This window comes from Cygnus atratus, chromosome 14, assembly GCF_013377495.2.
Source record: "Cygnus atratus isolate AKBS03 ecotype Queensland, Australia chromosome 14, CAtr_DNAZoo_HiC_assembly, whole genome shotgun sequence".
In the NCBI taxonomy this organism is placed as follows: domain Eukaryota; kingdom Metazoa; phylum Chordata; class Aves; order Anseriformes; family Anatidae; genus Cygnus; species Cygnus atratus.
In genome coordinates, this window is record NC_066375.1 from 5,655,846 (window position 1) to 5,937,002 (window position 281,157).

General features: G+C 48.4%; 11 protein-coding genes across 28 annotated transcripts; 5 read left to right on the forward strand and 6 right to left on the reverse strand.

The window, feature by feature from the left end:
• The first annotated feature begins 3,776 nt into the window (after positions 1–3,776).
• On the forward strand, positions 3,777–23,120 carry CANX (calnexin). 5 transcript variants are annotated; one of them, XM_035570903.2, is made up of 15 exons: positions 3,777–3,864; positions 11,293–11,481; positions 11,944–12,017; positions 12,523–12,581; positions 12,903–13,044; positions 14,280–14,361; positions 15,803–15,995; positions 16,987–17,176; positions 17,516–17,629; positions 18,125–18,281; positions 18,926–19,141; positions 19,557–19,676; positions 19,778–19,913; positions 20,056–20,150; positions 20,758–23,120. In XM_035570903.2, the coding sequence occupies exons 2-15, from the start codon at positions 11,296–11,298 to the stop codon at positions 20,809–20,811; spliced, it is 1,818 nt and encodes a 605-aa protein (XP_035426796.1). In that variant the 5' UTR covers positions 3,777–3,864; positions 11,293–11,295; the 3' UTR covers positions 20,812–23,120. The 5 variants fall into 5 exon arrangements, with proteins under 5 accessions (XP_035426796.1, XP_035426803.1, XP_035426797.1 ...); XM_035570910.2 differs by having other exon boundaries at positions 3,803–3,920; XM_035570904.2 differs by lacking the exon at positions 3,777–3,864 and adding an exon at positions 3,979–4,037.
• Positions 23,121–24,707: 1,587 nt separating this feature from the next.
• On the forward strand, positions 24,708–46,313 carry MAML1 (mastermind like transcriptional coactivator 1). Its single transcript, XM_050713706.1, has 5 exons — positions 24,708–25,082; positions 34,162–35,574; positions 37,975–38,244; positions 40,649–40,763; positions 41,887–46,313. Exons 1-5 carry the CDS (start codon positions 24,708–24,710, stop codon positions 42,876–42,878), a joined length of 3,165 nt encoding a protein of 1,054 aa, XP_050569663.1. The 3' UTR covers positions 42,879–46,313.
• A 3,030-nt stretch (positions 46,314–49,343) lies between these two features.
• Positions 49,344–56,564, forward strand: LOC118260567 (leukotriene C4 synthase-like). Its single transcript, XM_035570933.2, has 5 exons — positions 49,344–49,537; positions 53,598–53,697; positions 55,182–55,252; positions 55,865–55,946; positions 56,101–56,564. The coding sequence occupies exons 1-5, from the start codon at positions 49,480–49,482 to the stop codon at positions 56,240–56,242; spliced, it is 453 nt and encodes a 150-aa protein (XP_035426826.1). The 5' UTR covers positions 49,344–49,479; the 3' UTR covers positions 56,243–56,564.
• Positions 56,565–56,692: 128 nt separating this feature from the next.
• On the reverse strand, positions 56,693–103,883 carry MGAT4B (alpha-1,3-mannosyl-glycoprotein 4-beta-N-acetylglucosaminyltransferase B). Of its 3 annotated transcripts, none has more exons than XM_035570925.2 (18): positions 103,736–103,883; positions 103,492–103,625; positions 103,290–103,400; positions 102,825–102,943; positions 71,301–71,480; positions 70,447–70,587; positions 69,229–69,362; positions 67,537–67,583; positions 64,923–65,036; positions 64,468–64,543; positions 63,639–63,753; positions 62,752–62,882; positions 60,111–60,218; positions 59,335–59,528; positions 58,901–58,979; positions 58,339–58,426; positions 57,955–58,067; positions 56,693–57,798 (listed from the first exon to the last, which is right to left on the reverse strand). In XM_035570925.2, exons 3-18 carry the CDS (start codon positions 103,334–103,336, stop codon positions 57,775–57,777), a joined length of 1,710 nt encoding a protein of 569 aa, XP_035426818.1. In that variant the 5' UTR covers positions 103,337–103,400; positions 103,492–103,625; positions 103,736–103,883; the 3' UTR covers positions 56,693–57,774. The 3 variants fall into 3 exon arrangements, with proteins under 3 accessions (XP_035426818.1, XP_035426817.1, XP_035426819.1); XM_035570924.2 differs by having other exon boundaries at positions 103,290–103,405; XM_035570926.2 differs by lacking the exons at positions 102,825–102,943; positions 103,290–103,400; positions 103,492–103,625; positions 103,736–103,883 and adding an exon at positions 100,748–100,931.
• Positions 103,884–103,959: 76 nt separating this feature from the next.
• SQSTM1 (sequestosome 1) lies at positions 103,960–111,097 on the forward strand. 6 transcript variants are annotated; one of them, XM_050713707.1, is made up of 9 exons: positions 104,108–104,143; positions 104,540–104,774; positions 107,046–107,141; positions 107,873–108,102; positions 108,223–108,379; positions 108,864–108,953; positions 109,431–109,675; positions 109,917–110,124; positions 110,771–111,097. In XM_050713707.1, exons 1-9 carry the CDS (start codon positions 104,123–104,125, stop codon positions 110,926–110,928), a joined length of 1,440 nt encoding a protein of 479 aa, XP_050569664.1. In that variant the 5' UTR covers positions 104,108–104,122; the 3' UTR covers positions 110,929–111,097. The 6 variants fall into 6 exon arrangements, with proteins under 6 accessions (XP_050569667.1, XP_050569664.1, XP_050569665.1 ...); XM_050713708.1 differs by having other exon boundaries at positions 108,867–108,953; XM_050713710.1 differs by lacking the exon at positions 108,864–108,953 and having other exon boundaries at positions 103,960–104,143.
• A 505-nt stretch (positions 111,098–111,602) lies between these two features.
• Positions 111,603–115,221, reverse strand: MRNIP (MRN complex interacting protein). The gene is made up of 7 exons (XM_035570930.2): positions 115,107–115,221; positions 114,964–115,023; positions 114,775–114,872; positions 113,593–113,662; positions 113,165–113,295; positions 112,843–112,930; positions 111,603–112,307 (listed from the first exon to the last, which is right to left on the reverse strand). The coding sequence occupies exons 1-7, from the start codon at positions 115,185–115,187 to the stop codon at positions 111,732–111,734; spliced, it is 1,104 nt and encodes a 367-aa protein (XP_035426823.1). The 5' UTR covers positions 115,188–115,221; the 3' UTR covers positions 111,603–111,731.
• A 513-nt stretch (positions 115,222–115,734) lies between these two features.
• TBC1D9B (TBC1 domain family member 9B) lies at positions 115,735–138,170 on the reverse strand. Of its 3 annotated transcripts, XM_035570918.2 has the most exons (22): positions 137,917–138,166; positions 135,253–135,363; positions 132,159–132,277; positions 130,911–131,139; positions 130,033–130,291; positions 129,151–129,358; positions 128,805–129,017; positions 128,429–128,590; positions 127,680–127,830; positions 127,063–127,277; positions 126,213–126,330; positions 125,511–125,796; positions 124,675–124,804; positions 124,152–124,250; positions 123,212–123,280; positions 122,196–122,436; positions 121,745–121,810; positions 121,519–121,590; positions 121,050–121,100; positions 120,173–120,220; positions 119,012–119,118; positions 115,735–118,227 (listed from the first exon to the last, which is right to left on the reverse strand). In XM_035570918.2, the coding sequence occupies exons 1-22, from the start codon at positions 138,032–138,034 to the stop codon at positions 117,535–117,537; spliced, it is 3,765 nt and encodes a 1,254-aa protein (XP_035426811.1). In that variant the 5' UTR covers positions 138,035–138,166; the 3' UTR covers positions 115,735–117,534. The 3 variants fall into 3 exon arrangements, with proteins under 3 accessions (XP_035426811.1, XP_035426812.1, XP_035426813.1); XM_035570919.2 differs by lacking the exon at positions 121,050–121,100 and having other exon boundaries at positions 137,917–138,170; XM_035570920.2 differs by lacking the exon at positions 132,159–132,277 and having other exon boundaries at positions 137,917–137,955.
• Positions 138,171–152,165: 13,995 nt separating this feature from the next.
• On the reverse strand, positions 152,166–192,721 carry RNF130 (ring finger protein 130). The gene is made up of 9 exons (XM_035570922.2): positions 191,945–192,721; positions 182,281–182,475; positions 170,053–170,303; positions 166,479–166,550; positions 164,988–165,070; positions 158,367–158,463; positions 157,270–157,474; positions 155,104–155,197; positions 152,166–152,357 (listed from the first exon to the last, which is right to left on the reverse strand). The coding sequence occupies exons 1-9, from the start codon at positions 192,201–192,203 to the stop codon at positions 152,342–152,344; spliced, it is 1,272 nt and encodes a 423-aa protein (XP_035426815.1). The 5' UTR covers positions 192,204–192,721; the 3' UTR covers positions 152,166–152,341.
• Positions 192,722–195,029: 2,308 nt separating this feature from the next.
• Positions 195,030–250,390, reverse strand: FLT4 (fms related receptor tyrosine kinase 4). Of its 5 annotated transcripts, none has more exons than XM_035570941.1 (30): positions 250,166–250,390; positions 232,533–232,629; positions 226,028–226,302; positions 221,658–221,770; positions 220,630–220,792; positions 220,194–220,333; positions 219,480–219,648; positions 218,648–218,765; positions 217,856–218,007; positions 216,910–217,072; positions 214,877–215,021; positions 212,121–212,229; positions 211,040–211,399; positions 210,712–210,858; positions 209,922–210,053; positions 209,506–209,612; positions 209,231–209,366; positions 208,329–208,433; positions 206,737–206,850; positions 206,412–206,500; positions 205,973–206,120; positions 205,317–205,411; positions 204,710–204,832; positions 204,245–204,356; positions 203,773–203,872; positions 203,229–203,334; positions 202,170–202,309; positions 201,359–201,479; positions 200,468–200,553; positions 195,030–199,025 (listed from the first exon to the last, which is right to left on the reverse strand). In XM_035570941.1, the coding sequence occupies exons 1-30, from the start codon at positions 250,221–250,223 to the stop codon at positions 198,806–198,808; spliced, it is 4,143 nt and encodes a 1,380-aa protein (XP_035426834.1). In that variant the 5' UTR covers positions 250,224–250,390; the 3' UTR covers positions 195,030–198,805. The 5 variants fall into 5 exon arrangements, with proteins under 5 accessions (XP_035426834.1, XP_035426835.1, XP_035426836.1 ...); XM_035570942.2 differs by having other exon boundaries at positions 195,030–199,022; positions 250,166–250,367; XM_035570943.2 differs by having other exon boundaries at positions 211,040–211,390; positions 250,166–250,285.
• Positions 250,391–254,338: 3,948 nt separating this feature from the next.
• LOC118260558 (zinc-binding protein A33-like) lies at positions 254,339–261,387 on the reverse strand. The gene is given in 6 exon segments (XM_035570911.1): positions 254,339–254,752; positions 254,754–254,854; positions 254,965–255,073; positions 255,239–255,273; positions 255,663–255,873; positions 261,382–261,387. Coding segments are annotated over 6 exon segments (876 nt in total).
• Positions 261,388–271,727: 10,340 nt separating this feature from the next.
• On the forward strand, positions 271,728–272,891 carry LOC118260574 (neuropeptide Y receptor type 2-like). The gene has a single exon (XM_035570947.1). It carries the CDS (start codon positions 271,728–271,730, stop codon positions 272,889–272,891), a length of 1,164 nt encoding a protein of 387 aa, XP_035426840.1.
• The last annotated feature ends 8,266 nt before the right edge of the window (positions 272,892–281,157 follow it).

The following is a 281,157-nucleotide window of genomic DNA, read 5'->3' on the forward strand; positions in this document are numbered from 1 at the left end:
TCCCTGCACCTGGTTCCCAGGGAGCTGCGTGCAGGATCGTTGTGGCCTCTGTGAAAAGCTTGGGGCATTGCCGATGCACCCAGGGCACCGAGGTGGCAGCCTGCGGATATCACTGCAGTGTTTGCACCTGAAGGGTAGACAGCATTTCCCTAGAGAGGGAATAACAGCACAACTCCGAGTGCACCAGAAGACACCTGAAGGCCAGCTCCTGCTGCCTGTGTCGCAGGCATGCTCAGAGAAAACTGCCTCAAGGGAGAGCACAGACCTGGGGACATTTGAGGCTACTCTCAAGCAAATCTTTATCTGTTCTCTGAAAGATCTGGCAGAAAATGGCATAACCAGGATCAAACTGTGACCAGCAAGCTGGTGCAGTGCCTACAGGAGCTACCAAGGCTCTATACAACCCAAGAAAACCATCAGGATTTCATTACCTATGTCCAGACCAAACTTGCACCTATTGCCTTGTCTTGCATAACTCTGAGCTTCTGGGTCCCAGAAGTTTTCTGTAAAGTTCTTGTTCCCAGAGGCACTTCCTAGCTCCTTCACTTATTCTACCAGATGGATTGTTTATCATCTTCCACCTGATTACTCTGCCTCCCTGTCTCCTGCCATCCATCTCCTCATGCTCTGGTTTTGGTTCTCCGCTGCTTCTTCCTTTTGCTGTTTATCCTCCTTCCCCTGTTACTATTAATTCATAACATTTCTTACACTCACATTTATTACCTTTGAAAGTGGCAGGACTTTTTTTTTTTTCTTTTTTTTTTTTCTGTATACATTTGGGCCCCTCTGTTTTGCTAATATCAGTGTATCTTTCCTGGTCTCTTTCTCAGGAGTGGTCTCCAGAGATATCATTGTAAAGAAATGTTTTCCATCAAAAGTGTAACAGAGCACATGGACATTGCCCCGTACTGAGATGTGAGCTTGTCTTCCCTCCCACAGTTCAAAGTTTGAAAGAGCAAAAGTCAGTGTTCTCCCGCTGGTCATCTGCCTTTACTGCCTGCTATCTGCCAGCATAGTGTCACTGATGTCCTGCAGCCCTGACCTGCCTGATTTTCCACTCGCTTCTTGCCAGTTTTCCAGAGGAGAATGAGATCTGAAAAGATCTCCGGCTAATGCTTGAAATGCAAGGAGAGTGCTAGCAATGTGGCAATGCCTTGGAGGGATTAAGGAAGCAGGAATTCTTCGGAGATTGAGGTTAGAGGGAATTAAGAATAGAAAGTACTTGCTGAAAGTGCAGCAGGTTTCTCTGTCTGGTAACAGTCAGGAAAAGAAACGTTCCCCAAAATACAATTATTCAAAGCCATGGTTTGCTCATAAACTGAAGATTCCTGTCACCTCTGAGTTCTGCCTATTCTGGATTGAGAACTTCAGGCTTTTCCAGCCTCACCACACTGCCCATTTTCTGCCTTTCAGAATTTCCTTCTAAAATCCGAGAGCAGCACAGCATGCTCCCCAAGCGTGTATTAGTGGCAACTGGCAAATCTGTGGCAAAGCCTCAACAAACCTAAATGGTTTTCCTTGACAATGTCATGTTTGTGGTGCAGTGTCTGCCATCTCTCTTTCTTTTATCGCCCCTGCCCTGGCACTCCATCGTCTGCTCTAAAAATACCACCTGCTCGGCTGCCAAAGCACTTAAATCTCTGTGCATGGTTCTTCTGTTCCTTTCATCCCTCTTTTTTGTTTTCCCTTGATTATTTATCTGTCTTGCATTGATTTTGTATTCCTTTTGTATATAAGTTCAAACATCTTGAAAATCACAGTGCAGGATACACTTTTAGCAGCTTGTTTCTTTTCTTTTTTTTTTTCTTTTTTAATGTAGGACTGTTCTTTTCCCCTGAATGACAAAGCAGCACAGGCAGGAATGGGTTTCACGGCTGCCTGCCTGTGCCATGATTCAGCAGGTTGTAAAAGGAAGGAATGTCTTCTTTTTTTGGGAGAGGGTGGGGGAGAATGAAAAGGCTTGTGTGACAGGCGTGTGTGCGACTGTATTTGACTTCCTGGTGCTTGTGTGATTGCAGCATAGCATTTTGCTATCCTGCGAGTTACCCAGAAGTTAATAACGTGTTTCAAAAGAGGGACTTGAAAGATGCTTGGTGCAAAACTGGACTTTACCTAGACTGGGGAGGAAGCCTGCTGAATTACATTTCTTTATTACTCTTTAGAGTATTCCTCTGTGGTGTTTTTAGTTTCTTATTTAAGACACTTGGTATCTCATATGCTGCCTGTTGTTTGTGGCCATTTCCCTGCCTGTATCGCTGTATCTTGTGTTTGGTCTCTGAGGATAGCTCAGTCAACGGGGAGGTTTAGGAGCCAGCTTGGTGGCTTTCTGGAAAAATGTGAGCACTGGATTCCAAACTTCAGTGTAAACAGGGATTTGCTGATTTCATTTATGCTGAGCCTTATTTCTGAGCGCTGGGCCCCTGCTTGCATTGTCCTAACGCGGTGGAATTTTCTCTGTGGGGAGACTTATATTGCTGACTCATTGCACCAACTCAAAACAGATTTATGTTTACAAAGAAAACCCCTCTTCTTCCCGCCCCTCCTAGCAGTACTGAATGTGGCGTTGATGTAGAAAACCTCCTACCTGCTGGAGCAGGCTGCAGCCCACAGACCACACAGGGGCTCACTTTAAACTAGGTAGTTCAGATACAGCCTCCAACATAACTATTCTCATCTGGAGCAGGTCAGGTGGAACTTAAAAGCAGAATTACTGAGAGGGCGGCAGGAGCCTGCGCTCGGCACAGGGCCTCATTCCTCGCCATCCCACACTGCCCTAAGGGAACAGGAGAGGGGTTCCTCAGGTTCAGCCCCTCTGGCAGTCCTTTTTGTGGTCCTGCGCAGAGCAGCCACCTCCTCCTGCCTTCCCTTCCTGTCACTGCAGCGGGGACCGTTACTTCCACGTTCCCTGCGCTTCCGTCCTTGTTTGGCCCTATAAACGCCGAGTATTTAGACAGCACTTCGCCCCTTCAGAAACACGTTGTTTATTTTGGAAATGTGGCATTGCTTAAAGCTCCTGGTGCTACACAAAGCCTCCCAGACCCAGGCTGCCTGGACTGCACGGCATTCTGTGTTCGCAACGCCCGAGTACGGCCCGCGTATTGTGATGTTCCTAATTCCTAGTTTTGTGATGTTCCTGATTCCTAGTTTTGTGATGTTCCTAATTTTGTGATGTTCCTAGTTCCTCATTTTGTGACATTCCTAATTCCTAATTTTGTGATGTTCCCAATCCCTAATTTTGTGATGTTCCCAAGTCCTAGCTTTGTGATGTTCCTGATTCCTAATTTGATGACGTTCCTAACTCCTAGTTTTGTGGTGATGTTCATTGCAACCACACAAGAGCTGTTGGATGTACATAACCTTCTAAACGTGTGGAAAACCTTGAAAACCCCTTCAAATGGGCTAAATAAATGTGAAGGGCAAGGGAAAGGCAGTTCCGCTGTTTCACGCCACGGGGCCCAGGCCGGGCCTTCCCTGAACAAGGACCCCGAGGCGAGGCGAGGCGAGGCCCGTCCCGCCCCACTTCAGCCCCCTCAGCCCCCTCAGCTCCCTCAGCTGAGGACCCCTCCCACACCCCAACGGCCTCCCCTCCCGCAGCCAACCGCCGTGCACTTCCTGCAACGCACCGACCAGTAGAAGCGCTCCACGAAGGGCAGCGCCGGAGGGGCGGGCTCCGAGGCGGGGCGGGCGGGTGAGCGGCGGCGCGTTCAGCCAATCGAAACGCCGGCTCGGCGGCGGGGCGGGAGGGCGGGCGTTGTTTCCACCAATGGGAGAAGAGGCGAGAGGTGGGCCGGGGGGCGGTGCGGGCCCGGTGGCAGATAGGCGGGCGGGCGGCGGTGGTGCTGGGCGCGGGGCCACGTGACGGAGGTGAGGGCCGGGGGCGGCCGTGGCGCTGGGGGCGGCCGTGGCGCTGGGGGCGCTCGGTGAGTGCCCCCCCCCTCCCCCTTCCCCCTCCTGGTGACCGGGCGGCTCCGTGACTGGAAATCGGGGCCCGGGGGGCCGGAGCCCGGCTGGGCGCTGGGCGCTGGGCCTTGGGCGTGGTGAGCGGCGGGGGGGCCCTGCCCCGCGGCGGGTGACACCCCCCTCCGCCCCCCTTCAGCTGGGATCACCGTGGAGGGGCAGTGAAGGGCGCGGGGGGACCGGCGGCTGGCTGGGGACGCCCCCGGAGTGCTGCGGGAGGGAGGCCGGGCCCTGAGGCCTGTGGTGGTGGTGGGGGTGGCTGGGCCCAGACGGGGGTGCGGGGGGGGGTACGGGGGGTGGGGGGGGGAGTAGGGACAGAGCGGGCCAGGGCTCGGTGGTGCCGCCGCGGGGGGGAGGGCGGTGCGGAGCGGAGCCGCGGGAGGGGAGCGGAAGGCTCTGGAAGGGGGAGCGAGGCCTGGGGGGATGGGGCGGCCGAGCACCGGGGGGGGCCGCGAGATGCGGGGCCCGCAGAGCTCCGGCTGCGGCCTCCCGGGCTCGTCTCCCTTCGGGGCGGTGCGGGGCCGGGGGCTGAGCTCGGGCCGCTGTCCAGGGGGCTTGCTGCGGGCTTGTAACGTGAAAAAAAGCCCCTGAGTCCCAGCCCGCTGCTCCCCTGTCAGTGCCGGTCGCAAAGAGCAAACTTTCACGTGCAGTCTTGCGGCCGGGAACTTTCTAGGCTGCAGGAAGAGAAGGGCTGCGGGGGAGCCCAGCCTGAAGGGAAGCGGCCCCGCGTCGGGGTGCTGTAGTAGTGGTAAAGCTCTGGGCTTTAGTGGTGGTAGTGTTAGTATAATAGGGCGTTGAGCTGTTAATGTAATTAACGCCGCAGTGTTTCTGCAGAGTGTTGTGAAAAACTCCTTCCTAAATTTGTTTGGGATGTGGTAGATGTTACTTAACATCGTCAAGTAAGCATAGCTAACGTACAGGTTTTATGGGGCATCTCGTCCACTGTGGTTTGGGGTGTTACTAAAATGTTATAAGGGGGTAACAGGACTATAACATTGCATGGGTTAACATAGTTACAAGTACTAGTTAAAATACAGGTTGTGCTAAAGTTATTTCAAGTGCATCAGAGTGACCAGAATATTTACATTAAAAAAAAAAAAAGATATTATGGAAGGAATACTTCTGCAATCTCTGTATCACATCCCAAGCTGAGTATAAGATGTTAACTGCTTCCTGGTATCAGCTGCCCTCCTAGGATGGGAAGCCTAATGCTAAGCAGTAAGAAAGCTTGAGGCCTCTGCTAGATTACCCTTTCATTTGGTGTCGCAGCACTTCCTCCTAAGTAAATGAATAAATCCTTTACTGAGAGTACCCTGTAACTTGTACTTAGCCCTTCCTTTTATTTCCTTTTCTGGCCTTTCATTTTTCTGCCTCCAGCAGTGATCGAAATGGCAGCCTGTTCTTGCTGGAGTCAATTCTGTAGCAAGGCAAACTGGAATTGATTCCTAGGCATGATGGTCTGAAAGATCTTGGGGCACCTCCAGATCTTTCCCCACCTACCATAATTTCCCTTGCAGCCCATCTGTTTTATGGCCAGAAAGCCTTGCAGTTCTGTCTTTGTCCTCCAAGGACTTCCAGTTCTGCGGGAATCTCTCTGCTGACAAACAGTACATGGTGTTTCCTCCCTTACTGTTTGTGCACCGTTGTACATTATTTTTAGAAACTGGCATATTCGAAATGCTTATTAAAAGCAAGCTTTGCTGTTGCCTTTCACACCTAATCTCTTACTTGGTTTGTGCTCCTTGCAACCCAGACAGAGGGCCCCTTTTTTCTGTGGGGCTGTAGGCCTACATGGGCTTGGCCAATCTTTTCTAGGAGTCTTCCCTCAAGCCTTAAGTAGCAGCATATCCTAACCACCCCCTACTTTTAAAAAAGGCAAAAAAAACAAAAACAAAACACCCACCCACACATGTAGCTCCAGCCTCTGGCCTGCTGTAAGCAAGGCGATGCTGGAAGTTGTCTAACTGCAGAACTGAGCGCTTCAGGGAGAAAATAGCGCCTGCACCGCGTGAGCTGCTGCGTATATATGAGCGTAATTTCATTCTATTCCTCTCAGAGCAGCAGTGAGGTCATTTACTGGCTGCTGAAATTACAGTGCTTGGCCACGAAGTTGGTGGTTCAGCTTCGCCATCGAGTGCGGGTCTCCCAAGTCTGCCTAAGGACAGGTCCGTCTGTGACAGGCGCGGGTGACAGAAACGCACGTGATGCTGCGGCGTTGAGCTGACGCCGCGCCTAGCAGCTTAATTTCCTTTATCCTTGGCTACTTGCTAGTTTTATTTCATGGTGCTTTCACTTGTCCTGCAACACCTTCTGCCCTTGTGTCCTGGACTGGGGAATTGATGAAGAGTTAAAGCAGCACAGCAGGAGGATTTCCAGCTGTCTCACAGCAGCGGCTGGTTCACCGTCGGGCTGCGTGAATGCCTCCCGTGGCACAGCAGAGGAGCCGGGATGTGAAGGTGGAGGCATCTTGAGATGGCAAAGAGGAACTTCTTGCTTCAGTGCTTCTAACTTCAGGAAACGGGTGTGCTACCAAGCAGGGAGCCAAGTCTTAGCTCAGAAATGATAAAAATGCAGTTTGAGGAGGGGAAAAACGGGCATCTGCCTCTCTGCCTTCCTGTTCTGGTCTCCTTGCATGTTTTTGTGTGCTGAGATGAATTTCTTATGACTCTAAACTCTTCTTCACGATTCTTGTCTTGCATGAGGATGTGTTGTGCTTATTTTTTCAGCTGTGCTTCCACTGCAAATACCGTATTGAAATCCAGTTTTTGGAACACGGGGCTTAGCTAGTACCCTTTGCTGCTTGTACATGCTTACGCCAGTTTGAGCTGTCAGTTCAGACTGATGAAATAAAAGGCAACGATGCTCTCCCAGTGAAATTGCTGAGGTGTAGCTGACGACAACTTGCATGATGCAGACAGTTTTCCCCCTTCAATGCTTAGTTCTGCAGTAAGTGCCTTGTTTTTGCAAGTCGTGTTTAATCTGACTGTAAATTATCTTAAAAAAGGAGAAAACCACTTCAGTCAGCTGTATATCTAGTAGCAATTGCGATGTGGTTCTGTATTCTGAATTATGCAGCGCTAAGAGCTGGCTTGATGAACCCCTCAAATAGACTTGTAACCAAGGAGATGATTAAACTGGTTTTGCAGGCTCTGCTTAACCTGTCAGGGAAAGAAACTTTCTAAACAGTATGTTCTGGAAGTACGATAGCAAGGGACTTGAATATCCTTCGTGGGGCCCTTCCAACTGTCTGTCCTTCCCCCCGTATGTTTGTGGTGATAATCGGCTGCTGTATGGGTCAAGCGTTTCCAGTGTCATGCCAAAAGTCACAAAAATTCAGGTTTTATGCCTCAAAAAAGGAGTTCCAAGTAAGAATAAATCTCTGAAGCTGCAAGTCTTGAAAGCATTGGAACCTGAAGGCGACAATTGCTTAATCCTGCACTGGAAGTGCTGAGTCTGCGGCAAGAAGCTGATCTTGTCTCTTTGTGTCCACTTGGTTTAGTTCCTACCACTGTAAAAATCAAACTCTGCAGTGCAGCTGTTCCAATGTTCTGGTGTCTGCCCCGTAAATTCCAGGGGAAAATGCTTCATCCAGCCTTTTGACAGTCAGGAGTTGGTGAACAGTGCTTAAATGTCCCTTATCGTTTTCCTTGTGTAGAAGCTGGTTGCGGATAGGCACGCAGACAGAACAAGTGATTTGTTAGCTCTGACGCTCTTGTATGCTCTCCCAAGTCAGTGCTTCGCGATATTATGTTGGCACACCGTTTGCATTGATGGGAAGACTACTGCAGTGTCTAGAAGACCTCATTTATAAAAAAGGTAGATGAAGTTCTGATCATCTTTGACTTGGGACAGTGGTATGGTGAAGGTGAGTTGCACTGAAGTGGAATGGAGACTTCAGAAGCCCGCCTATTCTGAGGCTGGGGGCAGTTGCACGGGCAGAAATACGCTAACCTTCAGAAATATTATGCAGTGAAACCTACAGAAAGGAAGTTCAGGCAGAGATTCAGAAATAGCTGCTGGTAATCGCTTGGAAACTGGACACTTCTTCAAAGGAGGAATCTGGCCATCACGCAGTAGGTGACTGTGCTGCTGGAGGCTAGCGTTTTAGGTGGCTGAGCACCTGTACTTGCAAGCAACTCAAAGCTCTGCCTGAAATTTGTTTTAAGCCTGTTTTGTGTAAAATCCGAGTCTTTTTTTCTCTTCCCCCTCCTCTCCCTTTCTATTGTCCCCTATTTATGAGTAACCCAATTTACTGGGCTATAATTGCTTGTTGTGTCCCCAGGGATTAAGTGTGGTTGAAACCTTCTCGTGTAGCAATACATATATTACGGACGTAAAGATGTAGCTCTTTAAATATCCCAAATGTGTGTTTTACTTAAATTGCTCTTCTGAGAACATACTGTCTTTTATTTCTTATAATTTAGTTTGCGTATTGTTAGGGATTCATAGAATAAGGAGCTTGCCTTGACAACTGGCAGCTGCTGAAGGTGCTACCAGTTCGTACTGGGGTGTATGAATGAGAGCTTATGTACAATTTGGGAATGATTTAATACGTAGGAGGTGTTCTAAACAGCTTTCTATAGGGATACAAACTTGCGAAAACTGATTGCCAATGACTATAAAGAAGCAAGGGTACCAAACTGGATTAGCTTCTCTTCCTGCTTCTAGCTTTTGGAAAAAGAAAAGCTTGCTGGGGACTTGCACGGATAGTACTTGAAGCTACAAGTGAGGTTCCCCAAGCCCCAGTTTCAGGCAGAGGGATAACTGGTAAATGCAGACCCCTGGGTAGATCCCTGTGGGTGTCTCAGGAACAGCTTCTGTCTGTGCTGGTGCTTGCTGTGGGGGATACTGGTGGCTGTGACTGGTTTTACCAGAATACTTTGATAGGATTTCTGGACGCCCTCGTGTGCAATGCCGGGCCGTGTGGTTTGCCACTTGCCAAGCAAGAAGTGCTAGCATCTGCCAAAGGTCACTGCTACTGACAGAAGCTTCAAGGGTTCTGGTTGGGGTGGGATTGCCAAGTAGGTGAGAATTCGGTATGGAGCCTGTGCTGCCGGGGAGGTTGGGAGGTGATCGGAATCTTTCACCAAAACGTCGTCGCTCTCGGTGAGGTTACCGAAGAGATGACCTGCATGCTAAGTCGCTCATGTCCTTTGCACAGGCTTGGGAGGCGGTATGGAAAAACTGCGTCCTCTTAAAAAGAGGAAGGCATTGGCTTACGTTTAACTTTGCTGTGCGTTTAAGGTGACTTTGCTCATATCACCCTTAGGAGCAGTACAGGGATCATTCTACCCGCGTAATGTAACGTGAAAGTGGTTACAGAACTTGGGGTAAAATCTTCCTGAATTTAGCTCTGTTAAGAATGAATTTGGTGAGGCTCTGTTAGCAAGGTGAGACAAAATCCAACCCTTCCCTTGGAAAGGTGTCTTTGTGCCACCTCGCCTGTAGTCACTTCGGTCCCAGCACACATCTGGGCTCCAAAGATCACTTTTTCAAATGAGGTTTCAGGATCTTTGTGGTTTTTGCTGTTGGGCATGGGTTTATTCAGAGAGCGTACTGTCTGTGCAGGAGGAATTGAACTTCCAATGGCACTGATGTTTGCTTGACAGTTTTTGTTTTTGGTTTTGTGTTGTGGTTCCCGAGTTTGTAATATCTATGAGCTGCTATGTGGTCTGCAACTGTTTTCAATTCTGCCTGTACACTGCATTAAAGTTAAAAACAAACAAAAACACAAATAACAGGCTTTGGTTATACGTAGGAACGCTTGGTTTTTGTCAGCTGCTCATGCTGTGAGCTGTGTCCTTCTGGCCCAGGGCTGTTCTGCAGTTGCCTGGGCTGGGAGGGCCGGGTGCTGAGCATGTACCGAGCCCATGGTCCTCGGGGCATCGCTGCTCGGAAACTGGCTGTGATTGCGTGTTGTCATAGTGGCAAACTGGACGTAACCTCGACAGGTCCTAAAATACAGTTTTGTTGTAATTAAAAACATCCCCTGTCATTAGAAGCAAGTTAAAGAGTAATCTAAGAATGGTAGATTTGGTATGCAGTGGAGTTTTGCTCTACCCAGTATACCTGATAAGCTTCTAAGACTAAATGCTTTCAGTTGCCTAAACATGCTTTGGAAAGTTTAAAAAAAAAAGTTTTCTACCATGAACTTACGCCCCTACAGGCCTTAATAACTCTGCTTGAGTTATGTTTGTAAATCTGTGGGGCTACAGCCTGAGGCAGGAATGTAGGGGAAGGAGAGGATGTTTAGTTTTATAATGACTTTCAAAAAAAAAAAAGAATTAGTCTTAGCTGAAACTTTGACTTTGGAAGAAAAATCTGGAATGTAATTCAAAGGAGCAGACTGCTTTCCTGGTTGCTGCGTGTGGGTAAAACTACAAGCGGCGTGGAAGGAGTGTTGCTTTCTGTATCAGCATAAAGGTGCAGTGATGAAGTAACTTTTTTTTAGCAGGAAAGTCAAATTGAAACCTATTGTACTTAGAGATTTTTTGAGCTACAGATTGTCAAGGTGTCCTCTGTGTTTCAGGTAGCATAATGTGCTGGGCACCTTATAAATTAATTGGTGTGGTAGTTTAATTCTGTAAAGTCTCTGTATTAGATTTCTTTTGGTCGTTCTGTTAAGTTAGAGATCAAATTAACTGTCCATTGAACAGCAAGAATTTTTCTGCTGGGTCTGCCTCAGTGTCCAGCTGCTTACAGACATCTGCCGGTAATATCAATGGCTGTTGGCAGTAATTCCGGGATAAAGCATGGGGAAGGCGACCGATGAATGAAAGTGCCAGTGTCCTGCATAGGAAAGGAAGAAAAATACTGAACAGGAGATAGAAGATTGATTGTTCCATAGATGCTTGAAAGAGGTAGCTAATTGTATTTCAGCTCATGAACTCGATGGAAATGCCCGTTTCAGCATGATGTATTTAGAGTTCTTCACAAGCAGAAACAAGCTTTCTGTTCAGGTTTTTGTAGGTGTGCGAGTTGGGGTGTTGCCGTGGGTATGTGCAGTTCTGCTCTTGGGCTGGCAGCGGAGGAGCAGCGCTGACACTTCTGCAGCGGGATCTGCAGAGTTTGTCCACGTGCTCCTCTGGTCCGTTAACATCTGTTTTATATTGAGTAATTCACCTTTATCTTGTATTCCTCTCCAAATTCGTGAGCTGTCTTAACTAGCCAGATGCGATAAACAGTGAAGCTGAGAAGGTAAGTGTGTACCTGTCCTTCAGTGGTGTGATGAGGCACTTCACCTGTTGTCCCCGAAGCTTGGTTTTGAACTGCGAGTTGGTGCCTTGCTCTGTGTGCAGTGCTGGCCTGACTTCTTCCTGTGTCTTATTTGTTCAGATCATGGAGCTGAAATGGTTACTGTACGTGGCCCTGCTAGCTCTTGGGACTCTTGCTGTCCAGGCACATGATATGGATGATGACAATGACGGTGATGATGTAGTTGATATCGAGGATGATTTGGATGATGGCATTGAGGAGGTAGAAGAGTCAAAGCCTGAAACCAGCAGTCCTCCTCCAACTCCAAAGGTTTGGCATGGAAGTTTCCTTTAAAATTCAATTACTGCTTGTGTTGTAGCCATTGTGAATCTGATCCGAGCTCTCTCTGCTTTGCTAATGTTTAATGTGTTGTGATGCTATTAAAGGTGTTAGCTGGGAGTAAGGTTTAGAATTAAGCTTAGCTGTTTGCTTTCTTTCCCATCTGACCCCGTCTTCTTCCTTGAAGACTGATATCAGTATTTGAAATCTGAAGTGTAAGTATCAGGAATTAATGCTTCCAGCTAAATATATACTTCAGTTTTAGTTGCAGAGAAGAGCACAATGGCTTGGCAGAAGCAGCAGTATTTACATAATTTCTGTACTTCTGCTGCCAGAGTGTTCCAGGTAATGTGCTTAAGTGTAGATGGGGAACGTGAGCTGTATGTACCTGTGCCTGTTTAGAGTAGAGAATGTGCCTTGAAAGGTGTGTAAATCCCCTTTCCTCTCCCGTAGGTTACCTACAGGGCTCCTGTCCCAACTGGCGAGGTGTATTTTGTAGAGTCCTTTGATAAAGGAACTCTGGATGGGTGAGTATGATCTGAGGGATGATCGAACATAATAAATCAATTTTCTGTGAAAGGGAACAAAACTCTCTCTAGATTTTGTTACTCAAAATCACATTAACAGGCAGTGGTTAGGGAGGGTTACGGCAGTGACTATCTGATGCTGGTTGTTAGTGCTGAAGCAAACTAATATATCCTTAGGTAGTAATAATGTAGGTAGTAATAATGGGGGGAGATGAGCCATATATTGTGTAATTTTTTTAATCCTTTTCATCTGACTTTCTGTAGCTCAGGTAATGTGAGGATGGTGAGGTTCTACAGCTTTGCATAGTAAGAATTTTTGAAGAGCATGACACTGAGGCAGTGATCCTACTTCACGGTGGGGTGGGAAATGGAAAACGTAGAAAATTTTGCAGGCTTGGGGATAGAACTCCTGAGGGGATCAGGACACTGGGATGCTTTAAGAGCAGGCGTTTTAGAGTGTGGTGAAAAAGTATGGGTTTCTGACTGTTGGATGTTTGTCTTCTAGATGGATCCTTTCCAAAGCCAAGAAAGATGATACAGATGATGAAATTTCCAAATACGATGGTGAGTCCTACCCAGTTTTTTTGACTGATATTTCTGACGTCCTTTGTCATATGTAAAGAAGAGGTGCAAGTCTGTTTCCTGATTGCTTGCTGAAATTATATTCACTGAAGAAAATGGGGGAGTATTTGTGTATGTGGTTAACAACATGAAGTGTGGTTCTGATGCAGATAAAAGCTTAAAATAAAACAGCCACTTTGAGGTTTTAAATTTTTTAGTGAAGATGTTAAACTAATAACTTGAGGAGGCAAAGTGCTGATTTTCTTGCTTGGAATTGGGCTAAGTGAAGATTGTTTTGATAATGTTTGGATAATTTCCCTCCAGGTAAATGGGAAGTCCAAGACATGAAGGACACTAAGCTTCCAGGAGACAAAGGGCTTGTACTGGTAACCCGAGCCAAACATCATGCAATTTCATCCAAACTTTCAAAGCCTTTTGTATTTGATACCAAGCCCCTTATTATACAGTAAGTAAAAGATAACTCGGTGTTCTGTTATTTCAAGGGTGACATGATAGCAGGCTGAGGTTTGTTCCGTAACAGAGCTTTTGTTGACTGGGAGTCTAAATGACACAAGATAGAACAACCTATTACTATACTGTTTGAGTAAGTATAAAATAGCAGTTCGGATTCCCCAGGTGTAAAAGTTATGAACAGCATGGCTCCCTCCGAAGCATGTAAAGGAAGGTAGTCTTTGAAAACTAGACTTGGTAGCTGGTCTCTGAACTTCATTTGATTTATTGTGTTACAAGGACATGCAACTGATTTTTCTACTGTTAATCATAGAAGTTCTTGTCTTTTTGGACAAGACCTCATCTATATGCAAGTCAGTGTACTTATTCAGTAAATTGTCCCGTTTCAAAGGTGGGCTGTGTAGTAAAGGTGCACTTGTTTCCTCCTGCCTTTGTTTTAGTTCATCTGTTGTGGAAGATGAATAGGTTGTTTAGCCCTATTGGGCCATGACTGATGTAGGAGAACCTATTAGCGAGCAGGGGAAAAAAAACCTTCAGTGGCAACAGTTGAGTTGTGGGATATTACTTTATCAGTTTTAAACTGAGTAAGCTAATTCATATTTGTACCAGGTAGTGAGTTGGTCGCTTTGCTTTGCATTACTGCTTAGTTTTTGGCTCAAAATACAAGGCTAAAAATAAAATAAAGTGGTCACCCACTCCAGCTGCTGGCATTGAGAGAGGATCAAGCATACTTAGCCTATTCCTGACAGACATGTTTTGCCTTTTTCAGACTCCTTGGCATCTCTAAATATACTGTTGTATGCTTATAACCCTAAAGGGTGTCTTCCTGGGACCCACTTTGGTCATCTTGCAAATTGAGTTGTCTGCTGTAGCGGTTGTGGGGAAAAATGGTTTGCCTTAATCTGTGTTGCAGTCTCTTACATACTGAAAAACCTTTTCTCTCTACTTCTAGATCATAATCTTTTAGACCAGCACTCAATTTCTTTAATCTTTTGTTAGGTTAAGCCTTCTAAATCCTTGATTCTTCTCGTTTTGCAGGCCCTTAAGAATATCTGCTTAGTCCTTAAGAGTACAGCATGTGTTTTTAATGTTCGCTTGACTCTTGATTTAAAACAAACAACAGAAGTCTTACTCTGAATTTGTACTTGAAAGTTGCAATCATGTATTGTGGAAGTAAGCTTAACTTTTGTATAACACGCTCTCTACTTCTTTGTCCAAAACTAAAATTAGGTATGAAGTAAACTTCCAAAATGGAATAGAGTGTGGTGGGGCCTATGTGAAGTTGCTTTCAAAGACCCCCGAATTGAACCTGGTGAGTGATGCTGATACTCCGAGCATTATCCATGAAATAACGCTTGCTTTATTTTGTTGTTTCCTAGAGAAACCTCTTCAGTAAATGTAGTGGGGCATAGTTTGGGCTTGATCTCCAGAGTACTTTGCACTCAGCAAGTTCCCACTATTTTCAGTTTGAGATGAGAAATACAGAAATATTCTGGTCTCTTGAGTGACAACTCCAGAGTTTTCCCATAGCTGAGCAGTTCTACAGCTTGAAAGTCTACAGTACTTCAGATTTCCCTAGGTTCTAGAACTGAAGAGGTACCTTACGAGAGTAGCCAGTGTAGAAACCTCCTTGGAAGCCATTGTCCAGAAAGAAGATTGTTTTATCTTCTAAAACAGACTCATGCAAATAACTAAAAATATATCTGGCGTTTATTGCTGTGTCTTTGAACTCTTGTCAGTTACTGGATAGTATATATAATATATATATATATCTGAGGTTGGACTAGATACAAGCTTGTATATTCAGAAGCACACAGTAGTTGTATAGAAGAATTTGCTTCATAAAAGGCCCTTGGATGCATTGTCTTAAAAGTGCCCTCAGTGAAAGAGACAATGCTGCATCCTTTAAAAATTAAGAGTCACTTCCTCTCCTCCCAGTAATACAGTTGCCTTGAGCATTTTAGCCTGTTCAGACAAAGCTTTACTGCTGGGTCAGTGTGTGTGTGTGTGTGTGTATATATATATAGGCTTGTATAAACTATGGATTTTCTTTAGCCATTTTCCTAGACTTCATGGGAAGTACCTTTTAAGGCTTATAACCCATCCTTTTCCTTTTGTTCTACGCTCTCTTTAGAGCTTTATTACTAATACAGATTCCAAACATAAAGCTGTCTAGCCAGTTTCATATGTGCATTGAATCTCAAGATAACATTATCCAAAACAAATAGACTTGCAGTGTTCAAAGGTGAGATTATTATATTCAGTTAAGTCTTAAATTGAAACAATATACCAGCTTAGAAGTATATAAAGTAAATACAACTTGGCCTCACTTTTAATGTTGCTTATCCCTTTGTATGGAAGAAACTCACTAACTAACTATTAATTCATTATTAACAGTACCTGATGTGTATGTTAATAACTTTTAAAAATCATTTTTGCAGTGTAGAGATATGCTTAAAAATGCATACATATATATGGTTGTCACAACTTAATGAATTACTTACCATGTTGATAACACTTGAATAGCTACTGGTTTCCCTCTGAAGTAGAGGGAAGGTGCAAAATGAAGAAGTTAAGCTAATTCTGGTCTTGTCTCTAGAAGCTTGTGGTTGTGATGCAGGTTTTAGTCTGGCTACTTCACTTCTTGATATCCAAGCTGCAGATCAATTTCTAATGATTCAGGAGGTATTATGGTGGGCAGTGGCTGAAGTTGTATCTCAAAATAATGGCACTGTTTTGCATTTCTTTTAAAGGATCAGTTCCATGACAAAACTCCATATACAATCATGTTTGGCCCTGACAAATGTGGAGAGGACTATAAATTGCACTTCATCTTCCGACACAAAAACCCGAAGACTGGCAAATATGAGGAGAAGCATGCGAAGCGTCCAGATGCAGACTTAAAGACCTACTTTACTGATAAGAAGACACACCTTTATACTCTGGGTACAGCGACCATAAGCTAAGCATGTTAATAACTACTACTGTGTTTTCTGAATCAAACTCAAACCAGATGAACAAACAAATCTTTGTATCAGCATACAGCTTGAAAGCTCTGAATGCAAAAACTAGTCTTATTGTATAAAGGCTTGCTTCTTCCTTGCAAGGAGCTCTGATTCATGTAGGAAGTCATGAGACCTTGAACTTAAAGAAGAACTGAAATTTCAGAACAGTTACGAGTAATGTGATACGCTAAGTGTATCCAAAATTATTAGCAACGTTTATATAATGCTTGAATGCTGCCCTCTAGTAATTTGGGATATTAATAAACTTTAGATGTAGAGGAGAGATTAAATTACTACCACTTCCAACAGACTTCCAACAGACTTGCATTCTTTGGGATCAGTGGCTTTAGTACTTAACTTTTAAAGTCAGTTTTCTGGAGCATATAATTTTAGTTGATTAGTTCTGTACTTAGATTTGGATAGCACAGTTCCAGGTGCAGAGGAGGGGTCAAGGGGATAGTGTTTTTCTTCCCACATCTTCCACAGTATCAAACAAAATCAGTGGTTCCTGAAGTACAGTGTTTGGCATTAGCTGTGCCTAAAAGTATTTTGTGGGAGTACTCGAGCATCTCTGTGTCTGTTCCATTACAAAGGTAGCAATGTATAAAGAATTAAAACCCTGTGAGTCAGCAGTGGGATTATGAATGGGGGTCTTCCTTTTGAGTAGGATGTGAATAAATGCTATTCCTACTGCTAAAGCACTATTCAATAAATCTTAGTTTCACAAGGTGAGATGTGTTACATCAGCAGTAAATACGCTTAGACATCATGGGAAAGGTTCTTAATGAGTCTTAGAAACAATTGTTAGGTAGATGGTAGCTTGGATTGCTGAAGTTTGAATTGTACATGGCACGGCGGGGATCAGTGATACTTTGTGAAGCATGCTTTCTATTGTATGTGCGATGGCTGCATTGACTTTTTTTTCCTTCCAGTCTTGAATCCTGATAATAGTTTTGAAATACTGGTTGATCAAACAGTTGTCAACAGTGGGAACTTGCTAAATGATATGTCTCCTCCTGTGAATCCACCCCGAGAGATTGAGGACCCGAATGACCAGAAGCCTGAGGACTGGGATGAGAGACCCAAAATCCCAGATCCAGATGCTGTTAAGCCAGATGACTGGTAAGATGTTAGAGGCGTACTTGAATCTGTGTTTTTTGAACCGTAGGCTTGATTTTGAGCTTGTATGTATGCTTGCAGTGGCTGCTAGGGCAAGGGATTTACAGCAATGTGCCCTTTCTAGATTGGCTTTAAAAATTAGTGTTATCTTAGTTGAAGCCATGACTGTGCTGTGAGGCACTGTGTATAGGTAACAAGCTGCAAGGCGACTTTATTTTTAAAACGTGGTGTTGCTGCCTGGTAATCTAGATCAGTGGGCGTGTTCAGACACTGCAGAGTCATGTCTTGGGGTTGAGAACTTGTTGCATGTTGTGTGTTAATATACTGACTTCCTTTTCCAAGGGATGAAGATGCTCCTGCAAAAATACCTGATGAAAATGCTGTGAAACCAGAGGGCTGGCTGGATGATGAGCCAGAATATGTAGCAGATCCTGATGCTGAGAAGCCTGAAGATTGGTAAGTTTACTGCCTGTTGCAAATGACAGCAATAATTACGTGGTTTTGGTACTGGTTTTAACAAGTATAAGGATAGCTAGTTCGTTGTTGCTCACTATCAAAGTTGCTGGCAATTCAAGCTATCCTGCTTCAAAACCAGAAGGCAGAGTTGGTCTTAATAGGAATCCTGTGTTCTTGCGTTCATCTGCGTACTTGTCAACTGTTCTTTCCTATGACTGTAACCTGAATAGGTCAGGGATGTTCATCTTTCAGTTGTGTACTGCAGTGGGAGGGTGTTGTGCTCAGAGACTGGCTTTTTGTGAGCTTCTGTGCTTTCAAGCTGCTTCCTGAAATACCTGTCCCTTCTGCAGTGTCTTTTTCAGACCTATGCTATTATCAGTTTCGGTGTTTCCATTTTACAGTAGGAATCTTAGTTTTCTTGGGAATCAGACACGCTATAAGCTTTCTTCTGGGTAAAGACAAGGGGCAGACTTCAAAACTGAGTTGCTGTTACAGGGACGAGGATATGGATGGTGAATGGGAGGCACCTCAGATTGCAAATCCTAAGTGTGAGTCAGCTCCTGGCTGTGGTACCTGGCAGCGACCAATGATTGACAATCCAAACTACAAGGGCAAATGGAAGCCTCCTATGATCGATAACGTGAACTATCAGGTTGGTTTCTTCATTTTTGTAAACTTCTGGCCAGTGCAGCATTTCCCTTCCAAAAATCAGAATGATTTACATTCAGCAGATGTAATTAAGAATAAAAACACTGTCATGGACTTCCTGTGTTTCAAGTGGACAGTTTCAAAGTGTTTTTTTACCTGACTTTGCTCTTTCGTAGCACAAATAAAAAAAGATTCCCAGAACCTGAAGAGTCGCATTTATAAACACTGTAATTGAGTGGAGTTACCTTAAAGGAGGTTGAAGCGAGGTGGAGATTGGGTTCTTCTCCCAAGCACCAAATGATAAAATGAGGGGAAATGGCCTCAAGTTGTGCCGGGGAAGTTTAAGTTGGCTGTTAGGAGAAATTACTGAAAGGGTTGTGCAGCATTGGAATAGGCTGCCCAGAGAAGTGGTTGAGTCACCATCCCTGGAGGTCTTCAAGAAAAGTGTAGCTGTAGAGCTTAGTAGCATGGTTTTGTGGTGGACTGCTCAGTATCAGGTTAAAGGTTGGACTAGATGATCTTAGTTTTTTTTCCCAACCTGAATGATTCTGAGATTCTTTGCATTGGTCTCTTTGGCTGAAATGGGCTGAAAAATAAAATTCAGTCTCTTTGCTAGCAGGTAAGGCTTGAATGTCTTGTCTTTCCTAGGGGATTTGGAAGCCCAGGAAGATCCCAAATCCAGATTTCTTTGAAGACCTGGAGCCTTTCAAGATGACTCCCTTCAGTGCTGTGGGACTTGAGCTATGGTCAATGACTTCTGACATCTTTTTTGACAACTTTATCATCTGTACTGAAAGAGCTGTGGCTGATGACTGGGCTAATGATGGATGGGGACTAAAAAAGGCAGCTGATGGTGCTGCAGAGGTGAGAAACAAAGGCTTAATTGTGTGCTTCCTACTGGAACAGTAGGAGCACTGCTGCTGTTCTTGTGCAGTGTTTATCAATATATACTTAACGTGTACCAAGGCTGTGGATTGATAATCTTCATTAGAACCTCAATTTGTAATTACAGCCTGTAATAGTTGCTATAAATGGCAATGAGTATTCACTGCTCTTTTGAGGTTCTTGCTCTGACATTTGTGCTGCTAATTGTAGACTGGTTATTAATTTATAAACCGTGGAAGAAGTACTTGTGCAGGCTAGCTTTAATTCTTTCAGGTATGAAATATGTTCAGTGTTGCAGAAAGTCTACTTTCTGCGAGTAGACTGAAACTGAAAAATCTGTAGTTCAAACTTAACTGTTGCAATTTGAGTTTTAATGGTTCACTTTATCTTCTAGCCTGGTGTTGTGGGCCAGATGATGGCAGCCGCTGAAGAGCGTCCCTGGCTTTGGGTAGTGTACATCCTCACTGTGGCTTTGCCAGTGTTCCTTGTTGTCCTCTTCTGCTGTTCTGGGAAGGTATGCATTTCCTCTGGTAAATACACTGAATCTTTTTAAACGTTCTACGTAATGTGCGTTAGCTTCACAAATAACTGGTTGGTTCTGGCAATTTTTTTTAGAAGCAGCCAAGTGCTGCAGAATACAAAAAGACTGATGCTCCTCAGCCTGATGTGATGAGCGAGGAGAAAGAAGAAGAAAAGGACAAAGGAGACAAAGAAGAAGAGGAGGAGGAGGAAACAAATGAGGAGAAGCTAGGTAGGCAAACTTAGATAATCTTGAGATGTGAAATTCTATCTGAAAGAATAAGAGGATTGGCAGACGTATCAAGTCATTGGTGAACTGAAGGCGGCAAGTCTTAATGACAAGAAAATGAATGCGTTTTTTTAATTTCCCTTAGAAGAGAAGCAAAAAAGTGATGCTGATATAGGAAGTGCTAGTCAAGAGGAAGAGGAGGAGGAAGATGAGGAAGAAGACAGGAAACCTGCATCAGAGGTATGAGAGCACTTAATTATTGAGGGAAGCATTGTGGATTTTTTTCTTGGTATAGAACAAGCCTTACTAATGTGTTAAAAGCTAACCTGGCTCACGTGATACCCCTTTCCACTGTCAGAACACCAGAGAACTTAATCACTGTGCGGAATAGGAATTGCTGTGGCCAACCTCAGCAAAGCAGGAAACCTTGCTAAAGGCACTTGCCATAGACCCTGCATTGTGAGAGGAGTAGGATTGTGTGGAATGCATCTTCTTGAAGCAAAAGGCTTATTCAGCTTTCTGTGCAGTCAGGATGTGACCTTTTAAGTGCTCCACATTGATATAATGGCTAACCTAAAAAAAAATAAATGGGTGGAGTGTTGCTTGAAGTTAAATAGATTCTCGCAGCAGCAGAATCTGTTAAGTATTCTCAGCAAATATCTATATGTGCACCGTGAAAATAATAATTTGTCTACCACGTATGTAAAGGAAGGGGTAGTAACAGCAGTAGGTCCTTCCAGAAATGAAACTAACGTGGAGCTGAAAGTTTTTTGTAGGCTTGCTCAAAAAGGCTTTCAGGAGTAAATTTTGGTTAGGCTTCCTTCATGTTTCTACAACTTTCTTGCAGGAGGAAGAAACTGTGAATAGATCACCCAGAAACAGAAAGCCAAGGAAAGATTGAAAAAAAATCATAAAAACTTGATCTGATTTTTTTTTTCAAAACCTGGTTCTGGGAGAGGACCTTGGACACGTTACATTGAAACTTGGACAAACCTCAAGATTTCACCATCCACAGGTTCCAGTCACACTATCCAATGTAATGGAGTGTCTAGCAGTAAAATATTTGCAATCATCTGTTTTAAGGAACATCATTCCTGTAGAAAGAATGCAGTTAATATAATGGGCTGTGGATTTTGGAATGTAACATAACTAACCTTTTTCATTTTTGGTTTTAAATATTCTTTTCTGTTTTTAAGTAGATTGGTAGAACTTTACCAGTCTCAAACCTTGGTTTAATTTAATATATTAATTAGTGAGGAATAACAATGAATCTTGAAAGTGCTAGATGATAAAAATGCAGTTTTATAACTAGTTTTTTTTACAAACATGTAAATTCGTAAATGCACCGATGTCTTTATATATATCCCTTAAAATTTAATAATTGTTTAAAGAAAAGCTGTCAACATATTTGACAATACCTCTTCCCACAAAGGAAAAAAAAACGGGAAGGGGGGATGTGTGGGGAAACAGTAGCTAAACTCTCCAACTCTGTTCTTCTGGGGGTCATGGGGGGAGGAGAGGAAGGGGTGGAAGGAAGGAATTAGTTGGCTTCTGGAATATGCGCTCTGTGCATGGCTAAAGCCCAGTTAAGTGTTGATAAATGATCTAGGATTCGGAGTGGATTGTCCTAATGTGGCATTTAATCCTGCAGACCTTGCAGATAATAGCTCTTGTTAGTTCTTGAACTCTTTTCGTAAAGCTAATGGGTCGTTGGGGTGGGCTGGGGTTAGACTACTTTCCCCTTTCCCCTCTGTTCACCCACTGATGCTTTCCTTTCTCTCTTGACTGTACAGCTTTTTTTCCTGAGTGCAGCTTTGCCTCAATTGCTGGAAGTGCTTCATGTTCAGCTCATTGTCAAAACTCTTTATTTTTATAGCTAGGCCTACTCCAGGGTCCAGACACTGGATAGGACAGTGTCCCATATCCTCTCACTGTTATCACCGTATGTCAATTCCTGTAGGAATGGGGGAGGTGGTCAGGTAGACAAGATGAACTGAATATTTCTTAAGGAAAAACAAAACAAAAAAAAAAACACGAATTAACCAACATGTCAGTATTTGTAGGTGGGGAAGGAGCATGTGGAATATCTTAAGTGGTATGTGAAACTGTTTAAGTCTTTTATCTGCTCTTCATGTAACAAATGCATCCTAAATTATATTGTGAATGTTAGGGAGTTCCAATTCCAGCTGAATAAATTTTTTTAAAGTGTTGAGTCTACCATATTATACTGTTTCAAACACTTGTGGAATGCCGGTGATCACTACAAGAGCATACCTCTGAGGGTGAAATCTATGTAACTTCATTACACTGTACCAAATATGTTGGAGTTCGGATGTCTATATAGATAAGCTTTTCTTTTTGTTTAGAGTGAAATTAAATGTCCTGAAATTACTCTTCTTGCACTGAATTTAAACACTCCAGTGTTGGTTGGTCATAGGTATAGTACGTGGAGTAATTCCCAGTAGCTGGGGAGGGTCGGGTGTTCCAATTACCTTGCAAACAATCTAACCAATTACTAAAAGCCTCATTTTTTTTGGAGAAACATCTTTTGCTGCCTGTCCTTATGTTGTATCCCTTGGTTGTTGTGTTTGAAATATTAGTGACCACAAATGCATAGCAGGATTTCTTGATCTTTCTGCAGCGTGCAAATAAACTATTGTAAGCAAGATACTGGAAGTAACTTCAGACTTCTGTTGGGAGCTATTGCATGTTTAGAATGCCTTTGCCTGTTGAACACCTGGTAACTGCTGCTCCTTCTGCCAAAATAGCTTATACTCTGACATGGAAGATGTCATAGCTTAAGCATTGCTATTAGCTTGTTCTCAGGACTGTATTTTTATCAAGGAGCAGCTGCTATTTATGACTCAGTCCTTTGAGATGAAGTATATGTAAATGGTCTCAATTCAGCTAACATCTTGGGCACAACATAAATCTGTTAATCCAATGTTTTCTATCTTAATATGCAAATTGCCTTAAATTTCTGAACAATTCATGTGCATACATGCTCTTTCCAAGCATCAAAGAGGAACTTAAGATCGGCTATCAGCTTCTAAATAGTATTATGTTAAGGTGAAATGTAAATCTACATTTGCTTCTGCTAAATCTCCTTAAGAGGTCTCCTGTCTGCATGTTATGGCTTTTTTTTGATACCATAGTGTATGCTTAAATAATCACTACAATAAATTATGACTTTCCAAAACGGATAGACAACTCAAAAGTTACTTCTTATCTTGCCTTCTGACTTGGGTGGCTCAGTTTAACTTCAGAATTGCTTTTCAAGCCTTGAAGGAAAAAAAAAAATTGCTGTCTGCTTAGCCTGATTGAAAAGAATGCAAGTACAGCTGTGTTCCCTAAGTAGTGTAGCTCTGCCTGGTGGTGATCTGTGAATTAGGTTTGAAATTTGTGCAAGCGTGTGAAGGTACGCTGGGGCTGGGTGTCTGTGAGCAGCCTCGGTGAGGGATGCCGACTCGGGGGGGGCGGTGAGGAAGGGTGAGGTGTTTCAGCTAAATAAGGGTGGGGGAGTGCTTGTAGCAGGGCTAGGAGAGTAGAAAAGGCTGGAGTTTGTCTTTTTTCTCCTAGCAGTGGTGCTCAGAAAGCAGTTGATCAGGCTGCAGGTAACCTGCTGTAGAAGTGTTACTGCATGGAAACTGTAATTCGTAATTAATTCACAATAATTCATCAGGGACTATTAAAACATACTGAGGTTGTCTGATTTAAGGCTGACTTCTGGTAGCAGGTAGGGATTAGGGGAAGTGCTGAGGGCTGCCAGAGCTGATCCTGGGCCTGTTCCTCTGCCTGTCTCTCCCATAAGAGCAGTGCTCGGGGGCTGGGCTCTCCCTTGCACCCTGCTCTCACCCTTTTAGCCTTTCATCCCCCCAGGCCCTGCGCCTTCTGTCAGAGCTGCACCTTTCCCAGCGTTATTTATTTGTGGCCTCGCTGCGCCTTTCCCAGCTACTTGGGGCTCCATTGCGCGCTTATGCATGAAGAGGATGTTAAAAAAAAAAAACTAAAACAAAAAAATAAAAAAATTACCTCGAGTTTGCCTCCCGTTGTCTAATTAATTCCCCTGCTCGGCCCAGGGGCCGGGCAGCTCGCCCCGAGCCCTCACCTCAGGGGCCCCTCCAGGCGCCGCTCCCCGGCCCCGCGGGGCGGGCACATCGGAGCCCCGCCCACCTGTCAATCACCCGCAGACCCCGCCCCTTTTGCCCAGCTCCTCCCCGCCCCTGCCTTTTAAACCCTCCGCAGGCCGCCTCCTGCCGGCCGCTCTCGCCCCACCCCTTTCCTCCCCTCTCCCCCCCCTTCCCATTGGGCGGCAGCGCCGTCCGTCACTCCCCTCACCGCGCCGCGCGGCGTGACGTCACCCGCCACCCAGGAAGCCCCGCCTCCTGCTCCTCCGCTCGGCTCTGGAGGGGAAAAACAATTTCAAGATGGCGGCGGCGCGGCTAACAATGGGGGCTCGGGGCTCGGCGCCCGCCCGCGCCTGAGAGCGGCGCCCGCCGGGCAGCGCCGAGCCGCGCCGCGCCGGGGCGGGAGGGAGCCGAGCGGGCTCCGGCCGGGGGCACAGCGGGGCAGGGCTTGAGGGAGAGGGGAGCGAGCGGAGCGGCGCCGGCCGCGGGGCAGAAGGAGGAAGTGGGGCGGGGGGAGCCGTAGGGGCGCCGGGCCGAGGAGAGGGGGGGGGAGGAGGAGGGGGAGGAGGGGGAGGAGGGGGAGGAAGGGCGGCGAGGGGCAGCCCCGCTATGGCGAGGGCCGTTTCGCGGAGCCGCTGACCGGCGGCCGCTCTCCTCCCCTTCCCGGCCCATGGTGCTGCCGCCCTGCCCCATGGCGGAGTTCGTGGTGCCGCGGCACAGCGCGGTGATGGAGCGGCTCCGGCGCCGCATCGAGCTCTGCCGGCGGCACCACAGCGCCTGCGAGTCCCGCTACCAGGCCGTGTCCCCGGAGCGCCTGGAGCTGGAGCGCCAGCAGACCTTCGCCCTGCACCAGCGCTGCCTGCAGGCCAAGGCCAAGCGGGCCGGCAAGCACCGGCAGCCGCCCCCGGCCCCGCCGCCGCCCGCTCCCCCCCCGCCGCCGCCGCCGCCCGCCGCGGGGGGCAGCGCCGACAGGAGCGGGGCCAACGGGCTGGACGCCGAGGCGGCGAGCGGCGAGCAGCACGGCCGCAGCAGCACGCTGATCGCGGTAAGGGGGCCGGGGGGACCGGGGGGGGACCGGGGGGCGGGTGCCCGGCTGGCAGCGAGCCCCCCTCCGGGAGCTCCTGGTGGCTGCGGCCCCGCTTGATTCCCTTCCCCTGGCTGCTGGAAGGGTGCTAAAAGGTGCTGCCGGGGGAGGAGGGGGTTAAGGGGTCGCTGACCGGTTCCTACAGACGGTGGCTGTGCTCCTTCAGGGGACCACGCAGCCTGGGGAGCTGTATTGCGGGGAGTTTCACCCAAAACGTCCCTGCAGAATCTGTCAGGGGATCATCGGTACTGTGGAGGCTTTGGGGGGTGTTTTTGTTGGCTTGTGCCGTCATATAATCTGTCAGGGTTTAATCGGGTCACTTGTTGAGGGTACTTGATACGGGTACGCTTATTACCAAGGAGATATTAAAAAATAAGAGTTTTGCTGCATCTTGGAAAGAGCTCCACTTGAAGTAGGAAGGCAGCCGCTTATTTGCTGCTCGCTGCAGTGGGTGTGAACACTATGGGAATCCCACTCCACCCAGTAAAAACTGGCTTAGCTCAAAATCTGAATGTTTCTCTGGCCTCTCTAGCATTTCTGGTTGTCAGGACTTATTCATACAGCCACGTTTGTATATCAAGATAGCTGTTGCTTAACTTATTCTGAACCCTTCAGACGTACTGCTGTGCGCTAATGTGTCAGTAACGTAGGTTAGCAGGATAACCTCTTAAAGGGTGCCTGTCATAATACCTGTCTTTCTCCAAAACAGGTATTTCTAAGTGGTGGCCTTCGTGAAAATGATTCGGTACTGTTTTGGGTGCCTTTAAAAGGGGATGCTGGATTAACCAGATGTGGTTTCAAGTTAACGTATACGTTAAACCCAATTTTTAAGATTGTCTGTGTGTCTGATCGGAGTAGAGGAAGGGGAGGACATGATTCTCTGCTGCCTTGGATCTCATTTAGCTGCAGTTTTTAAAATAGAATTGCCGTAGAGCTTACTGTGTTCTCGGGTGTGAGTGTACACGGTGTGAAGCAGTGAAACATCGCACATCGATGTCAGCTTTAACGTACCTAGCGCTAGGCAGCATGCATGCAGCTTGTAGGGTTTGCAACTTGAACTGAAAATGTTTCTCAGCTGAGTTGTTGTTATTCTTCCTAATACACATGTGCGAATCTCGGACGCGCTGACTTTTCTGAAGACACAGCACTCATGGTAGTTAGAGCACTTGAGGTGGCTGTTAGAGAAGAGCCTTTGAGGACGAGAGGAAACCTTACACGTTTCTGACAGTGATTCTGTAAAACTTCATGGGTAGCTCTTGTTTAGTAGGCTCAGCTGAATGTAAGCTTGTGTCAGAATACAAATGACTCAAACTCATATTTTGTTTTGAAAGACTTGATGGGATTTCTGTTTATTTCCTGTCTGGGCTCTAAGGCTTTTTCATGTGGGGCTCTATCCATTAATGGTGTGTCATTGCACGTTTTCGTTGCACACTCTGTGGAGCTCTTTAGCATGTCAAATCCTGTTGCTTAAACTGCCACCATGCTTCTTCTTCGTATTGATCCTTTAAAAGAAAGATGTCTTTGATTCATTGGTGTTGTTTCTTTTCAATTGCTTTGGATGTGGATTTGATCTAATTAGCATCCATTATAATGAGGACTCTCAACAGCAGTGTGGTTTTGAAATACACTGCACATCTGGGGAAGCCCTTCTTGTTCAGGAAGCTGCTGCCAGTGGCCAATTTACACAACAGAAGAGGGTTTTAGTGTATGAATGACTCTTCCTCGTGCTGGCCTGCTGTTTCCTTCCTAGGATACATGACTGTAAGCTTAATTGCAGCTGCTGATTCATCATCTCGTTACTAGGGCATAAAGTTGGTTTGCTTAGTAATTCAAGCTTTGAAAAACAAAACAACAAGAAAAACAACAAGAAACCTCTGCTGCTAATTGTGTTCCTTTGGCATAAAAGGTACATCTCTAAGTCGGTACTTTACCTCCAGCTGTACCTATTGCCTGTAACCTGTCGCTGTTACCAAGACCAAGCATGTACTCTGTACGGGAAGGACCTGGGTACGGTTTAAAATATTCAATAAACTCTGGATTAGCACCAAAATTATGTTGTTTTAAAATATCCCGGACACGTTCCTTTCAAAAGAATGCCATTACATGAGTGAAACGTGCGTTATATCAGCTATCGCTGCTCTTGTACAAGGCCCGGTTTTCCATGAAGCTGCATATGAATTTTCTCTTGGAGACTGGTACTCTGTATTCAAAGCATTGATTTTGATCCTTGAAAGGAAGGCAAATTGTGTAAATGTAAAGGGTATGTGATCTAGCACCCGAGAGCTTGGAGCAGAAGGACCTGAAGCTGCAGTGCCGCAGGTGTGCCCGTTGCAAGCGCTCCCAGAGGCTCTCCTTGGCCAACCCAGACTAGTCACAGGGAGCGCGGTGAGCACCACCACTTCCTCTGTAACGTCTTGTGTGGTTTTTCACATGGCCCAAATCAGAAAGTAAGTTTGTCCTCCATAAGTTTTTTCTGGTTTAGGTCCTGAAACTAGATGGGTCTCGGTTACAAGCAGAAGTAAAGGACGGCTTCATCCTTTGTTTTCTCACTAAGCAGTGCTAGGATGTGAGTACACAGAAGTTGAGAGAATATAGCGTCAATACAGAAATCCTTCTGGATGGTTTGTGCACCATGTAGGCCTGTCCTTCATTTGAGGAAAAAGATGAAAAATGGTAGCTCCCTATTTAAAAAAAAAAAAAAAAAAAAAAGACAATAATTCAATGGACAATTCAATACTGAAATTTACTTTATGCTCTGTTGTTGAAGATGATGTTCAAAGTAGGAGATGCTTAGTAGTTGAATTATGCATCATTTCTTGTATTAGTCTTATATTTTTGAGAAACTGAGAAGTTGGAAGGAGAAAGGACTTGCCACCTAGCATGTTTTTTCCTCTTTGCCGGTTTCTGTTTTGAGAAAGTTCATTTTAATACTGTTCAAGCTCTGCCTACTAGAAGGGTTGCCTTGTATTTCTCTGATAGGCTATAACGCAGCGTGTCACTGAGCTGAACATCAAGTGCTTCCTTGACACGGGAGTAAAGAGAATATTGAGAGATGGATTTTTATCTCCATCTTTTTTTTTTTTTCCATATATTTTATATGTATGTATCTTATCTTTTTATGATGTGGCATTTTGGAAGGAGACCTGCTCAGTGATTCTTCCTGTGTTTTCCCCACGTGAGCACAGTTGTTGTGTGAATGGTTTGCTTTGCCTAGACTGCTGCAGATGGTATTTCTGGAACGGGCAGAGAGGTCCAGTCGGTGGCCTGCCTTGGGGTTGCGTTGTGTTAAACCTGAAGGGTTTGACTGGGAGTTGAAACGGTTTGACTGGCCGTTGAAATTTGTACAGCGAAAATAGCTAAGTGCTAGCTGAAGCAAAGGCACCAAGTAAAAAGTACGGAAAGAAATTTAAGTGTAAGGAGAGCGAAGAAATGTTTCATGGTTGGAAGGACCTGAAGTAATATTGTAAAGGGAACAGATTGCCTGGGTTGTACTGACAGGCATTCCAGTAACGAAGCCCAGGCCAGCATGCTAACAATTCAGAAGACCTCGTTTTTGTGTAAGCTGTGGTATATGGGTGTTAAATTGTGAAATTATGTTTTACCACAAAAATAGCAAATTATTTCCACATTATTTATATGTAACTACAGTACAGTGTAGTCTTGCCACCATTGTTTGGTTTTGCTGACAAGTCTGATAGCTTGTTGCCCGACAACTCAGACAGGTTTTTCTGTCTCCTTTTAATTCTGCGTGAGGTATTGTTGTAGGTTTGAAACATTTCCTCTCTCAGGCTGGTTAGATATGCAGTGATGCTTTCTAAATTGTACGGATCTGGGAGGGACTGATCTGCTGCTGCTGTTGAAGTTCAAGTGAGGTGGAGGATCCGGCACTGCAGCTGAAGGCACAGCATTTTTTTGATTCAGCAGAACAATTCCTGTAGCAGAAGCTGCCCCTTGTGACTAATGCAGGCTGGGATATTTATAGCCGTGCATATCCACAGCCCTTCTTCACTCCAGCAGGCAGTCACCCAAATACAAAAGACTTCTGGAATTAAAGTAAAAGTCAAAATTAAAATTAGTCCAGCAGTTTGGTTCTGACAACACGCTGGAATGCAGGAACACATTTGGTAATAAAATGCTTTCCTCGCAGGGAGAGCACGACTTTGGAAGCTGGGTATAGATGCACAGTAAATGGGGAGTTTTTAGTACAGCATGTGGCCACAGTGTTATTTTTTTTCTTTTCAATATCCTTACATTGCAATTCCTGATATTTGCATTGCTCTTCCAGCTTAAGAGGTTGTCATCCTTGTTGCTTCTGTCCTCAGCCAGGCAGGAAAGGAGGATCCAGCTGTGCCTGTAGAGGCCCTGCTGTAAGCTCTGGTCCTTGGGAGCTTATCTGTGCTGCAGTGCCACCACTTCCACTGAAGACAAACTGATGCCTTCTAATTTGGTTTCCCCTTCTAGGTGAGAATGCCGGTATCTAGCTGGAAGGCATGTTGCAACTAGACTGTTATTAGTTTGTAGAGTAATACAGCATTTCTTCTGTGAAAATGGCCAGCAGTGTGTCTCTTGCTGGTACGTCATGACAAATCATGTTGTTTTTATCATTTTTACTAGGTATTTTTCAGAATGCATGCAGTTTCTGTAACTACATATATGTAAATATTTACTGTCTTCAGCATTTTTAGAAGAGTAGGTTTAAATTGTGGTTAGTCAATTCAAAACTCAGCACTAGGAAATTTCTTGTTTGCAAGAAAATAATGTGAACTAATTTTTTCTGCTTCTTAAGTTCTAATGTATTGAAATGCTGTTGGCTTCAGATGATTATCTAAAAGTAATTTCAGGTATTGGTTGTTTGACACTTGTTTTTTGATTTCTGGAATAATCTTTCTCTTAAAAAAAAAAAGTTTGTGTGGTATTAAAAAAAAAAAAAAAGTGTTAGTGTGTGGCCAGCTTTTATGAAGCCTGCCGACGTGCCTGTGCAGTAAGACTGCAGTCTGGCTCAGCATCGTTGAGGTAAACGAGACTGGGGATTTAAGGTGGATGTCGAGTGCAGTTTATCACCGTTATTGATGTGGCTTACCCTGTGCTCTGCGTTTTCTGACAGGAGCGCTGTCATTTGGGCACCCCTGGCATCGTGGCCCTGCGGCCTAGTCCTGCGGGGCGGGGATGTACCGGGGGTTATGGGGTCAGAGACTGCCTGGGTTGGGCACCCCTTTTGTTGTGAGGGCTGATACCTGGGTTTTATCTGTTTGTGCTGGGCACATGAGGAAGCCACAGTTAGGGCCTGACTGGCGCTTGTTCCCCTGCCAAGTGAATTTATTTGTTCCCCTGCTGTGGACTGTTGCAGCTGTGTGACTGAAGTGCGGCTCTGGCTTATGCTGAAGAGAGGCAGCCTATGGCCAGTGCTGCTTTAACTGCCTGTGTCCTGTCTTAGGCCGAAGGCAGAGGCTGATGCCCGTTTCTTATTTATTTATTTATTTTTTTAAATAGTTGCTATATGGCTTTAAATACTTTGGATAAGTGCTTTTGGGGTAATAGTTTTTGGCAAAGTTAAATGGGCTTGGTGCAGAGAGGTTGGAGGTTCATCTGTTGTTGGGAAGTTGATAAGGCCGAGAAAGTAGGAATACATTTCTGTCTGATCTTGTGACAATGGAAATCGGCTTGTGTGTTATAAATAAAGTGGGTTGATGCTCTTAAGGAAACCAGGAACAGCATACCAGAGGGCCACCGTGCTTTACAAAATGGTAGCAGACAGAAAATTAATGCTAAAGGGGTTTTCTTAGTGAGTAGCGAGGCACATTTTATTTTTGTTGGTACTTTTTTTTTGTTTGTTTGAGTTTTGGCAGAAGAGAACAGGTTTTTCTTGCCTCGAGAACTCTATTGGGGCAGCTTGATATGTAGATAACTTGCCGTCTGACTCGTATCTCACATGCTCCTTGTTATTTTTTTCCCCCCAAAAATGGCTTTAATTATACAGAGACAGACAAACGGGAAGAACTGAATTTAACATTTCTCCTTCTGTTAGGAAATCAAGAGCTAAGGTGGTGCACAAGAAAGGTATTTCGCAAGAGGAGGTTACGTTATTGGCAGAGCAGCTGTATGAATATGGTTGGTGTGAGAATTTCAGGTTGCGCTATTCAGAAAGTTAAACGTGAATACATAGAAGGTGTCAGGATGTATTACTAATGAGACAGGAGAAGAAGCCTGTAACTTTTGGCTCCTGCAACCTTTTGTAGCACGATCCTTTCTTGAGGGAAGAACGGAGGTGGAAAATGGAGCGCTGTTAGAAGGTTAATTTCAGCTGGTTAGCTGGCTGTGTTGCTGGTAGGGTAACTGCAGTAGCACAAACCTCAGCGGAGACTTACTGTTTAATAGTTTCTAAAATTCAGAAATTAAATGTCCTGGTTATGAATTGGGCTCAGTCTTTTCTGGTACAGAAAAAAAGATACAGATTTTCTTCTTTCCTGCATGTCTGCTGGTTGTTGTGTACAGGTAGGATATCTTTCAATTAATCTTACATTGAGATGAGGTGAAGCAAGGCTGGAAAGCAGTCACAAAGCAGTCACCCCCAAATTTTACCTCATTACTGAATTCCTTTGAAGTTATATTTCTTTAATTTTTTTTTCGACAAAGGAATATAGTTTGAGGTGAAAGGACTTTGTTTAGAGCAACTAGCACCAAGAAATTACACATTGGGTATCTGAGCACTATGATGACCAGTGAAACCCGTGTAGATATGATAGATCTTAGGTTTTCTGAGGGAAAGAGCCTGTGATGGATATTAGGGGTCTGTATCTTTACCTGGACTACAATAAGTTTAGCTTATAAGTTTAGACCCAGGTGAGTTTTGCAGCCCGTGGCTGTGTGCAGTCACAGCTATAATGCTACCACAGTCCCAGTTGCCTGGAGTTGGCTGCATGAGTTATGATTCCAGCAGTGGCTCCAAGGGCCATAAGTCCCACGTTAATACAGAAATTCGCTTCAACTACGAGAAGAATACATTCCGTGTACAATACTAAATTATTATTTATATGTCATTTTTCAGGGAGTGTTTTTTCCTTAATGATTTAGAATTAGGGAGGATTAATTCCCAATCTCTGATTGACTCATATGACCTTGGGCAAGTTACTCATCCACCTTGAGCTTCAGTTTTCCCAGTTGGAGTGTAAAGTAAACAACAGGAAACGTGCTGAAAGCCAAATGCTGCAATGGAGCTGAAGCTTCCTTGCTTTCTGTTGCTCGTTTCACCTTTTTATGAAAAAGTAAATTTCCTTTATTCATTCATTAATTGAAAAAAATTGTTCTAGGTCTTCTACTTGAATGTTGAAATGAAGAGAATTTAAGATCCAGCCTCCTCTCCAAATGGGTACCTCCTCTAAGTAGGTCTTCTGCCAATCTCATTACTTGGCTGCTATTTCCATGAAATAGCCAAAAGATCATGGTCTCCTGGAAGTTGCAGTCCATTCCTCTTAGAAAAAGGAGGTTTTGCCGCTACCTATGCAAGCATTAAGCAGTGTTTGTTTCCAGAATCAGTTAACTGTGGACTATTTAAATAAATAAATAAATAAAACTAAAATGCTATGATTCAGTCCTATCCTTAAATCAAAGCATGTTGTTGCCCAGGCAAGTGCTGTAAAATTCTTCTGATAATTTATGCTGGCTCTATGTACAACCTTTTGCTTTAGTGCAGGGATTTTGAGGTTTCCCCTGTTTGTTCTTGGATGAGACAGTTTTCCCCAGGGGTTAGTGGACTGCATTATGGAGACTGCGTATGAAAATAAGCGTACTTGTCTTGAGGTTTGTTTAATGAGCTCGTTTTCTGCCATCTGAGAGAACTATTGTTTGGCGAACCGCACTTCAGACGAATGCCTTTTTGTGGGGATTCTCCTCATGTGTCCTGCTGGGATGTACAAAGGCATCTTTTACAGGTCAGGGGAGCTGATGGGAGCTTTCCCTCTGCAGGCTGAGGCTTTCCCTCTGAGCAGTGTCTCTGCCCTGCAGGTTTGTCCGTGCTGGTGTAGCGATTCCAGTGCAAGCAGAGCCCAGGTTTCTTACAAGATGTACCTGAGGGAAGTAAAAATTGCCAGTCATCTTTGATGTGTGCGTGAATTCTGCTCTCAGATGTTTTTGGGGTCACTGGGAAGAATATTGGAAAGAAAGCTGCCAGAAAAGAGAAGTTGAACAAAAGGTCCCAAGCTCTGCTTGTAGAACTGAGGTGCTGTTGCTGTACTCTCTGGTTGCTTCTAGGTGGCACTGCAAGAAAAAGAATATGTGTGTTCACCGCCTGTGAGACGAGCAGCTGTAGAGCTGGTTGCTGTTCTAGTGGTCGTGGTGCGGAGGGTAGCAGGGGGCAGATTCTCTAGGAGAAAAGAGGAAAGGAATAAACTTACTCTGCTACGATAGAATCGACCCAACTCCTCCTAATTGCTTCTTACATAAGCGTGAAACAGTGGTCACTTAGTGACAAACTGGTCTTGCCTAATGCCAGAAGTGTGACTGTGTACAAAATTTATATACGTATCTGTCCTCCAAAAACTACAATTGCAAGAGAAAAGGTCCTCCCTTTTTCTAAATATTTAAATGAGAGACTGCTCTATCAAGCAGTCTTGCAGGGAAATAACCCAGTATGTACACAGACCAGATAAATACAGGTTGTTATGCTCATCTGAAATTTGAGTCTTACTATTCTGCAATGATTTTGCATTTTGAACAGGAAAGATCATAATACGTTCCAATTCAATGCCATTTCTCAACTTTTTGTTGTTGGCAGTATTTGGCAGCTCTTGTCTTTGAAGGAAGAGACTGTTTGATTCAGCACCTACTTTTGAAGGTTTACCCTAGCAGATTTTTACATCTCATATGATGACTTGTAAAACAAATCTTATCAAAGCAAAGGTTTAAACTTTTTTTTTTCACCTTAAATGTTTTATTCATTTTTTTCCATAGTCAGACCGAGACAATACTCTGGTAAGAAATAATCTATGAGACATGAAACTACATATCTAAAACCTTCCCTTTTTTTTTTTTTTTTTTTTTTTAGCAGCTCCATGAGACTGTGAAAAGAAAGCTCGATAGTGCTTCTTCCCCTCAGAACGGAGACCAGCAGAATGGCTATGGCGATGTATTTTCTGTGTCCAAGAAATTGCGTCGTGATGACGGTCTTGGTGGAGCAAGTGGTTCTTCCAATGGAATGCCCCCTGTGTCTCCACTCCATCATCTTGACAAGAAATCTGGCAGCGGAGATACCTTGCAACTTAATGGAAAACATCCGATGGGGCTAGATGGCATTAGCAAGAAGTGTCTTCCAGATTCCAGCCTGCAAATGAATGGAGGTGGTGATGCTGACGACTCATTTCCTCCGAGTTTGAACAAAGAGCTGAAGCAGGAGCCTGTAGATGATCTTCCATGTATGATTGCTGGAGCAGGGGGTTCTATATCTCAGAACAACTTGATGCCTGATCTTAATCTTAACGAGCAAGAATGGAAGGAGCTTATTGAGGAGCTTAACAGGTCAGTGCCCGATGAAGACATGAAGGATCTCTTTAATGAAGACTTTGAAGAGAAGAAAGATGCAGATTCTTCAAATTCAGCTGCACAGACTCCCTTGCCGCAAGATATTAACATAAAGACAGAATTTTCCCCAGCACCCTTTGAACAGGAACAGATGGGGTCTCCCCAGGTTAGATCTACTTCTTCAGGTTCAGCGTTTATTGGTGCTGCTTCTGTGCCTGTAAGTGCCGCTTCTCCAGCAGTTGGTAGCTCTCAGGCTATGTTTCAGCCTTCTAGTCAGTCGATGACTGAAAATCCTAATCAGCCCATGATGCAGGCATCAAACCACTCTCAGAATGTCCAGAGACCTCTCCCCAATGTGTTGTTACCTGGGAAGGGTGCAGGAAGTGCCAAAGAAATGTCCTCCGCTCATCAGCTCCAGCAGATCGCTGCCAAGCAGAAGAGAGACCAGATGTTGCAGAACCAGCAACAGGCTTCACAAGTCCACCAGACAAATCAGATGTCTACCTGGCAGCAGTCTGGGCCTTCTCATAGTCCGTTGGCTGTTCCATATACCATGGAAAATCCCACCAGCCCTTCAGTGTACCAGCCGGACTTCAACAATCAGAAGCTCATGATGCCGAGTATGGGAAATAAAAGCTCGCCGAGAGCTGGAGGCAATTACCACGTGAACATACTGGGTCACCAGCAAAACAGCATGAACCAGAACCCCGTGAATAGTCAAGGCTCGATGCTAGACTATGGGAACACCAAACCTCTTTCACATTACAAAGCAGAATGTGAGCAGGGGGTTACGGTACCCAGTCAGAACAAGACTCCCATGTTGGCGTACATACAGCAGCGCCAGCAGCAACCGCTGGCTCACGTGAGTGACGACCAAAACGGAATGATTCTGTTGAAACAGAAGTCTGGAAACATTGCCTACCGGCTACCACACAGTCAGGTAAATGTTCGGATTTTTGTTACTTATGTTTAGCAGCAGACTTACGGTTTTGTAAGACGCTGTTGAATAGGTAAGACCTAGAGTAAGGGTACAGATTACTTGGTGGTGTTTCAAAACAGTTGCCGCATGTTTTTAAAGAAGAAAATGATAACGCATAGTATGCTGAGGCAAGAATCAAGAACTGTATTTTCCACTCAGGACAGTTTTAATATGCAATTCTAGGTCATGTTGTTAATGTGTGGTTTCCAGCCTAATATATTTCGTGGGCAACAAATTATGTCACACTTCACAGAAGGTTCTCCTTACAAAGATAAATGGATGCTTTGTAAACTTTTGCCTGAAATAACTCATAAAACGGCAGTGTTAAACTGTGTTCTGAGAGAAGCCTTGCGTTCTTTACCTTCTTTTTAGTCCCTGACTTCTGTCAGAGTTGGCTTGCTATAAACAGATACGCCTTTGGCTGCTGCTTTTTTGAAGAGAGATGGAGGCGGAGTCTGCATTCCTGGTTTCTTGGGTGTTCCTTGGGGTTTTCAAATCTGAGAATTTGTTATTGGTTAAGTCTCTGGGAATCGGGGAAGCATGGGATAGGAGAGAAATATATCTTTAAGAATAATGGTAATATTTGTCTGCTTGAAGCAATGTGCTTCAGGCTTTCCTGTAAAGGAGAGCTCCAGGTTGCACTTCTTTGCCTTATGAGCTGTAAGAAATTTGCAATAAAAGGATAACGATATATAGCTGATATTACAGGTACGCTGCAGGTAGAAATTTTTACAGTGGATGGAGGGGAAGGGACCTGTAGGCACACATTACAGAGTCCCAACAATGTGCTTGCTGGAGGACTTGTTGGGAAACAGGCTTTTGTTACAAGAATTCAAGCTACTTTTGCAAAAGCTGTTGGAGCTCCAACTCTAGTAGCATGCTTCTTCAGTAAAGCAAAATGAGAAACGTGGGACAGAAAGATCTGATTAATCTGTGGTAAAGACCACACTGATGTAAAAATAAAAATGTGAGATCAGTAATACATGCTTCATAAGGCACAAATTTAATCTCTTTAAAAGCTAACTGAAGTAACGATCTAATGATATTTTTGATGGAGAAAGGAGAAGGGAAAGGGTAAAGATGATTGTTGTATCTCTCTCTCGCTGAAAAACTTGAAGACGACCTTTCATCTATGCTGTCACACTTGCGTTGAAATAACAGAAATTCTGATGCATGCTTCTGGAGGATTTCTCAAAAGCTTGCATATAGAACAACGTAGCACAGCGTTACCTATATTTGGCTTGTGATTTCTTACAGAACTGCAGCAAGTGAGAGCCAACAGCCTGGACCATTAGCTGAATTGTCTGTGAAAGTAATATCTGTTTGCGTAATTAGAAGTGAGACTGAACAGTGCTTGAAAACGATAAAAAATGTCAAATTTCAAATGGATTCACTAGTATAAGGAGGACAGTATCAGGTCTTGAATGATAATCATTCTATATATGACTTTTGCTTAGTGGTAACATGCTTTTCCCAACTTCCCATCTCCAAAACCAAAAAAGCAGACTTATGGAAAATTAATTTAAAAAAAAAAAGATTATCCATAGTAGTATTTTTTCCTGTGCAATATGGTGGTGGTTGGATCCTTAAAAAAATGTTAGGACTCTTCATTTTGATCAGTGATATCTTTATTCACCTGTGAATAGTAAACTCTGACGCTTTAAAAAAAAAGAAGGCAACTTTAGGAAGAGAGGCATAAACTTGCTGAATTAAATGTTGACAGAAGAGGCAGGATATAAATAAATGTTTTGTGTGATGAAAATCCAAAACAGCGTTTGAAAAGCTGCAACCACGTTAACCAAAGTTCTGGTCGATGCATTTAAAGTGCTGTTTGTAACTGGCGCCGTTCCTCTGGCTGAGCAGCAGCACGCAAAGCCACGGTCACCCATCTGAGCTCGAATTTGGAAAGTGCCCTAAGTGAGGCTGAAGTTAAAGCCTCTGTTCCTGAATCTTGGGGAGCTTCTGGCCGTAACTCCAAACTCTCACTTCTGTGTCTGGCTGTCTTTAATTAGCTGAATTGAGTACTGTGTCACACTTTGCTTTTTCCATTAAAAGCTTCACGAGTGAAGAAGCTATTGCATAAAGATGAGAAGATAAAAGAAACCGTTTTGTTTTTTATTAAATAGTGTAAATGCACAAGTAAGCAATAACTGTCAATTTCTGGTTTTCTGAGGTGTTATAATTCCCCTTTCTGTGTGGGCTTGATTTATAAATTCTCTTTCCCTTGTCCTTCACAAAGATCATACAACTTGTGGACATCACTATGAAAGTGTCTCCTCGTCTGTGTGGCTACACAGTTCCTAAATTCTGGAGGCTGACCTCCTTCTGTAACTCGCATCATTTTTTTAAAATATTCTGCAGGATCAAAACCCGTCTCCTAATGTTCCTCGTGTCCCTGTTTCTGTCCCGGGCCCTGGTGTTGGTGCCCAAGCTCCCAATGTCACCATGGCAGGCAACCACAGCAACCCACCTTATCTCAGCAATCAGCAGCAAGCAGCAGTAATGAAGCAACAGCACCAAATGCTGATGGACCAGCAAAAGCAGAGGGAGCAGCAGCAAAAGCACTTGCTCATGGAGCAACAGAAGCAGCAGTTCCTAATGGAGCAGAGACAACATCTTCTGGCTGAGCAGGTAAGCGGGGCCAGCAGTCGTCTTTGCATTGACTTTGGTGGACTTGTTTGAGATCTTGCAGAAATGCTGTCACCTTACAAAACGGGATGGAAACTACAAGATGCTTGGGTATCATAAATAGAATTGTTCTTTTGTTTTATATAAAATTAACTGCAAAATATAGCATTTGATTGCTGACTATGACTTGGTTTTTCTGTTACAAGGCACAATTGTGAACGAAAAGAATAAAAAAGGTAGAATTTAATAGATTTGAAATGTGAGATAATACCTACAGGAACAGAAGATATCATACCAGTGATGGTGTAATTCTTTGTGAAAGAAGAAAGGCAAGTGAAACCAGAGCAAAATAATAAAAGAAAAGGTTGGGATACCCTTGATGTTTTGGAGAGCTTTAAAAATGGAAACAATGAGCAAGGGGCTCTGTAAGCTGGTTGTGTTCTGCCTTTCTTCTCCGTGAGTGCAACAACAGTTCATGTTTCAAATTTTAAACCATCTTTCATTTGTTTATTTGGGGAAAATAATTAGACATTTGCATCCAACTGCATCTTATCCTGCCAAAAGAATTTAACTGTGCTATCCATCAGACTGTGCAGAAAGCTGCTCTAGTCTCTCTCAGGGAAACAGGCTCCTTGTGTGAACCTTCCAAAGCTTTAAACCTTTTGCAAGTCTTTCAGTTGGGATTCAGCCCAAAGGGCCTTATTCCTGTCATCTGTGCTTTTCTGCATTTTTGAAAAGCCCCTGCAGGCGTGTTCCAAGCACTGGCACTGTACAGAGAAATCATCAGCGTCTGGTGTGGAGGGAAGGGGAAAAGGTTTGGATGCTGCATTTGACATATTTCTGTGCTGCCCAAAAGTTAGATCTTGTTAGCATTCTATTGTGATAATTAATTATTCAGATACGGATGGTGCTGGGTGTAGTTTTACAGAAAGGTTTCTGAATTGGTTGATTTCTGTTTTGCAGGAGAATGGTAGTTTCAGGTAACTTCCCTGCCACTCGAAAGCTTTCTTTGTGTTTGGTGTTCTGCATCTTTTTTTTTTTTGCTGAGCCAGGCTTTTGCAGCTCTTGGTTTCTCTTAGAGCTGTGGCATCTCTCCCTGCCTTCTGTGGTCAGCATCTTTCAGGTTTGACTGGTCCTGCAAGCAGCAGGTCCTTTCTGTCAAACAGCCTGCCCTCTTCATTCCTCTGCATGTCTCGACAGCTTCGTAGTTGTAGACGCTTCAAAACAATGGTAGTAATGTGTATCTGCCTCTCTGCTACATTGCAGTAGTTTCTTCTCTTTTTTTTTTTTTTTTTTTATTGCTTGTGTCTTTGCCCCAGAACTCTTGGAAGGGAATTTCTGTCCCTTCCTGTGCCTTGTGCGAGCTTTTAGATAAGTGGGTAGTTGTGGATTGTATCGCTTCCAAATTCTCTCAAAATTTCAGTCTGGTTGGAGTCACATGTGGAAGATGAGCCAGAAATGCTGCCCTGGTTGTGTTTTATATTGTCAAAGCAGCCTGTTGGCTGTTTATACTAAGATCTCCAGGTGTACTTTTAGTGCATGTACTTACACACACCCTCTCCCTTTCCCCTGTGGCTTTAAATTGCCTTTATTCCCAAAATATCCCTAATAGAAAATCTGCTTATTTTATTTTTCTAACGAATTTATCATAATGTAGGTACAGGCTGGATATTTTTTTAAAAGGCAAGATGGTTTTGAATCATTAGCAGGGTTTCTTACAATGAACAACTGAATTGTTGAGAAAATGGTTTTGAACAGTTGTTACAAAACTTGCATAGTTCCTGTTGTAAACTTAGTTCTATAATTTTCCATAAGCTTTGAAGAAAACCCATGGTATATAATAATTTGGGTTTGTATGTGGTTTTGGTTTTGAAAACTAGGCCTGGAAAACATTTACACGTTTTTACTTTTCTGCACAATGCTGACATTTATGACTTCTATTTTAGCTGTCTCTTCGCAATTAAAAAAATTCATCTGGGGGCAAAGAGTTAAAAAAAAAAAAAAAAAAAAAAAAAAAGAAAAAGTATGTGTGAATTTTTTATACTTGCTTTTCCTCTCTTTGCACCTGTTAGTGTCTTTAGAATATTGCTGAAAATGTCTGAATGTATTACTCGTTAAAAAAATAACTGGGAGTCAGGAATGTTAGTCTAAAGGCTTCAGACGTGCATTGCAGTAACTCCTCTAATGAGTTGTCCTCTTGTCTCTGAGTTCCTCGCCTTGGCACTCATCAGATTAAACTGAGTGCTTGAACCTTAAGAACAAAGGTCTGAAAGAACTTTAAGGCTGCAGAAGCCCCTATAATTACCAGCTTCATGTAAAAGTATGACATCTCGGATTTTTTTCCGATAGTCACCCTTGGAAAAAGCTTGACCTGCTTTCTAATTGTCTTGCCCTGAACCTTTCCTAGGAGAAACAGCGGCAGCAGCAAGAGCAGCAGCTGCAGCGGCACCTGACTCGACCGCCTCCCCAGTATCAGGATCAGCCACAGAATCCGTACCAGCAGCAGGTTGGACAGTTCACAGGTAAGCAAACATGGTAGTTGGAATAGCGGCAGAAGAAATACCAGGAATAAAAATATTTTTTTCTCCTGCCACTTTTGTACAGTAGTACATCTGTTAGAAGTAGAGTATGTGCTGCTATAATGAACATAATTTTTTTCATTGTTGCTATGATTGTAACTGTTTTCTGCATTTTAAATCCTGGTATGCGTACTATCTCTTTGCTCTACTGTTCCAGTAAGACCTCCCTTCTTGCCCCATAACATCAGTTAATTATTAATTCAGTGTAGAGCCAATGTTACTCACCTATCTTAAAAATAGTTAAAAAACAAAACAAAACAAAAAAAGCCTGTAGCTTTTTGATTCGGAAGTAGAGAAGGTTTTAGTTAGGGTAAGTTTCCCTTGGTTGACTAAGAAGTGTGGAGAGGGAATGTATTATAGGAATTACACTTCACAGTGCTTTTCTGTTCTTTTTTGTTTTAAGTAGGGGACTGTTTCTTCTACAGGGAAAAACTTTTTTTTTTTTTTTAAACTGAATTTAGAAGAAGAAAGGACTCTGAGAAGACTTATTTTTGCAAATCCTCTTGGTTATCAACATTGCATATTAATAAAATGAATGTTTCACTATGGAAATTCAAAACAAAAAAGTTCTGAAAGTTGTAGAGAGTACATTTCTGGAACTATAAAAGCACAGGACTGGAAATCCTACAGTTGTAGAATAAGAGACTCCTTGTGTATGCACAGAATAACTGACAATGCATGTGTGCAGTAAGTGATTTTTTTTTTTTAGCAGACTAGCAAATTGTGCATGTGCTTAAAAGTATGTGCGTATACTTCTGTTCAGAAAGAAATAACCACAATCTTGTCTTTAATGCCTAATTTTTTTATTTTTAAGTTCATGATTCTGAACTCTTAGAAGTGGCATTCAGACTTTTTAGGACGTTGGCGTATCTGTGTTTGAGATCAAGGTAGAAGTGCTAACAACCCTTTTTACTTAATTAAAGTACTGCCGTCTTTGTGACGGTTGCATAAATTGCTTTATACAAATGCAGCTACACCTTGTTTCTTGATTATAGTGTCTACACACCTAGATCGTCTCTGGTTGAACCGAGGTAGTTAACGTACAAAATATTTCTTTGTGTTTCAGGGTCATCTTCAGCCATGCCTGGGGTCAGTAATTTAGGACAGTCCAGCTCCAGTAGTCCACGGATGTTTCCTCAGCCCCAGAACATGATTCAGATGGGACCTGGACACAGTTCTGTTCCTCCGCTCCAGTCGGGCTCCAGCCAGCAGGATCGGGGGGTGACTCAGTATACCAATATGCAAAACATTCAGCGAGGGGGATTGTACAACTTGGCGTCGGGTATGACACAGATGGTTCCCCAGCATGCAAATCAAAGTGCCAATGGACAGCCACCGATGCAGAGACAAGGCAGCTTGGGCCAGGGTGCTGCTGTTCCTGCTGGCTACGGGCAGAATACCTTAGCGAACTCAAGTATTTCTCAACAGCACAATAAAGGCGCACTGAATCCAACCTTATCAAAGCCACAGATGGCAAGAGTACCGGGTGCTATGGGGGCTCAAAATCCATCTTGGCAACACCAAGGTATCCCTAATATTAATAACCAGACGCAAGGAAACAGTGGCTTGGGACCGTTTACTGCCAGCTCCTCTTTCCACATGCAGCAGACTCATCTAAAGATGGCCAACCAACAGTTTGCTCAAGGAATGCCTCAGGTAAGCCTCAGCACCAGCAGACCAATGACCTCTATGAACGCTGCCGTCTCTGGGCAGATGCTGTCATCGTCTTTAGGCTCGCAGCAGCGGACAAACGCACCTACGCAACAGCAGGTACCCTCACAGCAAGTCTTGCCTGGCATGAACCAGACTGTTCCGGATCTGAATGCTTTCAACCAGAATCCAAATCAGCAAATGCCCAACAGAGGTAATATGCACTGTAGTCAAGGGTACCCCGTGAGGACAACCAGTCAGGAGCTGCCTTTTGCGTACAGCAGCCAGTCGGGCAATAATGGACTTCAGAACTTGACTGGTGACACAGATCTGATAGACTCTTTGCTGAAAAACAGGACTTCAGAGGAGTGGATGAATGATTTGGATGAGTTGTTGGGAACTCATTAAAAATGGGCTGGGGTGGGGGTTCTACTTTGTTTTTTTTTTTAATTATTTCATGAAACATAAAACAACACTTGGACCAAAAAACCTGTGGCATTGAGGAGAGTTGCAGGCATTAGAGGTAGATGGTTGGTAAAGGGACTGGAGCTGCTTCTCAATGAGTGTTGATACATGGTAAAGGCGCACCGAGCAGGTCTGCAGGAGCAGTGAGCTTTATCCTGGTGTCTTTAAGGAGTCGCACGTCTGAACAGGTCAAACAAAATTGCGCGTGTCCTAACCAGCCTTTCAGAAATCTCACTTGCAGTGTTCTAAAATTAAAATTTTGAATTATTTAAAGATAATGTTCCACAGAAATAGTGCAGAAAGAAAGCAAGTAGTTGCAAAAATTGTGTTTAGGGCTTCATTTCCTGCAGCTATTACTTGCAATCATTATTGTTCATAGCTATTATAGTACTGTCATCAAACGTCTGACTTTTTACTCGAGAAGAGGCTGTATGCCCCTGAGTACGCTTGCAAGATGTTTTGAATTGTTTTTTTTTCCATCGCTGAAGCATGTGCCTGTACTCTCAATAAGCAAGTGATATTTCACAGTAAATATTTCTAGATGCTGGTGATAGATGAAAGAAAGTGTTAAAACCTGGCCAGTTAGCCTAGGTAGTCTTCTTAATAGATTGTAGTCTTTTAAGCTGCAGTTTGCACTCTGTTGTAGAGAGGCACAGTTCTTGGCTTATACCTTGCTGTGTTTAAAGGGGGAATTTCTTATGGGAGAACTTTTAAACTATAGTAGTTTTAACATGAATTGTAAAGCCATTTACTTTGCACCTGTTTCTTCATAACTTATTTCCAAAGGTAGTTGTATTTAAATGAAGGCTTTGCTTCATGACAGCTCATCTAGTTTTCTTTGTTGTAAAAAGTAAAACTAACTTTTGAGATCAGTTCATTCCCCAAAGTTAGCAGTGACACAATGAGCACAAGACTTTGTCACTTCAGGGTAAAATGAGGAAAAAAGAATTTGGCTGAGAGGTGAGAAGTCCTTATCAGCAATAATAGCACAGGCAGCCTGGGAGAATACTTGTATCAGGGTTGCTCCGATATCGAAGTCTCCCCCTTTAAATACTTTTTTTAATACTGGGTTATGAGTTTGATAATCCTTCTATAGACAGGTGGGTTTATTCCTTTAATATCCCGTGAAGCAGGTGCTTGTTCCTCAGCTCAGCCCAAGGAGACCTCATCCATGTTGGGGTCAACTCTCAGAAAGGACAAAAACCACAGTGGGAGCAGGAAGTGTTCCAAAGTCCTTACTTTCTACCAAAAAAAAAAATCCCTTATCCACCAACAAACCACCTTGCCTTAACCTTTACTTTAAAATGAAAATAAAGTTGAAAGCTTTTGTTTTAAATGCACAAATACCTCTTCCCTTTCTAAATCCACTTTTTTTTTTCTTTGAGAACTCCTTTAAACTTTCTAGCCAAACCCAGCATTGTGTTTTAAAAGCATTTTCCTTCAACGGACAGGCTTCTTTGGGAGTTTTCTGCACTGCAGAGATGTGTGAGAGGGTTTTTTTTTCCAGAGTGGGTGATGGAGAAGTGAAGGATAACATTGAATTCAAGGAAGGAAAATATTTTACTGTATCTGCAGCTTCTTCATCAGACAATTTGCACTTTTTAAAAACTGCTTTTTAACACTAATACTTTAACCCTTTCCAAATATGCATGGAACATGGTTTGTCCAGCACACTTATCTAGTGTGGATGAATTGCGCTCTGTTAAACAGATTTGATCTTGTGTCATGTTGAACTGTCGGTGAACAATGTGCATTGATCAGTGGATCCCACCGTTGAATAGAGGATAAAACTTCACTGAAGCAGGCTTAATCCCTGGTAGAACTTTTAACTAAGATTGTCTTTGGATGGGAAGACAAAAGTGCTAGCGACTTTGGTTGTTGACACTTCAGATATTTTCTAGAATAAGTAGCTGAGATGCAAATAACTGATGCTAACTTTTCTTATACTGGCAATCAAAGCAAAGAGCTGGTGAGTTTGGTTTGCTGTCAAACCAAACGCTGGTCCAAGGTAAGTGTCATTAGAGTATAGGTAAATTAGCAATGGCAGGGGAAGAAGTGTTTGCTGTATTTTTTTTTTTTTTTTTAAGGGTTAACTTTGCACCAGTGTGCCTTCCCTTCCTGTTGGGGGTGCTTGGGACTTCATAATTTCAAGTGACATCCTTCAGTGTCACTGCTTCCACCCTCTCCTCCCTTCCCCCTTCCGTGACCCCGCCCCCCCCCCCCCACAAACACTTGAGAGAAGTAACAGGGTAGGAGGATTCAGCTCTTCTTTCTTCCCTGTTTAGAGTGTGGTGAAATCTGCTACATTCTCCAGTAGGTTTTGCACACAGACTTTGTTCTGAATAAGTCAAAATACAATCCATCCAGTTTTAATTTCTTAATCAGAGGAAGAGAACATCTGCTGTTTGCATTATTACTACCAAAAAGGCAGTCCAGCTTAATGTCCAGGAAGATGCAGATGTACTTTTTCCTCCACTGTTTCTGGAAGCCAAGGTGGATATTGCCCCATTTGACCAGAGGGTTTGTTCAGGAAGGTGTTGAGTTTTGTGACAGGGCCTTTTCACGGTACTGCTGAACTAAAATTAAGTGTGATTCTAGGCAAAGTGGCTTACAATGCCCATTGGCCTTCGTATGTGAACTGGATCCAAACAGCATTTGACCTGGTAGAAGAAAACATCCCTTGCTTCTGGTTTTGGTCCCTGTGCACGTAATGTGATCAGACTGTTAAAAATGTGGTGTCACTATAACAATACGGAAACAGTTCAATGGAAATGAGAACACGGTTTGGATGAAAGAGGTGCATGGGTAGGGCTGGGCTTTGCCCTTACGCCCTTTAACATGTAGCTGTCTATATATGCACTTGGGCTTTCCATTTGCTGCAGCTTCAGAGCAATAAAATGTAGCTCCCCTGAACTGTACCTAGCCAGCCGCCCATGGCTTTATTTATAAACTGCGGTTTTGGTTGGGTAGGAAAGGTGAGAGTGTCACTGTGCAACATCCACTGCCTTCCAAAAACCACAATTCAATTGAAAAGGGTGCTCAAAATTTTGTTATACACATTTCCTTTGTGTAAATAAATGTTTACAATTTTATATTAAAGATTTGAATAAGAGTTAGATCTTCTGACTGTATATTTTTTACTTTTTATAGATTTTAAAACTATAATTCTTTATATATGTGTTTGGGGGGTATTATGGTAAGTTTTATGCTTGTAAATGGAGAACAGTTGAATTTGATGCTAACCTTTATGAATTTTTGTCATTGAAATGTATAAAGAGTCCATTAATCCCCTTATTCTTTTACTACAATTACTGGTGCACACCAAAAAAGAAATCCTTCACTTCTGTTTTATCATTATAAAATAAATATTTTGCTAGTGTATTAAACATACATGGTGTGACTTTATACGTTTGTGTGAGCTGAGCAGCAGGGGTTTCAGTGTTGTTTTCCTAGCAAGATGGGCCCCTTCGTCCCAGTGCACAACTCTGGTCAGCCTCTTACAAAGGCTCAGATTCTTCTACTCTGTCTTACCAATTCTTACAGTTTTAGAAAGTCCATTTTGGCCAGTACTGGATAGAGGCCTTAGGAAGCCAGTCTGAAAACAAGGGTTTAAGCCACAACTACTGTTTCTGGCCTGTTGTCTTTTTTTTTTTTTTTAATGCTGTTTTAGGCCTTAAGCTAGAGAATGTGACTGCGGAGGTGGTGGTTATTAGCATTGCTTCACTCTTGTTTCTAAATTTGAAAGTGGAGATGTTAACTACTCAGATGTGCAAAATCCCAAAGCTCTGAGTGTGCTCAGATTCCCTCAAAATAACAGGCCTTGAAGTTAGTTTCCTTGAGACTTGTGAAAAGTTGATGTTTGTTTGAAGTAGGCAGATTGTGCGTATGCACACAAAACCCAAAACAAAACCAAAACAAAGACCAACAAAAACACCCTGAGAAATGAGACACAAACTGCAAGCATGAGTTAATATTTCTGAACAAGGACCAAAATGCTGGCAGTGAGTTACATGAAGATTTTGGCTTAAAGTTGGCAAGGTCACGAAGCCAATACGTGGAGCTGGTGAGTCGAAGAGGCTGTGGGAAGTAACAGCGAAATAGGTTTTTCAGACCCTACTAGGTCTGAAATAGGTTTTTCAGAGCCTCTTAAGCTAGACGTTTACATGTGATGGTTAGAAGCAAAGCAAAAATCTGTGGCTCCGTCAGCATCCGGAGGAGTCTTGGCTTTCAGTGGAAGTGTGTTAGGGTATTGGTGTGTTCCTGTTAGCCAGCTATTGCTTGACGAATTACTTGAACATTTCAAAGCAATTCTTTTAAAAGTGAATCATGCCACTCACAGCAAACATACAAATTCAGTTATGTAGTATTTCCTGTTTGTCAAGTATACTTTTTAACTGATTATATCTGATCTTAAGTTTTAAACTACCATCTCGGATCTCTCTCCACAACCACAGATGTAGCAGTAGTGATAAGGAAGAATTTGAAAAGCATGACAAGCTTCTTGCTAAGGCTGTGTTCATCTTACAGGTTACAGTAATTTCAAGCATCCTCCTGTGTAGGAAAAATTTTAGTCAGCTTTAAACGTTGAAGGACAATTCTCCAAGCATTGAACTTGGTGTCTCATTGTAGGGCCGTTGTGTGTAAGGCTCCAGCCCAGAGCCATCAGACATTTTCACAAGGTGCTTTCTGAATTGCTTGAGTGTATTTCCTATTCTTTTACACCTTTGGCTTGTGTTTGGGGGAGGAGGAAACGTGTAACTTCAGAAGCTTGTAAAGAAGCAAAAGTAAGAAGGTAAATAATAATACCAAGCTGGGCTGCTCCTGGCCTGCGGGGATCTGCTAAGTTGTAGTAACTTCTGATTCATTGTCCCATTAAAAGTACTTTGCTGAATTTAATGTTGAGGAAATCAAATTTCCCAAACTGTCATCCTGCTGAAGTGCATGTATGCGTTTTTCCAAAGATTTTACAGAGTCAGCGGCAGCTTGGGATCAACCTCTGCTCAGAAACCAATCTTTTTTTATTATTGATTTGTTTTTCTTAAGGCTAGCGTCAATCCATAATGGAAGTGTTTTCTAAAACCCGAACTGTTTGTTGAAATGATGTAAGTGGAAGTAGGCTTCTATTGACGTTTCCCCTCTGGCTTCTGTATTAGACACCCTGTATGAAATCAAGGATCACCAACAGATCCTGTTAAATAGAAATATAAAAATTAACCTTCAGTCTGGGTCTGCTGGAAGCCTGCAGGGGTCAAAAGTCTTACCGTGTTTTGCAGAGAGAGTGGTTTTGCTATATTTTACGTGTTTTGCCAGAAGAGTACCAACTGTATATTTGAATAAGCTGACTTGGAAGTTTTCAACTTGATAAGCTGTCGCGGTGGGGTTTTGAGATGAAGATCCAAAGCAGAAGTAAGAACTTGCAGCATCCCGCTTGGGGGAAGCGGCAGGTCTGATCATTTCTTGTTGGCGCTGTGCGTGAATTCTGTGCTGAGACTGCGTGTGAGCGTGTGTCTGTGCAGAGAGAACAGCTCAGCCCTTTCCTGCAGCCTCTCTCTCAAAAAAAAGTTTAAAATTAAGGAAAAACCTCAGCTGATAATGAATGAATCCCCCCCCACTTTTTTTTCTTTTTTGTATTTAAAGTGGTATTTAAAATTTAAAGCTGGTATTTAAAATCAGAGTAGCCTTTTATCTATATTCTATGTTTTAGAGCACATCTATAACTTTTTGAGCCAATGTGTATTTTGCCATTGTCACCCAGGAAGAGATTATTTAGGGCTATAAAATACTGCTGATCTTCAAACTTCACATCTATAATTCATTGTAATATTTTTGAGCAATTATTTCTATATCCTATTCAGACACCCTTTCTGAACTGAGAACTTCTATTTTGTATTTTAGCCAGAACAATATTAGTACTGCAGAATTTTAAAAACACCTGAAAACTACAAAAGTGACAGTTAGAAAAGGACTGTACTCTGTAAACTTACATTATTATTTAATAAGCTAAACATCTTAATGCTTATCTGCATATAGAATCCAGTAATAATGAAGTTATTCCAGCTAAAGTCTAGAAAATCTTTCAGGTGGTCAGCTCTAGTACTTGGAATAGGAGCAGCAGGCCAAGTCATTAATTTGTAAACCCTTGTTAATATTTTTACAGCCTTGCACGTAATTTAGCTGCTTTAGAACTGATTAAAGCTAGCAATAAAAGGCCTGGCAATTTTCCCATAACCTTTCAGTTGCAGGTAGTAGATAAAGCAACCCGGGTACGAAATCGGTAATTGCAAGAATTTCAGTTTGAGCGCAACAAAACTTGTGCTGCTCCATGGCTCAGCGAAAGGCGCTCGGCTCTCGTAGGAAGTGTCGGATGGGTGCTTCGGGAAGGTTTGTGGCCAGGGGAGAGTTAACGGGCTGTGGAGGAAACGTGTCACTGCAGGGCAAGAAGCTGGCTCCGCTGTAGAGCGTGCACTAGTGGGACGGTGGGAGAGGGAAGCAGCGAGCAGCCCTGCTCCTCGTGCTCCATCCCTGCTCTGCTCCAGAGAGCACCATGAGAAATGAGATAGACCTGCTGGCTGCTGTCACGGTGCTGGGAGTCCTGGAGCAAGGTAAATGTCCTCTGGATCGGTTAGGTATCAGCTAACTGTGCTAAACTGTGTGGAACTTGGTTGTATTTCGCTCGCAGTCTGTGTGGGATGGAAGGTGCTGCTGTCCAGCAGGGGAAAACGATGCAAATCGCTTGGCTGTTCAAGGTGGAAGCGTTACGCGTGAGCAAGTTCGTTATTTATTAGGGACCAAAATGATGCGCGAACCTCACAGCCGGCATTCTAGAAGGAAATGAAACTTAAGTTTTACTTTTAAACGTGGAACAATTGAATGTTTGAACTATTTTGTGATGGAATTTTAGCAGGCAACTTGCAGTTTGGATTGGTTGGAGGTAGGAGCCCGAACTAAAGGTGGGCTGGCTCGCTGTTGAAGAGGTCAGCGTACGAGCCCGTATCAGATGTGTGTGGAAAGAGCATCCTGTGCATGCGGGCTCCTTCCCTGTGAGCAATACTGTTAGGTGTCCAGGTCATACCCTGAGCAGATGGCAAGATGAGCTGATGCCACACAGTAATTCGGAAACTAATGCGAGCCCTTTCGGTTAGAAATAGCTGCAAACAGTCTCAAAGAAACTCAGAGTGTACTTTCTTAGCTGAAGTGGACGGGTCCATTTCAGCCCGCTCAGAAAGAGGCAGCCCGGGCTGCTCCTATCTCAGCGGCGGCGCTGCTGGGCTCTGTCAGTGCCCTGCTTTTAGCTGGGGGCAAAGGCAGCCCTAGGGCTGCAGGAGAGCACTGCAGGGGGATGCCCACCCTGCCCTGGGGACGGTGTCCCCCTTTTGTTCCTTTCTACATGGAAAGGTGGTTGTTTTTATGCTGTTGTTTTTGTTACTGATTTCATTCACCTTAGAGCTGTTGCACCTCTTTGCTCACAGAGGGTTGGATGTGATTCTCCGAGCAGCCTGATTTAGCTGTCAGGTGATACATCTCTTAGGATAAGCACTATCTAAAACATGAATATGCTACTTGAAGAAAGGAGTTCAAGATTTCTGAATTATCAGTAATTTTCCTCAAACAAAAACAAAACAAAACTCAGTAGCTGACCCCTAAATAGCAGCTTCCTCTCAAATACGTTTGTTTTACGAGAACTTTAAGAAAGGTTGCAGCCCTTGGCATTTCACACTTCCACACCATGCAAACCACAGATTGGTGTAAAGTCAGCAGACAAATAGCAAGCAGGGCACCTTCCACCTACATTAGGTCGGACAAAGTAGCCTAACTTACGGTCTCTGCTTGGGAAGCCAGGGAGCAATTACAAACTACTAAGAGGGTTTCTTTCCTTCCTCTCCACAGTAAGAAATGTGAGTGCTAACATCACCTCGATGCAGAGCTGTGTGGTAGCTTCCCCTGCTTCTTCTGCAAGGGTATTCTGTATGTGAATTACAGATCTGAGATCGATTTTGAGAAGGCAGGGAAGTGGAACAGTGACACGTGCGTTACATACAAATGTTCTTCTGTCACAGGTTACGTAGGAGACTTAATTTAATAGCTGAGCCTAGTAAAGGACTGGTCGATTTGTTGTTTTTCCTCCCTCATTTTTTTTCTGAGAGCACACTGTTTCCACATTCTTGTAATTAATTTTCCCCTTTTTAATTTAGTTAGGATCAATTTAGCAAAGCTCTGAGCACAGCGCTCCATCAGTGTGTGCTCTGGGCTGAGCGCTGTGCCTGGGATCAGAACACTGCTGCCAGACTTAGTTCTTTTTTTCCCTTTTTAGTATGGCTTCAAAGGAAATAAAAGCTTATGCAATGTCACCGTCTGTCAGTCCCCATAGAGCTTGTTTGCCAGGATCATTCAAATGTGATAGAGATATCAGCCATAATAAGGTTAGACAAGTTTGTGGACATAATCAAATAGAGAATAGAGCTTCTGTTGATGTTCCTCAGTGCGAATAACGTGAAGGGAGAGCTCAAGCCCCTATGAGCCACTTGGGAATCCACACAGGAGTTTAATTTGAAGATGTGAGCCATGGAAAGCCTGTCTGAAGGGTTCTGCAGAGCAGATTGATCACTCTTCCCTATTAGTCCCTTCTGAGAGGTTTTGTGCGATGTGGTTTTTCAGCACCTCATTCTGAGAATTGCTACTTTTGGAGGGTGAATCTTCATCCTGGCACTCCACCATACACCAGGTTTGGAAGGCAGCCAGCCATGCTCCAAAAAACTCTTGCTCCTCTTGGGTGTTCTATGTGTTATCCGTCCCTAAGTGTAAGGGATCTTGCAGGAATTCCTTGTCTATAGGGGCAAATATTCAAACAAGACGTTAAGCATAGAATTGATGGAGAGTTTGGGCTTGAAATAGCTTCTAAAATGCTCAAGGGTCTGAAGAATGCTCTGTAAAGAAGAGCACAGATGACACAAAGCAGGATGAAGATCATTGCCCAGCACAGCCAGGCTTATGCCCCACGGCAGAGCTGCACGCGGTGCAGTACCTTTACCTTGCCGCATTTCCTGGGAAGTGTCTGGGATAAGACCTGAAAGCATGAAATAGTTGTGTAGGAGAGGTGCGCTTGTCTGATGAGAAGAGGTAACGAGACGGATCACGCTTCCATAATCATTTATCAGCGCTCTGCCAGCCACCGCTGACTCGCAGGCTGTGCATTACTGCAGCCCTATCTGTCTGGTCTGCAGGGCGGATATGGTGTTGCACGTCCCGTATCTCAGAGGCGGGATGATATCCTCACCCACAGCCTCTATCAAGATGCTGCAAACAAATCGGGGGGGGTGGGGAAGTGTCTTTGTTTCTTCTGCCTTTCTCTCCAGCACCTCGTGTTTAGGGCTGTGCCATTGCATACTGTGCAGAAGACACTAGAACATGCATATACTGAAATGGATAATATGTTGTTTAATACTCAGGTCTCATAGTATCAGGTTATTTACATTTCTCATTCCCTTTTCCTCTACATATGTTCCAATGCTTTTCTGCGGGCGTGCATGGATCTCTCATCCTTAATCTTGCAACATCTGTCTCTACTTTCCTCTCGCTATCCTGCTGCTCTGCTTTTATCCTCTTTCTTAGAATAAGACAGTCCACAGCACAGTCCTTGCAGACTCCTTGTCTGTCTTTGCAGTGCCCTGTAAGCGTATGCTATGTCAGGACCTTGCTAATCCAAGTGACTTGCTTAGCAGCATGCTGCCGCAGCTACCAAAGTAATTGTTTTTATAATTTAATTTTCTCCTATATGAAAATCTTCAATTTCCATAAAAGCAAAATGTAGTAGTGCACCTAAAAAAAAAAACGAAAACAAAAAAACCACCTTGAAACATAACAAGCCCCTGTGAGAATAACATCCATCAAATAGTGGAATGGTCCAAATCTTCATATTCACAACTTTTCATCGTTGTGAAGTGACTTTTGACATCCCCGACAAAGGCACAAAGGAGTGATGTAGCAGGCACCACGGTGGTACCTCAGCCCACGTTTGGTGCAGGTTCACGGTGGTAGTTGGCAGTGCTTAAACTCCTTAAACTGCCTCCTGTCTTGGGGCTACCCTGCAGGAATGAAGTGGAAGAAATAATTGCCCCCTTGCCCATTGCCTTATAATGCCATGATTACGAGCATCTCTAGTTGACCTAATGATATCCCAGTTCTTCCTGGCTTGGGTGCTGCTCTGTGCTGGGGTGCCATCCTTGTACAAAAGCTTTGTGCTCCCTGGGTACAGTGGGAAGTGTTCCAGTCAGACTGGCTGAGGGTGTGCTAATGTCCTAAATACAGAGTGCAAGATTAAATAATAATAATAGTTCTGTGATGGGGTTGGGGCTCCGTGAGGTTTCAATGTGCTGGCCTTCCTGTGGGGCCAGGCTGGGTGTGATGCTATGCAAAGTGCCAGGCAGCACATCAGCTCTGTGCCACACGCGCTTTGTGTGGCTAACCAAATCTGGATTTACATCCAGTTCAAGCAGGAAGTACATGGCACTCTTATTTCCAGTCAGGTGTGACAGCCCTGGACTGTGAACCTGGTGGTACTGGCCATTTTCCTCTAACCACTTGCTTGATTCCAAACCAGATAAAGCTTGGCTAAACAAAACACTGCCAAACTGTTACCTTTTGTGTGTTATTCTTTTTTTTTAGCCTATTTTACACTGCAAGTAATCTATGCTCGCCGGAAGTACAAGATCTCTCCTCCAGAGACAACAGGTCACCCTGAATTCGAGCGGATCTTCAGGGCTCAGTAAGATTTCGACTTGTTCATGGTGATTGCATCTAGATATGACTTGAGTCAAATGTGACTACCAGGAAAGACCAAAGTCACTTTTTCACTTATTTGTACTGATACTAAACTTTCTTTCATGCTTTGCATGCAGACGTAGAAGTATGACAGCCAAAGCAGAGAGCAAGTGCCTTGCTTGGGCTGGTTTTTGTTTTCAGCACTTTGGCTGGAGTGTTTCTGTCCATGATAATCCTCATTCTGCTATCATGAGAGGCAGCCAAGTTAAAAATTAATGGCTGTATGGAAGAGGTGTTGAGCATCAATGCGTTAGAATCATTAAATTTAGTATTAATGTTAGCTCCAAAATGAGAATAGCTGAAGCTGTATTAATAACCTGATGTTTGCTTGCATGTTTTTGCTGTTGAATTGAAGCAAAGGGTCCTGCTGGCAGAACCAGCTATGAGGACTTTTTTTTTTCTTTTCTTATTATTTCCTTTCTTTTTTTTTTTAAAAAAAGGTCCTTGTACTGTGAAAGTCAGCACTTGTGGGCCCATGCTGAGGGCTGTTTCTTTTTCCTCTGTTTCTATGGAGTGAGAAATGCTGGGGCTAAACTGGAAACATTTACAGATCCCTTCTGCTTCCAGCAAGCACCAGCTTCCATCTTTCATCTCAGTCATGCTGTTTCATAAGCAGCTGAAAGGAATTGGCTGGAGTGGCTTTCAACGGTAGTTTGAGCACGGCGGTAAATTCTGAACAAAGCTGATGCATTTCTCTGCCAGCAGGCAGGAAACATTTGTGGAGTGGCAAAAACACTCGCTTGGGCCTTTTGTGATGCACTGAAAGGCCAACCTGTGCAGGAGGCATCAGCCTCTTCTAGCTGGGTAGCCTCTGGTGTGGCTTTTAAAGGAATGCTGAGAAGCTCCATTACGGTCTGTGGTGAAGGCGACCTCAGAACTGGGGCTGGAGAAGGCAGCTCTTCCTAGTGATTTTTTTTTCCTCCATTCTTTTCCCTGTGGAAAAGGATGCAAATGGGTAATTTGTTTTTATATCTTCCAAAAAAAAAAAAAAGTGTGTGTGTGTGGGAGGTACTGATTTATTACTTATGGAAACCTGGCAGCCTCCTCTCGCTCAGGCTCTAACTGCATTTGCAGTGTAGGTTTCTTCAGACTTTCCAGCTCCCAATCTGGCACCATTCCCTGAGGTTCAGTGACTTCTTGGCCAAATTTAAGATTAGATTGCTTAGGGCATTGTAAAATGTAGAAAAAAAAAAACAAACAAACCAAGAAGCAAAAAGGCATCGTCTCTCACAGCGCAGCTCCCAGCACCCAGCAGTCCTCCTCTGGGAGAGGCAGCGAGTGCCTGCGTGGCCCCAGCTGCTGCCCTTCTCCTGGAACAGCACCATAGTGCCGGGGCCTCTCCCTCGGTCTGCTCTGGTGTGTACGTGGAGCTCGCCTCCGTCTCTGGTATGTGCAGGTGCAGGGTTAACTCTCCTCCACTTCTCACAGGGTGAATTGCTCCGAGTACTTCCCGATCTTCATCTCACTCCTCTGGGTTGCTGGGATCTTCTTCCATCAAGGTAGGGGAAATAACCAAAAAAAAACAAAAAAGAATGTGCAGATGGACAAATCCCAGTATAAATCCCATGGTGACTCAGAGGTGTCCTCTCTGTACCGAGAGGCTGTTGCTCAGGGAAAGCAAAGCTCCCCCTTGCCCCGAAGGGATTCAGTGGGGTGGACTGAGGAGTGCTCTGACTCTAGCGCGCTATTTGGTGGAGATGTTCCTGTGGTGGCAGCAGCAGCCCCTGCTCCTCTGCTAGGGCCCAGCCAAGCCCTGTGGTGTTTTCCTTGGAAAAGTCAGGCCAGGGCTGGGAGCAGCGCACTGCTCGGCTTCAGCTTCCTGCTGAGTTGCCCTGTCAGTAAGGACCCAAAACCCAGCCTCTCAGTGACGTGGGGTGGGTGCAGGGGATTCAGCTGCAGCAAAAGTACGAGGACGGATTGAGGTGAGTGCTGGAAACCCAAGTCCAGAAGCAAGTTCCAGGAGAAAACACTTGGGCTGTTGTGGGGATGGAGCAGCTCATCCCTCACAGAAAGTGAAGGAAGAAAGCCCATCTGAACGCCTGGTGCCTGAGTATCATCCCACTGTGTTCCATGAACATTTTGGGGCAGTTCCATCCCTGGTGTCCCTGCAGGGGTGGCAGCGGCCTGTGGGATGCTGTACCTCTACACACGCTTCCGCTACTTCCAAGGCTACGCGCTGGCCGCGCAGGGACGGTGAGTACCCAGCCGGGGCTGCAAGCACCCAAACCCAACCCTGTGCATTCCCCATACCACCACCCCCCCGTGTGGGCTGCTCAGCCCCTCAGGTGCTGCCCTGTGGTGCCCAAACCCATCCTGCTGGGGCTAACGGGGACATTTCCTCACACAGGTTGGGGCCACTGTATGCCAGTGCCCGGCTGCTGTGGCTGCTGGTGGGCCTGGCGGTGGCTGGGCTCCTGGCACACTTCCTGCTGCTCCCGTCCTCCCCGTGGGCGCTGGCATGGCCTCTCCGGCTGCTCAACGCCTGGTGAGCGAGGCCTCAGCTCCCCCAGGCCCCTCAACCTGCTCTGCACCTTGAAATGTCTTCGATTCATGAACCGGCCTGCACACTGTCATCGTTCCTCACCACTGCTGCGATCATCCCTGTCGGAGTGTGTCACGCCACGGAGATACAAAGAATAAATGCCTTTTCTCTACAGAAATCATTTGTGATTGTCAAACTTGCTTGAGGGGGGACTGGGTGTGAGAACATCAGAGGCTTATGGGCATGGGGTTGCATGGGAAAAGCTACTGTGAATAAAACTAATTTGAAAGTGTGTGTAAACTTGTCTAAAAACTCACCACAACTGAGGGGGAAAAAAGCCTTACTTTAATCTAACAGGCTTGCCCCTGACTTGAATGATCTTGCCTTGCCAGGCACTGGTCCTGGACAGGACACGGGCCCAGCGCCTCCCCCTGCAAGTCACTCTCACCACTGCACCAAAGGTTTAAATTTTGCTTTTATTACAGTGCACGTTATTTTATATATTTATATAGAGAGATGTACTTGAAAAATCAAATGTATCCAATAATAAAAAATACAGCACATTAAAGTAGTATAATGCATTCCAGTGTATAGCTGAAGAGACATTGGGATTTACACTAATCCCTACTATTTTTGAACTGGGCTACTTCTGCTTTTTTTTTTTTCTCAAAAATTCACACCAATCAATAACTGAAATAGTTATTTAAAAATCTGTTTTCTGCACTCAATCTCAAGGCATGAAGACACTGGAGACTTCACCATGAGTTAAGGGGCTGTGTTCAATGCTGGCAGGCACAGTGTGGCGTATATATTTTTTTTTTTTCCCTGCCATACTCATAGTTCCAACCCCCTTTCAGATTCGTTCCTCCACCACAGGAGGGTCAGCCCTCACCCTCATGTAATCCTCAGCTGTGGCCAGGACCAGTGCCTGTGCCAAGGCGATGCAGACGTCAGTCCCTGGCTGTTTCCATCCTGGTGATCCTGCACCCTGTGCATCAGCCTGCAAAGCAGGGGCAGGACTAAACTGTTCCAGGCTCCCTTACTCCCCAGATACAGCCACCAGCAGCCCCCTTCCTGGGCTGAAGGTGCGTTTAGTCTCCGTGCCTGCTAAAGCTCATCCTGACACCAAACGGCCCCACGTGTTGGTGGGACTGCAGCACCGCACACATCGGTGATGCACCCACAGGAGGAGCGGTGAGCACCGGGGGCTTGCCCAGGAGAGCAAAGCCAACCCTTTGCAGCAGAGCTTGGTTTTTGCTTTTGCTCTTCTTCCAGAGTAAGGTCTGTCCTGGCCCTGCAGCACCATGCACTGGTGCTGGCTTCGAAGCTGGGGTGTCGAGGGCCATCCAGCACCCGCATGTCAGAGTGCGGCTCCTCCCGGCAGCCAGGCGCGCGTCTCGCTGGCATCGCGGTCCCCACGTCTCGGCAGGAGCAGGAGGCGAGGCGCTGCACACCCACGGCCAACTCGGGGAGGAGGGAGAGGGAAGGGAGGGAGAAGGACTCGGGCTCTACACCTGTCCATCCTTCGTCATGCCCACTTCACTCTGCTTTTTTGATAAAAATCTGCATGGAGAGGAGGGAAGGACTTAATCATGCTTGTGCAACTGCAGTACAGTACCCACATGAGGTAGTGCACATTGGATGCTGGAGAACGTGGGGTTGGGGTGGATGCACTGAGGGCTCCCCAGACTGAATGCTCAGGCAAGAGCAGCCCCGTACCTCGCTCAAGATGATCCACACCGGGGAGTCAGTCTGGATGGACAGCCGGATCGCTTCCAGTGGCCCAAAGGACGGGTCCACTTCACCTTCTGCAACGCCCTTGGAGAAGGAGCCTGGTGGAAGAGCACAGGGGTGAGGCGAGGCTGGTGGACCCGAATGCCAAGGGGACAACAGACGGACACTATGGCCCCTCTGTGCCCAGCACAGGGCGCAGATGTGATGGAGAGGCTGAAACCAAGTGTGGCTGTCAATAAAGTGCAGTTGAGATAATTTCACAGAAATTATGCTCAATGCTGTTATCTGTTTTCTAAACAAATAATGGCCTTAAATCACTTGAAGATGAGCACAGGGGATGCACGTTCTCCACCCCACCACCTGCTGTACCTATCTGGATGTAGCCATCTGACGTCCTGCGGAATTTGACGGCTGCACCTCTTCCCTCCTGCAAGGTTTCCTTGTCCGACTGCAGGCTCTGCGGGATGGAGAGGAGCGCTCTGCTCAGGGCTGTAGGGAAGAGACACCCCAAAGCCCCAAGCAACAGCAGCAACCCCGGGGCCGTCCCTGCAGCACCCTCAGACATTTTGAGGAGGCCACAGCATCCTGTGGCACCTCAGCCCCTCACCTGGCACCATGCAACCCACTCCCCAAAGCAAGATGATGTTTGCTGCTGCTTCAGCTGCACCATCCTGACCCCTGTACTTTCTTCTGCAGCCATCCCATCCATGTGGGCACCCCCCTGCAGGCACGGATGGCTCCTCTGGAGGCAACCCCATCCCAGCTCCCAAGGTGGCATCACACCAGGGGTGACCCCCATCAGGACGCCAGCACCTCCCAAAGGCACTCAAGTCTTGGGAAGGTTTTCCTGACAGCTTTTGTCAGTTTCCTTCTCTCAAACCTCTTTTCCTTCCCACTCCAACCCCGCCTCAGTTCTCAATAAAACACTTACATCAAACGGCAAAACCTCCACAGTCGTATTGAAGAGTTTGTCTTCTGGGTGCTCGATGTTCCCACTGCGGAAGAAGAACCTGTGACAGAGACAAAAGCCATGGAAGACCACACTGAGCATGGGAATGTGACATCTTTCACCCTGGGTGAGCCATCAAACATCCCAACCAGACAGGCACCTTCCCAGAAAGCCCGTGGGCGCCTGCTTGGGACGGAGAGCTTCTGTGCCAGACTAGCAAATTGTGGATTGCTCCGAAGCGCAGGAAAGCAAAGGGGTCTGGCAGCCATGGACCCACCAGGAAGGGTGGAGTTGCCTCCTCCTGGCAGAGCACTGTGCCCCCCTCCCAGGGAGCCAACCCCTATCAGGGATGGACGAGAAATTTGGAAGAACACAAGGGAAGTATCTCCATGCTCCGTGCCCCCCCAGACACTGGCCTTTCAATGCGGAGTGGTTTGAAGAATCTGAATCGGATGAAGTCTCCAGCAGTGGGCGTGAAGGCCCAGAAGAAGTCCTCCTGCAGGTAAGCCTTCTCCAAGGTGAAGTGCTGGTAGGTTTTCAGGCTGGTGCTCACCTCTGCAGGAGGGTTGACGTGCTCTTTCCGCAGGGCTTGCTTGCCGAAGTCTTTGTCCTTGATGGACACAAAGCAAAAGGGCAGAAATGGGTCATACGCTGCTCTCAGCCATGAGGAACTACATGTAAGCACTCACACATGCTCATGCTCTGCCTGCAGCACGATCCTCGGCCCAACGCTGCCCGTCCCCCAACGCGGTCCCTGCTTCTTGGCCAGGAGCTCACACACAACTCTAAAATTTCACAGAAGCCTACATCCCAACAGCTCTCTGCCAAGTAAGGGACAGGAAAACAGAGGGCAGCTTATTAAGGGCCTTAAAACATTATTTGTTTGCAGCAGCTGAGGTGATGTCTCTATTGATGGTATCAGAGAAGCAGGCAGGGAGCAGGAGCAGAGGAGCTGGTGCCTCCTCACCCCGAAGGGCAGGAGCACACCAAGGCTTAAAAGCTCACTGTGCCTGAGAAGTAGGAGCTAGATGAGCTCCCTGTGATTCAGAATAAAATACCATTACTGCACAGAAAGCCAGACACCACGGTGCTGTCTCTGATGTCCTCAGGCAGCCCCGGTGCCTGCAGGCCAGGCCCAGCAGAAAGGCCGCAGGCGGGTTGGAAAGGCGCCGCCGCAACGTCTGGTACCCACCTTCAGCTTCTGGATCTTCCCAGCCAGGGAGGAGTGGGTTCCCACGTGCTGGAAGAGCGAGGGCTTGAAGCGGATCCTCAGGTTTGCCTTCTGCCTGTCGCAGTGTTTCTGAAACAGGAAAAATCCCCCAGTGGCCTCGTGTCAACCTCCCCATGCTCCAGCACTGCCAGAGGAAGGGACGGGCGCACGACCAAACCCCAGGGAAAAGAGGCGTGATGACCAACCCCACCCTCCCTCTGCATATCTCCCTGTGTTATTTTGGCTTTAATTTGGCCCCAGGGTTTTTAATTGCTCTCTGGAGGAGCCTGTCCTTGGCTCTTAGCTGGTCATCACTGGGGTTCACAGGTCCAAGTGCCAAATATCTCCTCGCCAAGCACATCTTGGCAAGCAACGAGCAAATCTCTGGGCGCTGCGAGGTAGGGACAGCCAGAGAATTTAGTTTCTTTTGTCCTTGGCTTATCTGGAAAGCCTTTTCCCTATGACTCAGAGCTCGGGATCTCTGAAGTGACAGTAAGTACGGGGATACTTAGAGCCTAAGCTGGGGTATTTAGAGCCTAACAGGCAGCAGCTGCAGTCTCTCTCCTCAGCTGGGCAGTTTTCAGCTGGTTGGCAGGTTTTGCTGGGCACTGAAACCCCTTGGCTGTTTCACAGCCATCCCACCATGCAAACAAACCCAGACAGGCAGCTCTGCTGTGGCCAGCAGTTCTCCGTGGGGTACAGGGAGAGCAGTGATGGAGAAGGAATAAAGGACAAAGGGGAAAAGCCCTGAGAGTGTGGAGCAGAGCCATGGCGAGAGGAATGGCAGCAGGGAGCCTGAGGTTTCTATGGAGGTGATTTTTTTCCCCCCTTCCCCATCTCACTTGCCTGGCACTGCTGGGTATAGTGGGGAGGGGGTGACACTGAGCAATGCCCTGGAGCCAGGAAGACCTGAACACAACCCTGCAAGCTGCCAGCAGATAACCCCCTAATCAGCTCACGTTACTTTAGAAAATTAAACCCAGCCCTGCTCACAGGAGAGACCCTGCTCATTGCCAGTGACAACAAAAGTCACCCCACAGAGCAACCATCAGGTCTCATCCCTGGGTGGGCAGAGAAGGGGGAAGGGGACAGGAGGGGGCTACAGCATCCCCTGGTCTCTCCTCCTCCCTTTTACTACTTCTGTTAAAGAAGCATTTGCTGACAGCAACTTTGTCCCCAGTGGAGCTGGGAGGAGGAACGGCTCAGCTGGTGGTAACAAGGTCATCCTTTCACACGGTTCTACCCCAGGTAAATCTAAAATTAGGGAAAAAAGAAAGAGCAGGCTACATCCAGAGCAGACAAAGCACTTAGGAAAAGCTCAGGTCAAACGAACTTTCAATCAAAAAGACAAATCCTCACCGCTACTGACTTGGTTCTGCACAACAGGACTTAGGAGTGAAAGTCGTGTTTGAAAGGGCGCGGTGCAGAGTTAATCATGCAAACAGTGGGGAAAAGGAGCCAGAAATCCACACGGAAAGTAGGTTAATTTTTAAAAAGGCAACACATTTAAGAGGCTTGCAGGTTCCCCTGGGAAAACCTCACGAGGACTTTGCCAGGCTGGAGCTGGGCAGACCTGGCTGCACGGCAGGACCTGCATTTAACCAGTGCTCGGGCTGGGGGCTTTAAGGGGGGGCGCAGAGGGAGCAGCACCTTTCCCAGCTCCATCCCAGCATCCTGCAGCCCCGACCCTGCCCGTGGCTCTGGGGACACCGGGGGCCACCAGAGAAGGGTCAGGTATTGCTCTGCCAGACCTGAGCACACAGCCCTGAACCCTGAGGGTGCCCTGCCACCCTCCTGCATAAATGCAGTATTGTCCCAAGAGCCACCGCTTGCCCTGGTATGTGCCAGCAGCTCCCTTGTGGCCAGCAGGTCCCTCCCACGCTGCTGGCTCCGAGCAGTAAAGCTATTCTGGGCCACTGCAACTCAGCTGCTCACTATCTGTTGGGGAGATCACAACCAGCACGAGTGAATACAGTATGCTCAGGGAGCAGACAGGAGGGAGCTGGTGGTGAGCTCATCTCACTTGTGCTTGCTTTCACTCCTCCTCTGCCCTTCCCACTCAGTTTCATCCCCTGCTGCTGCTGCTCTGGCTTCAAACACCCCCGGGCGCAGGGGTTTCTCTTGCTGCCATCCGCGAGGCGTCACGCAGACCCTGGTCAGCCAGCAGCGCAGCACGGAGCAGGTCCCGTTTCACTGCTCCGCACCCCAGCAGGAGCCCAAGCGAGATGCTTGTGTGCGCTGCGCCTCCAGGAAGCGGGGCGGGTGGCTGCGGGTCAGCTGAGGGCAGCCCGCGCGTGCTCCTGGCAGGTATGGTATGTGAGCGCCGAGCCAAGGGTTATTCTGGGGTACAGCGCGCCGGGACAGCTGCTCTGCTGCAGGACCGCTGGAGCAGCCTGTTGGTGCTCAGACGTAGAAATAACGCCTTTTCTGACAGCTGCAGACCACACAGGGCTGAACTTCCTGGGCCTACACAATCCGCAAGGATGCCCACAGGAGCAATAAGGCTTGGTGCAAAGTCAGCTAGCTCCAGAGCTCGCAGAAATGACCTCTGGAGGGACAGACCAAGGGTATGCTTGCCCACGCACAAAAGGAGCTTTCTCTTTAACGAAGGCTATTTACGTACTGCGTCCTTCTCAGGGTTGCAGACTTTCACCCAAAGGATGTGATCCAGCAGCCAGTCGATGGGTTTGTCCTTATAGAACATCAGGATGAACTCCACGATCAAGCTCAGATCCAGAGACTTGAACATTTTTCCTACAGCACAGAAAAGGGAGAAGAGAGAGCAGCTGTTGCAGGAGACAGTCAAGAATGAGAGCTGGGAAGAAAAAACTTGGGAAACTGGGCTGTGGAGGTCAGATGTGTCTGTCTCTCTACGTAAACGAAATAACATGCAGCTCTGTTTTATGTACCAGTACTGCTGGCATTGCTAATACAGCTCTGGATTTAATACTCATGGCAGAACTAGAAAGCATGAGTGTCTCATAGGTCACAGCAGTACCAAAAGGCCTAAAACTCTTCCATTCAGCAGAGAGAAATGAGGTTGAAAAACATTCAGCCAGCTGTAGGACAGACCATTTCCTGCCCCGAAAACTGGAAGTTTTAAGCCAGTCAAACCAGTATCCAGAATAACAGATCAAGCTGCTACTGCAACCATGTACTGCTGTTCCCAAAATAGTTCAGTGCTGATGTAAACTTCCTTTTGTACGCTGTTAGGCAACACTAGGTCCCATCCAGCCTAAAAGCTACTGCTCACGTCGAAGCTGTCAGGCTGTCTGGTGGGCCACCGACCAGGTTTATTTTTGTTAAAAGTGAGCATCAGCAGCATCAGCTGTGACTTGGAGGAGCCCTTTTTGCTGTGCAAAAATAAGTGTTGTTACAAAAATAAGGGGGAACTGAGTCCAAGTACATGACCGTCTCATGGGGATGACGTGTTGGAGCAAGGGCTTAACTGCTTACAGGACCCAGCAGGTGTTTGTGCCTGCAGGGATGGGGGCGCAGGGGAGACATTACCGATAAACCCCAGCTGAGAGAACTCCAGGATCATCCACTCCTCAGAGGGCTGCTGCAAGGCAAAGTTCTTCATCGTGCTGAGATAGTTTGGTTTGGCCACGATATCGTCCTCCAGCTGCAAGAGGAAGGGACACTCAGTGCCAATGACACGTCCAGGCTCCACTAAGAGCCCCTCCGCAGAGCAGTCGTGCTGTAGAGCGGAGGAAAGCTTTGGCAGACCTAGTTTATTTTGGAAGGCTCTCCAAGCAGATCCTCACCCAGTGTAACAGGTAAACAAAACAAGGACTCCTGCCCTCCCTAGGGAAGAGGTCTCCAAGGGTAAAGCATCTTAGAAAACTATCTGGCCATCACAAAACTCAGCAGCCACGTCTGCCAAGCCATGCTTCACACACAGCAGTGTCTGGAGGGATGGATGGTAGGAATGAACGCTGGAAGAGGTTCAGGTTAGAAGATGTTCCTCCACAAACCATGACACCATGCGTGAGCAGGCCCCAGGAGGACTCACCCCTCCACAGCCACACACTGGCGAGGGCCTCGCTCCCATAGGAAAGTGAGCAGTCTCTGGGGTTGGCATGCTCAGCCCAGCCACACACAGGAATGGGTGAATCACCATGAAGTATGAAAAAAATGGAAGATTAACTTTTAAAAATAAAAAGTGTGTGATTCAACGTAAAATGTGCACGAGGATGTAGGGCCTGACACAAAGGCCAGCTTTGCTAAGATCTGCTCTGCCCCATCACACAACCGGACATGCACTTCTGCAGCTGGGTGCAAGCTGCAGTGTGCGCATGTACACCCACCTACTCTCTGCCCCTGGCACCAAACCTACCTGCACGTAATATATGCCTTTGGACTGGGCGTACATCATTAAAAAGCAGTAGTCAAGGTTCTGCTTGGTCCTCCACCTGCAACAGACAAAGGCAAAGGGAAGCTGACGGAGGCCTGGTGGCAGCTGGGAGGAGCGGGTGGCATGCAGTCGCTCCTTCTGGACTCTAAATGATCTGCTCCGAGCTGCTGCACAACTCAAGGACTTCCAAAAGGAGCACGCTCTGGGCTAAGGCCACCCCCCCACTTGGTGATGGAAACATTGCAGCTCAAGGTGAGCACTGCAAGGCTGCCACCAGCTTGTATCCCCCCACACCGTGTCTTTCCAGGCCCTGGATAAAGTCAGTTTTTGGGCCTCGCCTGGACCTGCAGAAGAGCTTTTCCTGCTGGAGTCTGAAGGGGAGATGCTGAAGTTACTTAATTCAGGGTGTGCTTGGTCTTAAGTTCATTGACTCTTACCTGACTCTTTCCTTGGGGTCCCCAAAGGATTCTCGCAGGTGTGAGAAATCAGGATAGAAATGCGGAGAGGGGGAAATTACCTCCAGGAGACCTGAGTGTATTTCCTTTGGGAATCTGGAGGAGAAAAGCAGCAGAGAATGAATACCTCCACACTTGACATACCATTTCATTCACCAATTCACTGGGTAAACACTGAGCTGCAGAACCAAACAGAAAATGCAGCCTCTAAGAACAACCTCCCCAGAAGCCAATGCACCTGCATCCTCACCGAAGGACAGCAGCGGGGACCGTCACCGAGATTTAAAGCTGCTCGCTCCCTCCCATGGTCTCTAGCAGCCCGTGTGTTCCCCCAGCACCCCTGCCTCCTCCTGCAGGCACGCTGACTGCTGGTGGCACACCGGGCTGGTGGCACAGATCATTTTTGCAGGTGACCCATAAGTGCACTGACTGCCCCAGACGCCAGCAGGAGGGAATGACTTTCAGTACTGGTGGAGAAACCATTTTCCCTGCTTCCCTGAACTGCTCAGTGCTTTCTGCAGTGCTACAAAGCTGGCATGCTGAGAAAGCTGGGGACCACTGCGGGGGTCGCAAGGGGCTGCAGAGAAGTGGCACTGCCTGGCGGGTGGCAGAGTCCCAGCACGTGCCTAAATGACGGTCACACAGACATGGTGTGGTCTGTACCAGCACCCAGGACAGCTGAGATAAAGGACAGGAGAAGTGGGACCACTGAGAAACCAGCCCAAAGTTCTGCCCAAGCAGCCCACGGTTTGTCCTAGAGGCACTGCCCGGTATTTATGGCACTCATGAAAACACGGGTCAGCTTTAGAGAGAAGCCACACGCACCGAGTCCTCTCTACAGGATTAAAGGGCCCGGCAGACTGGCACACCAAAGGAAGGACTTGCTGACATTACCGGCATTTAGAGATTTTCTGAACGTGTTAGTAAGTAAAAGCCATTTTGCAGAGATTATGTTATGCCTTTCTGATAAGTTACTTAAAGCACCGCGCTGTGCTGTAGTTAGGACAGCCAGCAGGAGTTCTACCTAGATCCCTTATGCTGGTAAAATCAGCACATATTTTCCCTGTAATGTGGTTAAGAAGCCTTTAAGGGGTCAAACACAAACAAAAAAAAAATCTCGTTTGTCTGAAAAATATGTACCTACACAAGAGCTGCAAGCAATACCCAGAGATTACTGCAACTGCCAGAGATAAGCAGGAAAAGCAGTTATTTTTATACTGCCCTTTTTGAGAACATTTGGTGCAAGGTTGATTTCCTTTGTTTGTGCAGAGCCTGGAGGATGGGAGATGTGGCAGGGGGAGACAAAGCAGCGAGATTGCCAAAAACTTCTCACTTATTTTTCCCTTCCTTATTCCCTCCTGGAACTGGCAAGACTTCCAACTATTTTCAAACCTTCCCCTCCTCACACAGCAGCAAAACAGAAGCTGACAAAACCTGCAGCGAGGCAGCGGCTGCTTTCCCCCTCCTGCAACATGAGCTCGGCCCACCCTGTCCCCACACCACCTCGGTTCAATTTGGAAGGAAAATAATGTAAGCCAACAGCGGTGGGGAGAGAAATAAAATCATTAAGCCAATTAAAGTTGCAGGCCATCTCCGCAGAGCACTTGCTGCAGCAGCGCCCAGTAATTTCATCAGGCTGCAGCAGACAATCAGCCCATTATCCCCGCTAAGTGCGTCCCGCAGCCAGCAGGCAGGAGGAGGGAGCTCTGCCAGCTTCTGCACAGCAAGATGGAGGGCTCTGTTTCAGCTCTGCTCCCGGTGCCCAGCACACAACCCTTCGCTTGTCCCAGCCCCTCGCCCATCATTGGCTCGGGGACGGGCGCTGGTAGGATACGCTGCCCTTCGGAGCCTCCTTCTTATGTTATGGTTCCTGCGATCCTTTGGAAACATGCAATCGCAGGAGCTGGACTCCAGGCAGAGCCTCTTCGCTCACCGTTTTTTCTTTTGCCTCTGAGCTCTGATGCTGGCAATGCCTGGCCTGGCTCACGGTTAATGATTCACCGCCGGCTGCTGCCCAAGCAGCCCCAGACGAAGCAACGACGGCGCTGCGAAAGCCACGGAGGCTCTGGGATGTGAGTCGCAGCTAGCGCGAGGGAAAAATGTTACTGTCGCCTAGCGCTTGGGAAAAACAAACAGGCTGGAGCGGGAAGAAAAACCAAACATGGACTTTTGAAAGCAAAGTAAGCAAACTAAAATGCGCTAGCATTTGGATGTGCTTACCACACTGCCCAGTTGCTCTGACTCTGCAGAGCAGGTAGAGGGCTGCACAAGGCATGGAAACAATTGCCAGGATTACTGTAAATCTAAATAATCCATCTTCTCACGACGCCACAGCACAGAAAGAGCAAAATGGAATGGCAAGGCCATGTGTGCTAAATACTGCAAGCACAAAGCAGCCTACTGGAAGCTACATATGGGACACATTTTGGAACAAGCAGAACTGGAAGCAGCAAAAGCGAAGGCAGTCCAGAACAGAAAACAAAGCAAACAACAACAGCGATACAAAAGGGATGCAAAAAGCATGTATTTTCTCCTTAAAGAAGCTGCCCCACAGCAGGCACAGACCACACCAGCGTAGTCATTCAGAAATGCTTACAAGTTTTTGATATTTTCTGCCACTCCAGCTGTGTACTGCGCATCTGTCTGAAAACAAAAGTTAAACAGTGTTAGATCAGTCAGCCTCAGCCTGTCCTGCTCCGTGTTTTAGAAATCACCTGGAATATTCCCCAATATACCGTCAGCACCTCAGGTGTCACCATCCTTTATCTGTGTGTCTCCTTTTTTCCCTTTTAATGCTCTGACGGACTCCTAGGAGTCCTCCTTTGGAGCCAGAATTAGCCCAATCCACCACAGAGCCAAACCACACCAGAAAATACAAGACCCTGTGCATCGTCCCCCCTGCTCTCCTGGTGCTTCTGCCCCTCCGGTGTTTGCACAAAGTGTTAACCGCTGGGCTATTTGCTTGTTTTTTAATACACGCTGGCTTTCATCCAAACAATACTCTCGGCAGAAGAGGATCTCCACCCCTCTTGTGAAAAACAGCGGGTTATTTACATGCTCGCATTTTCATTTCAAGTTCGTTTCAACACTTTTCGTCCTAACCCAACAGCTTGTTCCCACAACCCACCCCGCAACCTGCGGCGGTTCGGAGGCAAAGGTCGGCAGCGCTGCGAGGCGCTATCTGCACGGGACAGAAAACATTTGCAGGGTGACCGGGAAAACAAACCCAAGAACAAAGGGCAGGAGACCCAGGAGCAGAAACGTGCGCGTTTCCTGGCGGCTGTATTGTTCTGGGAGGTTGCAGCGATCACGGGACCGGGACCGTGGGTCTGGGCGGATCTGCAGACGCAGCAGTGAAGAAGCTGGGGTCAGCTGCTGCTGCCCTGGCACGGGGTGGAGGTGACACGTGTGATGTGGGGACGTGTGTCACCAGCCAAGGCCAGCACCTCCACGCTGCAACGGTGACAAGGGAGGGTTTTCTCGAGGGGACAACCAAGGCTCAAGCTCTGTTATGGAAATACCAGCCAGGGACCCGACAGCCAAACGCAACTCTAAACATCAAATCACGGGTAAAGAGGCTGCAAAAGCAGGCGTTTATCTTTGTTCCGCTCCCAGTAACAAGCCACTGAGGTTTATCATCCTCACTGAATTTCTGGAAATTAAGACAAATGCATTTCAGGCTCACAAAAATAATCCTGAAGGGAAAGCCATGGAGAAAAATAACCATCTAACCCCGTAGATAAAAGCAGCTCTTGTGGATTAATGTATCAAGGCTTTTTAGCCTCTGGATTCAGCAACTGATCCTGGGCTCCAGACAGGCGTACAAAGCAGCGTATTAGTCTCAGCCCCAAATAAGTGGGCTCTTGGGTCTGGAGAGAGGTGTTAGAGCTATTTCAGAGCTACGGCTGAGAAACCAAGCTGCTGCTGAGAACCCCTGAGATGTGGCCATGGGGCCATTCCAGCTTGTTTTGGGAACAACCACTCCAGCACCCTGTAAGAGGCAGCATGATTTAGACCAGATCAAAGCACGTGCCACACTGGCAGCTGCCGACGTGAAGCATTTTCCTGCTCGCGCCCTGACCTTCCCTGCCTGAACCAGGGCTTCATTTTGGGTGGGATGCACCTAATGATCCTGGTGGGACAGCAGCCCAAGGCTGGGCCTATCTGCCCTGGCCAGTGGCAAGATCTAGCCTCCGGGCACGCAGCCGTCCCGTTTGGCACCCAGTCTGGCAGGCCTGGGTGGGACAGGGCCAGAGAAGAGGGATCAACAGGCCCAGCTCCGTCTTACCTCAGCGATGAGGACGACGATGACCGAGTCCTCCTTCTCCTGCTGCGTGAGCTCGGAGATGAGGGAGCTGAGGGTGTCTGTCAGGTAGGAGTGCACCTCCCGCTTCACGCTGGGGATTCCCATCACGATGGACACTGCCCAGGGCCAAGAAGAGATTTTAGAGAGGGAGTGTGCTGGGACAAGACGTTTCTCACAGTTCCCATGACCACCTCGTAGTTCTCCTGCTTGGTGCCCGGCTCCGTCATTAAAACCCAAAGGTGCTCAGCAGGTTGGTGGGTGCCTGAGCTGTGTGGGACTTCCATGCTCCAGTGCCCCAGCCCAGTACTGACCAGCAGCACCCGGCTGCTGCTCCCGGCTGGCAGGGCACCCATTGCGGCCAGATGCTTCCAGGACAGCTGGGACCTGCTGTCCACGCTCTGCCCGGCCTCTGCAAGCATCTGCAGGGGTGGTCGGCCAAGGGCTCTCCTGCACCAGCAGCCTTGCTGAGGCTTAATTTTGGAAACGTGGGGCATGGGAGTGTCAAGGTGTTCACGGCCATGAGCAGCCTAGTTATGCCTAACTCGGGGTGAGCCCATTCAGCCAGCAATCTTGGTTTTGTACTGCTTTATGAAAAATAGAAAGGAATCAGATTCCTTCTTTTCTCCCCCAAAGACCGATGCCTTAAGAAATGCCCCAAATCCCTCCCCTCCCAAGGGCCTTTCCAGACCATGACGGTAACTTCAAGACCACCCTTGTTCTCCAACTCCCTCCCATGGCCAGAAGCACCTCAGTTTAGGAGGGATCAGTTGGCTGCTTGGCTTTGTGTTGGGATTTGGGAGTTGGGGGGTGAATTGCCTGGGAACCAAAGTCCTACTCCAGGTGGGATTTGTCTCCTAAGACAGGTTAGAGTCTCCACAAAATGCACTGCAAACTGTGCTCTCATCTGACCCCCTTATAGGCAAAGCCCAGAGCGCTCTGGAGATGGAAAGCAGCAAAAAACGTCTGAGAGAAGCACTGAGAACATTTCAAGAGCACAGACATCCTCCAGACATCCTGGCTCGCAGAGGCTACATGGCTTACCCACCCCATGTGCCGCTGCACCAAGGAAGCTTGCATGATGCATGCAGCCGTTCCTCCAGTCCTGCTCAGCTCCGCACCGCAGCCAGGCCCAGAGGAAAGGGCAGGGACAGGCACCAGCTGAGAGGAAGAGCACCAGAAGCAGCACTAATTCCCATTTACCTCCAGTGCGCCCCTGTCCCACATGCACGGCTGGCTGCAGACTGTTCTCCTTTGACAGCAAATGTGGCAAATGATGGAAGATGGTGGGAAGGTGCAGCACATTCTTGTTGGTGATATTCCACAGTTTTAACTTGGTTTCGTCTTAAAAAGGAAAAGGGAATCAATACGCAAGGAACCGTATGTAGGAAGAGACTGCAAGGCAAATAGCCTTTTTAGAGCAGCCTGGCCACCTGAGACTACTGCTGGGTTATAAAAAAATCAGGCCAACCTTTAACACACTACCACAAACCCAATTAAAGTTCAGCTGGAGCCATGAGAGCCTTAGAGAAGTCCCAAAATATTTGGGAAGGAAAGGGGAGAATGAAGATCAACTGAAGGCCAAATCAGATCTTTCTGGAGAGATCCAATTTTCTTCAACTGAGCAACTTAAAAAAAATGAACAAATAAATTGGCAAGGGGTGCTCAGCCAGTCTAACTCCTTCCTCTCCCCTGTCTTCAGATACCCATTTTCCATATGGATTCAGTACAGCCATAGGAAACGGTATGTATGACTTGCAAGAAAAAAACAAAAAACTATAAGCAAGCAAGTTGGCAAAAATCACTGGCAGAGGCAAATCTCAATGTTTAATGATGCATATGCACCTGTAATTAAACAGGAGTTTAAGAGTTCCCAAGTCCATTGCATTAAATAATAAAAATAAAGAACATATCAAGCCCTCTGAGCCCCACAATTTGCTGGTGCCAGGAGGGAGAAGAGCACCGTCCTACCTGCAGCCCTGCACGCACGCGCACCTCTCTACCTTCTCTCTAGCAACCTTCAAAACATCCCGAGATCCTCAGCTCCTGTTATTCACCAGATAAGCTGCTCCAGGTCCGGTTGATATCCCGTAGGGCCTGCTTCTCCGAGATGGCTCGCTTGATCTCCTCCAGGACCAGGTTCAGCTCCTTTGAGCGCTTCAGGCTCTCCTGCTCGGCTGCATGAAGTCGGTCCCGGAGAGCCAGAAACTCCCGCTGATAGATATCCACAACGTCGCCTGCGGATGAGAAAGAGAAGAGTTTTCTCCTCTGTGCTCTGAAGGGTTTCAAGCTGCAAAAGCAAAAGCATTCATCCCTTCCCTACCTCCACGAAGTTACAGAACCACAAAAGCTATTTCTGTTTTTCTCTTTAAGTTCAGTTCCTGGGTCATATAGAACTATGACCTGATACTATGTGACCAAAGCATGCAGCAAAAAACATGCTGCAAGTTAGTTCTTCTTTGCTACACATGCTGCTGGCATTAATTTTAAGAGCAATACTGTGCCCCTCTGCAGCTCCAGCACTTTGTGTGTGTGAGAAGGCAACTGCTGTAGCAAGCAGTGGGGACCAGGAGTCAAGTGAAAAAGAACTGGAAGTACTGGTGTCGCTGACCTGGTAAAACCATGATAAAAACAAGGAATATAAATATTTTCAATTGCCTTGCACCTTGCTTGGGTTCCCTTGTGGTGCAAAAATAAGAGTTTAAGAGCAAAAGCTCTGGGCACGAGATGAGAGCTGGTCTCCAAGAGAGGACACAACTGGGGACCTCTGCACACCAACCCTGAAGCTGTGGCAGATAGGGCCGTGGCCACACAGCACCGCATCCCCATGCTTTCCTTGCCACAGAAAAGACCCTAAAATTCCCTCGCAAGGCCTGTTTCAAAGGGCAGTTTATCAGCAGGGTGAGCAGAAGCCAAACCTTGGGCTCGCGGGGAGGGAGCTAGCACCACGTGCTCAGCTGCACCACAGACACGGCTGCTGCAGATGGCCCAGCATGAATAACTGGGACGAAGGCAGCAGCATCGCGGGGGCTTTCTCCAGATGGCACGGGGCATCTCCAGGGAGAACAAGCCACCAAGGCTGGCTCGAGAGGCTTTTAAGTGCTTGGTTGTAGCGGCTGTGGAAGGGATGCTCCTGACCATAGGAATGGCAGGCGCAAGCAGCTCCTGGCATACTGAGAGGTCTTGTCCACAGAGTGGACAGACAGACAGCTGCTCCCGTGCCCACAGAAACCCCACAGGTTTTCATTCAGCCCTCCCCGTCTTCATGCAAGCCCTGAATACATATTCTGCCTGTGGTGAGAGAGAACGTGCTTGCTGTCCTCTTTTATGGTGAAAGAAGCACTCGGTGCCCCAAAACCCCACAGGGCCCCGTGGCTCAGTGCTGCGGGCTGGAAGCAGGCGAGGGCCTGCACAACACCAAGTGATGGGGGGAGAAGTACTGGCAAGGGGGATGCTGCACGGCCACAGCCCCCCAGGAACACCCGCCTCAGGCTGCTGAGGCAGACCCCAGTGGTCTTCTGCAGACAGAAAACCAGCCAGAAACGCCTTTCACTTTACTGAGCTGCCCAGGAAGCAGATGGATGCAATATGATGGCCTGACAGGGGCTGGACAGACGAGGTCCATGTCTAGTGCACGTGTGTAGGCCCGATCCTTCTCCCACCATCAAGTTCCTTGCCATGTGGGGGGCAAACGCAAGCAAGCGTGACGAGAAGATGCCATGGCTTTGAGCAGTGGCATCCCTCCTATGGCACATGTGAACAGCTGGTGATGCCAGCTGGAAAACGACCTGGGTTTTGTAGCATGGCTGGACGGGGAGAACTGCCTAAGGAGCAGAGCTGGACACAAAAAGCCTGGTGCCCAGCCTGACGTGGGGACCTGCCAGCACTGCCTCGGAGCAGAGTCCCAAAGGGATCCTAAAGGACAAAACTAATTACGGTCATTGTAGCTCCCCTAAGCGAACCAAAATACAGAATATCATGTGGCAATAGCAGCTGGGGTGCTTCTATAAATTCAAGTGTTCAGATACACACCTTAAAGAAGCGTAACAATGTAATATAAATAAACAAGTAACTTTTGATAGGGCAATAAAGATTTTATTTCAAGACAACATCTTATCGGCACGCCCTTTTTAAACAACAAAACTACTGAGTGCCTTCAGCCGGAACCAACTGTACAATGGCTGGGAGTGGAATTGGTTACCGATTAATGAACTTTCCTGGGTCACTTTTACCACATTATTAATGAGACTTGTGTACTTAGTAAACACACACATTTATCTGTGGTTGTTCATGTGTTTTCAGTAAGGTTATAGCTCACAGAACTACACCAAAACATGTTAATCCATCGAATATTAGAACCAAAGCCCAAACACAGCCAGGACAGCTAACACGACCAAAAATACTGCACCGGAGCTTCCAGCATGGGGCTAAATATAAACCAGAGCCATTGAAAAAAGATACACTGACTGCATCAACATTTTCTATTTTGGGGTCCATAAGCAAATAAAAAAAGTGCGTTTTGAAGATCAAACAATACACAGCTCCAAAGCACAGAGTTTCCAAGACAACAACGTTCTGAGTCAAGCGCTCTCTAATGCTTTTGCCTACAACAAACGCCCCCCATGGGGTCCCTTCCCCCCAGACAACCTTGGGGACTCACTGCTTCGCCCCACGCAGCAAGGCCATGCAAGGCACCGGGTCTCCTGTCAACCTTCGGGCTTTTCTGCATTATTTTCTAAGTCGCTGGAGGATTTGTAGAAACACAGGTTAACACCCAGCATCAGGGGCTTCCACAGGAATTCACAGGAGGGCGTCGGGCTTTGAATTCACCGCACAATGAACACGCTCTTTACCTGGTGCTAGCTCTCAGATGTAAGCATTTACCTCTAAGCTCCCACATTGTCCAGATGAGAGGTTTTCAAACACATATCTTTTAGTAGCTGCATCTATGAGGAGCAAACCTCGCTTTGTGTTGTGGCAGGGAGAAAGGGCAGAGTCACACGTGGCAGCACCAAGCCTCGGGATCTCGGCACACCTGGGTTTAGGGTTAGGGCTGTGCGGCTGCGGGCGAGTCCCCGCTGCAGGCATCAGGCCTCGTTCTGCAGTACCTGGAGCAGAACGCAGGGCTTTGTGCTTAATGGCTTCTTCCAGAGCACTGCACTTCATTTGTGTCAGACCGAGAAGGGAAATGTCACTGATTATTCAGGCACTAACGACCTGCCCGCTGAAGCCAAGAGCTGTACTTTTCATTAGGCTGTGATGGTGATGTGCAGTCAACCATTTGCTGCTTTTCCAGCTAATGGTTGGAAGTGAAATTGTATTTGTTTCCAGTGCTCTTGTCCTATGATGTCTTAGTAGGCTTTCCATTCTTTAATTAAAATTTCATGAAATTTAAAAGCTGATCGATCGTGACCAGTTACGGTGACGGCTTGAACAGCCTGAGACAAAGCCCGAGATGGGCGTGCAGCTCCTCACGACTTTCCAGTAACGCCATTTCACACTCGTGAGGCTGCGATGACACGAAGATACAAGCCTGCTTTCCTTGCATGCCCCTCAACTGCTAACCCAGGGAGGGCCCTGAAAAACCACCGAGGGCAGCAGGGGGCAGGGGCGAAGCCGGCTCCCACATCTGCAAGTCAGGCTGGACGCAGAAGCGATTTGCTGCTAATTAGGCTGAACAAATCTTTCAGGTAGTGGCAGTTCAGCACAGAGCCTTTCCTGACCTTTCCAAGCAGCAAGGCTCACTGTCTCCGTATTTACTGTAGTCCCTCCCAGCACAAGAGGGTAGAGCTCTTAAAATATCCTGACAACAAGTGTTGCAGGACAGAAACTCCTTGCTGTAACTGTATTAAAAAAAAGACTCATCTTGTGTTTTCCTGAGAGATAACACATTGCTTCGGGCTTAAAATACACTGCTTTAATAAAGATAGAAATTCAGCGTTAGGTGGGAGCCTGCAGGACAGAGCTGGGAGTCTGGCTGAGCATCAGGCCAACCAAGCCCCACACCGGCTGAGCATCGTGCCGACCAAGCATCGGCTTCTCCCTCAGCTCCGTTATCTCTCCCCATCTGTGCCCGGCAGCAGCTGCCAAGGTTTGTTTTTGATGCGGGGGCCCCCAGCTGATCTGCTGTGGGCTTCTCAAAGGTTTCAGTCCATCCGAGAGGCACTTGCTTAGCACAAAGGGAGAGAAGAATGTTGTGGCTTTGCTCTTACTGAAGTGACAATGAGGTGAAGCGGGTTTGCCAGCAGAGGGAAGGGCTGGGATGCCTGCATCCACCCTGCTTATCCACTTCCAGTTTTTGAGTCAAAGCAAAAGACCTAATCTGAGCCTAAAACAGCAGATGGGCACAAAATCAGGCCAATGCCACCAAAGCCCCCACTCTGAAATCTCAGGGTCATTCATCCATGTGGACACACATATATATAGTCAAGAGTCCTATAATCCTGTGTTCTGTCTCTCAAATGGCGTTCAGCTTCCCGGGGAGCGGGTGGCACGTTCTCCGTACACCCACATTTCAGGAGCACTTGCCCGTGCTTTTGTTGTGTGCAGATAACCTCTGCTGGCAGGGCTGTGCTGGGCAGCTCCCTCTCTCCCGCTCAGCCTGTCCCGAAGCCAGCGCACCGCCTCTGCTAGCTGGATTTGCCTCTCATTAGGAAGGCTTTTGAGAGACTTTGCTTAAAAACTAAAAACAACTCCCAGGCCTCTAATCTGTTTATAAAATCTTGGATTCGAGAGCGCAACGGTGCAGTTTGACCCTTCTGCTGCGAGTGCTGCGATCAACACAAACACCAGAGTTTCCAGGGGCAAAGCAGCCAAAAGCAAGTGCAGTCAGTCACAACACAGGGGGAGTGAGAGCAGAAAGCTAAACTTTCTCCATAGACGTTATCGAGCACAGCGAGCATCCCAACCTCATTTGGAGCGAGGTGCAGGCGCCCTCAGCCCCAGGTGATGATTGTCGATTTTACGTTTTGATGTTTAATGATTTATATAATGCTGGCACCGCTCCACACATCACGCTCTGGACTGCCCTGACTGAACCGCAACATTCGTTAGGTGTTTGCTAATGGAATTTCACCGGACCGTTAAAACGGGTATCAGGAGTGACTGTGCCGCATCAGTGAATTCGGTTCAGCTGCTGAGATGTGCAAAAGGTTGGTCCTGCTGCGGCACACAGCTGGGACAGCCCTTGCACAGCTACCCAGCCATCAGCAATAACTCCACCATAAACATTTCATACCATCAAAAGCTAAATTTTGCCATTTGCTTGTTTGGCTGTGAAAGGAAGAAACCAACTTTAGAGACGTGTCATCAACAGAATCCCAAAGCAATCCCAACAGCCGCAAGGCAGGGACTGCTGGGCTGTGTGGAACTGCAGGTGACAGCTGTGACAGCCCACAAATAGAGACGGTAAAAAACCTTAGTTTAGTAGCAGGGAAGGAAAAAGATAGGAGAGCTCAGCAGCCAAAATACCCCCAAAAGTCTCTGCCCCTGCTGGGCAGGATGAGATCGAGCAGGTCTTGTCCTTCAGGTCTTAAGAAACACCAGCTGTGCTCGTGCATGATGAGCAAGGTGTTGAAATCCCACTTGCAGAGAGAGGCCTCCTGCTCCATGGGCCAGCAGGCTGATATTTGCAGCCTCAAGCTCGTCTTTTAAAACCATAAATATTTTGACAGCTTAGGATATATGCACCCGCTGGGACAAAGCAAACACCGTCGGGGCCAGATTTCTGGGAGCTGTATCTGCCAGGTGGAACCAGGAAGGGCAGGAGGGACCAGGAAGGGCAGGATGAACATCCCAAAAGGCTCCCATGGTTGCAAACAGCCCGGGGTCCCATGCAGGCTTTCTGCCAAGCTCTGTGGCCGCTCAGTGCTGCCATAGCCCTGCCCATCCCTGGCAGGGCAGGCAGGCAGGTCCTGGCTTCGTTGTGGTAATCAGAAAGAGCATCCCAGCATTGTCACACAGCAAATGCAGGTGCTTTACTTGCTTCCTTCAACAACCATTATCTGACAGAACATCACTGCACCAAACCACCGGGGTACTGAGTCACAACAGATATTTTCTAGCCACTGCTTATAAAAATACACTTCAAGTTTCTTTATTCATTTTCCATTAGCATTGTTATAATTTGTGGTTAACACCAAGACACAAAGTACCATAGAAAGCAGAGTCCTTAGCAGCACTAGAAAGCTCATTATTATTGGGAAAACAGCTGTAGGTGCAGAGAGAGGCAGGCAGGGCAGGGGATGGGGAAGAAAGGAGGCAGCACAGGGGTCCCCAGCTCAAAGCAAACGTGTCATGCGTGACGGTGCTGCCACGGTCACTGATGGAGAAAGCCAGAGTCACCGCGGTGGTCAGGGGTGGCCAAAGAGGTGATCAAAAACACAGTATGGGATGAAAGAAAACCAGAGTTTCTAAAATGCACAAAGCCCTGGTGCTGCCTGTGGAGCCCCGGGGGGATGCAGGCACCAAGAGCAAAATAGAGAAATTCAGCACTAACAAACCACCAGGGACGGGCCCATCACCTGTGCCTACACCACGTCAGATGGCAGGGGAGGCACCAGAAGCCATCAGACTGCTCTCGGGCACCAGCAGGGCAGATTTCGGGCACTGCTCCCGCAGCCCAGCTCAGTGGGTGAGCCATGCTGAAGGAGATAAAACGCTCCCCGATCAGCACGGGTCCCCCGGGGTTTTGCCACACCACAAACAAAAGCAGTGACAAGGAGGAAATCCCCAGAAGGCATAAGCCAGCATCAGCTTCTGCAGAAGAAACCAGTCCTGCATTTGTCTGGGAGTTTATCAACCTGTCCGAGGGATTTAACGAGGCAGACCCATCAGATGGCAACTCGTTTTGCTGCAAAACAGCGAAGGGGGAGAAGGAAAGAGGGCAAATACTGCCGTTGATCAAAAGAGAAAGAACACGGTATTAAATAGTAAATTTTCATCATAGCAAAAGGTTCAAGAGGACGCCACAGGGTTTGGTATTAAAACCACTGTCTCATAGATTTAGTAAGGATCTGGAAAAAGAGATGAATTTGCAAGGTAGCAAAATATAGAGGTGACACAGAGATAAGTTTGTCAAAGCCCAAGACCAACCAAGTGACCAGGAGCAAAGGCAACGGAATGGCAAATTGACACGAAAGCTGATTGATAAATATTAATCAAGGAGGAGAGGGGAATCAATGTATTTTTCACAGGGTTCTTAATTAACAACATTAACTCGGAAGGAGACCAGAGCATCAGAGTGTCTTGGTGCTGCTCTGCGGCAATCCGGGGGGAAAAGGGGATGGCGAGGGAGGCAGAGATGTTGGTCTGCTTGGTGAACGGGACGGAAAATAATAGTATGAAGATTATAACATTATTAAAATGATGCTGCCTAATCCCAGAATAGTCTTCACCTCATCTGAAAAAGAGTATTATTACGGACTTAAAAGGGGCTTTAGAAGAGGGTGATGAAAATGATCAAAGGGCTGAAAAAGCCCTGCTCTGTGAGGAAAGAAAATATATGAGATTATTCATGTAGCAATGGGCATAATATGGCTCATGATGAAAAGCATATAAAATAGTGATATAATGAAAATATATCACAGACTTCTATTCTTCTTGTCTCAAAATACAGGAATAAGCGGCCATTTGATTCAAATATTGTTAATTTCAAACTGATAAAAGGAAAAGTCTTATGCAGAAAAAGCGTATTATCTCTCTGAACTCGCTGCCACGGAAAAACACAGAAACTGGGAATTTAAACAAGGCTGGAGAGCTGGAAGATGCAGCAAGCACTGAGGCATCAGGAGATGGGGCAGCGAGCAGCGCGGGTGCATCGTCGCCACGTCCTGTGCTCCCCTGGTTTGGCAGTGCCCTTCATCCCGAAACTGCCCCAAACTTCCACGTCTCTCCTCCTGTATCACAACTTAATTAGCAACACCGCAGCTTTATTCTTCAAAGTGAAGCTAATTCATCAACAATCTGATTATTTACCTGCGTAGCACAAATAGAGCTTTCGAAGCATTTTCTCTCGAATGGAAAGCGAAGGCTTTGTTCTTATTGGTTTTTTTAATACTTTTTATTTGACTGGGGAATAAAAACATGCTGAAAGTGAACAAAATAAGGCATTACAGAAATCAGGGGTCATTAAACCTCAAAAAAATTGCAGCTCTACAGGATTTTTAAGGGGACACAGCACACTTGGGTACAGAAGTGCATTTCTTTCCCTTTTGCCTTGTTCTCACAAGTGCTAAAGCCAGTGAGTAAAACCCCGTGAGCTGAAACAACCCCAAGGGAAGAGCTGATGTCCGAGCGCACAGGACTGTGTTGCTGTGGGTGCTGGTAAGGCCGATCCTTAGTGCTTTAAAGAAACAGAAAAACCTGAGACACAGCAAATGCCTCGCAGTCTAACAGGAAACCCCTGTTTATTACAACCTAATTGTGTTATTAATGAAGCACAAGCCTTGCTCCACCGAAACCCAAAGCACCCACGCACTCCGCTCCGTGCCGCAGCGCTAACAGCTCTGCTTCCCTCACAAGTCCATCCGACAGGAATGCCTCCAAGAAGGCAAGCTGATCTTTGCAAAGGTCACTGTGTTAATCATCACGCTCTTTCTCTAGCAGCAGCTGTCGCTAATTGCCTGTGAAGGAGTCGAGATGAAATTCCTGTTAATCCTCCTCCCAGCATCACTACAAGCCAACAACATCATCGTGTCCCCCCACAGATGACCACGAGCCGCGGGGAGCTGATGGACCAGCAAGGTGCGGGCGTAGGGGTGAGAAAAGCAGCTCCTCTCCGCAAACTGGAGGCTAACTGGTTGATAACTGGTTGATGGGGCACTTCCCCAGCTCCCGTCAAAAATGACCATAGCAGTCATCGCTCCGCTGAAGTTACCACCAGCCTCACAACAGCCCAAATCCTGGAACACGGGGAGTTTGTTTAATCAATAACATATGAAGCTTTTGGCACAGCTGAGCATATGAAAGAGTTTTACTAGAGCAAAATAAAGTACTGCTGTGTTATAAATCAGAGAACACATATGGAAAAGTTAAAGTGCTGTACTAAGTCGCAGAGATATCAAGGAAATCACAGAAGTTCTGGCTGGAGTCCCTGGCTCCATTTATGTTAATAGCAGCGAACTTCAATGCAAGTCAGGTTTTACTTCTTTTTTCCAAAAGAGTAACTCATTTGCAATGCATACAACTGTATTAGAGTGAAAGGATATTTAAAGTGTTCCCTTCACTCACTGCCTATGTAAATTGTACATCGTGTCTACCTACAGACACGCAGAAGCAGATTACAATTTCCCCATTGTACCAATGCCTGATCAGATGCACAATGGTGCTTGTGGGAAGAAGCAGATTTTCAAATCATCACATACTGATCACGGGATGAGCTGATCTGAATTGCATTTTGTTTTAGTGGTCTTAAATAATTTGCAGAATGCTTAAAATAAAACTCGTACCGAACCTTTTAAAAATTACTCAGCATTAATATTTGAAATATTTATCCCCCGGGGTGCAGGCTCGTGACATGAGCACTTAATGGGGTGCATTTCCTTCTCTCCGGAGAAAAAACAAGACACTGCCATTAAATAGCACACACAGACCAGCTATAAGTGTTGATGCTATCTGAGGTCTCTTGTTTCATTTTATAGGCTAGGATAATTCCTGGGAAGAAAAACATTCTGCTAAGAGATGAGGAAGACCTGCTTCTCCCTCTTCTCATTCAGCCGCCAAGAAAACACAAGAAAGGGTTATCAAATACTGCTGACACCCCCTCCCACAAAGCCACACTGGCCAGCTTCAGAAAAGGAGTGCAGAAAACCCTTCTCTCTTCTCCTCTCCTTGCAGAAAACCTGCCCCAGAAGCACAGCCGGGGCAGTGCTCCCAAGCAGCCCCTGCTCGGAGCAGCAGCCTGCGGTCACTCGGCTGCTCCCTGCTCACACCCACAGGGACCGAAGCAGAGCCACGAGGCCTCGGTTACACGCTCGCCAGCCCCGTGCCAGCATTATTTCAGCAAAAGCATTATTTCAGCAGATCGGCTCCGCTGCGAGGCAGCACAGATGCTGCGATGGCACAGCGCGGGGGGGCTGCAGGACGTTTCAAGGGTAGACAATGAACAGCTGGGGGAGGAGGATGCTGACTCCGTGGGTGTCTTACTGCTAGGCCCTCGGTTGTTTATTAAATGTTTACTATCCCAAAACGTGCAGAGCACTCCCCACGCTGTGCCAGCATGCGTGCCATCCCATGGCCCGCCACAGCCATGAGCTGGTCCAGCTGGAAAACGAAGCATCCTAACTGCGGGCTCAATTTTTGGCCAGAGCATCCCGGTGACACGGTTCTGAATGCTGGTGCAAAGGACGCGGAAGCACGTGGGAACGAGGATGCCCTTTTGGACAAGAGCCCGAGTGGAGAGCAGCTGAAATGGCTCGTGAAACCACATCCCGAGAGGTGTGGCTCTCCTGCCAGGTCATGTTTACCTACTGGCTTTAAGACAATTCACCCATCCTTGCATCGGGCTGCTTACACCCTCCAAAAAGAGGGATGCTTCCCTTCCTGCAGCACGGAACTGCAAGACCACAGCATTGATGCTTAATTTCATGAATTTCTTAAAATGCAGTTTAGTCCTGGCCTTTGTAAGCGGAGTCACCTCACGCTCTCCATGAGCGGAGATGCAGCTCCCGCATCTCATTTCCTTAGAACACGTCTATTTAAATGCATTCGGTTTTTCAGCATTTCACACACGGTTACCTTTACTGGTGGCATATATAAGGTAACACTAATTGCTATGTGGGCTGCTGTGGCTCAGTTTTCCAGACTTTACGCCCAGAGGGAAGCTATGTTGCAGAAAGATTCAATTTGACACGTTTAGCTGCTGCGAGGAGCGCAGGCTCGCTGTGGTCCCGCTGTCCCGGGGGCTGCCAGGAGGTCAAAAATCAAGGGAAAACCCCACCGCAGGGAAGCGGGGCTCAGCCTGGCAAGGGGAAAACAAGCAGCATGGCTCACCCAGATGGAAACTGCCCTTAAAGCCTGCAACACAAAGATTTAGAGCCTCTGTTTCCTCCGTACAAAGAGGTTTCGTGTTACTGTGATGCCCAGGGAGGCATTTCTGCACTGACACCCTGTCGGTACCCCTGGGTGCACCCAAATGCTGCCTTAGCAATGGTCTCTCACCGCCACGTGGGCTGCTCAGCACCTCTTCTGGTACCGACGGCTGTCCTCTGAGGACACACAGAAGCGTTTAACAGCTGGCTCGTCCCTTGGAGACATCCATGCGAGAAATCACCCTGGGTTAATAACTCACCCTCATACCCAGCTCCCCAAAGCCTCCTGTGCGCAGATCAGCTTCGCGCTGAAGGATCACTGCTGTGTGTTGCTGCGAAACACCTAATCCAATTTTCTTCATCTTCGTGGATAAAGCATTGAGACGGGGCAGTCAGCCTGCCAAACGCAGCAGCAGAGCTGCACAGCCATCGTTGGACCTGAGCACAGCAGGCGGGCGAGCCCCGGCTCTGCCAGGTAGGCAGGAGCAATCCTGGATCCACAGCCTCTGCTGGGGAATGGCTGCAGTGCTGGCAGCAGGAAGGTTTCCCAAAGGATTTCATTATTTAGGCTGAGGAAAGCAAAATGTATAAACTATAACATCATGACGGCTGTCCCCAAAGCCTGCTTACAGAAGTGACCTTCTGGCAGTCTTGGAAGTCACTACGCTTGAAGCTGTGCAAGCACCCAGGAGCCAGCGGGACGCCGGGGTGCCAGAACAGCCTTGCACACCTGTAAGACAAATACGTTCTGCAACGCCAGGCAGCAGACGAGGAAATGAAGCTATAAGAGCACATCGCTGCATGTGAAGGGAAATTCATCCTGCTGCTAATGCCCACAGCTTCCCTAACGAGCGTAATGGATACCACGAGGAGAACAGGCGTCCGCCAGCGGTACGGTACCTGAAACACAGACCTGACGGGATCTTTCTCCCCGAGCCTCAAGCTGACGCAAAACGCTCACGTTTTAATAGTAAGTGTGATTAACCATTAGCATAAATTACCAATTTTATAATGAACTCTCCAAAAACATCCTGATGGTTTCTTCAGAGCTGTGTTCCAGTTACACACTAAGTTATATTTCAGTTTAAATATAAAGCGAGGCCTGTGACGGGTATCACATCAGAAGTCAGGCTAAATGATCCTGGAGGCCCTTTCCACCTTTGAAATAGATAAAAGTACATGTTATTAATGTACAAACACGTAAGGGAAAGGGCCACATGATCCTCCAGAGGAGAAGGGAAAAGGGAAAAGCTGATTCAGTTTCCCGGAGAGGGCAGCGATTTACGGATACGAGCGTTTTCTAACCTTGACTTCTTCAGCAACAAGCCCGTGTGCTCACATCTCGCTGCTCAGAGGACATCTCATGCACACAACAAGTAAATTTGTCCACATGGCTCGGGCTGGGGCTGCAGCAGCACGCCGAGCTCGCTGCTTCCAGCTGGGCTCCGTGTCCGCGGCCGGGTGCTTCCCGCAGCCGAGGCACTTCCATCAGCTGCGGGGCTGGGGATCACCACCCAGGGCATGCCATGAAACCCCCGCTTCTGCTTTAGTTTTGTTACAGCTGCCCAAGAGATATGTGAGCACGGGAGCAACCTAACCTAACCCCTGGTGCTTCTTGCTTCAGCACACCAAGGCTGGGAATTTCAGAGTTTGAAAGAGTCAAATTTCCAAGGCTACTGAAATCATCTGTTCTTGGATTGCTCTGAGTAATGCTAAAGGATTTGATAGTAAACATCTTTTTTATTTTTTTTTTGAGGGGTATAGGGCGTGGGGAGGGACAGAAGCCAACAAATAAATTAAGTGTTCATAAAGACACACTGTCCTCCTCCTCTCCCTCAAATGTTTTTTTATGCCTCCTGTCCCCTGTACAGAGGGTGTATCAGATGGATTTCAACAGAGGTACGTTTTCCTATTTTAAGGGCAATTAAAAAAAGAATGCAACAAGCATTTAGACAGCACAAATATTTCCTCTCCACGCTAACAAGCATTTCCTGACCGAGCAGCTCCACAACATGGAAGACATCTAACAACTTTGTTTTCCCACAATAATATTTTTCCCAACCTTTGGCTGTTGTGGCAGCTTATTTTCCATTTAAGGCCATAATCCCACTTGTGGGATAACCCATCCCAGTGGATCTTCACAGATGTAATTACTAAGGCAAAGTCCTAAACCAGAAAAGTGTTGCAACTATTCTTGGGAAGAAATCAGGAAAGAGAAGAGAGAGAAGCTGAAGAGTTTCCAAATGCTGTAGCTATCAAAGCGTGCCAGAATGGCTCAGTACCTCTTATTTTTAATAGAACTGGACAGTTAAGTCAGAAGTTAACACAAGCACATAAACTCACACTAAACTCTGAGCAGGCTGGCTACAACCCCTGCCTAAACAGGAGGTATATGCATGCTTGAGAGTTACTGAAAGCCTTGCCATGAGGCCCTGGATGGACTTTATATGGCTTTGCTGGAAATAAAAAGAAAAAGCGGAGTGGCATCCTGCTCTGCCACTGCTAGCAACATTCCCACCGGTCTCCACCGGGCAAAGTGCCAGAGATAAACTCAATAGATTAAACCAAGCAGAACAACACAACGGATAGGGACGTGCTAAGTCCACGGGAAGAGGCTCCGCAAATGCTGCAGATCGCAGGCAGAAGCCAGCGAGGGAGCACCTCTCACCCAGCACTGGCTCCGGCCCCAAGCACCGAGAGCAGGGCACGAGGTATTTCCTTAGGGTACAGTGAGCCAGGCGGGTTGTGCTGTGCTTTGACTATGTCAATCAGAATTCAAGCAACATTTACAGCACTCCAGTTGCTCCTTCAAGTTTATTTTTCATTACTGCATGCACTTGATGCCCTGGGTGAGATGCCCTATGAAGCCCTTAGGATGCCTGATGAAAGCCAGAAAGTTGGAAGATCTTTGGGCAAACCAGACCCACACCTTCGGTGTCTGCACAGAGAGCTTTGGCAAATTTGTGTAATACCCAGCCTTACAGGAATGGATTTCAGACGAGAAGAGCAGTTGGCAGGCTCAAGCAAGTAGAAAAGCACACGCACATAAAGGATTGGGAGTTGTGCACGAGCTAATGGAGCAAGCAGAAAATGACTGGGCATGCTCTCTGGGCTCAGGGACCGCTTCCTTTACGACAGACAGTAATGTCTCATTACAGGAGAAACAAATACAATAAAGATGAATATTCCATCTTCCCCCGGCTGCATTTTAAGCGCTAAGCCAATACAAATTCTCAGGTTATATTTCACAAAAATAGCTCCTCCAAAAAAAAACTGCTGGCTGTGCAGCAAGGCAAATTTCATTTCAAAGATAAATCCTACATTCTTCATAGGCAGATGTTAAAATATATCAGACTTTATCCTAACAGCCCCTTCCCGGACCAAAAGGAGGCACAGAGAGAATTTATAACAAAAAAGTTTCTTCTTTCACCCCATCTCCCCTACGCCGCCTTCACGTGCGCTGTGGTGCTCTGCAAAGTCAGTGCGGCCCCAACCCAGTACTTGGGATCAGCAGGAAAACACCTGGATGGTAAAACCACACTGATGCCGTGGTGGTTGCCATCACGGCACACACTCGGTTCCAATTCCCCGTGGAGGTGAGACCAGCACAGCCTGCAGCTGACAGTCACAGCCCCGTCGGGGCATCTGGGCACAGCGCCCACCGAAGCAGCCCAGTGGCTGCCAGGGGGTTGCTGGCATCTGGGGTTGTGCTGAACATGGGGCTGAGCCAGGACGCTGTAGCATTGCTGCTTCTAGCTCAATTTACCTGCACGGTTTCATGGAAGCTCCCACAAGCTGGCACGTGCAACAGCCTTAAAGCTGCCCCTCGGAGCAACGCTGTAAATCTGCATCACCACCACCTCCTGCAGCAGGAGCCAGCACGCCGCACCAAAGGCGGCTTCTAGCTTGTACCAGGATGGGTTGGGAGCAAAGGAGGAAGCATCTTCACCAGCAAAAACCCAGCTTGGCATGAGCCTGCTGATATTTGTCTGCATGCTGTGGACATCCCGCTGGCCAAAAATCCCCAGATTCAAGCACTGGAGGCAAACATGCACCAACACGAAGCTGTGCCTATGGATCACAGCTTGAAGGAGTTTGGCTTTTTTGTTTCTTTTTATTTTTTTTTGAAAAGTTGGTTTATCCCACATTCATTCTGTCTATTACCTCCCCTTGCATCTCCATTTTGAATTATTTATCATCAGGTATCACATTCATTTGCATACTTTATAAGGTGCAAAATAAATGATTAGTCATTACATATTAGCCTCTTCCAAACCATCCGTGCGAGGCTCTGCAGCAGTTTTGTTTTGCTTTTCTCTAATACTTGGGGGAAAAAAATCCAAGGGGAGAATGGGATTTGCTGGAAACGTACAGTAAAGTAGTGCGCACGCTTGCTGAGAGCAAAGGTTTATTGCTCTGTTATAGCTGCGCTCCGCATCGAACGCACAGACTATCATCTTCGGTGTAATTTAACCGGTGGTACAAATTGCAAGTAGCATTATTTCAAAGACCTTTATTTATTGATTAGAAACAAAGTCCTTACCCTCTTCCTGTTCCCTCCTTGAGTCGTGCTGATTGCATACAAAAGAGAGCTATCACTTAAAGAGCCAATTAAGTCAACTTCTGAAAGGTAATTGAATAGCTGAAATTCTTAGTGCAATATTGTACTGCATTATCTTGATTGCAAGGAAGGAAAACAAAGCAGCCGGAGCAACGAAAATTAGAGAATGAGGCATTAGGCACAGGTTGGAAGAGCAAAATGGATGGAGCCATTACCATTTTCTTTCCGTGCTAACTTCTACTGCTTGCTACGGGTGTGAGAAGGAAAAAAAAGAGCCTTGCTTACTGCCTGTGCGGATGAGCAGGGCTTTACGAGGGACTGGCTGAGCTGCTGACAGGCACGGACAGCAGTGGTGGCCATGGCCACCTCCCCAGGGAGCTCCACGTCTTGGTGTCCTGTGGTCGACTGCAAGCTTCGATTATTTCAGCCCTCGTATCTGGGTCTTAACGAAGATAACGCCTCCTGTGTGGGTTCACTGGAGCCTGACGGAGGGGCTCATACTCTTCTCTGGCAAAGCCACTAACAGACCTTCTCTTTTCTGCCCTCCTGGCTACCTCCAGAAATACTTGGAAGATTTTTGATCGCCTCTGAGGGTCCCAAACCCCTGCCCAACCTGGCTACAGTGAAGCCAGGAGACTTAGATGAAGGACATAAGCTTCATTCCCTTAGAAAAAAAAAACAAGCTTAGCCAGAAAACAAAGGAGTAAGTGATTGCAAGCCTGCCAATACTCCAAAGTTATATACAATCACTGATTTAAATGCAATAAAAACCAAACACCGACTGAGAGCAGAACCCTCAGCAATCTGAAGCCACCGGCTGAACGTGGTCAAAACCTACCACCCATTTGTAGGAACCGCTCAGAGTCACAGCTCTCAGGCTATAACTCATTTATTTACACAGCCACATAAAAAGGAAGCTTTTTCCAAAGCGGGAACAGCGGCGCCACACGCCATAAAAACCTCTCTCCTCCTCCTGCACCGGCAGCACTTTTGCAGACCCATCGGTGCTGTCCTGCTGTCCCTCCACCCTCCCGCAGCAGCGGGATGAGTCCTCCCAGCCCAACCTCCCCGCAAATCATCGGCGTGCTGCTGCTGGTTCCCTTTCGCTGCCTTGGCACCAGCTGCCTTCCCGCACACGTGTTTTGTCTGGCACCAAGAGTCTTCTTGGAGAAAACACAGCTGAGCAGGGCGAGATGCTGCCACGAGGCCCTCTGCAGCACCACAGGTATGCGGGTGGTTGTCCCCCTGTCCTGCACGCCTGCTCTCAAGGTCCCTGCCCTGAGCCCTGCAGACTTTCCAGCCCCAATGTAAGCATAGACCTCCTGGAGCACCCCGATCAATGCTGTTCCTCTGCTTGCAAACGTGTCAGCAGAAAAATGCAAGGCTATCCCTTGGCATGCACGGCCTCACCGTTCTGCTGTTTGAGAGGCTGCAGGGGACGGTCAGAGGGAGGTTTCAGGGGGATTTACGCACCTAACAGTGCAGTTTGGTGCTTCTGGGAACTGTCCCTGTGCCGTGACTTCCCCATCTGTGGGGTGAGCTCAGCGGTACCCACCCTGTGAAGGGCTTTGCTTTCCACCAGCGCTCCTCCATCTCTAGGAGTCAGGTGCCGCCACCCTCACCTTGCTGCTCTGGGGCCGCAGGAGCCATCAGTCTGGACCGAAACGTCCCCAAATCCATCAGGAGTTTGGCACTATCGTGTAATAGCACCGGACCTACATGTGGTAGCAACGCTTGCCACTGTGCAGCAGAAATATGGCACCAGCAGGCACTGCTCGAACTTTGGTGTCGTTCATTTTTGTCAATAGCTCCTCAGCTTATGTTGCAAGTATCTCTGCAATTTTTGCTGAAATTCACTGACACAATTTAAAGAACTTGAGCAATTTTTTTCAAACTTGAGCAGTCTTTACCCAAACGAAGCCAGAAGGAAGCCTTGACAGTCAAGTACCCCCTGTAAGTCCTGGTCCTCAGACAACAACCCATAAAACAGGAGCTTTGGTTTTCCTTACTTCAGCAGACTGAAAGTACATCAAACACAGCAAAGCGACAGCCCTTCGCTGGCCAGTCTATACTTGTGACTTGTTACATCTTTTCAGGAGCTCTTTTCAGTTACACAATCAAAAAACCCGTAAGGACTTTATCGAGAACAGCTCTCAAAATTGTCTGCACTTCCACAAGAGCTTACGTCAATGCCGCGGAGAGGGGAGCCAAGAGGAGAACAAATATTTCACGTAGCAGCACTCGCACATAAATATTGCCCCGTGACACCGATCCACCGTCAACACAATTACATCCTCACATAAATTACTGGTGCACTTCAGAAACGCTGCTAATAGGAGACAAATAAATAAATAAACGAGCGCGTGAAATAAGAAACCATTTGACATTCTAGCGAGCCACTTCACCCTACGATCATTATTTCCTGAGGCACGCCGTGCTGGTTCGTATTCCAACAGCACATCCCGGTAGCCGCACAGGTACAAGAGGAGCGTACAAATCATGTTTTGCAAACAATTGTTGACGAAGAGCAGGATTTGTGTATTCATTGTTCACCGCTGAACAGTTACATACATTTTAATCCCGACCTCAAACACAATTTGGGCCGTGGCAGATGTTTCCTATGGCGCAGACTTCCTCTGGAAGGGAGTTAATTCAGTTTGAACACGGCAGCAATGAAGAAAGAGATTTAAACAAATATTTTCTGCTTATTCTCTAAGCTTAAGACTGCAGAGGTAGAAATGAGGGAGCAGCAAATTGAAGAGCTAACCCTGCCTGCTCCAGCATCGCCTCCGAATTCAAACCAGCACAGAAGCCTGCGCCGCCCTGTCACCGAGGATTTCTCTGTTACACCTGGCTCTGTCTAAATGAAACTAAATTATTTTAATGAGGTGCCTCCGGATGCACACTGATGGAACAGAGAGGGGAATGCACCTCGTGTTTTAGGCTGCTTAAGTTTCACCAAAAAAAATGGGGCACGTTCGACTGCAACGCTGTTCTCCCTTCCCTTCTGTTACCCGCTGCAGTTTTCTCCCATTTCTCAAGAGCAATAAGGGGATCGTTGTTTCACCAGCCGCAGTCCCAGCCGTCCACAGCACAAGATCCAACGGCAATCTTACATTTACACGGTCGCCCATCCTGAAGAGCCCTGAGATGCTTTTAACGAGTCGTATGCAGAAGGCCCGTCACTTCGCCTATCGGTACAACGGGCTCGGGAAGTGACAGCTGTGTAAATAGTGCTCACGCAGCGGAGTAGTTTAAGGGAAAATGAAATACTATAAATAATTGAAATCGCAGCACGAAACGCAGGCTGAGCAGAGGGAAAGAGGGCGACCCAGAGGAAGCTGGCAGCAAGAGAAGCAATAAGGACTTCTGCTGAAAGCCAAACTAAACAAAAACATCCACACCTCTGCACCGTGCCACGTGCCAGCCATCAGAAGCCATTCCCGACCTGTTCTGCCCTGCTTGGCAATCCCGGCCTCGCCCACCACCAGCCCTCTGCTGCCAACATCTCCCACTCTCCTGCTGGTGACCCCCTGGTACCCAGAGATCCTGGCCTCGCTGACCGGGAGACCCACGTTTCAAATGGCCAGGGCGTGACATCTTTCTCAAGGGACTCGCAGGATGAGCACACGCTTTGAGTGCTGTGCAGACACCCAGCAAGGTGGATGTTTCGCTCTGGGGACAGCTGGGCCCGGCAGAAGACGGCAGAGAGCTGAGGGTGCTCTCCGGAGCTAAGCGCTGCGGGGACCGCGCCGTCCCCAGCTCAGCGCGGGGTCGAGGAGGGAGGCTTCACGATGAGCAAGTCACGAGATTCCTCAGGGAGTGGTTCATTCAGAGGGCACAGAGCGATACCAAGACCCAGGTAAAAGTCCCCGTTAAGATTTCTGTGCAATTCAAGAGCTGCTGTTCTCAGAGATAAGATGGGTATCTTGCCTTACACAGCAATCGATTGACTTTTAGGGGTCAACTGGCAGGCCTCAACAGGTTCCTCTTGTGCAATGCCAGCGGTTGGAGGGCAAAGCCTGTGCCAGGCACAGCGGTTAAAATTCAGCCCAGCTCTCAGAGCCACAGGAACTGAGAGCAGGAGGTGGAGGAATCCTGGTGCCGAGGCTTCTGTGTGAGCAATTCAGCTCGAGAGCTCCTGCTCTAGAAGCATGTCGCCAAGACAAAAAGAGGCCACGCTTCTTGTTCTGTAACACGGGGCTGGGAACACTGTTAGCGGATCCAAACCCATCCAAACGTCATGGCTGCTGTCAATACAAAGCTGTTCCTTTCTCTTTCTGCCATCCTCTGCTTCGTCCGTGGGGCAACCATTAGCTGCAGACACAAAGGGAGCAAAGAGCCTGCAACAAGAGCCTCATTAAACCGACTGTGCAACCGGATTTGTTTTGGAGCACAGCGCAGTCCTCCGCGCTGCAAGGCAGAGCTCTTGCTGGGGGAAAAAATAGATCAAATTTTAAAATGTCTTGCATACCTTAATATTGCAAACAGCTCCTCAGTCAGGCTTAAAACAACAGCATTATCAGTCGAAAAAAAAGAGAGCAGAAACTCTCCCACAACAGCAGCCCAAATAAAAAAAAGGAAAAGGATGAAGGAGGCTTCAAATCTGCCCTGGATAAAATGTGTGTCTCTGCTTTAACCTGCTGTAGGGAGGGGGAAAAAAGGAAATGGGATAGCAGAGACCAGAAATCAGATTTATTAGGGCCAACCAGGTAGATGAAAGACAGATGACCACCAAGCAATTATGTCTCTATTTTGGGATGAGTTAACTTCTGAAAACATCTAGTCAGCTTTAGCATTTTATACACATGAAATTAGCGTCCACACAAGAGCACTCTCCTGAAACGACAGGATTTAATGTAGCCGAGATAATTATCTAGATCCTTCTTTATCCCATTAGTGGTTTTCATTCGCGTCCTGGAACACCATAAGCGGATTGTTCAAGAATTATTTGCCATCCGCTGTTTCAATCCCGATTGGAATTATCTTTATACCTTGGTATGAAGAAAAGAGATTACATCCCTGCCGGGGCTCGCTGCAATGCCCTCTTTTCTGAGGCTCCTTTTATCATTTTGTTCTGCAAGGTAGCGAAAAGAATCAGAAAACAATTGCCATGGACATGATGTTGCCCTCTCCTCCTCCTCTTCCTTCCCCACACGTGCGTTTGGGAGGAGGCTGAGGTGGGGGCACCCATGTGGGAATGAAGCTGAGCAGGACCTGGTCATCCAAAGACCCAGGATGGGATCCAGAAATGCTCCCGGCTTCTTTCTTCACCACAAACCAATAATAATAAAGAGATGAAACTCTTAAAAGCAATTAAACAATTCACCGTGTGCAACAGGAAGAAGTGGGATTCGCTGCAAGGAGAGCCCCCGGGGGCAGATGCCAAATGTCGCCGTCTGTGCTCTCCAGCAGCACATCACTGTGCAAGCTGACAGAGAGAAACCCAGCGTGTTTCAAACAGCCAGCGCCATCCCTTGCTTCAAGGCCCAAACCACCACGGGCCAACATTCCCCTCCCAGCCACGAGTTTTGCATTAACGGAGGAATTACATCTCCTTCCAGGGACGGCCGGGACACTTCTCACCTCCCCGTGGGCACTCACGGCAGGAAACGAGGAGACTCCTGGACGAGACAAGAGCTGTCGTTCCCCCTTGTAGAGACATAAGAAAGTAGGTACGCAGACCTGACGTGAATAAAAAGGCCTTTTTTTTTTTTTAAAGCGTGTTTTACAGCTTTGTAATGAGATCTGTAGGAGAAGTATCTCTATAAACAAGTTATTAAAGGGGGGAGGAGGGACCCAATAATAGCAGGTGCCAATTACTCAGCTCCCAGCAGACCCTTTCCAATTTCTCACCTTCCCCCAAAGCAAGATGTGCCGCTGCATGGCAGCGCGTTTCCCTGCGAGCGTAACACCCTTGCAGGGTGTTTCTTCTCCCCCCCCAAAACAAGGATGCATCGCTGCTGTATCGCCACTGCCCAGGGGCAGTCCCTCTCCCCACCAACCCTGCACCAGAGGAGGGACCAACACGGCATTACGTTATTTTGAGAAGAGCGGAGCAGAACGGAGTAAATAAAACAAAATCATCTTTTTATTTGACTGCAGAGCCTGACCACTCCTACCGCCAACAGGAACGGCGGATTTATAGGCTAATTGCAACTGCCAGGTTTGCCTCTCTGCAAATATCTGCTCAGTTTCAGGAAAAAACCCCAGTAACAATTTTGTTATTTTCAGACAGCAGCACAGTTTCAGACAGTAAATGTTCACATTGCAACCGGAGCCGTCAGCGAGATCCCATCCTCCGAGACGAGCACACCACGGCAATGATTAATATTGCAAATGTAATCCGATCCTTTAAAATCATTATTTCCAAAATCAGCAAATAATTACCAAGGCCTTCAGCAATCAATACTCAAGATAAATAGACAATTAAATTACAAAAAGACACAAAAGAAAGTAGTTACTATTTGCCGAGGACATGCCAAATACACTTTTTCATGGTAACCAAATACTTCCAGTAAATAGATATTTTAGCTCATTGGAGAGGCACTTTCAGAAAGTCATAAATTAATCTAATAAAACCGACAGACAGGGTGGAACCAGACGTTAATGAAACACAAACTGATCTATATGGAGCCAACCCACAATCCATGTCCTAATTATGCCCATCAGCCCTTCTGGTTACTTACCCTCTCCTCCCTCCCAGGTCAGCCTTTTAGCTCGGGGAAAACACGTTTCGTGCCTCTTCCCAGGAACGACAAGGCAGAGGATTTCAGCCATCAAGCTAAGAAGTTTGCACTCAGCTAGATTTGCTCATTTCCTTTTTATTTTTTTTAAATTTAATACCTCTCCATCCCCAAAGTCAGCAAATTAACCAGCTTTTAAACATTGCACTTTCTTGTCCTTTGATTTACTTCAAGCTCCACCTGCGAGGTGTGGGATAAGCACTCCCAAAGTCCCACAGGCTACCCAGCAGGCACGAGCATCCCCTCCACGTGGTACGCTTAGACCTGGAGGGTTCAGCTCAGCCACAGCACAACATTAAAACATTTTCTCTTCTTTTACTGCTTTTTTCTGCTGACATTTTGCTGCACCTGACCCTGCCATCACTCGCAAATACCCACAGAAAGAGGGAACCCTTCCTACGGCTGCCTTGGGGTAGGATTCGTGAACCAGCGGGGGCTTTATCACCGGGGTGGGCGCAGCCGGAAGGAGTCAATAGCTCAGCATCTCACACCCTGATCCCAGTCGCCATCGTGAGGGAGGTTTTGGTGCTGCCCAAGCAGAGGGACCAGCACACATGGACCACGTGGGACATCAGACACGAGACTGGAGGTGGAGGAGCTGGATGCTGGAGGGACTTGGAGCAAGCCCTGGTCCGTGCAGGACCATCACCGCCTCCTCCCCCTGCGGCCTGTTCTGCTTCAGGTGGGCATCTGCGAAAGTTCCTGGAATGGTGGGTAACTCAAGTCGGATAAGATCAAGAGGGGGAGAGACACGTGAGAAGTCCGTCCTGGTCATTTTCTACAAAATCAAAGGAAGAAGAGAGAGAGGAAGATGAGGGAAATGGAAGACAAAGAGGAAAAGATATCAAAGACAACACCAGAGAAAACGCAATGAGAGGCGGCACGAAAAAGGAATAGTTAAAACAGAAAAGGCAAGATCAAACAAAAGCAAAAAGATCAGCCTGGACACGGAGGGGAGGGAGGGGAGGCCGCCGCCGCGCTTTCGCCAGCACTGACTGACTGATTCACTTGACAGCTACTTTTCCGTGGCAGCTGCTAAGTCTGAGAGCGTAACACCACCCGAGTCCATCCGTCCACCAGGCAATCGATGCAGTCAAATATTTCCCTTGCTCTCCACATGCACGTGGTGACACGCGCCGGGGACGCGCAGAGCCTTCCCTGGCCGCTTCTGCACCAGTTCTTGTCCTGGCAGGGCGGCGTTCCCACTATGCTTCCACTAAAGCAGGCTATACAAACACGCATTGCTCTCACAGGTCACCTCTCAGTATTGGAAGTGTTTCTTTGATAATTTACAAGTGCTTTCAAAGGCTACGCGACGTTTTCGGTACCGCTCCTCCTACCTAAGACACGAAACTGCTCGGAGCAGTGACTGCACACCCAGGACTCGCTACAGCAAACAGCCAGGCCGCAAGTGACAAAAAGGTCTCCGTGTTACACCCAATTTCCAGAAAGCTCTCACCACCACAGGGAGAGAAGAAAAGCCCGTGTTCTTCAGGGCAGACCCGTGGATGTGGTCAGGATTATCTGAAACCTCCTGGAGGAAGAGGTGCGAGACGGGCCAGGCTCTGCCCCAGCTCGGCGTCTGTCCCACTGCCAGCAAGTCCTAAGGCAGGAGCGTGACAGGCATGGCTCAAAGTAAATGGGCAGCACGACTCAACTGAACTCATAATGGAAAAAAAAAAAAAAAAGAAAAAAGACAGGTGGAGATTGGTTTTTGCAGACAAGCCTCTTTAAAACCTAATGATTTACATGTTAACACTACTGCTGCCCATTTTAAAATAAGCAGAACTGAAAACAACTCGCACAAATGCGCCCGGTTGCCTCACCACACGGCTGAGCCCCCTGTTTAGGGGGCACAGGGCAGAGGAGGGGAGGGACGTGAAACACCAGCAGGGTCACCCCACGGTGGGGTCACCCCGCAGCAGACGCGGTCACGGTGCCGACTGCGCATCAGCGGCGCGTCCACGCTACCGCACCGGTCCTGGAGGCTCGGATGTGGCTCGGCACCGGGAGGAAAACAGGAGGAAAAGCGGCCAATGCCACAACTCACGCAGAAAGGGATGATCTGAAACAGAAACCCGCCCTTCCCAGATTTTCTTGCTTTGCAAGGGAAGCCTGACGCGAGCTGTTCTATGCGAGGGCTCAAAAACAAAACAAAGAAGGTCATCGCTGAATAAAAAGCCCCCGACACCTCGATTAAAATAAAAAAGGCAGAAAAACGCATTTCCCTCTGTCAATGGCAACAGTCCTCTCCCCAGACCAGGAAGCTATTAAGCAGATGTTTGATCACCAAGCTCCGAAAGGCTCTCCTTCCAACAGGGCTCACCTCCGAGCCCCAGCTGAAGCCCTTTCTTTCTTTTAATAGTTTCCGTAACCCCTTAATTTGCCCTCCCCGCAACGAGCTCCGCTGACCCCATAGGCTTCCACTTGTGAAAACACTTGATCCAAGCCTGCAGGACGCCTAAATCCAAGGGCTGGGAGAGAGGAGCAAGGCAAGGAGAGCTGCCTGGAATACTCCAGAGTTTGGGGCATTTTCCGTTAACTCACTTCTAACTCAGATGCAAACCTCGGCGAGCATTCAGTGGTGCCAACAGCGGGTAAGCGTTTGGCTGACTGCTGCAGAAGCGAGTTCACGCCCTAACAACGGGGCCGTGCAGAGGTTTTCTGCAGTCCAGCCCCGAAGAGGCTTCAGCCATGGCTCCGGGTCCACTTCTTCCCCCGGCAGGAGACGCTCTTCTCCACCCAACGCTGCATGTGGCAGGACAGGATGGGATGGGATGGGCATTCGGCCAAGCCTCGGCACAGCGCCAACCCAAGGGGCTCCCAATGCTCTGGTCCGCAGGGAGGCCCGATACCCGCAGCTGCGCTTCCCACAGCGAATAACCGGAGTTTATCAAGCGAAGCAGCTTTGCCCAATTTATCACTAAAGCAATTTCTTCATAATTTAGCAGGCTTCAAAGCTTTCTGGAGATGACTGGCAGCTTCACTTAAACTAGCAAGCTATAGATGTGCTTTACCTTAAATGCTAAGTGAATAATCAATGAACATCCAGGATATAAGCACAAATCAATGATTTCTTTCAGATGAATCAAACGGAATCACAAATTAGAAATGGTTTTGTTCTGTAGGAGAAGTAAGCCACGAGAAGCACTTGATATAATGGGGGGGAGGGGGGGGTGTTAACCCGCTCCGCTCCTACATCCTGCCGCAGCAAGCACGGCTCTGTCCTCCAGACCCCTGTGACAAGGGGGTGCTGTGAATGCAGCTGATCGACTTCCCCAGGGAGAGATATAGCACAGTTGGGGCCACATCCAAGTCCCCCACGTCCCCCACGTCCCACTACCCCAGTCTGGAGAACGGCCCCTTCCACCAGCGGGGATTTAAGCTCCATCACACGACGACAGCGCTTCATGCCAGAACACCAAAGGGACGCAAACAAGTGCACGTGCAGCACAGATTACGTTTAAAAACCCAACAAAAACTGCCGAGCAACATAAGCAGAAATACAGCTGACCCCAGGCAATGAAAGATTTAATTTGATAAACGCGTATCAACAGACTGCGTGGGGCCATTCGTTCTCAGGATGAAATTTGGTCAAACCACGGGCAGGATAATTCTGCAAATGCCGCTGCTTTCCAGCCATGCACCGCACACAACTTTTGACGAGCGCCACGCAGACCAAGCGGGGGCTCTCAGAAACACTCGTATCTTTTTTATTTGTTACGCGTTTTAACGACAAGTTTCTAGCACCGAGCCCCGACCTGCACCTCCTCAGCCACCACGAACGCACGCTGCAGCTGCTGGTGAATGCTTCAGAGAGGCTCCAGGTGGCAAGGAAAGCCCCCAGCTCAGAGCAGGGCTGTTGTGTGCACGGGGACCGCAGCCAGTGCCCCCAGGCCTCCAAGGGAAACCACAAAGCCCTGCAGCAAGGTGGGTAGAGGAGCAGGGAACGGAAGTGAAAGCACAGAAACGGGCAGCCCGCATGCTGCGGCAGGAGATACGGCTGATGGAGCCGTCCCCCGAACTGCGACTGCTGCTTCTGGAGAGGGTCTGAGTTCACGGCTTTCTGCACTACACCATGAGACTTTGTGCAGGTGCTCAGAGACACGTCCCCGTGCCACTGCTGCCTTCGCTCCACTGGTGGCACCGGCAGACCTGAGGGCACCTCCAGACCTCTCGCAGTCCGGACAAGAGCAAGCACATTGATGCGGGGTCACAGCTCCTGGCGGGGCTGCGAGCAGGTGGGACCACACGCACCTCTGCAGGGGTTCAGCATGTGTCCCCCCCTGGCGCTCAGCCCCACCACAGCTTGAGCCTCCTCAGCCCTGCTCCGGTGCCACATCTTGACCCTGCCGGCAGCCAGGAAGAAGCAGCGTTTGCTTTTGTGGACCACGGGGTCAAAACTTTGCTAATAACCACGTCGCGGCAAAACACTATTAGCGGGGAAACAAACCCTAATTGGGTACCGAAGTGCAGCTCTGGAGCTGGTCTGACCTGTTTTATTTTCTTTCACTTAATTGTTTTGTCCTCCCAAGAGCTAGGTAACAGACAAGCAGGCTCTGCGATGCTTTCCTTGTGCTTTAAAACCATTTCATTCCCCACCTGAGGCAGCGCGGGCACCTTCCCTGCCTCACCCCGAATGCGAGCACCCCACAGCTTGGGGGCACCGGGAGCCATCCCCAGCTGACGCCGCAGAAGGCTGGGAAACACAAGGCCTGTCGTGGAGAAGAAGGGGACGGGGATGAGGAGGATCCAGGATGTTATAAAATAATCAGCTTAACTACAATTGAAGAACTTAGACAACAATGAGGACTCGAGCAAGAGCTAACCTCTTTATCAAAACCAAATCACATCAAACGTTCTGCATTTCTTTGTTTCTGGGCACGACATCCCCGGGACAAAGCTAGGGATGCAGGAGGGGTCTGAGCTTCCTCGCGGGGGTGTCTCATTGCTGGGAAACCCGACAGTGAATTTGTGACTGCATTTAAAGCACGGACAGGGAGCACAAAGTACGGCTCAGGGAACCCATCCCAGATGGGACACTGCCCAGCGCTTTCGTTCAGGACTCGGGTTTCGGCACAGACGACATGCCGATCGCGCCGGGAGGTGACAGCAAGTTGAGAGGGACTGCCAGCCCTCGGGAGGACAAGATCAGAATTCAAAACCATCCTGACACTTCAGAAGCCTGAAAAAAAAAATAAGGACGCTGTTCAGCAAGGACAAGCGTGAGGTAATGCGATTTGGTAAGAATAATTAACCGGCCGAACACATGATGGGGGATGAAAAGCAGGAAAAGTTCTGGAGAAGAATGGCTGGGGGGCAGATGGGATTAAAAAAAATATTAAACGTGAGTCATCTGTGGCAAAAGTAAAAAGCAAACACTTTGCACTAGATAAGGATCTCAAGTAATCCCTCGTGCTTCTGAGCACAGGCAGGGCGGCGGTTCGGTCCTGTATCGCAGCTAGTGTCCCTCTTCGGGGAGGTGACAGCCCAGAGGAGAGCAACGAGAACAACCACAGAGCAAGCACACACGACCTAAAAGGAATGATCAAAGGAACCGGCATAGCACGATCGATATTGGCAGGGATTAAGGGGAGACGCAGTAGCAACGTCCAAATATCCAACCAGCTCCTGCAAAGGAACTTCCCTGCACGTGTCCGAAAAACGGACAAGGAGCAACCAGGGAACCAAACTGAAGGAAAAGGCGTCTCTGCTTTGCTCACAAAGAAAATCCAACGCTAGGGCTGTTAAACGTCACACAGATCGTCTGGGGAGCTCAGGCATCTCTGTCATTGAGGTTTTTATGAGGGAACAGGATAAACATCTGTCAGGAAGGGCTTAGACATTGCCGATCGCGCGCAGGGGCAGGAGATGGACCGAATGACCTCCCAAGGTCTTCTCCAGCTCGTAACAGCCCGATACGCACACAAGTGACCACAACGCCCGGAAACCTGCTGCGCTGACACTGCCTGACCCACGTCGTTTGTAACCTGCTGCAGCGAGCGGCAACCTCCAGGTGCCGGAGGGAAACGCGTACGCCAGCGAGGTCCCACCAGGAAGGACGGAGACGGCGGCACCCAGGGTCATTGTTTTGACACGTGAAGCAACAGCATCTCTAACAGGGTGACCTCCCCCTGCCTGCCCCACACCTCGGAGCAATTTGATCACGCCTGGGAGCGCTGCGGAGGGCCAAAGGGCTGGGCAGCCGGAGCAGCGTGCTGCCGACCCCACCGCTGCAGGACCTGGAAGAGGCGAGCAGCCAGCACGGGAGCGAGAGGTCCCCGCACCGCCGTGCGAGGCAGGCACGATTCAGAAGCAGCCACCAGAATTTTCCTGCAGGCCAGGATAAATCCGGTGCGTTGCTTTTGCGAGTGGCGGGGTGGGAAAAAGTGACCGTGATGCTGCCAGGAAAAGCTCGCGGCGACAAACTCCTCAGTACCTGTGCCACGGCAGGACGGGGCTCTGCACCCCTGCTTTGCCTACGCGGGGCAAAACCGTCGGCAATTTGTAAGCGACGAAGCCGACAGCCCTCGTGCTGTAGGGCTGATCCCAACCTGTCCCAAGCAAGTTCCCCAGCTGCAGCACCAAGCCCCGAGAGCTGCGTGCGGCACAGGAAGGGCGCTGCCTCCGAAGCCCCCGGCGGCAGCAGCAGCAGCAGCGGTGCTGGGCTCCCCCTCACCTCTGGCTCCCCAGGACCCCCCAGCACCCGAGGGTGCCGAAGCGCCGGGGTCCCACCTCTCCACGGGGATGTGGACCCAGGGGCTCCTACTGCCCGCAGAGGTTCTCACCGTGAGCGTGGGGACGAGGCGCGTCACAGCAGCAAAACCCAAAGCGCCCTCGGGACCCCCGGACCCCCACTCCCCCCCCCCCCAGGCTGCAGCACCCCGCAGGGGATGTGCAGTGCCAGGGTCAGGGCGCGCAGGACCCCACCGGGTCGGGATCCCACCGGGTCCTACCGTACCGGGGGGGGTCCCTACAGCATCCCCCCGAGGCAGGACCCCCCAAGGACCCGGACCCCCCCGGGGCTCCATCCACAACCCCCCGCAGCTCCGCATCCCCAGCACCGAGCCGGGGCTGGCTCCCGGCACCCCTCCACCTCCCGCAGACCCCCCCCCTCCCCCACCCCCCAACCCCGGGGCGGTACCGGGCCCCCCCCCCCCCAAATTTACCTTTGTGCCCGCCGAAGGCTCCGTACCAGGAGAGCGAGAGCAGGGCGCAGAGGCAGCCGAGGAGCAGGGTGAGCGCCGTGCCGCCGCGGAGCCTCATCGCCTCCTGCCCGCCGGGGGCGGCCGCATGGCCCGGCGGCGGCGGCGGCGGCGGCGGCGGCGCGGCCCCGGCGAGCGCGGAGCGGGGGCGCGCAGCCCGCACCCAGCCGCCGCGCCGGGCCGGGCCGGGCCGGGCGAAGGGGGCGTGGCTTAAAGGGGCGGGGTTGAAAGGGGGCGGGGTTAAAGGGGGGCGTGGTCGGGGAGGGGAGGGGTGGGCGCTGGTGGGGAGCGCCCCCGTGCGGGGAAAGGTGGGGGGGGGGGGGGCTGGGGGAGAGTCGGGAGGGGGAGAGGGAGAGGGGGCAGAGCGCGGGCACGCGCGTGGGGGGTCGGGCACGGGAGGGGGGGGAGGGGGGGGCGGGGGGGGGGGGAGACCCCCCCGTGGGGGTGTCCCTGGTGGGAGCTTGGCCCCCGTGGGCAGGATGCGGGAGGCAGGGGGAGGGATGCGGGCACCGGGCCCGATCCCAGGCTGGGGGTCCCGGGTGGGGGTCCCGGGCTGGGGGTCCCGCAGGAGCCCTCCACCTCCGCCAAGGGAACAGCCTGAGAGCCAGCCGACGCCAGGGGAGTATCGCAGGCGGATGCTGTGGCCTCGTAGGCCGGCATCTGTCTTCCGAAGGGCTCGGCATTCGGTGGTTATGGCCTTAAGCTGCTGGCCGGGGTGAAGGGCGGAAGGAATGGGATGTAAATGGTACTTTGGTTGGGCTTTCTTCTGCGAACGGCTGCTGCTTTATTTCATTGTGGGCAACGAGAGCTGTACAGTGAGGCTGGGCTCAAAATGATGAGTACACGCCCCTCTGCCACCCAAACCTGCCCCTGCTGCGCTGCGTGCGGTCACACCTGCTGGCAGGAGTGTGGCTGCAGCCGTCCTGCTTCGCTCCCCGGAGCTCTCTTAACCATTAAAAATCGCGCAGATGCTGTAGGACTGCCTTTCAGTGATCAAAGTCTGCTGCTGGAAATGTTTGGAGCGATCAAACAGCGATGCAAAGCAAGGCCTGCACGTGCCAAGCACAGCAGCACGGGTGATGCTCAGGGTCTGTCCCTGTGCTGGGCCATCGCTGTGGTGGCAGCAACCTGTGCACACGGGGGAAGGCAGCCACAGCCCCTGCCCGCAGGAGGCGGCCCCGCATCCATAGCCACTTGTCCAGTTTGTACAATAAATCCCATTTTCAAACCTTGAAATGGCAGCGAGCCTCTGGCAGGAGGAGCCGGCAGGGGGAGCGCTCCGGGAGCCGCTGGGCACCCAGCATCGATGGAGCGGGGCTGGGGCACCCAAGGATGTGGGATTTTGCTCAGCCCCAGGGAGAGCAGCAGCACCAGCATTTTCAGTACTAGAAAAAGCAAGCGACCCCCAGCCGCTCTGCTTGCTCGCCCTAAAGCCATGTGCAAAACCCCACAGCCTGCGAGGGGGTTGCAGCATTGCAGCAATTAATGGGGGAAACTCTCCAGGGGTAGCAGGTGCATAATAGCTCTTGTGGGAAAGGCGCGTGAAATCCTACGGCCGTCCAAGTTTAGTCAAATACCATGGCGCATTATGATGCTGAGTGCTTATTTTCAGATGTGCAAAATGCTCCTACCGCATGGGGTAGGTGGTACACATGCAGCGGGAAAGAATAACGTTAATAATTCCCACAAGAAAATTAAGTAGGCTTCTCCCCAAGAATAAAGCTTAATCTAATTTCTGCTGTTATACATTGTCTTCATGGAAGTCTGAAGAAATGAATGAGCTTTACACCACCATTGCATGACAAAAAACCTTGGGCTCTCTTGGAAGAAATGAGAGACTGAGCAAAACTGTCAGCCTGGTTGTATCAGTGTGGCAAAGTTCACATTGACTCTCAAAGGCCCTCCCCCACCTCGGTTTTGCCTTTATTCTGTTAAAAAAAAATGGGTAAGTTTTGAACCTTCTGGGTGCTTTTTCAGAGCAAAGTTTAAAATGTGAACTGCAAAGACTGTAAACCCCAAAAAGCAAATAAACAGAGAGAACCTGTTTTTTCAGGTGATCTCATGATCTTTGACCAGGTGATGTTGGCCGTACTGAGCACGCTGCAGAAACAAGGGCTGTCTGCTGCAAGCACTCCGAAAGCAATCCACAGGTCCCGAGGCCTTTACAAAAATTAAAAAGAGAAAATATATATTAGGTCTAGATAGAAAATATAATCCAGATTTATAGCTGATTTTATCTTGCTCTCTGAAGAGCTTGGCTCCGGAGCTTGACTCCGGCCCAGCTGCAAGCAGGTCGGGCCCTGTCCTTCCTGGGCTGCTTTGCACAAAGCACGAGTGCTATTTCGTCCGAAAACACAGCCATTTCATTTCCTGTGTGTTTATGGGTCACTGTGTTCAAACATCATGAGGACTTGTTTTACTCATTAATGGTTTAATTCGGGGCAAAAGCCATAAATCATGTTCTGAAAGTAAGGCTCCCTCCAGGTTGCAAAAACTGCCATCTCACCTGTGTAAACACGAAATTCTGACGTAGTTGCACAACACAGGTTGCATGCTTCTACTTTGTGCCTGCTATCTGCTCATTTTTCCTATCTGCTCCTCTCAGTGCCAGCGTCTTCTGCCCTTAAAAAGAAGTTTCACGTTACACCAATGACAAACGGTGTTGAAAGAGATATTCTGTGTAAACACCCTGATATTTCAAAGCTCACCTTCAGGAAAACCTAACCTCGAAAATGAGACAGCAAAAACCCAGCGTGGCTTTCCCTTCCACCTGCACTGTAGAGAAAGGCAGATTTCTGCGTCCAGTTTTCCACAGCAATGTTTCTGATTATGACCCTTTCACCTAAGAAGAGCGATATTTCTATATTAAAAAGAGCTAGATTTCTATATTAACGTATTATGCATATTTATGTGCACAGATGTATACAAATATGTATATATTTCTAAACTCACAGCAGCAGGAGACGGCTGAATGTACGGTGAGCGTGACCGACCCTCACGGCCCAGCTTGGCTCGGCCGGGAGCTCTTCCAGGGCCGGGTGCCCCGAGCATCCTGCAGCAACACCGGGGCCTCTGGCATCGGCTGAAACCAGCACAGAAGCAGACGAGCAGCGTTTCCGCTGGGCTGGAGGAGAAAGGAAGCTGTCACGGGACAGGACTGAGTCACCACTGTCTGACCCCGCACATCCAGAGGATCCTGTGCCTCTTCAGAAGCCTCCGGAAAGAGCTGGCGCCTGCTTGCTGCGGGGTGCCGCGCCGTCCCTCCAGGGCCAGGGGTCCGTGGGGGGCACCCCCCTGCCCCACCAAACAGAAGCCCCCTTGGGTAGTGACGGGGAACTGATGGGGCCTCAAGCCAAAGCTGTGAGTTAGAGAATAATTCCCTCTGAGAAATTACCAGCAGCCTCTGTTGCGGTCTGCAAGCGTGGAAAAGAGCAGACCCCCTCCTCTCCCCCACCCAGTCCCACCGGGACTTCGCTGTCAGCACGAAAAGCTTGGCCATAAGGAGCACTGCTGGTGATCATGCCCTCAGAGCAAGCATCTCACCAAATATTTTTAAACACTTCCCAGCAGAAAGTGGGTGGAGAGAGAAAGCAGAGAACTGCAGGGATGCTAACTGCTCCTTTTTGAGCCCTTCCTCTGTAACTTCGATATTTTCAACTTGAACACCTTTTTTCCCATCCCCTTTGCTGTCCCTCTGCTACATCCATCTGTGTAGCTGCTCAGAAACTAGGGTTGCCAAACCGCTTTTTTTGGCAGGGGTTGCTGCGATCGAACGCTATGGAATTCCTAAAGAACCATAAGAAAACATCCACGAGGCCAGTTCTTCACGCTGGGAATCCCACACCCGGGTCCTCCAGAAAACAGAGGGAAAAACGCCCCAGGCTAATTCGAGCTCCAGCCAAATCTCAGGCTGCGGAGCTGTGCGCAGGCAGGGTTTGGTGGGGAGACATCCGTCCGTCCGTCCAGCTGTGGAGGCAGAAGGACACGTTTGGTGAGTGCCATGGGAATAGAGCCCAGCTCCTTGCATCTCCCTCCGGGCGCTGAGAATCCCCGAGGGCACATCCAAGGGCTTGGGCACTAGGAAATGCTGGGAGGAAATCCCCGACCTGGAGGAGGAGGAGGAGGAGGAGGGGACACGCTGAGTCACCCTGTCCCGTGATCGGTGAGCTAAGTTAATCACAGACTGGTGAAAGCCTTGTTTTCTTTATGTTTTGAAAAAAGTGCATGATGTCACGGCCAGAAAGCTGAGCGTGACTCAGCAGAAGCCACCAGGAGAAGGGAAATTCTCCCTGGCTTTTGGCCTCTTCCATATTTGCCAGCTGGATTAAAGTTCACAAGGAGGAAAAGTAGGATTTCTGGTGTTAACGTGGTGCATCGACTGATAATTATAAATTTATCTATTAATCTGGGGGCAAAACCAGCATGAAAAGACCCAGAAGCCTGGAGACAGCCCATGGTGCCTCAAACACCCGGGCAGGGTGATGGAGAGGGGAGTAAGGAATCGGCCCCGCCAGCACGAGAGCAACTCGGTGCCTCAGGAATGACTGTGACGGAGCTGGTTCCCAAAAGACAGGTCTCTGGCTCTGTAAATGAGACCAAAAGTGGCCGTTGGGGTCTTCAGAAATAGGGCATGAGATGGCTGTGCTGGAGGTGATGCTTGGCAAGGCAGATTCACCACAGAGTCCTGTACTGCGTGCCCTGCTACTGCCTGCCCCTCTTCAGATTTTATGGAAAAACAAAACAAAACAAAAACACACAATGATATCAACCTAGCAAACTTCACCAACATTTCCAGAAATAAGGATAGACACAGCAAAGAGATGAAAGGGAAGGTGCGCACCCAAATCTCTCAGTATTTTGTGCTGTGAAACCTTCCCTGAGCAGCAGCATTCATGTCTAAACATGAATCATCTGGTGTTTAAACTTTAACTCATCACCTCATGGTGAAGTAATGGCCACATCATGCACAGAAATCAACGTTCGTAGAAAATACTTAAAGTTAGAAAGGGCAACCCTTTGTACTATAAATACTGCTTTCCAGAAAAGGGTTGTGATTTCAAAATCGCCAAGCGTGTGCCAAAAAAGTCCCCGTGTGGCCCAGTGCTTTAGCATAGGTACTGCAGGTCAAGATATACGCTACCTCCCCACCATGGAGGTGAAAACTTTCCCTCTCTCGGTTGTGAAGGACGGTAACTCTTGACATGTGTTCCCTAGGTTTTCATTATAGAATCCTAGAATCATTAGGGTTGGGAAAGAGCTCCAAGATTACCTGGTTCGACCATCCTTAGGGACATGGTTTAGTGGGTGACATTGGCGGTAGGGTGATGGTTGGACCAGCTGACCTTGAAGGTCTCTTCCAACCTTAATGATTCTAGGACGCTACGATCCCCCTACCGCCAATGTCCCCCAATAACCACGTCCCCAGGCACCCCGTCCAACCTTCCCTTGAACACCCCCAGGGACGGTGACCCCACCACCCCCCTGGACAACCCGTCCCAACACCCGACCGCTCTTTCCGAGAAGAAATGGTTCTGAATTTCCAACCTGACCCTCGCTGAGGCCAAGGGGACCAACAAGAACCAGGCTCCGAGGGCCCTGGGCTGCGAGGAAATTAGCACCGAAGGGACCCGATAGTGGTGGATCCAGCCTTACCTAACCACTGGGGGCGGGGCATGAGGGAAAAGGAGGCGTGGCCTGATACCAAGGGGGCGACGCATATGGGCAAATGGGCGTGGCCTGGGGGGACAAGGCGGCGGTACATACGGGCAAGTGGGCGTGGCCTGAGGGCGAGGGCGCGCCATATATGGACAAGTGGGCGTGGCGCGCGGCTGGGGGCGGAGCTCGGGCGCAGGGGGCGTGGCGCGGCGGCGGCGGCGCTATAAGGCGGGGGGGGGGCGCGCGCGGCCCGGCACCTGCCCCGCCCCGCGCCGCTCCGTGCAGAGCCGCCCCGCCCGGCCCCGTCCCAGCGGCAATTCCTGCTGCGCCACAGCCATGGCGGCGCTGACGGTGAAAGCCTACCTGCTGGGCAAGGAGGAGGCGGCCCGCGAGATCCGCCGCTTCTCCCTGCCGCCCCCCGTCCGCTACCAGGCCGTCTGCGAGAGGGTGGCCGAGCTCTTCCAGGGGCTGCTGCGGGCCGGGCCGCCGCCGGCCTTCCGGCTGCACTACCGGGGTGAGGGGGGACGGGGGGGGGTTTGCCCGGGGGGTGGTGGGGGTGTCCCCCCCCCCCGGCCGGGAGCCTGACCCTGCCCGTCCCCCCCTGCAGATGAGGACGGGGACCTGATCGCGTTCTCCAGCGACGAGGAGCTGGAGCTGGCCATGCCCTACGTGCGGGACGGCGTCTTTCGCGTTTACATCAAAGGTAACGGCTACCGGGGGAGGCAAGGCACGGCTCTGATGTAAGCTGCGGCTCCCCGGGGAGGTGAATTGAGGGGTGGGGAGGGGGCTGGAGGGGAGCCCAAGCTGCTGAGGGGAGGTGGGCAGACCCCAGGCCTCCTCTTAGCTGTGTCACTCCTGGCACAGTGATAGCCCCCTCCCTGGAAGACCTTCCCACCACTGGTGTCCTCAGCAGTCACAGGGACACGCTAGGAAGCCCACATGCCAGCGTAATTGTCAGTGTGCTGTTGTGCCCTAGTCCCTTCTGTTCGCTTAGACACCTGCAGAGCTTTATTAGCAGCTCACCTACTGACTCACACGGGCTGTCGCTCATCTCCGTGCTCATCTGCTGTGCCTCCTGGCACTCCTTCCGAACTTCCTCTCGAGAAACATTCTGTCCTCGCAGAGCTTAGGGAGGTAGGACGAGACGCCAAATGGGGTGGTGCTGTGCTAATCTAAAATAAATATGGAAAGATAGTGCTAGGGATGAGGTATGCTCAATTTGAGGAGCAGGTATGTCTGTGAAACCCCCTCATGCTTGGTTTAAGTTCTCTTACGTGCCCCCAGCTTGTGTTTGGCAGCCAGCGTAAAAGTAAACTGAGCTAGTAAGTCAATACTGCTGTGACAAGGGCTGTTTGTGTTTCCTTCTCCTCTGCCCGACTTCCAACCTTTAAATAGTAACCTCGTTCTTGATGCAAAGTTCCCTTTGCTTAATAGAGAAAAAGGAGTGCAGGCGGGAGCATCGCTCGCAGTGCAGCCAGGAGCCTCCCCGTGATATGGTGCACCCCAATGTCATCTGTGATGGCTGCGAAGGGCCGGTGGTGGGTGCTAGATTCAAGTGCACCGTCTGTCCAGACTATGACCTGTGCAGCACCTGTGAGGGTAAAGGCATCCACAAGGAGCACAACATGGTGATGTTTCAAAGTCCACTGCTAAATCCGTTTGAGGTGAGTAAAATCTATGGAGTGGGACTAATGCATGGGATATTCCCCAAATGTAAGCACTAAGCTTAATTTACTTGGAATCCGTCTGCATGAACACGGTCACATGAACATTACCCTTCACAGTGGCTTCCCCGAGGACGCTGGCTCCGTAAAATGCGGCATGGTGTTCCACCCTTCCCGTGGATGCACTGCTGGGGGTATCCTGGCCCTGCAGGTCCATGCCAAAACTCGGAACGAGCCCAAGCCAGTGCTGCTGCCTCCAGTCCACCTGCTGCGGAAGGTGAGAGGAGATGCTCTGGTAAACAAGGTGGTGGTGGAGGAGCTGGAGTAGGTGGGACTCTGCAGCAGTGTGGAATCTGGGTGGGAAAAAAAAAGGCATGGGAACTAATCTAATTTGCTTAAAATAACAAGGACATTTTGGGACAGAGTGCAGTTTCTCTTAAGGTGTATTTAGGGCCCATGCAATAGATGAGGCTGTAGAGAGACTACTTAAAATGAAACCAAGCAGAGCTGTTAGCTCAAGCATGTCACTACTGTGCTCTAGATCTGCCTTTCAGCATGGCTAATGAGCCTTAACAATGCTAATGCCACTGGTTTATTGTTCCAGAGGTGGCTCAGAGTTAGATGTGGTCTTTCTACTTACTGCTTTTGTGCAGTGTAGATGTTCCTCAGAAAAACAAGCACTGAGAACTCTTGGGGATATGCTCTGTAGGTGCTATTTTCCTTTGGGCTGCTATATGTACTAATATAAATTGTTCTTCTAGAAGCTTCTACTAACAGCCCGCCTCAGGACCCCAATGTCACCTTCTTAAAGAATGTTGGGGAGAGTGTTGCAGCTTTTCTGAGCCCTATGGGTAAGTTACTTATGGTGTCATCCACATCCCTGAGACTGGCTTAGCTCCTTCTAACAGGAGCAGCAGCCAGCTGTCGCGGCTGATGGAATCGCTTCATGCTCCTAAGCCTTGAAGCTTTAACTTCATTCCTTGTACTAAAATTGCCTAGGCTTAGGACATCTGCTTAGTACCTTTTTAGAGTCCTCCTGTGGAAGGAAATGAGAGGTTTCATTAACACTTCACCACTAACATTAAGTCAGTGGTGACTTGGGGCTGTGCCTTGCTATGCAGATATATGTAAGTTCTGCCTTGACTTTAAATGTATGGCTGCCCATCTAGAGGAAGGTGATTATGTGGTGCTTCCCACTTCAATTCCTGCATGTTAAACGGGAAACTGGAAGATTACAGTGTTACAGCATTTATACTAGGATTAATGCATACTTTAAGACTGCTTTTGAAAATCTTGTAAGATTTTCTTGGTCTGAAATATGTTCCTAGGTATTGAAGTTGATATTGATGTGGAACATGGAGGACAGAGAAGCAAAGTGACTCCTCTTTCTCCCAATCTGGAGAAGAACAATGCTGAGTCAAGCAGCGGTACTCCTGACCAGAACGCTCAGACCAAACCATACTGGAATAGCACAGATTCTGTTACAGTAGTAAATACGGTTGCAGAGCAGATACAAGACATGGTGATAGATCCTGTGCCCACGCAAATGGAAGATGGCAGCTTCCAGACCCAGGTACAAGAACCATGGCATTAATGTGCATGCTGAGGCTTTATTGAAAAGAACGCCATTCAGCCTTTGTAGGGTTGATTATTGGAGAGTCAGTGCTTAAGTGATGCACAGCACCTCAGCTGTACTGATTTACAGCAAAGGTGATGGGACTTGTGAATGTAAAGCTTCATATTACAGATAGTAGGAGCATGCATCCTACCTGGAAAGCACTGCAGCACCTGGACTTTGTTTCTTCCCATTTCAGGAACACAGTGAGTCTAGCAGCTCATCAGGGGGTGATGAGGACTGGACCCACTTGTCTTCCAAAGAAGTGGATCCTTCCACAGGTGAACTGCAGTCTCTCCAAATGCCAGAGACAGAGGGTCCCAGCTCCCTGGATGTATCTCAAGATCCTCCACAGCCAGGACCTACAGGACTGCGAGAGGCCGCACTCTACCCACATCTCCCACCAGGTATGAGAATGTAGGTTTCATAATTGAGAGTAACTTCCACTCAGAAATTGCCAACTTGCCCAGTATAAGCAAATGTACTTGGAGATGGTAGGAACCAAGCTCACGTGAGTTAGAGGTGACCTGTTAGGTGGTATGGCAGCACTCTGCACCTTGTTAGAAGCAGGTTGTTCTCCGCTTGAATGTGGGCAGCTAAGTCTTAAAGACTTCAGACTAGTACTAATACACTATTCAAGCAACATGAAAAAGGTGGTATTGCAAGTCCTGTCCTTGCTGTGTACTCTTAAGAGTCTTCTAATGTAAGATGCAGACAGTACATCCTGTGACTTACAACACTTCTATGGCAGGAGCTGGTTAATATGCCAGGTGTAACTTCACTGAAACCAGCAGCCCTGAGGCTCACAGCAAGGCTGGCTGAATCTGACTCAGCAGGGTTCTGAGTCCGCAGTTTTCTTAGCAGGTTACATATGTTTTATTTCAAAATGTCTGTTCTCCTAGGAGACAAAGGAGAAAACATCTTCCAGCACTTGTCAGCTATGCTAGATTTACTAGGATTAGTGCCAGCCTACCTCCTGAGTGGTATTAAAGCCTTGGCTGGTTTGCTAATTACATAAAGTGTTTCAACTTTAAACTTTCCCTCTCTCAACAGAAGCAGATCCTCGCTTGATTGAATCTCTGTCCCAGATGCTCTCTATGGGTTTCTCTGATGAGGGTGGATGGCTCACTCGACTTCTGCAGACAAAGAACTGTGACATCGGGGCAGCGCTAGATGCCATCCAATATTCCAAGCAGCCTCCTCACTTGTAGTAATCTACATAACAAAAAGCACTTTCCTTCTCACTGAAACAAGATAAGGCCGTACAATTAACTCTAGCGATACATCTTCCTTCCTGCTAAGGGTTTGTTTCATGTTCCTATCATGTTCCTAAGTGCTTGTAGAGTGGAGGAAAAAATAAATACTACTTCTAGCCTTTCACTTGTGATGAGTCTGCGTGTTTAATGATCAGAGCTGTGTTACTCTGTTAACTGGAACTTGGGTGGAAGATAGTCTAGGCCCAGAGCATGTGACTTTACCAAGCAGCTCCCAGCACCAGGGAGGCAGCCTAGGACTGTACATCTATTTTTTTTTTGCATGTAGTGGGGGTTTTACTTGAGCAGACCCTTAGGGCTACACACTACTGAAGTGACTACTGAAGGGAAATCAACTGCATTGGCTCTGAAGCGTGCTCCGCAGCTCTGGAAGAAAGGGTTGCTATGGGAGATCTAAACAAAGAAAAGGGTTGTAGTTTGTAATGGGGAGTTAATCACAGCATTTCATTGTACTGGTCAGAGATCCTTAGAGGCTGGGAGGCTTCTCCCTGTTCCACTCCTCCCCCCCAGCTGACCTACTTCCATTCTTATTTTTAACATGCTTGCTAGATAACACTACACAAACCCAGCACTTGCCCATTGGAGGGGTCTCTTCCCACAAGACAAGTGTACAGCGTTTAAACAACTTTAATAGTGCAATTAAAGCCCCCTTCACTTCAAATTCTTCCTTGAGTACTCAATATACCAAACACATGCTAGACATACAAAAAGGAAAGCAACGCAGGAGGTGCCTGAATTTCTCAGAAATCATCATCAAACTCCTCACCAGTGCAGAAGAGGCGTTCACAAGAAATGCTGCTAGGCTTGGGCCCAGTGTTACACTTAACAGGGGTGGTTGTAGGGGGTCCTGTAGCAGTGTCGAGGGTACCACTTCCAACCTGTAGCAACTGGCTTTGAGGTTCTTTGACCAATACAGCCTTCCCTTGTGAGCAACTGATGCCAGACAGCATGCTGCCAGGTGGTTCTAAGGCAAGCTCCTCAGTGCTAGTAGTGGACGTTTTAAGTTTAAAACCTGTACTTGGAGGTAGAGCAGTTTGAGCTTGTTCTGAGTATCTAGTGGCCATACTTACTGCAGTGGTGCTGCGTAGTCCCAACCTTCCACTGCCATCCTGTGGTGACAAGGTGACCCTGGCAGTATTTTCACTATTGTCAGAACATGAAAGAAATTTTTCCCACTTTGAGGGTTTGGTACAAGCACTTGGGGGTTGTGTGTTTTCCTGTGGCGCTACGGACTGACAGACAGCAGGTACTATACTGTCTGCAGAAACATCATCTCCGTCATCTTGATCAGGAGTGGCTACCGAACATTTCTTGTGCTGTAACAAGAAAGAGAGCTTAGTTATAAATCCAGCATATATAGTAAAGCTTCACAGAAGCAGGCAAAGAAAGAGCACTCCCGTCCTTCAGATATACTTAAGTTTTCACCAGGACTCTGAAGCAGAGCTGAGTCTAATGCGCTGGGTGGGCCCATGAGGCCCATGAACTCTGGGCTGTGAAGACTCAAGTCACCTGGCAGGGCAGATGATCACAGTAACCTTCATAACTGCAAGCCACACGAGTGCTGCTGCTCAATACAGGCAAAACAGCACAGAGAGCAGCTGTGCTGATGGAGGAATCTGGCTCAACCACTTTTAGCTTACACAAGATGGCATTGCTTTTGCCCGAGTGAAACCTTTCAGAGAGAAACACCCAACCCAACTGTCTTCACCTCTCTGGTTACTGAAATACGTGAACAGTGGAAGACTTACAGAACTTCAAAATCACAACGTCATAAAAGAAGCAAGGGGAACACTGTTTTGTTTTACTCGTAGGAAGCATCTTCTACAGCTAAAATACTTATGAGGTTTTAACCTTTTTGGCTTGGTAGGCAAGCTGGAAAGCTCCGTTTTCTTCTGAGTACTCCTGAACATCACTGTGGAGGAATCTCTTCTGCTGTCTCCTGGCCAAAAGAACCATTCACAAAGAGGACTGATGAGCTCCACTGTGAATTTTATCACAAACAAATCACCAGAATTGTTCAGAAAAAGCATACTTCTAGCAATAAAAAGGTTAAGTCAAGCTGTTCATTGCGGCCTGTACTTTGTTCAGCTACCAGAGATGAAATACCTCCCACATCCCCAAACCAAGTGTCATCACTCAGAGGCAGGAATTACAAAAAAAGTTCTTTCTGTACCTTCGTTCTTCTACAGCATTCTTTCTCCAGGAACAGAACTGTTGCCTTTCTGTACTTTCCTCCTCCTCTTCCTGATCTTCACTGCCCTTGTCCAGATACTTACTCCAGCGACTGACTTCTACCCTTCCTTCCTACAACATTGGAGAATTACTAAAAACAGCAAAATACAAGGTTCTCAATTTTAGCATTCTCATGTATGTGCAGAATGCCTCAAAAAGTCAGGCCAGGACATATTTCTGTAACTTGTCCCCAGGTTCAGTATCTTGGAGCAGAGAGTTTCTGTATATACCTCATTCTGTCTCTCTGCTGGAGCCTGATCATACACACGGTCATCTCAGCAGCCAATATAAAGGGATCTCCGACTTCACTTTGATTCACCCAGAGGTCAGCATGGGTTGGTACTTACCTCAGCTTTGTAGGTATCTTACCTGCTGGACTGAACTGCCTTCACCATGGGCTGCTATATTTTCATTGTCATTTACAGATTCTTCTATGCACCTAAAACAGACAGAATTGCAGCTGGAGTTTCTTGTCCAGCTTACAAAGAAATTAGTCTGCTTATTGGTATTTTTCAAGTCATCTAGTCATAGAAAAGACATTGGATAGAAAGCATGGATAGGAACACTGGGTAGGAAGCCTTAAAAAAAAAACAAACAACAAGGATCCACAGAAAAGCAGATCATAGATGTCAAGGACTTGCAAGATACATTGCCCAAATACTGGAAAAAAAATATCTAGTTAGAGGGTAGCCTGCTTTTCCTCCTATACAAATAGAGTAGCTATTTAATACGCTAATTATGAAATGAGAAATTTTAATTGATCATAACTACAGATATAAAAGCATGTCTTTTGGGACAACAGCTTAAACCCACTAATTTTATCCCAAGCAAGAAAAAAGGGAAGTTATTTCATTATGTTTTGCGAATAGCAACACCAACTCTTTCTGATGAAGTGAACAGAGTTCTCCTCCCAAAGCTTAACCCTGAAGCATTGCATACACAAGGCTAAGTTATGTAACTGGCTTTGACTGAGTTCTGAAAATAACCTTGAGCGAAAAGGAAGCGGTACTAGTTCAAGACCAGTTCAAGATTAAGGCAATTCATAAACAGACTCAGGAATGAAATAAACAGGAAAGCGCTACTCAGATTTTCCAGCCCAGCAGGAATTACGTCCAAATTTTTGCACTCTTTCTGTCGATAGCAGGGATTACTCAGCAGACTCACCATGTGAAAGCCCCGAATGCCAACAGTGAGGCAGCGCCAGCTGAGCGGAGGATTTTCTCCCCGGGGTGCCCAGCGGCGCTGCTTGTCAGCCTGAGGGATGGGCACTGCCAGCTGGCTCCTCAGACAGCACATCGGAAAGTGCAACTTCACAAAACCAAACCAAACCCTGTTCCATGGGTAAAGGCATAACGAACAGACACTAATGACCAACTAAGCCTATCTGAAGAAAGCCCTTGTTAAAAGAAGCACGCCAGGACGCTAACTCAACAAGCAGCCTGCTACAGGGAGGGGAGGACAGGCCCGGCACCCAGCCCAGCCCCCTGCCGTGAGCGCTGTTCGGCTGCCGGCCGTGGGAGCCGTGGCCCGGCCGCCCCCCCCGACCCGTACCGAGCTGTCCGAGCGATCGCCTCCTCCGCCTCGCCCTGCAGCGAGTTTAGCTTCTGGACGTGGTGCCTGCAGTCCCGGCCCGACCCCCGGCCGTAAACCTGCGGGGAGAGGAAGGGCGGAGGGCACGGCGGAGGGCAGGGGGGGCCCGGCAGGAGCGGAGGCCGCTCGCGGGGAGGCCGCGGCCCTCACCTTGAGCAGGGCCTGCCGCTGCCCGCACACGCTGCAGCTCCACTTGGCGCTCCGCTTGGCCTAGAGGGGAGCAGAGGGGGGTCAGCCGCGGCCCGCAGCGCGGTGCCCGGTGCCCCGGTGCCCCGGTGCCGGCCCGGCCGCACCTGCTGGGCCTGGAAGAGGCGGCACGAGCAGCAGCGCAGCACCCAGCACGGCGCCGCCATCCCGCCGCCCGCCGTCGCCATGGCAACGGCCGCTTCCGCTGACGTCACCGCGCCGCCCGCGCGCCACCCGCTCTGCCCGGAGCCCGCCGGGTCCCCTCCCCAAGCCCCGCCCCCAGCCGGCGAAGCCTCACCCCCAGGCATGCTAAGCCCCGCCCCCAGCCGCACAAACCCCGCCCCCAGCTCGCGAAGCCTCACCCCCAGGCATGCTAAGCCCCGCCCCCAGCCGCACAAACCCCGCCCCCAGCTCGCGAAGCCTCACCCCCAGGCATGCTAAGCCCCGCCCCCAACTCACGACCCCACACCCCCAGGTATGCTAAGCCCCGCCCCAGCAGTAAATAAATAGACATAATAATAATTATTATAACAATACTACTACTAATAATAGAGATTCACTCCAGCCCCACGGCGGTAAGTAAATACACATCAATAAACAGACGGAATAATAATAAAGCCTGGCTGCAGCCCCACCGAGTCTGCCCTTTAAGGTTACTGCCATGGCCCAGGACCAAGCACCGTTCAATGAGCTCAGGGACCAAGCAAGAGAAAAAAAGGCAGCCCGGGCCGCCCACAGGGTTCTGGTTCGTTTATTGAGTACATGACAGGTAAGACAGACAGACAGTGTAAAATCACATGTAGAATTTGTACTTTTAAAAAAATTACAATAAATTACTGAATAATTAGTAAAAGCGGTTTTACTCATGGCTGCTCTCCGGCTACAGGACAGAGGAGGCAGGAAAATAAGAAATACGTACGAGCTGTGAATACACAGAGAGAACGTCACGAGGGGGAATTAACACTGAGTAGCACACCGAGTAGTGTTACATGGGAACATCCGACCACACGCGTCCTTCCCAGCCTTTATATTCCCACTGCCAGCCACAAGCTGTAGCAAACCTTGCCTTCAGTGCGGGGTTTGCTCTTGCTGAGCACCAGCATCTCTCGCTCTGGCCCTTCGAGGCAGATGCTTGTGCACTGAGATGAATTTAGCTGTACAAACAGCATTAATTCTCCTTCCTCGGAGCGGATGCCCTGCTACCAGAAGGCTAACTCTTAGTTTCTTCTGGGCTTTGCTGATTTAGAGAGCAGTCGCTCGGCCTCCCAGTTATTTAACCTCCTTAACTGGAAAGAGATCTAGTCTATTCGGGTTTCCCGTAACGGGCTGATGGCGGAGCACCACACTGCTTTGACGTCTTCCTCTTCAGGTGTAAATGCCCTCTGATGTGCAGCAGTTTCTACGAGCACGTCTGTGGTTAGACACTGTACACGAGATGTTCAGAAGGGACACCCTCAGCAGCTGCAGGTGGCACAGCACTCCTGCAAACCTTCCTATCCCCAGCACTTGCAAGGGCTGACTGATCACAGTATTCTTAGGAGTCTTTCTGAAAATTGGACCCATGGCTAGTTAGCAAAGAAAAAATAAAAAAACAAAGAGACTCAGCACGAAAATGAGTATTTTCTGTACCAACAGGGAAAATCCAGCAGACCGGTGTGCCACAGATCTGCAATGCTGAGGCTGATTCACTGACTTGTACGTCAGGAACATACTCTCTCCTCCTTACAACCGTCACGGGCCCATTGATTGACTTAATATTACTTCTGCACTGAAGTCAAGGAGCTTGTGGCTTCCCAGACGAACTAAAAACAGTGGCTTTCAACAAATTAGAAGAGCAAAAGCTAGAAAACCGAGTTTATCTGAAAACCGTCTCCTGAATGCTGAATAAGAAAAAAGTCATCGTATCTTATGAAAATGCCAAATCACATCTGAAAAAAACCAGCAGATCCGAGAATGTTTGTGTTTAGATCTTGGAGTGCTGGGAGCAGTGGGACACATCTGCATTATAGCTGCTGGGTCACAGAACAGCACTGAAGAACTTACAAGACTGTTTATAGGTCAGGGTCCTATAGCACCTGAGGACACTGCATGAGCTTTCAGACTGCAGCCAGATGTGAGCATGGTTTCAAGCCAGGCTGCATCTGCTGTGCAAGTTACCCAGGAACCTACAGCAAACAAGGGCAGGCAAGGAGCAGTTACTGTCTGAAATAAAACTTCATTAAAATAAAAGATAGCAAAAGGCAGACATGCATAATTTACGGTGGTAATTCTGTCTGTCAGGGGCTATTAGGTTCTAATGGCTCTTGAGAATGTAAATCTAATTCTGCCAGCCCAAGTAGCCAAAAAAGCACCTACACAAAGCAGTCACTGTCTGAAGCCCCATATCGATCAGAATCTATCATAATTGTGTAGTTACTGGTCTCTGATTAAAGAACAACAACAACAGAAAAAAACAAACACAAAATATCAAACCATCCTGCCATCTGCCACATTATCTCCCTGTTTTATTTCCCAAAGACAATTACCGCTTTGAGTTCACCCTGACACGGAGGAAAGTTCGTAGTCACTGGATGAACTGAACTGCCTCTCCACCTTCTTCTGATCTTTGATCTTTTGGAGAATGTTGACCTTTTTCTCAAAGTAGTTTACGAGGGCTGTCTCAGTCAGCATGGAAGCTAGGATCTGCTCAAAGGAGATTGACCAGTCAGTGTCAATGGTACTGCCGTACCTGGCAGCTGCACTGCCACCTTCACAACCAACCAGGACCGTGTCATCTGCAATGTCTTCACACTGCAGGGAGCCTGTGCTGACCATGGAGTAGGAAGACATGGACATATCATCTTTGGTTTCATCATCTGATAGCAGCTGCAAAGGAGAGCCTTGTCCTTCCCCTGACCCATCTCCTAGAGTTTGGTTCTCCTGCTGGTTTTTTTCGGGCTGAGGATCTCCGCAGGTTTTGTCCTCATGGTCAGCTTGGGGTTGCTGCTCCACTGCCGAATTCTGACTCTGTTCAGATGTTGGTGATTCCTCTTCACTCACGAGATCTTGGGTACTGTTTGTTTTGCAGTCCTCAGACTTCCTTACAGGTCTGCTGGAGAACTTCTTTCCAACCTCCCCAATTCGCAGAAGGAGACTGGCTACAGTGGCAATTGCATGGTACAGCTCTTGTTCTACGGGGTCCTCACTGAACATGTTGTAAAGGGTCTTGCATAACTCTATGAATTGTTCCTTTCAAAGACAAAGACCAAAAATCGTACTTAAAGATGTAAAAAGTTGACAGTGGTAGATGAAGCAACAGGCACTACCTTGCCTGACTCTTCATTTATTTGCCTCCCCGTCAAGTAGTGACTTTTACTGATTCAGAACAGTCCAAATCAGGCAAACTCTTCTCTCTCTGCTGTACAGGTTAAACTGAGAGACAGCTAGGAATTTAATAGTGGCAGTATTTTTGCTGCCAGATGAACTGAATGCTAACATGCTCACACCTGAGAAAACCTGAAGTTTTACTGCTACTCTTCTGTGGTCAGCTTCTACACATTTCCAAACTGGTATTAAAAGCACCCATAAAGGAAATTAGAGACAGAAAAGATGGCACTAGTCATCAGACTCTCTTGTAAACACATTCTTTGCTCTCTACCAAGAAGCTTTAACTTGAGGCAATGCAAAACCAAAAAGCCAAACAAGTTTGTATGACTGATGGCATATCTGAAACATACTGCTGTAGAGGGAAAACAAAGATTGCGGGTCTTACAGGAAAAGATGATCTGGAAGGCATAGAATCAAACACGTTTGACTGGTGGAAACAAAGCATTTTGATAGCCAGCTACGTGCCCACTGAAGAATTAAACGCAACTGTATAGAACTAGAGGCTTCTAAAGCTCACCAGACCAGAAGAGCAAGGCAATCTACTGGCATTGGACTGAGCATGCTGGCAAAAGAGCTTCCACATACTGCTGAATTCTCCAATAAGCTGTCCGTCATCTAACTAGAAACCTTCAGGTTCACTTCTTACCTGGCTCATTTTGGGGAGATCTTTAATAGTTTCTTTCTTGGACTCTTTTTCCTTGGCCCACATTCTTAGGTAGTATCTATAGTCCTGTGGACTGGTACCTTTCTCCTCTGCAAAACAAGACCAAGGCACTACTGCTAGGTGGTTAATGGTTTCAGACAAAGAGAACCCCCCGTCAGCAAAAAATGCATTGGAAGCAGGTTTTATTGACAGCTCAGGAAAGCATCTATCAGGAAAGCTGCATTGTTTTCTGCTGGTTTATCTGATAAAATTCAGTAGAGCAATAATCTTCACAATGACTTGTGTTGGAAGGGACCTTAAAGAGCATCTAGTTCCAACCCCCTTGCCATGGGCAGGGATGCCACCCACTAGATCAGCCAACCTGTCCTTGCACGCTTCCAGGGATGGGGCATCCACAACTTCTCTGGGCAACCAGGCCTAGTCTCTCACTACCCTCTGAGTGAAGAATTTCCTCCGAACATTTAATCTAAATCTTCCCTCTTTTAGTTTAAAACTGTTCCCCTTTGTCCTATCACAATCTGCCCATGTAAAAAGTTGCTCTCCGTCTTTTCTATAAACCCCCTTTAACTATTAAAAGGCTCCAGTAAAGTCTCCCCGGAATGTTCTCTTCTCCAGGCTGAACATCCCCAGCTCTCTCAGCCTTTCTTCATAGGAGAGGTGCTCCAGCCTCTAATCATCATTGTGGCCCTTCTCTGGACCCGCTCTAACAGGTCCAGGTCCACATCTTTCTTGTTTTGGGGGCCCCAAATCTAGATGCAGCGCTCCAGGAGGGGCCTCACAAGGGCAGAGTAGAGGGGGACAGTCACCTCCCTCAACCTGCTGGCCACACCTCTATTGATGCAGCCCAGGATACACTTGGCCTTCTGGGCTGCAACCTTAACACTCCTGCATTAGCCTGACTTCTAATAAATGAATTCTGTTAGTTGATAACTAACCAAACATGATTTTGAAATGTTATGATCTTGGTAGGCTAAAAAGTCAGAGCAGTAAGGCATGAGAGAGGGCTACTTTGCAGCTCACGTCCCACTTCATCACTGTCCATGCGGGACACTTTGAAAGGTCTCCATGATACAGCGAAGGACAACGAAGTTGATAATGTGATAGAAACAAGACTGGAATGTGGTCTCTTTATGACGAAATTACCTTTTTCTTGACCATTGTCATTTCTCCTTCCTTTGTCTTCTGGGGTTTCTAAAAATAATGGAATTATTAAAAAGTCATTCATATCTGATTTTCAACAACACAACACATGAAGAAAATAAGACTACTCATATCCAAATTAAAATCATGTATGGATATATTTAATAGAAGCTAGATCACACACTCCCACAGGACATAAGTGTGAGGGTGTTGGGATAAACTGGAAAAAAAGAAGCCACACTGAAAAAGTGGGTGAAACAGCTGGGGGAGATGGCAGAACTCTAAAAGAAAGGGTGAAACAGACATGAAAGGCACCTAAGCAATGACATGACTTAAAGACAAAAGTTCAGTTATCCAAAGCAAGATAACAAATGGAAAAAACTAATCCACTACTGAGCACATAGGGTAAGTGACTAATGTCTACATTGTCCATTACTCATGGGCTGAGCAGACATTTTGGCAGTAATTTGCGGAGTCTAACTTTATGAATTTCACTTCCTATATTGTCACTAGACTACACAGGAAATCTTGTCTGAGCTCAGACTTATTCAGTTAGCCATCTAGCACCAAACAGTGCAACTACCCCTTTTATTTAACTCTTTTTTTTTGGAGCATTATTCCATTTTGGTAAACATTAAGCACAAACAACATACTTTGTCCATACTTCAGATGGACAAAACCTATTTTGGCCAAGGTTGAAACGCAACAGGTAGAATATATTGAAGTGCGTTTAATTACTTATAGTACTTTATTCACAGAGGGAATGTCATGAGAGAGGAGCACAAGCAACTTCAGAGCATTTAAAATAGCATGTTGGTGCTGGCAGAAAATATCAGCATTACAGCCATGTTCAACGTGTGCACATAATCCATGGACTGACCTTGAGACTCACAGGGCAGGCAGAAATCCAGCTCTGAGACAAAAGGAGATACTGGAGCAGCAGAAAGAGGGGTTGAGGGGACAATATCCCAGATAAAACAGAAGAAAAGGCCACACAGAGACAAACACAGAGAAAGAAACAAAAACAAGAAGAGAGACGATGAGACTTGCATGAAAAACCCAAATCAGGGTGAGAGACAGGAACTGGTAAAAGCACACTGCTCCTTCTCAGCAGTCTCTGATTGTGCTTCAGAGCGTGCTGTGTCCCGCATGAAATGGGTGCTCAGCAGTTTAAGCTCCGAACTTCTTTCCCATCATGCAATAACAGCAGCCAACTCAAAACCATTGGCAATCTTAACATATTGCCCACCATGAGACCATGCCTTGCAAAAATCACCATTCACAGCACATGGATTTGTGCTGCAACTCCTACCTAAACTGAGAGGTACAGGCACAAAGTGTTGCCTTACCTTCTGTCATAACATCCTCTGTGAAATAACTCGTGGCCTCCAAAGCAGACTCTGTCTCCTCTGCATTCAGAGCTGTACTCACAGAGAAAGAAATGTTAAGATCTCCAAGGTAACTGAACAGTGATATTACCCATTTCATCAGCAAAACTCATGAGGCATCCCTTTTCTATTGCATGTCAGAACAGACCATGCCCACTAGTAGCAGTATATGGAAGCAATCACTCACCAGGAGGCAGATGAAGTTTGTAAAGTATTTTGAGTTTATCAGTGAGGTCACCATGGTACATCCCACCTGCAAGTAAAAATATAAATAAATCAGAAGAGTAAGAAAAATAGCAGTTAGGATAAAGAATCACCCTCTGCACACAAGCTCAAAACAGAATGAGTTCCAATGCGATGAGGAAATGCTAAGCTGAATAAAGACCTCTGCAGAAACAGCAAAGAAATATCCCCAGCACAGCATCATCTTGTAGGTTTGCCACCTATTGTTTCCCAAAATGGGAGACATTCTAGCAGGAAAAAGGCATCTTTTGTTCTGCCTGAAACATCTTGTAAGACTGCCAACCCTCCCTCCATGACAGTGCAAACATCACCATCTATTTTTTTAGTTCTCTGTTTGGAAGAGGACAGAAAGTGTTTTTTTGTAATATTCCAAGATCTCCAGAAATACCACTTACTCATCCCTGTAACAAACTCCTTGAAGTTAATGAGAGAATCCCTGTTCTCATCCAGAAGCCGGAACAAGCGTCCTGCCAGCACAGGTGTATGTGCACCGCAGGACCAGGGTGTCAAACTGACGAACAGCTCTTTGAACTGCTCCATGTCTATGCGATACTGCTCCAGGTAGGGCAAACTCTGATCTCGGCGGGCAGCTGCAGCACGATTATTTCCCCAGTAGCAACTCATCAGATACTTTGCCTTTGGAGGGAAAGGATTGATAGGTCAGATTGCATTATACTACAACAATCCGTGGGAGTGGAGACTTTCTTACAGCTCAAGAATAGCACCAACTAAGCGGAGACGAGATATTTCAGACACCCTGTTTATCTCAACCATTATTACTAGCATTATTTCACTACAAAATAGTACGATGTGAAGGAAGAGACAGGGATTTCACAAAACCATATCGAACATATTTCAGTGAAAAATACAAAAAAGATTATTTCAGGTTTGAATGAAATGAAACTTGGTATTTACTGCAAAGGGAACACGCAGATTTTAGAACTAGGACTCTGAATCTATAGCATAGTGGAACTGAATTTGCAGTGACTTTGGTAAATGCAGTTTGATGGTATTTTTTTTATTTATTTTTAAACAATACATACACTGGCAAACAGAGGCAAAGCACTTACAGTTACAGAGCAACTCCATGGCAAACTTGAGAATAAAAACTGAGGTATAAGTCAATCCTAGCTCCGTAAGTGCTGTGTGACATTCCTTTCCCTTGACTGGGCTCTCTAAATAAGCATCATTCAAACACTGTGAACTCGGTTTGACCATCTCTGCCCCCCAAGAATCATTTAGTAATAGAACCAGTCTCGGTTGCACCACATATAACAGAACCCCACATCTGCTTCTGACAAGTTGGATCAAGAATAAAAACAGAATCATTACTTCCTTTTTGACTTGTTCTGACATTTGTTCTGTGTCAGAACACATTCTTCCTCACTCTATAACTTCTATAGGTTCTTACCTTGAACACTACATACAGCTCTTCCAGTTCTTCAATAGAGAAACCAATGTCACTAGACACAGCTCGGACCTACAGTTAGGGAGAAAACAGAGTGAGCTATTTATTTCAAAGCTAGACAAATTAAGTATGACTCACTGAAATATCTGTGTAACAAAGAAGAGAAGAAAACAACTGCAAGGAGATATGACACAAGAGAGGAGAGAAAACATAATCTTTCCAGTACCTTCCGCTGCTATGGATTACAGGTCAAGAAGACAGTTTCTGGTCAAGCAGAAACCACTGACATTTTAAGCAGCTAGTAAAAAAATTACTGATCACTTCCTATTTCTGCAGCCCCGAGAACCCTATGTTGCTCCTCCCTCTTGTTTTTATCTTCAGATAAAATCTGAATTAGATAAATTAGATAAATTTATCTTCAGACTCAGATGCACAGAAAAACAACAGCAAAAGAAACAGATGGACGAGGTTCCCCACCTGGGATGTGGGAGACAGCTGCAATAGATGTCGATACTCCTTTCTGGCCATGAACCCTTCTGTAAAATTCCTCAACATGCTAACATACTCTCTAAATGGGAGAAAAATAATTATCTGCTATCTAGCTTTTCTCAAAGATTACAGGCAAGTAGGAAAACAGACAGCGTAAGGCAGTGGAGACTATTACGAGGCCTATAAGTGGTTTTTATCTCCCTCCATGCCAAGTATCTCATTTGATCATGCCCCATCACTTTAAACCATTTTATTAGATTAACTAGAAGAAAACTGAAGATCCTGAAGAAAACTGAAAATCCATTATTCCAGCCACTAAATCCATTTCTCACATTAAGTTTTTTAGGTGACTTAAAACCAAGTTTGCTACACGGCAAACTTTCTAGATTCTTAAAGCAAAACACATCGCATTAATATGCCATTTGGTAGCTCATTTAATCTGGGAGTCACATACCACACTCTTCTTGGCTGTATCCTCTAGAGACTGGATCACCTTCAGCCTTTGTTTAAAACGCATTTGTTCAATGTCATCTGCCTTCAAATTGCTAAATTTCTACAAAAAAAAAAAAAAGCAGACCAGGTCAGCATCATCTCCTAAAGAACAAATAATCCCTGTTCAATTACATGTTCTTTAACAAGTGTAGTGGACCCTCAGAGATGATCTAAAACCCCCAGAAACCTTTTACCAGCAGCAAAACTGTGAGAAAAAACTGTGGAAATGAACTGGGATGCTTCCATGTTTCTGCAGCATACCTCATGATTTTTGCCAGTCTCCACTGGTGCTGGAGAGACCCTTTGGAATCCACAATAGTCAAAAGTGTTAGGCTCTACTTATACCAAACAAGAAGATTAATGGCTTGAGCATGCACTCCTTGAGCACCTCAAGTTATAATCAGTTCAAATTCTGGCTGCATAAGTATAAAACGGGATTTTAGAAGAGAAAAATCACTTAGGCAAAAACTAAGCCAGAACCTGACCTCATAGGATGTTCTGATGAGGTCAAAGATGTCAATTTCAAGTGGTGGGTCATCTCCACTCGTCAATAAGGCGTGCAAGTGGGGAATAGGGGGTGAGACGCTCTGTCTGTTAACTACATTGTCCAAATACCTGTGGAGAAAACAAACAAACATACAGATCCAAGACTCCAGGATTAGTGTCAAAGAAAAGCAGTAATATCTTAAATGCATCAGTCCTAACTCCTTTGTATTATTAATGTAAACATATAGGAAAATTTAATTTTTCCCAGCTAACCTACAATGCTATCCTCAACATCTCCGACAGACAGCTGATTTTCACTCTATTTTGGGGATATCTATTCTTTTCAAAAGCAGGCTCCCAACAGTAAGCTGAAGATCTTACTGTAAATAGGATAGATTCACATTTCAAACAAGGAAATCTTTTATTTCCTATACTTGTGAAATATCTGCTTGACAAAGTTTTCTGTTACCAGAAGGCCATTCTTGCCAGGACTTGTTCTTAATAGTGGATTAGAATTCTTCTGTGAATTTTGGATAAGCAACCCTGTGGATTTCAAATTCAAACTGAGAAACAGGAATGTAGTATGCCACAAAGCAAACAACTTTGGAAATACGGGATTCCTCAGCTCATACTTCAGCTGAAAATTTGTTTCAGCTGTTGCAGAAAGCAATAGCAAATATCTCTGGTGCTCAAGTTTCACCCTAAACAAATTTCTATGACCTGCTATGTAATGGAATTCATGGGAACTAAGACTCTCTCTTATAAGGCAGAAAGGAATGACGGCTAAAAAGGGTACCATCACCATTCAGCTATAAATAAGAACAAGTAATGGTACCTGCCCAGAATAGTCATGGCTTCACCTTCATCACAGCACTGTAACAACTTCTCCATGTTGGCATCAAGTATGGCCAATGACATCTGCAAGATGAACTTGATGCCCTCATAGAAAAAACAGTCAACAATGACCACAGCACTCTCAAAGGGCATGACACTGAGAAAGAGTGTGAGAAACCAAGAAAGGGATATGGTAGAAATCACTCCCAGCTCCTGCATCTTTTCTGACAGCTGTGGAAGATACTCTCGTGTAAGTTCTTCAAAGATGCCTTGGTCCACCAATGCACCTGGGAAAAGAGACAAGAACAATGTCAGAACTCGAATTTGCAGGGTCATGGTACTATAACCAAGCTAATTAATTATTAAACAAAACAGTGTGAGCTCACTTTGATTTCCTATCAGCTTCATAACATCAGAACTAAAACTAACACATTTGTTTAGATTTGTTACCCTGTTCTCAATAAACACAACATATATAGATGGAGATTATTCTCAACTCCATCTTCCTTGTTTAGTTTGGTAGCCTGTACCGTCTCTTTGTATGCCTCCATCATATACCTGCAACTTTAAAGGGAACAAGCTTGTGCTTCATCTTTAAAACCCATCGCATTTAATTAATTCTGAAGAAACAAAATATTCCTGAGAGATGCTGATAGAACTGTAGCTGAAAATCCAGGCTCCAGCATGAAATTAACAGACTCACCCACTACTCTTGTATTGTAGTAATCTGGCAACATCCGCTCACATAAAGCCACTAGGAGCCAGAAAGCTTCTTCCTCATTGCAGTATAACAACAGCACTGATGTAACAATGTTCATTGCCTATGTGCCGGCAGCATTAAATACAGAGAGAGAGAGAGAAACATGAAGACGTTCATGAAAATTCTGTCATTACAGATGAGCTAAACTTAAAGAGCATGATTACAGCAAAGCAGTCTTGTGGGACTGAGAGTCAGATTTATTTCCAGCTTTTACTGGTATCTGAGTCACTAGGTGACCTTGAGACAATTAACCTTCCTGTTTCAGTTCCTCTGTGAGGCAGCAGATAATGTAACTACTCTTTGTGAAGCACTTTTGTTAATAAACATGACCATATATGATTTTCAAAGTTTTCAGAAAAAGCTTTGATCGTAACAGAACAATGTAACGAGAACCTCTCATGGCATAGCAATACACAAAACAAATCTGAATTTCTCCTGAGTAGTTTCGCAAACAAGCAACTGGCTTCATTTGTGATATATTGCTCATGTGCATCGCCATTCACTCAATTTCATTGCTCATTTCAAGGAAACCAGGAGATGCTTTTCTTGAAGTAAGGAGAGCTCCAGCAGAAAAACTACCGAAAGAATGTGTCACCACATGTAACAGAAATGTGCAAAGTCTATATAAACGCTGTATCCAAAGGATAATTAAGAGATCCTTGCAATATCACTTCTTTCCACCACATGGGCAGCAAGAAGGAAAAGCTTGAAACTGAACAAAGAACTGCTGAAAAGATCCAATACAGTCATGGTAACCACGCAGGGGCTAATAAGTCTAAGACTTCTTTCTTACCTGACAGTACCCAATTGTTGGATTTCTGAATGCATAAGCTGTTAAGACTCTCCGGAGGGCAGCAATTCCCAACTCATTCTGGAAGGCAGGATGTTCTGGCATAGAACGGTGCAGATCCCTCTCAATTTCTTCTGTAGCAAGATTGTACTTTCCCATTGACTTTTCCACAAGATCTCCATAGTAACCAGGATGAGTGACCATCTCGTTCCAAGCCCCTGTAATGACAAAAAAATACTGCATCACTTCTTGTGCTTCAGAATACAGACTCTATGCCCACAGCGTCAGAGAAGAGGCATCCAGGAAGCACTACACGAACTCAGCAACTACAAATAGATATGAAAGTATAGAAACAAACTCTTTGTTAAAGCATCAGGTTAGAGTGTAGGTCCCAACACTGAAATTCAGACAAAATTGATCAAAGAGCGACTACACTCATAAAGTCATCCTAATAATGCAATCACCACATTTTTGTCCAAAACCACAATGAAGAATAATTCAGGTGGAGTTAACTTCTGATTTATGTCTTCTGAAATGAGCTGTGATTTAGACCTTTTCCCTTGAGATGTGCAGAACACTTATTTCTGCTAGCTGCCAAAGTATCCAGCACAACCTCCTACCTGAGAAAAGTAGCCACAGCTCTCCACGAAGATTCTCTGGAATTCCTTTCTGCACCAGCTCCCTAGTCTTGGCAGTGCGATACATACACATCCCTCTCCCATACTCAAAGAAATGAATGTTCCAAGACTCTTCCTTCATCTTCTCCTTTGCCTGCACAGGAACAAACAAAGCCATTTTAGGAGATCAAAGCATTTTTATATTTGCATAACAGGTGATTTCTGGGTACTCAGGCCTCCATTTCATGAAAGAAATGCACTGTGACACCTAAAGATTTTCTTCTTCCTGCTGAATAAAAGGGTGCATGCTAATCTATACTGCTCTGAATCAGTTCTGACCTGCTTTAAGTTGTCTCCACAACAGCAACATGGGCTGTGCAATGATATTACACCTTGCAAATCTCTACATAAATGCAAGAACCTTGGTCTAAGATGATTGTCTAGGAAGCAGAGACCCCAGTTCTCTACTGCTTTGATGTGAAGAAAAGCAGTTCTTCACAGATACTAATTTGTATCCCAAAAGCACAGTAACACAGGTTTCTCAGCCTCTACTCATGTATTTCAGTCCCGATACAGTAAGCTGATGGTCAGGTTACATCTATGCAGCACTACATGGTGACAGACAGTGATACTGCAGAGGTGACAGAAGCTAGGGAGAAAATGCATTTATAGAGTCTCAGAACAGGACAGGAAATCTGCTACCTACTGAACACTATTTATAGTTAATTGCTCTAAGTCAAAATATCATTTACCCCTTTGGGTCCCAAGAGCTCCTCAGAATTTCTTCTGAAAAGTTTGAGCAGTCCCTGGGAGGCTGTTGGCACCTCTCCTGCACAGAAGTTGACAGGTCGATTGTTGAGAGCAGACGTGGGGCTAACTGCAAGTGGGCTGCTGGAAGGCAACTCTGGAACTTCCTAGAAAATGCAAACATTTACTTTGATAAAAAACATAATATATTTCTATTGTTGTAAAGTTAGCCATACAAAACATATCTGCCAGACCGGAGACAGAGGTGGTAGAGAAGAGGCGGCTACAGTCCTGGCTTTTCCTTTATATCATCCTTCAAGAACTATCCCAGTGTCCACCTGAAAGGTGGACAAATGCTCCTCCCACCTATTTCCTTAGTACCTCGCATCCAGCATCACCCAAATTCCACTTCCATTCCCTGTCACTGCCGCATGGTTTCTTGGATGGTGTTCTCTGCAAGAAGTCAGAGATTCTCTGTACCAAGAAATCTCGGTCCTTCAGATTGGCAAAGAAGAAGGTCATTTTACTTTTAGTGCTGATGGACAGAGGGCTGGGCAAGACACTGGAACTATCGGCCTTCTCAACTATTGTCACCTAGAAGACAAAGACAAGGGCACAGGACATTTGGATCTAGCAGATTCTCCATTATCTGCAAAGCATGACACAAAAGCCAGAAGCAGACAAAAAGATAAAAGGCTGTAGTAATATACAGCTAAGAAATCCCCACCTCCCTGAGAGGAATGATGAGATGACAAGCCTCCTCTGCCTTGCTGGCAAAACAGATGTAGTTGTTGGAAACAAACATCTGGCCAGGAATGTGCATCTTGTTGAACGGTGTCCACAACGTACAGTCTGTATGTCCATCCAGGCATTCATCCTTGGGCAGCCGAAAAGTGGCACGGTAACATTCATTTTTGGCTCGAGCATCAAGGTCTCTGGGGAAAAGTAGAGAGCAGTCCCAAGAGTTTTTTTTTTCTCACTTGAAAAACCCACACAAACACTAGCATAAGTGTTCGTTCCAGTAACAAACTCCAGACTGTGCTGTGAATTCTTACTATTCATTTCTCTAACTGAGATGCCACCCCTTATCTGACTCCTCTTTCAGCCTTCAGACATGCTTCACTGACAAGGTATGTCCTGCAATACAAGATAAAATAGGCAAGCGCATCTCAGAACAGAAATCTGGGAAACTGAAATGTTACATCAGATTCAGAAACCGTTAAGAACAGTCCCCAGTGGAAGGATTTTTTGCAATAAACATATTTATTTATTTTTATAAATTTTGAACTTCAGGCCAAGGGGACAGTGTCATTTTCTTCTTTCACACTTTCTTTTTTGAATATGATTTTCAATAGTTTGAAGTTGAAAAGTCCTTCTGAGAGCCTCTAGTCTGTACCTTCATGCATGAGAAAGACATGAGGGTTTATGTGAATTCAATACCAATTAGGGATGGAAAAAAACAACAGGCAGAAGGCTAATGACTGAAATAAGTGATGCGTTGCCTAGAGTGAGAAAAACCCAGGGGCACCTGAGAGCTACACAGTAATGCTGATTTATTATTACAATCCCCTTTCCTCTGTCTTCTCTTCTCACTGCTGGAAACACACACCTTTTTAGTGCAGAGATGTTCTTAAGAGGCTTCCTGGGCTTTGGGAGGGACTTGTCCTGTAGGAAGCTCTCATTATCCAGTAGCTGCCGCATAGCTATGTTAGCCAACTGCTCCATCAACTTGAAGGTCTCATTGATGTTAAGAAACATGGAAAAATAAAGTTCGCTGTCCCTTGTGCTCACTTTAATGCACTCAGGGAACAGCAGTGTAGCATTTTTTTCTAGCTGGGTTACATCCACCCATTGAATCACCAGTGTCACTAGGAAAAAAAAGTTAAAAAAGCTACTATTACAAATTGAGATGAAACAAAAATCAGAAATGAAGCTCAAGCAGCAAGAAAGCTCTCAACGTAGCAGTATTTTTCTCCTCTTACACATGCACATTTCTTTTCTTTATACTTTTCTGGGTTCTCCAAAAATACTTGGAAATATTCTTTGGGAATAGCTGGACTAGAAATAATGCAGCTCCAAAGGACTCTCTTCTATCCATTAAATGCTTTCAATTACAATTACTCACGTTTTAATTCTTTCTTTCTAGCAAGTTAACTTTGTACTCAGGGGTTTAAGCTTTGTAAATACTAGGTGGTGGTTCCCAAACAAAACTCACTAAAGTCAAAAAATTGCTTGGTTCTCTAATTCAGTGGAAGTAAAAGCCCAGCTGTACAACCTGGCAGTTTAAACTTCACTGAAGTGCCTATGAGTGTAAGGACTGATCTACAAGTTGAGCCAGAGCTCAAAGGATTCCTAAAGAGAAAAAAAACAAAACAAAACAAAATACCATTCAGCTTAAAAAAAAAAAAAAAGTCCCCATGAAAGATCACCCACATCAAAAGGATCATGGGAAATAGCAGGAAAACAACTAGTAAGCTTATAACTCACCCTCTTTGCCCAGTAGGAAGGAATAGAAACAGAGGTGATTGACAGTGAGGTACAGCCATCCCTGCCGGGGTACACGCCCCTTCCAATAGCTGCAAGAATAGTAATTGACCAACTTCTCCACCTCTGGCATCCCAAACTGCTTCCGCATCTTCAGTTCAGCCTCTTTGAATTTACCTGGATCCTCTTCGCTCTGGGGCTGCTGATTCTTGTTCTCTTCAGCAATGATTCCCTGAAGGACGTGGGAGGAGAGACACAGAGATAAGAAATGCCTGCTGACAGACAGAATATACAGTTAAAGGTCACAGCAGCAATCCGGAAGACAGAAAGAAGAAACAGAACGCAGCAGTCAACATTTCTCCTGTCAAGTTAGAGAAACAGTAGACATGTAGAAAGAGCAGTCAGATAGCCTGGGAGTCTACGAGCTGATCTGCTCCTGAACACACGCAGCTAGTGTTCACATCTAACATTTGACTGCATTTCTCACAGCTGGTCTGGTAACACTTTGAACACCCTGCAGGAGAACTGGTCTGTTTTCACTTGCAAACACGCTTCTTCAACAGGAAGATCATCATCTGTCAGGAAGCACTGAACTCTGCAAGCTGTCAGATCTTGACCGGCCAGAAGGAAAAACAAATTACCACAATCTCTCTCGCACACAGACACACAGCAACTACAGAGAAACCTGACGAGTATTTGAAAAGCCTCAGACTGCTTCTGTTCAATAAAAAAACTGCACGTTAAGTTTCTACTCTGCAGAATCTGTGGGCTGGTCATCTGAAGTGTGTTAACTGCACAACAAGCAGAGACACCTGTCTGAACGCCCATGGAAGTTAGGGTTCAGTTCCTTTACATCCTAGATGGCCTCTAGACCATCACGGGAACACAAATGCATTGCTTACAAACTAGAATTCTCTCCCCCATATTTGTTCCTAGATCAGCTTTAGTTTAACACTGTATCAGAGGTTCGCAAGAATTATAACAAGAGATGAGATTTTAATTAGTTACCCTAAGTAGGCTCTTCCTTGACATCTACTGCCCATAACCTCCCCCCCCCAACATTTGTCCAGTGTTATGGACGTAATGTCATGCTGACAACACTGTATGCACTTCATGACAATTTCAAATGTATGTCTGAAGCTCTGCAATGGAGCTCTTGCTTCCTCCCTCCCAAGGGTAAAAAAGTTCTTAATACCACCTCCCTATTCTTTATCAGGATCTAGAAGTCTTTCAGGGAAACATGTCCCTTACATGTATCTTGCCCTTGACAAAGGTGGTGATATCTTCTTCGTTATCAAAGATGGATAGAGTCTGCAGTAAGTTATTCTCCAGCCATTCCCAGTGCTTTGTGATCTCTTTACGAGATGACCCTAGTTGAAGGGATGAAAGATGAAGGGAAGAGCAAAGAAAAAAAGAAATTAGAACAAGCTCTTTTCTTCTCCAAGTTTATAGCAGTAAATTAATAATTACCAAACAGTGATGAAACATCGAACACACCAATTGTATACATGTTGAGGATATTATATACACACCATTATGTTTCTAATGAAATGTCTCAGTTGCCACTGAGGATAATAAGCACACTACCAACACATCATCCTATTTGCAATTACACAGCAAAGTGTTTGTTTTTTTTCCAGACAAAAAGCATTCTTACGCTCCACAGAAGAAGTACTCTTTTAATTCCTAATAGTCTAGGATAAAAATAATGAACTTTCAGAAGAAACTTGAAATTTCAGAACAATCAAACTTTTTTACACCTACAAAGGGGTTTCATTTTTCATGGGCAGCAGAGAACACACAATTACAAAACAAAAAGCAACCAAAGTATTCAAATGTCAGATGCTATGTTCTTTGCTTTCTTAAAGAAAAAAAAGGTCTCAGCAAAACTTGTATCAAACTGTTAGTTGTCTTTAACCATATAGCCCACAAGGTTCACAGAGGACAAGCTTCGCTGTGTAGCCAGTTTAATGAACTCTTCTATAAAAAGTTGCTTTCATTAACGTTTTGTTCCCTTAATTGTTTCAGAGATTTATGTTTAGTAAAAGATTTCTTCACCTCTATCAACGGCTATTACTCTATTCTTTTATGCAGAAGAAATAAAAAAGCAATTTAATTTTTTAAGAAGATAAGAAACAACATTAAACGCCGACAAAACTGAATTTGCAAGTCAGACACTTGTAAGTTTCTCATTGCCAAATTCCAGTAGATTCACCTTTTGAAGTTTCAAACAAAAGCAATGGGATATGTAAAAATGTTAATAACATGCCTCTCACTACTCAAATTCTCTGCTAGAACATTAAACCCCTCAATGTGGTTAACGATGGCAATGGAGAAAACAGCAGGAAACACCAACATCCCCTAAAGCTACTGCTCTACCTGACTTTCTTTTTTAAGAGGCTGCTTCAGCAAAGAAACAATATTTGTGTATTCGTAGTTGGATACCTGGCCACAAAACCAAACCCCAGCTCATCTGTGGTTTCATAAGCAAAAATAACCCCAGAACCTGAAACCAAAAACTAGAAGCAAATAAGCTGTCTTGTCTCAGAGGACTGCAGGATTACGAATTCGAGTTTCTGTGTACATGTCCATGGATTAGACATCAAATATAGTTTCTTCTGCTTTTGTATGTAAGTTTACCTGATGTTTATTCTAACCATTTGACATCGTTTTTGAAGCATAACTAATTTGGAATAATATAAAATGGCTAATTGTAAGAGCGCAGAATTATCAATTACAGGATGCTTTGGTCATCAAAAACAACAACAACAACCAAACACACCAACAGACAAGCAGTAGTGGCGGGGGAATAAATCTCATCTTCTAGTTTGTTTCATGACCTGCATCTCTCACCAAGCGACAGCAAACAAACTGCTAAAAGACAGGTCTCAATAGTTGAGGTTTTTCTACAAACAACATTAGAATAACATACACAAAATGACTAAAATTCTGCAATTCCTACGAAGAGTTCTAAGAACAAAGTGCTGAACGCTGAAGCTGCATGCATAACCAGAACGTTGCCCCCTAGTATTTACACATGACAAACCATACATTAAAGATGGACATTTTTCACCTAGGGAACCATGTAAATTTTATAACTTCAAGTGAATGCCAGTACTCTTCTTCTGACAGTAACACGAGAATATATGATATAATTAAAAACAGTACTTTGGATGAGTATAATGTATTTATTCTAGTATAATAATTTATCAAATTCCATACAGTTGCTATATAGCCCATCTCATTCTACCATGCTGCATTACTTCAAAGTAACTGAAATATTGAGAATATCAGCTAATGCGCTACTGAAATTGTACAAAAACACACTCACTGAGTGTCAAGATACTACAGAATGATTTGCACCATGTGTGGCTACTAAATATTCTGTTTTTTGTTTTTTTTCTTTTTTTTCCTATTCAGTTTCTGTTCTGCCATCTTATTTTCCTGTTTTCTTCTTCTCTGCCTCCTCCTTCGTCAAAAGGGAAACTGAGTTTCTGTGGAACACAGCAATTTCTAAAGCTCTCTCCTGCTGAATTTAAGCAGCTCTGCAAGGGCGAATATTGTGTTGGTTGCCTGGGGACAAGATGGGAACAGGGAAAACAAGGTTTCAACATCTGTAGGCTTAGCAAATAATTACTTCATGCTCAGATTTTTACTTCTCAACCACAAAGTGAGAAGTGAAGATGCTTATTGTAAACAAAGTCACTCTAACAAATATGTCTTAAGATATTTTCTTTCCAGCAACCAGTAGGACTTAAAGCCTTAAGCAAAGTTCACCACTGGATACCAGAAGGTTGTACCACAATATTCCAACGCAGCAGTTACATCTGTCAAGTACAAGAGGCCAAGAATTCTTGCTGTTTTAAAAAAGATATATTAATATATTTTACAGATATACTACAGCTATACATCTATTACAGGCCAGAAATAGCGGAAGAAAAAAAAAAGGATCAAAACACTAAGAAGATTTCCACAAGAGTGTTTGGCACTTTGAATGACCTTACACGTTCCCATTTGTACTCTGTTCCTGGTAAGCAGGTTTTGGCACAGCACTCATTATCCCACAGCAATCTTTGTCATCACAGCTTTATTTTCTGAGCAATCCACTATGACCCTACAAACCGATATATCTTGGAAGATACAAATTTCATAACAGCTGCAGAAACGGAAGCTTTCACAGAGCCTTATGTTCACAACCTATAGTTTAAACAACACCAAGAAGTTTTGCCGTTTCTGGCATCACCCATTGCCCCACCAAAATTTCCTGAGCAGTCAAAGAATACTCCTATGTGGGTAACTGATCACCATGAATCCAGCCTCTGACAAGAGTCGTGTCAATACATACCACACGCTACTGCCCAATACACTTGAGAGTCCTGAGTCTGGTGCAGAATACGGTACGGGGCAACTCTGGCACTGGAATCCAAAACTACATCTAACGTTCCCACGAGGAGACCTAGGGAGCAAAGATACAGATATTAAAGCAATGCAATACCAAACCAAAGAATTGGGTTAAGCAAAAATACATCACTGACACTACAGAAAAGTACCAGTGTTCTTATTATGCACCCTGTGATGGTACTTGGTCAAGAAAACAAAGACATAAATCCAGTCACTGAAAGCAAATTACCTATGAGCCACCAAAGGTAATCTCACTGTTAATGGCTGAAGTTTAGATGGCAATTAAATAACTACTAAACCTCATTATGATCCTCTGCCTTCCTAGGAGAGTTTTATAATGAAACTAAATGCATTTTTCTCCATGGGATCTGGACAAATAGGAGAGACAGTTAAAGTGGAACGTCTTCAGATTAACTTTGCCTGAAAAATACTTTTTGAAAAACAGAGCTTCGTCCTCAGTGCGGGCAATAATCCCATAAGCCTCTAAGATCTTTCATCACTGCATCCAAATGATTGCAACAAGAATATGAAGTCCCCAGAATCTCCGTGCTTCTGCTACTAACTGATTTTTAAGCCACTGAACTAGAACATGAAAGTTTTCAATACCGTATCTTTCAGCATCACCTATGCAAACAGAAGGCAAGGTCCACTCCAAAATGGAACCAAATAGTTCTAGAAAACTGGTACTCCCAGGTTTCAGTGATGCTTCTATAGGCACTTCAATTAAATAAAGAATGCAGGTAGAGAACCGAAATTCGGTAATTCAGAAGTTATTTTTTTAATATGATGTTAAATACAAAGGCAGGCATTTTCAAAAGTAAATGCTGTCCGCCACTAGACTTCGTAAAGCAAATCCATTCATTTCAATTACATCAATTTGCTAGTTAAATCAAATATTTAAGATGATACTTTGTTTTATTAATTCTATATAATGTACTACGAGCACCTTTAGCATAAATTAATTTTGCAACATCTTCATGATTTCATTTTCTAACCTTAAAACAGGGAGAGAGAGCACAGTTGCTCCTCTGGAGTGCTATTCAGGAGACCCAGGCCTGATTCCCTGCCATCCTCCCTACGTTTTGTGTGAGCCTGAGCAAATTGTACTCATCTGTATCTTTCACTATCTGTGAAACTTCCTCCTCCTCCCCCTTATCCCCCTCAGCTACCCAAAAGCAAACAATAGATTAAGGACCTATCACTGAGCGTACTTCAAGAGAAGTACCACAGATAACAAGATCATCCAGAGACCATCCACATGGGGTTTGGTAATCCTTAAAACAAATACATATGCATCCAGCACAACAGAATTTGTTTTGGCTCTAGGTATCTTGTGTATAGTTGTTGGCAGAATATGGATTAAAAACTCATTTTGTATACTTTCTATAACAACACTGGATGTGTCATATTTATTGACACATGCACCAGTAACAAGACACGTTTAAGAACTTGAGTACAACAGTGATTTAAACAACTTGTTAGCTTGGCTGAATATCTACATTCTAACTCCCAGATGTGAACTTGCAGCTGTACAGCTCTGTAAGGAGGTCATGCGGCTCCCAGCACGCAGGGGCTCTGGAGAAGACTCTCATCAGGCTGGACTTGCTCAAGAAGTAAACTGGCTCAAAGCTTCAACCACTTAGGAAAAGATCAGTCTAAATGTTTAATCGTCCAGAGCAGCGCCAAGAGTGACTTCTCCTTGTAAAGAAACTGGGAAATTCCAGAATACATTTATATGCTCACACACAAAATTACACAAACCACGTTACATAAGAGAGTAATTCAAAACCACTTTAAGTATTGTGAAAAAGATGAAATACGCTCAGGATGTTTATCAACTGTGTCATTTCTGTAGTTTGTATTTTTTGTATTTGGTCCACAAGGCCAATACATGAGGCTGGTTGTGCATAACTCAACCGACGCAACAGGCACCTTTTTATTATTTACATAACTGTGCAGACTTCTGCACATAAACAGGGTGTTTGAGAAGGGAGGGAATTCTGTTGCCGTTCACATCGTGCCTTGGTCACAGTTATGTTCGTTTAACGGTCCCTGTCCCCAGCCATGGATACCAGGCACACACACCCATTGCCGCTCAGCTGTATGACTGTCAGTTACCGCATGACTTCACCTCCGTCCACGCACAGCACCGTGAGCGTCCCCGAGACATGTAGGAGCACCACAGGGCTATCTGTGAGTACCACAGCGATACGGGCGAGTACCACAGCGATACCTCTATCAAGTACCACAGCGATACCTCTATCGCAGCGATAGCCGCGAGTACCACAGCGATGTCTGCGAGTATCACAGCAACGCTCGTTACAAACCACACCTTGCTCTCCCCCACCTAAACCTTTTTTTGGGGGGTATGAAGCACACCCCAAGGACCCGAGGCCACCTGAGTGACCCAAAAACCCTTTATCCCAACCCAATTTTTCCCGGGCCAGGCGGGGAGGGCCGAGGCCGCCCGGGGGTGTCCCGGAGAAGGCCGGGGCCCCCTCACGCCGCCCGCCCCGGGTCCCCCACAACCCCCGCGCAGCCCCGCGCCTCTCTCGGCCCCTCAGCGCCTCCCGGGCCGGAGCCTGCCCCCAACCCCGCCGCGCCTCACCCGTGAGGCCGCCCCCTTTGCCGTGTCCCCGCCGGCGCTGGAGCAAGAAGAAAGGGTTGGCCCGCTCCGTCACCCACAGCGCGCCGGCCAGCAGCACCTCCTCGGGCCCCAGCCACATGGCGGCGGCTCGGCCCGGCGCCGGTTTCGCTCGGTTCGGCCCGGCCCGGCCCGGCCGGAGCGCTGGGGGGGAGGTTGGCGCAGGGGGAGCGGCCGGGCCCCGCCGCGCCGCCCGGTCACGGGGCCGCGCCGGCCGCCATCGCGCCCCCTGGCGGCCCGGGCCCCGCACGGCAGCGGGGCGGTGCCGTGCTGCCGCCGTGGCGCCGCGGCCCGCTCCGCAGGCTCCGCAGCGAGGAGGTCGTGGGTTCGAATCCTGCTCCCGGATATCGTGCGGTGGGATTTACCTGCCTGCTTTACCGCTCCTCCGGTTCCCGTTCTTTGCACCTCAGCGGCTGCAGGGAGCTGTGTGCTGCAGAAGGCACTGCCCTCGCCGCTGTCCTGTTGGGAACTGGGGACCTTTGCCAGGACACCTATAATTTGACATACTAATGTTTACATACTAACACCAGGCAGTAAAAAATCTCCCCCTGCAGCCCTGTGGGATCCATTGACATTAACTAACAGGGATTATTTAAATGCTGTCTCCCGTTGTACACGCTAATTTACCAGTGCACAGCTCCACAGGTGGCTCTGTGGGGCTGTGGCCTGCTCCCCAAATGGCGGCTCCCAGCGCTGCGGCCCCGGCCCTGGAACAGGCTCCAACTCCGCCAGCGGTTCCACCGCTGCTTTGGGGAAAAGTGAGGACATTTACCCTTTTTTGCTGAGCACCTCTGGCAGCTCAGGCTTGACCCTGCACCTCCTCCCAGCTGCTGGCTTCATTTTGATCCTCTCCTTTGGCAGAGCTGGAGCCTGTCGTGGCCAGCACTCAAGCCTGCGGTGGGTTCCTGCAGCAGTGGAGCAGGAGGCATGGTGCTTTCCCGGTTCTTGGCCTCTGTTTTTGTTTTAATAACCATCAGAGAATCTCCCCACAAATAATGAAAGTGTCACAACAGCAGAAAATATTGGCGTCTACCATCCCCCTGCTTACTGCCAGGCTCCCAGGAAGGCGGGAATGCCGTGTTTTCGTTAGGCCATCAATCCTTCAGCCCTGGGATGATTTATCCTCTGTGTTAGTGCACTGCCCTAATCCCGGTTGGAGCCTTTGTGCGCTACTGTAATATAAATATTTATTAGCTGGCTGAGCTTTCAAGGCTCTGCCTTCATCGTGATAGCATGGCTCTGTGTGGGAGCAGCGTGCTGGCCTCTGAGTGCTGGATCTGCTGCGGGAAGGGGCTGAGCACGGTGCTGGTCCCCGGGGCAGCGGGTGACGGAGAGATGCCCAAATGCTGCCCCACACACCCTGGGACTGGGGGGTGGCTTGGCACCTTCCAGGTGGCAAACGCTTCAGGAACGTGGGCTGGTGTTTCCTAGATGCTAACGTGCCACTTTGAGCCATGTGGCTTTTAATGGCCTCAGATTTCTAGGCACTGGTATAGCCAAATAAATCGGTGTTTTCTATAGAGTAGGAAAAATGTTCTCTGAAAATGGATCCTTTAGCAGTGTTGTTCTACAATACCCTGTGAGGTCTGCGCCGGAGTTCCTGTGCGATGCTCTCAGCCTCCTGTACTTTGAGAGACACCAAGCTCACAAGCGTTGTACTTTTAAATTGCTTTTTATTGAAATGTAGTACATTAGCAAACCTTAATAGGTATACACTATTAACGTAATCGGCATATACCACGTAACTACGATACAGTGTTATACTTACATCAAAATATGTCACCAAGTCCCGCGGCTGTCAAGCTACCCTCTCGCAAGAGCCTGAGCAATGTGACAGTCGGCATGGCATTGCGCTGCTGGACCTGTGGCAGCTGCTGCCATTTTCAAGTTGTGTTCACACTGTGTTGTGCCGCCTTGCATCAAGCCAGCTGGATTAGACTTTTTGTTTTACATGCACGCAAATTGTGTGTTGGTTTTTTTTCTGTTCGCTGCAGTGCCCCAGTCCCGAAGGCAGTCCCAAACCCTCTCTGCTGCCAGAATAAAATGACCCCGTTTTAGTGGATGCTGTCTATAGTTAGCCATGGTCTCAAACGCGTGATCCCAAATAGATACAGTCCTACAGAGAGGCTTTTAGTGCTTTACAGCTACTTCGAGACTGCAGCAGGTCTGACTGGCTGAGCAGAGCTGCTGCCACCGTCTCCCATTTACAGGACTAGTGTGACAGCTCCTACCAGCCCTTAGATTTCAGTCTAGACATACGGGGTGGAAAACATCTACCTGCGGACGGGGGATTTTCTTCCTGCAGCACCTTGCAGTGCAAGCACAGGTTTGGGCTGGCCGGGTGGCACTGGCTCGTGGTGCCCTTCGCCAAGCATCACATCGCGAAGGCAGACACTGCCTGGGATGTGCGAGGCTCTGTCAAAGCATATCAGGACTCTGCGTGCGTAACACCGCAAGTACAATTTAGGACAGGTCAGACAAACTTTATTCACCGTGACCACAGGGAGAGAGCATCCGGGCAGCATCTCCCCTGCAGCTGCAGAGACCCCACTTTGGTACTGCTTCAAAGAAAGGGGAGAGGGGAGGAAAAAAATCATTCCAGTGTTAGCCCGGTGTCCACCCATGGGAGGGCTGGACTCCTTTGGTAGGTGGTTAACTGCTGGGTTTGGCAATACAGAGAGCTGGCTCAAGGTGGAGCCCAGAGTGGCACATCCAGTGTCAGTGGGGGCTGGAAGCAATCACAGCTAGCTCTTCGTCCGAAGGAATGTTCTCTTAGTTACAACAAACTCCTTAGCCAGACCTCGCAAATCTGAAACGTTCCTAACTTCACCAGCACAGTTCTGAAAGCATTATAGCTTTGCTGTAACGGCCCCAAAGACACCGAGATTAAATTTGGCTGGTTTTAGAGCACCACAGAGCATCAACTGTGTTTTGAACCCCAAAAGGTCCTGTGCTGGGGCATGGGAGCTGTGCCAAGCTGCGTTTGCTGCATGGTTCCCCCAGGCCAGCACAGGCAGGGCTCATACAGCCTGTAGTGCCTGGGACAGCCAGAGGGTCGCAGATCCAGGCACAGTGAGAACAAACCTGACCACCAGCTGGAATGAATGGGGTTTGCCTTCTTGGGGGGATGCCAAGCCCTGGAGCATGTGGGAAGCAGCAAAAAAGGCAAACGGTGCAGCAGAGCAAGGCGCAACGCCAACCCCAGGGCAGAGTCAAAAGCTGCTCGCCCCTGAGGGCACTGCTGCGGGAAGCTCGCAGCTCACTGCAGGCACTGCTGCAGGGGCCACTGTGCCTCCTGGGGAGGGATGTGGGGAGACAGGCGATGTCTCCTAGCAGGTTTTTGGGCTGTGATATCCCCACCCCAGCTGTGTGACACTAACTCAAGTTACACCTCAGCCTTGCAACGAAATCACTCTGAATAGCTCCAACTTTTAACAAACCCCTCTATGCACTTCCGACTTTGCAGGAATATTTACACTTAATTATTAACTCTTTGGGGAAAGGACTATGTCTGGGCAACACTTTGTACCATCGGTCCTGCACACCTGGAGGCCGTGGACGTTTTTGTTGTACGAACAATAAACATCCAGCCGTCACTACACAACCCAAGGGTCCACCTCCATTCATCCTCACATCTCCATCAGGCAGGCGGATACGGGAGGGGGGGCACCACACTTTTCTTGATTATTTCCAAGATAATTGAAGCAAAGCAGAAATGTGCAGTAGCCTAAAGAAGCCTGTCTCCCTCCTGACCTCCCCCCAGTCCAGTTAACTGGAGCACCTTCCCCTCCCTCATCCCCTCCCCTGCTCAGCCGGAGCCCAGCCTGGCCTCGCAGCAGCGCTCTGCAGTGCAGCAAGCCTGCCAGCGAAAGAAAAGCAGCGAAGGTATTTTTAAATATAACAACACATATGCAAGCTGTCACGGCACAGCACGCGCTCTTCTGCATGGCTAGGGGTGGAAAATTAGGCCACACGTGGATGTGCAACGGGGGGTGGAAAAGGAGCCAAAGCGTCGCCTGTGAAGCTCGCTGGGGACCTCCGGGCTGGGAGCAGTGCGGCAGCTCCCGTACTCATCCCTCGGTGTGTGCGGTGCCGTGCGACTTTCTTCGTTGTAAAACCAGATGGCTATTAGCTAAGCAACGTATTTATGTATTTTTAACAGCTTGGTCAACTCACGCCCCGCTAACCATGCCGCAGAGCCGCCCTAAGTGTCCGCTCAGCGCTGGTGCCCCCCATCCTCCTGCGGTTACGACCAAGCCTCGGCTCTGCCAGGCCTTTGCACTGCTTCACATCAGCGTCTTCAAACAAAACAGATGTGCAGAAGTCTCACAGAACGGTCCTAAACAGATTTATTTAACTACCGTGTCCTCCTCTGGCTTATGTAGGATATCCGGCTACTCCTAACTCATCCCCACGTGCCAAGGCAAGCATCCTAGAAGCAAGGGGGGGGGCAGCGCAAACAGGCACCAGCACGTGAGCTTACTGTGGGGAGTAATCGTAAATGGCATTAAGTAAATTTTATCATGCTTCAAATTTAATACTTAATGTTAGCATTATAGGTAAAAAGCACACTTACAGTCTGTTTTTTTTACCGTCGGTTATCCTCTAAGAACACAAGCAAACCTTGATTTTACAAATGTCTTATGGGAAACATGCAAAACTTCCGTAAAACAGGAGATGTGGGGTGGGGAAAGGGAAGGTGAGGTGCTAGGGTTTAGACAGCTTAGGGAAATACTTTGAGATAAAAGCATTTTTTGTATGTAGAAGTCATAAAATTAATGTTTTCTGGTAAAAACACTTTTTTTTTTTAACCTTAAAAATCATTTTCCAAGTTACTGACACCTACAGTTCTTGGTAGATTGCCGTATATTTGACTTCTATGGAATGACTCAACCGTACACAGCACCACTGCAGCAGAACAAGAACAACGATGCTCATCAAGCTTTTTTTTTTTTAATATACTGATTAATATTAAAAGGAAAACCTCAAAATTAGCAGCACAGCCCAAAAAAATCACCCATGCTGCTGTGCTGCCTCTTTCCCATCCTAACTATGACTAAGTACAAGAGTGCCTGGTACGGCCTGTCCCAGCACGTGCGGAGGGATCAATTGCTCGAACTGGCTTTTAACGTTTCCAGTGCTGCAAGATTTTCCGAATCCAGAACGTCAATTCTGATCGTCAGCTCCAGCTGCCTCTCCGCTCACTGACTCCACTCCAGCACTAACCCGGCTTTAGATTCCTGTGCCAGACCCCAAGTGTCCTGACCAGAGGCAAACCTTGCCCTCCGCCCCCACTAAAGGTTAGCTAGTTTGGAAATAAGCAGATTTAACAATACATAAATGACATTATTTATTCATTTGCCTTTTGGGGCTTTGCATTTGCTAATGCTTATTTTGATTTCCATCAGCTTTCTGGCTGTTCTCCGTGACTCTGACACGCAGCGGGTGCGAAATGGCTGGTTCTGTTCAAACAAAAGAACCAAACCACCAAACCACCCCACGCCGACCAAAGCAAAGCAAAACAGGAAGCAGCAAGGGGGGAGACTTTCCGTGCCCGCACCTCCGGCGGTTGGAGGCTTGCGGAGCCGTCCCCAGGCAGCCCGGCAGCGCCGCCGGTCGGCAGCACCCATGGGTGCCAGCGCCGCGCTCAGCACGCGGCTCGCCTTGCAGGGTTGATGGTGCTTCCCCAAACGCCCCCTCGGAGCAGCGCGGGTGGGTTTCTGCCTTTTCTTCCCCTGCTTGCTGGGGTGCTGATGGTAAAGCTAGGGCTGAAAATACCCTGCTGTGCGGCACGAGGCCGGGAGGCATCGCTCGGGCTCACTTCTTCCTGGGAAAAACGTGCCATGGGGAAGTCCTCTTGGTCTTGGGAACCCCCTGCAGCCGGCTGGCCCAGGACTTGCTGGGAGCTCCCATGCCCCCAGCATCCCGTCCCACCAAAACCCCACTCCAGCAGCTCCGCGCTGGGAGCTGCGGCACAACTCGCTGGCATCCCCAGCCAGTGCTATTTGATTTAACTGCAAACGCCCGCGTACAGCTTTCTGTAACCCGATCACAAACAAACCCTGTAACACCCTCGAGCGACAGTGATTTTTCTTTCGGGTGCTTGTTTTTCGGAAGCTCCCTGCCCGCCGCCACCTGGCAGATGCAATGATGGAAGCTGGGCTTGCTCTGCTGCCGCCTGCCGTATCCCAGCCCACGCATGACAGGTGCCACTGGGGGCTCTGCCCAGGCCTGGGGCGAGAAAAGCAACCGACCTGCCCCAGGGCAAGAACTGGGCTGCCGCTTCCTGCCGCCTTCACACAGCCTCGCCGCTTGGCAGGGGAAAGTGGGTGTTAAAGCTGTGCTCTGAAAAAGCTCGGGGTGCAAGCGTATTTCTAGGGTTAGCTGAATCGCAATAAAAGTGCATGTGGTAAATGGAGATGTGGGTTTTATGAGAAAAAGCTCTCTAAACTTCACACTGCCCGTTCTTGAATTATCAGATTAAATAAAGCTGATGCACAGCAACAGAAGTCAAGGCATGCTCTGCGAATAGGATCGTTTCCTCATTTTACAGAGCTGGGCTTTTCTTTTTCTCTTCAACATCTGTGTAAAAGACACAGCTGAACCACACTTCAGGTAAGGATATATGTCAAGCAGACTGTTACACAATAAAAAGAAAAAACAAAGCAGGGGAATTTCCCCCGCTTCTAGCAAAAGCTAACAAAATTAAAGCACGGAAGGGTATGTCTTACCTTTCTTTTTAGCTTACTGATTTCTCAAGTTTCCTATACTGTGAAGCTGTGTTTCACATTACAAGGACACCAATGCATTTCTACATCTACAGCAACTTAGACTGCAATGGAGAAAACATTAACATCCATTAAACAGCCACGCATCGTCCAGGAGGAAACGGTGGAGCAGCAGCTCTCGCTTCTCCGCGTCTGCTCACCTGGGGAGCACCACGGACTGAACTCCAGAGGTTCTCCCTCGCGCTGTCCATCTCCGCATTACTTTTCAGAAGCTTGAAAACAATCTTCGTTTCCCCACTGCTTCTGGCACACTCTGGTAAAAATGGATTTTCCTGCTGAGTCTCAAAGCAGTTGCTGCTTTCCTTTATTCTTCTGCTTTCTGCATTCACGTTATTGATGGCAGTGGGAAGGGGCATGGCTTAGAGAACGTGTTTGTTATTTAACTGTTGCAGATCTCAATGGGAGAATGGGATAAGAAGCTTACCTCTTTTCTTCTCTGTCTAGTGCCAACACGCTGGCTTTTAAAAATCTTAGAGAAAAGTTTGGTGGATTTTTTAACCTCCCCCCAAAAAAAGTTAAGCGAGAAAGACAGCTAATTAGATTCCTGCATATTTCAAGAAGTCTAATGATTTTCAGGTAGATCAAGTGCTGGTTCTGTCAATGTCCTCTCTATAGAAAGAGACTCACTTGACTGGAGCACGTGAAAGGACCAAAAATATATTCTGTTAGGCCACTTTCCTCCTGCTTCAATAGAAATGGAGAAAAAAATGGAAGCATCAAGTTCCTTGAAATCTTTCCGCAAACGCAGGGCCTCTCTGCAGCTTTAACGTCAGGCTGGCTTGCTATCGCCCGGGGGTGAGCGGGTTGTAGGAAACTCAATGCACTTGTAAAGGTCCCTCTCGGAAGGGGATATTTCACAGTAAGGTTATGGACTGACCGAGATATACAGAGTGCTTTTACCAGTCACTGGCCATCTCCTCTGCAACTAGTTCCCTTTCTGACGCTGCCCAACTATCCGGACGATTAAAAAATGGAAACAGCAGACGCCTATTTAAGAGACGCATTTGCAGTACAAAACAAACTCTTAGGACCACCGCAAAGCCTCCTCTGCATCGCCGCGGCTGGGCCGACACAGCTCCCCATGCTGTTACTCAGCCATTTCCATCAGACAACCTTGCTTGTGCACGCTCAGAGAAGCCACCCTCAGAAACCACCGCAGCTGGTCTTCATCTCTGCGATCTAGAAGGCGGGCTTGTGTTCTGGAAAAAGCAGCTCTTCTTCAGACAAAGGAGATCCATGGAAAGAGTACACAACAATAGGAATGAGAAATGAAAACAACGGAAAAAGGGCCAAGAAGGAATATGGATTCCTTTCAGGTTTTGTTCTCGTCATACATGTCCAAAGCGGGCTCGATTGTTGAGAATTCGCTCTCGTAGACCAGACTTCGTGGGGACAGAGAATTGCGATGAAAGAAGTGGCTGCCTACAAGAGGTAGAACAAAACCTTGTTAGGAACACACACGGACAACGTAAGAACCGAGCAAAGCATCCTCACGCACGGGTTCTGACCACAAATGCAGCACGTGTGGCCAGCAAGGCCACCCTCTTCATGCAAACCAGTAACAGGAGCATGGGACAGTCAGCAAAGGAGAGCTCAGAAGAGATCCCAGCCTGCATGCCCTCACCCCCTCGTGCAGGAAGGGGCCCCTGGAAAATAAGCATTTATTTGGTACCGCCAGTCACTGAGCTGAAAGAGGCTCTGGTGGCTGGGCCAGCCCTGCTGCCTTCTCCTGTCACGTCCCAGCTTGGGGCGAGGAGCAGTGGCCACAAAAGCCTTGGACGAAGCCAGAGATCATTTCCCGTAGGAGTCACCGGTTTAAACGTGCACGTCACATCCACCGTGTCCCTCTGAGGGCCTGGCCACGGGGTTGCAGCCCCACAGCCTCAACCTGTGAGGTGCACCTCACCATCGGCCCACCTCACCTTCGTCCCTCGGCCTTTGCACCGTACAGTTACCATTTCGGATCCCCCCCGAGGTGCTGCAGGGATTCGCCTCCCTCCACACCCTGCCAGTTCCAAGTGCTGCTTTACATATGCATGAACCCCACCGCAAATGGTGCTCCCAGATAAAACTGGTCAAGTCTGAGCAAGGCCGGGGCAGGCCCGAGTTTTGCACCGCGCCTTGCTGCTGATTTACGGCCTCATGAAGCAGGTTTTCCTCCAGAAAACCAGAAACCTTTGGTAGATGCCTCATGTCCTACACTGTGCATGGCAGCAATCTTCTAGACAGAGGCACCCACATATTTCCTTACACAGATCCCAAGAAACCCCAACCCTCTCTAACGTCGGCGATAGCAGCAATCCTTAAAGCACACATGTTGAAGCGGCTGTTGGCAGGGCTGGGAATGGCCGCTCAGCTCTCGTCTCGGCAGGAGTTCAACCTGATGCTCCCGCAGCTCCTCAAGTCCACAGATGTAGTTTGCGAGGAGCCCAGCCCTGCTGGCGTACACCAGGTTTTCTCTGGAAACATCTATCAGATCAGGCCCTCGGCCAAAACATTTCATTACCTGGTTTCTCGATCCCAGCTGGGATTAGCTGGGAGCAAGGCTGCTTAGATAACAATACACCAGGCATCCGCGCCAGCCAAATTCAAGGCAACTGAAAAGCTTCCAAGTTCATCAGGAAGGCACTCAGCAAACCAAGATGCCTCCAGCTTCAGGCACCAGTAGAGCAAGAAGCTTAGGGGATTGCAGCTTTAGTCCTGATGGAATTTAGGTGCTTAAATCCTCCTTTCTTTGTCAAGTTTTGGGACAAGCCCATGCTGTTCTAAATCAAAGAGCTTACAGAAGGTACAAGGGAAGAATTCAGCTGCTACCGTCCTTGACAGCTTTTCCTCCTTCCCTGCTCACCCAAAAGAGAGTCTCAGAAAAGAAAAAAAGTCATTGTTAAGATTAAAAAAACCAAACAGCTAGAGTAGTAATCAAATGTGCAACATGTCTACTGCTGGTTTCCTAGCCACGCTCCAAACCTCTGCCTTCTACCCCTAAAAGCTACCGCAGAAATTCATTCTGCCATTCTCACTGAGAACTGGAAGCTCTCAAAGGTAATTAATTCATTTTTGATCTCACAGTTAACTGAAACAAGCAGTTTCATTGTATAGGAACACATATGCAGGCATTTGGAGGAAGCGTATTATCTTGGCATATACTTTGCAGAAGCGGTCAGTAGTGTATCACGAACACCCACCTTCTGAATCTGAATCCTGTCCCAGACTTAAAGGTTTCTAGAACTGGACAGTGTTTAATTGAAAAAAAATATATTTTTTTGAACATTGACTTGGAACTATGACCTTCAGATGATACCAGTCTACCTTTAAACAACAAAAGCAACAACAAAAAAACACAAAACAAACAAAAAACCCACCCTATTTTGGAATTGTAGTGGATAAAACTGATTTCAAAATTCTTCTGCACTGTGTTATGGGTCAGGATCATTTAATTTGTGATGAGTGAGTCTCAGCTCACTGTTGAAATAAACCATGAGTATTGCATGTTTCATCTCCCTTTTCTCCACCCGCTGAAATGTTACACACTGCACAGCCAATGCTGAAACAAAACAAAGGGGATTCTAAAAGCTCGGTGCTGCTTTTGTTTTTATTACATGAAATTCAAACAAGGGCTTAGGAAGCAGACAGCCGAGGCAGTCATTTCCTCTGTGTGTGGGGAGACTTCCACTCTAACTGATTCAAGGGAGAGGTTTAATCACAGGCACACAGGTCATCTGACAACCAACTTTTTAAATTAATCTGAAAAAAGGCACTGTATATCCAACACCTCCAAAATCCTACAGGGTGAGTCTTCTGGCCTCTTGGCAAAAGAGATTTAGCCCCCCACTTCCAGGAAGGCTGCATGTTTTCATGCAGATAATAGACTGCTTTGCTTTCATACCACTTCTACAACACATCATTCATCCTTTTTCTTAATGTCACATCCCCCTCACCCCCTTTATTTTGAAAGCACCTGAATCATGTATTTTTTTCCAGAGTATGTAATCTTATTACTCCTTTCACAGGGATTATGAGCATACTAGACAACATTTCTAAATTTTTTTTTTTTTTTTAAAAAAAACACATCAGCATGCAACCTACCTACTTTTTCTTAGATAAAGGACACCAAAACAAAACACTCCTCCTTACTTGTTTGTTAAATCAGATATAGATTTTTTTTTAATGCTTAGGCAGATTTTTTCCCGTCTCCCACAGAAAAGCCCACTGGCAACAAACACATTGCTAACCCTCTGTGAGCAGGGACGTGCATTTCCAGGCATCACAAGGAGGGCAGGATAGGCAGGACACCAGAACATGCCAAGGCTACCACCAGCCTGCCCAGTGCTAAGCTTCCAGCTGCTGCTTGGTGCTTTTCCACGCGAGGACCTGCAGGTGCTCTAACAACCAGATCAGTATCATCACCCGCATTTACAGAGAGGGAAGCAGAGTCAGCAGGGCAAAGCGACCCAGCTCTGCTCATCTCGTAGCCAAATAGCAGGAGGTGAAGGAGAAGGCTCCGAACCCATCGCCCCACCAGCCAGCACTGCCACCCCTGCTTGCTGGCGGGTGGGCAGAGCGCAGGGGCTCAGGTCAGTTCTTGTTTGCAAGACGCCCGGGGGAGTTCACACACTAGCACCTTCCCAGTGTGATTTCTTTTTTCTCTTAATGCAGAGAACTGCTAGTGTTTGCGTAAAAACACGGCATTAGTTTAAGGGACACATTTACTGAATAAACATAGTTTAAGGTCAAGTAGAAACATCCACAATTCCAAATTCAGCTTATGAACCCGCCTCTTCCCATTTCACACTTTCCAAGATCAAGATTTATCCCTTAGGTATAAGAAACAAACGGGAAGCCTGCATTCAGTTTTAATAAATGAAAATTAATTCCTCAGTGCTCTCCACCACTATTCTCTGTTGTATAGTTACAATGAACTTTTCAGGTAACTTGAACTGAGTTTGAGAACAAGCCTGCTAACCTGGAATTTAGCCCTGTGCCTACCATGGGATGCTACAGAAGCAGGCACAAAGGCCAGGAATTGCACCAGGCTTTGCTGTAGCGTTAGTTGGAAGCATCAGCTGGTGTTACCTTTCTATTTTAAAGTATTGTAACACCCTCAGAGTTGTTAATCAGGGCCACCTATGCCGTAAGCTCCAGTCCCTCCACATATCTGGCACAGCTATGTCTTAATGGGGAAATATGAAGCACTATCTCAATCTGTTTTATACACCCTGTTGGTTAAGGAACAGGGCAGGATTATTTCATAAAGCATCCTTTCCTCGAAACTAGCTGTCTAGCAAGCTACTGCTGCTCCCTCTTGAACTGTAACGCACAACACTGCTCCACCACCCCAGTCTTGCTCTCTTTGCAATGCCTGGGCAAAGGGACCACCCTCTCCTCTCATTACTATTACGACTAACTATGCATATGTTATTCATCTTTTACACGTGGATACCTGAAAGCATAGCAGACAACAATAACTTTGGGAATTTCCTTCTTGTGTCTACCCAGTGTAAAGAAAAGTTAGTGAGCATCTTGTACTGGTGCAGTCCATCTTTGAACGTATTGATTTCATTAGCAGGTTAAGCTTACATCTCTAGCCTGACCTGCAGTTAACCTAGCAAATACTGTCTGTATTTGTTAACAGTTTGCGGAGATCGTTGTTAGAGGCTCGAAACAAAATTTAAAAAATATGGCCCTAAGTTATTTAGATCCCTAACGGAGGGAAATGCAGCAGAAGCCCTGCCAAGAACTTTGCTCCCAAGATCACTGAACTTCTCATCCTGCTGCTGGTCTGTAGAGGAAATGTGAACTGGAAATGTTTGTGGTGCCCTTCGCAGCTGGGTCACCACGCTGTTCAGGCTTTCCCTTCACATCCCTCCCAACTGCATTAAAATGCACTTAAGGATTTTCGTTTCAGAAGGCAAGCACTAACAAACTCACCAATTATACTACTGGTGTTGAGAAGTGGGTGAAAAAAAATAGCCCTTTTATTTTGTAGCCTGTACCCTAAATTGTGCTCTGTCCTCATTCCTCCAGTTCTTTTTGGCAACAGTGCTCAGTTGACAAACATTTTTCCAAAGAAACAGCCTTCAGACACAGTATGTTTGAGGTTTTTCTGCTCATAAGTACAATGGGGTTTTCCATTCTTTCAAAATACACTTACTGATCTATTGTTTTCCTGTTTCTTTCGGAATTTCACAAGGACACAACAAAAAAATAATTCTATTAAATATATTGAAGCTATCACATACGTCATTTTTAATTATAAAAGTTGCCTTCTCAGCCAAAACCTACTGGACAGATAAGAATTAAGCAACTGTTTTAATGTAGACTCTGGCTGTGTTCCTAGATTCTAAAAGTGCCTATACATAAAATTAAATTTTCTCTTTCCCAGTACATAAAAAAATTAAATTTTACAGTAAAATTGGTTCCCTCAATTCATTTAATTAAATTAGAAAGTATTAAGTTTCAAATATCTACATCTTGATACCAGAAAAACAAAACACACCACCCCCAAAACTCAGAATAGATTTTAACTTTATCAGTTACATTTTCCTTACCAATCGTTACCTTCACGTACCCATCTCGTTAACTCAAATATTAGCATTTGGCTGTGAATCAGATATGTATGTTTTAACTGACTGTTGTGAAATTACTCATACACTGCTTGCATAAGAAAACTTGTGTGAAACAGCCTTAATGAGGACAGGAGATGAGAGAGGTTTTCCCCATGTCTCCCCACCGGTAAGACGACACAGCAAGAAGGGACGTTTGCAGAGTTTCTATATTACAGTAAAGACCATTATCAATCTTTCATGTTCATGTTCTAAACTGAACACCAACTAACTCCATTGCTAATATGGAAGAAGGTTTCAATAATGACAGGGGGGAAGTGGTATCTTTTCACTTAGTATTGGGAAGGAAGAAATGGTTTAGATTAGCTTTACCTTTAACAGAAAAGGTGGGGTGAAAGTAACAGACAGAGAAAGTTTTTCTTGAGAAACAAATCAAACCACTGCGAACCTTCAGCAGTGACTGACCCTAAGACAGAAATCATACTGCAATCCTCCCAGTGCGGCACAGGAGTGTTATATGAGGAGAACAGGAAAGAATGTTTTAATTTCATATCAAATCTCAGTCATATTCAATGCAAGCCTGGTATATACCAGAATGCTTGGCCCAGCTTCTTTCCCCGACCAAGCTGGCATGCAGCGATTGCTAACACTAGTTAGTCATTCCAGTGCTGGATAGCATCGTAAGTGGAAATCTCACACAGTGTCGGTCTTGTTAGCATGGTGTCCCAAAACGAAAGGAGCAGAATACAGATCTGCAGAGATGGAATTATATAAAAGAAATGAAACACCTTACAAAATTTGCAAGAGGCTGTCAAACAACACTTACACAAAGTCCATGAGAAATAAAACTCAAAGAGTAAAATTTCATAATTAAAGTTCATTTATTTCTTCACTTTTTTTCCTTAATACAAAGCTTTGGCATCAGCAAATTTTATGAAAAAATAGAATGTACTAAATAAATGCTTGTGCTGCATGATCGATAAATGATGCATAAAAATAGGTGTCTCTCTCCAAGGCAATCGTCCGGAAAGCATTTCTTCAATACCATTCTGCTCTGTGGGGCAGAAAAAAAAAGTACAAATAGTTATCTTAAAGTTAATATTGCCAATACTTTAAAAAAAAAGTTAGTGAGAAATGATTAATTATACAAGGCTAGAACATTAAAAGAGGTCAATACTCCTTACATCATTCTTACAGATTCAGTAAAACTAACAGTACAGCCAGAGGTCTGAGCAAGTTTTGAGGAAACTCCATCTGCCAGTGAAAACTTTCAGTGAAAACAGCACTTAGGCTTTTGGGACTTTAAAACACAGGTATGCAGTCATTTCTGGCCATTCCCTAAGAAACAAAGTGTGCCTTTTTTCTCCTTTAAATCACTACCTAAATCATTTAATAGTAACAGTCCATAAATATTATGAGACCAACAAGAGAAAGCAGTTGCCGCTTTATTATCACTTAGACAATGTTTAGTTTTATCAGGAACTGTTTAAAAATACAAATTTGTGTATATACACACACACATATGTATGCAGATAGATATGTATATACACAACTCCAGAACTATTGCTCTGAACAAGTATGTTTAAGCTATGGGAACGAGACTGAAAGAAAGGATCAGGACAATCTTTTAGGTTAGTTTTATAAAATATTTGGCACCTGTTACTTGCATCAGCGTATTACACGGCCTTATTCTTGCAAATGTCATTTTCTGGCATGAAAAAACCCTCAGCTTCCTCTTAAAACATCGTAACAGATGTAGGGTATGTCAGCATTGCTTTTTATATGGCGAAGCACAGCATAAAAAGCAGGTATGCTATTATATTTAATGGAAATCACTGTGAGAGCTGCCATATAGTTGGCATGATATTCAGCACAGGAAGTGCTGTCTGGCACTGGTGAACATAAGGTTTCAGTGAAACAACAAGTTAGTGACACGCACACATATTCTGAACTGTCTAAAATGAGTAGTGGAACCTAGCACCAGTTGGGGAGGCCACTTAAATCTCAAAGGATTCATTCAAAAAGCTGTTAAGTTAAAGGCTACAACTATATAGCTGTAGTTATTTATAGAAGCTTTATTTTTTTAACAGCTCTGGTTTCTGCTATTACTAGTTTTCTTGAGTGTCTCAAGCATGTATATACTCTTATTTTCACTCTTATCACTGTCGAAAGAAGCTCTCATTACATCTGCATACTCTCTTCTATTAAGGGGGCATCACTGTGAAAACACTTCTCGGGAAGCCCTAACGCTGTGAAGCAGCTTGCCCTTCCAGTAAAAATAAACCAGAGCTGATTGAGCAACAGACAACAAAAAGAAGAACTGCAATGGAAAGGAGAAATGCAATTCCTGTGAGTACCCACGTCTGGATGAACTACATGGATACTACACAGACTACAATTCCTTTGTCTTCTTCCTAACAATGTGGAAATGCCCAGGAACGCAGATATTCCTGTTTTGCATGGAAGCAACTCGTCTTGCTCCATCCTTTCCCAAGCTATTCTGCAGTGCGGATTAGCAGTGTTCAGCTACAGCTACGGTGCCCACTTGCACACATTTAGTTGCAACTTCAAGATTTTGACATATGAGAAAAATAACCAGAATATTTGATTAGGCTATTCGAAGTTCTAAAACTTTTCTCCATTAAGCCCTTTTGGAATTAGCATCTGAAAAGAGGGGAAAAATGAAGATTTACAGATTAATGGTAAGCAAAGATTCCTGATCAACGAAACTTTGCAGACTTGAAGAACTTATTATAACCCTTTCCTGAAGATTAGCTTGAGATTGTCCAAAAATTTTACACTGGAGACTACTAGACATGTTTCCATCCTGTTGAGAAGGACACCTTATACTTTGAGGGCCAAAGTGTTAAAAAAAAAAAAAAAAAAAAGCTTATCTCATCTCAAAAAACCAAAAAGTGTAAATTATGTTTATAAAGCTACATTTCCACGCTGTACAGGACAGATAGCCTCTTTGAATGTATCTATATATCTATATAATGAGTCCAGATGTTCTTTACATCTAAAAGGAAAATAACTAGATGTACCTAGCTAATGTATCTGCAGAACAGATTTATACTTGCCCACACACAGAACTATAAAAAAAAAGACTGGAAGTCATGTGCTAGAGTAATTTCTTGTCCAGCCTGTCTGAAGGGAGGCAGTGGAGGGAGCCCACAAAAATTAAGAACGCTTGGACATTTAAGTACTCCTCTGAATGCAATTCTTAAGCATATAAAAAGAAAGGTCAGAAGACTGGTCTGCTATATCCATATAAGATAGAAGGAATGGAAGTTTATGCATTGCTTACCTCTCTCCCTCTCCTATCTCCTAAATCTAAAAAAAAAACACTATTTTCTGGAAGTGTGCCAACTAAAAGAAAAAATAAATGTATTTTTTCATAATATGAAACAACTAAGAAATTGAGGTGGAAACTGTCAGAGGTGACTGATGGTAGTAATTTCTGTTTCTGCTAGGTGAATTTTGAACATGGGGATGTAATGACAAATCTAATGTTTACTTAAGACTATTGATCAAAAAACAGGTATTTTTTTCTTTTCACCCTCCCACGTCTCCACTTTGCAAGATTTCCTCAGACAATTCAGCTAAATATACATTAAGACGGAGTTTAGATTTCACCCAAGAACCTACTGTTAATAGACTTAAGATTTGAGAAAAGCAGGAAAGGCATTTGATATTTTGAAAAAAATGCATTTTTTTTTTTCCTTCTCTTATTCATGATATTTCTTGCCTGTGATACACACCCACCAGAAAGAAATAGAAACATCTAAATATTTACTTACTCATTAGCATTCAAGCTAGCTGTGGCTTTGATGATCATGTAGCAGAGTGTTAGGGCACTGAGGAGGCCAAAACTGGCAATAATAAACCATTCTTCTGTTGACAAAGGAAAGGGAGGAAATCACTCGTGGGAGAAGGCTTATGTCAAAGCGATGCCAATATTTCCCTCAAACACCACTGGCGGAAGGCAAGAGGCTTCTAAGCCATGACTGGCACCAGGAAGTGAAGCAGAAGGAGGTTAGCCACAGAGTTATTGACTGGAGAAGGCTAGCAAAGAAGAAGTGGAGAGAGGTGTGGAAAACAAGCATGGCACAACAACATTTCCTGGCTGAGCCCCAGGGTTAGTGATAAAGAAAGATTACTTAACAATGCAAAGTGAAATGCAGGAACAAGGGGAAATGTAATGAAAACTCCGTCCGCCCCCAAGTCAGGAGGAGGATTGTCATGGTTGGTTTAGGTTTGCTGAGATGCATCTCTTCACATAAGCATACCCAATATACTTTCACACTTCATTTGCGTCTTGACACACACTCCCCTCCACCCCCTGGCTCTGAATAAATGCTACAGAGTTACTTTTGAAAACAAAAAAAAGATAGGATCACTTATTCAACAGTAAAAACAAAACTAGAATTTTCCATTTAATAGACAGAAATACAACAGGAAAAATAATGTCAACATTAGTATATAAATACAGACACATTAATAAAACAAAAATGACTACTAAAGAATGTCCGCTATTCAAAGTTCTCTCCCTTTGAGATTAATTTGGCACATCGTAATAGATAGGATACAAACACTTTTGCAGAATATGGCTTTTGGTTTAACTCATGTGCATCAAAGAATGCATGTGTCATCCACAAAACCTGAACATCTGAACAGCCTTTTCTAAAGCTTTATTTTATAAACACTGTCGGAATGAACTGTTGCTGATATTTCTCGTTTCATCTTGGAATCCCATCTGCACAAAATACATACACTACAGCTGGGAACAGACAGTAAAAACACCTTCTGTAAAACTAAGTAGTTAAAGTTTTTGTTGAACTACAGAGTTTTTCCACCCATGACAAAGAAAAGAGCATACAAACGTATCTGATGTCTGTTCAATGCATCTAAGAATGTGGCGAGTTACATGTTGAACACTGCAGGACAAAGTGAGTTACTGGTTTGGCAAAGAAACTAGATTTTGTATTTGGATTTTTCCTTCTCAGATCAAGACGTTTCTGGATATGGGCTGTTTTTTGTGAGATGGTGTTCTTTTAGTAACACATTTACTTTGCTGCAGCATCTAAAGAGACGCTCTGTAATGGACTGTATCAACTACACTGCTTCTTTCATCAGTGGCAAGCAGTGGCACTGACTTCAAATCTAGATTATAGATGCACATAAGGAAAATACAAGGAGGAAATTAGACTGCATGAATTCTATTTTTGCAGTTCAGCCAGAAAAACAACCATTCATGCATAAAATTGAGACTCCACAGCATATGGAAAAATTATGCAATTCCACACATACTGTATTTGTTACAGCGCTATCATACATTAAAGCCCCCAGGTAAAATCCAGTCAGTGGACATTTCCCATGCTCTAAGCTTTTATACATAAGTAGTAGTACCTCAGGAACAGTTTTCTGAGGTCATTAACCACTTCGACAATACTCAAATGTTGGTATATCAAATAAATATATATATGAATGCATATATATTTTAATTCACAAATTTTGTAAGAAAAAACATCTGCTAAGGGACATCAGAATTCCAGTAGTAATGTTCACAGGGGAGAAAGTGTCCACAGATACGGTAATCAGCTAAAATGTTTATATATGTATAAATTATTGCACATAAAGTATTCTGGAAAGGTAAATAACAGTTTTGGCAATCCAGCTTCCCATACTGGTCACCAAATACAGGAGGGTTACTTTGTCGCCCTTTTAGTTCATCCAGTGCTCTCTGTATGCAGCTCTAAATGGATATACTATTAATAATGAAAGCGTTGGCACTGCTGTGTGTAGAGTTCTCGGTTTCAATATGGAGCGTACACAGAGACACGGAGGTCACCTCTGTCTCTGCAGGGAGATCTTTTATCATGGCCCTGCAACACAGGGCAACAGCAAAACAAGTGCCGTGTACCAGGAAAGCCATAGAAGTGTAATGGAAGCCAAAGAAAACTTACTTGTCACAGCAATGTTGATCTCTCCTGACCTTGGAGTTAGCTCTCCGTCCTGTGGAAGCTGTGACATCCCAGAGGTGCGCAGGGGCTCCAGGCTGAGAGAGCTGTCGTTGGCAAAATCGCCCAGCGCTGATCGTCTGTTAGCTGGCTGGCTTCTGGTGAGCCTTTCCATGTCAAAGGCCACGTTATCTGTACACGGCACATTTGGCTGAAAGACAAAGCGATCCCACGTTAGGATGGTGAATATTCTACATGTAGCAAACCCATAAATTGAGCAGAATCGCACAAAGACTTGATTCAGCTGCTGTGGCTACCCTCAGATCATGCAGGGGAGAAACATGTGAGTTAGCGAGTTCTGTCTGAAGTTGCTGCTTCAGTCCCCTTTAAAGAAGTGGAAAAAGAAGCAGGAAATAATGTTAAAATTCAAGAAAGGGACTCAAAAATGCTTGCATCCTAGCCTGTGCCTGTAGAGTTGAGAATTGTCTACTATTTTCCTCTTATCTCTCTCCACTGAGAGAACATCGCTCCTACCTGACAGGTTTTTGTTTTTAAGTCATATGAGAAAAACAGGAAATCTTTTCTTTGAGGTTCTTCAAGTCTATTCCGTTGCGAATTGGTCAGCAAAAGCAGCCCTCTGAGATCCTATAAGCCAAGAACTGCTTAATACGCAACTGAGGAAAACCTACTGGCCTCAGCCACGGCACACTGTGCAGCTTTGGGTCATGACTTTCAATGTGTAAACAAACCTGAGCGTGTCTATAGGAGACCACAACATGAACAAGAGGTTTACAGAGTAGACTTAAAAAGGAAGGTTGAAAGAACTTGAGAAAAAGTGAGAGTATAGAGAACATAGTAGACTTTCAATAGATTAAAAAATATTATAAGTGGAAACATAACAGAATATTCTCAATGAGCAACCAGGGAAAAGAACAAAAAGATAAACTTCATCAGCAAAGAAATTGGTTAAAAAAAAAGAAAAAAAACACACCCTTCTGACTAGGGGTACTGGAACACCCTACTCCCTTCCTCCCCTAGAATCATTCCCCATTCTCTGGGTCTCAGGTACAGCAGGAAGAAGAGCTTTTAAGATTTCAACTTACCACAATTCCCAGGGCCTTCAAAATGTTCAATTTACACATCGGGCATGTACAGTGCTCATTAAGCCACGGATCCACACAGGCTTTGTGGAAAACATGCCTAGGAGAGCAGAGATGGCACATATACAACTTGCAAACCATTGTATTATATAATGAGAACTACTTTAACACACTTCTAGATTATTTCTTTAAGTCAGCAGAACAAATTCTAGAACTGTCAGTATTCTGTGCTAACTGCAGTAAAAAAATCTACAGCTCTTACTGCCAGTTACTACTAGTTCACTAGGAAGAAACACTTTAAAATGAGGAATTTTTTTTTTCTTTTATTGTGGATATAAGCATTTTGGCAGAATAACTAGGGTAATAAAGGCCTCATCATAACATTGTGTGAAGTCTCTTCTCAATTTCTGTGCAGAAGCTGGCCACGAATAAGGTAGGAAGACAGATCCACCAGAAGTCAATTTTATTTGAAAGGTAGCGCAACCAACAGACACACTTAGGTTTGATTTTGTAAGTGCTTTTATAATTAGCATGTCTAAGTGAGAGAAGAAATGAGATTTTGAAAGGCTTTTTCCTACAATTTTTCTTGCTATCTGTAAGGAAAACATGTCCTTTGTCATATGATGGTCATAGGAAACCAAAATCTTTCAAAGATAAAAAAGGGCAAAACGAGCTTTTATTTGCACAGCAGGGAACTCTGCACTACAGAAAAGTCTGAATTGCCACCTACATGGTTTACAAAATCTTAGATCACATATATGAATATAAACCAATATAAGACAAAAGGATCACGCAGAGACCACAACAACGTATCTAACTTAAAGGAATCATAGGAATTGTCATCCTTGCTTTTCAAAATGCAAAGAACTTTTCTGAGCATACTCAAGACAGAAATAGGTGTCATCAGATTTTCTACATGATATAGATTTAGCAAATGCTCATAACCACCCAGTCTGAATAACTGTCTATAAAAACCTAGACCTTTCATTTCTAGCAGCACTGGCTCCAGAACAAAAAGCCAGGAAGAGCAAGCAGACTCAAACAGGACATACGGGTGATCATGACAAAGATCAGCACTCATAAGAGCTGCTTAACCAGTGAAGAGCTGAGTAATGAAATGCACAAATGAAGAGGTAGCAGCAGAACAAGGTGTTCCTGACATCTTTTCAAAGCATTAGCACAGGCTGTAAGAGGTCACGCATGCCTCCATAGCAGCATAAAGTTGAGATGCTCTGCCTCTCCTCCTTCCTCAGGTTATACTTGCTGCTCTGTCTCAGTAAGCTTATTGTGGCTTATCGTGGGGGTTTTAAAACCGAGACCAAATGATGTATGTTAACAGATAATTCTCCTTTAAAATTTCTGAAGTGACTTGAGAGTAAGCCCTCCTGAAATTGCAAATAAACATGGAAAAAGGCTGTACATAATTATGTTTTGTCTACAGCTACTAAGGCTGATGGAGATTCTAAAGTATACCAACATTAAGTTTGTCAGCTATGACTACGTATCTTACCCATACTAAGTGAAGATGCATAGACTTAGGGTGTCATATAATCAACAGAAGATGCACGGGGAGCAAAAGAACCTTGCTTGGCTGTACTGCAGACATCGCAGAAATAAAGACTTGAAAAATGAATGTATTATTAGGCACGGAGGTATGCTGAAGCTGTAATTTGACAATATAACAGCATTTAATGCATTTCTACTGCTCTTCGGAGAACAGCGTAACTTCTACCTTCCGGGCTGGTCTGATAAGAAGCACAGCAAGCAGACCTCTCTCTCCTACAGCGTACGTGCTCTGCTGAACACATTGGACTGCTTTGTCAAGCAAATTTAGCAATGCGTCCTTTAGCAATACAGCCGTCATGAAAAACAGGATACATATACTGCTTACTGTTCAAGTAACTGTATGAAATACAAACTTCTACTGCTAATCATTCTTGGGACATTCCCTTTAATACAAAAAAGTAGGAAACTGTTTAGAAGTTCTGGGTGATAAAAATGGTTTGAAATCTTCTGAAACACATAATGATACTATTTTTCTATGTTAGACAAATTACAGCTCTTAGTTGCTTACATTTCTTTTTAAAATTCTGAAGTCTGTTTTTTATTTTTTAAAGTAGGACTAACCTGAAAAATCTAATATTTTGGCTAAGAGCAGACATCAAGACTCCACAGAAGTATGAAAACAGCTTTAATATATCGTTATCAGCTAATCAGTGCTGTAGAAGCACTCAGCTCAAGTGAAGCAGGCTACTGGTATGGATGCCAACATGCATCCACTAAATATTACAAGTTATTTTAAAGTCATTAGCAGTTTGATATAGTTCAAACGCACCACAATAGTTCAACTACTTTGGTGACCTCTTCATTCTTTGCTTTTAGTTCCTAAACATTTTTGTGCCCTCAAAAACCTTCTCCATCTTCATATTTGTGTCACTTGTTCAATAAACAAGCTTTCCAAGACCAGAAATCCGATGATGCCCTAGGTCACAGCAGCGGATGACATTCCCCTAGGAGCTGTGCATGGGGGAGCCAAGTGTGACACAGCTTTTGCTGCTCGGTGCTGGAAGAAGCCCGGCTGGCAGCCAGTCTGGGAGCACTGAAAGAGTCTCCCATGCGGGCATAACTCCAAACAGGTGACCTGCAGGTATTTTTCCACTCTGTCAGCATGCCCAAGCCTATTGGCCTCCAGCTCATAAAAAACACCGTAACCCCAACTCTGTTGTGCAACATGGCTTCTCTGCAGCATTTCAGAGAAAAAGGGAACCAGAGAGCTCTTTCACTGGTGTAACGCCCCTGAATTAGCACATCCCATGAGGAGGAAGATTTGAAGGTTTTTACATGTTGCCCTAGGGCTCACTCCACTTACTGCCCCCAGTGCAGCAGCCCGCCCCAGGGAGCTGAACAATGCGCTGCCTGCAGAGCAGCACCTTTGGTCTTCTGGAGGTGGTCGTCCTGCTCAGCGCGGGGAGGCCAGCCCTGGTGCTCCCCACAAATACTTGGTATTGCTAGGGGGAGAGGGGTGGCCATCGCCAGCAGGTAGCACACAAAAGGGTGTGCGTGTATGTGGAAGCACTGCAGTAAATGGAAAGGACAGCAGTAAGTGTCAATTTGCTCTGCTAAATAGCTACTTGCAGCAATACAGAATCAAAGAGATGTAATTCTGGCTTAGTCACTTCTGCCACTTACCTCCGTTTTGCCCAGTGTGGGAAACATTAAGAATTTGACTTAAAACTCATTTCTTAACGTACTCAACATTCAGCCTTGCACTTCATTTTTTCTTAAATTTCAACTTCCACTGCTCTATCATCTTGCTGCACTTTGTAAAGTGTTTGCTACTCCTTTAATTCTTCCTGCATTGTGATTTTCTTCCTTCCCAGGCCATCTTTCTGCCCTTTCCAATGTCATTCTCTGTGCTTTTCTCTACCTTTGCTGTCTCCTTCCCTTATCTTTCACTATCTTTCCTTCATACTACCCCTTTCCTGATTCCTCTTTACCCAGTCATCTCCTAGATGCAGCAGTGTGATGCTGAAGTAAAAACTACTTGAATAAGAAAAATTGTCCACAAGGCTTTGGGATCTTTGGCTAGATTCCTTCTGACATTTGCTTACACTACTTATTTTTAACTTACATGATGACATTCACAAAAGACAACTGTTCTTCAGGCATCTAAGTCCAAGAACGAGGGCTGCCTTATCCACGTGCACAAAAAGCTAATTACGTCAATAAACTGCTTGTACTGAACATAGCTCTCTCTGAATCACATCATTCTATGAATGATTGCAAATAATAAAGTTGCATTTCTATAATTTTCATTTTAGTTTTATTTCTAAATTGGCCGTTATTTCCAACCTGCCACAAAACTTTGTTAGCTTTTTTTTTTTTTAAACAGAATTTTAGGTCTGCTCAGCAGACAGTATTTTGCCTGGTGTCTGTCTGTCCAAACCAGACTCCTCTCTATAGAGATGTGAAGTGACAGACCATACTTAACTGGAGAGAAAAATTCTGGTACCAAAGGGTAACGCTACTTTTAAATTGATGAAAGCAGCAAGGATGTCATATGTCAGTGAATCCTACTGTCTAATGATTATAGCTTTCTCAAAAGGCACAGTATGAAAGACTGCTAACCTTTCATTTGCTTCCTCTTAGTTGAGCCATTTTCTCCATGATTTTCTTGCAATTTATTTTCCCATCGGTCTTAGAGACTCTCCTGTAGATTTTTTTTTTATACTAACTTTGCATGTTATACTAAAAGGAGAGGTTGAAATGTCAGGAAGTAGAAAGTGGTTAAATCTCCAAAAGAAGACTTGAGGAGAGGCACCTCAGTAGACCGAGAAGTTTTACACACAACTGACATTTATCTGGCTCATCTCTGCAAGAACGGGCTGCTCCTTCACCCATTCAACAAGTATAAAAGTGTCTTGTGGAAAGTATCCCAATGTTCCCAACTAACCAAGATGGTTTTGCACTTAACTCAAAGCAGAACTGAAGCAGATGAAAAGGGAGATTTCAAAAAGAAAAGTAGAAAGTGAACATGAAAGTCATTATAGCACCTTTGGCAGGACTGTAGTCTGAGAGTTCAATGGCCTTATATTCTTGTGAAAAACAGAAGAGAAAAGGATCTATGGAAAAGGCTCGATTCCTCCTTTTTGTGGGTGGATTGCACTGGGGGAGGCTGTGTGGAGGTAGCAGCCAGAGGCACTCTCATCCAGCTCCCTGGAGCAGCTGTGACCAGGGAGCTTCCTGGCTGCAGGACCACAGCTCACAAAAAGGGTCTAAAGGAAATGGACTTTTAGAAATAAATAAGCGATCATCCTGGTTAAATGGTCTTTGTCATACCTGCTGATACCAGCAACACATCTATTGCTTGGACAATGGTGGGTGTTTAACTAGTGCAGTTGACTTTCAGTCCCAATTTTGCCTCGTGTTTAATGGGAAAAGATGGTTGCCTGTCAGCTGAAGACTCTTCATTGGTCAAGACATCTCTGCCCTCTGGTCATTATCAGAGAGAAAGACATACAGGAGTGGGACTTGTGAACATCCGTTGCATACCCTTAAGCCTCACAGTACCACCCTGAATTACAGAAGTGATGCTTTCTTGAGGCAGTTTATCCATCACCTTAGTTCAAAACTGGTGAGCAATTTCCAGACGTTTCTCCTCCAATTTCTAAATAATCTTCCTCGTAAATCAAAGACTAGTGCAAAACTCACATATGCAAGCTTTACTTGAGATTACAATATATGACATAACTCTGAAATCCCAGCTACTGGGAGTGCATTTTAATGGGCAAGAGGACATCATCTTCAAATGAGTAAACATCACGGAACTGTAGAACAGAAACACACACCTATCTGTATGACCAAAACCTCCCAGATTTTATTTTTATTTTTCCTTACACACAGATCTGACTGAGCTCTTCTACTTCCAAGTATTTTAATAGGAGTTTCTAAACAAACATTTGTAGTTTTTAGTAGCTAAACATAACAACACTGAGAATTTAAAGCAGTTCACTGTTTACCACAGTCCAAGAGGTAAAGAACAGAAAAGAAAGATGAATTAAACTTTGTTTCAGAATTAGCATACATACATATTTTGATTGGTAAGATATAAAAGACTGTTTTCCTTTTATCGTAATAGGAACTCATTATACATTAGAAGAAAAATTATTCCAGCTACACAGAGCAGCCTGCAGGAGGATTTACAAGACTGATAATGAGCTGCTGTGCACTGCTGCTGTGTGACTGAAGCTTGACTCCGGCACTGTGACTTAGATGCTTCTAGTGCATCATGCATAACACTGTGTGCCAAGCACAGGCCAAATTAGTGGATCTTGGCTGCACGTATGCAACATAACATGTATTTTTTTGTGTCTGGAGATAAGAAGAAAGCTTTGTGTTTCAGAATACAAGGGAAAGATGACCTTGGTAACACTTAAAGCTACCAAAAACTACCGATTCATTGAAACCAGTCACCAGGAGGAAAAGCACTTTAAACCATCTCTCAGAGCAAATATCCTGTAACAGCTCAAGAACAGAAACAAACTGAAAACCAGTAAATGTCAAAACAAAAAGCTGTTACATTTTAAGCACCAATGCAGAATACCCAGCAAGTAGTAATCTTCAAGCACAAGCCTAGACCACATTGCACTGGAGAGACCAGAGACAGATGATAGCAAAGCAGTTGATTGATGTCAGAGGAGGTATGAAGGATGGAAAGACTGCATTTCTGTTTCCTGCGCTGTTTTAGAAACCCACAGCCACTGTCACACAGCCAGTGTGCAGAATGCCGTAGTTGTACCTTGTTCATCATACCTCAATTTGTGTATGCCCACCATTCAGTCTTTAAATCTGCCCCTACCACTGTAACAATCTTAATAGCTCCTCTGCTGACATGCCTGAACTGCCCATCTTTGAGACCATACTCTTGTTTAATGTCCAGTGCTCATAACTGTGTCAGCACCCGCTTTCACACCTGGTTTCAAACTGAGACTAAAATAAAATGGCTGTTATTGGGTCAGGAAATATCTAACAAGTGTGTCTATAAATTGCAGTGCGTATTTAACATGAAATGAAGCAAAGGAGCATGAAGAACAGTTTCCAAACAAAGCAACTTTACTAGCTTACTTGCACGGTAAAATGCGAACAACATCGTTCTGCTTGTAACTCTCGATGCAGACAGCACAGTGATCAAAGTCTGGGTCTGTTTCCTAAAATGAATAGAATGAAAATTCAAGTCAAGAGTTTAGGCTATGACAAAAGTAAGAGTAGTAGCGATTAGTACGTGAAGTGTGTTGTGCCAGAGTGGCTATTACTAAGAAGATATAAAAAGCAATGACTACGTGGTTAAATTTCAACATGACTTGAAAAAAGAAAGGTAATCTCACACATACAAAACTATCCCCTCACTTGGAGTTGGTAACTGACCATTTGAATCACAAGCTAAGGCCTAAGATGTTTATAATATTCGGTTAAATCACCAAAATATGGTAGGGATTTTCCTACAGTAATTACTTCAGCTTTGAGGTAAATTTTTTTTTCTGGGGGGCAGTATGAGCATTCTGGGATTCCCTTTTATAGCCACAACTAGGGATTTTTACTTATTTCAGATGAGTCTCATGTTTTTGTGCACTGCTTACTGGCAGAATTATCATCTTTTTATGCAGACATGAAGATGATGACCAGTGACTGGCTCCTCTCCTTTCTCTGTTTTCCAAAAGCTATGATTATCTCACTCATTTTGTAAACCAAATGAGAATTTAAAGCTTCCACTGAAAAAGGGATGGCTTCATTTGGACATAGCTATGGCACCAGCAATATATACATATTTAAATGTTTGGGCCCGAGACACAAAACAGACCATGCCTTCTCTTCCTCAAGTTCATTCTTTCCGAAGCTAGCAAGCTACTCACGGAACAGCAAGCCTGGAGCCGCTGCAAGGCAGCCAGCCACTACTTGGTCAGAGCCAGCCACGCTGCATGCAGAGAACCCCGATGGTCTGCTCTGAAAAAGGTTTTGTCACATGCTCTGCTCACCTGCACACGCATCTCACTCTGTACTGCAACCTATACCTGGTTTTGAAGACAGCACCTTTTCTTTCAATATGGAAAATTACTTATTCATGTTCCCATACCTACAGAAAAGATTCAGTGCAGGAGGCTGCCTTGAAACAAAAGTCCTCCCCACTCTCACGTTACTTCATATTCATGTTTCATATAAGAGATTGTGCTTTATTACCTGCCTTTTAAATTCGTTTTCGTTTTACACAACTTACAAAGTGATTCTAAGCTTACAGCATTTCACATAAACAGTGCTAGCCCCATGTACTCCTACCAGCAAAAACACTCAGCCAGCTAGCACACAAAACCACTCTCAGACACAGTTGCCAGATGGAGTGCAAGAAGTACTTAAGCAAGAAAATCTCTTGAGATGTGCAGACTTCCAGCATACATCAATACTAAAAGTTACACAAAAATATTGTGCCATAAGACGAAGCAAGTCTCCAACAAGGAAGGCAAGATCATAAATCAGAAGCAAAAGGAAAAGCTGAGAAGTAAACCATTTCCCCTGACAAAAATTAAACACGATGCTCAAGTTTATCATGTGGAAGTATTATACCTTATCACCCTTCTTTACTGTCCTGGTCGTCAATTTACCGATGGCTTTCTTGGCAGCATCTCCAAGACGACGCTAATGAAGTGACAAAGAAGAAAACATGAGTTAAGCCTGATAATCAAGCTTCATTACCATCATTTATGACAACCTACGTGTACTAGATAGTAACATTGCAATACACTGTGGTGGTGGACAAACACATAAGAAAAAGTGTACACAGCAATGCCTGCAGTTGGAGGTTTGTCAAGAAGAAAAAAAAATCCAACAGGAAAGCACTTGACATGTGTGGGCATAAACCTCACAGACTAAAAAGTCCATAAGAGTTACCCAACATGTGTGTGACAAAGCTAATGACACCCAGCCCACAGGATACGAGTTGAAGCAACATGCCTTCCCGGTGATTTCCGGTATCCTCGGCTCATATTGATTTTTGTTCAGTGTGCTAGAATACACTCTGTTCTCTTAAGCTCTTTTTTTCCCCCTCCCTGAGCAGGCTGATCTTATTCTGAGACATAACAGATCCTCAGCGTAACCTAGTTTCTATCCTGCTATTACCTGAAGCAATCACTACCACAGAAAGCAAAAATTTATGGGTCACAAAATCTGAAAGAGACTTAAATAAAGCTGAAACGAACACTGGTTTAAATATTAACCTCAATCTGACTGCAAAGGTCAAGCTATTTTTGCTGTTTATGTTGTTTTTATGACCACCACCGTTGGATGGAAGAGTCATTCCTGCATTTCTAGTGCTGGTTCCTGCTGTAGTGCCCAGTTCCCAGCCAACTGGGGATGGCTGCTGGCCAGCTGGTTCACAGGATCCCAGAGCCAGGGCAGTAAGCAGCACCGAGCTCGTGTTTTCTTGTTTCAGGAACTTGAGACGTCAGATTGGGTTTACATTTACTGGAAGAAAGGAAGTTCACATTTTTCATCCTTCACCTACCTTGTACTAAGTGCTCCACTTTTGAGAGCCAGATTCTGAGAACGCAAAAAGAAAACACCAAACGCTCCCATCCAGCTTGGGAACAAATGGGCATTGTGTGTCCACCTCCTCCTATACACTTGAAAAATCAAGTTCTTCGTAAATTTCCCCTCATCCTGTATACTTATTTTTTCTGTATAACAGCCGAAGCTAAGAAGGCTGCTTTTACTTGACACAGACCTCAGGAGGCCACTACAACTGTATTTATTGCGTCAGGATCACTGTACCAACATTACTCTGGGATTATATACGCACACAATTTTGTGGGTTTCACAGAACAGCTCTTTCATTTTATATTTTTTAGGACATGGATTTGAAATACATACTACAGTGCTTGGAGCCCAATATACTATCAGGAACAAAGGTGGGAAAGGGAAATTTCATGCTTCCTGAAGTCAGATATCTCATCCTAGCTTCAACATGTGATAAACTAGTTAATTTAGGCAAATCTAAATTACATATCCTAGAACGATCACATTGGCCGAGTACTTAACGTCCAGAATACACTGAAACACTGCTGGACAGGATTATCACTGCACAGCCAAGCGTGATTGTTTAAGACGGGAGCAATGCTGAAAAGGCAAAGTGAGGCATTTAACTTAAATGCCACCTACCACCTACATAATAGCAGGTAGGATATGTAGTTACACTGCATACATTTCTATTTGTGCTATATGAAGCCTTTCAGAAAGAACATAAAATCACATCGTCATGTCGAAAGCATTCATGTCAGAAAAACTCTTCCAAAATGTGTGTGGATTCTCTTATATAAAGAAATTTGCTAAACAGTAACTTTCATTTCTATTTAAGAGATTTCTCTCTCCCACTTTCTAATTTTAACAAATAATTTTATATGCTAGCTTTGGAAACAGTCAGCATTTGCAATTTTGTTAAGTTAGGGCACAGGCATACAGCATATACTTGCTTTTAAAACCCACAACCACCTTGATGGAAAAGGCTACCAGCACATGCAAAGGAGTTTCATACTTCTGGCGGAAATGTAGAAGAGTAATCATGTGAAATACCGGTATCTACTTGCACTATCTATAAAACACAGCATGTTTTTGATGTACTTTTAAAAAGCGTGCCTCTAGACATAAGCTATGATCTTGTTTTTCAGTTAAAACAAGTTATTTCATCGCTAACAGTACAGCCTTCTCTCAGAGAGCTCTCAAAGCTCTTCAAAAATAAGCTGTAGCTGTCGCCACCTTCTTATTAAAGTTTAATACGCTCAGCTTTTTAAACCACATAAAATTTTCATCAAGTTTCTCCTGACCTTTGTAAAAATCTAAAGAAAGAAAAAAGGTCATAAAAGCCCTCTCCCCACGGAGCAGCTGTTTTGAAACATGGACATTTGGAAGAGGCCTAGAACCATGTAGGGGATGCAGCGGGCACAATTTAGTATTCCACAGACATTCATTCAGTAACAGTTATATTTAAACTTTTACCATCCCAGGGGACCACACTAAGTACCAGCTACAGTGTGGTCATTTAAGAATGACATCCTTAGGAAAATCTACAGAATGCTCATGGGACCTGCAGCATCAGACACTATTTCTAGAAACTGAAAAGGAAATCCTTTTTGTCACAACTGTGGCTTTGCAGGTTTGCATTTGTTTTAGGTTTGACAAAGTGCTTTAAAGACCCAAAGCGTTGCCCCGGTGAGCCCTTTTGCGTCCCCTAATATGGGACAGCGACTAGAGGTCAGCAGCTTTATAAGATATTTGACAGAGATACACAAAGACAAAGAGCACAGTGGTTTTCCTGAGGTTTACTGATCCTTCTCAATAAAAGCCAAGACACGCTATGAGACAGTGGATCGTTAAGTCCACACTAGTAAAACATTTACTTCTAAAGTTTAATCCATGTTTAAGTTGATGACTTCATTTATTCAAGATATCTGAGTATGGGCACACTTAATTCAGATGTAAGTTCTTACATTAGAGGTAAAAAGGGATGTAAGAAAGGCAAACTAAGCAATATTTTGTCCAGTATATATGACCAGGAGAATTAGACAGTACACATCAAGTATCATCTTGAATAAAGTTAAAATTAGTGCAGGTCACTAAGTGCCTCTATACCTTAGTTTTCTTACTCTAACATTCATGAATTTATAGATGTTGTATACAGGCATTCCCAAATTGAATTGCCTTACCTATTACTAAAGCTATCCTTAATAACATTAATAAAATTAACGATATTAGTTCTGTGTTCTACCACACCATACAAGCTCATTCACTATTTAACTTCCCTCTCCATCCCCAAATGTCCTTTTCAGAAGTAGTAATATGCTGTACAGTACATATTAGTCAGCCAGCATAGGTTCTCTTCCTCTTTGACTTACACTCAAAACCAAATATTTTGCTTCAGTTCTTTTCTTTCCTATCATATAATAATAGCTTGTACTGGTGCTGCTCAGGACAGTAACAATCTACTATATAAAATCCCTGCCAAGAAACATGCTCTGCCTCTGAACAAAGTGGTTTTGAACACTAGTTTGATGGACATTCCTAAGAAATGACTAATTCTCTATAGACTACTGTATACAGAAATATCACCTCCAGAATTTAAGAGGGGGAGAAAAAAGAGCGCCCTTACCTGATTCCTATCACGTGCACTTGTGTACCTGATCTTCTGGATGAAGTAAAATATTAACCATGCTGAAGAAATGATCATCAAAACAATGAAAGATATTGACACAAAGACTAGAGAGCCCCGACTGAAGTTTTTTGGAGGAACACGGGATCCCACTGCTATTGCCATCAGGACAGAGATGTTCTTTTCCAAATAATTCAGGATCTCCTTAACCTTTGATTCTGTAATCATGACAGCAACAATGTCTCCAGTTCCTATAAAAGGAGGAAAAATACTTAATTTTACATTTATACTTAACTTACATTTAAAATTTACATTGCATGTTACTCACGTTTTCCATATGCAAAACTATTTGACAACTTAAAGAATTTAATCTATGCTACCTATGGCATAAGAAATATGCTACTGGGCACTCAACTCAAGGCTTACCCTTCAAACCCAGGTTTTTCAAACTAGGGCATTAACATGCAAAGTGTTTGCAGCTCCACACATCGTAACAGGTCTCCACCAGTTAGATTAAACAGTACTTCCCACGTTGTAACTACTGTGTGCAGTCTGAACTCATTTCAGAGAGCGCATTTGTTCCAGATTGGAAGCTGTGATTACCTGAATAGGCAACTCACAGAAAAAAAAACACATTTACAAAATGAGTGGTCTTGGTACATACAGAGCTGAGTACAAGCTGCTCTGGAGAGTTAGGCAAGTTCCCCGATGTGGTTGTGGAGATTGCACATGCCAGAAAGATTGTCAAGGACCTGCAAATCGCAATTCCACCAAGGATGCAACAAAGCCAAACTTCTACCCGCACCACTTCTGACCGAAGTGAAAGCAAAGCAAATAAACCTTGCCGGAAAGTGGACCAGAAATGAAAAAACTGACCATAAGTTTAAGTAATGATTTTATCATCCATACAAAGATGTGCTCAGTAAGGTAGCGATCAGCTTTATCATATCCATTTTGAATGCCTACCCCATCTAGTTTTTGTAGCGTCTCGTCCCTAGTCTACCTCACATCCCAAAGGGAAAATCCTTGGCACAAGGACCACGAGAATCAAACTACAAGATCAGATAAAAAAAGAATGAAATCTGCAGAGCAAAGAGAGCACCTATGCTTTAAATGCAGAATTTCCCTGTCCCCCCAAAAAGGGGATCTTTAACTCTGAGGAATTCTGATCTAGGTTCAAAGATGGCAAAATTTATACTAAAATCAAAGCAACAAAGAAAAAAATAAGACAAACTTTTGAGTGCCACTGTTATTCTTCCAGATCTACACCGAAACCCCTTTTTTCAAGACCTATTTTCAAAATGTGTGCAAAGCCTGCTCATCTGTTCTCTCCATCTGCTTGCTCCAGTTCACATTCCCTAGGAGAGGAACTGTACAATGCAAGAGACTGCAGCACCCAGATTCTGGCTTTAGAGTAGACTGGAGTTGCAGAGAAATTTGTGTGACAGTGAACAGAGAACATGAAATCCTCTTTCAATGCAAAGAATTTTTTTTCTTTTAAGTCCTTTAATCGAAATTGTCTTCTTAAGAAGTTACTGTACCCAGAAAATGAAGGAGAAGAGCCAAAAGAACATCATCTTTGAAACTGAGGCTACAATAAGACAGGTGACAGTCTCTAAAGTCCCCACTTTGGAAAACTAGCTGTTAGAGTTCTGTAAGTCATTTAAATGTTACTTCATTACTCTTTTCCATTCACAAAGCTCAAAAGCTTTGAAGTGGCAACCCTGCACCAACAGGATCTATACAAGCTACTTAATGACCAGCACACCAAAATTCACACAAAGCCCGCTGCAGACCAGCTCTCCACGGCTTCTTCTGTTCAAGACGGTTTGTCTGCGTGAACCCAAACACGGTACAAGATTATTAATGAACTGCAAACCTCAAAACAGAATAAAATCCCACTGCCTGCTTCGTTTGAGAAGAAATCTACTTGTATTCTTGCTTGCCCAGCTGGAAAGTGTCCTTGCCCAGGCCTGCAGCACTTAGGACAGGACAAAAGGCACCTTTCCTGCAACTTAAAGATCCTGTACGCAGATGCAGCACGTGCTCCTGCAACCCTCAAAGCCAGCCCACAGCCCAGATGATGCAAGATCAACCAAGAATAGAGAACTTAATCCTGATTGATATTCTCCCCAGGCTTCACTTCTGTTCCTCACATCTGGTTCTGATAGCGAAGGAAGGGCAGAGGGACTGTTCTCCCCAGAGCACGTGTTCTGCTGTACTTCCCCAGTAGGTATTTATTTGGACCACTGAGTTATGTCAGTATCAAAGTATCTGTCAGAAGCACTCGATGCAGCATTCTGACATGATTTATAAAGCTATCTGTGAAGCAAAGCTGACTCAGATCTGATGCTAGTCCAGTTCCGTCTGAATTAAAAGCTAAAGCCTCCACCTATTCCCTGCTGCCCAGGGAATGTGACAACGCTGACAATCTGCCACACGTTTTATATAAGGCCCAGCACAAAGGGAACCTCTGGCATCTCTGCAAAGTGATTTGCATTCCAAATGACTCAACTGGGAACAGCCAAAGTGCTACTGCCGCTTCTGACCCTGCGAGAGCCAAGGAGAACTGCAGGAAAGAAAAATAAATCGTGCCTGTTTAACATACTGAAGCTCAGTGGAAACTGGGACTTGGTTCATCCATATTTCTGTCAGGGGCATCACCCTAAATAATTATAGCAAAAGCTCCCTGCTTGAGAAGGATTGGGGGCAGAAGGAGACGCTGACTCGTTTATTTTAAGCACCTTGATATCCTGCATTTCTGAAACCTAAGCAGAAAAATCCCCAGGTGAATACAGAAAGACTAACCGTGTTTGTAAAAGTTAGAATATGGTCTTTATATATAATTTTATGAAAAGCAATGCTCTCCTGAGCCAAGAATAGTGTTCAAAGAAAAGAAGCTGGAATGCTCTCTAAAGCCAATGAAGTGAGCACTCATCCAGAGACAATAAGCTAGGACAGACTGTAGACCTAAGATAAATATTGAATATTGACACCTGGAAATATTATAAATCATTTAATTGTTATCATCCAAGCCTAGATTGCTGTTTCTAGCTTGCAATTTTACTGTGTGCATGCTTATTAGGATAGTTACACAACTTTGTATGAAAAAGGAAGATGCAATTCATCATTAAAACTGTGCAATATTACATTGGGACAGGAGAAGAGAAGAATTAAACATCTGGGAAGACACTAACACCAAGATGGGAACAGCAGCAACAACCATAAGCTTCTGTAGTGCTCCTGAAGAAATTGCTTTGGCTCCCTTACTAACCATACCTCCTGGCAATTCCATGAGAGCAACTTTGGAAAGTCAATAGAAAGTCATCTCAAAGAAAGATTACTGGTCTCATCACTAGCAAATAGTTGTTCCCCCCAGTTTGTGTGTTGATTCTTGACTCCCAAACACTTCTCTGAAGCTCTAAATACAGTCAGCTGTGGCCAGGATACCAAGCTAAAGACAGGTATGGTTCAAAGAGCAGACTTCAGACACCTTCCATCCATCTACTGTCCCTTGGAGGACACAAGCAATGGCAGCTTGACAAAATGCAACTACTAAGCAGCTGGTTTTTTTTTTTTTTTTCTTTTCCTGGGCTTATGAACAGCCCAAGCAGCTGTTCGGTCAATGCTGGGGAAGAAGGGAGGGTGACAACTCCTCCTGGGCATCTGAGCAGCTGCCAGCGCCGCAGTGCTGCAACCAGCTCCTCGCAGATGGGAGGACCAAGCCTGAAATCCCTCCTCCAGCATGGGAGGTACGGGACCACCTGTAAGAGGTACTGGACTGCTTTGATTCGATATAACAAGGTCTGCAGAGAACTGGGAATTAAGTCAGGTGCTGGTAACAAAGGTGAACGCTTTTCTAATGGCTGATATTTTCAGCTAGAGTCCTTGCGGTTTCCTTAGCCTTTGACTGCACTTGCTGATGCTTGTTGTAGCCACAGCGTGAAGCAGATAAACTGCACTCATCTCAGGCTTGCAAAAGTATATTGTTCTCTTTCAATAGCAGACAATATTTAACAACCAACACTTTTCATTACTTTACTTTGAAAAAAATAAACTTAAAACAGCTTTATTGGAATCATTTTCCTGGTGGAAATTTCAGGGTACTTCCTTTAAAAAAAGCACTCAAAATCTCCACCTCCCTAATAAAGGTAAGGAATAGTGCAGGCAGCTGCTTACGGGCTGGATTCAGAGCATGATTCAGACACCAAAAAACAAACTGCAATGATGTAAGCACTGTAATAATAATCTGATTGGAAATAAAACTGCCCATCTTCACAAACCATTACAATTCCATAATTAAGCATTTCTGAACATGTATGAGACAAACATACAGGTGCCCAGGAAAGGGATCGATTCCATTACCATGCCAGATTTCTTAGAATAACATTAAGTAACAGTAAGACCACCACAAACAGCAGCTACCAGTTAGGTCTGATGGAAAATGCTTTTGCTCAAGTAATTTCGGAACTCTAATAACCCTTTTAAGTCATATTCACCAATAGCTTACAAAATAATGACATACTTGCGCTATAATAAAGACCTATTGTACTGTTGAAGCCTACTGACACACATGGAAAACACTATCACCATAGTCTAGTTTTCAGCTGTTGAGTAGGGAACATGTTAATAAACAGCTCCAAGACTCTCCTGTGAAATGACCTTGCAGAGACAGGCACAAATTCAGAAACTTATAAACAAAGGAAGAATATAACTGCCTTTTCCCCCAGGAGAAAGCCTCTTAAAAGCAGTTTACAGGTTTGAAGGAGGCTTGTTCCGTTCTATCATCAACAGAATAGGTTGGGAGAGAGAACTGTCAGAGAAAGTTGCTTCAGAAGCCCTACTTACATAGGCAAGAAGGATGATAATTGTGGAGATTAATACAATTCTGACAACTTATTGGCCAACGGTGACAGAATCTGGGAGCCCACAAAACATCAGTGAAGAAAACAGGAAAACACAAAGGAAGTGCTGTTGTTATTTATGAAGTTCTGGGAGCGATTGGGAGTTCTGTGAAAACACCAGAAGACATCTGCACTGGAGGGAGCAGAGGGGAAGAGTGGAAGCTGCGTTAAGAACACCAAAACGCACGTGGAAAGAGCGGTCATCTAACCATAAAGAACATTTCGCACTGCTAGAAATAAGAGGTATGCAAAATTAATGAAAAGCAGAAACAAGGAATCCAACTACAAGTCAGAGGAAAAGAAATTACAGAAACACAGACAGGAATGACGAATAAAGTTGACACAAGGGGGTACTCTGATATTCAAAAAGACCTCTCTGCTTATTTAAGGATGATACTTCCAAGCTCAGGTGTTTATCCATGTTAGAAAACAATCTTATGATAATGAAACACCTGCACTGCCAGAGAAGGTGAGCTCAGGGAACTTTTTCCAATATAAATTCCATAGTACTTAGCAACATTGGGGAACACACAAATTCTTCAGATATTTTACAATTTTAGTCTAATACAAAATAAAAGTTCACTACAAAGAATTAAGTCTTACATTTTAAACCAGGCTTTTGTAAAAGCATACAGTATAAAGAGGAGTCTTGGCAAATCTTCACAGCAATTAAAACAGGTCTGGCTGCACATGTTTTTATTTTGATCTAATCAGAAAGTAAGCAAGAGCACATCCAAGCTGTCAACACAAGTGCAATCTCAAGGGTAAAATATGTTGTTTGAGATGTCCCAAATCAAATACTTCCGTAAACAGGGAAAAAAGCATAGTATTTGCCAATTACCTTGTCTAAGCAAGGCAAGAGCTTAATGCCAAGAATATGCATCAATTTTAAAATGAGGCTGAAGGGTGTTTTTTTTTTTTAACCACTTTTTTCTTCCTGCTCCCTTCACAACATTGAAGACGTCAAATTTTTGTATGTAAACATTTACCATAGATGCCTATTTTACGTAGTGCCAGACAGTAGAACAGGTGTTACAACCCTACCATGAGAAAGTTGTACATGACAGCAGTATATACTGCTACCTGAAAGTTACAGCCATCACCTAAAAGTTAGGTTTTCATGGGACACCTCAGCTGAACACCACCAGTGGAACAGCCGGCTACCCCAAAACATTGAGTAGCTGCTTCCAGAAATTACAAGTCTCTTTGCTACACAGGCCTATGCAGAACAACCTGAAAAACAACCGCTTGAGGCTAAAACTTGAATTCTGACTGTCTGCTCAAGAGGACAAAAAAGTAGATATACAAGTTTAGTGAGGGTCAGGCTCAGATGAGCTGCAAATGAAATACAGTCAAGTTGTGCCTCTCCTTCGGTTGCAGCAAAGTGAGCTTCGGGGGATTTTACTCTGCCAGGGTAAGACAGGACACTGAACTATGTCATCTAAATATGCCTACGTGCACATCACTGTTTTGAAATGCACCGTGCATTGCCATACTGCTACCAGAAACGTGGACGTTCGGAGCTCTGCTCCTTGCAGAACAGCACACGATTAAGGCATGTGATTAGAAAACCAGGAACAGCAGGAGTAGCCTTCCAAAGACGGGTGTGACAGAATTAACTTCAAAACACAGATTAATGCCTAATCAGATTCTTGTTGTGCTAGCCTGTAACACATTAAATAATTAAATCCATTGGTAATAAATAACAATCATCGTATAAGCAGGAACAAGCTTCCCAAATGCTCACCCTCCTTTGTTAAACAAGGAACTGCGCTTCAACACAATGCTGTTGTCATACTTCTGCATCAACTTCATAATCTACTAAGTCTAAGAGCTCAAAACAGGAGAGCTAAACAGCAAGATCAGTTAAGGAAACTGTTGGGCCATGTTTAGAATTCAGCTGACACATTATTTCATAACCCAGTTGCTCTGTTCTGACACTCGGTGAGATGTTTCTTAAGGACAAATCTGCATAAAATCAAAACAAGCAGTCATTGCTAAATCACCCCGTCCCATTCACAAGTCCAAACCACGCTGACACGTGTGAGATGGTGGAGCTCTGCCACTGCATTTCCTCCAGTTTAGCAACGAGCTAAGTCTGAACGTGTCCCTGCTGCACCCAGTGCACCCCAAGTCCCCCCCCCAAGAAGCAATGCAGCATTAGGATGTAGAAGAAAGGCATTACTTTGACTTTGCTACAGATCATTTCCTCTCCATCAACCTCAGATAGCACCTTTTTGCCTTCTATTTAAAGTCTGATGACACTGAGCACTATTAAAAGAATTAAGATCCTTCTGCTAAGCTACAAGATGCCCCCAGCAGACATTCTGCAGAAGATACTGCTTACTTGAGAACTGTTTTCCTTCGCATACACTTCAGGAACAACGTCCAAAAGCTGCTACCTTAGATCTGGATTTAACACCTAAACACTGATTACTGTCACATTTTTGATTTCTAAAAAATATTACTGTAATGTAACGCATTACCGTTCATTTTTCAATTTAAGATGTGTTTGGATTTTGGTAACTAAAACTCTCTACTCTTGCATTTCGTAACATCAGCAGGTGCTGGTAGGTGGCTTCTGTTTTGCTGTTTCTGGACAGCAGTTTCCATTCCCACCAGTGCGTGTGGAACTAAGAAACCCAGGGATTCCCAATGAGAGCAGTCTGCCATGGTCTGGTATTTTCTTCCATCTACAGACAACTTCAGTACAGACCCATCAATCTGAACAGTGTTTCCAAACAAATCCAGCAAAGCCCCCAAAGCACATGGTAACAGAAGCTTACGCAGGGACACTATAAAGTGTTTTTAGAACTTCGTTAGAAGCACATTGCGTAAATCTATGAGTAATTTTGATTCCACGGAATCCATGGATTTGGGGAATTACTCTGCTGCGGGAGCACGGTCTTTAGCTAAGAAAAAAATGTAATTACTTACAGTCACTAACAGTCCCACGGGCCTTTTCAGAGTCACAGAACTAATTATCCTTTCCGCTGGCTAAGGAAAAACGAGCCCAACTCCTGTTATTTCAGCTGTGGATGAGGTACCTAACATGCAGGAACACTGGGAAGAGGAAGTTCTGCAAAGCATTGAGCTTTGTGAAGGGTTTTCCCTGGCTTGCCTCTAAGGGACAATTGTTTCCTTAAGGCTCAGAATCCGTGCTCCAAACACACTTCTCTCCGCGTCCTGCTAAGTGTCAGACAACTCCATCTACTACTACCTGGTACACTTTCCAAATGAATATACCTACAAGAAATGCAGCGAGAAACAGATTAACTATAACTCTGTTGACACTCGTTCCCAACATTTTCAGTTACCAAATATAAGCAAATTCACGACATAAAATGATCAGAGATACACCAACTATGGTTAGACTATTGAAGATTGTTTTTCTTCTTTTTAAAAGCTTCAACTTCCGTGAGTCACCTTTCCTTCCTTTTCACTAATATTCCAGGGTAAGTTAATAGTAAAGAACAAAACTACAGCACACAAAATCAATTTTGAGCTGTGGATTAAAGCAGGTCTCAGGAATCCAGGGGAAGTTTTGCAGTGGATTTGGTATAGAGCTGAAATTCTTCAACACACTCAGGCAAAATGATCTGCAAAGCACCCTGCCATGGTTTTTGTGTATCAGTGTAGCTTACAGTTGCACCAAGAGACAGTTTGTGAGAAAAAGGCCAGCAGCACAGATTTGCAGCACGCAGTAAAGGTGCCACAGCCCAGGAGAGCAGCAACCCAGCTGCCAGCCCTGCAGCACCTTGCACCCAGACCAGGGACGAGCCATCAGATGGCAACAGCTCCCAATGGCTTCCTGTCCCTCCTGTCTCTGACCTAGTGACCTAAAATAATTCTCTTAAAACGCATTCGGTTTTGTCACACTTTGAAATGAGTACGTGTCTTGCCTCCTGTGCCAGCGGTTTGTCGATGTTTTGTTTTAAAGCAAACACAGGGTAATGAGAAATCTTACACTTGAAAGAAAACAGTTCTTGGAAGCCAGTGGTATCAGGTAGGTCTCCCGCTGCACTAGAGAAGAAAAAGACACCTTCTGTACACATCACTAAAAAAAACACTAGGAAAAATAACGCATGGCTTCTTCAGAAGTGCAACAAAGATTTATCTTGAGGTCTGCAACTTGTGCCAAAGGCTTGAAAAGATTTAGCAACGTCAGATAAATTCTCTGAACAAGGTATTGCGTTAGAAGTTGTTTAAATACTTCAAGAAATTTCTTCAGCACTGATGAACCCTGCTTTTTGGAACCCAGCAACTTTATTTTGATGATTTCTTCTGTATTCATTTATATTTTTGTTTACATTTGTTCCATAAATTCTAAATACCTCATTTTTATTTTAGAGGCTTCTTTGGTTTATATTCTTTTCTATAAATCCAAATAAAAATCTAGATTTCAGTAGAGTTCAATATAAAATCTAACTATCCTGTACTTAATAAGACCATCTCCATCACATAAAAAAATAGAAAGAACTAAAATGCTGTTTTACCTGCACTTCCTTCCTATTCCCATAATTGATTATAAAGGAGACAGCTACTAAATATTTTCTCCACCACACAGGCTTTTTACATCAGACAACATTTGTTCTGCTTTAACAGAAGTAGAAAGCAAAACCACCCATAAAACTGCCTTCCTGCCAGTGATATCATAGTCTAACATAACCTATGCTGGGAAAAGATGTCCTTCATTTAGGTTGATAGAGGACATCTGCAAGAATATATAAAATACGTTTATTCTATATGTGCACAGAAATACATACAAGGATATGCAGAGAGAAAATTATGTTTCAAATAAGATTAGCAGAAACGTACACAAAAAGTGTTTCACCAATTCCTTTAGGTCAATACCTATTTTAAAATTAACTTGAAGTTGAAGGTACAGAGACTTAGTGGAGTACCACATAAGAAAAAGCAAGTTTTGACACTAGCAATAAAAACTATTCATTTAATATGAACAGAGACAAAAGACAGAGATAAAAAAAGACAGAGATAAAAAGAGTGACAGCTGTTAGGTGGTCACCAGAAGGAATTTATATTCTGTTAAGCAGTATGTTGAGCATGGACAAATTTCCACAACATTAGAATTTTCAAATGTGTGTTCAAGCATAAAATAACTTGGAAAAAATATTAATTCCATGTGTGAGATCTGCTTACTGAGCTTTTTTTTTTTTTTTTTTTAAATAGGGAATCACCTCCCCGCAGGTTCAAGATGAGCAACATGCATAAATCTGTGTAATGTTTTAATTACTTTTAGCACCGACGTTGTCAAAACTGGTGACTGGAATTCATGTAAAGGTCAAGGCAGGAAAGCACACAGTTCAGAGTATGCATTATCAGCATTTGCTGTTTTCCTCTCTGATTCACCAGGCAGACAAAATAGTCCTAAGGTTGTGCAAGTAGCAGTATAAAAACTATGGCGCAGATATAAAGCCTATTTCTACCTGTTTGTAGAAGGGAAATATGATGACCAGGTTCACGACTGCCTAAGACTGTCACAAAAGGGCACTGTGAAGAATGCATGTTTTAAAGAACAGAAGAACAGCACTAGTCATTGTATGAAAATAAGACAAGCTTGTTGGCTGACCTTCATTTTCATTTTATATCAATTTAATTTAACTTAACACACTTAACTTCAAGAGCTGCAGAATACACATGGTCAACTCCTCCTGACCTTCAGGAACAGAAAACGCTAAAGAGAAGAGGTGTAGCACACTAGCATACCTAGTTGGCAGATGATGTCGTTGTTCTCCACCTCAAAAGCATACATGTATCAGTGATAAGACTGATAAGACAGAAGAAGGAAGATTTGAGAAGGCCGTGACTGTTCCAGTACAGGTTCATGAATTGATACTGTGCTTGGAAACACAATCACGGGGTTAATGGAATGGTGGATGCCAAACCTTCACTGTGCTGAAGTTAACACCAAAGGACCAGCCTGCATCTCACGGTTACACACGCTTGCAGTTCTTACCTCTAGCAAACAGGAAGCTATTTAAGGGAAGCCCAGCAAAAACGCAGATTGCTAAACAGGCCTCCTACATGATCAGGACAGGCAGAACAAGAACCACGGAGTGGCACTCCTCTTTATTATAGCAGATAATAAATATTATTATATTATTTTGCTAGAACATGGGGCTTTTTGCCTGCAGATTAGTTGCAGAAGTGTCTAAGGAAGTGTACCTAAGATAAAAACAGCTTCAACAGGCTTAGGATTGCTATATGCAGGTCTAAATTTCCCTGGAAAATTTCTGTGGTGTACAGAATTGGGAAGGTCAGACTCCACTAAATCAGAAGCAGCCACAAGACATTTCCATTAAGCGACGTCTAGTGAGAGGAAGGGCAGAAGCAACCATAGCACTTTAGAAGAATTCCATTCTAATTGTGACAATATGTAGAGAAATAACTAGGAAATTCCAGTTTCTAAGCAACCCCTGGTGCTTAAAGAAAGAACTGAAATGAAAACCTGTATAAAAAAAAGCTACCAGCAGTACAGCCATCAAATACAGAAACAGGCCTTTTCTGATTAAGCTAAATAATTCCAAAGTGAGAACATCTTCTAGAAAAATTAAAAGTGTAGTTAGCAGAACTGTGAAAAATCATTTTTAACCATGGATTTTTTTTTTATTTTTTAAGGTTGGAGAGTCCCACCAGCTATATTCACTAGTAACAGCAAACTTGGACATGGATAACCCTGTAAAGGGGAAGTCAGTAGAAACCTCAACTTTCAGCATTGCTCTAGACCAGCAATAGTCTAATTCTAGACTGCTTAACACAGGGCAATTGCTCTCTGAATTGTTGAGTACCATACAAGAATCAACAAAGATGCATCATAGAAAGAAAACCCTCTGTAAACTGTCATAAAAAAGCAAGCAAACTCAGATTCTGATATAACTTAATATTTGAAAGTCCCCACCATAAACAGCCAGTTGGAGACATGCTACTGCGAAAATTCTTCAGTTGCACATACTTTGTAGAATGCTAGACCTGCTGTTATATTATGTTAGCTTTTCATCTCAGCCAGGTTTGAAACACCTGTAAGATCTTAGGAGTCAGCTATTTCCTCAAGCCAAAACTCCCATATCCCTTCTACAGAAGAAAATGTTCCTTATTGGATAAAGTGTACGCTAAAGCTAAGTAACTTCTTTCAGAGTTATTGGCTTATTTCACTATATTGCATACATGTAAACATCATTAGAGAACAGGCTGTTTCAAATAGCATCATCTGTGTACTGCCAAAAGCACTTTAGCAATGGTTTGTGTGGCAAAAGAGTACTCAGGCAGAAGAGAACTATAGTGAAAGAGATTGCATTTTATTTACCTTGATGAGTCATCGTGACAGGTTCTTCACTGGATATATTGTTGTAAATGACCACAGCTGTAGCATTATGTGAAGCTGCTCGCAGTATTTTCTCTCTAAATGTACAGTTTCCTCGCTGTAGTAAAGCAATCCACTGCTTGGTGTTCGGTGGAACTTGGAAACGTGTTCGAGGGTCACAGCCCAGGCGATCTGCAACTGAAATTGGACACACGTTCAGACAAACGGCAATTTGTTAGAACATCCAAAAAGAAAAATAATTCAGCAAAACTTGAAGCTAGTTTTTGTTATGCGCTAGGAAGCTACTGCCCTCTGGTTAATAAAGCCTAAAGCTAATTGCATTCTTAAGGCAAAAAAGTCTTTAGAAGCTCAATCTTGCACGCTGAAAGCTGTCACTATATGCCCAAGAATTAGGCTCAGTAACACAAGCTATTTTTAACTCTAGTGCAGCTAGAACAGTGAATTTACATTTGAATCAATACCTGCCTACAGGCTGAAAAACACTAGAATATGGTTCATATGCTACAGGCATTTACAAAACAGCTCTTTATTAGTCATTCTGGGTAGGGTAACTTTTTTTTTTTGTTTTAATGCAGTCATAAACATCACTGCAGTGGAAAGTATAACTAAACAAAGGAGGCTGTGAACACGAGGGTTCAGAGCAGTTATCTACCGTGTGCAGGCTACTGTAAAAAAGGACGACATTAAGAGCTGATGTTGTAAAAACCCCACAGCAACATCGGCTTTTTACATATGCACATTTTGTCTACAGGGAAGTGCATTCAAATTTACGAGGAAACAAATGGTTTTGCAAACACGATGCACTCCAGTTGTTAGCTAAACAGCTATCGATGCTGCAAAGGAAAAGTAATAGAAATGGCAAATGCCAGACATATCTAATTTCAACAGTATGCAAAGCTTTTTTTTTTTTTTTTTTTTATTTTTTGATGCTGTAACGTACCCTGGAGCAACCAAAACCCACACGGATCTGCGTACAAATGCAATGTGGAAGATGACTTCACAGTGCAGCAGCTGAAACTGATGAAAGATGTTTCCGTTTACACAAGTGCAGACATGCACTGCAGTCTGACACACTGGTTGCATTATTAAGGAATTTTTAGAAATTCAGAGCCAAAAGCAACTTAAAATACACATTTACCCTGTCAAATGTCATGTCATCTCTGGCTACTAAAAATGGTTGGGATAAAGGGTGATTTTTCAAGACACTTTATCTACAACAATTTATCTACATAATAGTTCTGAAAACTGTTGCACTTCATAAGAGATTCAAATGAAGCGTCTCATAAAATTTCGTTTTAAAGAAGCGAGTTCGTCAGCTCAGGCTAGGGAATTTCAGCAAGAGGCCTACCACGAAAGCATCCAGTTTAAGGTATTAGCTGGAAACAAAACAGAAGGCATTTTTAAGTGCTTTCAGCTTAACAAAGCTCAGGTTAAAACATTTGACAGGTTAGACTATTGGGCTATTTAAATCTTATCTGAAACAGACTTTTCTCTGCTTACTCAAAGAAAATTAGCGTAGATGAATCTATCACAGCAGTCACACAGGAAATCGTTTCATCTCTTCATCTGGGCTTGAAAGGCCTCTCCTGGCCCGCTGGAAGGAGGGCGGGCAGCCAGATATAAGCAAATACTTCTCACAGTCGTTTTTCAGAACTGTATTAAGACATTTCAGGCATGGAAGGCTGTCTGCTGTATTTTTATACTTTTAGGGTTTTAAAGTTTTTTGTTCCTCCCCTCATATTTTTATTTTTGCATTTTCCCTGGGATCTGGGAACTGAAATATAGATTTGTGAAGCTAAATTTTAGAGAGTATTTTTCCCCATTACTCTGACATTATTACTTTAATACCCTTGGAAACTGCTGACCAGCACTGATCCCATAAAGTTGTTCTGGAGCATCAGGAACAGCAAGGATCACAGGTGTACGCTCACAGCCACTGCAGTCCTTAATACAAGACAACAGGGCATTTTTAAGAGGAATTGTAGTCCTTTTTGGAAATACAACAGAACCACAACATGGCACACGTGCAACCAACCTTGCTGGCCTCTATTAAGATAAAAGCCTTTCCCTGTTTCGTGCATGCTTCCCACTCGTTCAGAACATTTCCACTTAAAAATGAGAGGGGGAAGCACCAGCAAACTACGACAGGAAGTTTTGCAAGCCTTGAAAGCTCAAAAAAAAAAATCACATTCTTCTCTAGTGAAAACAGATTCAAGATTCTCAGGTATGAAACAGCCTTTGAAAGCTACCATTCACTAAATGGTCACTGTTCCACAGAACCTCCTCAGGCTGCTAAAATTAACTCTGAAAGCAGACACTGCGGCCAAAAATTCTGTAATATATGGGAAGGAAGAAGAGCAGAAACCCTACGGATTATGCACGTGGACCGAACGTGATCGCTTCAGTGCAATCAAAGCTAAAATACAGAGTGGTAACAAAAATGGCCCCAAAATCTAGATTATGGGTTATTAACTAGAATGGAAAATCAAAAGCAATAAAAGGGAAAACGCATCTGGAAAAGGGAGGTAGCATTCTGAAAAGTCTGTTATACAATCCGGTTTTATAAAGCTTATGTAGGCACCTTTAAACTCCAAATTTCAAGCCACGCAAATTGAAACACTGACAGGGAAAGCAGTAAGAGATAAAAACAGCATCTGTGGGAAAAGTAGCACAAATTTTCTACTACAGTAGAGATCAAAGTCTCTCAGAGCTGTGGACAGAGCTACAAAATGTTACTGGACCAACAGGATTAGGAAGTGAGATGTCCCAATACTGAAGCTTTCCAGGCGTAAACCAACAACCACCACGACACAAACAGCATGTTATCACTGATAAGGTGATTTGGTATGTCCTGATGAAGATTTAACTGACAATATTACTTTTGCACTAAGTAACAATAATATTACTGAAAATCTTTTTTTTTTTTTTTTTTATAAACCTGAACTGAGTAACTACAAGTCACTTGAGAATTAGTACAAAGTCACAACCCACTTTACATTAGCACCCTATTTACATCACACAGATGTTAAAGAAACTGTTTGCTTTTAACCAAATAAAATTCAGGAACAATAGTGAATAGTCCGTTTTTCTCTGCTCATCTTTTCAATACACTTAATACGCTCCATAAAGAGGCCAAGTCTTATAGGCATGCTCAGCCTTCCAACATAGCCAGCTGGCTACAATAAAACATCTGCTATACACCTAACCTGCCAGGCACATCAATTTGCATTGTAAGGGACAGATAAATGAACAGTGTCAGCAGGAATCATCATTGATAGCTCCCCATTACCATGTCATCTACGCTCAGTTGTCCAAAGTCCAGTTGGGATCTAGAAGACTGGGACTTGCAAATATTACCTGGATAATGTCCACGCCAGAATGAAAAGCGCTTTCACATTAAATTAGAGTTATTCTAAAACAAATCGCTAATACATAAAAAGATATGATCAGAAGTCACTCGTGCAACTTTATAATTGCAGAAAACGTAGGGAAACAGCTTCCTGTATGCTTATAGGCACGCTACTGTTCAAGCTAATTTGAAATATAAGTTATTTACTCCGCCTTTCCTTTCTTTGTGTCTGCCTATGTATCAAGAACACATTGGCAAAGACAGTTTTCTGTTAAGAGTGGTAACCTGCTGGGTTAAAGAGCGATGTTCAATTTTCTTGTAAATACCTCCCTCCCTACTGTAAGCCTCAACACCACTGTGGAGCCTCCTTACAGAAGGACCAGCTGGGATTTCAGTACCCACAAGTCAGGCTGCACGTTTGTTCCAGCTTTAGGAGAGCTTCAATTTCCTCTTGCACAACACACAAGACTGCTCAACTTGCATATAATTGTTTCTCCTTTTCTTTTTTTTTTTTTTTTTTTTTTTTAAAGTTCAAGAGCCCTTCCCACTGAAGGACGGTACTATTTGTGACAGCATTTTAGGGATTCATGTGAAAGAAGTTGATACTACAATAGATCCAACCAGGCTTCCTCAGCTGCTGAAGACTGAAGCCTACATCTGAACAGCAACAGCGCTTTCCTCCTCATCTTTTCCAGTTGCTCACCAGGTCCTTTAACTTTCCCCTCCAAGAGGGAGGGCCCATTTTGTGGTAGCAAAAATGAAATTAACAGGTCAGCTGTCAGAGCAATAAAGGCTTTGTCAGAAGTACACACCTGCCTGAACGTAGACTCTGTTCCCTTCTACCTCTGAACCACGACTGGGTTTGCTTTCCTTCCCATATGGGGTGTTCACACTGCTTTCGCACTGTCCAGAGCACACCTGTGATGGCCCACTTCAAAAGAAAGGCCATGGTTGTGGTGTTTGTTATCAAGAGTTGTCCCCCTTTCAACAGGGAAAGCTCACTGCCAGAACCCCACCATCCTGGGCATTAACTATTTGATATCATTCTTTATCTTACTCCTCCCCCCCCCCTTTCTTTTTTAAATGGTCAGATACCTCAACTGACTGCATCTCAGCTAACGCTCTGTTCTCTCAGGCCAGCATCAGTCGCCAGAGCTGGTCTCCACTCCACGTACAGAAATCGTTTCACAGTCTGACCTTCAGTCACTGTAATACAATAGGTGGAAAGACACCGTCGATATCTGAGGGGAGCAGATCCGAAGACTCACTGGGAAAGAAGGCAGCCTGCGGAAGATGCAATCCCACGCAGCCCGCGCTGCCCAGGCAGGCACCACGCAATGCACCCGACTGCAGAACTGACCCATGCAACGCGATTATGTTCCTGATACACAAAAAGGATAAAGTTTCCAGAAAGGGAATTCAGCTGGGAAATTTATAAGAGCAGCACAGCAGCATTGATTCTTTCCTATTTCAGGGAAGGCTCCTCGTACTTGCTATCCAATTACGGCTTAATAGCACACCTGTAACACACACGTTTTCTCCAATACATTGGTACTTGTGTTATTATCAGTACAGCCCTTACTCAAGCCAGTTATAATTCCTGCTTTTTAAAAGTTGCATTAATGAGTTAGACGTGGCAGCATTTTATTTTCAAGAGCTATTTCAGGTAATTGCTTTGACTAAAGGTGGCTTTACCACCAGGAGAAACTCTTTGCACAAGAGGCAATCTCGTTTCAGGGAAGAAGTTAAACAAAAGAAAGTCAGCGAAGCTGAGTCCCGTAATAGTTAAGATTTAATCTCGTTAGCTCAGTAAGTGTACTACAATTACAGCTATAAACTGCAATATAAAGACCAGTTTTGTTATCACTTAATGACTACTAATTAAGCTGGATACTGAGATGAGTGGTAAAGGACGCATGCACAGCACACACTTTTCCCTCCACTAAGCTGCACTTCTTGATGCATTTGCTTGTTCCGTTTTCTTACGGCTTGATGTTTTGTATTCCGGGCAGGAGGGAACACGCACTTCTGCCTGGATATCACCGAAAGCTCTGCAGTTACCAGGAAAGTGTCATTTTAGACCTTCTGCAGCTAAAACCTGTTCACATTTATAAACATTAGAACACATTTATAAAGTGTCAATGCTACAGAATGCTACAGCACCACACACAAGCTATACCTCCAACCCCGCTCTCATGCCAGTGTTTGTTCCCTACCTCCACCTTGTCCCAAGGTGTTTTTTCCTCCTTCCTAAAGTACTGTCCCAGTCCCCAGGGACATGAGCCAGGGCCCAGGAGCTCTCACACAGCATCACCTGCCCTGCGTGCAGCCCTTCCCATCCCAACCCATAGTCTTGGACTCACCGCCAGCATTTCACTTCCATCGGTCCCACCTCCGTCACCCTCTGGCCTCCCCACCCAAGCACCCAACCCAACAAACCTTGCCTCCTGCTGGCTGCCAGCAAGGGAACTGCTGAGATCATGCCAGGCTCCGCTCCCAGCCCTCAGGTTCCAAGCCCAGAGAAATCAGAACAACCCCAAGCTGACAGCCACGGGAGAGCCCTGCTAAGCACGGATAACATTTCTGAGGGAACTAATCCCCAAAGCGCAGCAGTTTCTACCCAGAATCAAAGGCAGTTTTCCATGACCTCTGGCTCAGCTCGAGATAGCGAGAGGAAGGTGCTGGCCAGGCCCCGTGCAAGCAGGCGGCAGAACGCCCATGCACGCACCTAAGGCAAGAGTTTTGGGTGAAGTATCTCGTTCCACATAGTTACCACAAAAATAACCAAATAAGGGACTGAATGGGAAGTGCTCAGTAACCTTACCGAACAGATGACACAAACCTGACCCGTGCTGTCAGAAAAGCTGCATTTATTTGGCTGTTAAGATGCACTTTGCTATTATGCTCCCATGCAGGATGACAGAAACAGTTTTTGATGCTCCACAAGCACCCAGATCCGGAAGCTCTTTAAAACTGCCTTCCAGTAAGAAGTCATTTGAGACACAACAAAAGACTAAGAGGTTAGGGGACATAAGGAGAGGACCTAGAGGTGGAAGAACTGAAGAAAGCTCAAGAGGGAAACTCAGCTGGTACCGAGCATTTAGCATGCCTCGAGAGATGTGCACACACAGGTGCTGTATGTGCACCTGATGGCCAGCTGCATCAGACAAATCACTCAAGCTCCACTTTTACAAGCAGCCATGGAATTACTGCCGTATCACTTACGGAGCAGCACTGCTTCTGAAAGCCAGTATCAATTTCATACGAGGGTCTATAAAAAGTCCAGGGAAGCTGTGCTTTGATACATGTATTGACATGGCAAGGTTGAACTGAAGAGAAGAGATTCTGCTAAAGAAACAGAAGTGACTGAATTTGTTCTGCACTGCAATTTAAGTGATGGGTAATCACAAGGGACTGACAACTTCAAAAATAATAAAATTGTGGGCATATTCAAGAACACAAGTTAACAAGCAACCCTACAGTGTAACACCTGACATCCCAGGCTGTGCTACTACAAATGGTGTATGCTCAGCTGCAGAGCACTGACTCTACACTAGTAAACTTGTAAACTAGTAAATCCATCTACTTCCCTGCAAGCAAGGAATAAAGGATCTTAATGCAGCATGTGAAATGTGACTTTGAAGACGTTTTAGCTCTCATGCAGATGACCCAATCCAGTGGTCTGTGAACAGGTCAGTTCCTGACTCCAATGCAGTTTCAAAGCCAAGGTATCTCCAAACAGTTGCAGAGGGCTTTTCTTCTCCAGATGCAGGAGAACTGGGGATCGAGCAGACCATTTACTGCTCTAGCTGCAGAGGCTGGCACTAGCTACTTGTGTTAAGAGCTATTAAGGAAAAAAAAAAAACCTTGCAAACAAGTGCTACAGCAATATAAACTGGCTGATAAAAAGGCATTAGAGCAATCACTGACAGCAGAACAGCATGGTCTTATCAAAGCCAGATATAATAAAACAGAAGAATGAAATCATGACTCTTAAGCGTTCAAGAACATCTTAACTAAGAGCATAACATACTCCAGATTTTCCTGCTACATGAAATATTTTAAAACCACATGAAGCGTGTCTTGGCAGAATTAAAACAAAATGCCTAGTATATAATTGTCTATACAGAACACTTCAGAAGAATTTTAGAGGAAGACAACAACAGCAGCATTCGCTTTAACTACCTTCTGTTGACAAACAGAAGGAGAGAACTGAACCTCCCCAACCACCAACAACAAAGTTTTAATGACTGCAGCATGTCAAAACTGCAGTAATTCAGGCCTGCAGTTTCACGATTCCTGCTGTGCTTTCTCACTGAAATTATTCATCGCCATATACTTCAGCAGCAAGGTATAAAAATACTCCTTACAGGGTGCTGAGTTATTTGGCTCTCCCCTCACCATTAGCTTCTGGTGAAGAAGCTGTCAGCCCCTCTGTGCTTTAATCTCACTTTAGTGAAGACTGTGCGTTGGAATAGATCAGAGCAAGAGAAGTAGATTTAAAAGTAATCAGTATCAAAAGTTTTTCCTTGACAAATAATACAGCTACTAAAAGAATTAAGTGATGTGACACCCTGCATGTATCAAAACACAACAGCCTTAACCCTAAACCCTTAACCCCAAATACCTCTTGCGATAACTGGTGGGTACCCAGCACTGTCAGGACAGCCTCCTTTAATGCAGAAAACACGAGCTGGGGTGTCTGAGGGATACCACGAAGCAGAAGACGAAGGAAAGACGGAGCCTACCTGGTGAGAGCTGACCGAAAGCATCGCTAAAGGTAAGATTTGAAGTATGAATGAAAGTCCTTTTGCAGCAGGCTTGCTCAAAGATTTGTTCCCTCACTCTGCCCCCACAAAGGTGCTATTTAAATATATTCTAATTAACACTTCATAAAGCTAATGAAATAGAGCTTCAATGAAACCGGCAAGCATGTGCAGATGCACAGCCTGCTCCATATATACTAGTAGCAGGTAAGAAGCTGCCTAGCAGGAGGTATTTGGCTCTGAAGAAGCATCAAAATATCTTCCTGATCTTAAGATTTGGTAAATTCTCAGGAGGTTTTAATAATACAGTAGTTATTGACTCTTCAGAAAAAAAAAAGAGACAAAACAAACCCTCTTAATATTCACCACTTGCAGCCTAGTTTTAATTGATTATATTATTTAATGCATTATTCAGAGCTTTACTGCCCAGAAGACAGGTTGGGACCACTGTGATCCATCAAGCGGTCCATTTCTTAAAGATGGCAGTTGAGATAGCGTCATGAAAGGTTTTTAAAATAAGATACTATTAAAATCACATCATTGTGACTGAATGCCTCATTTCAAACAAAAACCAAGATAATACTCTCACCTGTTTAAGTTAGCATTCTCTATAAAACCTAACATTTCTCAGAAAAGAACGAATGGACAACAGCCTCACTTAATAAAAATAAAACTGGGAAGCACGACACAGCGTTCAGCACTACAAACTTGAGCACGTTTTGGCCTGGACATGAGAGTAACAGCCTGATGGCTCCAGTCATTCTGAGTCTTGATGGACAGCTTAAAAAGCATTTTTGAGAAATGCTCACTCAATAATCATGACTCCATGCAGCTGCAAAAGCTTAAGGCCTTCCAGATGCATATCCATCGCAGTGAGCACCATGCAGCTGCTCTGAAATTCACAGTAATACTGTAACCGTGCTGCTAGCCATCTCTATTGACTCTTTATAGCTTAGAAATAAAGCCTACATCCCTCCATACGACCAGCCTACTCAGGCTAAACCCATTATGCTTCGCCGAGCTGTTATTAAAGCCAGATCATGGATTTTTTTTTTCTTTTTTCCCCATGGGCAACTTCTCCCTGCTCTTTTCCCAGAGCTCTCTAGGAAAGTCTGCAAAGCTCAGACAAAGGCCAACAGCCTCGCCGACGAGCGAGAAGAGGCTGAGGTGTGCAGAAACGGGAGCGGATGGAGTGGCAAGGAGCGGGGACCCCTGACAGCAGTAGTGGGGACTCCCAGGCAGCATCGGGGACCCCCAGCCGCATCGGGGACCCCTGACAAGTGCAGTGGGGACCCCCAGCCGCATCGGGGACCCCTGACAAGTGCAGTGGGGACCCCCAGCCGCATCAGAGACCCCTGACAAGTGCAGTGGGGACCCACAGCCGCATCGGGGACCCCTGGCAAGTGCAGTGGGGACCCCCAGCCTCATCGGGGACCGCTGGCAAGTGCAGTGGGGACCCCCAGCAACATCGGGGACCCCCAGCAGAGGCAGGGACCCCCCGCCAGCTCCTCCCCCCCCGGCAGGCCGTTACCTCCGTTGATGGGCACGGGAGCCACCAGCAGGCCCTTGACCTCCACCTTGGGGGAATCCTGCCCGTAGCGGCCGCGGTCGATCCTGAGCAGCGTGGGGCCGCCCCGCTCGGGGCTCAGCACCGTCACGTTGATGAGGGCGGTGTAGTACGCCTGGCTGGCGTTGTCGGCTCCGGCCGGCCAGAGCCAGCAGTGCCACAGCAGCAGCAGCAGCACCGAGCAGCCGCCGGACGGGGGCCGCCGGCCCCGCCGCGGGTTCATCTTGGCCTCCGGGCGAGCCGAACCGGCGGTCACGGCTGACCTGGGGCCGGGCCCCCCGCTCCGGTCCGGCACGGGGGGGTGGCAGCGAGGCACGTTATCCCATCTGCCGGCCCGGGGAGGGAGACAGAGCGAAAGCAGGCGGCGGGAGGGGGGGGAGGAGGAGAGCGCGGGCTCATGCCATGGGAGGAGCCAGGGAAGTGGCGGCGGGTCCCGCTCCGCTGAGGGGCTGGGGCTGGGGTGGGGGGGGTAGGGGCGAGCCCCGCTCCGCCGACCCCGCAGCTCAGGGCGCCGCGCTCATGCTGCCGCCGGGGGGACGCGGGCGGGCACCGGGGGCGAGAAGGAGGAAGAGGAGGCGGCCCCCGCAGGCGGCCGCTGGGCTGCGGCTCGGCTTAGTGCGGCGGGCGGCGCGCCCCGCTGCTGGCCCGGCCGGCTGCCCCGGCCGGCGGCTGCCGCCCCATGCCCGGCCCTGCCCTGCCCGGCTCCGCGCCCGGCGCCCCGACTGCAGCCCGGCGCTGCCCGCACTGCGCAGGCGCGCTACGCCCCGCCCGGCGCCACGAGGGCGAGGGGAGGGGCATGTGTGAGCCACGCCCCCCCCCATGGAGGGTGGGTGGGGTCACAGGGGGTGACGTCACGCGGGCGGTGCTGAGGGCCTCGGGGGTGGTCGGTGGTGGCTGGGGGCGAGCGGAGCTGTGAGGGGCTGCGGGGGCTGCCCCGGCTCCTCAGCGCCGCTCCCCGGCCTCGAAGCCGTCAAAAATAAACACGGGGGAGCTTAAAAGCACGCGTGGGTGGGTAGGAGGGAGAGCTGCAGGTGTGAAGGGCTGTGGGAAGCTCGGCCTCAGCCTGCGACTGCCCCTTCCTAGCGTGGGGTTCCTTATTTTGCGGTGCTGAAATGGGAAGCCTCACCCGCACTGAAACGGGAATAAACGCAAATCGTGTGAAACTAAAGCAGGACCTGAGGAATCGCCCTCTTGCTTACAAAGGCTTTGAGCCTCTTCATGACTGGAAAAGTAACTAAATAGCGTAACGGCCTGCTCTGTTTTTGAAAAGCAAATTATCTGGAAATTATTTATGGCAAGGAAAAGTACCGCAGGGCTGTGGGTTAGGATATTTTCTAAATTTCCAAACGAGTAACTGTGCTGCTGTTCTTCCGCGATACTGCCTCCCTGGTGACTTCCCCAGCTGCTCTGCGAGGCCCTCTCATAAGCATTGTGCTTAACCTAAGCATCTTCTCAAACTGTTCTCTTGGAAGGTTTTGTAGTTTATCCACTCGTGATGCACCTAGTCAAACGTGTGTAAGACAACACACTAAAAGCACATTCTATTTATTACACTTAGCTGCAACTGTGGGTCTAAGCCTTCCCTCAGAGAGTCCCGTGTCGTTCCCAAGGAAGGCAGGAGGCTTTGCAAGCCTGCGTCTCTGAGCAGAGGGGAGCCGTGGGGTCTGCTAAAGGCACGTAGCTTGTGGCGCTGTTAAGATCCTCTGAGATGCTGTCTATGAAAAGCTCCATAGAAATGTCAATAAAATCCAGGAAATGTTTGTGAAGCATCAGCTGAATGTTCTGTTTCTGTTTTTCTTTTTCTTTTTTTTTTCTCTTTTTTTTTTTTTTTGCCGTTCTCGGTAAACGCTGGGTGAGGAACCAAAGGCCGGTAATAGCCCCTAAACATTTCACCAAGCCTTTCACCCCAGATGAAGGAGCAACAGGAGGGCAAGAGTCATGGCAAACACACTGATACTGCTCTGTGCAGACCATGGTCCCGAGCCATCGTTCCTGCAGAGCAGATATTAGCTTGATTTTTCAGCACTATGAGCTCTGCATCCAGCCTCCCCACTTCCCTTTTCTAACCACAAGAAAGGTCTGCTTTTTGTTCTGCTTTGTCCCGTTTCCTGCAGTGTGTTTCTGCCCCACACAACCAGCACGGCCATGAGTGCTCCTCTGCGCCTGCCCGCAGCCTGGCAGCGGCCAAAGCCCCCTGGACGGGCACAGCTTCCCTTCGCTCCGGCTGCGATGGCTGCCTCAGGGACACGTCCCCTGCTCTCCTCACGCCGAGGCACAGCACACGGCAGCAGGGCCCCTTTTGTTGTCAGCCAAATGGCTCTGAGGTCTTCACAGGTCACCGCGTGGGTGAAGATGGAGCAGTGCCGGGTTTCACCCTGGCTCCTCTAGTTTGTTTTGGGGGGAGAAATGGCCATATACCCCTTAATGTTGCATCCAGTGCTCCCCCAGCCCACATCCCACAGCCCCTCGCTCCCATGGCGGAGCACGCTTCCCCCCGCGCCCTCGGCCCCGCCGCCATGTTCCCCTCCCGAGGCCCGCGGCCGCCCACGGGCTGAGGGCGCCCCCTGCGGGGCCTCCCCGGGGAGCGCCCGGCGAGAGGCGGTGGCTCCGCGGCGGGGCCGGGACGCTGAGGAGAAGGGGGCGGCCCGGGGGGCACCGCGGTGCGGTGAAGGAGGGCGACAGGGACCGAGGGGCGGCCTCCGGAGGCCGGGAACCGGGCCTTGGGGCGGCGAGGATGGGAGAGGGTGTGGGAGAGATGGCGGAGGGGTGAGGGTGCTGGTCCTGTCAGCAAGCTTAACCAGCGCGTATCCGGCTTCGTCATGAGAAAGGGCCGAGTTTCATCCTGCATGGAAATGCCACAAAGCCCAGCTGTTTCCTTCAGGATGTGGGAAATGCAAAGGGACACAAAAATAAAAATAATGAAGCCGAAATGTGCTAATTGTGCAGGGTTGCCTCTGCAAGCTGGAGCGGGGATGTCCTGAGCCGCGCTGGGAGCTGGGGCCGAGTGGAGCCTGTGGGCAGCGGCTGCCTCCAGAAACCAGAGCGCAGCTGCCAGTTATGACTTTATTCATTTTCACATTTAGATATTACAACAAAACTCTTAATGACAAAGGATAACAAGTACAATAGGAGGAGAGGAAAGAAAGCAGTGTTCTAACTGGTTTGATACATAACCGTGAACTTCCAGAGACAAGACTCAACAGGAGTTATGAAAACTCACGTACGCTCACTGGTAGGAGAAACTCACGCATGCAAACACCCACTCACCCACAAAACGCTCACACAAACCACACTTTTGTACTCACACATAACCCATGTTGTAACCTACTTGCTTCGGAGGCAGTCCACTGAAACATTGAATGCTGCTGTAGCAACAACAGGTACCAGGTTAAAATATTGCAATATAAATGAAGTGTTACTTGATACACAGGTTTTTCTTCAGAGACGCACGTGTATTTGCAAGTAGGGGACCAAACACTTTGTTTTCATGAAGGAGGAATGTCCTCTCAACACCAACACTTTGTAAGGAAAAATAGGACTGTGTGTAGACTGGGAACGGTCATTTTAAAAGAGGATGATGATAAATAGCTTAGCTTCAGTTATGTGTTCCAGTAAAAGGCCTGAACAAAACAAAACAGTGCACTGTGAACAGAACAGGCACAAATATCGAACCTGGGTTTTAAAAGCTGAAATACTTCCTTGTAGCTGTGGAAAGACAGAAAACGCTGTTGCCTCTCATCTCAAAACCAGAACAAACCAGCTTCTTTTCATGCTCGCATTTATCTGAAGACTGTAAAAAAAATGCCAGAAATAATGCAAGAGTGTGGGGAAGGGTATCAGGTTTGTACACTCTAATTTTAGTATACTTTTAAGAGAGCAAAAGTACAATTGTCTCAACAACTCTTCAGTATCCCACACTATAATTGTTCCTCCTCATCAGGAGTGTCTGAAAGAGGAGCCAGCATTTGCTCGTATTAAGGCTACATTGTTTGTGACAGGCTGTTGATGCAGATACAATACAATCTGATTCTTTCCCCCCTCCAAGATGGTACAAAATAGAGAAAATAAACTTCTGTGGGGTTGGATGATTTGAATGTTTAAACTCAGATGTCACTTCAGTGCTTTCCCCAGTGTGAAGCAGGGGATCTTTAACAATAGCTCTAATGAAGTAACCCTTCTCCACAATGATGCTTGTGAGCAATTTACAGCTGAACCTAAAGCCCCAGTGCAGCTGTCCCGGCCTACTGGGAGTGCTGACAGCCAGCTAGAGCACTCAGATGCCTCCGTCCCATTTCTGCTGAGGAATCCTGCCAGTGCCCTGCAAATGCCTGGCTTTGCTAGCATGTTTCTAGCCCTCACTTGTAGCTACTTTGGAATTACGTTTTTCAACTGTTAATTAATTTATAGACATCTTTCTTGGGCCTTCTCTCAGACAGGGCTGTGTTTCCAGGCAGAGAACTGTTTGTGAAGCAACGGAAACAAGAAAATGTGGGCCCTACACTGCACATTACCAACAGAGCAACCTGAATTCAGCTCTGTCTGTCACCTTCCACCCATGTGAATCCTGGTGGAGACCCCCAGCAGCACAGGGCACAGGCAGCCTTCCTTCTGTCAAAGAAACCACCCATCCAAAAACCGGGGCAAGACGAGGGCAGGAGAATTTGACCTGGCCTAGACCCCACTGGCTGTCCTACTTCCCTGGCCTGGCTCTCCAGCATCTCCTGCCGGAAGGATTCTTCCTGAGTCATAACAATTACTTAAAGATATTTAAATTCCTGGCAACTTCAGGGGACGCCAGCAGAAGTCAGGGAATTAATTGTCACATGCAGTTTCTAATTCCATGTCCTGAGCCAGCTTGGCTCAAGCCGGTCCAGTTTTGTGCCTCTTTTTGCCATGGAAATCACAGCCATGTCATCCTGCTGCCATGAAATGGGAGGGGAACATCGGGTGCTCTGCACAGGCTTAGAGAATCTGAATGACAGCCATGCTTTTCCCATGTGCTAAATAAATTTTCCCCATTACACTTGTGCAGACAACTATAATTAAGACTTGGGAAAGTCATCCATAAGGACTCACAGGCTCATGTCAGGAAATACCTTCTGCTGTAAGAGAAGTACAGTTTGGGAAAACAGTGTGTCTGGCAGGAAACACAATTTTAAAAGTCCAAACCCTTGCCTATATGCACAGAGGTGTGGCCTTCAGGCAGAAACTCCCCGGTGCTGAGATGCCCTGGTGCAAGGAGCTCTGCCAGCCTCTGGCGTGTGGGAGAAGGGAAGATGACAAGCTGTTCAGACGAGCCTCTTCGCCCAGACTCCTGGTGGTGATGTAACCGTGCTCTGTGGCTGAGCTCTTGCATTATGAGCAGGATGGAAAGAAGTAGGTGGAAAGTAGTGAGGCAGCAGCACAGAAATCTGTTGAGAGGGGCTGTGGAGGTTCCCCAGAGCTCTGATTCATGTGGTATCTTTTAGAAATAAAGGGCCCAAGTGATGAGATGGTTCCTCAGCAAATAAATGTTTCTCAGTCCTCCAGAGACAGGTACGCTGTGCTGGTGGCTCTGCGATGGAAACTGGAGAGGAGCCCATGGGGCAGAGAGTGCCTCCGTAGAGCCAGGGAACCAGGGTGGCAGGAAAGGTCATGGTGCAGAACTGTCCATCCAGAAGGGTTAGGGCTTGGGCCCTGGCCAGGCACTGCCCTCTGGTGCTCAGCGCTGCCAACACAAGGAGATGCAGCCCAGAGCACCTCGTTGCTGGAGCTGTGTTCCTTCCATTGTTTCAAAAACCCTTGCAGCAACTTGTAAATAAACATTTCACTCCCTACCACTTACATGCTTTTCCTTTCAGCAAACAACCCATTTTCACTCTGTTTAGAAGCCAGCTGAAATTAACACAGCCTTGCTTTAATTTCTCACTCGAGCAACAAATGATCTCAGCACTGCTCTAGGAGAAGGGGAAGGCAAGAGCAGGAGACCTGTGAGCAACCTGCTCCCAGCACAGAGAATATAAAACCCCGTCTCACACAGCGCCTGCAAAAAGAGTGGCTATTTATCTCACTGGGAGGGCTCTAGCCATCAGCTGGTGACCTACTCAGCACTGGCTGTGTTGAGATGGCTGAAAAAGCCCCAGTGGTAAGGTAGATTGACAGGTCGCCACCAGCAGAAATGAGAGGGGTGTGGGTGTTGCTTGCAGAGGATATATAGGCTGGGTGTACACTGGTGCCTCCCCAGAGTGAACAGCGTGCACAAACATTTACAAAGATCCCTTGGGATCTCTCTGTACACCTCTTCAAAACGTCCTGCTCTTGCTGCTCCCACCACTAGGGATTTCTTCCCTTTGATTCTGCTCTGCGACTCAGCAGCTGACATCATGAGGAGAGGAGGAAGAAGCAATCCAAGGAAAAACATTCAGGCCGCACACCAGGAAGAAACTTGAGACTCAGGCACATCTATTTATATCTGACCTGAAATGGGCTTTCTGAATGGGAAGCTGATCTGAGTGGAGGCTGGATGCTAGGCAGAAGGTGCTGTAGTGCTGAACACAGGCACCCAGTCGCCAGGAGAATGCATCTGTCTGAGCCACAGAAATAAAAGAAACCCGAGGAATCAGCAAGGTGCTCTCTCCAGTTCCGGCGCAGAGAAGTTGCAGCTGGAGGTGCTGCGTGGGCCGTCAAGCTGCGGTTCCAAGGACATCAGCGTTCCCCATCTGGTTTTGGGTGGGTTCCCTGCTGGGGTTGGGTGTAGGTTGAAGGGGAAGCTCTGAGTGACCCCGATGATGTGCCTGGAGGGTGGAAGGGGATGCCTCAGCAGGGCGTCTCCGGGGCCTGATGCCATTAGTACTGCTCGGAGAAGAAGGAAGCATGGAGAGTGGGGGGACTGGCCCCCTCTCCAGGCGGGGTGCAGCTGCCATCCTCAGAGTGTTCTGACAGCTCCCCGTATTCACTGTTGTAAAAAGTCTGGCCTCCGACCTGGGACCCGTACAACGGCCGACATCTGCCCCGCAGGTCTGACTGTTCCCCTGGCAGCTCTGCAGTTCGGCTGGGCCCTTTACTGCTGCGAGAAAGAGAGACAAAGAAGGTCAGTCTGAGCACTCCTGGAAAGCCTCTGTCCTGCTTAGAGAGATCCCAGGTTCAGGAGACATCATCTGTTAATGCACAGGGCAGCGGTGGGGTCAGGAATATACCTAATACACCTTCACTTCAAAGCCCAACACCAGGTCTTGCTCTAAACTTAACCACAGCCTATATGTGTTGTAAAAACCCTGCGTGTAACCCAGCCACAGAGTTATATGGTTATTTTACCTCCTCTAGATAGCTCTGGGAAGCCCAGGGAAGGGTTGGGACCCCAACGAGCAGGGAGAGGCAGGAGACATTACCTCAATTGCTCCTAGACCTGGCAGGAGTAACAGAAGCTGATATAAGCCAACAGCGAGGATGGGGGAAAAGAAACAAAGGAAGACAACGAAGAGGATGTGGGAGGAAAGCAGCAACCACATCTCTGCGCCTGCCAACACCAGGTGACAAACAAGAGGTCACAAGAGCGAAGGCAGGGACACATTCAAGGGGAGGTTTAAGGGCAGTGTTTGCTAGGGGATGGGCCCTCAGGAAGCCCATGGTGTAGGAGACAACAGGAAGGTGCCTTAGGGAAAAGAGGACAAGGACAAGAAGCAGGAGACAGTCTGATACAACAGCAGAGAGCCCACAGGGCTATGGCTAAGGGCAAGGACAATGACCAGCCTGATCTGATGTTGGGAGGGAGAGGAGGAGAGGAAGAGCCTTGGGACTGGCCTTGTCTATACACGTGCTGACATGGCTCACTCAATACAGTCACAGAGATAAGGTCTCAGCCTGCTCTGGCACCAAGCAGAGATGAGCAGGACATGTTCTTACTCAGGCTCCAAGTGTGGGGCAAGGACATAACCACCTGTAACATCCTCAGCCCTGAGAGTGCCAGCTTGACCTGCCAGCCTCAGTACCAGCATGCAGGAAGTCCTAAGGCCTGGACCATCCCTGCCATGCCACATCAGGGCCCTGTAATACATGGAGCAGGGCTGAAGGAAACTTGGCAGGGCTGGGGTGAACCCCAAGGAGGTGGCAGCCACCAGGTTTCAGTCTACCCCGCCTGCCACTCCTTGAAGAAGCCCTGATACACTTCACCAGAAAATGCCAATTAGCAATAAAGAGCCCTGATAACACTGTCATTCCACTGTGTCTCATCATCTTAGTGGACACATGCTCATGCCTTACAGAACAGGTTTTGGTCTGTTGAATGGGCGTCGTTTATATTTTTAAAACCTAAGAAGCAGCAGGCAGGTCTGTTATTGGTGCACTTTGCCTCTTGTTAACGTGTGCATGGACTTCTCTGGCTCAGAGCCCACAGCTCTGCTGCTGCTGAGAGCCCCAAGAGGCATACCCTACAGAGAGCTGCCAAGAGCTCCTTCTTGTCTCATTGCATTTGGCAGCAGGGAGATCTGAGTGGCTAGACTTAAGGAGTACCTGAATCCACCTTCTTTTCTGTGTCGGTTTTCTATCCTCTCAAATTCCTCAGATGCCAGAACCATCCCACTGTCTGTCTGATTGTCCTGGAAGGAAGCAACAGGAGTTATCAGTAACATCCCTGTCAACTGATCAAACTGGGAAGGGAGGAGGAATCATTCGGGAGATGAGATCATGTGTATCTGTGATGGGAAAAAGGAGTGGGGGCATTTTACTTCCAGAAAGACCATGGAGCATGCTGGTGATATTCTTAGGTGACTTCCTAGGTGCTTTTAAGCCACACATTCAAATGTAGGATTTGTGTGGGCAATTCAATGCTACTTTTGGGGGAAAAAAAAAAAAGAGAGTGCTCCCTGCCTGGAAGATGTATTACCATGAAACCCATGAGAGGTGAGATTTTCATCTGAGATTAATGGTATGATTTAAGTTTTGCAACCACAGGAGATGTAAGTACCAGACCAGTTCACAGAAGCCAGGAGGGCTCCTACTGCACACTGCTGTGTTAGTCAGGATAGGGGAGCTCCAGGTGCAGACAAGCACTCTGAATTTATCTAGTCATGGCTGGATTTCAGTCTGCTTAACCAGGCTATGTTTACAGATTTGAGAAGGGTGAAGAGCAGGCTCTTCTCTGAGATCCTTTGTAGTCCTTGCTTGAAGATCTAAACTTCCCTATTTCACAGTCAGAGAGTAGGAGCTGTGCTATTGAAAAACCCTATGTGCCAGGTGAAGAAATGAATGTGCATAGGGCTGGACAGACTGAACAGGAATGACGCAGACAGACTGACATTAGATAGAAGTGATTTTCCTTCCATGATCTTAAAAGCAAATGTGTAAGGAAACAGCTGAATGTTTTTTCACCCCTCTGCTCAACCCCACTCTGATGCTACTCACCGGGTGTGCCTTGTACATTGTGTGTGTCATGGGAAACTCTTCAAATGTCTTTATCCTGGATGGACACCTGATCTGATTTCCTCCCGTCAAACAACCAGGGAACGAGACGCAGTTGTAATATCTGCCCACAGAAGCATACAGTATTCAGTAAAACCAACAGAGCCAACGTCCTGAATAAACAGGAGCTGAATTCAACTTCCTCTCCCTGCAACCAAGGTATGCAGGGAGGTAAATAACCAAAATGGTGTGTTTTTGGAGGAGAATATGGTCACCTTAGGCCTCTTGTCCCCCTCTTTCTACAGTAGGGAGCACCCGGACTTCCTGACTGCATCAGGCACTGATTACCTCTCCACTCTGGATAAGCAGAGTAATGCCATATAGATCCCAGGTGTCAAACCATCACAGCTCTCTGGAGATATGAAGCCTAGGCCTGTCTGGTTTAGATAGGAACAGACTAGTTAGGATGAAGATCCTGCACTAACAGACTGGCAGAGACTCAGCTGACACCTTCTTTCCTCATCTACCTGATGAGCTGGGATGCCTTTGGTGGGTGGGATGTGATGCTCTGTAGTTTGAAGCAAGAGGAGGAATGTCAGGCTCAGACACTGGGGACTCTTGTTTCTCAGCAAAGGAAAGTGATTTTGTTTTTATGAGCAAGACACTATGGCCTAAGTGCTTGGATCACACCTGATCACCCCAGATTTTTCCAACCTCTCACTACTGGGTTCTCCTCATATCCCTCAAACTTCTTTACAGCTCAGGTCACTGGCTGCCCGCTGGCCTCCCTCAGCCCTTTTCACAGGGGATTCACCTTGCTGCTAGGCTGTGGCAACGTATCCTCATGTCAAAGTCTTCTTCATCTGAGTTTTGCTGGGCAGAGGAAGGCACCTGGCAGAAACCATCATCTTCTGAGCTGTGAGAGTCATTCAGTGGGATGTAATCCTTCCCTTCCTGGGAGGAAGAACAGTCAGTGGCTTTACAAGAAGGGGAGGCCTTTCCTGCTAGAAAGGGCTCTACAAACAGAAACTATCAGAGCTGGGGAAGAACATTCCTATTTTATGTCTTTTGTTTCTCTCAGACAAAATATCTGCCTGGACATTTCTGTGCCCACTGAGTTACGTGTTTGTGAGTGTTGCAGGTCCATGGAGGTGTGTGTGTGAGCAGGAAAACAACTCAGTCCAGTGGCACCTACACTTCTCCAGCCTACATGGACAAAGCACCGTGACTTAGTCATGCCTGTGCTGGGATCCAGTGCTGAAAGGTTAAAATCAGAGGGGCAGGATAGGTCAGTACTCATTTTTAAGCATTTAGCTCTCATCTTCAGATAACTTCTGATAACATCAAGAAAAAGTTAATAGCAGAGCTGCACATTCATTGCAGTTAGAAGTGCTGGTGAGTTACTGCATGGCAGTGATTAGTAATAGTTTCAGAGAATTGTGGATATCTGACTGCTGTAATGGAACAGTTGTTTAGTTCACATGGCCCTGACATTTAGATCTGAAGATAGAGTTTCAGAAACCTTGGTGAAGTCCAGGTTTTCATTATGCAGTCATGTGGGAGGCAGGAGTGCCAGGGCCTTGAGTCAGCTGAAAAATTTCAAATAATCATCTGGGGATTAGGATGGAAATGCTGGAATGACGACTGAGAGGGCACCCGCCCTGCAAGGAGTGGAGCTATTTTAGGATTCAGTGAGAAGGCTATTGCAGAAATATTGTCTCCAGTACCCCGGGGGACAGACTTGTCTGATCCAGGAAACAATGTCTCATCCCTTGGCCTATACAAAGGCTTTGCATTGTCTGGGGTGTCAGAGGAGGGCACAGTGGAGGTGCTAGCAGTCTGGAGCTGTACAGGGACACATAGAGATTTTCACCTGCTGTACGTTTTCCTGAAGAAGGTTCCCCAGTATCTCCACCAGGTCGGAGAAAGTTGGTCTCTCCTTGGGATCACCATGCCAGCAGCTCAGCATGATACGGTAACTGCCGAGAAGAAACACTGGTTTTATACCACAGAAACCCCCTCCTACCCGGCTCTGCAGCTCCTACCCATGTGGTGCCTGCTGGCACAGTGTGTACTTGCAGTGTGAAGAAAAGCTTGGTACCCAGCACATTTTGTGCCACGGACCTACAGGAAGGGGGCTGCAATGGGGCTGGTTCATTTTGTGTTGAATATAATTGTTAGCTCAGGCAGAGCCAGGTTGGACACCTCAGATACCATCCAGAGCAGCAAAGCACATTGCCAGCTTACAGAACCATCCCAGAGAGGGTATGCAAGGGATTTGGTGTTCCTAGATAGCTCTGTCCTGCATTCAAACCCAGGAGAGGAGATGTTGGCTCAAACCCTGGCTGAAAAGTCTCTGCATCCCACAAAGGGGCCTGCCCTGCCCTACGCTGGGATCCACGAGGTATCCGACTCACATTTCTGCTGTGGCGTACTCTGGGGCTCTCATCCTGGTACCATCTTTGAGCCTCTGGCAGAACTCCTCGTTGATCTGGACTCCAGGGTATGGAGATGCCCCTAAAGGAGGTTTGAAGAGGGGTGAGGAAGCGGGAACATGAAGTGTGCCATCAGAAAACAGTCCATGTCCTGAGACTGCCCTTCCTCCCAAAACACATGGGAGCTGTGGTCACTTCTCATGCACAGCTCATGTCTTTGATGCTGCATGAGACAGGCCCCACTGCCTCAGTGGGGAGGAGGCTGCCTCCCATCACCCTGTTCACGGGTGGATATGGCCTTCATATTTCTTTTGCCCACACTGATGTCTTTCCCGTCACTCCTCAGACATGCTGCAGAGCGCCAGGGCCTCCTGCACAGACTGACCCGCCAAGCTGCGACGTGGGAGGAAAGTCCTGCCTCCCTCAGCAGCATGTGGCCCTCATTAGCACTCACCTAGTGAGAAGATCTCCCAGAGCAGGACCCCAAAGGACCAGACGTCACTCTGGGTAGTGTAGACCTTGTCAAAGATGCTTTCTGGAGCCATCCACTTCAGGGGGAGGCGGGCCTGCAGGAGGGAGACAAGGGGCACAGTTGCTTATTCAGGAACCAGAGCCAATAGGCCTGATCCTCCTGATGGAGGAGTGGAGGTTTGGTTAGGCCAGAGGGAGGGACAAACACACTGAAAGAGTATGAGGATAGAATAGTGCTGAAGGGCTGAGGGGCAAAAGGAAGGAGATGGAAGCCTGGTGGTGGTGGACTGAACCTCCATTATTGGGCCAATGGTCCCTGGTCCCAGCCATGCAAGTGGTTCCACTCCTCCCTTTTTATCTTTTCCTCGGTTTCTTCCATCCCCAGAGTAGTTTATCAACACCTCACCAGAGGCCTAATCTGTATAGGGTTTAAGAAGATGGCACTCACACTGCCCTTCCTGACGTAGTCAGGGTCCTTGTAGATGTCCCGGGCCAGGCCAAAGTCGCATATCTTTACCACGTTGTTCTCTGACAGCAGGATATTGCGAGCTGCCAGGTCTCTGTGGATGCACTGAAGGCACATGAAGAAGAAGGGGCAAAATCAGAGGGACAGGAACCACCATCATAAAGAGCAAAGCACCCCCCATCCCTATCCTTCCCTTGCCAGCCTGATCTGTAATGGGGAAATAGTGGAAGCAGGGAGGAGCTCAAGACAAAAAAAATTAAAGAGATTATTAAAGAGAGGATGAAATGCAAGAGGACTAAGTTCCCATCCCTGCATTGCCTGAGACTTCTTGAGGGGCATGAGGCAGATCACTGAATCTTTCTGTGTGTCACCTGCAAGGTGGCTGCAGGCAGTCCCCCTGGGTGCACGGTTTTGTAGAGATAAATCACAAAACAAGTTCACACTGCAATAGTAGAGATCGGAAACAGCCAGTCAAAGAGCCCGGCTATTCATGGGAGAGGCTCTGTGATTACATGGACGGACCTCACCAGGCCTTTTCTAGTCAGGTATGCACAAAAGAAGAAAGGAGCATTGCAAAGGGTGAACTCACCTTTCGGGATGCCAGGAACTCCATGCCACGTGCTACCTGGAAGCTGTAGCAGATCAGGTCTTCCATAGTCAAGGGACTTTGCCACAAGTCATCCACTGCCCAGGAGTACAAGAAAATGGTTAGACAGTGAGTGGCCTCTTGTCCTCCTTGCCTCTCTCTAGGACTGCAGGCTACAAATAGCCCCTGGGTGAGATACAGCTAGTGCTTGGTGCTAACTGGAGAAACTGTCTCCCACCTAGGATTTTCTGCCTAGGTGGCAGAAAGCACACAGCAGGAACCTGTTCAAGTGTGAGGAGAATGAGTCCAACTTCCAGAATACTTCAGTAAAACATCTGGAAGGGCCTTTGAAGGTTAACCCATCATTCCTGCCCTAGGTAGGACCCACTGAGGAAACCCTTCAATTCTTCTTTCTTTAGGCTAAAGAAAAAATTTTAAGTGACTTAATCCTCCCTTTAGGGTTTCTAAAGTCTATTCCAAGAGACAACAGATGAATATAATAGCCCTGTTCAGGGAATTGCCACACAATAGTGGAGTGATCGGCGTTGAGGCTGGGTCCCAGCTGCCCATTGCTGTGCTCTCCCCGTTCCCAAGTTAGGCAAGTCTGGCATTTTCTTGACGGACTAGGTGAGGAGCTACTGCCAAGGCTGGGGTATTACCTTCCTGGATCGGCTGTGCTGTCTGGCTCTTGTGCATCAGAAAGCGGTTGAAGATAGCACTGTCACTAGTCCTGGAACGACTCCTCCTGTCTGCTCTCACTGCCTCCACGATGGACTGGACCTGAATACGCAGCCTGGGTGACTTCTCCTAGCAAGAAGATCAAAACAAAAACCTCAGCAGGCAACACACAGTGCAGTTCCTGCACCCATGAGCTACACGTCCTGCTCTTAGACTGTAATTTTGGTCTGGAAGCACCTGTTCCCCACTTCAGACAGGAATTTCTTCCCTGATGTTACCCATGAGCCAACATCACTTTGTAAAGGTGACCTACTGCTAGACAGAGGGTGTCTTTGTCTCATTGTTGGGTTATGTTTCTGGTTGCATGTCTTCCTTCCCTAGCCATGGAACAAGTCCCTAGGGACAAAGGAGGTTACTTACTCTGTAAGGACTGAACCCTTCCCGCTTGGTCCGCAGGTAGTTGGAGAGGTTGCCATACTTGCAGAACTCAACGATAACCATGAGTGGACCTGACGAGAAGAAATCAAATATCAGAAAGAGGCAAGGATTTGGAATAATCAGAATTTGTGTCAATTCACATAATATGCAGTGCTGCTATGCTGCGGCACCAAGGCTAAGCACACACATACACACTGATAACGTCCCCACGTGTCCCTGCAGTCACTCTTGTGGCCAGCAGAAATAGCACGGGGGATAAGCACTGATCTCTGGGAGCAGGCCCAGCCTGTCGCCCTGGGATATTTACCATTGGGTTTGGTACAGGCACCCAGCAAATTCACCACGTTGAGGTGATTCCCGATGTGAATGAGGATCTTCAGCTCTGACATCAGTGCCTTGTGCTCACTTGCGGTAGCTCCCTCTGTAAACACACAAACCATGTCATGATGATGCCTCCTTGCAGCTTTTTTGTGCCCCCTCTTAGCACGGCATTAATGTGAGTCTTGCTGGGGAGGTTGTGACCCCAAAGCCTCGGTACATTTTGTTATTGCATGTTTCCAAATGAAATGGCAGAGCCTCCCAGGACCCCTGTTGTAATGCACAGGGTGCATCCTTCAGGTGCAGGGACCCAACACAACCTGCATCCAACAATTTTTTCCTTATAATAGTTGTGCAGGAAAAAATATTACTCGAGGCTTACATACAGATGCACACATTTGAATCTCTGCCCTTTTAGCCTCCAAGCAGAGATAAAGAGCTATAAAACTGTTTTAAGGAAAATTAGAAACAAAAAGACATTTGAGGCTTTTGATTGTGACTGAAGATAGGAGCTGCCTCAGAAGATCTTTTTATAATTCCTCTCCCATAGCAAACACAGCATTGTGCCCCTGTCAGCTCTCTGTACTGCATTTTCTCTCTGACTGCCTAATTTGCAACAATTCTTGCTCCTCTGTTTTACCCTAAAGGTGCATTCTCTGTTTGTGTGTGCATTTTTCATACTTCTCTGCCTTCCCCATATGCATTTTGCCTTACTTGGGTGTTTGCAAATTTAGTTTGAGAGAGAGAAACATCCTCCTGAGCTGCAGCTGGAGGGCCAGGTAAGAGCCATGCCTCAAAGGACTGTAAAACAGCCTTGTATGGCCAGGTTTCCCTCTGCAATTGTCATGCGGATCACCCGTCCACCTGCAGTGGTAAGTGCTCCCGAGCCAAGCCATGGTTCAGTTTCTATGTACAGGCCGCTGCTGACTGGGGACTGCCTTGATATTTTGTTGGTTGCGAAATTACAGGATAATGTTCTGGATGCCTGTCTGAAAGTGCGGCTTAAAATCTCACTGTGGGTTGACCAGGCTTTGGATGCAAAGCCAATTCAGCCCTCCTAAGCTCCAGATCTGTAACGTGCTTCTTTACCCAGCTCTGAACCTGGCCCATAAACATGAAATACAGGAACATTTTGAAGAAGGCAATTAGGAGCAACATTTTCTTTGGTGACCTGCCAGAGAGGGGCTCTGGATTCTTGTTCTTCCTTCGAGACAGATCTTACTCTTTGCCTTTGCAGACAGTTAAATTTCCTTGAAAGCTGAGTTCCCCAGGTCCCTGCTGTCTGCTCTACCACTTGCCTCCCAGTGCAGCTGGGTGGGGCTAAAGCATTCACGGAGGAAGGCCAAGAGGATCAAATGTGTAGAGGCCAAGAAGCCATAAATTAAAAGACTGGCTCCAGCTCCTCTCCCCTAGCTCAGTGCTGGCTCAAGCAGAAGCACCCAGGAGTGCTTAAGGGAGATAAGGCATTTGTTAAGGCCCTGGAAAATGTTTTATGCAAAAGTCAGTCATTTACAAGGTAGACTGTCTCTGGCACCCTTTATATCCACAAGGACCGCGTATTCTGCTTCGCTGTCCACATACCTTTCAGCATTTTGACTGCTACGGTCTCACAGCTGTTACTTTTATTGATTCCAAATGCTGATGCTTCCACCACCTTCCCAAATGCACCATGACCCAGGACTTTACCTATGGGCAAAGAGAGAGGCAGCGTGAAGGAAGGCAGGTGCAGCACATGGAGAATGGGATGAAAAAACAAAAAACCCTACAGGAAACCATGGGATGAAGAAAGAAAAAGGGTTATAAAGGAAAAGGAAGGAGTGCAATATATGCCCTTTCCAGGTGGCTGCTTGCTTTGGTGGTGAGAATAAGAGAGAGGATGAGGGGGGGAACTGAGACAGAGCTGGCATGGACAAAGTGGAGGAAGGAAATGGCCCTGCAGAAGTGAGAGGCTGTTTGTTGCCCTCAAACAGGCCGTGTGGGAAAGGTAACTGTGACACCTTGCAGCAGAACAGCCAGGGCTAACGTCACTGCTCAGTGCATCAAAGGCAGTCTGCAGCCCTTTTAACCCTCCCAGACAGAAGGAAGAGACTGCAGGTGGGTGTCTCAGCATGAGGAGGATAATGGCTGCGTTCCTGGTCCTGAACTCAGGGTACCTCCCTTGAACTGGGCTGCTGTGTCCTGATCGCTAGTTGGAGAACATAGGGGTGTGTTTTAAAGCATGCCCAGAGGTCTCATGGTCTCAGTGATGCCTGTGGGTATGCTGGGAGAGTCTGGGCTTACAGTTGGCTCAGACCTGCCAAAGAGACCCAAAGAGATTTTCCCAGGCACAAGTGGGCTTTAGGGACAGTACGGAGAAGATGGGAAGCCTGAGACAGGAGGCATTAAATACACAAAATTGTGTAAGAAACCTGGAGGGTGAGTTTGAAGGGCTGGTGGGAAGCCCTGGGTGCAGCATGCAGTGGTGGGGATGGGGCTCAGCTCACCTAGGCGCAAGCGGTCTCGCGGGAATTCCCACTTGCTGGAATCATAGGGCAGGTACTCGCACTGCTCCTCCAAAGGCACCTCGCCGGGGTCCATGATGATGGAGAGGTAGCCAGTCTTGATGTCTGCATGGGCAGGCTGTGGGGATCAGCCAACACAGCGGGTGAGGAGATGCCTCCTTTGCCTGCCTCAACCTGCTTTCCCCTGGCAAAAGCCATTCCCTGTCCCCGTCTTTACTACAGCCCTTACGTGCCCTGAGAGAGAGACAACCACATACCCTTTTGATGTTACAGAAGATGAGGATAAGGAGGATCCAGAAGAAAACAGCGATGACCCCAGTCCCAATCAGGATGACAATCTCCACATTGGTCCTGTCATCAGAGCCTGTGGGACGGGAGTGAAATTGCAGATTCAGAGATGCCCGTTCCCTACCCCAGCTCGACTGTCCCATTCAGGATGTGGAGAGACCAGGGAGGTGTGTTTCCCCTCATGCTAAGCCTGTCTGAGCAGGCTGACTTTGAGAAGAGCAGAGTAGCTTGACACTTCCCAAGCTAAACATTCTCTGGACTACAGATGCTCTAAGGGGCTTTCACTGCCCCCCTGCTGCCTGGTATCACAGGGAAGAGGCATGGGACCTTGGACACGCTCCTGTCAGACGGTTTCATCCCCAAGGGGTGTTGTGGCTGCTGGTACCTTCTACGGAGACACTGGCCGAGGAGTTCACACAGCCCTTGGCATTGCAGACGCTGCAGAGGTAAAGCCCAGCATCCTCCTCCCTCACCCTCTGAATGCTCAGCCTCTGGTTGAAGTCCGCCAGGTCGATCCCTGTAAGGCACGGAGGGTTATGGTGGTCACTCACAGGAAAGGGGGATTCGTATATTGAGCTCATTGAGTCTGAAAATAAAGCTTCTATTTTTTGGCTGTTTTATTTTAGATGACAGAATGAAATCGTGCCAGCTGGCAGAGGATCTCCTCTGGGGCCTTACAGACCAAAAACTACCCTGGAGAGGCCCTCCTCAGGCGGTGTATGGAGGGAACGAAACCCCTACAGACACTGCTGGATGGCAACAGCACTCGGGCCATCCAGATGGTGTGTCAAGCTCTGCTTCACCTCCAGGGCCTGTTCCTTTCCCTCTGCAATGTGCCCAGATACTTCCCATGTTCCTTCCATAGGTTATGGGTTGGTCTCTGCCTTAGCAGAGATGCCCAGCACTGAGCTGAGTGTAAGAAGGAAAATGATGCATCTCTCTTTGCTCTCTGAATGTACATGTGCACAGACAGTGCTGAGCCAGGCCCTAGGGCAAAGACTCAGACAGTGAGCCTGCATCAAACCAGGGCAGAACATGATTAAAACAGAGTTCAGACAATTCAGAGAACCAGGTGTCTTTGCCTGGTCACAGCAACTCCCAGAACCCAGCAGTGCTGAGTTCTCTGGCCACCGGACACGATGCCCTGCCTTTGATTCATCCACACCTCACTGTACCTGACACTTCTTCCACCAGTTTCTCGTCTTTGTACCAGCTGATGTCAGGAACGTGGTTGCCGTCCACCTTGCAGCGCATCTCTATGGAGTCGCTGACATTCACCCAAATGTCTGTCAGGTTCTGCTTGAGGCGAGGGATCTCCAGGGCTGGAGGAGCAGCACAAAGAGGAGGGGAAAACGGGAAACGGATTGATCAAAAGAATTCATAGCGGGCTTTGGGTGCTTAACCCCTGCTCGCATGGCTTCTCCCAGGGATGGACTGGGAAGCTGACTGCAGCAAGAGCACCAGCTCTCCTCCGTCACTCCCACCCGCCCTGCTGACCCTCACCCTGCACAGAGATGTACTTCTTGTGGCAGTGCTTCTCCCGGGTCTTGCGGTTCTGCACCTCACACACGTAGTCTCCCTCCTCGCCCAGGGAGATGTTGGGGATGGTGAGCAGCAAGGTCGCGTCGTTGGAGTCAGGCTGAAAACGCAACTCCCCTTGCATCTTGGTGGCATAGTGGTGGACGTTCTTGCAGTCCAGGACGAGGGGATTGCCCTCCTCATCGTGGAGCTTGGAGAGGTTCAGCCGATACCACTGCAGATTCTCGTAGGTGTAGTTGTCTGCATTGCAGCTCAGCTGGAGGTCCTGTCCCTCTATGGGCTCTTCTGAGGGCTGGGATTCAATCTCGAACCCATCTGGAATAGCTTTCAGGAAGGAAATGAACATGTGGATGAGTTTTCTTGGCTCAACTACCAGGCACATTGACATTGTCTCCTTGGGCTCAGCTTTCTAAGACCCTGCTGTCCTCAGTGGTTGCAGGTATTCACCTGCCTCCACAAAGGCTGGTGGCTGCTGACGGCACGGGTACTACTTACAAGGCTTCTGGGGTCTCTCCAGACAAGCCTGAAGATAAGCCTCTGCCTCCAGCCACTGCTGCGCCCCTGCTGGGTTCCCTGTCCCCAGCAGGCACGAACAGGCTCCTGCCAGCACAGGGTACTGCTGGCAGGAAGCTTGTGTGGCCCCATATGGGCCGACTCCAGCCCCCGCTGCTGGGCTCCAGCTCCTACAAACTTGGCTTTCTCCCACCACCAAAATCCTGTGGGGACCGTGCCAAGGGCTGGGGCCAGAAGGACCCTGCCTGGGAGTGGTTCTGGCAGTGCCACTAGAGGATGCTCTTGGACCAGGCACATCCCCTAAACATAGCCACACCGGCTCATCTCCAGATCTGATTGCATTATCTGCTGCCAGGGCTCCAAGCTTTTGCTACTTAGCAGAGATGTGGGGCACCCCTGCTCTCCTGCTGCCTTCCTGGTCACTGTGTAAGGTGCTACGTGTGAATGGGAGGATCTGGCAGGTTTAGGGACCTGCCTATTCCAGGCAGAGAGCCCAGCTGACACGTGTGGAGGGGACATCCACGGTACTCACTGGTCACATAGAAGTAGATCAGCCGCTCGTCTCGACCCACTTTGTTAGAGGCGATACACTTGTACATGGCTGAGACGTTGGCCTCCTGGATGGCCAGTTTGCTGACTGTCTGGTGGGGGAAGAGAGCATCAGAAGAAGTTAGGAACGATGAAGGGGAAGAGAAAAGTAGGATCAGCGCTGCTCTCTGGCAGACAGCAAAACACACAAGCCTGGCCCCAGAGGGCAGCTGTACCTGGAAAAGGGTTATGCAAAAATAGGCTTTTGTGTATTTCAAGCCTCATCTGCTGGCTCTAGCAACAGCAGTGTGGTTTTATCCCCAATTTCTGCTCCTTTTCACAGTGTCCAGCCAGTGTGGATGCACCTCCATGGGAGCAAACTGCTTGCTAAGCCCCTCTGGCCACCACAGGGACAGGCCTGTGCCCCGCATGGGAGACATGAACGTGATGAGGGGATGGCTAAGCTCCTGCCAACCTTTCTGACAGCGGAGAGAGAGGGAAGGGACACAGAGACTCTGATTCCCTGAGCCCTCTGCAGTTAGTTAGGTGACTGCTCAGGGTCCCACATTGTTCAGTGGGATTTACAGGTACTTACAGACCCGTTAGTCCTCCTTTTATCCACAAGTGGAAATCAGCCCTCTGGAAGCATCGCAGCTCTCGCCACTTCAGGAAGAGCTATCATCTTCTCCCTTTACATTCCAAGTGTGTATAGACACGATCCTAAAAGCTTCCTCATCTGTCCTTCCAGCAAGACATGACTAAGGCTGGGCAAACAGCCTGGCTGCTGTCCTGGGAGCTCGGTCCCAGGAGATGCTGCCTCCAAAGAAGCTAGGAAAGGCAGTGAGGCAGTAGGGCGGCTCTCCTCCTCCCAGCTCACACTGCACACATGTGAGCTGCCAAGTATGTTACAAGCACTCCCCTTAGAGGAGATTTGCAGTTTGAAGGTTTCTCCTTCTCCCCCGCAGTTAAATGACAAGGTAATTACATGCAAAGATTCCTCTAATGAGGCAATGTTTAAAATGCAGAAGATTTATTTCCTATAGGGAAAGTACTTTGTCTTTACTATTCATCCCGTACACTTTGGAAGGGATTTTAATTCGAAGTGGCAATATATTAGCTTGTGTAAATCAGAAGGAACAGTCATTCACTCAGTGCATATTCATTACAGCTGAAGTGACCTTATTACTAGCACTTTTGTATGCTGCCTTTTCTGTTTCCTGGGAATATTCAATACAGCTGAAGTGACCCTACTGGCGGCACTTCTGAGTGCAGCCTTTCGTGCTTCTTGGGGATTTTCCCTCTAATGGGTACTGTTACATTTAAACTGGGTTTGGTCTGCATTTGACATCATCCTGCCATCCAGAGTGCATGCCCATGCACTGCATGCATGGTGGCTCCTTCTGGCCTTTATGGGCAGAATAAAAACCAGGAGGAAGATGGTAAAAACCAGAGGAAGATGGTAAAAGACAGTCAGAATGGAGGAGGAGAGGGAGAGAAAGCAGATCTGGGGATATAGTGGAAGAGCTCTCCTCTCCTGGAGCTCTTGCACATCCCTGGGCTGCACAGCCTGAGTGGGACCTGCAGGGCAGTTAGCACCTAACAGACAGGGAATGAGGACACCGCTCTGGAACAGGAGAAAGAGGAAAAAAAAAAGAGGGGAAATGAACATGGGAAACAGCAAAAGATCTAGAGAGACAGAAGAACCAAGATGAGAGTCACATTGGGAGGGGGACACAAGGTCATCTCACCCAGGAGCTCCCAGCACCCCTGCTCCCTTCCCCAGGGGACGCTGATCGCTGCCTTTCCCTTCGGCTGCTCTGGGAGGAGCAGCGTCTGCCCCTGCCACCCTTTTGGCAGAGTGACGAACTCCCGGCCAGGCCGGGGAACGGGAAGTGCCTTTGGAGGTGTGTAGGAAAACAGGAAGTGACTTTCGGAAACGGGGGCCCATTTGTTTGTTCTGCATCCCTCTGCGAGCAGCCGGTGCCCGACAGCAGCGGGAACAGGAACCCTGGCGCAGCACAGGGCACAGGCCTGACACTTGCGGCTACCAGAGAGGCAGAAAGAAACAGGCAACGAGCACTGTCCAGCTGTTTGCAGGTCACACACCGTGACAAGGGAGAGATGTTCTTTCCAGAGAGGAAACTGTGTGATGGAGAAGTGGGTTCTGCAGGGCACACGTGTGCTGTCCCTCACGAACCTGCAGTGGGTGGACGCCAGCATCTCCATACCACCCTCACCCCATGAGGAAGGGGACAGCTAGATGAAATGCCCTGCCACACACATGGATGTTCCCGAGGCCAGAGATTTCCTGGTCAGTGTGTGGCTCCTGCTTTCCCTTCCCAGTTATGCAGGCTGCTCTTTGGGTCTGGCTCTCCCAAAACAGCTCAAGCAGGAGGACTCAGAAATGCCCCCGGGAGCCCCCCCAGCCTCACCCCCACGCCCTCCCCAGCTGGGTGCCCCAAGTTCAGCAGTGATCGGTGTGGTCTCTCCTCTGCAGTCAGCCCCAGTGGGAGCCTCTCTGGACGCAGGGAAATTTCTCAGAGACGACAGCTCTCCCTCGCCCTGGGGCTGCCTGGTACCGCAGAGCTCCAGAGCAGGGGATGGCTGCTGCTGGTTTACTTTAGAAGCAGAGGTGTGACGCACTCCCCAAATCCGTCTCTGCCAGGTTCATTTCCAGGCCACTTTTGCTGGCTGATAGCGATGGACGCCACCAAGACTCCCGCTCCCTGCTCTAGGGTGGGCCTGGGGCTGCGGCCTCACCTTGTTCCGTCCCTCCACGAACTCGACCCAGGTGTCGATGCTCTCGATGGGGTTTACTGCATCCTGCTGCGACACATCTTTCCAGTCCTTGCACTCGGGCATCCGGTCTCTCTGGTGGCGTCTTGCTGCCCGGTGCCTGCTATTGCTAATCCAGCAGCCAGGGAGGAACAAGGGAAAGAGAAGAGAAATGGGGAGAGGGTCAGCTGGGAAGAAGGCAACAGAAATAGCTTTGTGTCTGAGAACCAATGCTCCTATTCTCTGACTGCAGAATTTCCTGGGTCTCTTAATTACGTGGTCCTAAAGTGCCTTATAAGAGTGCTCTGCAGTCACTAGTGAGGCAAACTTTATCTACAGATATGAAAATTGAAGCAGGGACCAGATACTGGTGTCCCAGGCGGTGCCTTCACCCTCAGGCCGGTGGTTTCAAAATTCACTGCTAAGGATGGAGATAGGAAGGAGAGAAAACTGTTCATGTGTGCCTGGGGCAGTTCCTGATGCCACTCTGCTCAACAATGAGACTTGAGGCCTGGATGGGACTGTGAGTCAGGGATGTCACAGCCTGGCCGGGTGCTGGCCTGGAGAGTAGAGCGTGCAGCACCTGAGAGTGTACCTCCTACCCCAGATCCCACAAAAGCTGGGAGGGAAACATCCCAAGGAGAGATGCTGCTGGCATCTCCTGAGGACATGGTGACACCTCTTTGGGGCTGAGGCAGGCGAGCAGGGAAGAGAGCCCAAATCTGTCAAAGACCCAAGATGCTGCAGCTTATCGGGTGCTTCTGCTTCAGGTGGAGCAGGGAGATGGGAGGGTCTGCCCAAAATCCAGGGAGGGAGGTGAGGAGGGAAAGGGCTCACAGTGGCAGAGAGGAAGGGGGGAGCTGAACACCCAGGAGCAGGGGCAAGGGCGCGCTGCTGGCAGTGCCGGCAGAGTGCTCAGCAGGGCGAGCACACCGGTGAGTTGTGTAAACAACAGGAAGCCAGAAAGAAGCCTCCTGCATCCTCTGTAGCTAAGCTAGGCAGAAACACAGCGGCCTTGGGAGACACTGCTCATAATTCATGGGCCCCTCTGCTTCCTGACAGGGCCACGGTGTGCTCGCATGCAATGGAGATCACTCTGGTGTCCCTGGCTCGACAACAGCCTGCACAGGGCCGCAGGACCCGGCTTCCTCTAGGCAACCTGATGTCCTCTGCCCTGACTGCTCTGGCTACAACTCTCCGGCATCCCTTTTCCCTCTTCCTGCAAGGCCACAGCTGAAAAATACCACTGCAGCCCTGTCTTGTGCTGCCCCCGCTTCCTGGGGAATAGGCAGCGGGCATGGGCCCTTCCTGCCTATCCATCGGTGCTGCCGGCACCAGCACCCTCTGGGCAAGCTGCCTGGCAGCTGGCAGAGAGCTGGCACTTCCCCTGGATTCTGCACTCGTACAGCAGAACTCCCCTGGCTTCTGCAGCAGCTCTGACCCCCTGCCTACCAGTGCTTTTGCTTTCATCACCCAGCAGAAGATGAAGGACCAAAAAACCACAAGGACCTGAGGGCAGGAATGGCGCAAGCCCCAGCTGCTGTCTCAGGGTCTCACCAAGGGGCTGTGACCATTTCTTCTGCAATCTGCCTCAGTTTCCCCATTTGCACAGCCCTTGGCAGACAGCCTGAGGGGGCTACAAGCTTTGTCACCAGTCAGTGGGTGTTACTGCAGGTGCTGTGAGGTGTGGCTGGGCCATGGACATCCCCTGCCGGACGCAGATGGCTGGGGGGGCAGGGGAAGCTGCGGAAACAGTTGGTGCCTGGGACCAGCCAGGCTGGGCAGAAGTCCCATGGGCAGCACAGCAAGCAGCTCCGGTGCAATCCATTCCACCTCTCTATGGGGCAAGTGGGTGTATGGCACTCCGAGCCATCAGCTGCTGCTATCCTCCTCTCGCCACATCATGGCTGGAAGGACAATAGTGAAATAGGGTCTGGGACACAGCCAGGGTCGCAGGGAGCCCGTAGCTGGTGCTGGTGGCCTGGCAGCATGCGGGTGCTGGGTGAAATGGCACTTACAGGCTGCGTCGGGAGAACATCCGACAGGGCATCCACGGCCTCCACTGCCACTGGATCACCTCCGGTGCTGGGATGCCATAGACTGTGCAGGTGAGGGCCTGGGGGCTCCTCCGGGAGTAGATGCTCGGGGAAGAGGCTTCCTTCTCATGGATGCGTGGAGGCACTGCAAGCAGAGTGACACAGTGAGGGGCCCTGGGCTCAGCTGCTGCATCCCCAGGCACTGTGCATCCCCCTGCACAGCCCTCCCCAGGCCTGTCTGTAGAGAGACTAGGCGCTAAAGGACCGTGGCTCTCAGGGCAGCTCCTGAGGCGCTCAGACCTGTAAGGCAGAGCAGGTTATACTTAAGCAGATTCAAATGATGGCATTTCTCCTTCCTCTGCGGGGCGTGACTGTCTGGATACTGCAGCACTCCCAGTGCTGCCTAGCAGCCCCCAGCACAAGGTTACAGAGCCTGCTGGAGACAAATCCCCAGGCAGCAGTGCCCTTCTACTGCTTCTTGTGCTGGCCCCTGATTCCTGCATGACAGCAACCAGTTTCCACCAGAGGAAAGCTCCCCAGGAGCCGTGGAGCACCCAGAGGAACTGTTCCAGCTGCAGGCTCCACGTGGGTCGCAGCTGCCCTGCTCTCAAGTCCCCATCAGTTAGGATCACTTTCAGCAGCAGCCCCAGCTGCTGTTGGGAAACGCCCTGAGCAAGGACATACCCTGCCCAGAGCAATGCAGCCAGGAACAAAACTTCAGTGTCCTGATTCCCACTCCTGTGCTGCATCACCCAGGCCACAAGGAAGCAGCCCTGCTGTAAACAGAGCACCCCTCAGGAACTGGCACAAGGAGATGATGTAGGTACCAGCTGCTTTAGGAAAGCAGCAGGGACTTGGTCTTGGAGCACCCCAAAGGCCAGGGCCATGGGCTCAGTGCTCTCTCCCTGGCCCTGGCCCCCTCCCTTACCGTTGACGATTAACTGGAGGCTGATGTGCTTCTCCAGCCCTGCCAGCCTGTTCCTCAGAACCAGCGTGTATGTCCCAGCGTGCTGCTCCGACACATCCTTGATCTGCATTGAAGATTGAGATTGCTTGGGAATTAGCTTCCCGTCCTTGTACCTGCAGGGAGGCAGAGAGAAAATGCAGCCACGGAGAGGAAGTGTCCCACCGGCAGCCAGGCAGGGGCTTGCTGGTCCCCACCAAAGCACGGTCCTCTCTGGAGGGTCCCCTGGGCCTTCCTCAGACCTGAGTTACGGGTCTGCACATTGTCCTTTGTGGATGTGTGTGAGGTTGGCAGTGTTGTGACTTAGCCTCAAGCAGGGCTTGGGCACAAAGCTCCCAGCTAGCTCTGGAGGAAGTGCAGCATGATGCAGGACACGACCTGTCTCTCTCTTGCTCCTCTGGGCAGCCGTGATTCCCGCTGCAGGGGCATGTGGGGGCAGCTCCTATGGGAGCTCCACTTGGCCTCTCCAGACAGCACAGAGCTGCCAAACCAGGCCGATACCTTTGCTGTTTCTCCCCCATACCTCACATCCTCACCCCTCAAGCTGTGCTGCTGAGAGCTAGGGCAGGTGAACCATGGGGAAATACCCCAGGAACAGGAGCAGCCCCTCCATGGGTGGAAAAAGGTGACATTTGGGATGACCTTGGCCTCAGAGAGACCTAGCAAGGAGGCCAGGCTAGGCGTTCCTCCTGGGCAGGGGGAAGGAGAAGAGAAGAGGAGAGGAGAAGGTGTTTTGGGCCAAGAAAGATGCGTTACCACTGGAAGTCTGGTGGGGGGTAAGCCACGACTTTCACCGGCAGCTTCACAGCTTCATCTCCTGCAGTGGCTTCTATTACCGGGCCCTTCCTCCACTCCACGTTGATGAAGGGCTTTTCTGCAAGAGAAGAGGTGAGTATGGAGGAGGAAGCACAAAGAGTCGGGCTGTCACCAAGCTGTGTGCTTCCCACAGGATCAACCAGCAAGGACCAAGGCCAGCTGGGGCACTGTAGCAGAAAGGCAGAACTGACTTTTGCTGCTGTGATGATGAAGTTAAAATAACTGAAATCTGCTATAGTTCCCTCCTCTCCATTCCTGTTCCCAGCAGAGCCCCGTTCCTGGAGCAGAAGGGGACAGAGGGATGGGTGCCAGGCAGGGCCACCAGCACAACGCTGCAGCTCCGGCAGCTGATGAGCTGCCTCTGCCCCTCTGCTGGAAGCCATCAGGGCTGCAGGGAGGCTGGGCTGACCCCGACCTTTCCACTGCCAGGAGCAGGCTGCCCAGTGCTGATGGTGCCTTGTGTGCCTGGAGGTGACACAGTCTGTGCAGCATGCCTTCCCACTGTCATTTGGGCCAATTTGGTGTTTGTATTCCTCTCTCTATCACCATTGGGGCATCTTTCTAAGTATGACTGTGCTCCCAGTGTGGTGCTAGAGCGCAGAACAGCTGAGGAACTGGGAGAAGGCTGGGTCTCACTAAAACAAAGTAGGATGGAAACACAGGAGCCCCACTACTAAGCACTGGGCCAAGCCCTTCCTAAGAGATCTGGGGATTACTCTGCCTGTGGCTTGGCTCTGGCCATGGCTCTGCGAGGGAGCAGAAGGCACCTTACCGTGCACAATGACATCGGTGCTCTCCTCCAGCATCTGGGCGCCGTTGGTGGCAGTGCACGTGTACTTGCCCAGATCCTGCTGGCTGACATTGTGGAGGGTCAGGATACTGGAGAGCTCTGTGTGCGTCTGCAGGGACCGGCGCTCCGGCTCTATCACTGCTCGCTGTGTCTGGTGGGAGATTGCAGAGAACAGGGCGTGAAAGGTATCAAAGGGATAGGGTTGTGCAGGTGGGATCCACATAAATGCATTTCTTGCTGTCCAGTGTTGGTGTCTCCTCAGAAAGGCATCTCCACCACTGACTGCAGATGGGAAGGCAGTGAGCCCTGTGTCACTGACTGACCAAGGTTGGGTAAGAGTTTAGCACAGGTTTTGCTCTGATCTGCAGCCCAGGAACTAGGTTGGAGCCATGTAAGTATGTGAACACCATAATGCCCTTGGGGAACTCCCTTGTTTCACTGTTCACAAGAGCCAGACTCTGCCACAGAGGGAAAACACAGGGGGAAGGGATCCTCTTGCAGGCTCTTGCTAAACCTGGGCTGTGAGACTAGAATAGCTCCTGTCAAGCCACGGATGCTTGGTCTGTATATACACTGGTGGAAATGAAACCAGTATTTGCCCTGCCAATGATGCCAAGAAGAACAGTGAATGTGCAGGACGGGACAACTCAGAGGGAAGTGTTTCAGTGCATGGGGAGCCGCTCTGTTTGCCAGTACCTGTTTGCCAGGGTAAGTCCACTGGAAACGGACACCAGAGTTGAACTCGGCCCATACTGTGCAGTTCAAGACCAGCTTCTCTCCCACGAGCAGCTCCATGGCTTTCTTGGGGTACAGCTGAATGTCGTACAGTTCACTCCCTGATGCAGAAGAGGCAAGGAAAAGACATTTCTGATCTATTGATTCTTTGAAGTTGGGATGTGTCTCAGAAAAGCAGTGCAAAACAGAAAAGCAACCTGGGAATCTGCAGCTCAGACTGTGCAGTTACAGGAGGCTTGGGCATGAACTCGTGCTGCTGAGTGTATCTCAGCATGGCACACAGCAGAGGAGATATAAGCACAGTGCAGAGCCTATGGAGCTAGACAGGGCCATAACAACCCCATGAACTACACTGGAGGACTGCAGACCGTCCCCCTGCGCTTTCCCAAACCTTCACCTGCTATATGGATGATGAAGAAGTTGGATTTGAAGACCTTCTTGTCGATGACAGTCTCGCACTGGACGAACAAGGAGTCCCTGATCAAGTGAGTGGGTACCTGCACACCTTTCTTGTTGTCCCAGAAAACGCTTTTCCTGTCGGGGTGGATGAAGGAATTTTGCTGGAAAAAACAACATGTTTGCCAAGTGAAGTGAGAGGGTAACAACATTCCCACCCCACCTCTTCCAGGCTTCATGCTGGCTAACACCTCTCTTTGGTGGAGCAAAATTATGCAGCATCACGCTACGCTGGCCTCCTGCTCTCTCCCCCAGAGGGTTTGTCATCTAGGAATTGCAGCCTCCCCTAAACCCCAAGCGGCTGTATCCTGCACTGCGAGCCTCCCCATCCGCAGAGCAGGCCAGAAACTTCCAGGAATGGAAACTGATAGTGATAGCTAAGGAAACTGATGCTGATGTCCCAAACATCAGCCCAATTGGGGTGAGGGCTGACCTTGGGTAGTGTCCTTCCCGGGCAAGGGAAAGGCCCCTGGCCCCTGGAGTGTCCCTGGAGGCCTTTGTACAATAGTAACACTCATCCTGGAAGGATGTATTTGCATTGTAAAAAAAAAAAAAAAAAAAGGTATAAGCAAGCTGATAATAGAGTTGTTTTTAGTCAACAGCCCCAGAGAGCTGCAGCCTTCTCCCCATGGGGATGCTGACCACCTAGAGGGTTTGCAGATCACAGAGACCAGAGCAAAAAGGCAATGCTATGGGATTAAAACAAAGTCCTGTTTTGTTTCATAGAGCTCCAGGGAAGAGGAGCAAGGTTGGCAGGAAACCCACAGGATCTGCCCAAGGGAACTGGACAGCACCGCTTCAACCAGCAAATAAAATGAGGAAGCCAGTGGCTTGTACTTTCCATGGAAAATGTATCCCATGCATTTTCCATTCCTGGCAGTGCCTGTCCTGCTTCCACTCAGGCGATTACAAATGCACAACAAATGCAATGCATGTCAGTCGCCAGCCTCCCACTAAAGGAGCTCTCACCGAGATCAGAGTGACGTTAAGGTCTGGGATGGACACCAGGCACGGTACCCAAGTGTTCTCCTTCTTGCTGATGAGGAGTGTTTCCGGCTTGTTGATAAATGGCTGTTCGAAATCTAAAAGACATAAGGAAAAGAAAACTAAAAAGAGGAAAGGGAAGAAGTGGGAAGAGGGAGGAACCAGAAGAATAGGAGGCTTTCTGGCTTTCTTTAATGCAACATGAGCTTGCCAGAGGAAGTGGTGCTGAGCGGATCAGCCCTATCTGCGATGTGCAACAGCCAGCAGAGACACCCTGAACGCAAAGGGAGCAGCCTGGGTGCGTGCCTGGGCTGGCCGATTCCCCCACGCCAAACACCGTTCTGGTGGAGCGGCACTTCTCTGCCATTTGGACAGTGCTGGAAACGACCTCCCCTTTCCTGGCCCCTTCGAGGTCTCTGTCTGGGTCTGACCCTTTGTGAAAGCGGCGGCGCTCAGCGCCTGCCCAGCTGGTGCCTGCGCGTGGCCCCGTGCTGGGGCCAGGCGCGGGGCTGTGCCGCCCTGGCGCAGCGGCAGGCAGCGCGACCTTCCCGGGCGAGGAAGTGATCCGCAGCTAAATGGTATGCAGATGTCATCCTGCAGCCATCCCGGCCGGCAGATAAACAGATGAGCTGAGATTTCCAGGGCTGCCACCCCGCTGCCTCCTAACTGCTGCAAGCGCAAATATTGACAGGAAGAGCAAAACCGCCCGAATTAATCAGCGAAGTGACTTAGCGAGTCCAGGGGCGTCACACTGAACTCCTCCACGTGGAGCCAGCGCCGAGAAGGAATATGTTTGCAGAGGGGTCTGTCCTGGCCCGCTCAGCACGTTGCCTGTGTGGGGCTCCACTTGGGTTGACAGCAGCGTGTAGAGATCTCCCACGGCCCTGAGCCATCGTGCCAGGCACCAACCAGCCATGGAGCACCAAGAGCTGGCAAGCTAACAGGGCGGCACAGTCCCTGTTTTGGGTTCTTCCTCACTGGAAAGCGCTGGTGAGACCAAGATGCAAAATACACGTCTATCCTAAGCCACGTCCAGACAGAGGGTTGAAAGGGTGAGGTTTGTCTTGCAGTACCTCCTGCTGAGGCACTTGCTCACCTGGCTGGCAGTGCTTTTCTTTAAAAATCATATTTCACTTTGAGGGGTTTTCTACTCTTTGGACCCTCCCAAACAGGGCACAGAAACAGCAGCAGCCCCTGAGGTTGACTAAGCGGGATGAAGACAAAATTGGAAGAGAGAGTGAATTACAAAAGAGTGCTTGGCGTCCCCTGGCAGTGCCTCACTGATGGATGATTTCTTCTGAAATAGCAGCCCCTGCCTGCCCATTTCGACAGGGACACATGCCTGAAGGGATGCTCTGAACACAGACTGGTCCCTGCTGTCTCTGATGCCTGCTCTGGCCAGCATCTTTCCTCTCTAACAGTCATGCCTGTGGAAGCATCCACCCAGCATGTGGTCATGTCTGGCTTTGTTAAAGGAAACCATCCCCTGGGTGAGGGGGAGGTCCATAAGGAAGTGGTGGGTCCCCACTTGGGAGACGGGGGGTTCCCCCAGGGGGCTGCTTCTGGTATGCTGGAATCAGACTAAATGACCCCAGCAGCCTTAAAGGCTCTTTATTCACCTGGACTGCAGCTAAACCATCGTTTTCAAGGGACTGCAGCATGAAGAGGGCTGCTTGTCCAGCCTGAGACTCTTTTCCTGTGCTAGCCAACCCCTAAAGCTGCCCATCTAAAATGACAAGTCAAAGATGAAAGCAGTAATCATCCCCATTTGGGGATTCTGCTGCTCAAGTCACATTAGGTCCAACTCAATCCAAACCAGTGCTCACACTGTTAAGTGCATAAGGGAATTTATTTCAATTTTTGGTCTATAAAACTGCTGCCTCAGTCATAGTCATGCTGCAAAAACCTGCTCTGGGTGAAATGTGTTTTTCTACAGCTTAGGGGAAACAAACCACACACAGGAAACGTATTGCTCAGCTCTTAATGAAAATAGGGTGCCCACAGAATCCTTATCTTTATTTCCTGGGGTTTTGTACTAGTGCAGAATTGCTGTCTTCTGAAATCACAGATTTGTTTCAAAGTGTGAACATGTTCCTCATTCCTTTCCCAAGCCCTGGGCACGTGAGAGGGAGGAGGCACACAACTGCCAGAGGTGAGAGACTCCGAGGTCCCCTCCAAGCTCAGAGGGTAGCCAAGAACTAACTGATTTACTGGGCAGGTCCTGCTGCCAACAAGTCATGATTCATGCACTACCTCCCCTTCTGATCACATCACATATTTTCTTTAAGGCTGTCTTAATGGGTCGGATGGGAATAATTTAGCGTCGTCTTCATTAATATATGCTAAGCCTTATGAGATGGGGGCTGTACATATCCTATTCCACCCTGATGAGGCATTCAGTATGGTTACAGCACTATCTGTAGGTGTAATAAAACACAAACCTAACCAGACATGTGGGAAATGAGACATGAGTTCACTTGAAAACGGAGTTGCAGGTAAAATACAGAAGAGCCCATGTTTCCAGCCAAACACAGATATTTTGTTCCTGGCAATTTCACCAAGCTCTTAACATGAGAAATGAGGCTGGTGGATAAATCCGTGGTCTGATCGTGCTGTCTCTGAACATCCCCAACACTTACATCAGCCCTTCCAAACTCTCCAGGGACAGTTTCACATTGCAGTCCGGTTCAGCAGGACAGGCAGGGCTTTATCTGGATGCTCTGCAATCGCTACGGTTACCATATGCCTGGGTTTTCCTGCACATGTCACTTCTGCCCGGGAAGTCTGTCCAGGCGGACCCTGAGGTTTCCTGGATGTTTGATAGCCATAACAGGGCACAGCCTGATTGGAATGAGTGTGAACATGTGTTTTGTGGCCATGTGCAAAGCAACACTGGGAGGTGTTGGCTGGATCTGTTGCACAAATGCTGTCCACAGGCACCCTGTGAGTCCCACGCACCCTGACAGCGTGGGATTCATTGCCCCTAAGCTACGTTGTACATGCACACTTGCTGTTCTCTGGTAAACAGGAGAGCCATCACCAAGCTGCAGATGAGGCTGAGGTGAGAAAAGGTGGACAAGGGGACAAAGAAAGTGGCGTTTGTTGGATTGCACATCCACACCTGACTTGAAACACTTAGAGATTCGAAATACAAACTTTTTAAAAGGGAAATCCACATCTGTAGAGAAACCAGAGTCTTGCAAAAGCACACCCTGCATGTAAGCCTGTTAGGTTGCACTGATTTTCAGCTACACGTGTAAGCAGCTCTCTGCCTCCATCCTGATGCAATGCTCCAGAACATCTGAATGCCCCTGTCCAACTCACAGATGTCTTCTCACAACATTCCTGGGACCCAGGGAAGCTCTGTCCTGTTCTAGGATGAGTAGCAGAGCCCCCAGTAAGATGAAGTAATTGCCCAAACAGACTCCAATTCCTGTCCAGCAGCTGCCCAGCTTTTTCTGATGTGCCCCTAACGTTTTTCTATGCATAGCTGCAGGGGCAAATTTGGCTTTGCCCTGGGACTTCTGAAAAACACATCTTGTGTGTCATGACCTGCCTGGCTCGTGACAACTGCACCAACTAATAAATGGGGGCGGAAAGAGAAATAGCTCAGCCAACTGTTTCCAGGGGACAGTGCTCATTTATCTTTCTGGAGTGTGCTGAAAGCGGGGGAGACAGCGAAAGGGGAGCCTCTGGGGCACAGGGAAGCCGAGAATTGGCCCTGCAGCCCCTTGCTGAGCTGAGGTCCGGGCTCCAAGCTTGGCAGAGAGCCCTCCTCGCCAAAAACACATCTCTTAACCCTGTCTACAGGGGCAGCTGCTGCACAGACAGCATGGAAAGGAACATGTGGGGCTGCCATAGGGAAGCAGCTCCAGGGCCATTCCAGCCTGGGGACAGGAGGAGGCTGCACACAGCGAGTTTGTGCTGCTCCTCCTCTCCCCCTCTCAGTCTCAGCTTTATGGAGCATTATCATCCCTAGCCCTGTTCTGCCTCTAGCATCTCTGAGAGCCCCCAGCTGCCCAGAAGCTAACTCTTGTGCTTTTTTTAGCGGCAGAGCGTCTCTGAGGCCTGGCTCCTGCTCCTTAAATTCCTGCATTCCAGCCTGGCTGGAGTGATGCCCCCAGGCCGGGACATAATTGAATCCCAGGCGCTGCTGCCATCCCCCAGAAGTGGACGGATATTGCTTTCTTCTCAGCGCGAGGAGCCAGCCCTTGGCCCCTTCCCCAAGCCTGCTGCAGCCCCACTCTGCCCTGGGAGGCTGGCGGGCATGTCGGGCTTTTTAAACTTTCGGATTTTGTGCTGGTGCCTAGGCTGCACCTGAGCTCCCCCAGCACACACCGCCGGATGGCTCTTACCTCTCACGAAGACGTAGGCGCTGACCGCTGTGGTGCCCTCGATTTTGGCATCGATGTACTTGTAATAGCAGCGGTAGTAACCCGTGTCGTTCGCCTGGGTCTCCGTCAGCACCAGGACTTTGCAGTACGGCTTCGTGCCGGTCCCCTCACAGTCTTCTTCCCGGATTGCCCGGCCAGCACTGGGGGCTGCCGAGGCCATGAACTCGGTCTCCTTCTCCTTCCCGGTGGGGTCCACCTTGCCCCCAGGCCACGACCACTCCAAAGGATGCTGTCCTCTGGCCATGGGCAAAAAGAAGAGTTAGCTTTGGGGCAAGCAGAGTGAATGTGGTGGGGGTTTAATGGCCCCATGCTCCCCTCCCACACGCATGCACGGCTCTGCTCATAACCCAAAACAGCCACTGCTCTCGGGCTGTGGCATGGAGGAACAGCCCTCCTCCACAGAGAAAAACAAGTGCGAGGAGGTGGCAAGCAGCTTCACTCAGCGCCAGGCAAGCAGGGGCTGGTCCCCTTCCCTGGGTCACCTCCTGGGTATGCAAGGTATCAGCCTGCTCAAAAGCAAGTCTCCTGCTCCCATGACTTTGTCCTACTGCTACTGAAAACAGTATAGGGAGCCATACAGGGCCCTGAGGGAAAGGATCCATTTATTCTCTATTCTCTCTCATTATTAAAAGGGTCCAAAGCTATTAAGAAAACACACGGATGTGATGAGTTCCCTTGGCTCAGTGCAGCTGCTGGCTGGGACTCGTGGGGTGATGAATGGAGTGGGAAGCAGAATGAGGGAAGGAGAGCAGACTGGAAAGAAAGCGAGGAAGAGAAAAGCAGGGGGGAGTCAGGGATAAAGGAGAGCGAGGAGAAAACAAAGGGAGGCTCAGCTGATTGCCTTCTGTTCAGCTGCCGGCGGCATTTCCTTCCCCGCTGCCATGGGAGGGGGTTCCCTGCCCTGCCCAGCTCTCTGCAGCCCCCAAACCCCAACCTCCTCCCCGCTGGCTGGGGCTGCTGCCCCTTCCCTCCTCCGCAGACTCGAGGACAGGCACCCAGCTGCAGGGCACGACCGCACAGCCTGTTCCCCAGCCTTGCACCCAGAGGGGCCCAAAGACAAACAGCAAAATCCAGGAATTGCAAGAAAGCTCCAGACAGAGCGTGCTTGCGTGTATTTATATACGGCCAAGGCTCTCCAGTGCAGGAGGTTTGTACATGCACATGTACGCACGGGCGCCCTACCACAGCTTGCTACAATTGCACTTGTTTACTACAAACAAAACAAGCTTTTATTCCGTGCTGGAAGTTTCCTCCTGTGAAATCAGAGCCCCTTTCAGAAGATGGCCCAGTGCACGCTTGAAAGTTTGCCAGTGTAGCTGAGAGTCACTTAAGAATGCGCAGAAAAGAAATGGAAAACAAGAAGACATCGCAAGAGACAGCTGTGGGGGCAAAAAATGGCTTTTTGTCGCACTGTTTGCTCTATTAGGGGAAACTGGGTTCATCTTTTATGCAAGTTGGGAATGGGCATGTTGGCACAGGCAGCTCCTCTGCCAGGGGACTGCCAGCGCAGGTCTGGGACAGATGCTTTTAAGCACAGCCAGACCGTGACTGTCATCAATAGCTGGATCCAGACGGCAAGGGACAGCGAGGAGGAAGCGAGATAAGGTGCCATTGGAGGGCACAATGGCTCAGACGCAGTCGGGACAGGATTTCTGTCCAAGCGTGGGGGAAAGACGTGCCCCTTTGTGTTTGTCTTCAGCAGCTGATTTGTCTTCCTGCAGATTTTGCTCTTCCAGCTCCCGCTGCCTGGCTCACTGCAGATGAGTTCGGAGGTAGCATGCTGCAAAGTCCCTGTGCCACCAGCTACAAGGGCTCTGGAGGCACCCACGTGCTCCTGGGGACAGCCCCTCTAACACAGCTCAAACTTCTGCGTTCATTAAAAATGCCATCAGTGCCTGAGACAGGATGAGAACTACAGCCCTGGCGGTTTGTGCCCATGAATCACAGCAGGCTTTTCCAAGGGATCAGTCTCACAAACACTTCAATAAAAACAGAACTGTTGAACTTTGAGCTTTTCCCCTCCTATGCATGCACGTGGAAAAATAACAGTAAATCTCATTTCCAAACGAGTAACATCCAGCAGCCTCTACACAAGCCCATTGCTCCTGTGCCCATGTCCCCACTGGATCGGGTGTAGAGCGCATCCTGGTTCTGCTCTCACAGCAGAGCTGAGAGCTCCAGGTCCCAGTTGTGCAAAGGAGCCCCGAAGCCCTTTGCGTTTGCTCAAGCATTTTTGGCACTCCGCGTGGAGCAGGGTAATTGTACAAGTCTCCAGCGTTTCCGCTTTCTGTTTGTTTACCCACTGGGATTTTCACGCATTATCAGATCCACTTGTTTTATTAACCATCAAGGCTAGCAGTAGCTGAGTGACACGTACTTATATAAACGTGGATGGGCCAGTACAAACAGACCTGACAACCAGCCTGCGGGCGGCTCTGAACCGAGGCATTCCTTGCATCATGTGCTGCTCAACCAGCTCCAGTGGGGACACAATGCATAGATGTTAGAGTCCAAGTTAGTGTCACTGCTGTGTTAAGAGGACTGGAAGAAGGCAGCGATGAGGGCAGGCCAGGCTCACCTGGATTTTTCTCTGAATCTACCCTCTGCATTTGGGAAAAGGGCCAGGCAACAGTTTTGGACTGTTCTCTCCCTCCTATTTGTCACCTTTGAAGATTTTTTTTTCCCCAAGTTGTTTTCTTCCAGCTCAGTGATAACATGTCTCTGGGCGACGGAGCCTGCTGATGCCAGCTGGAAACAGTTGCACTGTATGCTTCTCTACAGCTGTTTTCCTAAATCTTTTTGGGACAGATGCTCTTCAAAGGAGACATTGCAATTGGCACCACTTTTCTTCAATCCTCTTTGAAGCTCCCGAGCGTGGTATGATGGGCAAAGCTGGCTGTGGCTTAGCTGGGATAAGACAGATCCCCCCCCCCAGCACCACAGAGGATGCTCACAGCAGCCACACGCATGTAGAAGAGAGCAGCAGGTGGTGTGTGTCCCTGCACACCGCTTCAGAGCAGTCATGGCAAAGCTTTGCCTTGTCCTCAGGCTCCTACAGCCTCGCTGCAGTGCTCATTTCCTCTGCAGGAGCCAAGAGGGCTCTAGGGTCAAATACTTCCTTTCTGCTAAAGTAGGGTTTGTGCATTCACAAGCATCTACGAGTCGGCTTTATTAACAAGTTATTGGGCAGCAAAGGACACCCTTGCCCTTCCCTTTCTAAATACCAGGGCTGCGTGATGCTCCCTCTCCACCCAAGTGGCCAGCACCTGCGGGATGGGATAGGATGGGATGGCTGGGGCTGGGCTGGCACAGCCAGGACCAAGACAGTCCCTCCAGAGGTTTCTGCTTTTGTGCAGCCAGCTCCTGTGGGCTCCGCTCCAATATTCATGAGACAGAACGGCACAGGCTCCCCGCTTCTCCCCAGCGCAGGCTGCTGAGGGCATGAATGCAGAGATTCACAATATGCTTTCCTTCCTTCTCAGGACGGGAGCTAATAAAAGACGCACTGTCCATCGACTCCTTCACCCTGCTGTGCCACATGCCTAGATCAAGACATCACTGTGGCTCTCAGCCAGCCCTGGCATGATCTGTATTTTAGGGAATGCTCCTATACAGGTCCCCCGCTCTGTCCAGACTTTTCAAGAGTGCGTTGCACTGGGTGATGGGGGAATGTGCCTGCATGAGGGGACGTGTGAAAAAGCAGAGCATCCAGTGACTCCTCGTGGGTATGCTGCATTTTTGGGCCTCTGTTAAACGTGCCCAGCTCCAGAAGCATTGCTTATCCCATGGCCTGGCATGGGCTCCGGTCACTGGTGAGGTGAGGCAGGCCGTGGCTCAGGAGCTGCTGGTGTGTGAGATCCAGGCTGAGCTGCGGGGGAGCCTGAGAGCACAGCCGGCTGCGGGACTCTCACGCTCGGTGGGTGAAGCTTGAGAGGTCTCAGGGGAGTCTCACACGGTGGGGGTTTGAGCTCAGCTTTCTGCTGCAGCACTGCTTCAAGCAGGCCCATGCTCCTGGCTCCAGGGCAGCTCGAAGAGCAGCCAGAGGACATTGTTCTCAAGGGAAGAGCAAGGTCAAACTGAAGCCACCTCCAACGTGATGCTCAGCAAAGAATTCCTGGATTCTGGATCTGATTTTGTATTTGTTTCTGCCCTACCCTGCCTCATCACCCTCTCCTTTGCCTGTTCTCTTGGTGGTCTGCGTGTTTTTCCCTTTAGCTCCCATTAACACAAGCCAGGTTTTCCCAGCGTGGGCCATGGTCCAGAGAAGAGGTTGGAGTAGCAGCTGGGTGTAATTAGAGATCCAGGGACCAGGAAAGATTTACTTTCATTCAAATTAAGTAACTGTGTCCCACAGGCAAAATCCTCTCCTCAAGACATTAGACAAATTCAGGCTTGACGGCTCACAGGTAGATGGGGAACCTCTGAGCTATGCGGGAGGTGCTGAGACTTGTCACCTGTGGGTGGTGTAAAGGACACTGTACAACCCCAGAGGAGCACATCTGGAGTAGCAGGATGCAGAGGCAGGGGACAGCCCGGGAGCACATGGGCAGAGGGTGCATGGGTTTTAGTACTGTTTGCAGATGGCCCTGCTGCTCTTCATTTGTCCAGTTCAGTCGCACATAGCATCTGTGAGCCAAGGGCAGGAATGTTCCTTGTTTATCTCAGCTGTGTCAATGCCAGCACACTCTGTGGATGCTGCCTATTGAGCCTGAAAGAGAAACCTTGGCACTTCAGCAGGAAATGGGGAGCTTGCTGCCACTTGGACAGCCTCTGCAGTTTGTATGATATTCTCTGAAAGGGCAGGCAATGCGGAGTCAGTGCTGGAAATACGATTTTTTTTCCCACTTCATGGGATTTTCCTTCACATTAATTGACACCTAACAAGTGCACAAGGAAAAGGCAATCTTGTCCTTCCCAGTCAGGAGGGTGACCTGAACAGAAAGGCTTTCCAATTCATGTTGCTAAGTAGGTATGTTCACACCTGACTGCAGAAGACGTTTTCTTTAACAACACCTTGAACTTCAGTATGTCTTTTAGCATTGGGTCAATGTGCAATCAACAGGGCTGTCCCTGTTATGGATGTCAACAGGTCATCCCTCGGCTTCCCTGCCTGAAGCTGCATTAACAACACAGGTGTTTCATTGTGCATGATATGCACAGTAAATGTGCAGTGAGTGATGGTGGCCAGAAGTGTCTAGGGTGACCTGGGCACGCCTTGCTGGGTCTGCTGCACACAGGGTCTCCCTAGGTCTAGTACCACATGTGAGGTACAACTTGAGAGGACTGCCAATATCTCTCTGGGGCTATAGGCACATGGGGGAAGCAGAGGTGGCCTTGTCTGCTAGGGCAGCTACCAGGCAGCATGCACAGGCACCCTGCTCTGTGGGAATCCTGAGGCCACCATATGAACTAGCCCACGAATGCTTAGCTTCCCAGACCAGGTGGAATCAGTTCACTATGGACCTAACAGTCTTTCCTCTGTCCCTATTCCCTGGCTATGAACAGATTCACAAAGTAAGAGCAATGCCATCTGTTCCAGGAAAAGTTAAATATGTTTGTGACAAGACATGAACACAATACAAGCCAAGTGTTTGTAGTAATTGCTCTGTGGTTATATATAACGCTGAGAAATACCCATCTGAGGCCCTGCTGAATTTATACCCCCATTGGGCCCTAGCACTCAGATCCCAGGCAGAGATCTACTTTCAGCTGCTGGAGGGAAACTCCAGCTTTGTCAGAAGAACTGATCCCCCCCCCCACCCCCGCCTTTTTTTGTGGGGGGTTCTTTTTAAGATAGGTAGTGGTGAGAACACATGCAGCCAAATGCTCAGCATGGGACAAATGACAAATCAGTTTAGACACAACACCTCAGACCCACAGTCTCCAACGTGACCAGGGATTCTCCTGGTCCTCTCAAAGAGATATTCACCTGGCCTGGCTGGGGCTTCTCTTCACCCCTGAGTGTACAAGGCAAAGCATTAAATCTCAGAAAAGTTGACAGCCTCTCACAGCAACCACTAAGTGTAGCCTTGCCTCCTCCCAAGGATGTTTCTCCAAGTCCCCCAAATGACCTGCCAGATTTAGAAACCAGAACTCCAACCATAGCAGCCCCTGATGAAGTGAGAGCAAGCAATGTCACAAAAAAGACTAGAAGAGTTAGGAAGCCAGTTTCCCTAAAAAACTTCCAAGGAAGCTGTCAGATCATGCAAGTGTTTCTCTGTCTTCCTTCTGCCTGCAAGACTACAGCAGAGGTTATCACCATCTCCTTTGAGACACCTTCAGCTTCTTTTTCAATTAATTAATTAGATGAATTCACACTGGGTTAATGTGGCAGATTTCTAGCTAGCCATGCTAATTTGTGGGTATGCTGCAGCTAAAATCTCTCTGATGGGCTTTCCTTGCTTGGTCCTCCAACACCTCCCAGGTATGAGCAGTCTAGGTGGAACCATGTATGTTTGCAGCTTACCTGCAGGTGATGGTCAGCGTGTCCTTGGCGTTGATGACGTGTTCCTCCTCAGTGATGCTAAGAGTGGGGGGGGTCATAGAATAGCTGCTCACCAGATCTGTGGAGAGAAAGGAGATGATGCAAACATCTGCTAGTCTTGACCCACCACTGTGGGCAGCAGCTAGCTGGGCATCACAAGCCCAGACAGGAACAAAGCCTCTTGAAGGAAACATCTCCTATGAGACTGCTCCTACAAGATAATTTAATGCTAGCTCACCGGGACATAAGTGATTCACCTGCAAGCCTCCTAGTTCTAGCAAGCAGCTCTTCAACAACATCTTGAGAGCCAGGGCCTGACAGCTCCTGGGTCCAGATGGACAGACTAGCACAGAGGAGGGCCAAAAAAAGAATGGAAGACCAGAAATCAGGGAGTCCAGCGTTGTTTGTTTCTTACCAGGTGACTTAGGCTGAGCTCACTTGGACTACTGCTCTGAAATGATCGTATCTGCTAACCAGAGAGAGTCTTGCAGGCAATTTTTCTATACATATGTAGTCTGCTGTAATCAGGAGGGACAAAAAATCCACCTGCACAGATACCACAAATACAAAACTCTTGTATTTGTACAGAGAGGCTCTCAGGAAACAGCAGACCCTTCTCTGGCAGGAGTCACCTGTAGTCACCTGGAGGGGACTGTACCTTTGGGGATTACAGCAGCGCCCTTTCCTTTGCACCACAGGAATTTCAAGAGTGAAATTATCCAGGCTTACAGAATGTGCAGATAAACACATTATCACACACTTCTTCTCCCAGCTTTTGTCTGGGAGAGTCCCACTTCTGGTGTGCTTGCATCTCCGGCATGCAAGACACGCACCCTATGTGAGCTCCTCATGGACAAAACATCTTGAAGTACCGGTTACTCTCAGAGACATACCCGTTGTTTTTCATTAGCATGGTGCTTCTGACCGTCATTACTTCATGATCTTTATCTCAAAACTCCAGCTTCTGGAGACGCAAGATAATTTAAAAGAAAATCCTCAGTGACTGCAAAAGCAAGCAAGCAAACTAACCAGAAATAGAGGGGAAAAAAAAAGTTGTGAAATGTGAAAATGTGACTCAGGTAGATGCTAAATGCTAATGAAGAAAAGATTGCAAAAATATGTTGCTAGCTTGATTTTCTGTGAAAGTGTGAGGTTTTTGCAACCGTGGTATGCTCATGTCTGTCTCCTTCCCTCATACCATTTAAACCCATTTATCAATTACAGAGAAACCTGGCAGAGATCTCAGGCACACGATGTTTCCAGGGGTTTCACAACCAGCAGGAACACTGTATGACACCTTGAAACCATGGCCTGAGGATGCAGGCCTCGAAAAGGCAGAGCCGCGCCTGCAGGGAAGGCTCCAAACCTGCCCCCAGCTCCTAGACACACCAAATGGCCACCAGCCCCTCTAGCACCAGGCCTTCGAGGGGCAGTGTGAGGAGCCAGGCCCACAGGGAAGCCAGGGAGGGACGTGCCGAGCAGCACTGCCGACACGGCCAGGCTGGGGCCGCCGGCCTTGTTCTCCCCAATTGTTCTCCATTTCCTTCCCGCCCTCACGCGGCTCCGCAGCGGCCATCCCCGCGGCTGCCCCCATGGCAACGAAGGGGAGCAGGCCATGTTCCCCCCCCCCCCATCTCCTGCCGGGCACAGGGGCATCCCTTGTGTGCATGTGAGGCGGTGTCAGCCCAGCGGCTGCCCTGGCCCTCCTCTGTCTGTATGGTGTCCCCATGGCATGTCCTACAGACACCGTCTGTCGCAGCGATGAGTCAGCCACGGCAGCAGCCATTGCTTGGTGTTCAACCAGCGAGTCGGGCCGGCGGTGCTTGGCAGCCCCTGTGGAGGACACCCTGCCTCGTGCCTCCACCTCCCCTTCCCCGAGGGAGGGCTTGGGATGTCACACACAAAAATGTGCCCTGTGGCTGTGAAAATAAACAAGCACATTTTTGGTAAAATCCCTTCAAAATGTAACGAGGTTTATTAAAAAAGGCAGGGAGAAATCTGACCGCTAAGCTGCATTTCCTATTAATGCCGGACATGCTTATCCCCGTGCAAACACAGCTCTCCAGATGGCCATCGCCTGTGAGTCCATCGCCCCAGCAAGCAGGGGAAAGACCCGGGCTCGCCATGGGCCTGGCCAGAGCCAGCAAACTCACTCATCTCTCCGGTGCCCTGGGCAGCAAGCAGCAAGCTGATCCCCAAAGCCTGGCACTACTTCAACCACTAAACCCATGGCCAGGGGTGGTAGGAACCTCTTGGCTGATGCTGTGCAAGCGCCTGCACTGCCGCTGGGCCTGGGGGTGGCAGGAAGGCCACGGAAGCAACCCCCTGCCTCCCTTCACGTGCCGCTGGGTGACCTGCTGCAAACAGCGTTGGGGGGTGGAAGGGAAGAAAGAAAAACTACGATCTGTGCAGGTTGAGGCTGTGGGATTCCTGCAGATGCATCCTGTCTGTGGCCCTCCGAAAGTACAACAGGAAAAGGAACCGCAGCTCCCTCCAAAAGCACCGCAGTGCAGGGTTAGGGACGCTCCCGCGGCTGGTGGCCAGCTCCAGGCCGGCCCTGGTGGCCATCCTGCCCCTTCACTGGTCTCAGGCTGATGGCAGCTTTGAGGACTCCCCACACTGGGGCTGGCACCTTGCCGTACCAGTACCCATAGCCACCTGTAGCATCCAGCCAAGGCAAGGGATGCACAGAGCCATTTGCAGCCTGCAAAAGCATCTTCAAGGCCATCAGCTTTCCCAAAAAACATTCTCCGTCTCTCTCTGTGCTTAGTAGCTGTATCCATCCCCCTGCTGCCCCTTCCCTCCCCGTGGGAGTGACCGCCTCAGCATGGCTCTCCCCGGTGCCTCTCTCTCCCCAGCACTGATCTGGGCCATTAAATCTCCGCTAAGCGACGTACAGGTGGTTTGTGTCTCCAGCAAATCCCAGGGCATGAAGGAGATGTCTCCAGAGCATGGAGCGTCCCCTCTCCTCTGAGCCTCTCCTTCCCCACCTCCAGCCTCGGCAAAGCTTTAGATAAAGCAGCCCACCAAGCAGACCTGGCTTGCTTGTGCACACCAAAGTGCGTCCTTGCGCAGGGAGAGCATTAATGTAATTAAAAAGGCATGCGGCAGCCCCAGCAAGCTTTGTTTTTTCAAGATGGTTTCCAAGCAAGTTGGCAGCAGGATATTAAAATAAACAGAAGGGGATTGATGGGATGCGGGGAGAGGAAGCAGGATCCCACAGCCACTCACACCTTGTCTATTTTCAGAGAAGTGTGTTTCCCAGCAGTTTTCCTAGCCTTGATCTCTCAGCGCACGGCTCTGAAAGGGGCCAGGCTGCACCTTCTCCTTATCGCCAGCTGCTCCATCATTTTCTCCAGCCCCCTCCACCCCTCTTTCTGCACCCCAAGACCACTGCAGCTCTCGGCATGGCAGCAGGGCTGTCCACATAGTGCACAGCCATGTCCCGCACCCCGGGGCTCTGCCTGCCTGGCTGTGAAGCCAACACTCCCCTGGGAAGCGTTATGCACCCCAGGATGCCTCACAAAGACCGAGCAGCCTGCAGGCTGCTGCTCCAGCCTTGTGCCTGGCCTCATCACTTTCCACCCCTGAGCATATCTTGAGTTTTCCCCTGCAATGGCTGCAGATGCCTAAATCACCATGGAGCAAGGCCTGCACCAGAGCCTACCCTGCTGCAGCAAGCAATGGCTTTGGAAACCCATGGAAGGGTGAGGGGAGGTGCAGCCATGGCATGGCACAGCTCCTGCTCTCCATCTGCTCCCGCTTGCAGGAAGCCCTGTGCTGGATCCTGCCTCTGAGCCCCACGCACCACCTCAGCCCCTCTTCGCTTCCCCTTCCCTCCCTCTCTGCTGAGTCGGCCCTGCTGACTGATTAACGGGGCGCCTTTCCGGAGAGGGATTTTGTTCACACTCTGTCCTTCTCGCTGACTTCCTTCCCCAGTGCAGGGCTGGATCGCTTTGGCTGTGGTTACTGCATGTCCCCAGCTAAACCAACACAGCTTATGTTCCTGCCAACAAAGTTAATGCCTTCGGGCTTTGTGACCAGAGCTGCATGGAGCAAAGCGCCCCAGGACCTGCTCTTGATGTCGCCATTCAATGTCTGCATTCAGGCAGAAATTCCCAATCAGTGAACATCCCTACTAACCAAGGCAGGAACTCAAGATCTGGACAACACTTTCTATTAAAAAAAATTATAAAAAAATTGTTTTCTGTCAGGTTTGTATTAGCTAATCAAATCCCCAGACCAAAACTCCAGGATGGACCCCTGAATTTACCCTTATGCTGAGACTGCAACACAAGGCACCATGGATGAGCCTTTTTTTCTGGGCTGTCCTTGGCCAGGGCTCAACCTCACTCTGGAAGCCCTGGGATTTTTCAAGGCCTGGTGTTACTGGATAGCCCACCGTGGCTCCCCTTGCACAGCATCTCCCATTCCTCTTGGGTCTCACCCCCAGCCTGAACCCTTGAGTGTGCCAAGTTGCCCCTGCAGGCTGCAGACCTGGTGAGACTCTTCCTTCACAAGCAGGGCAAGGCACACACTTGGACATGTTATCACACACCATAGTTCCTACGTGAGCAAAGACCTGCACCCGGCAAGCCAATGATAAAATACTGGTACCTCGCAGGCAGCTGGGGAAACAGGGAGTGAAGCTCCCACGTGGAACAACTTCTGCTCACGGCAGGCATCCAGCTGCGGGCTGGAGCAGCAAAGCACAGACATCACGCACACAGGCAGAGCAGTGGGGGGAATTTGGACGCACAGTTGTCATCTCCTCCTCTTCCTCCTCCCATTGCTCACCAGCACAGAGGAAGGCTTGTTTTGCAGAGAGGTGAGATATCGCACAAGGATGAGAAATGAATGGCATGCTCCAGCTGCCGTGGGGATGAAACACGGGGTGTTTTCTCTCCAGCCTACCAGTGGACAGGGTGATGCATGGTAGGAAAGGACACCAAAACAGAGCCAGCTCTGCCAGCGGCTGCGAGGCAGGCTGGCAGCCACCCATGCTCACCATGGGGCCAGGGGAAAGATGGAGGTGTTGTGCTAAAGGTTTCCATGTTGCCCGCAGAGCCCTGCTGAGGCGTGAGCAATGAATACATTTAAAAGGATAACAATAGAAAGGCAGACACCCCCCCAGGCATTTGCAGAGAGGGCAAAGGAAGCAGGTCCTGTCTTTCATGAACTTCATTAGTGTTCCTTTTTCTGCAACCCATGGTTGACTAGAGCTTCAGACCTGTCCCAGAAGAGCTTAAACACAGAGGCTGTGCTCCTTCACATAGGATCAACCCCTCTGCACCCAATGCTAGGATCAGCATTGCTGTCCCTGGCACATGACTGACCCTGTGCACTAGGAGCTCCTTCAGTTCTGAAGCCTCTCTCCCAGTAGGCGATGCTGGGTGAGACAACGCTCCCCTGGCCATGAAGATTTCCATCCATGGACCTCAAATCCCTGAAATGTCATCACATGCAAGTGTGGTAAGCTGTGCCCTCACCCTTTCGTGGATATTCACAAAGCATTAGGTGCTCCTTTGCTCCAAACAGGGCTGCCTGTCCTCCTTCAGGGGAGGCAAGAGATTAATAATTACAGGAATTTAATCAATACTCACAAAACGTAATGGGTGTTTGAGCCCTGCTGTCCAACACAAAATCATAACAGCTTCAAAAGGCTGCTCTGGCCTCAGTGCACACACCCCAGGGGCTCTTTTGCCTCTCAGTACTTACAGACTTAGCTGTTTTTTTCTGGCAAGGCACAAAAATCTCATAACCCCTGTGCTGAGGGGGAATGAGGTGTGAACCCTCTGGGCTCCTTTAGCTGTTGGACTTTCAAGCTGGTGACCTCATCAGGGGACAGAAACGGAGGAGTTCAATGCCAGAGCCTGTTTTCAGAGAGCTGGGCACATCCTGAGGAGTAAAGTTACCTGATGTCCTCCAGTCCTGGTCCCTGGGTGCCTCCAGGTGTGGATTTATATCAGGATATCTCACAGCCCAGCTGCCCGAGGCAGTGTGGTGTGCCTATACCTAAAGCCAAGTGTGCTGCTGTAGGGACTGCACTGGCACAGCCACCCACACCCTGGGGACCTGCAGCATCCCAAAGGCCGCCACCGAGCGCCCGTCTGGGGGTGTTTATCTGTCTGCCTTTCTCCCTCTCCCCCCGCAGGAAGCACTATCTCACCATCGCCCTGCTCGCTCCGGCCTGGTTTCCTGCTCCATCCTGCCAGGTTTACCCTGCTTTTTCCTCCTCCCCTCCCCCTGCCCCATGCTCTCGGGCCATGTTTGCGCTTCTGTCTCCTGCCGCCTTTCCTCTCCCTCCCCCCGGTGCTCGCTCCCTACTCCATCCTCCCCGAGAGGCTGCGTCCTGAGCCAAAGTTAGCCTCTGTCAGGTACCACATGTCCGGCCTGGGGCAGCGGGTCAGCCGGGGCCACCCTGCAGACCTCCTCCAGGATCTCTGCTGTCAGCAGCCTCCCCGCGCCCCGGGGGAGCGGCTGTTTGCTGCTCTGGCTCGGCCAGGGATGCTCCCTCACATCAGAGCGCCCGTTTCCCCTCGCAGCCGCCGGCCCACCCTTTCTGCTGCTGGCCAGGGGCTGGCCAGACACTGCTTTGTTTGGTCCTTCGTTCCCTGGATCGCTCCGGGTTTGTTGGCTGCCTTCTCCTGCCCGGAGAATCCTTTTCCTGCCTTTGAGATAGAGGATGCTCGAGCCATCTGTGTGTTTTATTTCCTTGTAGAAACTAACAAGCCGAGGATTGCTTCCTCTCCCTGACATTTCGGAGGGCTGCTCTGGCGCAGCGGGATGCGTGGGGAGGGGAGGGGGAGCCCAGCACCTCCTGACAGGAACAGGACCTATTCTGTCCACAGGACTCACTCCCCCCCAAGGGTCAGAAATCCTCAAACCTCCCCAAAAGCCTGTGGCAGCTCCCACTCTGCCACCAACTCTGCAGGAGCCCAGGGCAGAGCCACCCTGCTTAGCATACACAGCCACCCCGCTTCCAGTGGCCCCTATTGGGTGCGTGGCTAAACCATGGGGGTTTTTAGGGGACTGGTAACAGCATTAGCACCATTTATTACACCGTTTACCTGAAGGGATGTCATGGATGGTCCCCAGCTCGTGTGAAACAAGTGGGTCCAGATCTGGCACCTGGGGGACAGGCATTGCCAGCACAAGTGGATGCCCAGGATGGGTGGGGACATTGCGGGGGTCTGGGATCAGCTCGCACCACTTCCACCTCCAATTAACCCACCTGTAACTGCTCAGCAGGATTCAGAGTTTACTTCCAAGCCATCTCTATCCAAGCAGGACCCTCACTGGGCTGAATTACATCTGGCCGCAGTGGGTACAGACCCATGGGATGCTACAGAGAGATCTTCAGCCACTGAGAAGAAATGATAGCCTATATAACAACAAAAGGTAAGACACTAAAAGAAATTATTCTTGTTTGCTCCTCACACTGTAGCAGATGAAGTTGTGAGGAGCAACTTTTTTATGCAACTCAGCTAAACTGTGGATTTTGCCGCTGTTGGATACCCACGAAGAGATTCCCAAGGAGATGGATAAGCTCCCAGAGGACAAGTCACCACCAACTTACACCCAGTGACCTGGGTGTTTCACCCAGGAGGTCTTAAACTGCCTATTGCCAAAACAGAGCGGGTACATCAGCGGGAGCCCCCTGCCATGCTGTGGTTGGTGACAACCTGGGCAGAGCCCCAGCCCAGCCCCAGCACCCAGGCAGGGTGGGCACAGGGAAGGGAAAAGCCTGAGAAACGGTGCTGAGACCAGGGTCTCTGTGCATCCTCACTTTTGACACCATTAACAACATCACCACCAGCCGATCCCTGAGCTGTGCTCTGGTGCAGTGCCCTTCAAAGCGAGCCAGAGATGTGCCAGCAGGGAAGAGAGGGTTGAAGCTAAGAGAGGCCTTGGCATCTACCTCTCGGTGGGAGATGAGGAGGCAGCTGACCAGGAAGTCAGGAAGAGCCCGAGGGTCGGCGCTAAGCACAGAGAGAAAAGGGCAGCAGCATTTCAAAAGAAAAATTCAACTTGCAGGTTTGCTTTTTCCTTGATGTGTGTGGGCTTAATTGCTGGCCTTTGAAGTCTGGATCTTCCCAAGCCTGTCGGCTTACGGATGGGCTGATCAGGACACCGAAGCAAACCCCATATACCATCAGGGCCAGCTTCTCCCTGCAAACCCTGCCAGCTCCCTGGCCAGGCTGCTGCAGCCTGGCACACCGTGCTGGGCTTCTCTGGGGGCCTGCAAGCCATGCAGCTGGACTGGGGGGCACCACGCCAAGCGGAAAAGACCTGCTCCTCCGTCTCCATGTCCCTGGAGTTTGCATCCAGATGTTTGCTACTTAGCTGTGAATGGAAATCAATGCAGAGCCCTCAAACCACGCAGCTGCCCCGGGGCTGGCAGTGCCTGTTCTCCACAGCATGACCCATCCTCAAGCTGATCTCCGGCTGCTGAGTGCAGGAGAAGCTGATGAACATGGCAAATGGGGAAAAAAACAAAACTGTTTTGCAATTAGATGATTATCTTGGCCCTGGAAAACCTGGATTCAATCCTCCATCTGCTCCAGGCTCCCTGAGAGCCCATCACGCAGCCTCTTTGCACCTCCATCCCTACCCTCTAGAGAGGGTAGGGCATCAGGAACTGAGCTGCTTTAGCTTGGGAAAAAAAAAAAAAGAAAAAAAATCAAGCAAAAAAGAAGGAATCCTTGCAGCTCCTGATGAAAGATAACATGGAACAAAGAAAATAGATTTATCCCAGAGTCAATGTGACATGAAGAAGCTACATTAGATGAAGACGGGTCCAGAAAGGAGGAAACGCAAGCAAAGGGCAGGAGGAATTTTAACTTCCTGATCATCAAAGCTGGGTTTTCAAGCATCAAGTATAATCTAAAAATAATAATAATAATAATAAAAAGCAAAGGGAAGAGCGGTCACGGGCATGAGAGAGCCCTGTTGCCTGGGGAGCTCGAGCGCACGGGCCCCCCTCCACGTGCAGCTCCTCACATGCACGCCCGCACGTGCGCAGCTGCACGACCCCTCTGCCGCGGTGGGCACGAGGGAGGCAGGAAGATCACAGGCACATGCTTCAAAGGAGAATTAGTCATCAGAGGTAGCGGCAGAGGAAGGAAACCTCAGGTACGAGGTCAGACGTGCACAAGCAGGGAAGGCTGCTGGAAGAGCTCTGAGCACTCGCTGCAGATCTAAAAGCCCTCCTGGCATCCACGTGAGCAGGACGGGAGGTGCTGGTCCCTGGGGTGAATGCTTCTACAGCCATGTAGGAGATAAGACATTTCAGCCTGCCTGAAAAACACTGCACAATGGGCTTTCTGCCATCCTTGAAAGGAGTTGGAGCTGGCCAAACCCAGAGTCTTCCCTGATGTGGGTAATAAAAATATTACTCTGCTCTCTGCAGGGTCCCCAAGAGGAAAGGGCTCTGCAGGAGAGTGCGGCAAGGCTCTGCCAGCACATAGGGTTCTGCTGGGCTGCTCCTCACCCTAGGTCAGTAACTCTACCTGCTCCCTGCCGGGCCGAGAGACACGAAGATGGAGAAACTCGGGGTGCTGCGAGGACAGCCAGCCCCGCGGGGCTGCCCGCGGCACCGAGGGCACGATGCAAACATGCACGCTCCCAGTTTCTCTTGGCGCACGGCTTCGACCACAAGCTGGGACCCGCTGCAGCAAGAGATGATAATCATCAGCTCCAAGAGCCAAAGTGTATCGGGGCATTCGCGTCACTTGAGACAAAAAAAAAAATCCGCTCACGGATTTTCTTGGTGTGAACGCGTGCACCTCCTGTGGGAACATCCCACACCGCAGCCGGCCCCCTGCTCTGGGGACGCGCCGTTAAACTTCTGCCCTTTGCTTCCCAAGGGCCGAGCGCTGCAGCGCTGTGACGGAATGATGGCCACTTAGACCAAATTACGCCTCACTGGGGACTGCTCGGGCCAGGCCAACCCACAGCGAGAGTGATGGATTTCTGTGGGCGCTCGATGCCGTCACCCCTGCTGGATGCCATTCTGCTCACTGACATCACTCTGAGCTGGCAACTCCCAAATCCAAGTATAAACCGCAATTCGTGCCCAAACTTCCTGCCTTGGTAAATACCAAGATTTACTGTTGAAGAAACTATTTGACTTTACCCTTACTTTTGTTTCTCTCTCTCTATATATATTTAGGTCACTACATCTAACATCCATCTCAGTAGATGCCAGTAGTTCAGAAACAGGGAAAACAAGTCACAGGTAGGCAGCTGAGCCCCAGAGCCAGCCCTTGTGGTCAGCACATGGACACGCACACATTAATTACCCCAGCCGATGAGGGACCCACACACCTTTGCCATATGGGGAAACCCCTGGAGAGTTTTCCAGGCCCTGCTATGCATCCCTGTGCTTTTTATAGCTGTTTGTGGGGGGACACACGAGAGCAGCAAGTCTTTAAAGACCTGCTGATGCACAAAGAGCCCATGCACGCCTAACTCAGAAATCCAAGAGAGGACCCTAAAACCCTCCGTGGGTCTGGAGGACGTGCAGGCCGACCTTAATGCATGTGTCCAAGCCCCATGGGCTCTGCCCATCCTGCCAGCAGCCAAAATGGCTGACCAGCCAGTGGGACTGATGCTTTACACCCCCAGCAAGGACAGGGACAGTGACCCAGGCAGGAGGCCCAGCTGCCATCAGCCCTAGCACCAGCCCCGCAAGAAAGCCATCATGAGCTTGCAAATTCTTTATAAGCTTCCCACGTGACAGAATTACGCAGGGGCCAGATCCTGAAGCCCTTTTTCTCTCTTTACTCAGACCAGTCTCCACTGAAATCATCACTGAGGCACGGGCCTAATTGAAACTGAAGGACTTCAGGATTTGGCCCAGTAATAAAAACTTCCTTCCTTTGTCTACTGCTCGCTCTGCACAATCCCACCACCTCCTGGCCTCGTCTCTCAAGACGGGGGCCATCGGTTATTTTGGTTCAGGAGGCTCTTTCGCTTCACCCCCTGCCAGGGTCTGCCCATCCCTGGCACGGAGGAGCCGGACCACGGCGCGAGAGGGGCACGGATGGTGCCGTCCCCGGGCACCTCCGCGGGGGCAAATCCTTTGCCACCGCTATGAGGATGGAGCGGACCAAAAAAAAAAAGCCTCTCTCATTTCACTGACTGCAGGGCAAGGGGATTAGACTGTGTGTTAAACTTTGAAGTGGCTTCAGCCGGGCGAGGTGACGCCTGTGCCAGGAAGGTGCAGCGGGAAGTGAGCTCACTTCGCTGTGCTGGGGACCGCGCATCACGCTAGGAAGTGACGCCACAAGAAGCGTGCGTAGTTTTAAACAAATAACTCACACTATGAGTTATGCTGCTTTTTCTGCCCCAGAATAGCCAGGGAGGATGCCAGGCCCTGTTATATCCCATGGGGATCGAGCTGTGCCCTGGTTTTGGGGCAGGAGGCTGGGGCTCCCGCAGCTTCCTCACAGCCAGCAGGTCTGCGCACACCCCTGGCACTGCTGCAGGCGGCCAGTACAGCAACACACCCAGCCTGGGAGAGCAGCTCCCTGCACACCCATCTCCCTGCCATTTGACCACAGGAAGACAACACAAAAGGAGTTTGAGCTTAGCTGAAGAGAGAAGCATTTGGTGCTGAGGTACCAGGATAGCTCGATGACCGGATCCTTGATCCTACAACTTGCAGATGCTCAGGTAGGTGAGATGGTCAGGTAGGGGTTGCTCAGAGGGCACAGAAATGACTCCTGCGAGGTCCAGCCGAGGTCCACAGTCTTGCAGGAAGATTTTCAATATTTCTCAGCTAGACCCAAAGTGGTCAGACATGCACCCTGGAGCACGCAGCTCTCACCGCCCCAGGGATCACGAAACTCCCTGAGCAGCAGAGGGCTGCTCCCAGGGCTGCAGGGCCATGGTGGGCTCTTTGCATGGATCCACGTGAGCCCTATGCCACCCTGACCAGCCAGCTCACCATGCCTGGTGTCCCAGCACACAGCACAGCATCGCCGATCTGTGCACTGCACGGAGTCAAACCTGGAGTCCAGCGTCCCGTCCAGGGGTAAGAGCTGCTTTGCTTAGGGCTTGCTCTTTAAAAATAGTCTCTCTGTACATTCTGCCCTTTTAAAATACATTAATTGCCATGGAAACAATGCTCTTATTGGTATGGGAGCAGCCTGGTGGCCTCCACAGATGCGAGATAAAAATCAATGGATACATTGAAATACAGGCTGCATTTCGGGACCTTTTGTGGTTTTGGGGCTGGTCACCATGGGCACATATATGAAAATGGCTCAGACACTAGCGAGATGCCATCTTCTATGGAGAGAAAGCAGGGGACAGTACACCAGGCAGTAACATCTTTGCAATGTTTATCTGCTCAGCTGGCGCATCCTCATGGGGAGCTGTTCCCAGTATCAGTGCGTGTGCTCGGCCACGGCTCCTGGCGCTGCTCGAACCCAGCTCCTGGTGATGCCCCTCAGCCCTGGCTGCCATTCACATCCTCATTGCCTGCAAGCAGAAAACCGTGCCTGGCCTCGGCCCCGGGGTTCATTCCATGCCTCCACTCTCCCCATCCACCAGCTCAAACCCATCACCAAAAATAAGAAAAAAAAAACATATATAATATATATTCGCCTCTGCTTCTTGGTCTTGAGAGTCTTTTGAACAGCACCGGGGGGGTCTGCACACACAGCAGCCCAAAGGGAAGGGCTGCAAGTGCCCTGCCCTCCTTACCCACAGCCGCCCCTAAACCAGGGTGCAAAGGGCAACCCCGGCTGCCCATCTCTGCCCGCCTGGCGAGGCCAAGCACTGCCCCGCTCCCTGCCGTGCCGCCCATCATAAAGAGGTCCCTGAGCTGTTATCAGGCAGTGACAGTTTCCGCCATCGGATTCCTCCTGTCCGTCAGGAAAGCTAAATAAGGAACATCGTTCAGGCGGCTGCAGGAAGAGGGGAAATGCAGGGACATCCGGCCCAGCTGCCAATTTTTCCTTTCCCATGAACCACCACTGACCTCAGCCAGGGAGAACCTGGACACCGAGCCTGGCACCGGCACCGCTCATCTTGGCTTAACCCTTCCCCGTGGAGCTGCCCCAGGCGTGCCCGTGTGTGCAGCCGTGGGGGGACAAGGCAGGCGCTGTCACCGTCACCAGCACCGCGCACCAGTGTCGTCTGGTTCCTACCCAGCCATGGCCAGGAGGAGGCTTAACCCCTATGCACGAGGGGTGGCCACTCCGATGGGTCTCAAGAGCATCACTGAGCTGCTTTGGTTCCTTACACGCGCCTGCTCACTTCCCTCTGCGTGCACTGAGGGTGGCTGCAGGGTTGAGCTTATTCCCTTGCCCAGCCTTCTGCCGCCAGACTGGTTTCAGTGGTTTTTCAGGCTCTGCGGAGAGCTTTAAGCAGCCCTGGGCTGGCTGCAGGCAGGTAAAAACCTCATCTGTCCCCTTCGTCTCTGCTCACACCAGGGCTCTGCCCATCAGCAGCTGAGGACGAAGACCAGGAGGGTCTGCAGCCCTTTTTCTTGGTGATACCCCTGGGGTCCTTGCTGCCTTTCCCTACACAGAAAGTTTTTGTTTGTTTTGTTTTTGTTATTTTGTTATTTTGTGCTCAGCCAGAGAAGCACTTACTCGAAATATCTCACTGCCTTTCCCCACCACCCCGTCCCGTACGTCCGGAGTCTTTTCATGACCCCCTAAGCTGATCCTCCCTCATTAGCGCATGACGTCCGTCCCACGGCACCTCCAGGCTTGGCCCGCGAAGGCAGCGCTGGAGATGCTCGCCGGGGGGAGGCGGGGGCAGAAACGCAGCAAGAAAAACAATTAGCACGTGGGAGAAGTTGTAAGGTGAAATACAAGTCACTGGCTGAAACCTGTTTCTGCTACCTCAGCATGGAAACAGCTCCAGGAGAGACTCCCTGGTTAATATTCTCAGCTTATAAAACTCGGTGGGAGTTTCGCCACTGGCTGCCGCGGGGCCAGGCTTTCACCCTCCCTGTGCTGAACTCGCACCTCAAGCCCAAGATCTCTGCCCGTGGCTGCTCCAAAAACAAGTGGCTGAGCCGGGCTGCGGGGCCCTCGCCTCCTCGCCGACTTGACCGTGGGCCATCTCCGCTTCCACTATTTCACGTTAACAATGAGGCACCGCAGATGGGCAATAATACTTTGTGCCGAAAACATCAGAACTGTTTTGACCAGAGTGAAAGAGCCCCCCTGGGATCCGGAGAACCCTCCCTTGTAACAACGTGAAAGGAGAAACAAAGGTCTGGGGTAGCCAGGGGCAATAAAACCCTGGAATTAATTTAACCAGGCACTAGATGCCAGTGCAGCTGCAGCGGGATTTCTTTTGCTAATGAAGGGCTAAAGATAAGCCCAGCCCTGGTGCAGGGCAAGGCTCAGCCCCGGCCCCGTGCCAGGTCGTGGGTTTCTCCGTGGGACCCTCCTGGGACTGTGTGCCCAGCTCCCCCCGGGTGGGGAGATGCAAGAGCTTAAGGCAAGATGCATCCCAGGTGCCTCTGTCCCACATGGTGCCACGCTCCTCATCCTCCCACTGCAGTGACCCTCCAGGAGCTGCCTTCTCCTGACGAGCAGTGATTTTTGCTGCCCTCCATGCTGTGCCCAGCCCGTCCTGCCCAGCGGAAGAGCCCTGTGGTGTTTAGTCATTCCCCACACGGAAACCTCAACCACTCTCCTCCACTCACGGGCAGCGGGGTCCGGCCATTGCGGGGCTCTCTGCTTCTCCCTGGTCCTGCAGGGCCCCCTGGGATCCCCATCGCCATGGGCTTGTTGCAGCTGTGGTTGGTATAAATATCCAGCTGCCCCAAAACTGGGGGCCCCCACCTTGCTCCCATTGCTTGTTTCAGCCCAGCATCCCGAATGCACAGATGGAGGTGACGTTCATTTGGAAACACCTCCGTGGGGTGAATCCTGACAGGCTCACACTGCTCCCCAAAGCCACCGAGACCCTGGCACCCATCAAAATGTCCAATTCTTCGGCAGCCGTTCTGCAAAGCGACACCCCAGGCGCCATAGATGCCTCTCACGGCACTGGAGAAGCAGCTGCCAGGCCACAGCCCCCTCCTGCCGCCGTTCCCGTGGGATCCCGCTCTCCCTTTCCCTCCCCAGGAACTGCCCCGGGATGCCGGGAACAGCCTGTTCCCTCCTGGCCGGGAGCACCTGCCCTTCCCACGCCTGCCCTGGAAAATGCTGCGTGGCTGCGGGACGGAGATCTCGCGTGGAGCCGAGCGCACAGGCGAGGGGCAGCACAGCAGGGTGGGCCACGCTGTAGGAAGCCCCCTCCCACCCGGCCCACGCTGGCCGGGGACATTGTGCTGCTGGGGGTGCGTAACCCCGGCCAGACGTCAAATCGAGCTCAGCAACAAACATCCTCGTGGCTGTTTGCGCAGGCAGCGAGCCGCGGGCTTGCGTGCCCAAGCCAAATCCCAGGGCAGCGATAGCAGCCCATTCATCCAAAGTTACCCTTAAGCGAGCAGCGGGGCGCGAGGGCTGTGGCTGCCCCCTCCCCAAGCCCCACGGGCTGCAGCACTCCCATCGCCCACCTGCCCCTCTGAGGCCCTGGCTCTGCTTCACCACCACCAAGTGACTGGATTAAAGCAGAGCGGGGCTCGTTGCACGCACTTGGGCTTTTGCGTGAAAGGGTGTTGCTGGAACGGCCCGTGTTTATTGCTCGCAATAAAGCGACCGCTTCGGATCCCAGCTGCGAACGCAAATGTTGCTGCTGGCACGGCCAGGCGGGGCTGTTGGCGCACCCAGCCGGGGAGGTCCGCGTGCTGGTGGAGGAGGGCAGGCAGCAGCCGCCAGCGCAGTCGGCTCGGGTCCTACACAAGCAGGGTCCCTTCCCTCCCACCCAGGGGATACGGTGCTCCATGCAGGGAGCTGGAGCCTGCGGTGGGGTTATTTGGTTGTGGGGTGGCCAGCGCTCCTCTGCACCCACAGCATCGTGGCTGGAGCCCCGGGAACGCATCCCTGGGATGCTCTCCCCATCACGCTGTCTGCAAAGGGCAGCGCCCTGGCTCTGCTCCATCCCAGGGGCACCGTGGAGCTGGGGTAAAGTAAGAGCCCGTCACCTCCCAGCAATGGCCAGCTTAACAGGGTGATGGGGTGCGGGAACACGCAGGATGCACAAAGCAGAGCCAGAACAGACCCTTCATGGCCCCCAGATGAACTATTTCATCCTCCCCAGGTGGAACAATCTCACGCTCTTGTCCCTGTTTGTAAGGGGGGTAAATATTTGCACCCAGTCAGGAGGATGTGGGTATACGCACTTAAAATTGGTCTCAGGTAAAGCTGAAAAAAAGGCAGAGAAAGGGGGCTTCAGTCCCCCTTCGAGCTCCACGTTGCCCTTCACTGCTGCACTACAGGCAGTGCTGGCGAGCTTCAAAGCCCCGCAAAGCCCCACGCTGATGAGACCCACACCTCCCACAGCCACACGCTGTCCAGAGCCTCCCAGGCACTGTTCCCTGCACCTCTGGGAGATGAAAGGACCCGAGACAGCCACACGCTGCTTTACAAATTGCTAACAGGAGAGCTCTGAACAGCTGCAGCTCCTGCCGCGATGCCACCAGCAGTGAGTCGCTGCCTGCTCTGCCTCCGGGAGCTCCCCGAGCTCCTGCAGCCCACCGTGGCACGAGAACCAGCTGCGGGGTTCTGGGCAGAGCGTGATCACGGTCCCAATTTCAGCGATGCTGCCCGTACCACCCCTCTGCACCACTGCGGCCAGACCTGCAGCCCGCCTGCGAGCTCGTCTCAACGACAGCAGCAAACGCCGCTGGTGACAGTGAGTCACTGAGCTGAGGGGAGAGAAAATTCCATTTATACTCCCGAAATCTATTTTTCCAGGTTCTTCCTGCACGGTTAACTTTCTCCTCCTGTAAGTCCTTTACCCACACGAGCCCACCCAGCTCAGCTCTGCCCCACAGCCCCCACTCCCCAAAAGGGCTCCGTAGCCCCGTCTGTGCCGCGGTCCAGCAGCCACCTGAGCCACGCACAGCCCAGGGATTCAGCTCGCTGCCCACCAGCCTTTTCCCCCAGCCCTGTGGAAAGCGTTTCACCAGCCACCTGCCCTGGGGGGCTTCCCAGGGGGAGCAGAGCCGCCAGCGAGCGGCTGGGGGGGGGGGGCAACGGGGAGACCGGAGGGCGCGCACGGACCACCGCCTCCCGGTGCCTTCCTCCCCAGCGCGCTGCCCGGCGCTCCCCAGCGATGCCTCTGCGTACGAAAAAGAAATAAACCGGGCAGGGAGCCGGCCTCCGGTGGTTCTCCACGCGGACAAATCCCTGCTCTGAGAGTCCCGCGCGGTTCCTTCCCGCGGGGCCGGTGCGGGGAGGTGGCGGTGTCCCCCCGTCCCCTCCGTCGGGGACGCCGGGCGGGCACCGGGCGCGTCCCGTCGGGGCTGGCGGCCACCGGGGCGGGACGCGGCGGGGATCGGAGACCCCGAGGAGGGCAGCGCCGCTCCCTGCCGGCTCCGGGGGACACCCGGAGGTGGGGGAATAACCCCGGTGCCCGTCCCGTCGGGGCAGCCCCGTCCCCGGGTCCCCGGCTCCTCTGCAGGTGCCGGGCGGGCAGCCCGCATCCCCCCGGCCGGAGCACGGAGCCCTCGCAGCTCCCGCAGCGCTGCTCACCTGCCTCCGAGACAATGCCGAGCCAGAGCCAGAGGGGCAGCGTGCAAACTCTCTTCATCTCCGGGGCTGCGGGCGGGCAGGCGGTGCGGTGCGGAGCGGTGCGGAGCGCCCCGCGCCCGAGCTCTGCTCCCGCCGCGCCCCAGCTGCGGCGACGCGCGGCGGCGGGCGGGGAGGGAGCACCGGGGCCGTTTCCTTTTCCTCCGCCCGCCCGGGCCGCCCGCCGCCCTCCGCCGAGCCCGCGGGGCGCCGGGCGGGCGGCGGGGCGGAGCGGGGCGGGGCGGGGCGGGAGGCGGCGTGGGGGGGGCGCACCTGCGGCTCCGGGCACCGGCGGGGCCGTGGGAGGGAGTGCGAGGTCTGCGGGGGTGAGAGCATCCCCCCTGTGTGCATACACACCTGCGTGGGCGTGAGCATCTCCCTGTGTGCACCCACACCTGCGTTCATCCCCCATGTGCATCCACACCTGTGAGCATCTCCCTGTGTGCACCCACACCTGCGTTCATCCCCCATGTGCATCCACACCTGTGAGCATCCCCTGTGTGCACCCACACCTGTGAGCATCCCCCATGCGCATCCACTCCTCCATGGGTGCGGGCATCCCACCCACCCCTGCATGCAGACATCCCCCCGCCGCCCTCTTCCATGTGTGCACCTGTGTGTGCAGCCCAAGCTCTCCGACCTGGGGGAAGGCACACAAATGCCCTCTCCTATCAGCAAGCACATGCCACGTGTGTCTCGTCTTCACGCCTGCCTGCACGCTCCCCAAAAGCCCACACCCATGTGCGCACACCCAGGCACGGAGTCCTGCACACCCTGGGGGGCACCCAAAGGTGCCCACATGCTTTCTCACGCCTGTGTGCATGCTCACACCCCTGCTCATGTGGGACAGCGCTAGGGACCCCCACTCGTGCCATCCACCCACACACACTGCTACCAGCCTCAGGTGATGCTCCCAGCACCGCTACATGCCGCACACCTCACTGTCAGGGCACACCACACCCATACACACAACCCCACGACTGGACATCCACCCAAATCCACGCACCGCCAGAGACTCCTCTTTTCTCTCCTTTTCCCTTTCCAACCCATCTTTCACACCCCGGGACGCGCTCATCTCCCCGCGAGAGGACGGCGGCAGCGGTGGGATGCCAGCTGGGCCTGGAGGCGCTGGGCGCCGCGGTGCTGGCAGCGGGACGGCACGGCTCCCCGTGTGCCAGCGGCGCTGCCCCCGCGTCGCCAGCAGCTCTGGCTGGCTGCGAACCGGCTGCGGACGCCCTGTGGTCAGGAGTGATGGCAGAGCTCCGGGAGTGTGCCGGCACGGAGGGCACAGCCCCGGCACGGAGGGCACAGCCCCAGCGCGGTGGGCACAGCCCTGGCCGCCTGCCCACGCGCCCACCGAGCGCAGAGTAGATAAATAAACATGGCCCCATGCTGCGCCCCGGAGGGTTATTGATTATGCACGCTTGTAGACACGCACACAAAAAAAGGGAGGCTGAATGAGAACCATGTGTTTGTGGCTTCTAAAAGGCAGGAAAACTTGTTGTGCGCTCAACTGCTCTTGCTGCCAAACCTGTGGAAGGGATCACCCTGTCCCTCTCCTGGCACTGTCAGAGGGAATCCAAGCCACAGCGGTTATTATACCCAGCTCCCCCCGGCCCAATTAATGAGATTTTAACCCTGAAGTTGCTCTTCAGCACACTCATCTTGAACCACCCACCTCCTCGATCCTGAAGGAGTGGAAAGTGTCGGTGTCCCTCTATCCCAGGTGGGTGCCAAAGCCCGTGAAGCTTCTGGAGAGAGATTTTTAAAGTTCCCCAGTGGAACTGGAGATGGGGCAACGGGGCAGAGCCGAGGGGCAGCACCACCGTGGGGTGAAGAGCTGAGATTGTGGGATCAGTTCGCTGAGGCTGCGAGCAGAGATGGGGCAGCACCTGCTCTGGGGACCACAGCGAGCACCTGGCAGCGGCGTGTGCCTGAGGCACGAGCAGGGAACGGGGAGGCAGCGAGGTGTGCATGGTGACAGAGGGATGAATCACATTGCTCCACCGCAGGGGCAAGACGCCAGATGAAACGCACAGCCCAAGGGCTGCCTGGAGAACTTGAGTGTAAGAAGAGTCTGACCTGGGGCTGGGGGCTTCCTCTGCCACCCCAAAAACCATTGGATTTTGGTACCTGGCTCCTCCACCCATTGCAGTCCGAACGTGGCACCATGCCACGCTGGGAGCAGCCCGTCCATGCTGCCATCTAACGGCAGGACGCGGGGGAGGGCTCACCCCCGCCGCAACGGGGAATTTTCCATCACAAACACAGGGTGACTGTGGGACCGATGGGACCTTTCCATTGTTGCCGCCCTGGGAAACAAAAGGATCTTATTTTAACATCTTGCCCCCCTCCCAGCACAGGGGGACGGGGCACCCAAGGGAGCAACGGCTTCCCCGAAGTGCAGGATAAAGGACACGGACACGTCACACGGACATGTCACAGCCCGAGACACGGCTGTGCAAAAGCCAAACCGGGGTGGCTCCGAGCACACCCAGGGACAGAATGAGAAGGTGACCTGCGAGGAAAACACAGCAGGTTCCTCGGGTAGTGCGTGCTGGAGCTGAGGTGGGTGCTTCTCCCCTGCAGCACCCGGCTTGCCTGGGGCCATTCCCATCACGAGCCCCTCCTGCCCAAACCCAGGGCCGGGCCGCACGGTCACTGCCCTCACACCGAGCCTGGGGTTTCTGCTTCATTTATTAGCAAAATGCGTTTTTGAGATAGCACTGAGGGGCAGGCAGTATTTACACGCCAGGCTAAGGCTGCGCGTAGAGCAGCTCCGAGCAGAGGTCTCCCTGCACGTACGAGCACAGCGCCCGTGCTCCCTGCCGGGAGAGGCTGTCCAGCCCCCGGCCTCCCTGCCAGAGCCTCTCCCCCCCAGCAGGGCCAGGCGAGGACTTTACACCCCAAAACGGGGCTCTGGCTGGGAGCAGCACGCTGTGGTCACTGGAGGAGGAGGAGGAAGGACGTGCTTCCTCGGGAGCCCACCCAGCCCAGGCGTTGGAGAGAAGCAGGTTTTGCTGCTCGCCAGCTCTGCCGTTGGCACCGGGAAGGTGTAGGAGGTGGCAGCGACGGCACACGTCGCGGCGAGCTGCTCGCAGCCCGTGCCGCCGCAGCTACGCACGGAAGGATGGGAAGGGGTGAGCAGCAGAGCCGGCTGCTTCCTCCTCCTCTTCCTCCTCCTCCTCCTCCCCGCCGGCTGCGCTCGTCTCCTGCCAGCACCGCTGTCACCGCGCCTGAGGGCCAGCTGCCACTTCGCCTGTGGTTTTGTGCAGACCAGGGACGTGCTGGGTTTCAGCAGCACATCTGCCTGAGCACCTGGGGACTCATCCTGCGTGGGGCCATGCTCTGTTCTCTCCAGCTGAGCACTAAGTGCCCTCCTGCCCCGGGATGGGCATTAGGCAACCCCAAAACCTGGTACATTCCCCCTCCGGGAGCCCGAGGCTGCCATCGCCCAGGGGCAGTGCTTCCAGCACGGGTCTCAGGTGAAGCTGTTCACCGGGCTGCAGAATGCTGGTCCTGCTGCCAGCACCGCTCACACCTGGCTTACGGAGCTGCGCAAAGCTGAAAGCCTCAGCACGGTGGCTGGGGAGTGCTCCAAGGGAGTGGCACCCACTGCTCCTAAGGCCAAGCCCCTTACTGGGATCAGAAAAGCACCCAAACCCCCCAGCTGCTTGAATGCAGAAGAACCCACCCTGCCTCCAGCGCTAGCCCCAGCCCAAACACTGCCGCACCCTCGCCCCCACCCTAAGCACCCCCCGGAGCTTTGTGCCCCCCGTGCCGCAGGCTGGAGCAGAGCTGCCCTGTGCCCCGGGAGGACCAGAGCAGAGCAGGACCCCGCAGACCCCCAGTCACCGGCAGGCACAACGGGAGCCTTTCTGATGGTCGTTGATGCTCACCAAAGCGCTGTGCGCCGAGCTCCCCCTGCCGCCAGCCCGCAGCCCGTCCCCAGCGCGCGGTGCCGGCGGGCACAGAGCAGCCGGGGGCACCCCGCAACATCTCCCCCCCGGCTCTGCAACCACCTCCCTCGGCCTTTGCTGCTTTTACACACGAGAATAGAAGCAGGGAAGGGCTGGCAGCCCAAATCCCTCGTTGAGGGGGATTTTCTGGGGCACATCACCCCATTCCCCCCAGTGCTCACAAGGCGCACAGGCTCACGCTGTCCATCCCATCGCTGCAGCAGGGGCTGAGGAAGGGGCAGTACCTCTCCGCTGAGATCTGCTGGAAGGTGAAGAGCTGGGATACGTCCCTGGCATCAAAGAAGGCCGCGGTGCCCTCCTGGCAGTCCAGGAAGACCCCCACTTTCAGGAGAGCCAGGCGCACCCAGGGGGTGACAGTGGCCCCGTACTCCGTCCTGTTCCTCAGGCTCCGCGTCCAGAAGCCATTCTGGCACAGCTTCACCTTCACCACCCAGTCCACAGTTTCGGCAGCCACCCCCAGGTCCCACCTGGGCTTGCCTCCCACCCACACCTCCCTGTAGTGCTGGCCACCGTCAGAAGTGCATGAGCCCAAGGCATTGATGCGCTGCTGGAAGTGCTGGGGGCTCCTGGGGGACAGGCTGGGCTTGTCTCCACTCTGTCACTGCTTTCAGGCCTCTGGAGAAAACCAGCCTGGGGTGGGCTGTCTCAGGGTCAAAGGCGAGTGGGGCCGGAGCTGTGGAGGTGTCAAGCACATTGTTTACAGGTTGTGAATTCCATCTGCAGAGCATCCCCAGCCCCTCTGCTGCATCCCGCTGCTGCAGCGCACCCATCCCTTGCACCCACCAGGGCAGACGTGCTGCAGCACCTGCCCCCAGAAGATGTAGTGCACGGAGCCACTCTGGCTGTCCCGGTAGTGCTGCAGGTCAAAGGCTGGCACGGTCTCAACATTCATGTTCCCCAGGGAGCATGTGCTGGGGACCAGCCCCCACCTGGCACAGCACCAGCTGTTTGCTGAGCAGTTTGCGATGCTTTTAAAACTCGAGATAAGATCCCTCTCCCACATGGTCCCAGCCAGGGACAGAGATAAGCTCCTGAAAAGGGAATCAGCTTCTTTCATGCCAGGCATGTACCTGATATCCAGGCTCTCCACCTGCAGGGAGGAGCAGAGAGAATTAGCAGTCACTGTCTGTAATTCATGCAGCTGCACAAATAAACTCCTTGTCCTGCCTCCTGCTGTCACAGAGTGGAACCAAGTCCCCAGGACCCAGCCACCCTGGGGGAAACTGGCCGGGCACTGAGGCCAAGGTGATTTCTTGGAGGTGACAGAAGGAGGAAAGCTCCCAAGACTCGTTACACCTAAATCACTGCATCCCTTGTGGCTAAAGCCTCCAGACTCAAAGGGATCAGGCAGATAATCCAGAGGGATGGCAGCAAGAGCAACTTCCAGGTACAGCCTGATGCTCATTGAAGACTCTCTCCATCCCAGACTTAGGTCCTAAAACACTCTGCCTCATGCCAGGGTCAGCCAAGCATGCTCCCCTCCAACAATGATACCTCTTCCATTTTGCTGAGGGTCTGCTCTATATGCTCCATGTCCCTGCACAGCGCTGACATCCCTTCCTCCAGCCGTACCAGTGACTGCTCCTCCTCTTCGCCCAGCTCTGCCAGCTCAGCTCTCTCCTCTTCCTCCAGGATCTGATGAAGGCGAGTGAACTCTGCCTGGATCTTGAAGTTCAGCTCCCCAGATGCTTTCTGAGCAGAGGGAAAAGGCAGAAGATGAGCCTGGCAGCTAGCACACATGAATGTGTGATACAGCTGCGCCTGTTACTCTGCTCACGAAGTCCTGGAAATCAGAGTTTCAGACATACCACGATTTTTTGGAAGAACTGGACAACATCTGAGTCTGCACAGCCATGGGGAAAACCGGACTCTACCAACAGCTTGGTCAAAAAAACAAAAAAAATCTTTGCACTCAGATGTGCTGGGGGCTCACAGCCTGCTCCTACACCACCAATAACTTGGTTATGTGCAGTACTGGAGCTCTTACTTTTCCAGAGTTTTTTTTTTTTTCTCCAGTCTTTAAGAGCAATCTGAGCCCTCCTTACTTCCTTGAGGAGTGCTTGCTGAAATGTACATCCCTTTCTACCGTCAGGAAAACAATCTCACCCAGAGCACACCTCCAGCTTTACCAGCCACGGCACACCAGCCTCTTTTTGCCTTAGCAGATGCTTGTGCTGACGCACCAGATCAGACAACCATCTACCCTCAGTTTTATCTCACCTACAAACCACTTATGCTTTCCTTAAACTCTCCCTTTCTTGGCTTCCAACACTTCTGTGTCACTCAAGAAGGAAGCTCAGTTTGTGGCTGTTCTCACTTCAGAGATCAGTGATAAGTAGGCAGCCTGATACTACGAGCCCAGGGAGAAACACTCGGGCTCATCACATCCCCTCCGAGCTTCGTGATGAATCCAAATACAGTCCTTGTGGCAAGGCCACTGCTTTCTCCCAGCTCCCTCTGCCTTGCCGCCTGCCCTTCAGACACACGAGAGGTTTTTACGGCTGTCAAGAACTAACCATGCTCCCAAAGAAGCAGCCTGCAGGGTGAAAGCGGGCTGCTCAGCCTGCAGCTCTGCTCCAGCACCGTGCCCAGCACCGTGCTGCATTACCAGTGCTCAGTGCCTCCTCTCAAAGCCTGCTCCGAATATTCGGTGACAGCAGGTTCTTGCATACACGGCTCGGCACGGCATGATGCAGCATTGCATATCATTGCATGGCACGGCATGGCATGGCACGGACACACCACGGCCCTGCACCGCCCTGCCCCAGTGGCGTGCCACTGCACTGCTTGCGCTGCTTGCGCTGCTTGCGCTGCTCCCAGTGCGCAGCAGCGAGAGCATGGAAACGGGCACAGGGCAGGCTGTCCTGCCTCAGCTCCCTTTCCCTTCCCTGCGTTCCCTTTGCCAGGGTGTGGTGGTTTTACTCAGGTGGGTGGCCGAGCCCCACCTCAGCCCCTCTCTCACTCCCCCCCCCTCAAAGGGGAAGGGGGAGAAAATACGGCAAAAAGGGCTCAGGGGTTGGGATAAGGACGGGGAGATCGCTCAACAATTGTCATCACGAGCAAAATAGACTCAGAGTAGGGAGATTAATAAAATTTATTACCTCTTACTAACAAGCTAGAGAAGTGAGAAACAGAGGAAAGAAACCAAAAACGCCTTCCCCCCATCCACCCTCTTCCACCTCCTCCCCCCTGAGCACCGCAGGAGAACAGGGAATGGGGGCTGCGGTCAGTCCCTGACGCTTCGTCTCCGCCGCTCCCTCACGGTCACTCTCTGCCCCTGCTCCACGTGGGGTCCCTCCCACGGGATGCCGTCCTTCCCGAACTGAGCCTGGGGGGGATTCCCCACCCCTATGGCCCCCCGGTACCAAACCCTTGCCACTACGCAGGGGGTTGTAGCTTTGTAGCTGCTGCCAGGCCCTGGGGTGTTGTGGCATGCAGCAAACACTGGCGGACACATGAGAAAAATCACAAGAGCTGGTGATACTGGGCCTAAAGGCAAACAAGCCCCAAAACGCTGTGCCCAAATATGCTGCTGGCCCCAACCTGGTTATTCTTGGGGCTCAGAACCTGCTGCGGCTGGCTGAGCCAGGCTGCCTGGCTGCACCCTCCTGTTCCTGGCCCCGAGGTGGCAGTGGGACAGGGATGCTCAGCGCCCTGTGCTCCCCAGGCTCATAGGGATAGGAAGCACTTCTGGGCAGGGATAGTTTCCCACAGGCTGAGTGTCTCTGTCACGACTGTACAGCTTCTCCTGGTCCCCATGGGAATGTCAATGGGATGATGACACTGGGGATGACACAGGGATCCAGGGATGACCGAGCAACCTCTGCTTAGCTGTGGCAATGCAGCCAAAACCTTGCTTGCCACACTCAAGGAGTTTCGTGCTTCCAGCAGGCTGGATCTCACCATGTGAACGGGCTGGGGCGTGCCGGGAGCGGTGACCACAGGCACAGCAGGCACAAGCTGGCGTGCTGCAGCACGAGAGGGGCTGGCGGTGTGTGTCCTCCTCCTGCCACGCAGTCCCTTAGAAATAGCCGGCTTTGAGCCGGTGGATTTTGGATGGAGGCTGAATCATCTGCTTGGCTGCATCCTTTTGAGAGGGAAATGGCTTCGTCATCCGTGTCCAGCCTCTGAACTCCTGCCTTTGTCACCATTTCTCGGGGAGCTTTGGAGATTATGCCCAGGCGCACACACGCAGCCCAGCAGACCGGACGTCCAGCCCTGCACATGTAGCCCAGGGCGAGCCGGGGTGCTGCTCCCTGACCTGCTACAGCTTGCAGCGACACACTCCATTACTTATACGTCTCCGCACAGTGGTAAAAGCATCAATAATTGCCTTTGGGCTAGGATCTGGAACGTGCTGTGCTAGGTTCCCCCAGCAACTCTGGGAGATGTCCCCATGCCTGCGGTGCTGGCAGTGTGCAGTCCTGCCCATGGGGCTGATCCAGAGCCCAGGGAAGGGACAGCCCCCAGCCCACGTCTCCACACCCCAAAGGCAGCTGCAGGCCCCCCTGCACCCAGATAACTTAAGCTTTACCCTTATCCAGCAGAATTTGGGATAGCTCAGCTGACGTGCAGCAGGAGTAGGTCTGAGCTGCAAACGCAGGCTTTGGAGCCAAAGGAGGAGCGGCGCCTTATTCCTTAATCCATCAAGCCCAGAAGAAGGCTGTGATACAGGTGGGGATGTCCTCTTCACGGCCGTTTAGCTTCCTGGGCCATCAGCTCCGAGATCTGAAGCTAACAGCGAGCGGCAGTCGTTTCCCAGTGAGCACGGCTCCCATCTGCCAATTGAAAACACACGCCCGAGCGTCCCCCGGTCTCGAATTCTTGTTTAAGTGCTCCTGGCATCTCCCTCCTGTCAGCACTCACTTCAGTTGGCAGCGAGACGTTTTTATTTCTTTTTTTAGCGCGCTCCTCTCAGGAGGCTCCGTGCTCTGGGCTGGCACCTGAGAGCGCTGTTTGGAGAGCCTGGTAATGCACTGGGGAGATGAAGGATGTCATGAACTGGGACGGGGCTGGCAGAAAGCTCCTGGGCTGAGTCCAAAACCCTTCGCAGTCTCCTCTCTGTGCAATGAACCTGCTTTTGTGACGCTCAGCCCCACAGGGACCAGTGTCAGCAGCACTGCTTGGCCTCAGGGATGGAAGGAGGTGAAGGGCTGAGATGGATTTGGATTTTACGTTTGGCTTTCCCTGTTTGTCCCAAAGCAAAGTGCAGATAAACCCTGAGCGCTTGCACTCCTCTGCATCCCCTGCAGCCTCCGGCCCCTTCCCTGGGGGTCCTCCAGCCCCCAGCCTCGGGTGAGGTGGTGGCCGTGGTGGGGCTGTAGGGAACGGGGAGCAGCAGCGCCTGGTAGCTCCCAGCTCAGCCGCCTGCTTGAAAGCCCGGAGGTGGGAGTTTGTTTTAAATACAGCCAAGAAGGCGATCAGTCCTTCTCCTAGTGCCTGGCAGTCCTCAGTGATCCTTATTTCCACTTTTCAGACACTGAGCTGCATTAAGTCCAGTCTCCTCTGTGTGCTCCCCTGGGGATTAGCTCTTTGTGGCAAGGATGGGGACGCTTTGCCCAACCTGGAGCCAGTGCTTCCCGACTGACGGAGCTGCTGGCCTGGGAGAAATCACCAACCTGTGACATCCCCAGGTGGCTGCTGCCAGCCCTGTCCTGTGCTCTGGGGCCAGGAGGGAGGAAGACATGGGAGCAGAAAGGAAAAAGTGAAGAAGAAGAAGTGGGGTGAACCGAGGTAACGGCCGCATCACCATTAACAGATCTTATGCATCCCTCCATGACCTCGGCTGTGGGGACACGATTTAAAGGGCTTGGTTAGAGAAGCAAGCAGGAAATGAAGCAATGCTCCGTGATAAGATATCTTTGGATAAATAGCTGGAGGAGACCAAGGGGGAGGCCATTGTTTGCCAATATTTTCTCTTCCCAGGCCCAAATGACACCAAGCCCAGAGCCTCGTGCTCTGGAGACTTTTGACTGGTTCCAAGCACCGCTGAACTGGCCGCCGTGGTCCAGGTGAGCTCCAGATGGAGATGGTGAGAGGTGTTGAACAGGTTCAAACCATCCCTACCATGCCATGAAAACAACGTCGGTGTCATTTTCTCCTTCCTGTGACCAGGAGCTCATGGAGGAGGGTTGGGGTCAGCATGGACCAGTCCATCCCATACTTCGTAGAGGGACTTTGCACCATGGGACCGGGGCTCCTTTGAGCCTTTGAGCTCTGGGGAGGGCTGACCACAGCCCGCTGGTGATGGCATGTAGGAAACAAGTCTGGAGCAGCCACAGGAGGATGAATGCTGCTTAATGATGTTTTTTGTTTTTGTTTTTGTTTTTTTGTTTTTTTTTTTTTTTCCAGGAATGCTCAAATAGCTCAGTTCCTAGGGGCTGCTGAACTTCATAGCCTGGCCTCTCTCCCCAGGACTCCTCGTGTAAACCATCCCGAGCTGGCCTGCCAGGCGCCCCAACAGGCCGAGACGTGAGATTCCCCACGCCGCCCCTCCGGCAGCCAGGAATCCTCTCCTGCATTCCACCCGCGTCCTCCAGCTCCCCACGCCCAGGCGCCAAAACCAGGAGGTTTCTGCAAATATTAACATTTCTGGCTGCCGCTTGTTTGCCTGTTTGTTCTGAGCTGTGCACGAAGCCCCTCTGATGTTCCACACACAGCACAGGTCTTAGCCAAAACAGATTTGTCTGCTCAGCTTTCTCCGGATGGGCCATGCCTGAGCTCCCCTGCCAGCCCCGTACCCAGTCCCCGGTTGAAGGATGCTCTGTGGTGCTCCCCTGCTGCACCCAGATACCTGCTTCACGGTGAGGTTTCTGAGCATTCACAGACACCTCGAACTGCCTCTGTAGGGCCCGAAGCATTTGGACATTTGGTTTTGGGGTTTCAGACCTCGGGGATGTGGGAAAGGTCGTCGTGAGCTCAGCCTGCAAAATTGGCTGGACAGGCTTGGCCGCTCAAGGTGCTCGAGTCTTTTGTGGGTTATCATCCATATTCCACGGTCAGCACACAGCAGCTGAGAAATCCAGCCCTGCGGTCACATCGCATCCCCGGATTGCTTTTCCCCGGCTGGTTCCAGGCTGTTTGCTCTATTCATCGCCTGCATTAAAGATGGCCACAGAGCCCAGTTTGCTACAGCACCCCCAGGTGTCACATAAGAAAAATCTTCAAATCATTCAGTGGAGATGGAGAGAACTCATTTACCGTCATGCGGTCTTCAAAATCCAAGGGATTTTTCTGTAGAAGACCCTGCAAGAAGACCAAGATCTCTCAGTGCAGCCTTTCATACAAAGCATGAGTTTCTGGGTATAAATGATCCCTCATGGCATTTTCCTTGGGCTTTGCTATCCCAGAAATGTGCAGCTGTGCTCCAAAGCTCTCATTTTGGAGAAACGTGGGCTCATCAGCACCTGCAGCTCAGCGGCCTCAGCCCTGAGGCACCGTCCTGTGAGCCCAGGCAGGATTTAAAAGCATCCCGTGGCATTTTGCTCCACCTCTCCCCTTCCATTTTCTTACCTCTGCCCAGTGAAAGCCGAACCAGCACTTCACAAACCCAAGGAATTCAGAGCGAGGCAGCCATCCTTGCTATCTGTCTCTGTCCCCCGCAGCCCTGCGGGCTGAAGCTCTTCGGGAGCTGCATCTTCTCCAGGGGAAGGCGCTGGGGCACAGCCTCACACAGGACGGCTGCCACCCCAGGGAATAACCCACCCCAAACACGGCGCCAGGGCCCCACCACCCTTCCCCTCTCTGCTGCTACCAGGGCTGGCTCTGCAAATGACCACACACCACTTGGGTCCTCAGACCAGGGCGTCCCTGGAGGCTGCGTGTCCTCTGCCCACAGGAATGTCGCCCTGCAGGAGCATGGTTTTCCCCCTGGGAAGCTGCGTGCCACGCGCTGCAGCGACGGGAAGTGCTGTGCAAAGCTCCATTTCCCCTGGCACCTTAAATACCTCTAATGCCTGGGGAGAAGTACGCCTCCTCTCTCTCCAGCATGAAGTGGCTTTCCGAGTGGATTTGCAAGCTACAGACTCACCTCCCTCTCGTGTCTGGTCTGAGCTCTTCAGTGGAGGCAGAGAGGAAACACTGCTCATCAAATAATGAATTGCAGGCACGCGCTCCCCTGAGCGGCTGCTTGGAAAGCGTCCCGCACTCCTCGTGCCAAATGTGCTGGCCAAGGAAGCTCAGCGGTATTAGCGTGTCCCAGCTAATTAGGGTTGTGAGCTGTCCTTTTCATCGCCTGGAAGAGCTGAAAGAAGGACGAACCCGGAGCTCTGCCTTTATAAGGCTTTGTGCTCCCCAGCACCGTCCCCACGCAGCATGTGCGTGCTCCGCTCGTGCCCTGGGGACACCGCTGTTGCTCTGGGGAGGGGTTTGGTGTCAGACAGTGGCTCACAAGTCACGTTTCTGGGGGACACGGAGCCAAGAGGCCTTGTGGACAACCCCTCAGTGCTGCACCAGGCATGGACCTGTCCCTTGTGCAGCAGCATGCCAAGTGAACAGCTCTGGGTCACAGCGATGTGGTCCCCAAAGGAGCGGGAGGGATGCGCACCAGGTAGAGAAGCATCACCAGGTAGAGATCCTGCTCCTGCCAAGCTGGTGCTGTTTGACAGCACCAAACCCATGGAAAACATGCCATACACCGATTTTTTGCCTTCACACCTGCATCGCCTTCAGCCTTGACACTGAGGGAGAGCTCATGCCGGGGCTGCCATCAGCGCACCCAGCTCTGCCCGCTCCTGCTGTCACAGCCACGATGGCAATCGTGCTTTGCCAGCTCAGGAGTGCCAGGCTGCTGCAGATTTGTGACTTCACCGTGGCGCTACGAAGTGGGAGCATCCAGCCTGGGAGGGCAAGGCCCTGACTGCAGCACACACGGCTCTCATCACTGCTGAAGTGACATGGGCGACTCGGAAAGAAATCCCACAGGGCAGCAGGAGCATCTCGCAGCTGTCCTGCTGCACCTCCGAGCACCCAGCCCCCTGGAGCATGTAATCCCCTATTATCACCTCTTGTACTTGTGGGGAGCTGAGAGATGGCCCGATTTGCCCAAAGTCAGGCAGGGAGCCTGTGACAGACCAGCAAACACACTCCCACCCAAAAACTCAGCTAGACTCCTGGTTTATCTGGACAACTGCTGGTGTACCATGTATCATATTTTTGCAATCCCGGCTCCGAAGAGCTTATCTGACTGCAATTATCCTCTTCTGCAGAAGCTGTTTTCTAGCTGGCTCAGTACACAAACAACAAGCAACATCCCTCTAATAAATTAGCCAAGCTTTGAGTGCAGTGACTTGCAGAAACAGCAGCTGAAGGAAGGCGCCCGTGGTGTGCGGAGGCACTGGGGTCTGCGTGGACATGGGGACCACCAGGTGGGAAGGGCTGGACGGGGCAGACCCTCCCAAGCATTAGGCAGCCCCATCAAACGAGCCCTGTCCCTATCTGCTGCCAGGAGCTGAAGCATGGTCTCTTCGGTGGGACACGAGCCCTGTTAATCACTTTCTATTTGGGCTGTTCTTGCCCATCTCCCTGCCCTTGTCCTGGAGACCCCTCAATGTCCCTGTCCCCTCTTGCCCTGGAGCAGGCAGGGCTGTGACAGTCCCGGGCCAGCCCAGTGCTCCCGCTGCCTCTCTGGTGCCTGTCATCCCAGTATCAGATCATTCAGGTATTTCAGCACAACCTTGTTCCTGGTGCTGCCTCTGCTCCTGCACTAATTCCAGAAATGTTCACATGGGGACAAAAAGCGGTTATGAAATGAGAACCTGCTTTTAAATTCAGAGAAGGTGCAGACAGCTTTCTATCCTCCCTCCCACCTCTGAGCTGCTTTGTGGCTGATTTAGTTCCCCAAAGCATCACAGGCTCCCAAATCCACTGCATCCGTGAACTCCAGGGCTCAAATTGAAAAGTGGATTTCGTGTTACCACAACATGCTGATGCTTCTGAGGCTCTTCTGAAAAACACAGGCTTGACACCACAGGAAGGAGCAGGGGAAATATTTTGGTTACAAGCAGGTGGAATTAAACAGATGTTTGAAAAATGAAAAGCTGCTTCTTTAAGTATGTCAGTGTTGCTGCTCCAGATGAAGCAGGATGAACTGGAGCATCTGGAAGCCTTGGTAACAGATTTCTTAGCGATTTCTCCCTGAGAGTGATCAGATAATGTGCCTTTCATGACAGAAGTGGAGCTACAGAGTACAGCTCGCTGCTGCAAGGTGTGCAGACCGAGGGCCTGCCTGCTCTCAGAGGCACGGCAGATCATGGTCCGATGAAAAGCCAGCCCTCTCCTCTGCCCCATTTCTCAGCTTTTTGACATCATTTTTTCTCCCTGGAGCACAAAATTCATTGTCAAGTTCTCAAAAGAGCAGCCGAGCGGACTCACTTTTGCCTAATCAAAGCCCAGCCCCTGGGAAAGGCTTTGGGGCTGCAGAGATTGTTTGAACAATTCTCACTCGAAAGGACACGAGGCTCCTGGGGCACTTGTGCCAGCATCTGATTGTACCCAGTTTATGTCTGCAAATCCCCAGGGTACGAGGCCGAGCGGTGCACACACTGGTCCTGGCACCTCTGCTTGTGGTGGCAGAGCCTTCCGCAGCCTGGGGCAGTACAAGGGAGCATCATCTTACTTCCCCATCCTCTTGCTTCAGGGCACAGTTGCTGTTAGAGGCTGGGAAGCCGCGGGGCTGTGCTGCGAGTGCTTGCCGCTGGCAGTAATTATGTTGTAGCTGGGCGAGATTAGGCAGGCTGGCAAGCAGCCCACGTCTGCGTTGCTGTGGGAAGAGCCTGGCTCCCGGGGAGCTCGGAGGGGTCCGAGCCTCAGCTCGGTAGCTGCAGGTTGGGTGAAACCCCAGGTTTGCTGAAAGCTCGACCTTCCCTTCCTGCACAACTCTGTGTTGCAGGAGAATGGCTCGCAGGGGGACATTTCGTGGTTGTGTGCATTGCCAGGGGTCACTGGCAGCTCCTTCTGCCCGTGTTCTGTCTGTTCTGCCAAGCACACAGGGCTCTCATGCTGACAAAGTTATCTGCATCCTGGTTAAAGAGGTGATGCTGGGGAGCAGCAGTTTTGGTGCTAAATCCTCCGCTGGACCTCTGAGACCGTGGGAGAGGACAGGGCCGGGGACTTGCGCTAATCCATGATTTAAGACTTTGTCTTTGCTGTCATCCAGCAAACGCCACATGCCAAAAATGACTGGAATTCACCCCCTGGTCCTGATGGAGGTTCACAGCTCCAGGCTATGCAGTTTGTCTCCTGTCAGTCATTGCTTTTCCCCAGGCACCTTAGAGCAGCCCGGGGAAGGGAAGAGCAGGGAGCTGTAGCAAAGGGCTCAGGGGAACGGACAAGAAAAATCTTGTGCCACAAGAGGAAGGAGGAAAAAAGTCTCCCACTCACATGTAGAAATCAGCCATGCGCTGCTGAGGACCCTGGAGAGGAGGAAATCCATCCACCAGGAGTGGGGGGATTGCGTGCACCACGCTAGCTGCGCTGCGCCTCTCCCTGGGGACCGCAGGGCCACAGCCACGGCCTCGGAGCAGCTCGGGCATCCAAGCAGTTTGGCTGTCCTCTCCCCTCCACCCTCAGCCTTCCAGAGCAGCTCAATCAAAAGCTGCAAGGAAAAGGAAGAGTGAGAAGGCACAGTGCTCCCAGTATAGTACTCCCAGGGACCCTCATCTGAATTTAGGGTCCAAGTGCCACTTTCAGAGGGACTTGTTTCAGGAATGCTCTCAACCTCCTTTTTCCGCTGAGCCATCAGAGCTTTTTCTTGCTGTATCACGACTTTCGTGGCAGAGGAAGTTGTTTAGAATCCCTCCTGGTTTGCATTCTCATAAAGAAAAGGAAAACAAAGCTCACTGTGGGGGTGAACTGCAAAACTCTGATGAACTTCCAGCTGTGGTTACTGGAAGCGAGGAGAGGTGTCCTCCCCCCTAGCCTCTGGGAACAGCTCCTAGCCTGTCCAGGTGGGGAGCTTTGTTTCTCCTGCTTTCCCGTGCTGGCTGCAGGATGCTTTCCTGGGCTCCTGCGAGCTTGGCTTTCGCAGATTTGGCCACACTGCTGCTGCTTTTGCCTCTCTTTGCTCCAGGTGTGTGGGCAGTGCTGAGCACCCTAAAATAGAAGCTCACTCCATTTCCTAGCTCCACACTGAATCTGGCTCTGGAACAGCCCCAGCTGTTGCCAAAGTGGCTAAAACTTCTCGCCATGACTTATTTGCATCAGAAAAGCACCCAAAGGCTTGCCCCAAGAAGCAGCCTGCTCCTGTGGGTGCCATATGAGCATGGAGCAGGGGTGGCTGCGGGGAGGCTGGTGGTGGCTCTGCTCAGCTGTGGGACCTGCAGTCCCCCTGCTGCATGGGGGCACGCAGCCCAGACAGGACCACGGGACACATCGGCAGGGTCTCAGCCCGAGCAGACGGGAGAGCTGCAGTATGGGGTGGATGAATGCTCACCCCGGCCAGCGGCACCACCAGGAGCCTGCAGACCTCCAGCTCCCACCACGTCTCCCTGGAGAGGGAGCTGGATGTGGTGGAAAAGCTCCTCTCCTCGATGCAAGAAGCCCCTCAGTGGCTGAGCACTGTATAAACAGCAGCAGCAGGCTCCCTCCCCCTTTCCATTTCTGTTTGTTAAACACACGCTCCCTGCCTTTCTCTCATTCAGGAGCTAACAGAGCATCCAGCTTGGTGAGACGGGGGCTGTCACTCACCCCACAGGAGGCTGCTCAGGGCAGGGTGCCGATGCTTCCCCCGGCGATGGAGCACCCTCCAGCAGCCCGGATCCTCTCCTGACTTCCTTGCCTTTCCGAGGACAGTCGCAGAAAAGTGCTTTTCGCCCCCCTTGCCACAGGTTGACTCCCAGAGAGGACGAAGAGGGGCGTCCCAGCCAGCAATGAGACCCTAAGTCGAGGGAGGAACGAGGAGGACGCTCCGGCCTTTGCAGGTGGGTCTGGGAGGGCTGAGATGGGGCCAGGTCTTTGCCACGCTGCGTGGTTCAAGTGACAGCAGCCCTGGGAGACTGGATCCAGGGACTGACAACCCTGAGGGCTGGGATAGAGAGAAAGTGAACCAGAAACACCCACAGGAGAGTTTCTGAGCAGAAGCAGGGAGCGTGGGAAGGGGGATGCTGAGCAGCAGGCTGCTCCGGGGGGGTGCCAAAACCAGGCAGGTACGGCTACAGAGCGCTGCAGGTGTGGGGCTGAGGTGCACGGCTTGGAAACCCTCCTCCCCCTGCACTCTGCCTCCTCGTGGCTCCCTGCAAACCTCCGGCAGCTCCTCGTTGCTGCTGCTGGGGCTGCACATGCTGCCGGCCCTCGGCTCGCTGCCAGGGGTCCCGGCCCTCAGAGACAGAGGGTTGCAGGGGGAAATCGGTGCTGGCTTGCTTTCAGCACTCCTTGCATGCTGATTATTGATCTGAGCTCCTCACGGTCCTGCTGGAGCCTGCGTTTCACCAGCAAACTGAGTTTCTGGCCCGTCCCAAAGCAGGATATGGGGTTTGCTCCCTGGTTGCTCTGTTAGTGGGGTTGTTGTCTCCCTCCTGTCCCCTGTCTCATCTACCCCAGGCTTCCCGGATTTCCGGAGGCACCAGGCTCCCCATGTTAACTGGGTTCCTCCTGCCGGACTGTCTCTGCCCTTCTGCAGCCCTGATAAGCCGCAGGGCTCCCTTGAGGTGTCACCCAGCACCGCTCTGCTCCCATGGCACATCCCACAGCACAGAGGTCCCCACGCTGTCCCCCCCCTGCTTTCTGTGGGGGGCGTTTCCAGGAGAAAGTGTGCATCCCTGCCAAATGCCTCTCCTCTCGTCACCTCCTTTTCTGTCCATCCTGAGCTGAGTGTCTAAAGCATCCTCCTTGCCTTGTCCCCTTCAGAGTCTTTCATTGCTCCAGCCCCAGCAGGGGCACACAAACATTTGGCAAGGAATTACACAGAAGCCCTGGTGCATCTCCTCGTCCCCAGGGCCAGTCCTACCCCAGGGTCTGCTGGCAGCAGGGGTGGCAGTGCCTGTCTAATGCCATAAGATTTCTGCACCAATGGGCCCACTCTGGAGAGAAAATTTATGACACCGCAGCAGATGAGGGGCAGGTGAGAGGGTCTTCCTTCTGCCAGAACCTCAGTGGGTCAACTTCCCCTTCTCAGGAGATGGAAGGGCCCAGGACGATTTCTATCCCCTCTTTGGCTTCAGGATATCATTCCAGAGTTGCCACTTGCCCTGAAACCAGCACGCCACACAGAGGAGGTGAAACCCCCTCCCCTCCATCACTCACACTTTTCACACAGCTCCTGCAATCATTGTTCAGCCACGCCAGTTATCCCCAGGGACTCCGAGCCCTCTCTGGCGGCGAGCGCAGGAGGACGGAGTTAGCAAACCTGGGCTCCGTGCCCAGCCCTGCTGTGGGCTCTCTGTGAGGCCTCGGGCAGGCTGGTTGGCCTCTCCACATCTCAGTTTATTGTGGTTTCCTCCCTCGTGTGTGTGCTGTGGGCACAGGGCTGGACACGGCTGCCTCTCGAGCGCTGTAGTGGCAGGAGGTGACTTCCCCAGGGGGTGACCAGGTTCTGGTAACGAGGGATGGTCTCAGGCCTCCTTGCCATGGGCACTGACTGCTGCTGGATGCTGGATGAGATGAGCCCATGCTCCAGAGTGGGCTGCTGGATATGAGGGGGCTTCATGGAGCTGAGCTGCTTTGGAGGAAGGGCACAGCACGGAGCAGAGCAGTGAGCCAGGCCGTGAAAACATCCATCTGCCTGAGGCCTCGTGTTCCAGCACTGCTGGAGAAGGAGATTGTAACTGTCACCAGCCAGGTTTGGAGCAGAGAGCAGAGGCTGCCTGACTCCTTCCACTCCCTCCTTTCCTATCAGTGATAACCATGGCAGGATCACGATTCCTGGCTGTGCTCTGAGCCACCTCTGTCCTTACCTCCACGCCGTGCCCCCACGCTGCGTGCCTGCTGCCTTCGGTGACCCCAGTCCCATGGCTTGGAAGAGAAAGAGGAATTTAAATCAGCGAGCTCTGGTTTAGGTGGTATTTCTGCCTCCTCCTGGTCTTGCTCTGCTGCTCTGCTCTCCCACAAGCAGTTGGCTCTCAGCTCCAAAGATTTTCCATCCAGGCTGGCAGGCCCGCTGAGCATGGGAGCGTGTGCCTGGCAGCAGCCTACACGTCCATTACTGGCTGGAACAGACCTCGGTCCGCTCCGGCAGCATCCCTGTGACCGCCAGGCAGCCCCCGGAGGAGGAACACTTATTATTACCATTTTGCCTCTTAATTAAAATGCTTTAATTGATTTTTAATAGTTCCCCTTTGGAAAAAAAGAAAAAGGAAAAAACAGAAAAAAAAACACAACAAAGCAAACCAAATCAAATAATAACTCCATTAAGGCCATTTTGTTAGGAAGCGAAACAGCTCCATTAATCATGATGTTCCTGGCTCCTCACAGATGGTGGGTAGCTGCCAGTCTCCAGTGGAAGGAAATAGCCCAAGATGTGGACGCAGGAGCTGGCAGCCTGCTGGTGGCAAGGTGGGGACGGAGGGAAGGGAGCACCCAAAACATGGGTACCAGAGATAAATGGGACGGGCAAGACACAGAGAAGAGGATAACAAGTGACTGATAAAGTGAGGCTGGGCAATCTGGGAGGTGTAGAAATCCAGCCTGAGAGTGAGCAGGGAAAGTGCAGCCACTGAATGTGTGCCCAGCACTTGTTCTGCTTCCTTCACCAGCCCTTTGGCCCTCTTGTTCCTTCTGCAGCTCAAAGCCTCCTTCCTACCCTGCAGGCAGTTTTACAGGCTCTGTTACCACGGTGTCTGAGCTGACAGCTTCACTCCCAGGAACTGCTGGCACAAAGTGGCCAGCTGGTGCCAGAGATAGGCAAATCTGGCAAGCCGGGGGACACTGCGAGGGCAGGAGAAGGGCGGCGTGCGGGCAGGGCCAGGCTACTGCAGGCAGCTTCTGGGAGCAGCTCCCGGGGGATCGCAGCCCCCTGCGGAGGAACGAGGAGAGAACATGCAGCCATTTATTGTTCTTTGCAATGTAATTGCCGCCTCCTTTACCATCTTGCCACCATTATTTTTTACTATTTGCTTAAAGAACTAGCTTAAATGCGATGTGCTCTGCACAGAGCGTGGTAAAGCATCCTCCCTTCCCACGGACAGGCTGTCCTCAAATATTTGGTTTGCAGGGCACAGACCTGCAGGAAGCCCACCAGCACCTAGTCAGCAGTGCTCCCATCTCCCCTGGGACAAACCCAGAGCAGTTCACTCCCCAGGGATGCTGAGAAGGTGACCAGGCCCCTAGTTCCCAGCTTCGTTTAAGCCCTGTGCCTCCCTCCCTTCCTCAGGGGCAGGGCATTTGCCCCCTTCGCTCTCCAGGCCACAGAAAGCACGATGCCGTGCGGGCAGCCCCGTTTGGGCATGGTGCAACTTCTGACCTCGACTTGGTGCGAACGAGGGGAAGGTGCAGGGGGCCATGCCCACCCCTCCCCACACACCCTGGCAGCAATTCTGAGACGTGGAGGCTGGAAGGAGCTGGTGGCAGAGCTGGCTTCTGTCCCGCCGTGCTTGGACTGAGCGAAAGCCCTGCCACGACAACGCTGCGCTGCTACGGCAGCACCAAGTGCCAGCCACGGGCTCCAGGCTGAGTCACTCCAAAGCCGTGTTGGTGCAGGCATTTTTTCACAGCATGGTGAGAGGCTCTCTGGCTTTGGCTCTAGGGCACATTTGTGCCTGGACACTCAGCAGCAGCTCTGCGGGAGGCTTGTTCACAGCTCCAGCTGCTTGTCCCTGAATGGCTCTGAGGCTCCTGCACTTCCCTGTAAAATCTCACCACCCACTGCCTGCGTTGGCTTGGGTGGCAGGAGCAGTGTGGGATGCTCGTGTGGAGATGGGGCAACAGGTATTTTCAGCTGGAGAGGTGAGAAATAAGAAACTGAACCCAGCTGGGTGCACAGTCTGCAGAGGACTGGAGAGGAGGAGGAGAGCACCCTGAATTTGAGAGTGTCTGGTTTTCTTCCCTGCTTCTTAAAGAATTAGGACTCAGGGCGTTTTTATAGGGAAGTAAATCTCATCAAAGATGACTGGCACCATCATTGATTTCTTCTGCCAGCCCCAGGAGGCCCCAGATTTTTGATGTGTTTGAATCAGCTCTCTGTTTTGCAGAGCCCAGCCTGAGGGAGCAGGAGACGTGTGGAGGGGCTCCACGAGCAGGAGATCTTTAGAGGACCCACCAGTCTGGCTCTGGTTCATTTGGGCTTTTTTCCCCTGTTCAGTCCAAATAAGCAGAATCCCAGAAACTCGTGGCAAGTAGCATGAGCCCTGACTTTTCCTTGGGGAATTGGCATCCATCTGATGGTAGGCTCTAACAGAAGGTGTCAGAGAGGTGAAAGGCCATTTGATGTGAGGAAGGATATGGGGTTAGCATCAGGCAGGAGGATGTCACTGCTGCTGTGACATGCCAAAATGCTGTATGGGATATGCCCTTTGAGTCTCAGCTCATGTGTGATGCTCTGCTGTCTCTCCTGCTCTCACTTCTGCTGTGTCTCTGTTCCAGCCCCCCTTCTCCCGACTGAAGGGCCCAGGCCAGGCATGGGACTGCTGGAGGGAGCCAACAGCACCCTCACCATGGAGAAGACAGCATTAGAGGAGAAGCTGCCGCAGGGCTGGCACGCCAAGGACTTTGTCACTCCTAGCCAGGATCTCTCCGGGTCCCGCAGCGTTATGATGGACAGCACCAAGATCCTGGGGGTCCAGGTGGTTCTGATTGCTGCCTACTCCCTCATCATCCTGCTGGGCTTCATCGGCAACTCCTTGGTCATCTACATCATAGTGAAGTACAAGACCATGAGGACTGTCACCAACTTCTTCATAGCGAACCTGGCCCTGGCAGACCTGATGGTGGACACCCTCTGTCTGCCGTTCACCCTGGTGTACACGCTGCTGGACGAGTGGAAGTTTGGAGCTGTTCTTTGCCACCTGGTCCCTTACGCTCAAGCTCTGAGTGTCCACGTGTCCACTCTCACTCTCACTGTGATTGCCCTGGACAGGTATCGGTGTATCGTTTTCCACCTGGACAGCAGGATCTCCAAGAGGCTCAGCTTCACCATCATAGCCATCACGTGGCTGGCAGCAGCGGTCCTAGCAGGTCCTCTGGCCATCTTCAGGGAGTACCGGTATGAGGAAATCCCGTCCATCAACCTCAAAATGGCAGTCTGCTCAGAAAAATGGCCTTCTGGCAACAACAGAGACGCCACCATCTACAGCCTGTCCATGCTCCTCCTGCAGTATGTTTTCCCTCTGGCAGTTATTTGCTATGCCTACACCAGGATCTGGTTCAAGCTGAAAAACCATGTCAGCCCCACTTCTAGGAATGAAAACCAGTGCCGGAGGAAGAAGACGACCAAAATGCTAGTGACGGTAGTCGTGGTATTTGCAGTCTGCTGGCTCCCCTTCCACATATTCCAGCTTGCCATTGATCTTGATCTGGTTCTTATCTTCCATGAATACAAACTCCTGTACACTGTCTTCCACGTGGGGGCCATGTGCTCTACATTTGTCAACCCCCTGCTGTACGGATGGATGAACAAGAACTACCGGAATGGCTTCCTCACCTTTTTCCGCTGCCAGGACAAGCCAGAAAGCCTCCACACCGAGGGCTCGGTAAGAGGCAGGTCATACATCTTCAGGGCCAACACCCTAAATGGGAGCATCAAACAGTCTGCTGGCAACGGGCCACTGCCCACAGAGGTTTAGGGATGGGATGTGCACCCCTGGGACTGAGGCTGGCTGAGCCCAGAGACGTTCTTGGTGAATGCCTTTTTTTGGGGGAACATTGTGCTGCCAAAACTTTATAGCTACCGCGGCCACGTGGAAATACCCCCCCTGTATCTCTCAGTACAATAAATCTGGTGTATTTCTGTCTGACCAAACAAATGACTTTTTCCTTTCTCTGTGTTTAAGTGATGCATGCAGAAGCATGAAAAATCACAGAGGGAGCTTCCATTTAGCCAGCAAAATACACCCTTTTAGCCACTTCCATTTGCCAAAGTGGGCTGTTCAACCTTTTACCCCCTGACATGACACATTATGATGGGGAACCATTATCGTGCATGCTTGTTTGTCTGTATGTCTCCCAGCCTCAAGCTGTATTGATCCATCGTTAGCTAATGCCTCTGAGGGGAGGGAGACCTGCTCTCCCCAGGACGCATGGGCTGCTTGGGGCCATCGCTGCCAGGGCCGTGGCAGGGGAGCAGGCGGGTGCAGGATGAAGCTGGGCCATCTAGGATCTATGCACAGCACCTGCATGAATCCTCCCTGCAGCCCAGGGGAGGAGCTCTTGTCCCCAGCAAGCCCTGGAGGTGGCAGTGATGCTACTTACCGCAGCTTCTTTTGCAAGTGCCGAAGCAAGGGTTTGGGGACACCTCTGGGTGACAGCTCATGACACACGAGCTGATTTTCATTAGCCAGTGCCCAAGCGCAGAGCAGGCAGAGGGGCAGATAGGAAAGGAAAAAAAAACACATCGGTGACAGTGTCTTCCAAAGTGCTCAGAGGGCTTTAAAGCTTTTCTCTTTCTGGGGTTGGAGGTGCTATGGGTCTTACATGGGTGCTTCTGTTCAGAAGAGAGAAGTAACCGCTTGCATGGTTGTTGCAGAGGTGGTGTCCTCTTGCAGAAGATGGTTTGGAGACTAAGATGTGTTCTTTCAAACCAAACTCTATGTTCTCCTCCCTGAGGCTCTGTCAGCTGGGGAGCGTATTTTTAGCTCTGCCATCAAAGGAGGCTTGATTGCTACTGTGATCTCAGCAGCTCGTCACTGGTGTCGCCTCTAAAGTCAGTGCTCATCAGATCGGAAAGTAACTCCCAGATGCAGGATAGGGACTCAACAGACCTCCTCATTACAGATAAAAAGCAAAAAAAACTTGGATTTCAGGTCTTCAGTGGAGCAAGGACAAGAGGTAGGAAGACTCGCGGTAGCAAGTGCACCAGCCTGGATCAGGCTGCTGGGCTGTCACATCTGGAGTCCTCAAGAGATGAGTTGTCAATAGGCTTGTTTGCAAATCTTGCTCTCCTGCTTCCTTCCCAGCCTGACCTGCCTCTGGCTCATGTTCTCCAGCTTAGCTTCCCGCTGCCACACTAGATGAATTTAATCTCTCTGCTTATTTTTTTGTCTCATTCCCTGTTCCATTTTCCTAAATAAGCACAAGAAAGTGGTCTCTGCTTCCTTCCAGGGAGACTGCTGCCAGGCGGGGTCTGCAGCCTGCCCTGCTTGGGCATGCAGATGGCAAATGACCCGGCACCTGGTTCTGCACATCACAGCACATTTTTCTTTTCAGGGGCTTTAGGATCTCTGAAAATCCTGCCAGGAAGTCAGTGTTGTTCCTCTAAGAGAGTTGGCTGATTCCTGATAGGCCAGATACAGACACGATGGAAGAACTGAGACACAAATAAACTTTCCCCATGTGCAGTGCCATGGGGTGGTGCTGGGAGCTGCTGTTTCATCCTGATGGGTGGAGGAGATAATCTCCTCCACAGCGCTGGTAAATTCTGTCCTCACCTCAGGAACTGGTCAGTCTACAACCCAGCCTCCCAAGCAACTCTCCCTGTGTTTCCATCAAACTCCAAGGTACAAGGAAATGTTTATTTTTTCAAAAGCGGCTTAAATGAGTGGAAAGAATTCAACTATTACCAATAAACACTCCAGAAAGTGATTTAACACTCAATGATGTATGTCAGAGTTAAAAAACACATTCAGCCATGCAAGCTTGGAAGCCAATCACGCTGCCAGGCGGAGATGGATGAGGAGCTAAATTGCTCTTGGAGGGCCTTGCCAAAGGTTTTGTCCTGTGACACCACACACGGTATCTGACTGGAGCAGGGCAGATAATGACATTATGAATGGCTGTTTAATTTTGAGCCCAGACCTTTCAACTAAGTATGGATAAATAAATAAACAGATCCCAGCTCTTCTCAAATAAATACTGGCAATGGCATTTATAGAACAGAGGGATTTTTATGCTGGAGAAAACTGAGAACGAGAAACTATTTATCGGAGTGCAACGGCGAAGTTCTGTTTGCTTTATTTTATACACTCGTGCAGCTTCACTAATGGATTTCTGCCTGTGAGCTTGCTGCTTTTTCCCTATGATTTGAAGAAGATACATCCTTCCACACCCACTGCAGGCAGAGCAATCAGCTCGAGGCTGTGTACGGATGGCCCTACAGAGAGCTGCGATGCCCTAGTGAAGGGAGGCAGCCCTACAGTCCACTGTCAGATTGAGAACAGGGGATGGTGGAGAGAAAGGGAGCAAAGCTTCTTTCCAAAGGCTGGTTTGGGCAAATAAATAGCGCGTTATAGACTTACGATAGAAGAGAGGAATGAATTTGTTCCATGAAACAAAAATCTGTCGGAGACAAAGCTTCCCCAAATATTTTCTCCCCGCTAAAGATGTCCTTGCTGCCAAAAGGACACTTCCATGAAACCAAAGGCTGGCAGCACTGTAAGTTTTCGAACTATTTAGAGCTGAGGACAGGCTATGACCCTGCTCTGTTGGTGTCAAGGGCAGATCCTCTAGCAGTTACAGATATTCTTAGAGTCAAAGGGATCTTCCCACTGCCGGCTCCTAGCCAAAGGCACATCAGTGAGTCCCCACCGAGCCAGGCTCCTCGCCGCAGGGCTGAGTGTCTCATCAAAGCTTGTCTGGAGCCAGTGTGGGTGACCAAACGAATCTCCTGTAGGGCTCCTCCTGACTGTCACTGTCACCCTTCTGGAAATGCTGCTGGGCTAAGCTGGCCTGGGGACACTTCACAGCCTTTAGGAGAGGTGCTGAGCTCCCCGTGAAACACCCTGCTTCTCATGTTAGGTCACTCTTTCTGCTGACATCATACAAGTCTTGTATTATAAAAATATTTATTTCTGGATATTTCTTAATTGCCAAGTGGCCGCTACCAGATGATTAACTTGGAATCGACACCACAGGTCGGGGTGCCTCTAACCATCCCATGCAATGGTCGCTCACGTGCCAGAGGGACACAAGAGCAGCTGGGACACAGCAATATTACCATTTAAAAACGGCACCATCGGTAACCTGTTCCTTATTACTGGCTGCTCCGAGAGCTCTCGGGAGTCCCCAGGTCTCTTATCAAGCTTCCAGGCTTGACAAAACACACTGACATTTGCAGAGCAGAGGCTGTGCTTGAGGCTCTGAGCGCTGGAAATTTCACCTCTGAAACACTTAAGTTTGCTCTGAGAGTCCCTTCCCAGCTGATTTCCTGAGCAGATATGTCGGTAACAAGCTAAAGCTCATGCAGAGAGCACAGGTTTGGGGTTTTTATTTCTCCTTGTCTTAAGGCGATACATACAGCAGGCACGAGATCAATGCGGGGTGAGTGGGGTCCTTCAGTCAGGGCTCTGTCGGTGTCACAGACATGGCACACTCCTGCACAACCCCGTGCTTCATCCTGCTGTATGAAGGCCAGATCTATCCCCTGGTGGCTTTCTGTCCTGCAGTAACGTGTGTCCTCTCCCCTTACCCACAGAAGCCCAAGCACACAATATCAAATGGCACGTTTTATTCAATGTGCCCACAAATGTATCAGCAGAAACATTGCTCTGAGCCTTTCACAAGGGCTCTGTGGGGAAATACGGCCAGACGGGGGAAAGAAGCAGCTCCTCTGACATATGCTGATATGAGAGGGGCTGCAGAGCCCTTCTGCTGAAGGAGGTCACAGACAGCTCAGCATTTCCCTTGGTATCAGGTGTTAATCTTACTGTTGTTATGGCTAACCTGGTCTGAAACCAAATTAGACTTTTGTTTCGGCAGGAGCTGTAGAGTTGGCGCTTTCTTTGTACGCCTTTGTCTTTCAGCTCTGTTACTGTGTGATTTCACCAGGTCTCTGAATGTGCTGGATTTTAAATAAGGCCTCAGGATCAGCCAACGTGGTGAAAGTCAGAAATTACTGCAATAATCCAGAAAAGGAAAGGATTCTGGGTTCGAATGGGTGAGCAGAATTTGGTCCCTTGCATTGGAAAAAGCAAAGCTTTGTCTTCCTTTCAGTTTTCCCTTATCTAGCTTGAGATTCTTCAAGTGCCAAAAATAATATTGCATATACTGCCAGAACATTTATCTTCTCGTTGAGCTCATTTCAGTGGAGGGATTTGTTCAGGAGGGCCTGGGAGGGGAAGTAGGATAGGTTTTTAATGCTCGTCCTTATCTCTAGTCTCAGTGTTTTGCAAGTTAAAAGACAAATCAGAAAAAGACAAAGTCACTCACACACACCAAGGGAGGTACCAATTTATCTTCAGACAACACAACCTCTATTTAATTTTTTATACAGACACCCCAGCATCTTTTGCCAAAGTGTTACATGAATATGGGGCTGAATGAGGCTGTGGGAGGAAAGCATTTTTCTGCTGCTAATGGCAATACCTTAGTGTCACTCATGATTTATAGCCAGCAAAGAATGCTTTTTCTGGTCTATGTTCTGTTCAGTGTAATGAGTATAGGAGGAATAGTGCGGACGCCTCATGGAGCTCACAGGAGGAGACCTTCATTAGTTCAGTCCTCTCCAGTGTGGCAGCAAAGACTGTGAACATTAGAGGAGAAACCCTTTTGTTTCTAACTAGCTTATTGAAGTGCGTGAGCATGGAGTTGTCACCGTGTCACTCTGCTAATGTGTCAGCCACTCTGCTAATGTGCCACAAACCTTCAGATACTGCTTGTCTCCAGGACGGGAGGGCAGCTCAGCTGCGAGGTGCGTCTTGCTGCGGTGTGGAAGGCAGAAGGGTGATGGGTCAAAGGACGAGATTTCAAGCTATTAAGGAGAGGATATGCCCCTGGATGAAATTTTGAGGTTAATACGTCTTTCTCTATGAAACGCGGGGTAGATTATTGGCTCGGCTGGGACCAGGATGAGTAACATCAAAAGGGGACTGAACTCTGCCACTGTGCAGGAAGAACAGGGCCTCTACTAAAAGAGAGACAAGAAAGAAAGAACAGCAAACCTGGATTCATCATGCCCTGTATTCTGTCTTAGACCACGGCAATAACAGATGTTCAGGGACCGGGTGCTAACTTTACCACTTTGGTGGTCCATTACCCCATATTCCTAGCAGCAGCCACAACTGTTGTATTAAGAGATCTTAGGGGGAATGTCCCTGCCCAGATCATTTGTTGTCCATTTCTAGGCTTTTCATTCATGAATTTGTCTGAAACCTCCCTGACCGTTCTGTCTGTTTCCTCAGCCTCCCGGGGCAGCCCGTTCCAGAAGCTCATTCCGCTCTTTGTAAAGAAGCACTGCTTTTATCTGTCAAAGCCAGTCCCTAATAGTTTCAGCAAATGCCCTCTTGTTCTAGCACGGTGCTGAACAGCAGCTGGACATTCAGCTTCTCCACTGCTTTCTTCATTTTGCACAGCTTGATGCTACCTTCCTTCTCCAGACTTCTCTTCCAGCCCAAGTCCCATCTCCTCCTAAGGCAGCTTCTTCATTCCTGATCATCTTATTTACTCTTCTGTGGACCTTGTCCAGGCCCACAAATATCAGAAAGGGCTGAATTTTGCTCCCAATTCCCAGGAAGAAGTGGGATCTGTCAGCTTTAAATGAAGGCTCTGCTTTTACCTTTGCTTGAGATCAGCTTGATGAGGGCTTTTAAGTATGTGTGGGGGAAGGACACCTCCTGGTGAGATGTCAGGCAGCCTCTCTGTGGCTGCAGCATCACCGTGTTCCTATTGAAATCGGATTACACTGGTCACCGAGTCAGCTCAGTGAGGCATGAAGTGCATCCCCAGTTCTTTTTATGAAGGCCAGAGCCACAAGGGCAGTCAGATCTCTACCTCTCCTTGAACTCTGGATTCAATAGATTTATCCAGGGGCAAGGCTGATCCCTGACTAGTGTCTAAATCGCAGCTTCATCTGTCCATTCTACAAAGCAGAAATGTGAGGAATTGTGCATTTCAGGAAAGGAGCGACAAGTTTTTGTTACTCAGCAACTGTCGCTCCCACATATTTTGGAAGAATTTGAGAACATCCTGCACCTTGGAGAAATCAATAGCTTAGCTGAGGAGGAAGAGAACTGGCAGCTAGTCCCCAAAACTTTGAGCTGGGAAGAGCTCTTGGGGCCGATGGAAGGAAAAAGTGCTTGATGTCTGCATGCTCCTCAGCTTGTCTCCTCAACGTGACTGTCTGCATCACTTTCTGGGCTCTTCATGGTGAAATAATCCATTGTTCTGCCATTTCTGTCTCACAGAAGCATTTCACAGCCATCTGAATGTGCTCTAATCCACCTGCCAGCTGCAATTGGCACACAGCATGGTTGTATTCCTGTCAGCCAAGACTGGAGCACCAGAAACAAAAACCTTCAAAAGAAGAATCGATGAGAGATCTGCCTATGAAAACCGGGGAGGAGGTACTCAGACCTGGGGGCTTGGTGGAGGTACACGCGGTGTACCTTCAGAGCAAAGCCAGGCGGTGAGGCCAGGGCAAAATCTGACTTGCTTTCTGCTGTGGTGGCTGACTTCAGACAGGAATTCAGATGTGATTATTAAAACAATAATTTAGGGCTTCAGTTGCTGGGAGCTAATCTGCAGGGTTGAACTCAGCAGATGGCTGAGTAAGTGGACCCCAGCTAATGCATTTATGCAGTGGTTCAGCGTTTTTGGTCCAGTTTTGTTACTGACAACTTCGCTATGTGAAATCCCATTTCTGTTTCCTAGGTTAGATACAAGAATCGAGTGGTTTCAAAGTGCAGATCTCAACTCTCCAAGACAACCCTGCAGTACCCAATTAAGCAAAGCTAACGTAGCAAAACTAGCATGGCAAGAACTGACTGAATCTGTCTGTTGCTTGAAGGAGAGCAGGAACACGAGAATGCTGCGGAGACAAAGACGTCTTACTAGAGCACAGGGCTCGTCGGTCTATGTAAAATCTGCCTGGCACTGCAGGCCTTCATTGTGTGAAATTCCAATTGGCTTCGAGCAAAGTCAGTGGGAGCTGGGTCTTTAATACCCAGTAGTTTGTTTGGAAGTCCTGGTCTTTGCAATTATGTCATTAAAAGGACATGAGCTAATCTGCGCAACCCAAGCAGCTAGAGCAGCCCAGAAGGAACTTCTCTCTCTGAAATGCAGCTATTAAAGTATTTCTTGTAGATTACTCAGACAGCGGGGAAACGTTCAGGGGTATTTTAGTCAGGTGCATGCTGTAACAATAGTATAAGAAAAGATCATAGGAAACAAATTGAGGAGACCTGGAACTCCTCTGCCTAAACCATTTCTGATTGCAAGGTGCCTCATCTCTTCTGAGGCTCCTGTGATGGAGATTTCACGCACTCCCTGCACGGTGTGGTCTGAGCTCTTCCCGATGTCTAACCAATAAACCTCCCCGGTAGACAAGGTTAGGAATTTATTACCTTCTCTACTGCACCTTTACATTTTTAAAGGGTATTATCATGCATCTTCTCCACCATTTCTAGGCTAAACCAAGCCATTTTTTGCTGCTTCCTCATAGGGCTCATCTGCTGTACCTCTGCTTACTCTTGCTGCTCTTCCCTGGACTTTCTGTGCTCAATAGCCAGCAGTTTTACAGGCAAACAAAAGGATTGAAGGAGGTAAAAGGGTTCTGCAGAAATGTTTGGCTCCCGGAGCAATCATGTATACTGGAATGCATAATTGGGAACTGCTCTTTTCCAAACACAGTGGCTGCCTCTACACTATGGCAGGAGCCCAGGGTCTTTGTTTCACCGACAGCAGAGCTGTTTCCATGTTCTGACTCATCAGTGGCTGTTTCTACACGGGTGAAAGCAGCAGCACTTTCCAGCACCATCTAACCCTGCCAGGCGAAACCCACCATGAAGCGAATGTTACCCTGCGAGTGGCATCAGTCCTGCAGAGCTCTGCAGAGCTCTGCCCCTTGTGAGCCTTGCCTCGTGTGTGGGGCTCTGGGTACGACCATAGCATGAGCACACACGTGGCTCCAGGATGCAGTGACACAACTGGTGGGACGCCACGGATGGTCACTGTGTCCAAACT

Excerpts from the sequence above, each read along its gene's own strand:
- CANX (XM_035570903.2), top strand. The coding sequence starts at position 11,296 with ATGGAGCTGAAATGGTTACTGTACGTGGCCCTGCTAGCTCTTGGGACT. Across the intron at positions 18,282-18,925 it reads TCGATAACGTGAACTATCAG|GGGATTTGGAAGCCCAGGAA; the intron begins GTTGGTTTCTTC and ends TGTCTTTCCTAG. Across the intron at positions 20,151-20,757 it reads ACAGGAAACCTGCATCAGAG|GAGGAAGAAACTGTGAATAG; the intron begins GTATGAGAGCAC and ends ACTTTCTTGCAG.
- MAML1 (XM_050713706.1), top strand. The coding sequence starts at position 24,708 with ATGGTGCTGCCGCCCTGCCCCATGGCGGAGTTCGTGGTGCCGCGGCAC. Across the intron at positions 25,083-34,161 it reads GCAGCAGCACGCTGATCGCG|CAGCTCCATGAGACTGTGAA; the intron begins GTAAGGGGGCCG and ends TTTTTTTTTTAG. Across the intron at positions 35,575-37,974 it reads ACCGGCTACCACACAGTCAG|GATCAAAACCCGTCTCCTAA; the intron begins GTAAATGTTCGG and ends AATATTCTGCAG.
- LOC118260567 (XM_035570933.2), top strand. The coding sequence starts at position 49,480 with ATGAGAAATGAGATAGACCTGCTGGCTGCTGTCACGGTGCTGGGAGTC. Across the intron at positions 49,538-53,597 it reads GCTGGGAGTCCTGGAGCAAG|CCTATTTTACACTGCAAGTA; the intron begins GTAAATGTCCTC and ends CTTTTTTTTTAG. Across the intron at positions 55,253-55,864 it reads TGGGATCTTCTTCCATCAAG|GGGTGGCAGCGGCCTGTGGG; the intron begins GTAGGGGAAATA and ends GTGTCCCTGCAG.
- MGAT4B (XM_035570925.2), bottom strand. The coding sequence starts at position 103,336 with ATGCAACCTGTGTTGTGCAACTACGTCAGAATTTCGTGTTTACACAG. Across the intron at positions 67,584-69,228 it reads TCGTCGTCCTCATCGCTGAG|ACAGATGCGCAGTACACAGC; the intron begins GTAAGACGGAGC and ends TTTTGTTTTCAG. Across the intron at positions 59,529-60,110 it reads GGAAGATCCAGAAGCTGAAG|GACAAAGACTTCGGCAAGCA; the intron begins GTGGGTACCAGA and ends GTGTCCATCAAG.
- SQSTM1 (XM_050713707.1), top strand. The coding sequence starts at position 104,123 with ATGGGGCCTCAAGCCAAAGCT. Across the intron at positions 107,142-107,872 it reads CTTTCGCGTTTACATCAAAG|AGAAAAAGGAGTGCAGGCGG; the intron begins GTAACGGCTACC and ends TTTGCTTAATAG. Across the intron at positions 108,954-109,430 it reads AGCTTTTCTGAGCCCTATGG|GTATTGAAGTTGATATTGAT; the intron begins GTAAGTTACTTA and ends ATATGTTCCTAG.
- MRNIP (XM_035570930.2), bottom strand. The coding sequence starts at position 115,187 with ATGGCGACGGCGGGCGGCGGGATGGCGGCGCCGTGCTGGGTGCTGCGC. Across the intron at positions 112,931-113,164 it reads AATGCTGTAGAAGAACGAAG|GAGACAGCAGAAGAGATTCC; the intron begins GTACAGAAAGAA and ends TCTTTTGGCCAG. Across the intron at positions 112,308-112,842 it reads TTGCCTACCAAGCCAAAAAG|CACAAGAAATGTTCGGTAGC; the intron begins GTTAAAACCTCA and ends TTCTTGTTACAG.
- TBC1D9B (XM_035570918.2), bottom strand. The coding sequence starts at position 138,034 with ATGTGGCTGGGGCCCGAGGAGGTGCTGCTGGCCGGCGCGCTGTGGGTG. Across the intron at positions 127,831-128,428 it reads AGCTCTTGGGACCCAAAGGG|GCAAAGGAGAAGATGAAGGA; the intron begins GTAAATGATATT and ends GTTCCTGTGCAG. Across the intron at positions 123,281-124,151 it reads ATACAGCCAAGAAGAGTGTG|GTCCGAGCTGTGTCTAGTGA; the intron begins GTATGTGACTCC and ends CCCTAACTGTAG.
- RNF130 (XM_035570922.2), bottom strand. The coding sequence starts at position 192,203 with ATGAACCCGCGGCGGGGCCGGCGGCCCCCGTCCGGCGGCTGCTCGGTG. Across the intron at positions 170,304-182,280 it reads TGTCACGATGACTCATCAAG|GAACTGGAGACATTGTTGCT; the intron begins GTAAATAAAATG and ends CTCCTTTTATAG. Across the intron at positions 157,475-158,366 it reads TGAAGGCCCTGGGAATTGTG|CCAAATGTGCCGTGTACAGA; the intron begins GTAAGTTGAAAT and ends TTTGTCTTTCAG.
- FLT4 (XM_035570941.1), bottom strand. The coding sequence starts at position 250,223 with ATGAAGAGAGTTTGCACGCTGCCCCTCTGGCTCTGGCTCGGCATTGTC. Across the intron at positions 232,630-250,165 it reads CGGCATTGTCTCGGAGGCAG|ATCTGGTGAGCAGCTATTCT; the intron begins GTGAGCAGCGCT and ends TTCTCTCCACAG. Across the intron at positions 201,480-202,169 it reads TGCCACAGCCTAGCAGCAAG|ATATTACAACTGCGTCTCGT; the intron begins GTGAATCCCCTG and ends TTCTGTGGGCAG.
- LOC118260574 (XM_035570947.1), top strand. The coding sequence starts at position 271,728 with ATGGGACTGCTGGAGGGAGCCAACAGCACCCTCACCATGGAGAAGACA.